Source organism: Vitis vinifera, chromosome 13 (genome assembly GCF_030704535.1).
Source record: "Vitis vinifera cultivar Pinot Noir 40024 chromosome 13, ASM3070453v1".
In the NCBI taxonomy this organism is placed as follows: domain Eukaryota; kingdom Viridiplantae; phylum Streptophyta; class Magnoliopsida; order Vitales; family Vitaceae; genus Vitis; species Vitis vinifera.
In genome coordinates, this window is record NC_081817.1 from 22,928,060 (window position 1) to 23,180,954 (window position 252,895).

At 35.6% G+C, this 252,895-nt stretch overlaps 7 protein-coding genes and 1 long non-coding RNA gene across 15 annotated transcripts; 3 read left to right on the plus strand and 5 right to left on the minus strand.

Moving 5' to 3' along the window:
• The first annotated feature begins 7,381 nt into the window (after positions 1 to 7,381).
• Positions 7,382 to 12,299, plus strand: LOC100251489 (phosphatidylinositol 4-phosphate 5-kinase 6). The gene is made up of 8 exons (XM_010647296.3): positions 7,382 to 9,169; positions 9,544 to 9,711; positions 9,948 to 10,113; positions 10,463 to 10,579; positions 10,674 to 10,867; positions 10,965 to 11,125; positions 11,220 to 11,295; positions 11,666 to 12,299. Exons 1-8 carry the CDS (start codon positions 7,974 to 7,976, stop codon positions 11,949 to 11,951), a joined length of 2,364 nt encoding a protein of 787 aa, XP_010645598.1. The 5' UTR covers positions 7,382 to 7,973; the 3' UTR covers positions 11,952 to 12,299.
• Positions 12,300 to 14,020: 1,721 nt separating this feature from the next.
• LOC100246345 (protein LATERAL ROOT PRIMORDIUM 1) lies at positions 14,021 to 19,142 on the minus strand. Of its 3 annotated transcripts, none has more exons than XM_003634853.4 (3): positions 18,263 to 19,120; positions 17,767 to 18,069; positions 14,021 to 14,675 (listed from the first exon to the last, which is right to left on the minus strand). In XM_003634853.4, the coding sequence occupies exons 1-3, from the start codon at positions 18,732 to 18,734 to the stop codon at positions 14,656 to 14,658; spliced, it is 795 nt and encodes a 264-aa protein (XP_003634901.1). In that variant the 5' UTR covers positions 18,735 to 19,120; the 3' UTR covers positions 14,021 to 14,655. The 3 variants fall into 3 exon arrangements, with proteins under 3 accessions (XP_003634901.1, XP_010645599.1, XP_002265716.1); XM_010647297.3 differs by having other exon boundaries at positions 14,021 to 14,846; positions 18,263 to 19,105; XM_002265680.4 differs by lacking the exon at positions 14,021 to 14,675 and adding an exon at positions 15,943 to 16,169 and having other exon boundaries at positions 18,263 to 19,142.
• Positions 19,143 to 24,047: 4,905 nt separating this feature from the next.
• LOC100249731 (uncharacterized) lies at positions 24,048 to 38,165 on the minus strand. Its single transcript, XM_059741878.1, has 10 exons — positions 38,013 to 38,165; positions 34,975 to 35,048; positions 34,595 to 34,879; positions 32,529 to 32,585; positions 32,218 to 32,427; positions 27,459 to 27,577; positions 27,242 to 27,339; positions 24,904 to 25,028; positions 24,643 to 24,778; positions 24,048 to 24,383 (listed from the first exon to the last, which is right to left on the minus strand). The coding sequence occupies exons 2-10, from the start codon at positions 35,005 to 35,007 to the stop codon at positions 24,319 to 24,321; spliced, it is 1,128 nt and encodes a 375-aa protein (XP_059597861.1). The 5' UTR covers positions 35,008 to 35,048; positions 38,013 to 38,165; the 3' UTR covers positions 24,048 to 24,318.
• A 5,738-nt stretch (positions 38,166 to 43,903) lies between these two features.
• LOC100244583 (protein LONG AFTER FAR-RED 3) lies at positions 43,904 to 69,540 on the minus strand. Of its 4 annotated transcripts, none has more exons than XM_010647299.3 (15): positions 69,335 to 69,540; positions 68,969 to 69,138; positions 63,729 to 63,833; positions 58,184 to 58,256; positions 51,641 to 51,747; positions 51,441 to 51,564; positions 50,016 to 50,210; positions 49,563 to 49,648; positions 48,478 to 48,585; positions 47,315 to 47,410; positions 47,124 to 47,222; positions 46,918 to 46,992; positions 46,157 to 46,288; positions 45,900 to 46,015; positions 43,904 to 44,263 (listed from the first exon to the last, which is right to left on the minus strand). In XM_010647299.3, the coding sequence occupies exons 1-15, from the start codon at positions 69,411 to 69,413 to the stop codon at positions 44,089 to 44,091; spliced, it is 1,740 nt and encodes a 579-aa protein (XP_010645601.1). In that variant the 5' UTR covers positions 69,414 to 69,540; the 3' UTR covers positions 43,904 to 44,088. The 4 variants fall into 4 exon arrangements, with proteins under 4 accessions (XP_010645601.1, XP_010645602.1, XP_010645603.1 ...); XM_010647300.3 differs by having other exon boundaries at positions 63,729 to 63,830; positions 69,335 to 69,539; XM_010647301.3 differs by having other exon boundaries at positions 68,969 to 69,183; positions 69,335 to 69,539.
• Positions 69,541 to 71,224: 1,684 nt separating this feature from the next.
• LOC100241220 (uncharacterized) lies at positions 71,225 to 132,652 on the minus strand. 2 transcript variants are annotated; one of them, XM_002266364.4, is made up of 18 exons: positions 132,532 to 132,652; positions 130,171 to 130,335; positions 125,020 to 125,259; positions 116,042 to 116,188; positions 114,040 to 114,118; positions 109,630 to 109,813; positions 107,493 to 107,558; positions 87,002 to 87,244; positions 85,545 to 85,751; positions 85,134 to 85,437; positions 84,614 to 84,773; positions 84,388 to 84,496; positions 74,852 to 74,987; positions 74,672 to 74,727; positions 74,294 to 74,593; positions 74,074 to 74,196; positions 72,843 to 73,532; positions 71,225 to 71,568 (listed from the first exon to the last, which is right to left on the minus strand). In XM_002266364.4, the coding sequence occupies exons 2-18, from the start codon at positions 130,298 to 130,300 to the stop codon at positions 71,398 to 71,400; spliced, it is 3,345 nt and encodes a 1,114-aa protein (XP_002266400.1). In that variant the 5' UTR covers positions 130,301 to 130,335; positions 132,532 to 132,652; the 3' UTR covers positions 71,225 to 71,397. The 2 variants fall into 2 exon arrangements, with proteins under 2 accessions (XP_002266400.1, XP_010645604.1); XM_010647302.3 differs by having other exon boundaries at positions 132,442 to 132,600.
• Positions 132,653 to 135,004: 2,352 nt separating this feature from the next.
• On the minus strand, positions 135,005 to 192,766 carry LOC100266900 (DNA-directed RNA polymerase V subunit 1). The gene is made up of 20 exons (XM_059741457.1): positions 192,611 to 192,766; positions 192,451 to 192,503; positions 181,194 to 181,299; positions 180,744 to 180,870; positions 180,436 to 180,551; positions 172,060 to 172,107; positions 171,067 to 171,234; positions 169,039 to 169,197; positions 168,791 to 168,946; positions 166,559 to 168,295; positions 166,239 to 166,414; positions 164,994 to 165,069; positions 164,754 to 164,878; positions 160,582 to 160,739; positions 149,913 to 150,187; positions 148,249 to 148,422; positions 148,004 to 148,144; positions 146,449 to 147,852; positions 145,069 to 145,179; positions 135,005 to 135,938 (listed from the first exon to the last, which is right to left on the minus strand). The coding sequence occupies exons 3-20, from the start codon at positions 181,269 to 181,271 to the stop codon at positions 135,675 to 135,677; spliced, it is 5,493 nt and encodes a 1,830-aa protein (XP_059597440.1). The 5' UTR covers positions 181,272 to 181,299; positions 192,451 to 192,503; positions 192,611 to 192,766; the 3' UTR covers positions 135,005 to 135,674.
• Positions 192,767 to 200,329: 7,563 nt separating this feature from the next.
• Positions 200,330 to 216,294, plus strand: LOC104877897 (uncharacterized). Of its 2 annotated transcripts, none has more exons than XR_784863.3 (4): positions 200,330 to 200,793; positions 212,660 to 212,821; positions 215,723 to 215,869; positions 215,996 to 216,294. It is a non-coding gene; the product is annotated as an uncharacterized LOC104877897 (long non-coding RNA). The 2 variants fall into 2 exon arrangements; XR_784862.3 differs by having other exon boundaries at positions 200,330 to 200,434.
• A 7,455-nt stretch (positions 216,295 to 223,749) lies between these two features.
• Positions 223,750 to 226,646, plus strand: LOC100263493 (protein NRT1/ PTR FAMILY 5.4). Its single transcript, XM_002266640.4, has 4 exons — positions 223,750 to 223,989; positions 224,098 to 224,315; positions 224,467 to 224,993; positions 225,568 to 226,646. The coding sequence occupies exons 1-4, from the start codon at positions 223,875 to 223,877 to the stop codon at positions 226,433 to 226,435; spliced, it is 1,728 nt and encodes a 575-aa protein (XP_002266676.1). The 5' UTR covers positions 223,750 to 223,874; the 3' UTR covers positions 226,436 to 226,646.
• The last annotated feature ends 26,249 nt before the right edge of the window (positions 226,647 to 252,895 follow it).

The following is a 252,895-nucleotide window of genomic DNA, read 5'->3' on the forward strand; positions in this document are numbered from 1 at the left end:
CAACTCTTTCAAATGAAATATTGAGCAAAGTGCAACTTGATTGCACCTAATTTAGATAATATCTATTTTACACTAAGCAATCTAAGGTTTTGGTAAGTGATTATGGTTCTATGTGGGCTTTAGTTTTGGGCCACAACTTTATGGGCCAACGATGTGTTGTATCCTTTCCGCAAGTGGGGAAGTTCCAAGCATACCAACCTACTTGGGCCTGCTCAAAAAGGAGGCGGGCCAAAATAGAGGTCCGCTTGTGTCTAAAACACATTAGCATGGATGAAGTAAGGCCCAAAATTGGTGTCCATTAAGCTCTTCAAGGATGGAGTTAGGCCCAATCTTGAATACGGTATCAATTTGGGTTATATGGCTTTGGGTGGTCGTCTTTTTCATTATTTTGGAAATTTTGTAAACTTTGGAATTAGGACCAAACCTTTTGCATCGACCCCCATAAACCCAAAGGAGTAGTTTCCCAAAGAGTGAAACAAGAATAGAAAAAGGGGAGTAGGAGTGTAGGAGGAAGACAGTCCAGTTGTTGGATCCATTCATCCACATCCCAATGAGCAGAAGCAATAATAGTAAAAATTGAAACAACCAAAGTGGTAAGCAGTGAGCAGCAAGCACCAAGCACTAAGCAGCATATTGAAAACTGATAAGCCACAAGCCACTTTTGGGTACTAAAAAGCCCATCTCCCAAAAAGTTTGTCATTATTCAGCCGAATTTTGGGGCCTGAGACTCACTCCATGCATCCACACTCTCCGACACGGATATACAATAGTTTGCAGCCAAAAAGAGAGAAAGAGGAAGTGAAGAAGGTCAGAGCTTAGGCGGCGGAGTTGCAGGCATATTCAGTGTGGTGAGGGGTGGACCTGTCACCTGTGGTCTGGTATTACTCCATACTCCCTCCTAGGAGGCCTTGAGTTTGAATTTGTCAGCACCTTATTTGTCGATACTTAGCTTTCAAACCTTATTCTCCCCAAAATTCACCTACTGGCTACCCCCTCTCTTTTTCTTTTGTATTTTTCAGCTTTGGCCTGTGTTTTCCTACTCAAATTCGCTTACCCAAATGGAATAACATCACCTCTCCTCTCCAATCACCCTTCATTTCCATTCTCAATCATCTTCAACTTAAAACTCTCCTGGCTATTCCAAGCTTTACTAGCTAGCTCCATACCCCTCTCTGTTTTTTTTTTTTTTTCATTCATTTATTTTTGTCCATTCTCATTTGGACTAAATTTTACTAAGACATTGATAAAGGATTTGATACGATAAATTTTAGAGACTAAATGTGCTAATGTGGCATCGAAAAATCGACAATAATACCAAAATATCATCAAAATATCGAGATATCATGAATTTATCAATGATAAATGAGGAAAATTTCAGAAATATCAAGCAAATGATACCTCCACCCCATATCTTGTGTCAAGACCATCCGATACATGATTTTTCGACGATATTATATGAAAATATTTTGATGTTTTTATGGATGCTTCTAACTTCTAACAACGACCCATTAAAAAGAACTTTAAATAATCTTTCCCTTCCTCGTGATAAAAAAAAAATCCTTAAATAGTATTTTCCCAACTCATGATGTTTTGCGATCATCAATTTCCAAAATTTGAATTCTCAATAACATTCATAATAGTGTCCCCATCTAGAGCTTTGATTGATCGTCAAAGATGGAATGGGCCTAGGACTACAATGGGCCCAATTTGGGGGGCCACTTTGTGTCCTCACACAAGCTCAAAATTGGCCCACAATTACAAGGATTAGGGCTTGGAGCACATGATGGTGTTTGGTTTGGCCTTCTCAAGTCTTAGATGCCTTCCTCTAAAGTCTTACCCTAACATTTGGGTCAGTCTACACTTTCCTTGTATCATTTTTTAGTTTCAATGTTGGTGGGGGGCACATTGCCGGCAAATAACCAACCCAAATTAGGCATACCACACGTGGATTGCATTTTTTTCCAACATCACACATTAATTAACTGCTTCGTATATCATAAAAAGGGTAATTTAGTAATTATAAAAAATTTCATCGACCAATGTGGGATTGAAACATTAACTTTTATCGTCGAAATTGAAATAATGCATTAAATCCATCATTTTGTACTATCAACCCTTCCAAATTTGTAATCACATCTACAATTATTTTAGCAACATAAATTCATATTATAATAAGACATAGTCTTATCACTTAACAAATGTTAAGGAGATCGAATATTTTTATGTCAATTTTTATCCTAATTTTAGATAAATGAAAAAAATATTCATATTCCAAATAATTAAGAAAAAAGAAAAAGAAAGAAAGTCTCACCTTATTATAAAACCTCTGCATAAAATAATGAACTTTTGTTGAGCAATGATCAAAGTCAAATTAAAAATGGGGAAAATCACTCACAAACATAAATGCAAGAGAGGGGTGTGGGCAAAGGATGAGGAAATTATAAGCTAGAGCTAGATGGTGAGGGTGGGGTAGGAGACTTAAAAAGGCGACAAAAGAGCTATTTGTCTCTGACACCAACCACCTGAGGAGGAGACAAAGCCTCAACATTGCACACATGAATAAACTGAGCTGCACATAATGGATGGTGTGGTGGGTCATTTGTGTTTGTGTGATCCCCATCATCAGCAACTGCCCACATCTATGTGGACAACACAATCCAAAACTCTCCCCCCATACCCCTCTCCTTCAACCCTTTCAATGCCCACACCATTTATTGTTTCTTCATTAGGTTTCTTCAATACCTAACACATCACTAAATATATGCCCAAAATCCACTTCCACTTGCTCTTCATTGGCCAATCTATGTCACTCCATGCTTTGGTCTACCTTGTAGCTTTCACTAATCCCTCTTATTAAGTGACCACTATTTTTCCCATTTATGGGAGTTGTCGTTCATGTTACCATCATGACTTCAAGGCTTCCATTCTTGATTCGTGGGAAGTATTGCACCTTAGAAAAATAAAAACTTTAATTGAAAATAATTTTAAGAAAGTGTTGAAATAAAATTCTCACAATCCTATTTGTTAGTCCAAATCATGGACCATATCCTTTACGAGCGCAATCCTTTTTAAATATTGATTTAATCATAAATCGATCGATTTGACAATTTGACCAATAAATTTGATGAATTATCATTGTATAAAAAATATATTCCAATACATTTGAAGGGGTTCATGGATTATTCTAAGAGGGATTGAAAAATTTAGTCCCAATCCATGCCAACCTTCCAAATGGCACAATGTTCATATCAAATTGCCAAAATTAGGTGACTAGCCACACCATAAGATATTCAAATGCAAAGTAAAAGAATAGAAAAAAGGAAAAGCATACACATAGAGTGTCTACTTTTTTTTTTTCTCTCTCTCTCTTTTAAACTTTTGGGATTGTGGGAAGTGAATGAAGAGTGTGAGGAGGAGGAGAAGAAGAATAGACAAGAGAGATGCTTTTGGATTGACACATCATTCATTATGTTATAATCAGTGACATGTCCCCCATGAGGACAAGTGTCAACTTTTGAGCCAGCCATTGCAGACTTTGTGTGGGCCCTTACTTGGGTTTACTCTCCCCCTTTTGACCCTCTCTCCACCTTCCATCAATACCACCCCGCACGATCACACCCTGCTACGCGGTGTGCACTTATTTCTTTATTCCCAACCCCTCTTATTTCCCCTTTTTCTCCATTTCCTCCACATTCTTTTTTATATTTTTACTCTGTGGTCCCTTCTTAGTTGTTATTGTATTCATAAGTTGTAGTCAAAGTGGGTTTTTTTATATTGAATTTATGAGATAAGATAAACTATAAATTCTATTAAAAAAAATGAAAGTATAAGGTTGTGTGTGGGACTGTTTTTGAAAACGATTTTCTGTTATTTAAAATAAAAAATATAAAAAAATATGTTTGATAATAAAAAATTATTTTTTATAGAATGTTTTTAAATAATATTTTTTAATTGTTTTATGTTATTTTCATTTATTTTCTAAGTACTATTTTAAGAAATAATTATATAAACATATAAAATGATTAAGAATAAAACATTAGACACAAAAATTATTTTTAAAACATATTTAAAAATATTAAAAACAAATTAAAAATATTTTACTTTTGTAAACAAACTGGCGTTTTACAAAAATTAGAAAACAATTTTCAAAAATTGTTCTTAAAAACCATTTTTCATAATTATTTTCGAAAATAGTTACCAAATAGACCCTAATACTCTTTAATTTCAAAGAATCTCTTTCCCCATTGTTTTTTGTTGTTTTCATTTATTTTCTAAGGATTGTTTTAAGAAATAATTATACAAATATATAAAATGATTAAAAATAAAACAGTAGTTATAAAAATTATTTTTAAAACATATTTAAAAATGTTAAAAACATTTTACATTTTCAAACAAACTTTTGTTCTACAAAAATTAGAAAACAATTTTCAAAAACTATTCTCAAAACTATTTTTTAAAACAGTTACAAAATAGACCCTAATAATCTCTAAATACATACTTTGTAATATCTTTAAGAAAATTTGACCCCTAAATTGTATACTTTACATTACAACTATTGTTATTAATTAAATATTTTGTTCTATCTAATTCAGTATAAATACGGTGAAATTTGTAAATATTCAATCTATAAATTAACTTCTAAATATCATTATTTATAAGGTAGCACAACGTCTCTTAAAAATTATTAATGTCTTACCTAAATACCTACATGCAATCATTTTTATAATTTCATTAGTTTTGGGATCACCCACTCTAATCACACATTTTTATAACACATGTTTGTGATTTAATTAGAAAAGATTAAGTTGCATAAATATTATAATATTATTATAATCATATGATATCCATTGCATCAGTCCTGTATCTACCTAATAAATAATTGCAGATTTCAAAGAAAAAGTTGTTACTAATTTTATTTTGATAGAATACAATAACTAGGTTTGTAGTTCTTTTGCAATTAAAAATATTTATTCATTGGAATTTATTATAAAACCAACCCAATAATTGATATAAATGGATTGAGTAGTATCTTAAAAATATCAAAATTAAGATTTCTATTTCCACACTAATCATTAGTGCCCCACTATTTATAGTCATGGTGAATTTCAAAGGCCCTTTAAAGTTTTGTAGACACTAATAAGGTAAAATGTTGCCTTTTATCAACCCAATCCCATTGATCCCACTAGCGCAAACAAATCTTTATCACAAATCTATGTCCACATTACTACCCCAAAGTAGCCAAAGGAAATTAATTTTAAAAATTGGGCTATAATTTTTAGATTATGAATTAATTATTGAATTAATAAGTGGACCCTCATTTGTTTTTGAATTGTTTTATAAGTAACCTTTGCTTCTTTGGGTAAAAAATCCTCAATCATTTATTCTCAAGGGTGTAATGATAGAATGTAGAATAAGACATTACCTTCATTTGCAAAGATGGCAAGATAATAACTCTATACATTTGGAACATCCTTTGTTAACTTAACTTGGGACACCACATTACATATCGAGCTTACACAACGTTTTGCAAATTTTGTATATAAGTCTTACATTATAGAATCATATTTTGATTTTTGCATTAAGCATTCGATCCTTTGAGCTTTACTTAATCTCATTATTATAACACTCAATAGGTGAATCTCCTATTAGTTTGTGGAGTATAGTAATTACGAAGTTCTAATTTAACTAATGAGTTTGATGGTAGTTAAAAGTCACAAATTTTAATTGGAAAAATTCATTAGATGTACATTGAAGACATTGCAGTCTTCATTTTAATAATCAATTTGGCAAAATAATAACATAAACGTTTAAAAGACTTTAAACTTAAATCAATAAAGAAAAAAAAAACACAAACGAAGAAAAATCATATATTTCATGGATGACAACATACCGTCGATTTCCTTAATAGGAGTTGAGCTTTAGGCTTCCTTATGAAGAAGCGGGATTGAATTTGACTTGCCTACGTACAGTCAAAGTGTTAGAAGCCTTCTAGGAGGCCTTGTTACAATTTTTTTTTCTTTTTTTTCTTTGGAAGAATTATTATGGGTCATGAGTAATAAACTAGAAGAGATGAGAGTGAAATTACTTCAACTAAAGGAAAACTCATCAATTAACTTTTCCAACTTCAATAATATGGGGCATATGATTCTTGAAAAACCGTTTTTCTAATAGGGTAACACTAAAGGGGTAAATAGATATTTTTGAATATTACAATATAAGTGATGAATAAATTAACTCAAATTAAAACCTGGAGATTTAAAGATATTCAAAGTAATCGCAAATATTCAAAGGACACATATTTTTACATGAAAAACCTTCATACTAATTGTGAAGATAAAAAACCATGGGATATAAGACTTCTAACCTACAATTCACTATATGAGATCAAAGTATAATTTACTTGACCGTTTTATGCTAAAGACTTATTCTCCAGTATTTATACCTTAATTCATGTCCACAATGCAACATCTCCATACTTCAATAGATTTCTCTCAACCTCCAAGGGATGCAAGTCCTTCCAACAACCCAAAATTCAATCTTATGAATTCTTTCTTGAAATATCAGGAATGATAAAGCAAGTTGGTTGATTCTCTCAAAGTGTCCCTCTTTGAATAGGTTAAGAGAGGGTTTATATAAGTCTATAGGCCTAAGAAATTGGTATCTAAAATTTATTAAAAAGAATATTCATGAATTTTCAAAAACAAATTCTCTCATGTTCTGGCATATTCTAAACCACTTCTTGAATAACCACCACTTGAGCGCCTCAGGTGCTTGAACGTTGGATAAGCACTTGAGCAATTCCAATGCTTAAGTGTTGGCTCATTTGCTCAAATGTTCCTTGTTTTTCCAAAACATCAATTTAGGCATTTTAGTTCATATAAAAAATATCAATCCACTTCACCCTTCAATCACTTAACTTGCTATTAAACAAACATTTTTAAACTTACCTGTAACTTTTCGGTTAAGTCAATAATAACCTAAATTTTCAGTAAAGAGTAAATCACTATTTAAATTTTTTTTTTAAATCATAATAAAAATGAACAAAATTGTCAATAAACATAGGATAAAAACTCACTGTCATAACAATTCGATCTAGAATTAAAGGGTAATTAGTGAGAAAGAATAAAAATATCGGATGGCATAGGAAATAGCATCATTCCTTAGAAATCTAGTGGCTATATGAAAGTTTTGGATGACATGGTGATGGTGCCAAAATAACAGAACATGAATGCAAAATATGGAGAAAGAAAAGGAGTCAAAAGCAAATAGATGTAACGAAAATCTAGTACTAAATTTAGCAATAAAGGAAGCATTTAATCTGAAAGGGAGGGACACTAAAATTGGCAAAGACATAAGCACCACCACCTCCTCCTCCGTTCCTCCACCTGTTTGGTGTGTTAGCGGTTTTAGGAGCCAAACCCGGAAACCAGAGTGTTGAATCTCTTTCTTTGGTCCCAACCAAAGTAAGAAAAAGAAAAGAAAACTAAAGAAAAGAAAAGAAAAGAAAATTTAAAAATTTTACCAAAACACAACTCAGAAACGAGAGGCTAGTCATTGGTTCCAACCCACCTTTTGCTTTCCCATCAATCAAACAGCAGCAGTTTCAGTTTCATTTTTTATTTTTTGGGTTATCGAAAATGTGAGGCAATCCCAAATCAGAGAATGAGGAGAAGAAGCTGAAAACACGAAACCCATTGTGAAAAAAACAAAAACAAAAAAAAAAAAAAAAAAAAGAAGAGAAAAACTAGTTCTTTTTTTTTTTGTTTTTGTTTTGGTTTTTTGGGTTTTTGGTCGTCTCCATTGCTGTTGTTGTTGTTGTTGTTGCCGCTGCAGAGTCTTTCTCTGAGTTGGAAAAAAATGGTTGCTTTACTCATTAAAATGATGGATTGAGAGAGTTTTTGATCCGGGTTTTCATGGCTGAAGGTGATTGAAAAGAGAGGAATGTGAGAAGGAAAGTCAGAGGCAGAGGGAGAATGAGCAAAGAACAGAGCGGCATTGTGAAGGCTTGGGAAGCAACGGTACGCAAGTCACAAGCAGCTGCGAGGAGGAGGGCACATAGCATTTTCGCAACAATGTCAGTGGCTCATGCCGACGACGACGATTCTGTCTCCGGCCATGCCTCCGGCGAGGTCTACCATGCCGAGAAGGTCCTCTCCAATGGCGACTTCTACACTGGGCAGTGGTCCGACAACCTCCCACACGGTCACGGCAAGTATCTGTGGACAGACGGGTGTATGTATGTCGGCGAATGGGTCAGAGGTAAGACCAACGGCAAGGGTCGTTTCAGCTGGCCCTCTGGTGCCACCTATGAAGGTGAATTCAAGGCTGGCTACATGGACGGCAAAGGCACGTACACTGGCGCTTCCGGCGACACTTACAAGGGCTCTTGGGTCATGAATTTGAAGCACGGAGAAGGGACTAAAAGCTATGCAAATGGGGATTACTACGAAGGCGATTGGCGCCGAGGTTTCCAGGAAGGTCAGGGAAGGTATCAATGGAAGAATGGGAACCATTACATTGGGCAATGGAGGAATGGCATGATTAGTGGCAATGGCACTATGATTTGGGCTAATGGGAATCGATATGATGGGGTTTGGGAGGATGGATTGCCTAAAGGGAACGGCACTTTCCGGTGGGCCGATGGGAGCTTTTACGTCGGAATGTGGAGTAAAGACCCCAAAGAGCAGACTGGTACTTACTATCCCTCCGGTTCCCCCACCGGTCATATGGAATGGGATCCTCAGGAGTTGTTCTCCGTGGAGTTGAATGACTGTAAGATAAACCCTGGCGAGAATGTTTCCATTCTTCCCTTGCAGAAGATGCTTAACTGGCCTGGGCTCGACGGGGAGTTCCTGCAGAAGCAGCCAATTTGGAAGCCCAGTAAAGGGAATGACGGGAGCGTGCGGCCGAGGAGGATGTCAGTGGACGGCAGAGTGAATTACCACAGCTGGGAGGGCGATGGAGATGTTAGCTTTGATATTGTTGATGGGAATTCGCTCATGGGGAGAGATGTGGATGAGGGTTTGGGAAGCCTTCAGCTTGAAGATCCGGATTTGACAGAAACCAGACAACAGCAGATAAGATTACAGCCAATGAAGAGACAAGGCGAGACAATATCTAAAGGACATAAAAATTACGAGCTCATGCTCAATTTGCAGCTTGGAATAAGGTATTCATCATTCCTCTACACTGCTTCACCTATTTGTCTTGTCTTTCTTGTTTTTTGCCTGAGTCCCTGTTTTGTCTTATAACTAAGATTTTTGGAGAAATGAGAGATAGATAACCTCTACCCACCTGAAATGGCAAGTCCATTGTACTGTGTAATAAGAGTGTTCATGGCATATAGAATTTGGAGTTGGGATGGTAACAATGCAGTTCCATTACAACAGTAATGAAATTATCCACAATCTTCCCTTTAGATGTGTGTTTAGTTAAAATAGTATATAGATACTATGAATGCTTCCAAGTCCCAAAATGGCTTCTAATCCATATTTGTGTTTGTAATCTTCACTGATCACAATGATTTGTGTTGTCGTCTTGCAGACATTCCGTTGGAAGGCCTGCACCATCTACATCCCTTGATCTGAAATCCTCGGCTTTTGATCCTAAGGAAAAGGTGTGGACGAAATTTCCTCCTGAAGGATCCAAACACACCCCACCTCACCAGTCGAGTGATTTTAGATGGAAGGACTACTGTCCATTGGTTTTCAGGTTATTTCTTCAATCATCTTTCCCTGCAGCTGCCTTTTGGGCAATAGAAATTTAGCTAGGAAATGGTTGCAGATACCTACCACATTGTCATGGTTGGAACAAAGACAATCGAAAATGACTTCACAAAATGAATTTTACTAGAACATTCTGTATTCACATACGCTTCATTTGACATCATTGTCTTTATGTAATGAAACAAATAGAATGCTAATGGATCTTTATAAATATGTTTTCAGAACTCTCAGGAAATTGTTCAAGGTTGATCCAGCTGATTACATGATATCTATATGTGGGAATGATGCCCTTCGGGAGCTTTCTTCCCCTGGGAAAAGTGGAAGCTTCTTTTACTTGACCAATGATGATCGCTACATGATAAAGACAATGAAGAAGTCTGAAGTAAAGGTGAGTTTATTTCCAAACTTTACCACCTAATTCAGACTTTTATTGCATCTTATTTCAAGGATTCCCATAAGAGTGTTTATAGTTTTTCTAGTCTCCAATTATGCCAAACTTTCTGTTTTCTGACCTGAATTTGTCAATAAAGCACACTTTGTTATTGAATATCAGGAATTTTGATTCCTGAATTGTACCATTTAATTCCAAATGAGTTTGTTTTTCTGCCATATTTGAACTTTTCCCACATAATTCCCAAAATTTTTGGTGGAAGTTGATGGCTTCTTGATTGAGTCCAGAATTCTACATTGTTTGGGATGCTGATTAGTATCTAATAATTGATGAACACAAATTTCAGGTTCTTTTAAGGATGCTTCCAGCCTACTATAATCATGTTCGAGCCTTTGAGAACACTCTAGTCACCAAATTTTATGGTCTTCACTGTGTGAAATTAACTGGGGCTGCCCAGAAGAAGGTAGGTTTGTTACATGCATCATATGAAATCCTAAATGAATTCAAATATTCATCTGAATTATGAACTTTGTACTCATTTGATGGTGATGATCCAGGTGCGATTTGTCATAATGGGTAATTTGTTCTGTTCTGAGTACGCCATTCACAGGCGTTTTGACTTGAAAGGTTCTTCCCATGGCCGCACAACTGATAAACCCGAGGCAGAAATTGATGCCACAACAACTCTCAAGGACCTTGACCTTAATTTCATCTTTCGATTGCAGAAGGCTTGGTTCCAAGAGTTTTGCAGGTAAGTTTCTTTTTAATTCGCTTTTTCCTTGTTTGCGAGAAGTCATTTATGTTTATACTTGATTCTCCTTTTTAAGTTGAAGTGTTGCATCACACAGGCAAGTGGACAGGGATTGTGACCTTCTTGAACAGGAGAGAATTATGGATTATAGTCTTCTGGTTGGTCTTCACTTCCGGGAAGCTCCTGGAACTCGAACTCCTTCTGGAATCCGAACTCCTTCTGGAATCCGAACTCCTACTGGAATCCGAACTCCTACTGGTTATTTCTTGTCCCTTCATTCATCACTCTTTCCATATATACTGAAGTTGAATACTTGCTGAACAAATGTAGTATCTCTTGAACCTCAATATAGGAAATGGAGACCCTGATATTGATGGAGCAGCCCCTCGTCTTTCTGGAGTAGACATGGATAAGCTTCTTCTTGACCGGTAAAATGAACTTATGAGCATTCTCACAAATGTCTCTACAACTTCATGAAATTGTGCACTGCTTGTTCAATAGTAAACCCTTTTTTGGGTGGGTCATTTGTAAATCCATTTGTATGTGCATGTTTTCTCTGACTACCCGAAATTCTCACTGGATTTTGATTTTGTTGTTCTTGCTGACCTGCCAACTGTATTGTCGTATTTTCTTTTTGACTAGTTTCTGACTTCCAAATCAAATTTTGGACCAAAAATTTCCAAATCCCATATAAGTCACCATGCTTATGAAGGGGGGGATTAGTTAGTCATTCCTGATCTAGGTTACCAAAAATATGATTCTGCATTCCTTATACTTTTCTTGAATTGATTCCTGCAGGCGGTCATCCATTAGATTAGGTATTAACATGCCAGCAAGGGTTGAGAAGACAGTGAGAAGAGGTGATGAGACTCAGCTAATTGGAGAACCTACAGGAGAGTTCTATGAAGTTGTCCTTTTCTTTGGTATAATAGACATTCTACAAGACTACGATATTAGCAAGAAGCTCGAGCACGCCTACAAATCATTCCAATTTGACCCAACCTCAATCTCTGCAGTGGATCCAAAGCAATACTCAAAACGCTTCCGTGATTTCATTTTCAGAGCTTTCACAGAAGACACTTGAAGGTATAGATTTAGCCAAAATCTTTCACATGCAGCTGGTGAGTGTCCATGTACAGTTGAGCTTCAGCAGTGAAGAAAGCTCTTACCAGCAAAAGGAACACAATTTGGCCATTGACATGGCCTTTGCCGGGTAGTATGTGGGCCTGCTAGGGTTACAAATTTTGGTAATTCAGCATTGTACTCCCCCCCCTTCCCTTTTCATGATCTTTTTATTTATAGTCACAGATATATCATATGTTCTAGTGAAGGTATAGATTGACATCATTAAGCAGATCCCTACTCTAGTCTGTTCCAATTGTAAATGAATTTACCAAAGGATGAACCTATTTTGGAGTTGATTCATTTTGTACCCGAAATTTTTTCATTTCCCAGAAAGCGATGAGTTTCTGGGATCTCGGCATCTAATAAAAATGTACAGAAGTAAATTGGAATGGCAACAACTTCCAGTTATCTTAAAGGAGTGTTCCTTCATGATTAAAATGGAACTTCATTTTCAGGATTTGATGATTGTATCATCTCTAAAAGCCTTTCTACAGTCTGTTTTTGTCCTGAGAGGTTGTCATCAATTCTATTCTATGTATATATGATTGATCATGTTGAAGGGAAAGCCCTAAAGAACAATTCTGACTATAGGGTTCTGTGGAGAAAGGCAACCCAAATCATCTTGCAGTGGTGATATGGGGCAGCACCCTAAAAGGATCAAGCACAAAAGACAAAAATCGACAAGAAAATGACCCATGATTCAGCCCCTCCACTAAGGGCAGGTTTGCACTTCAACCTTCAATATGCTGTCTCCCACAAAAATAGGAGTGCATGATAATTGATTTTTACTTTGAACGTTCAGAGTTGTTCTCCTTCGAAGATGTGCTTAGTTCTTTCTGGAACCAGATGCACACAATGAAGCAGTTTGTGGCGGAGAGGGAGGCCTCATCATCAGCAGCATCAGTCAGCCAAGTCCACTGGATGCATGATGGCTGGCCTCCTAGAGGACCAGCACTCTCCTTGATGGTTTCAGTGTAACAACTTTTTGGTATGAAAATAATAATGATTCCCCTTTCTGGGAACTCCACTTCAACTCCATTCCATGAGGATGGTCTCTCCCAGCATGGAGGCAAAATGATTCAAGTGTGGTATGCCCACTTTATGGTCTAAAATCATTAAGCTGCAGTTGTATTTGGATTAAATGGGATTATCATGTTAGTCTCTGTTGTTTCAATCATGGCATTTAGGGAACATCCACAGAAGCAGTGGCAGCATTGCAGCAATTCAATCTTGAGTGCATGAAGCAAAATGCAGTTATCTTTCAAGCTAAAATCAAAAGGCTCTCATGCCCATGCCTGTTGAGCATATGATGTGGCCTCTTTTTCACCATATCTTTCACAGTTTTTTCACACAAGAAACTGAATGCTCCAAAGTCCAACCTAACAATTTCCATGTTCTAAGGCTGATGAAAATGTCAAATTGCCTCATGGTGGCAGCACAAAAGCTAGAAGCTAACAGATAATGTTAGTGATCTACACAACAAATGTGCCCCACCACCTTGAATTGAATACAAGATGAAGATATAAGTCTAGTTGTATGTGATTAGTACTTGGGGTTGCAACTGACTTGGAATCCTTTACCCTTGCTAGAAACTATTCCATTATTACATGTTCAATGGCAACAGCATGTTGGAAGCAGATCTCCAAACTAAATATAACTAGGTCCTATATGTTTGGTGTCTGACATAGCACATTGACGAAGCAGAGTCCTTTAAATCCATCAACCAATTCAGGTAAGCTCATGCACACTAGTTCTTGTTGTTGAGGGTTGAGAACTTGAGATGAAGAAACAGGCTCCTTTGGCTGTGAAATAACATTTTCATTTATATAAATATTTCTATTCTCATCTATGTCAATGCAATATGCTAAACATATCACAATTCCAAATTGATACAAAAAGGGCATAGATCAAGCTATTACTTGAATTTTCATCACTTGATGATCTATGAGATGGATGAGAGGTACAAGTTCCCAGTATCAAGTTGTAAATCAACAGGTTTCAGCAATGTACGGCTCCAAACATAGATGATTTCAAAATTTTAATACTTCATATAATTTAAACAATGAGGAATGACATCAGAAATATATCTTTCAAATGTACAAAAATGCTGCAATGCTCCTTCGATTGCCAATGAAGAAGGTTTTAAGCTAATGATTATCAAATACTGAAGTCCTTGGCCTTTCTAACTGATCTTACAGTTTTCATGACCAAAACATTGAGAAAGAAAATCTTGGACGAGTAATCTAACAGCATTCTGAAGCTTCACCTTCTAGGACACCCTATAGGCTATAAGTATATTATGCAACTTCAGACAACTTACAGGATTCTCTCTCATGTGCCACCACAGCATTATCTTGGGCCTACTTCAATACTCCTGTAGACACTTTCATCAGCTTAAGAAGAAACAAAATGGCCCTTTAAGCTGTCAATGTAGAAATGTATCAGCTGCACTTCAGCAAACAGGGACCTTCCAGCAAGTAGCAAAATGATATGGGCACAATCTAGACAGACATAATATGTCACCTAATAAGCATGCCTTGGCTTTTCGGTTTGGTAGGGTTTCTGCAATGGCTGAAGAGCTCCTCCACTGAACTTGGTACCATCATCCTTTTAAGGCTACAAAACTTAGACCTGACTATGTGGTAGCTTTCTTCCAAGATCTATCAAAAACAATCTTGATCACCTGGCAAGAATCCAAAGCTAGATTATCATTTTCCTCTTTAGATAAAGTTACGATAAAACATTTTAGCTTAAAAAGAATTAACCTAAGTAAGAGGCTCCCATCCAGCATAGAGGCTGAATCATCTTAGAAACAGCTAATAGAAATAAGGAACATTATCTCGTCTGATTAGCCCTGTGCAATTAAAAGGCTCATGATCAAAGATGGGGCTCTGTTTTCATTAATCAAATTTGAAAGCTGGAAATACGGTCATGACAATAAAGTTCTTATCTTGGTTGTGACATATCATGTGATTAAGCCACTCAAATGACCATTAAAAGGATGGAACATATTCTCCCATAGCATGCCAAATATCTATATCAGAACCAAACCATACCAAAAGCAAAAGGTCATATTCACGAAATAAAAGGTTTAAATTTCCATTCTGCTTTTGACAAAGAGAGCATAAAGGGGATACTTAAACTTCATCTTAAAAAGGTTGACCATGTCATGCGGATAAAGAAGATGAAATGATAGTTTAATGAAAGAAACCGATTATTCCTGATCATAGTAGTTAAAATACAATTTTGCATACCTTTGCAAGATTTCTGCCCTCTTTCACCATGAAAGAGGGCCTAATATATTGATACATCTGAAATATATTAGAAGAGTAGATATACATTTATGACACTTCACTCATCGTGTTTCTCTTTAAAAGAGGATGTTTGATAAAACTTAACACTTATTATTTAATGACTTAAATTAACTTTAAATTAAATTATTTTTAAATTGACTTAAAACTTATTATTTAATTTTTTCTTTAAGTGTCAAGGTTATTTGATAAAGTTAAATTTATTCTAAATCATTAAATTGACATTTTACCCTCATTAATTTTAATTAATATTTATATTTTCACTAATCTTGGGGCAATAAATTGATTTGTTAAACATCCATATTTAAAGTATTATAGAAGCATAAGATAACTACAAAATTATTAACTATAAAAGATAAGTTGTAAATATAAAGTTATGGTTGTAAAATACAATCTCACTGAACATGGACAAATGAGGCAAAAGAGATTTGAGATTAAGAATAAGTTAACTATTTTAGCTTAATACTTAAAGTTATTTTTGACTTTAAGTTGTGATATTAAATTATTTTACCAAATATGTTTAACCTACTTAATGACTTAAATCAAGTTATTAAATCAAATTGAATCATTAAGTTGATTTACCAAATATCCTCTAAGTAAGTAACTTGGATGCATCAGGGCTAAAACTTCAAAAAGTAGTGATCTGAAGAAAAACAGTCCTAAAAAGCAAACAAATTTGTGTAGTTTCATGAAAAATTATATTTGTAAAAAGCAAAAATGTATAAAATAATTAATAAAACAAAGTTCTGTAAATGAGCCAAGAAATAGAAACAACGGATAAATTCTAGACACATGCAGCTGCTTTATTGGATTCCAAAACCAATGCCATTATTATCCTTGCTACAAATATTCAAGAGCAGTTTTTCCTGTAGGCAAAATTGATTTGATAAGTGACATGAAATTAAGAAGATAAGTTCAATATACAGGCAGAAGAACGAGTTAATCAACATATTCAAAACTCATCCAAAAGAAATTAGAAGGAAAAAGCAAGTAAAAGAAGCATTGGAATCCTCCCAGTAGAAAGCACACAACTCATGCAACGGCTGGGTAATTGATGAATCATTGCACGCCAAAAAGTACTACATAAATTGAGACATTCTCATACAAATCCATCCTATCAATCACCTTGGACATTAAATTTGGTGAACAATATTGATGAATTTTAGAAACATCGCCAAAACACAGAATGTCTTGCCTGTACTTTTGGGTGATTCGTATACCAAAAGGGCAGGAAAAAGAAAGAAGATTGGAGATGTGTTGATATGTGGTTGGAAACTTAGCAATGAAAATTTTCTGTATTCACTTGATGGCTTGAGCAAGAAAATCATGTGATATATATGAATGTAATAATCTCTACCATTGCCATTGTGGAGATGTAACAGATATTAAAGTGGATTGAAAAAGACGTGCTCTTTAGCAAAGAAAGAAAGTGACATTCCAACAACAATGTCATTCTTGCTTATGAAGCTTCATACTCATGCAACATACCATCATTGAGAATATAAAGCCTACAGGAAAAGATGCCAAAACTAGGAAGTTTATAACAATTTGGGTTGAACCAGCTGTTCCAAGATTCCAAGTTTTTATTTTACAGCGACTTCATGTCGATGAAATGAAAAAATAACAGAAAATCTCATATCAAAGGGTGGCATACAAAATGGAACAAGCCAAAAGCTGTCCTATACACCATGAACATATGTTTAAAAAGTATTTGATTGATAGAAGAATAACCAAGGTTAAACTTTCAAAAGTTTGTTGAAACCTTACCACATTCCAAAGGCAAATTAATTCTGTGCAGATAACAAAATTTCAAACCAATGTGACATATCTTGTTGAACATGCCTCAAGAGACCAACAAAACAACGGAAGTGGTGATGGTTGCTATGGTAAATATGTGCAAGCACTATGACATAAAAATTTAAAAAGAAACCATTACATTAACAATAGAAAATTAAGAACTAGGGCTGATCTATAATCTGCCTTCCAAAACTGAAATTAATGACAACGATGCTATCGGGCAAGGAAAAATCAAATTCAAATTACCCCCAAAAGAAACCCTAATAGAAGGTTCATAAGTTCATACCCCTGTGTCTCTCTTGTGTCCAAAAGCAAACCTAAATGATAACATTTCAACCAGTAGTTTTCACCTCTAAAAAAGCACAATCAATGACATGTGACAAAAAGTGGTAACTAAAAGAAAAGAATCGACAAGAAAGCACCTAGTGAAGCCCAGCATCACATCATAGAAATATTATCAATTCTGAGAAATTTTCAATCAGACCTCATTCCTATAGTGGCTACAAAATAATCTTACTCAGAAAAATGATAAACTCAATATGAACAAGGTGAAAAATCCAAAAGAAAAAAAAATTAGAAGACGGAAAAAAGGATAAAGAGAGATCATTTGATAAAATTTGAGATCCCATAACAAGATTTAAACCATTGAGTTACAGTAGGGGATACCTCCCAGGAATCCTCTGCAACCAGAAGCATCATAAGCGTCAGCTTTGTGGAGAATTGGAGAAGAAGAATCAACATTCCTTCCACTAGCATTAGTTTCCAACTGTAGTTCTGAAATACATGGATAGCTACCCTTCTCATTAAGCCCTTGATCATATAGAAACCCCTTAAATACATGCCCATTAATCTTCACCATTGCCTGATAAACATACTCATTTTGGCCATCCTCAATGGCCGTGACCCGGATGCACCGAAACACCGCTGGTGCACGAACTTGCCGGGGCAAACTCTCCTTAAAGCTTGCATCTGCAATTAAAAAAACCCAATTCAATATTATCTCCCAATTCCATGATTGCACGCTACTTCGGCAGACTCATCATTTCCAAAAATTGACATCTAAAATTGAGAAACCCATGTCATTTTTAATATTCAATTCCATCGATTTACAGCCTTGAAAAAAGATGGTTGAATGGAACTTTCAGAAAGAGAGGTTGCAGACCTTGGTGAGTAGAAGTGGCATCAAAGCTCCTAGGAGTGTTAGGAAGAGAGGTAGAGGTATGAGATGCGGTTGCAGCCTGAGTTGAGCCGAGTCTCGGCCTTTTTGCAACAGCAGAGGAAGACCCAGAAGAGCCACCGCCGGCAACAAACGCTGCAACCGCCGCCTGACGCTCTCGGCGGCGAGCCGCGGGCACCCACGTGCTCTTGACGTGAGTAGCACAATCATAGCCACGACCCTTACAACAAGTTCTGCACATCCTATAACTGCAGTCCCGTTTAGCCTTGTTCCCGCAATCCACACAAGCCCTCATGCTACCCTCACCATCCTCCAAATTCACCGAATCCCCATCATTATCTTCATCGTTTAAAGTATGTTTGGGCGGCAGCAGCGGTGCAGCGCAAGTCGTGGAGGTGGGGGTGGTGGCGAAGAGAGGAAAAACGCCGAGGCCGACGCCTAGAGCGGTGGTAAGCATGTTGGGGTTGGTGGGGAAGGTGTAGTTGAGGAGGTGGGTGGTGGTGGTGGAGGAGGGTGGGGGCGGCGGCCATACGAGGGGGGCGCCGGAGGGGGGTGAGTGCGGAAGAAGACGAGTCCTGGTGGTAGCCACAACTGCAGAGAGAGAGAAAATCTAAAAAGAGAGGATTGAGAGAGCAAGAATGTTTGATGAATTTGAGAGAGAGAGAGGTGTTAAGTGTGAAGCGATGATGGGCCTGTGCAACTGGTGTTAAACAGTTCTGATGCTCAGAACACTGGATTTCTGGCCTCTACTCCCTCTCTCTCTCTCTCTCCCACTGCAATCATTTTCTCTGTACAGGAAATGCCCGTCTTTTCTCCCTCTTCTGTTTTCCATTTTTTAATATAAACCGAAGAGATCTATCACCTTTCCCTGTATAATTTTACTTCTCTCAACCCCTTCCAAATTTCCAATTGTGTGAAATTTGTTTTAGCATATTTTATTTAAAAATAAATAAAAAATCCCTTGTGATAGTTATGGATCAAATACAAAAAAATTAAATTAAAAATATATATAAATAAAATTATAAATCCATCCTTATAAAAACACACAGGAGGAACTAGTACAATTACACCCTTTAATTTATCATCATCCAAACACTACTCTAGTACAAATTTCACATTTTCCTTCTATTATAAGAGGGGGAAGTTCATTGATTGCTAACAAAAAGGCTTGGTGATAACCCAACTTCACAAATGGGAGAGAGATCAAATTGCACGGGAGATGGGTTCTAAGCAATCATCTACATTCATTCAAAGTCAAGTTATTCCACCCCTATTTAGATGATTGGTGGCATACTTTGATCTTCGGCTATAGCCATTTGTTGCCGGTGCTTGGTTGATTAAGACTTGACCTTTTGAATCCGGCACCTACGCTCGACTCCAGTCTGCTGCTAGGAGAGGTTTGGTTTTGAAAAAGAGTAGGAAAAGAAAAGAAAAAAGTTTAATTTTTTTTATATATTTTTTTAAATATGAAAAATGTCAAATGTGATTAATATAAGTAAAAAAATTATATATTTTAAATTATTTAATCTTTATATAAAATAGTTTAATAAGTGAAGTGAGTTTGAAATAAAATACAAAAATAATTTACTATTTTAAATTTATTTTTCATTTTATTTTACCTTTTATTTTTTTATATTTTTCCTCTTTATTTTATTTTCTTTGTATTTTCTCTTCAAATTTTTGGAAACCAAACATAGTCAAAATAATTCGATCAATTCATCATTTTTTTAAAAATTTATTTTATGTTTTTTAATTTTAAAATAAAAATAATAATTTTTATATAAACCTTCACTGAAAAGATAATAATTTGAAAAACTATTTTAAAAAAAATTAAGGTATTAAATTTTTTTTACTAGTTCAATTTTTTTTTTAAATTACTACTTCAAATTTAAAAAAAAAATGAAAGTGATTTTGAAAGGTATATAAGGCATATTTATATCTTTATTCAAAATGTTTCATATCTAGAAATTTTTTTGTTGGAAAAAAAAAAAAAAAAAAAGAGTAGGAGGCAGGTGGTGTTTGTTTTTTTGGCTTTTTGCTGAAAACCATTTAATTTTAGAATTTAGGTTATTTGTTTTTTTACTTTTTCATGACTTATTATAAACTTTTTACTAAATAGAAAAAGCCAAAATATGTGGTTTTTTTTAAATAGAAAAAATAACACAATGGTTTTTTTTACTTTTTAATACTTAATAGAAATAAAATACTACAAAAATAAACAATTTAATATTTAATATTATTAAGTATTAAGGTTTTATTTAGAATTAAGTAAAAAAACAAACACCACCTTACTTATCGATCTTTTTAACTTACAAAAGACAAAACGTCATATATCTAATTAGTAATTTAACAATACTTACACCATTAATCCTACCAAAAAAATATGGATATTATAAAAATTTAAAAGCATAAAATTGAGTTTGTATAAGAAGTATATTTTCTTGATTTCTATTTAATTTTTTAAAATTAATAAGCGCTTAGAACAAAATTAGCCAAGATGAAAACTCTTATTAAACTTAAAAAAATAAATTTTGACTTCTAAAATCTCATTACAAGTAGAACCAATAACATCTCCATAGAGTTTATAAACACCTTTATTAAAAATAATTATTATTATTAAAATTCACAAATTGTTTAAGCTTTTAAACTTTGTACCGATCTCAAAGCTAATTAATATTTAGGAATGACAATGAACGGGTTACTCCTATCCCAAATCTTTCCCATTTATTTAAGATAATTCACATCTACCCCTAGGAAAAAAAATTTAAGCATGATGGATATGTGAATTTCCCTTACCCAAACCCATCCCACCCCATTGAACCTTTTTTTTTTTTTTTTAATTAAGTTTAAAAAAAATTAATTATATTAAAAATAAATATATTTTTTATAAATAATTAAAATATTATAATTTTTTAATTATTTTATATGTATGAAAATTAAAAAATTAAAATTAAATTATTTTTAAAATTAATTTTATAATAATCTAGAGTGATATGTAATAAAACAATACATAAACTCACTTTAAGTTAAAAAAAAAAAAAACCCTAAATCCTTTTATAACTTATTTATTTTAATTCTAAACTCGTCTCATTGAGACGTGATAAAAGTGGACAAAGATGCAAAAAAAACTATCTCGTTGTCTCATGGATACCTTTGATGAAAAACATTAATAATAACTACACTCATAAATTGCTCCTCATTTTCAACTTTGTCCGAATCTCAACATAATAATAATAATTTCTTTTTAGATTGCTTCTTGAGCATGCAAGGCATTTTTTTTCCTCCTTTAAAGCAAGGGACAACTGTCCTTTGTCTTCTATATCACCTCCTACACCATTTTCATTTAATAAAGCAATTAATTTCTACTTAATGAATATTTTTCAATCTAAAATATTCTCAATCACTTACAATAACATAAATGAATTATTATAGATTTTTTCCTATCAATATTATAATGCAAGAAGGATTAATGAAAATCTACCAAACGAAGCACTACCCAATTAGCAGACCCACCTTGCAAATAAAAAAAAAATTAAAGAGAATAATATGGATCGCCAATTATCAATCATCATTGCATGGGGTTGGTAGGAGGCCAATAAGAAAAATACAAAAAATTTAAAAAATAAAAAAGTCTATAGGGTCTAAGGGACAGACTCCAACCTATCCTAAGTGCCTACGCCACTAACCTACGGTCCTAATATTCATTAATTCAAAATAAAAGTCTTCTCGAGCCAATAAAAATGGGTCCACGGCCACGGGTCACCTCGAAAGGAGCAATTTTTTGGAGGCGTTGAGCGGCCTATGGGCATCCTAGGGAGTCAGTAAAATTGGTTGACATCGATTGGGTGTGGGATGATCTTGTGAGGATATGATTGGGCCTTTTTTGGGAGGGTACGGGTCCACCGTCCACATTTGCCACACTATAGTGTAAGTGGGGCCGAAGAGGGTATGTGTGGGGTACTGGGCTGGAGAGCCTAATGGAAGAAAGGGTGGTAGGCAGGTGGGGACCAGGGGGATTGAGAAATTAAATTTCTAAATGTAAATTCTAATTTGCAATTTCATGAAAAGAATCCAAATTCATAGTAGACCTTAGCCACAACCTGGTCAAATAAGGCCTAATATTTCCTCACATTCATAATATTTTTTATTTTTCTTGTTTTTGGGTTTGCTTTGGCACTGGCCACTGGGTGTCTAATAATTGTGGTATAGAATAGAAATTGCAATGCTAAAGAATTTTATTTATTGATGAAGGCAATGCACCAAACGCACCAGAAGTGGAAGACAAGACAAAACCCTAGCTTTTGATTCTGACGAAAGATGCAATCAAAGTGGACAACCTTTCATCACCATTGCATTTATCAACTTTATAAATCGAGAACAGCTTCATAAGGACATTTGCAATCATGAAGCTTTATGGGGATACAGAGAGTAGCCAGTGAGCACACGATCCTGCCCTGCACTCTCTGTCATCTACTTCACCGCTACAATTTCGACTTTGCAATAAAAGTTCACCAAAGTATGTCATTTTCTCTCTCTCTCTCTCTCTTATTTATTTATTTAATTTTTATTTTTTTTATAAAGAAATAAAGTGAATTATAGCGTGACCAAAAGAGAAGTTTCGAGAATATTTTCAATATAATCTCAATTTATAATTTTATTTTATACATTTCGACACACATTCAATAACCGAGACGAAAAATTTGATAAACATCGATTTGATACCTTAGTGTTTTCCTTTTCCTTTGTATGATTACATGAATTAATACTATTCTTAGGATTCTAAGAACAAATTCAACTAGTGTTTTCCTTGATATGATTACAACCGTGAATTAGTACGATTCTTAAGATTCTACGAAGAATAAAAATTCAACTAGTTCCAAATTCAGAATAACTTTAGTGATGGCTCGGAGCTACCCATGTGATGCAAAAAAAATTTCTATTGTCTCTTTTCTAAATCATGGATTAATGGTTTGACTTTCAATGACATGCAAACACCTCCTAAGAAATTTCACCCAACGTATGCAAATAAAATATCTAGAAAAAAAAGTAAGGTATTAATTAATTAAATACTTATTGAACTTTTATCTTTGCTATTAAAAATATATATATAAAAGTCTAAATCATTAAATAAAGATATAAATAATTGAAAAAATAAGAATAATGTATAATAAATAAGATAAAGATTGATTGTTCCTTGTCTGTGATGCCCAAGCCGACCCATTGAATTGATTTGGTCAGAGTTCGACACAAGTGGGACAAGTTACAATCACTAGGGATTTGAGACCAGTAGGTTCATAGCCTAGGATGGCAGCAATCAATTATTTGAAAGGAAAATAAATACTTTCGTGATAAATATTTTCTGGGTTTTCCCCCATCAATCTCTGGAAAATATAACAAGGAAATCGGAGAACCTTGAAAGCTTGGTTATCAATACAATGGCTATAGACATTAGACGGGACAAACTGAAAGCTAGTGCAAGTTGCCTATTTTTCTTTGTGATCTGTCAGAACAAGATTTTTGTCTTGTGAATCAATCTCCAGTCCAACTTTCACAGAAGCATTTTAGCTTGTGAGTGACATTAACGTCAAAGCTTAGAGTTGAAGCAACAGAGACTGAAGTACCATCAACAGTCAATCAGAGATTATGATCATAGAATCAAAAAAGAGAACATAGGAAGTCATGGCCACAATTCAAACCTATCTTTTCCATCTGCGACTTGGTTATAAGTAGATTTCTCTTCTATTTTGTGTTAACAAGTTGAGAAAAGATGTATTAGAATCAGCATCCAAGTTAAATTTCTCTTGGACTTATTCCAATGTTACCATCCACTGCATTTTCTTTCATAATGAAACCTAGAAGGTTTTTTACATAGAGATATAGAGACACAACTCTTCTCTTACTGATCCATTTGGTCAGTTTGTCAGGCACAAGTAATATTTACATACATTGATTTACTTTGTTGCATGTGATATATCATGTTTACAGTCCAGCAATTGCACTTAAAAAACAGCACAGAGATGATAAAATGCATACCCTCTACATCATTCATCCTTTGATCGGGCAGTTTCAGCATCTGATCTGGTTGATGATCCTATGGACTCTGCTCCTGTCATGAATATCACATATCAAATATCTGGCAAGGTGTAAGTTGAAAGAATGGCATATGGCCCAACTCTCTAGCTCCATGTGTGCTGCTAGTTTAATAATTTTGTTGTCACATGTCTCGGACTCCTGTTCCTTGCAGCAGAACCAAGTTCAACAATCTATGACTCTATGTATTTTACATGAATCAAATTCAATGCCAGCTTCTTTGCACGAAGAAACGACAATGTCCTTGAGGCACTACCATGGTTCAGAATTATTACCAAGGAAGCTTCTGTGTGTGGGACAACTCCAACCTTCCTCCATCAAAATGAGATTGAGGCGCACCATCAGTTTTGCCACAGCATCTTCCTCCAGGTTGCTCGGTGAATTGGATAACTGCTTCTCTGTGGAAGAACTCTAAAATAATCGAATGGAAATCCTTCATCAGTCAATTAGAAGATGAAAATAAAATGTTGTTTTTATTTTAGTTTGGCGGCTGATGGTCATCTGTTTTGCTATGCCAAACATGGGTAAGATGTTACCTCCAGATCCTGATACAATTTGAGGTATTGCAGTGACTGCTCATAAAATCCACAGTGGTAAAGAAGAATGCTATAATCTCTCAATTCCGTCAAATCAGTTTCCAGGAGAATAAGACGTTCGCAAGCTGGCAAAGTTTCAACCATTTCAAGATGAGTGCATGGATAAAAGCAACAGATAAATGTTTTCTTTTTACATTTAAGGAGTGTTAAGACATTCCGCGAGGAAGCTTATTGGTGAGATTGCAAGTAAAACAGGAAAGGAAAAGCAAGGTAGGCTGATGAAAGTCTTACTTGGAGATATAATAATAAACAGAATAAGGTACATTATAACCCAGCAAATACTTAAGTTATATTGTAAATATATGAAGTGTCATGGGTAGACCACGTTTACACCTTAAAATATGGATGGTAAAATTACCCCATCCTATTTTACATACCATTTAGAAATAACATTTCTATTCTTTTGATCAATAGTATCATTTCTAACTTCATCAAAGAAAAAAGATTCATTTTGATCTTTGGATTTCACTTCTGTGGTCACCAGGCCTTCTAGAATGACACCTATTTTTCAGGGACACCCAAAAGATTATGCAGTCAAACACTATAAAAAAGAGAATGGAATGTTTGACTCTATGGTGTTCAAACACCATCTCAATTGCAATGATATGAGATATGCTTACAAAAATCTTCATTTCACTAACTATACTTAAAAGAATGAAACATGGGTAAAGGATGACAAATCCTTTACATCGATCAGTAATCACAAGTCATGCTCCCCTGACTCCTTAACCATACATATTCCTAGACCCACTGTTTCTCTAGTGTAATGGAAAAGAGCAAATGTAGAACTCCTTACTAGTTAAATTCGCAAAGGTGTCATAATTAAATTTTATGTATAAAGTATATGAACAAACAACAAACATAGAAATACTAGACCTCAAAACTGGAGCAAAGAGTGAATGATTTATTCCATAGTTCATTGTTGAATGATTCAATCTGGAAGGAGAGAAAACAAAAGATTTCTGAGGCTGTAGAGTTATGCAGAATTATGTCACGACCTGAATTAAGAGATTCCTTTGGTAGAGATCTATTGTAAGCTTAATACTGTGGTGGGATGGATAGCTAAAGACAGTAACAAGGTAGTGACTTGGCTAAAAGAAGTGGTTTGGAATTATTATTTTTTCTTATAAGGTGTATGGGAGGCCATTTGGGTGTGTTATTGCTTGCCTTTTGATCTATTGATTATTTATTTAGTTTTCATGTCCTTTTCCTCCTTAAAAATTTACATATATTTTGACTTTTTTTTTTCTTAATAAATTGGGCCCTTGTTTGTCATATAGAAAAGAACAGAAACTTCAAATTCTAGACATCATGATGCATAGTTCTCTAAACATTCTGTTACACACAATGTAAAAAAGTACCAAGATGATTTGCAAACAGAAAATTTAATTACAGCCCAGAGACGGCATTTAAAAGGATGATTATCTCATCCATTGAGCCAAAGGATGTCGTCATCAGTTGTAATTCATTTTAATATTGTGATATTAACAACTCCTTAGAAATTCCAATCTTGCAAAAATTATTAACAATGATAAAGCTTCCAGTTTGTCCTTTTTCTCTTCCTTGGAGCCTATTGCTGGTCATTTGACCAGTAGTTCAAAAACAGTATAGCTTTCCAGTGAGAGAATGTTAGTGAAATTAACCAGTGAGGAACACTAGCCTCTGTCTCCAATAAATCTCATTGGCCTTAAGCACCATCCTTTTTTCTACTTCCAAGACTGAACCATTTCCTAATTTTGCTAGTTCTGAATTTCAAATATATTAAAAGAAGAGATATGATTATTATTATATGACTTTGCTGAGATGCAAGCCTCCAAAGTTGAGAGCTTTAATCCTTGTATAGTGGAGGAGTCTAGTCTTACTTTGATTAGGTTTTGTATCTTGTGGGAAGGACCTTTCATCCTTCCCTTTAACTTTACTATTCTGATAAAAAATAAAATAAATAAAGAAAAAGTTGAGAGCATCCAGTATGCAGCGTGAGGGGTCTTCTTTGAACCTCACCTTGATGCAAAAGCCTCACACCTTTACAAACAACAGTTTTGCATGAAAGTAAACCAACAAGCACCATATACTAATGCGCACCAATTAGCCAAATACTGTTCCTAATATAAATATTAAATGTAGCTATTGGGAACTTTCAGTTTGCTCTTCCTTCTCAAGTTCCTCCATTATCAGCAGATATAAATAAATAAAAACAATAACCAAAGGAAAACAAATATCTAACTAAATTTAACATTGTTTTCTAGATTGTAAGAGAGACAATCCTTGCAATACACACCTGATAATGCACGTCTCATATCCCCAAACCGTACACTGGTCCAAACGCCACGTTCCAGTCTATGCTGAGCAGCCTTTGCAGATGCCAGCTCAAAGCCACTGCAATGGACAAATAGTACATTGAGCAGGATTATAGTTTAAAAAAGGTCTCAATCAAACTTAAACTTCTTATATGGAAGAAAATGCATAGATCACAATGCAATATAAGTCAAAAAGACCTTTCTGTAACAATATTTGATCTATCAATGCAATTCGCAGCATGGGCTGCCCTCAAGAATAAGCTCCTGGTATTATCATGTTGAAATGGCCAGAACGCATCCTTCAAGCTTCTCAACATCTGCACACGTAATGCTCCAACATTGGATGCTAAAATCAAATAGGAATTGCAATATGCTAACACATAAAGCAATAAAGAAAAATAATGCACTAAAGATATTCACCAATAATGAGAATGTATGCTGGAAACCTCCCATTATTAAAATGAACAAAGCCAAGCCAAGATGTGCATTCCTGAATCTGGTATTGCATTATGTAACTTTGTTACTCTAAAATAAAAGAAACGGATGAAGTAGTAATTATTTGTCATATGATATTGGGTCAGTTCTATACTTCCTATGACAGGGGGAAACTGGGGTTGCATTGTTCATGATGCAAAATAGGATCTCCATCTCTCTGATAGAACTCAATAAATGTTGTGTAACCTTCATAATGTAACTAAAATATTTCAAGGCAATAAACATCATTCCTTAGTTTCTGCTAGATGTAACATTCCATTCTAAATCTAAATCAAGCAGAAAGAATAAATGCAGAGCTTCATTGATGTCCTTGAACATCTTTAGCAGTGTTGCACAGAATGGAAGCAGGATACAACCCCGAAATGATACAGACGATGAACCTGGGAAGTCCCAAAGAGGTAGGACATGACAATAAAAAAGATGCAATATACTTCATTAAATACGACAAACACAAAGTTTCTTTTTAACTTGTTCAAAACACCGTGGTTGTCAATTGAACAATTAGCAATGTTCAGAATAATTCTTTTTCCCTATTTTGATAAGAAAAGACAATGCAATTGAAATTTAGAAGAAATAAAAGGCAGAGGAAGAATGATTTCTCCTTCCACCAAAACAGAAGAACAGAATAACAAAGACAGATTACAATTGCCACAATTGTGAGTCTAAATCACCCTTAATGCTAGCAAAACATCAAAGACCAGAGAAAAAAACAGAAGGATAGAAAGTATCCAACAAACATCTCTAGCAAGAAGTTTGCCTCTTAGCCAACCTATCCACCATCCCATGGTGAACCTCCACATCCAAAGAACACAACAATCTAAAATTTTTGAAAGGTTTATTTTCCAAATCCATGCTTCCATTTCCATGATCCCTTCTATCCTTGAGAAAGCCATGAGAAAACACTACCCCAATCCCCCTCCATTAAGAAGTGTTTCTAACCTCCATATTTTTCAGCTCACCCAAGCTTTCCATCTATACAAGGATCTTGGCCTCTATTGCCAAACCTGAATCATTTAGCTTAGAGAAAATGCTGATCAGACCACCACTACCATCTCAGTTCACCCCACACATCCCTAATCAGCCCAGATTCCCCAGCTTATTGATTTTTTTTTTTAAAAAAAAAAAGAAAAAAAAAAGCCCAGGTTCCCAATGAACAGCTCTCAAAATTTAATCTGGAACATCCCAAAAGTGGGGTTTTCTATACTCACTAACCCCAATGCGGCTTGTGCTCTTATGTTTACAATGAATGTTCCCCAATATTTGTGGGGGGATGTCATTTTAACCACTGTATTTCTCATTAACCGCCTACCCAACCGCACCTTGACCTTTAAATCCCCACTATCCATGCTTTCACACAAGTTCCCACATCTCAATATGCTTACAAATACCTTTCCACTCAAGACATTCGGTTGCACTACATTTGTCCACATTCACTCTCAACACCGAACCAAACTTGATCCTCGAGCCATCAAAACAATCTTTCTTGGTTATTCTCCAACCTAAAAAGGGTACCGGTGTTACTATCCCCAAACAAAGAAAATGTTTGTCACCCAAGATGTCACATTTTTTGAAGAAATCCCGTATTATTCACATACTTCGCTTCAGGGGGAGAATCGAGACAGAGAAGCTCCTATGTGGGACTGGGATACCATTGTTTTACCCATATCTGAGATCCCATTGCAACCTGCAGTACCATTACCTGAGACTGTGGCTACTCCATCCATCATACCGGAGCTCACCTCATCTGAAACCTCACCACTAACTGAAACCTTGTCACAGCATTCACCTGCAGTACCAGTCCCAGCTGAAACCTTGTCATAGCATTCACCTACAGTACTAGTCCTAGCAACAAGGGCAAATCCAACCATACCAAATCAGCAAAAGCTACAGGTTTACTTCCGGAAAAAGAGTTCTCAAGGGAATAAGCCACTCATGAGCACTGTGCACTGTCCGAAATCTGAACCTATGTTAGGAACTGGTCCTTCATCCTCAGGAAACTATTTCTAATAGACTAGATGAACCTATTGCAGTTAGGAAAGGTGTTAGGTCATGTACACAACATCCTATTTCTAAATTTGTGTCATATGATAATCTACCTCCTTCATTTCATGCCTTTACCACAAATCTTTCTAGAATTGATGTTCCCAGGACAATAGAAGATGCTTTATCTGTTCCCGAATGGAAAAATGTTGTTCTTGAGGAGATGTGAGCCCTTGAGAAGAATGATACATGGAGTTTGGTGGAATTACCACGAGGCAGGAGCGTGGTTAGATGCAAATGGGTGTTCACTATTAAGGTGAGACCAGATGGCTCAATCGAGAGATACAAAGCACGATTGATTACAAAAGGTTTCACACATTTGCTCCCGTTGCAAAGCTCAACACAATTTGTGTCCTATTATCACTAGCAACAAATTTGGATTGGCCATTGTATCAACTTGATGTGAAGAATGCATTCTTCAATGGAGAATTGGAGGAAGAAGTGTATACGAGACTACCACCCAACTTTGAAGAAGATAAAAAGGGCAAAATAGTGTGCAAACTGAAGAAGTCTCTATATGGTCTCAAGCAATCTCATCTGCATGGTTTGAAAGATTCTCAAAAGTGATCAAGAGTCACGGATATTCACAAGGGCAAACTAATCATACTTTGTTTGTCAAACACTCATCCAATAAAAGAGTTACGGTCCTGATAGTATATGTTGATGATATAATGCTCATAGGAGATGACTTCAATGAAATGGAGGAGATCAAAAGATTAATGGCAATGGAGTTCGAGATTAAAGATCTTGGAACTATGATGTGACATCCGACATCGGATAGGGGGGAAAGTTCCTAGCGCTATATAAATATGGACTTCTCTTAACCCTGTAAACGCGTTTTAAAGCCTTGAGGGCCCCTTTGGGTCCAAAGTGGACAATATCTACATGGTTGGGAGCGGGTCGTTACAAATGGTATCAAAACCGATCTTCAACCTCAGTGTGAGGGTTTGTTTGGCCCTGTAGGGGTGTTTGTCTGTTTGGCCCCGCAATCTCGTGAGACACAACGACGACGTTGTGTCTACATGGGGGAGGATTTGTGACATCCCACATCGGATAGGGGGGAAAGTTCCTGGTGTTATATAAGTATGGACTTCTCTTAACCCTGTAGATGCGTTTTAAAGGTGTGAGGGCCCCTTTGGGTCTAAAGCGGGCAATATCTACATGGTTTTGGAGCGAATCATTACATATGAAATACTTTCTGGGAATGGAAGTTGCAAGAAGTAAGAAGGGTGTCCCCTTATCACAGAGGAAGTACACAATGGACTTGTTAGATGAAACAGGTATGCTCAGTTGCAAACCAATTGAGACCCCAATTGAACAAGGAGGCAAAGGAAAATTGTTTGATGTAGATCCAATTTCTAAAGGAAGATATCAAAGGCTCGTGGGAAAATTAATTTATCTCTCACATACTCGACCTGACATAACCTTTGCAGTATGTGTAGTTAGTCAATATATGCACTCACCATGCCAAAGACACTTTGATGTGGTCTATCGAATATTAAGGTATCTTAAGAAAAACCCAGGGAAATGACTGTTTTTTGGTAAAAATGAAGACAAAAAGGTGGAAGTATTTACAAAAGCAGATTGGGCTGGATCCGTCATAGATGGGAAGTCAACATCTGGGTATAGCACACAACTTTGGGGAAATTTAGTGACTTGGCGCAGTAAAAAACAGTTTGTAGTTGCAAGAAGCAGTGCTGAAGCATAATATAGAGCTATGGCTCATGGTATTTTTGAAGCTATTTAGATAAAGTAATTACTAGAAGAATTGAAGATCAGCTGTGAATTCTCTATGCAGCTCTATTGCGACAACAAGGCCACAATTAGCATAGCACACAATCCGATTCATCATGATAGGACTAAACATGTGGAGGTTGATGGACATTTCATCACCGAAAAACTTGAGAATGAGGTAATCAACATAAAATACATTCCTACAGACCAACAGGTTGCGGACATATTTACAAAAGGGCTTCCTAGACTAGCATTCGACTTTATAACAAGCAAGATTGGACTCATTGACATCTACAGCCAAGCTTGAGGGGGAGTGTTAGTGGATTAGATTAGATTTTTTAGACAATTTGAATTAGTCAAGCTATTTGAATTCACTTCAGTTTTTTTGTTATTTCAGATTATGTAGGATTAGGATTTTTATGTTTTTTTAAAATAAAAAAAGGGCAGATTGTTATCTGTAACAATTCTGCCATAATCCTAGGAGAAATTTCAGGACTTGGTTGATAACCCTAACCTAAGTCTATTTAAATGTATTGCCCTCAAATAATAAGAGTATGATGCAGATTAGTTTTAGATCTGCTTTCAATTCTTTAAAGCATATAAATCTGTGAATCTAGTATGCACCACTTAACTGACATAGAATCAGCTTAAGGCAAAATACTTGGGAGCAAGACAACAGAAGAGTTACCTCCACGAATAAGGATTGTGATGTCATTATATGTGGTTGATCAGACTCCTTGCTTTTCTGTTTATGATAGCCTCTAGGAAGGCTATGGGAATCGTGAGGGAAAAAAATCTCAACATCAAAGTCCAAGAGACCCCATAGCCGAAGCATTTTCAGGATCTCTGAATAAATAAGAGAAAGCATAGCAGCAGAGCCTGAACGATGTGTTAAAACCTGTTGGAACATAGATACAGGATTAGTAGAAGACTACACAGAAAATAGATGTTTTTCTCAACTATGAACTTAAGAACAAGGTAAAGGGCAGAGTTCCATACCGAATGAAGATATAGAGCCCGTGATTCAGACAGATTTGCATTGGTTCTCCGGAAACCCTGACAAGATCAAATTATCAGGAAGAACAAGAAAATCCAATAGCAACAAGAAACAAAAATTAGACATCTTCTAAAGCACATATGCAGAAGAAAATGAGCTACTTGAGAGACTAAGAAAAAAAGTTGGATATCTTTCAAGTTATTTAGTCCTTTGCTCTGGTTCTGATACTTCTGCATACATTTCTTGCCAAGCCAAAAAGAAGAGACCTAAGCAAGAAAATCACAGTACAATGAGAGGTAAGAACTAGCCACCTTTTCAATTCCATATGCAGGAAACCTGATATTTAAGTTAGATTTCTTGAATATCAAACCCCAAATAGGATATTTAATAGGAACAGATGACCAAAGGAAGACCAGTTTGATGCTCCTTTGAGATTTATCTGTCTTTTGTGGCCTGCAGTGGAGCTGTTTGGCTGTTTGGGCTTATTGTTTTCACTTTAAGAACATCTCATCCTTATCCTACATTTCTGTCAAGAATCAATTTAGCATTTGTTGTTTCTGATTAAAGTATATATGTTCAACCAAACGAAATAGGATTTGTTAGCCCCAGTAAAATGCAAGCCTGTCAAAGGTACAAGAGGAAGCAATTCAAAGGAGCCTCAAGCAAAACAACTAAAATCATGAGAAGGGTATTGTTTCAAAGACCAGATTTATCAGCATAGTTTCAACATTTAAAGGCAGTAGAGAGTGGCCTAAATTAATTTTGTAACTGAGTGAACTAAATTAATCAATTGAAAAACACAGATTGCTGACTTTTAAACCTGAGCCATAACATTAATGATTCCTAAAATAGCATTAAGAGGAATTATAAATGATATAAACATATTACATAGACAAGCAGGATATTAGAAGCAACAAAGTTCTGTGGAAAAGGTTAAAGAAGATAAGAATCGATAAATTTTGATGGCTTCACAAATCAAACTAGTTGAAATGCAAAGACATGGGAAATCCAATAAAAAAATCCAGCCAAATAATTATTATGAAAATCCAACCTAGCATACTCCAGAATTGTAGGCTTAAGTATGCATGACGACACCCTACAGATCAGGTATTTGAGAGGATGGAGCTTGGTTAATAAGTGCTGTCTGTGCAAATATGATATGGAATAGCCCACATCCTCATTCACTGCAAACAGAGCTTTGCTCTGTGGTCTTTGGTCTTTGGTCTTCTCTTTTTTTTGGAGTGTCTTGGTGTTTCGCCCTTCTGTTAGAGAAGTCCTCAGCAGACGAGGCTGCTTTGTTGGAACCAAATGTAAGGCTGTTGATTCTAAAAGACTTTATTTTTGTGGTTAGATGCGAATTTGGGTTGTCACATGTGGCCTTTTTTGGATTTAGTGGACACATGAGAGTTGGTTAGCTTAGCTGTGGTGTTTAGTAGTGTAGTGCTGTCAGTATTCATTGTGTGTACTTAGATTGTGCCCCTTCTTTTGTTAGGTACCTCTTAATACATTTTTTCCGTATGCCTATTAGGGGAAAAAGGACAAATTAAACAAAGCAGTATAGTAAAACAACTTTTTTCCTGTAATATAGAAACAAATATACATTTAGAGTCTGTATCATCCCTATGCCTTTAGATGTAATGCACTCCTTTTTTACGCTTACTTATTTTGTCAAGTTATTCACAAATTTTACAGAAGCTTAGCCAGACTTTTCAGTCAATAGAATGATTACCAGAATAATCCAGTATAATTCCATGATTCATGAATATCATTACATGAATAACTATTGAATTATGGAATCAAAATAATTACAGAACAGCAACCTATGCATCTTCTCTTAGTATGTATCCATTTTTCAATCTCACTTTAGTTCTTGTACTCTTCTCTAAAAAAATTCCTGACTGTGTCCCAAAAAACTCCCAAATCTAGATGTTCTCATTATGATTGATTGAATGCATTTTTTAACTGCACAGGAGTATCTTTTGCATAAAAATCCCTTTCTATTAGAGCAAATCAGTAATTTGACTGGATTCTAGAAAACTCAACATACGCCTGGGAATATAAGATATACCTTGTTAATATACAAATATCTCTCCAGAGTCTCAAAAAAAATCTCAGGTGATGCTCTGAATGCAGAGCTATAGTGAGAGCAGTAATCCATGGAAAGGTCATCCAGTCTCTCGATGAAAGCGTCGACAGGGAGAGGAACAGAAGAGTGCGAAATAAGGGAATCATCTTCTGCTGCTATGTAAAGAGCTGTTTTTCCCAAATCAACCCCTCTGTTTATGCTAATGCTTGTTTCCCTCTCGATATCTGATAACCTTTTAATTTCGGAACAGAAGCCATCCCTTGCCACCTACAAATCACAGAAAATGAATCAACCCGCAAAAGATAACCACCTTTCTTCAAAGCAAGAGAAAAAACTGAAAGAAAAGTTTATCAAATTCACACCAGAATCTCCAAAATTGGAGAAATTTGCATCATCACCAGAAAATGCAACAAAGTCACATCAATTTTGTATAGAACTGATACAGAAGAAAACAGATCAAAATCACAAGTTCATAAAAAATCAATCAACGTTATATCATAAAATAAAAAGAATGCATGATATATAGAAGAAAAAAAACCAGCAAATTGAATTCTGTAGTGAGTCAAATGCACAAAATTCAAAAGCTTCACATCAGAACCACATAAATCCGCAAAAAAAATACATCAAATTCGCCGGAATTAAACAATTCCGCGCCAAATTCACGAAAAGATGGCAATCTCATAACAGACGAAAAAACAAAAAATGAGCAAAACCACACAAATCATCAAGAAAAAAAACATTTCGAAAACAATGAAGAAGAAATCATACTTTGGCATGGGCGATGTCGGTTCCCAAGGCGTCAAGCGCATGATGCAAAACGAATTTGAGGTCCTCGGACGCGTACTGAGCCCGACACACCACACGACCACAAGAGGAAAGAGAGAAATGGAATTTGGAGAAATTGGAGGAGGAAGAGGAAGCGGAAGAAGAAGAGAGGGTGAAGGCTCCAGAAACCCATGGAGAAACTAATAAACTCATCGCACACATCCCTTTCACTCCAGATGAACAGGGTAGGAAGAAACGGATATTTAAACGGTGTGTCAACAACACTCAACACTCAAGATTCAGCTGACACGTTGTCATCACATGCATGCACTTCCATCCTAATTACCATACGCCATCCAAATAATTGATCTTAAGTAGCAATAGTGGTGATGGGATTGAAACGTGTCCAGATTTTGTTTGGATGTGATTCGTCAAACAGACGAGGGATTTAGATAAATGGGAGCATTGACCAGGCCGATAAGAAAGGAAAAGAGATGATTGATGGTGATCAAAGATCTTGAGAAAGTACCATCTGATTAAAAGATAATATTTAAATAATAGATAATTTCTTCCGACAATTATGATATAGGTGGGCTCGATGTGATGATTTGGAGGATAATTTTACCCTGAATACGTTTTCTATATTATTTATAAATAAATTTAAGATTGTCAACGATATAAGGTTCACATGATGATAAATACCTATAATCAATAATACATTTGTGGATCTCGCATTTCGATTGCTCGATGCGTTTCCCACTCGAATGGCGAGCTCTCGATTTAAAATTGAAAAATGATTTTTCTTGTTGATTAAGAAAAATGACTTGGAGTCGCCACTTATTTTTGTTTTATTTTTAAAGGGTAAACAAAATAATAAAGAAAAAACCCTAAGTGTGACTCCTTATTTTGGAAAAGGTGATCTGCGAAAAATCGGATTGGGTTCGAGGGTCAGGTTACTTATCGGGAAGGTACGGTAAAGACCGTAACACCCCTCTAAGTCCCTAAAATGGGTCTCTATTAATAAAATGAAGCAATCATGGCAATTAATTAGGAGATCAATGAATACCCGAAAATATCATGCACAGATGAGAATCAAAGCATGCATAAGGAATGGACAGAGTAAGAGAGAATGAGTACCTTAGCAGCAAACGACAAAGCGCTATCATGGAATGGGGTTAGTGAACAAACATAGGTTGATTATATACATATCATGGAACATGGAAAAACAATCACGCATGGCAAATAAATCAATCAATCAATCAATTGGTCATGAATTCACATATGTAAGGCCCTCACCAGAGCCCATTTTATTTTGCCTGAATCAATTCAAATAACTCCATTGTTCGGAATTACGGAACTTGATTCCTTACTTATTTCAAAACATTTTAAAAACAGAGGAGGTATGAAAATTGCTTGCCAGAGATGAAAGTGGCAGCAAAGCTTTATTAGAAATGTGATTTTGGAACTTAAAGAAACTCTAAGGATGAAGTATGAGGTAATTAGGACTATTTGAACACCAGGATTTAAAAGAATTTACAAAATGGGATTCCGGATGTGAGATGTCCGGGGAAGGTGGAACGTCGGCGGAAAAGAATTCCGGATGCGGGGGACGTCCGGATGGAATGGTGGCGGGAGGAATTCTGGATGCGATATGTCCGGATGGAATGGCGGCGGAGGAATTCCGGATGCGATATGTCCGGATGGAATGGCGGCGGGAGAATTCCGGATGCGATATGCCGGATAGAATGTTGGCGGAGGAGAATTTCCAGATGCGAGATGCCCGGATAGAATGTTGGCGGAGAAGAATTTCCGGATGCGGGGGATGTCCGGGTGGAATGGGCGGCGGGAGGAATTCTGGATGCGATGTGTCTGAATGGAATGGCGGCGGAGGAATTCCGGATGCAATATGTCCGGGTGGAATGGCGGCGGGAGGAATTCCGGATGCGATATATCCGGATGGAATGAACGTGGTTATGAGTAGCATGAAGGATAGGTATGGGTTGTATGGATATGGGGGCTTGGGTGAGTGGTTTTAATAGGTATGTGAAGGAGTGAAGGATGACATGCATCCGTGAGACTCCATGTAAGCAAGGGAGTGAGATGGAGAATGAACGAGAAGAAGATGGGTGTGGTGGAGGAAGCTTGATTCCTGCAAGCTTGAGTGAGGAAATGGGTATGACGACCTAGAGAGAGAAGGGGATAGATGAACGATGGGTATGGGGATGCTGATGAGGCGAGCTTTGCTGTCATGGCAACTATTCCAGATTTTCTAGGATCTCTTTCGAGCAGGGATGAGAAAATGGATGTGTACCATGGATGGATATCAAGAAACGGGGGAAGTAAAAGGAACAGAGCGTGAAAGAAGATGAATAAATAAAAGAAAATCTCAGGAAATCCACTTCATGAATCATCCATGAATCTTCTGAGCAGGTGTGTAAACCATATCAGATGCAACCACCCTCATGATTCTCAAGCATTTCATAACCACAACAGGAGCATATCAAATTAAAAGATGGACACGTGCAAGCATGCATATCAACAAACAGATCAGTGGCCTTCAACATCCACCCAAAACAGCATTATGTTATGAAAAATCAATGAATAATGAGAGACGAGGAGAAAACTGCGTACATACCTGGTTCCTCAAGCAAAAAGAAATCAAGTCTCAGCTCTCTCAATGAGTTTTTCTCTCCCCTTCGCTCACCCTTGGCAATGGAAAAGCTCCTCTCCCGCAACCCAAAAAAAAGCCCCCCCTCTCTCTCCAGCAACCAGCCCAGAAATATCTCGCTTCTCCCGTCCTCCTAAGCTAAACTCCTTTTTCCGTCTCCTTTCCTCTTCAGAAAAATATCTCTTTTTTTCTTCGAAAAATATCTTTCTAAGGAAAATATATGTTCTCCATTTTCTTTGTCCTCCCCACGATCTCTGTTGCAGCCACCTTTTTCTGCCACACTCCTTCTGCAGCCCTCTTTTCTTCTCTCTCATCTGCGCCCCTTGGCGGCCTACGGGACCCCCCTCCAGAAAGTTACTCCACGTGTCAGAGTCCTACTGCAGCTTCAAAAAGCGAGGTTGATTCCTTATGACCACTAAGGATATGACACGTGGCCCGCTGGGATAGTGACGCCTGGCTAAAAATGTGATCTGTAAAAACAAATAGAGAAAAGGTGACCCATGCCTAAATGGGGGTCTACAACATTTCTCAGATCTTAAAAAATTATTAGTCACTTTTGAACAATCAAATGACTTTAAAAAAATTGTTATTTTTTCTATTCTTTTTTCAAAAAGAACAGAAATTTTTTAAACAACCTTGTAAAAAAATATTTTTTAACATCTTATGAATAAAAATCATATCGTTTTATATATGAAATATATAATTAAAAACTTTGTTACCATAGAAGAAGTAATTATTTTTCACAAGTAATCATCAATTCAATAATATATAAATATTTAATTCAATAACACACAATTATTAAATGGAACAACTCACAACTATTCATGGGTTAATATAGCATGTGAAAAAATTAAACAAAAATAAATTAAATTATGTTGTAATATATTATAACAATAATGTATTTGTATTGTAAGTATAATGCATTTGTGTCATACCTATATTTCATTATAAAAGTAATAATTCTAAAAATGATTATTCATACTCTATTGGTATTAACGCATCATATCAGTATATTAACAACATTCATTCAGTGCATTAAAATTATTTAATAATTTTTGTATAAAAAAACCTACGAGTCTCGTAAATTCAAATTAGTATTTTATTTGATTTCATAAATAATTTATAATATTAGTATGTTATGAAATATGGTATGATCACACAAAAATATCATTTTTATAAAAAAATTTAAAATTTTCCCAATTAAGTTTTATTGTAATGTAAGTGCACATTTTTGTTATACCCATATTTTATAATAAAAGTAATATTCTACATATCAAATGTATTAACATCATCCACTCGATGCACTAAGAAAAAAAATTATATATGAAAATTAAAGAAAAAAACATTATACAAAAGAAAAAAAAAAGAAAGAAAAATCATATAAATTTTTTAAAATTATTTTATTATAAAAAATAAAAAATGATTAAACAGTCTCTATCATTTTCTGATTCTTTTTATATAATCTAAATGAAAAATTAAACATTTTATCTTTCTCGAATTTAATACAAAAACATAATTTATCAATTTAAAAATTAAAAATATATACATAAAAAAATCATCATTTTTATTATATAATTATGAAACTTGTTTTTTTCTTAATAAAATTAAAAATTAGATTAAAAAATGTAAAACACACACACACACACAATAAATAATATTTTGATTTTTTTTAAAAGTATTTGTGTTTTAAATAGTAAATTTAAATAACAAGTTATAGACCCCTCTTGGACCAAGGGATTTTTCTGACGCTAAGAGGAGCTAGCAGCATGTTGTTGGAGTGGGAAACGACTTCTACAGAGGTAAGCAAGCTATTGAGACATGTGGCAAGGATGTGACCACCTTGCCATGGTGGTGGTTGAAGCAGTGGAAAGGGTAGAGACTTGGAAGAGAAGAAAAACATAGCAAAAGGAAGAGTGGGAGATGGCTGGAACGGGGGAGCTTCAGAGGATGATGATCTAAGCATTAGATAGAGAGGAAAGAGGAGTCCAAGGGGTGTCACAAAGAAAGGGATTCAAGAAGGAGAGAGTTGCAAAAAATGGGTTTTTGGAGGGAGTTGGAGACTGGAAAAAAAAAAAACAGAACAAAGGAAGGTGAAGCTAGAGGGTTATAGGGGAGTGATTTCGAGAGAGTGAGGTAATGGAAGAAAGATCGGATAAGAAACGTTAAGGGAAGAGATGATTCAGATTCTAGTTTGGGGAGAGCATTTTTCGGTGAGGAGCTGTTAGAGAGGATCCATTAGGGAGCTTGAGGGAAAAAGAGAGAGTTGTGAGTCTACTAATATTCTTGCAAGAAAAGCAAAAAAAATTGCAAGATACAGAGAGTTGGAATAGAGAAAAAAGAGTTGGGAAACTATATGAAAAAAGGTCTTGCTTGAGAGAAGGCATCCCAGGTAAGGTCTTTGTGAACCTCACATTTCCTAATTTTCATATTATTCTCCTACATTTTTCAATAAATTCTTGGGTGTTATTTTATTGTTTGGTTTGGACATTAAGGATTTTTAGTTTGTTTCGTTGAATTTGTTTGTTTGCATACATGCTCTGTTTGATTTTATCTAATAATTTTAATTGCACCTTGGTTTTCAAATAATTTTAAATCATTTTTTTTATTCTTCCTTCATTAGGGTTTAGAGTCACTAAAAATCCTGTTTTTAAATAAACTTGCTACATTTCCTTTCAAGTAAACATTTTCACAAATTTTCTTTGATCTTTAAATAATTTTCCGATTTTCTTAATTTCTAATAAGTATGAATGAAATTTTCATAATTCCAAAATAATGGAGTTTGTGGGATTAATTCATGCAAAATCAATTGGGCTTTGGTGGGCGCCCTACATATAAGTTTTCTCTTCTGATTATCAACTGCTATACTTAATGAATATTATCTGATCTTTGTCTTGCTTTTTGATATGCATATGATATATTTTGTATTTATTATTGTGAGCTAACCTTGTTTCCATGATACCGCACTATTACTTGCTACCAAGGTATGATCTCAGTCCCATATTGTTTATTCTTATGCATGATTCGTTTTATTATTTGATCATTTTGGTATACATTGATCTCCTAGTTAATTGTCATACTTGCTTTACCTTATTTAGTAGAGACTCATTTTTAAGGGCTTAGAGGGGTGCTACGGTCTTTATCGTACTTTCCCAATAAATAACCTGACTCTTGAACCCAGGTTTGGTTTTTCACAAACGTCTTTTCCAAATAAAGAGTCTCACTTAAGTTTTCTTTCTTATTTTGTTTTCTCTTTAAAAATAAAATAAAAATAAGTGGCGACTCCAAGTCTTTTCTAAAAATCATATTTTTCACCAAATAAATAAAAAGTGAGTCACGCCATCGAGTGAGAATGCATCGAGTGAAATATGGGGTCCACACAAATTATACTATCATTATATATATATTAATTGTAAGTGTTAAAACCAAAATTTTGATTTAAAATTTGAACGTCAATAATTACAATAAATGTGGGGCTCATGTACCATATCATGACAAACCAAGTGAAGTGCTCTACATGCTTTGAATTTTAAAAGTTTCGGTTGAAGGATAGTTTTGGTATTTAAGTCTATTATTATCCTTCCCAAAAATTATCAAAAGAGAACACCATTCCTAGTAATTATTAAATCTAACCCACCTTATTCAGTAATTCTCCCTAATTTCTTTTAGGGGGTGTTTGGTACGCGAGAATAAAAAATAAAAATGAATATTTTAAATGCATTCCTATTCAAGAGAATAGAAATGAATAGGTAATTCTAATTTTTATGTTTGGATGTATATAAAAATATAAATTTGGAATGATAATTTTTTTATATTTTAATGTTAAATAAAAATAAATAAATAAATAAATTGTCATTTATATAATAATTTTTTAAATTTTTAAAAAATTTCATATTGTACATAATTTGAAATAATTTTTTATTTTCATTTTAAAAAAAACCCTTGAGAGTTATTTTTTGCTAAAAAAAAATAAAAACTCAATTCGCATGTGATTTAAAAATAAAATTGTTCTTAAAAAATGTATACCACTATTTGGTTCTTATTAAATAATTTTTTGAAAACAAAGTAAAATGGAGGATTTTTTTTTTCATAAGAGAAAATAGATTTTGTATTGAATTTATCAATAAGGTTAAAATTTTAAAAATTTATTTAAAACTTATATATAATAGTAGACATAATTAACGTTTTAAATTCTTTAATAAATCTTGTAATTTTTAAGAATAATTTGAAATTAAAAAAAATTAATTATAGATTAAATAAAATAATTTAGAATGTCATCTTCGTAACTAAGTAATAAATGTAAGGATAAAATAAAATTTTTGACTCATTTATGCTTTTAAAAATTAAATTTTATTTATTTCTATATTCATTTTAAAATAGAATAGTATTAATAATTATTAATTTTGAATCATTATTATTTATTTTTAATAAAAAAATTAATTATGCTTTTATAATATGTTAATATCCATATTTTTATAATATTTATAAAATCATATAAATAGTATTAAAAATGATTGATTTTGAATTATTATTATTATTTTAAACAAATAAATCAATTAATGTTAATATCTACATTTTTATAATATTTGTAAAAAAATATAATTTATGATTTTATTATTATTAATATTCATATTTTATTAAAAACTATTTATTTTAAATTTATTTGTAATTAAAAAATATTTTTATTTTTAATAAGATGTGAATTAAATTTAGTTTACATTGAATTTACAATTTATGTTTTTCACAAAATCAAAATAAAAAATTATTTTTAAAAACAACTATCTAAGCAAGTTTTTAGTTTTTAAAATTTTAAAAAGCATTTTTAAAAATAACTTGTTAGTCGAGATGAATTAAAATCCCAGTTATAAATAGGATTTCATTTTCGCTGAATCCAAACATGAGATTGAAAGAGAAAAAGAATATGATACTCATTCGCACTCCTTATTTTCATGTATCAAACACGCCTTAAAAGTTTTCTTAAAGTCATCATAACCAATATTGATTTTAGAGTAAATTTAAAATTTTCTTGAAACCTTGGTTTTATTTTTATTTTAAATTAACTTAAAACTAAGATTACTAATTTGGTTTTGTTACTAAAATTATAAATTACGTGGATTAGAAATTACTTGACTTTGAATTAAGATATAAGTAAATAAGATTAAAATGCAAACAAATAAAATTGATGCATAATGAAATAATACTGATATACAAAAAAGCTCATTTATTTACATTTCTTAAAGTTTGAATTAAATATACATAGCTACCATTAGTTTGAAATTTCATCAAACACCTTTCATCGATTATTTTCACTTATCAAAATCCTTTTGATGAAATTTCAAATTCATTATAACTAAATATATTTAAGGTATAGAAAAACTACACTTCCATAATGGATAGAAATGCGAGAGGACCCAAATGTTTACTATATACCATGACCATTTGGATGATAAAAAATAAAATTATTAATGAAAGTACAAGTTATGATATAATCACCTCTAAGTTGAATGATGAGTTCTAAGTCGGTACGACATCTTGACACTCTTTACCACGCTTCCTTCTCTGAAGTAGGTGTGGCCGCGATTTCATCTTCAGAGTTCTTGCATTTTACCTTTAATTAAAAAATCAATAACAATGATACTGCCAGCTTGATAAAAAAGAATCTTGAACAATATTTTAAAAACTCATCTCCCCAGAGAAAAATCCCAAAACTTGATATTTTTTCAAATTTGGTGGCTTGAAGTCTGAAGAAGGCATGCGGGACGAATAATACACAGAGCCAATGGCACCAGATCAGGCTCATCTATCCAGTTATGGTAGTTTTCATTTTTAAGTCTTAAGAAGAAGTCACGTGGGTTTCATCATATAGTAATTGAAGCCGATTAATGATTAATTAAATATGTACCTGAGAAATAAATAAACTTATCTTCGGGTAGTTCAACCAGCAGTGCCACCTACAGGAGAAGTATCATATACAAATACTTGGGGTTGTATTTGGTATGATTAGAAAATGGAGGATCTTTTTTCAATTCTCAGCAGTAATGGGCTTTCAGGGGTAGGCTTGTAGACCACCAACAAAGGTTGCCTCAACAGATGCGGATCCTTCTGCTGCGAAGTCATCCCATGAGTCAGTGGAGAGTACAACAAAATCAGCCATTTTTCCAGGAGATAGAGATCCCAGATCATTGTCCAAGAAGGATGCACGGGCCGCTGAGATTGTGTACCTGCCACAAGAAGGTCTAGATCAGTATGATGAGAGCAAACAAAGATGACACCAGAAAAAGATGGTGTGAGGAAACAAGCGTTGTGCAATGTATAATTGCAAAAACCGCTTTGAGTCCTGTGTTTAGTCAAACTCCCCTGTTGGGGGATTCCTGGTGTCTCGAATTCAAATCATGTGGCACATCATGTGCCTGTGCCTGTGCCATGCAACATAGATAAAAAAATTATTTTGGTTGCCCCAGTGTTTGATTCCAACAAAGTAGTAAAGGAAAATGATTTTCCCGTGTTTGATTCTATTGCAAAAAATATGAAAGAGAATTAAATATCATTAAAATTAATAAAAAAACTTATGCATTTTCAAATTATTTAATCTTTATTTAGAAAACTTAAAATAAATGAAATAAATTTGAAATAACATATAAAAATAATTTATCTAACTTTAAATTTATTTTTTATTTTCCTTTTTTCTATTTTTCTTTTCCTTACATTCTCTCCCAAAATTCTCAAGAACCAAACATTGCCCAAGGGTAGAAGAGAGAAAAGTTAGACAGCAATACATTTTGTGCACGTCTCAGAGTCCCAAACCTTTGCAGTTTAACAGGTTATGGATTCAACACCTAAAGATCACACGTATCCGAGCCATGAGCTTCAAGAAGGATGAACAAGAAAGAATACCAAAAAGATTGCACTCAACATAGCTGAGCCATCAAAATTATCGATTTAATAATGACTCATTCCTACTTTAGCTGGACAAAACATGTGTTTCATCAATAGGTTAGGTAGCACCACCCAGCCACTTTATTCTACCATGACAATTAGAATCATTGCCTTTCCATGCTCAAATTCATTGTCTCGTCTTCTATAAGTTAATACATGACATTTCTTCTATTACTTTTCTTATAGTTCGTACTTTTTTTTGTTGGTCTGTGGAACTGAACCAGTAATCTCCTATTCCCCATCCAAGTCCCTGCCACCTCAGTGGCCGAGCCAGACCCAATGAGCCAAGATATTTCTTTTGCTATACTCTTGCCTAACTCTTGATACTAATAATCAAGATGTTGAATAATTATTTAAGCTTGAATTTGTCACTGATGAGGACCTGACGTAAAATGGGTCTGACCTTGGTTACAGTGTAAGAAATTGGGATGGTCATCGAATAATTTTGGACCATCAAATTTTACTATGTTATTTTAGATGGCAAGCCCTTGAGGCCTGACTCAAGTGGTAATGGGGTAGGTGGCCCTAAAGCGGACAAAAAAAGGGTTTCCTAAAAGAAAAAGGAATAAGATGGCAAATTTGTTGAAGAAAAAAAAATTATATAAGGAGTCTCTAAGTCAAACAAATCTTGATGTTTTTTTAGCATTTACATTTTGTGAATAAGGCTCAGCATGCACTGGGATTTGTGCTAAGAAACATGTCATGAACCATGTGTAGGAGTTATTCTTGTTCCAGGAAACATGAAAAGATGCTAGGTGTTAGATATCTAGACGCAACAGGTTCCATTTTTAAATCATTGTATCCAAGCATGAGTATATGTGTCCGTATATATTTATATTTATATGACTGAAAAAACAAAATTATAAGGGATGAAGTAAAATCACATAATATGAAAAAGATGAACAATTTCGTGTTTCTTACGCATTTAGAGCATCATGCAGTGTAAGGCACTCTGATGAAATCCAAGCACTTTCCCAACCAGGAGGTATTCTTTTCATTGCTGCCTTGATGCTACCTAAAGGATTAATATCTGCAACCTGAAAAAGAAAAGGGAAAAAAAAAAAAAGCTCTGATCTAAAAATATGCAAATTAAAGGGCATGGTTATGATCACCATAGAACATATTTTATTTAAAATTGCCATACTATGTATGAATAAAAAATGTGTAAAAAATCATACAGGCCAATCAGAACCAAACGCTAATTGTGCATTGCTAGCCAAGAGCGACCGAAATAGATAAGATTCTTTTTGTGCCCTTTCCACCCCTAGTTTCTTTATCGCAGAATCAGCATCATCCAGTAGGTGGTCTGGCTGTTGAGAATCAGCATTCAATTATGTTGTGACTTGTGAGAACAAAAATATATTCATCCCAAGTGATAAACAAAAAGAAAGGCCCTCAAGGTATTAATAATGAAGATAGTAGTAGTCTAGTTCAACCATAATAATGAAACCAGCTTAAATTTTGGGAAATCACAAGACAAAAAGAAAGCAGAATCAGATGAAAGACAATCCACCCATCCTGGAAAATTTCATCCAGATTTAAAATTAAAAAAAAAATGAAAAGCAACAGTATAATAATAAAATATTGGATGTCAAAGGTGGAAAACAAGGTATGCTACACCAAAGCCCATAGGGGTTTTGAAACATTACTCTCTGAAATAGCAAAAAGATTCAAATTTGCATGGAGTTGTATTTCAAAACAACTTCGAACCATAACTGGACTTAATAGCAAGTAAAAGTAGGAAATTAGAGAAGAAAAAGAAACAAAAAGAAAAGGTGGGGCCTAACAAGAGTAGCCAGTAGCATTCACCGATTTATACTATACGGTTTGGAAGCAAGCCTGGCCCTGGCCTAATTTCCAACTGACCAAATCCCAAGCAGCCTCATAAATAGTCAAATGTTAATGGTAAAATGCATCAAAGATAATCATAATAGAGAACCTGCACTGAAGCAACAATCCCTTGTTCACCAAATCGAGCTGTGGACCCTGGTACCAAATGCTGGGCATGTTCAATCTGATAGTGTTTGTTGCAATCATGAAACAAGGTTTTTTTATTAGGATAAGAAAATGTTTATGTTTCCATAGACACTAATAAATATGATACTTAATTTTGAATCTTTTCCATGTTTTAAAAACTAAATTTACCCTGAATCGTCGATCCCTCATTCCATTCGTAGAACCTACTGATTCATACACATCCAGGATCAAGTCATTTGCTTTATCACCTATAGCATGAATAGCAACCTGAAATAAATCAGAAGCAAAGATGTCTACTTGATATAATACAATCATATTTTAATAGATATAAGGAGGGTTGTAATGTGACAAGGAAACACCTGAAGACCAGATTTATCCGATGCCATAGTCATGTTGAATAGACTCTCAAGTTCTGTCACTAGTAGGCCATAGTTGTGAGGATCATCAACATAAGGCTACAGAATCACAAATCTATGAAGTGTTAGATTATCTATGTTACTGTCTAGATAAGAATATCAACAAATTCCAGATCACAGACTGGTGCATAGCACAAATAGTAGGGGCTGTGATGTGCCGAGCTGGCTATACTTGCAACAACCCAAGCTTCAGAACAATCTTAAGCTCCTCAATACAAATTCATTAAGGTCACCAAGCTTAAGCTGAGCTAGGGAAAGCTCAGTTTGGATAACTTAGCCTATCATGTCATTTTCATGTGCATAAACTCATTGATTTGAATTGCTACATACTCTCTTCATTCATATATGAAGTAGTGTTACATTTAAGAATTGAATATTGTAATGCAGTTTAGGGCCCCATTTTATTCATAGGCCCCATGATGCCAGATACTTTATCTTACTTTTAAAGAGCTTCCTAGGATGTTTGGTCACAACTAAAGCAGGTTTAGGGCTTAAAAGCTCTCTCTGTTGACCCTGGAGGTGGGATGATTTTGCAGAAGACCTTTCAAGAAGAAGTTTTAAAATTAACCTTATTTATTTTTTTTAAAAAACTGTTTTTCAAACAGAACTTTTTGGAGAAGCATTTTAACTAAAAGGTACAGCTGCACCAAAAATGCCCTTAGCCAACTTTAACTGAGCCAAAGTGTATACAAACTAGAGCAAGCTTGAGCTGAATCAGCTTGATAAATAATGTCTCCCCAACTATGCCTGTAACTATCAAATACCAGGTCAAGATAACCTAAAAAATTTTACATTTTCACAGCACAAATCCCCAAGAAAATGTATTTTGTAACTCAACTTACAAGGACAAGAAAAAGAACACTAACAAAACTTCACATTTTCAAACCGCAAAATTTTGAACCTACACATCCAACATTCTGTATGAAGAGACATAACACTCATGTTTGCATTTCACATATTACAGCAGAAAACTTGGTCTATATCTGTAATATAAAATGGAAAGAAGGGATGAAAGGGCCAGGAGAAAACAAATGCAGACATGGTTATGATATGCTTTCAACTTATTAATGAGATTTGGGGGGGTACTCCCAAACCATGGTTCTCACCTCATAGAAGAGTGCACTATTAGATCCCAAAGACCCATCAGCAAAACCCTTAACACCGCCCAAATAAATCCATTGGCTTACGACACGACCTGTCTTGCTGATAAGGTCCTAGGCAAGAAAAAGGATCTCAGAGGCAGCACAGGAAAGAACTATAATATTACTTATGAAAGTTTAGGAAATGATATGAAGGCAAAATGAGAGAAATCCACACAAACATATCAATTGTGAAAAACAATTACAGCAAACACCTAGAAAAGAAGCTTGTCAAATTAAACAATAGAAATAACAATTAAAAAGCTCAGAGTGTTGTCCTTTGCCACTTTGTGCTGCTAACCACACTTGAGTTATTTGGTCAAGGATGGTCAAACACCTTTGTTTGAGTTGCCAGATAGGATCTTCTCTTCCCCTAGGCCTCAGTAACGAAAGAGATTGCAGGCATTCCTTTAACTGATTCCTTTGAATTGTTTTGCACCTTACTTGCTCCAATTAAGGGTTCCAGCTTCTCTAGCTGATTACATTTAGCTGGGGTTGTATTCAGGGCTGGATTCTAGTTTCCTTCCAAGAATGGTTGACTTCTGGTAACATGTGCGCATCATTAAAAGGTTATGTTAATAGCATATCTCATTGACAAATATGTATGTCAATAAGTGGTGATGCACTCAGATATAGGTATTCATTCTAAGATGGACTTCATCTGCCTATAATAGAAATCAACTGCTCCAAGGATAATCAGTACTGAGGTGTGGGGGATGTTTGAAGCTGACCAATAGATGTTCCCTATTGGCATGACATCTGGCTTAGTTTCTGAAACATTGGTAACTGAATTTGTTGTCCAGAGCAACAAAATGTAATAACTAGCTAATTAACACAAAGGGCAAGTACATACACAATAAGATGGTGCAATTAAATCCAAAATGTTAAAAATGGCAAAAGTTTTAAAGCAACTATCAAGCAAGAGAGCAACAAAATGTAATAACTAGCTAATTAACACAAAGGGCAAGTACATACACAATAAGATGGTGCAATTAAATCCAAAATGTTAAAAATGGCAAAAGTTTTAAAGCAACTATCAAGCAAGAGCATACAAGTAGGTGCGACCACGTTTCCATTGGAAAAAATAAGCAGACTCTGATCATCATTTTCCCTGAAGTATCAGTCCAATGGTACACATCTGCAAATATCAACAAAAGTAAGAATGAGTGAATGGCTATTCAAAAGGCAGAAATGTGCTGCCAGGTTGTGCTTGATGGAGATTGACTATTTTGTTTCATACACACTACCCTAAAATAAGAGCACTCAAGGATTTCACCTCATCTCAATCTGAAGATAAATCAATTTGGTGATTATGAATTTATGATGATGATGTCAATTTTACATGACCAAAATGCATGTTCAGATGCGATGTAAAACACACAGAGGAATGATTTCATTGCATGGGATCCAAATGCCAGCCACTCCATACCCCAACAAACACCGCCCCACTACCCACCCCAATCCCCTACCACCACCACAACCACAACCAAAAGTTTATAACAGACCTGAAAAATCATCCCAAGACAGCTGTACTGATGTACCAGGAACATATCTCCCAAAATCAACAACTGTTGTAACACCTCTCATCAGAGCAAGATTACTGGCTCTAACCAAAGCTTCCCTCCTTTCATCAACTGAGACCTCTGGAATCCAGGGAAGAAGAAGCTTCATTGCAGAATCAATAAGCAATCCGTTGGGTTCTGTAAATGGCAATGATGTCAATAATGGGATGAACAATATTTTAACTTATTTCAACACATAAAAACACTATGATCAGTTTCATAACTAAGAACTTACTATATTATCAAATCATTACGAGACATGTAAGATTAGCAATGGAATGGAAGAAGCACACTTAATTGATGGTAGGACAATCAAACAGCTAGAGAAAAATAAAAAAGGTGAAGAATCCTTTGGAAAGCTCTTTATACAGAAGCAGATTCTAATCCAGCTAGAAGCAGCTGAGTGGAGGCTCTGTTATCTTAGGCATCCTATAGTACAAGAGGGCTTGGAGGTACGACCAGCAGATGCATGGATTATTGATATATCAAGAAGATTAGGATGCTCTTATTTATGGAAGTGATTTCAACTAATCTGAGACTTAATAATTGCTTAGCTAAAAGGGTGCCTTGTAATACCCAGTAGTATTCAAAATATAAATTTGGCACTGAAGGTTAATCAGTTTGATTTAGTGGTTAATTTAACACTAGTCATGTTTAATTATAAGTTAAAGCTTGATCCAGGTTAAATGCACTTAATTAACGGTTTAAGCTCATATGTTAGTGAAGGTGAGAATTTGGGAAAGCTAAAAAGTCAAAAGGGACTTAAAGCTAAATAAAAAGAGTGTCAGTGGGTGATAGTTCTAGAGCACACAGGCAGAAAAAGAAATTTACTAAACATGCCATTTAAGGATTACAGTATTCTAATCACTACAGGCAGAAAATAAATAAAAGTCAGCCACAATAAATACTCTCTTCTTGTGTTTAATTCATCATCCCACTAAAAGGGGATATTACATCTGAGTCTGAAAATGAGGTTAATCCTGAAATCCAAACTCTGATTCATCAGATTCTATGAACAGAAAACCATAGATGCTGCTGCGTAATATGGTATAGTAACTAATGGAATGCATATTTTTCAGGCCTTATTGTTTGAAAGCTGTAGCCTAATTTTCTTTCCTTTTAAGATGAAGATTTGCATGTAAGCAAGCAAAGCCTCCATGCTTCCATGCTTCCATGCCTGAGACTAGACAGTGAACCTGACTCTTGAAAATGATAATCAGATGCATAACTACCCCACAAAAGCCATAACAAAATCTTGACCACATCATCTGGCCTTAGGAGATAGATCTCAAAAGTGTAGGACCCAAAAACTAGGAACCAAGGATGTTCATGAGCATCTTGAGACACAAATATAATATTAAAATTTACCTCCACTGGTGGTTTTCATGATGGTCCCACCAATTGGATCCTCTGTGTATTTTGTTATTCCAGCTAACTTTAGAGCCATTGAATTAGCCAAGCCCATATGACCATCCGTCCTTGACAACCAAACCTGTGTATCAGGACATAATGTGAAATGCCAATGTCAAGCAGCTAAAGTTAATGAAAGACAGGGCCAGGCTTCTTACAGGATTGTATGGTGTAATATCATCAATCCAAGAGGCTACCGGCAGTTCTCCTCCCCAAAGATCATTGTTCCATCCACCACCCAACACCCAGGAACCTTGTTTCTTATCTAGAAAATTGTTTGCATTGATAATTGCATCAAAAAATGAATATTAAATTCAATAAAACATATGAACATGGGATATTAATGCCAAACCACTCTGTTTGAGCCATATGACTTTTTGTCTTTGGTAGCAAACAGCATGAGTTACTAATGTACTATAAACTGAACATTCCCATACACAATTTGTTGAAAAAAATAATTCATGTCAAAATCTGTTCAAATAATTGAATACTGGTTTCAGAATATAAGTCATAACAATCCGATTCTTTCTTTGAATGATTGTGGTTATGTAGTTTGGCAGGAATTAAGAGTTTTCATGTCTCAAAAATGAGTAGCTCATTTTGGCAGCATACAGGTCTTATATTTAACATCCAATTGAGTTCCACTGGTTTTTCCCTAAGATTAACAACCTTTGCTTTATCCTTAATATTGGCAGTTTAGAATTCTCAACTTCATAATCTTTGTAAATATTTTAAAACCCTTGCAAACAAAAATCAGTATCATAGCGACAGACAAAGTTATTAAGGAATTGACAATATTATAAAGCTACATCTCAAACTTTACTTCAAAAATGCTACATTTGGGCCTTAAATATTCAGTCTTTATTTTGTTCAGCTTAAGAACTATCGAAGAATACAACGTCTTTATTATTTTGTTCAGCTTAAGAACCATTGAAGAGTACGAATCTATAATGGAGATAGGATCAACCTTTTTAGGAATTAGTTAGGAGTTTATTTTTGTAATTAAAACCACAATCAATTATTTGGATAGGATTTGGTAGGTAGTTTCCTAGTTCTTTCTACTTTACTTACTTTTGTAGGTGTCCCAGAGTTGTATATATAGAGGACTTTTTCTCTTCTTTTCCCTATGAATGAATATGCAGCTAGCTAAAATTAACCTGCTAGTTTCTTCATAGCATCAAAGCCGACCTCTGATCACCTGGAATAATGGTCAAAACAGCCATGACAAGTGCTTCTAACAGTGACAACAACTTCAATGAGGTGGAAGGAAAACCTACCTCTCATCAGAATTTCATGATTAGTGGTCATGGTCACTCTTCTCAGCCAATTACCTCTCACAAACTCAACACAGAAACTTATCTTCAATGGTCTCAATTTGTCAAACTCTTCATTCATGGGCATGGAAAAATTGGGTACTTGACTGGAGCAATACCAAGACCACAAGAAGGAGCGGTTCTCATTGAGACGTGGGAAGTAGAGAATGCCATGACTATGTCATGGTTGATCAACTCCATGGAACCCAAGATTAGTAAGACATACATGTTTGTGCCCACTGCTAGAGAGATCTAGGAGGCTACTAAGGAGACCTACTCCGACCTTGGTAACTTGGCTTAGGTCTATGAGATAGCCACACAGATCAGAAATACCAATCAAGGTAATATGAGTGTAATTCATTACTACATAACACTCAAAACTCTTTGGTAAGAACTTGATATGTTCTATGACTATGAATGGCATTGTGCACAAGACAGTGCAACATTCAAAAAGATGATTGAGTCTTTGCATTCCTGGTGGGGCTAAATAATAAATTAGATAAGGTTCGGAGCAAAATTCTTGGTTGTGAACTTCTACCATCAACCCATGAAGTTTTCTCAGAAGTTTGAAGAGAAGAAAACCACAGAAACATGATAAAAGGCAAGGAAATTTCATTGGCCCCAACAAAATCCGAGGCCTCTACAGTCAACACTGCCTTAGTTGCAAAAAATAGTAAGTCTTCCACTTCTGCCAATGATCCAAATATCAAAAGGATCAATGGAAGGCCCTGGTGTGACCATTGCAACCGAGCAGGTCATACTTGTGAGACCTGCTATTAGTCACATGGAAGACCACCCCACATGAAGAACAATTGTCCCAAGCAGGGGAGTTCTTTTCAGGCTTTTACTGCAATCTAGTTTCCCTCACTAAGGAACAATTGGAGAATTTGACGCAACTATTGAATTCTACTTATCTACCCTCTTATTCTATTACACAAAAAGGTTATTTTCCTAAGTCCCTAAGTGTGAGTCAGTTGGGATCTAGTCTGTAGGCCTACAGAGTTGGATGGTTTAGGGTTTGGGAAACTTACTTTGAGAAATCAAGTTTTACTAGGGGACACATCCTAATGGATGAGATGTCAATAATTTAATTAGATGGTCACATCATTGTTCTTGGAAAGCCACTATGCTTATTTTCTCCGTTTTTTCTACACACACTCGCTTTGTGGTGGGTGATGGGACAAAAATTTGTTTTTGGGAAGATCTAGGGTGGGAGGATCAACCTTTGTGTTCGTAACTCCCAAGACTTTTCATAGTGGTCACAACTAAAAACCTCTCTGTTTCAACTATTTTGGGTAGTGATAGCCCTCCTTGGAATCTTTTTTCCCATCGTAATTTAACTTATTTAGAGTTTGAGGATCTTGAAAGATTAATGACTTCTCTTTTCAATGTACATGTCTCCACTTGTTACAGATGCGAGAGCTTGGGTACCTTCTTCTTCAGGAGTATTCTCAGTAAAATCTTTCTTCTTAGCCTTAACCAATTTATCGGATTCAGTTCCTTTCTATCCAACTAAGTTTTTGTGGAAATCAAGAGTCCCCTCTAAAGTCATGGCCTTCACTTGGTTAGTAGCACTTATGAAGGTAAATACCAATGACATGCTACAATTGAGAAGGCCTTTCAAAACCCTTAGTCATGATTAGTGCATGCTATATAGCAGGAGTGGAGAAACAATTGATCATTTTTCCTACTCTAATTACTTTGGGTTATGGCACAAGCTATTCTCATAGCCAAGAGTATTTGTCATATGATGGTTGTTTCCTTTATGTGTTTTGGGAACTTTGCTTGAGACAACATTGTTTGGAAGATCACCTATCTCACTTTTGATGTAGATTGTGTGAAGAGAAATGCTAGAATTTTTTAGGATTCTTGTAAGACACTTGAGATGATGTGCGACTTGATTCATTTCTTTGCTTCTTTTTAGGCCTATTGTACTAATGTTTTCAAACCTTTTCCTTTGAGTGTCATTCGGTTTAGTTGGCTCTTGGTATATACTCCTTTGTTTCGAGTTGTATTTTTGTATAGTTTTTTTATTCTTTTTGTACAAATTTCCTTGTAAAGCGAAGGTTTTCTTAAGTTTTTTTATCAAGTTTGTATTGTATGGAGAGGATTTCTCGTCCTTCTTATGTTTTATTATCTTTAAATTAATACATCTTTGGTTTCTGATAAATAAATAAAAAAATGAAAAACATGGGATACCAACAAAGTTAGGGAGATCATTTGTTGTTCATCAATCATTTGGATTCAGGAGGAGTTACAGCTTTTTTGGTACATGTAGACAACATTATCATGACGGGAAATGATGAAAAAGAAAGACAGACTTTGAGGCAATGCTTGACCAAGGAATTTGATATTAAAGAGTTATGAATGTTGAAATACTTCCTAAGAATCGAGGTTACACATTCTAAATAGGGAATCTTGATTTCTTAGCAGAAATATGTAATAGGCTTTCTCAAGGAAATAGGGAAGTTGGCGTGTAAACCAACAAGCACACCAATAGATCCTAATCATAAGTTTGGAGAAGCTAAGGAAGATGTTGCGGTATATAGAAAGATGTATCAATGTTTGACAAGAAGACTTATTTATCTTTCTCACACAAGATTGCATATAGCATATATTGTGAGTGTGATAAATTAGTTCATGCAGAGTCCAAAAGAGGTTCATCTACAAGTTGCTAAATTGCTAACCAAGTGCTATAGTACCTTAAAGGGTCTTTAGGAAATGGTATTCTATTTAAACGAAGCTTGGGACTAGTACTTGAAGCATATACATGCAAATTATGCTAGATCTATGGTTGATAGGAGATCAACCACCAAGTATTGCACTTTTCTTGGTGGGAATCCGATGACATGGAGAAGTAAAAAAATAGAGTTTGGTGGAGAGGTCTAGTGTAAAAGCCTAATTTAGCACGATGGCTCAAGGAATGTGTAAACTACTATGATTGAAGATCGTTTTGTAGGATTTGAAGATTAAATGGGAAGGCCTAATGAGACTTCACTGCAACAACAAATCTGCAATCAGTATTGCACATAATCCAATGCAACATGATCGAATGAAACACATAGAGATAGATAGACATTTTATTAAGGAGAAACTAGATAATGGATTGATCTATATTCTTTATGTATCCACCAACAGCTAACTTGCAGATATACTCACCAAAGATTTAAGCAATACAACATTTTAAGCAAATGTTTTCAAGATAGGAATAGAAAACATCTATTCACCAACTTAAGGGGGAGTATAGATAGATGGAAGCAGGAAATCCATAGCCATATATTTTTGTAATTAAGGAAGAGAATTAGGGCAATCCCATAATCAAGGGGATCTAATGTAATTAGGGTAGGAAAGTTCTTATTTTTTATGCTAGGAATATTTGTATATAAATGTGGGTTTCTGTATAGATTAAAAATCAAGGAAGAAATTTATTCTTTAATCTTCCAATTCTTCAAATTCTACACTTTCCACCAAAAGAATTTGAAATCAAGGATCTCGGCCCCATGAAGAACTTCCTAGAAATGGAAGTTGCAAGATCAAAGAAGGGTATCAAGAAGGGTATCTTGATTAGTTAGCGGTGTGTAATCCCAATGGGTTGGTCTAACTAGAGTGTTCGCTTGTTTTTTATTTGTATTTTCTTATATTTGATTACTTGTAGTCTTGTTTTTCTCTGGTGGGAGGATTCCTCATCCTTCTCTTGTACTTCCTTTTTATCAATATATTCCTTTGTCATTTCCTATCAAAAAAAAAAAAAAAAGGAAGGATATCTTTGTATCCCAGAGGAAGTATACCCTTGACTTGCTCAAAGAAATTTATTTCCTTGGAAGTAAACTAATAGATACTCTAATTGAAGCAAATCATAAGATTGGGTATGTGAAAGGAGCAGTTCCTGTTTACAAGGGAATATACCAAAGTCTAATCAAATGTCTAATCTATCTGTTACACACTAGACCTAACATCGCTTATGCAATTAGTGTCATGAACCAATTCATGCATAAACCATATGAAGAACATCTAGAAGCCATCCATTAAATTCTCAAACATGTCAAGGGTATACCTGGGAAGGGATTATTCTTTGGAAGAAATGAGTCAAGGAAGATTGAAGCCTTCGCAAATGCAAATTCGGTAGGTTCTGTTAGTGATAGAAGATCAACACTGGGCTATTGCACATTTAGAATAAGCAATTTGTTGTCGCAAGAAGTAGAGTCGAGGCAGAGTTTAGATCTTTAGCACCAAGGATATGTTAGCTCATGTGGTTGCAAAGGTTGATGAATAAATTGAAACTACAAAGTGAGAATACCATGTTGTTATATTATGACAACAAATCAACAACTAACATTGCCCACAATCCAACTCATCATGGTCGAACAAAGCACATTGAAGTTGATCAACATTTTATCAAAGAGAAGTTGAAAGAAGGATTAACCTGAATGCCATACATAAAATCCAGCAGACAATTGGCAGATTTTCTCATAAAGGGACTTCCTCGAGTGAACTTTGAAGGCTTGATCAGCAAGTTGGGCATGATTGAGATCCATGCACCAACTTGAGGGGGAGTGTTGAAGAATCCGAATCTCTAATGGAGATAGGATCAACCTTTTTAGGAATTAGTTAGGAGTTTATTTTTGTAATTAAAACCACAATCAACTATTTGGATAGGACTTGTTCGGCAGTTTCCTATTTCTTTGTACTTTCCTTATTTTTGTAGGTTTTAGAGTTGTATATATAGAGGACTTTTTCTATTATTTTCCCTATGAATGATTATAAGGCTTGGTAAAATTAACCTACCAAGAATATTATTCCCTGGGTTTTCAATTAAAGTTTGAAATGAAATTAACCCGTTTTGATAACCCAAGGAAAAAAGGGGACTACCCTAAAATGTAAGAGGTTCACTTCTTAAGGTCCTATGTCCATAAACAGTAACAAGTTTCAATTTATTTTATTCCTTAGATAGAACTTGATGGTATTTATATGAGTTATTTTGACAGCAAATAATATGTTTCAAAAAGGGGTTGCAATTGCATGCACACATATTTGGGGGAGAAAGAACAGAGTTGATTACTCCAAATGGGGACTATTAAAAAGAAGGAAAATGAATTGTAGGGAAGATTGCTTTCTTTCTAATATTACAGTGGAGGGAGATCATAGACAGCTCTTTCTTGGGTGATACAGGTGTGAACAGGGTCATGGAGGTATGATCACTAGGTCATGGACTTCTGGTTTGTTGTTTGCTTTCTCAGAATCCTGGTTTGGCAAATCTGAAGCCAATAGGCTGGGAAAGAGAGGAGCTATCTCCCTTTGACTTCGTTGGAGATCTCATGCCCCCTTGAGTCTGTGGATGGTACAGAAAACTGTAAGATATACAAAAAAGGGCATGAACAGGAAACTTACTTTTTACTGCTTCTTGAACCCTTCTTACAAACTCATCTCTGTTATTTATACCTCGTAGTTCCACCTGTGCCATCTGTACAATTAAAGGAACAAAAGAGAATAAACAAACACCATTGATAGGAATTGTAGAAAGAAACAAAATTTTGGTAAAGATTAGCAGCATCGTTAAGCAGATGGTCCAAATGACTTAGAGTTACATGGAAAATACAGCCACTATTTGGAAACTTGGATTTTTAATCAGTGGGCCATCCCTATATGTTCAAAGACAATATTTATTCATTTATTTTTTTTTTCTTTGATAGGAAACAACAAAGAGATAAATTGAACGATAAAAGAAGTACAAGAGAAGGATGAGAAATCCTCCCACCAAAGAAAACTAAACTACAAGAAAACAAAAACAAGAAAGTACACAGAAAAACAAGCTAGCACTCTAGATTAGACTAATCCTTGGGAATTACACACCGCTAACCAGTCAAGTTGTACCACATTAAGGGGAGTCCCCTTAAAAACCTTGGAGCAGAAAGCCCAAAGAGAAGTAAGGAAAAAAATAGAATCCCAAAGATACTTTGAATTCCTTACTTTATCCTAAAAAATCCTTGCGTTTCTTTCCCGCCACACAACCCAAATTAAGGCGATGCTCGCAGCTTGCCACAAAACTATCCCTCACTTAGATGAACCAAAACCATTAAATTTGATGGACATCATGTCAAAGATGCTCCTCGGGGGAACCCAATCCATCTTGGCTAACTAAAATAATATGTGCCACAACCCCATCGTCAAAGAGCAATGTAGGAAAAGATGATCTACCGATTCCCCATGCATCATGCACAGAATACAAATATCAGGACTAAGAGCTTTGTAGGGTCTTCTCAATTGTAGCATGTCATTAGTATTTACCTTCTTGTGTGCCACTAACCAGACAAAGGACTTCACTTTGAAAAGGACTTGAGAATTCCACACGAACTTAGAAGGAAAAACCGGAGGAGAACCAGAAAATTGGGATAAGGCTAGAAAGAAAGATTTGACTGAAAAAAACCCTGAAGAAGATAAAGGTCAGGATCTGGCATCTGAAACCGAAGGTGATAGATGCAAACCATCAAGTGACCGCATGAGGCCTTCTAAATCTTTTTTTTTTTTTTTTTATCAGAAACAAAGAAAAATATATTAATAGAAGAAAAGATACAGGAGAAAGAAAAGATACAAAAGAAAGAGAAGAAACCAAGGGAAGGATGAGAGGTCCTTCCTACACAAACTGAACAAAAGAGAAACAATAGGATTTTTGAGGATAAGGGGAGAACAAAAGAGATGTTATGGGATTTGATTCGGTTCTATTCTTCTCTATGGACTTCTTGTACTGTAGCTTTTAGAGGAGTTCCTCTAAGTGTTTTACAACCCAACTAGATTGCGGTTTGTGCTTCAAAAGTTTGAAGAATGTTGGGGTTTCTCTTTGTTTTTAGAGGCCTTCTAAATCTTCTATCTCAGAATCTGAAAGGATATGGCAAAAATTAAAATTCCAAGATAAAGGACGAGTAGAACCGAGAAGTGAAGAAATAAGAATATTTTTATCCAAGACTACTCTAAATAGTCTTGGATATTGGGATCCCAAAGATTGGTCCCCCCACCACAAATTTTCCCAGAATCGAATTCTTTCCCCATTTCCTACCACAAACCTAGTAAACATGGAAAACTCCTCAAAGACTTGTGCAATAGCCTTCCAAGGACAACTATGTGACCATCTAACTAAAGTGTTAGCATCCCAACCATTAGAGTGAGAACCATAAATGCTTAAGATGACCTGATGCCATAGAGCTGAACCCTCTCTAGGGTACCTCCACAACCATTTCCCTAAGAGAGCGAGATTCCTTAGAGAAATCTTCCCAAATCCCAATCCCCCTTTTGTCTTCGGATTACACACTACATCCCAACTAACTAGATAATCTCTTTTACCTTCCCTAATCCCTGACCATAAAATATCCCTTTGCAACCTCTCAACTTTTGCAGCCACAGGAGCAGGTATCTTAAACAAAGAGAGGAAGTAACAGGGCATGAGGGTGAGGCAAGATTGGATAAGAGTTACCCTTCCTCCAAAAGATAAATAAGTCTTTTGTCACCCATCTAATCTTCTTGAGATTTTCTCAATCAATGGATCCCAAAAGACAATATAGTTCCTCTTAAATTGTGTTATGTATTCAGAAGGATGAATTTCACTCAGATATGTACTCAATCAAGAGTACATCCCTGCTCATCAAAAATAGGAACATTCCATATATATAGTCAGTGTGTGTAGCAGTGGTCAAAGACTGGAGGTGTTTTAACTTAGAATAGGTAGCAAAGAATTAACTACAAGCCAAAACAAAACATACATGGCTTAATTCAGGGATGCTTGAAAAAATAAAAATCAAGATGTTTGTGGACAAAAATGATAAATGTTATGTACAAAGCAATCAGCTCTAATAAATGGGTCTAGATGCGGGTGCGTGTGAAGGTGTTTGATACTTCACATGTCCAAATTTTAAAATATTGAGAGTCAGCTGAACAAGATCTCTAATGGTATACACTTAGACACAATATAATAAAAGAAAAAAAGAATCAAACAAAAGCAAAGATATTCTTGACAAAGATTCCCCCTCTTTTCTCCTTCATCCCTATTTTTTCCTTCTTATCTCCAAGACTCCATTTGGATCCCAAAAAGATTTGAGGAAAGGTACAAGAGAAAGAAAATAGAAGGTAAAATTAGAAGGAAAGAAAACGTCAAGGAAAATAAAAAAATAAATTTAAATTAATAAAAATTTTCACACTTCTCCAAATCTATTTCTCTTCTATACAAAGAATGAATGAATTTTTGAACAATTTTCATTATATTTGACTTTTCTCCTTATTTCCATAGTAAACCAAACTAGAGATTTTGTTTGTCTTCTTTTTCTTTCTCTAGTACTTTTGATGAAACAAATAGTCTAAATATTTTAATAATAGTCTAAAAACAAGGGTCTTATGGGATTTGCTTTTTAATTTGTTTGCGGTGTCATGGGTGTTGCCTTCTTCAGTTAGAGAGACTCTCCTTAGTTGGCATGGTTCATTTGTGGGCAAAAAGCGCAAGAAGGTGTGGAAAGTAGCTCCTCTTTACAAATTTTGAACGGTTTGGAAGGCGAGAAATAGATTGGCCTTCAATGATGATGTGTTGTCAATCTAGAGACTCAAATCCTTTTTTGTTTTTTCTCTTTGGTCAGAGGCCAAGTTGTTTATAGTTGATCACCCTCTAACTATAGTTAGTTTTATTGATTGGTTAGGCTCTATCTAAGGTCGTTTTTTGGGCTAGCTGGGTGCTTGTTTATTTGTTCTTTTTTGGCTGGTTTGGCAGTGGGTGTATAGGTATTGTATACCTTGAGTCGCTCTTTTGGCACTTCTTTTTAATAGATCTTTTCTTACCTATCAATATATATATATATATAAGAGTTCACTTTCCATCAACTCTCTCGTTCTTCATTATAACTATATGCTACTTTGCTAAGGAAGTTGAAAGTAAAAAAAGAAATCAATTAAAATCAAAAGACACAAGTACAGACAAGGATCTCATGCCCAAACACATGTCATGTCATGTTGATATAGGTAAACTAGTGAAGTCGGAGAGTCTAGGTATCATAGGTAGTCAACTTATGAATATGTGCACACATACATTTATATATACTATGCATCTAATGTTCTCGTCTGAATTTAGTATTGGCAGCATGAAATTGAGTATAAACCAAATATGTATATATATATGTATTGTACAAATTTCCTGGTGTTTTACCCGCAGGGAAGAGTGGAAGCAGCACCGTTTTCTCCTTCTATATCCTGCTTTTTTCCCTCAAGGACAAGGATAAGAACGCCTATCTCAGAAGGCAAGTCTATCTAGGAAAAGGGGATTTCAACCTTGCCTACGGCCTAGACCTAGCAGCAGATCCATCTATCGTTGATCATAGGAAAGCGTTTAGAAGCGAGATGGAAGAGACCTGACCAGCATTGCCATTGTCCAAGAATTTACAAGAACAGAGGAGTGAGACTATGAACACAGTTTTAAAGGCCTTCTCAACTGTCTTTTCTACATGTTGACCAGGCATTGGCATTGAACAAGGCCAATCCATCTGTTAATTCTAGGTCAAAAGCTAGTGTAAGAGGACACTTCTGCCCATTCCATGACTTAAGACTGGACTGGAATTCATCATCCAATGAATCTTTCCTTCTTAGCTTTCCTATAAGGCCTAACTAAACTTGCGGGATTCTCTTATATCATCATTTGCCTGAAAGGGCTGACTCAATGCCAAACTCTCTAACCTAAGAGCGGATCTCAGCTTACGAATGCCAAAGCAGTCAATCCCATTCTTTGTTGATAAAAGTACACTACCCCGCTTGCCTGTAACCTTCTGCTTGCTTGGCTACAGTCACTCCTATTAGGTCACGAACTTCCTTAACTTAAGAAAGCGGGTACCCCTTATTTGATTTGCTGACAGTTGCCCCTGATTCTCTTGTTAATTCCTTCATGCCTCCAGTTATGTGTTGGTAGAACCATGCATGATACCAATAGCAGAGAGAAAAAGGAACTGTGTATAAAGTGAGAACAGAATGGAATAGCCATAAGTAAATCTATAAAAAGGAATTTGATCCAAATATATTTCTTTAAAATGAAAAAAAATCCTTGAATGACATGCCCCTTCCTTAAAAATCCTGCCCATGTCATCCTACATAAGGATATTGTTGAATATAATGTATATATAGTGTACAGTCTTTCCTTTTTTAATATAGGTTACATGTATGGTAGTTAGTTCTCCTAGGCTTGTATATATATATATACTTCTCAATTGTAAGTAGTTAATCACGTGAATGAGAATTAAGGTTTTTCTTCTTTCTCTCTCTCTCAACAGATATGTTCAGAAGTGTTATTGTACTATAATATGCACAACCTGTGTACTTAATGCACTCTAAATAGTCGTCAGTTATGTACAATTTTTTTATCAGAGTAGAAATCTGCTGAAAATGGAGAGCAGTGCTGCTGATGTGCTAATTTTCTATTTAGATTCTTTCATCAAAGTATAAGAATGGCCATGAGCAGTATAAGATATTTCTTCTCATCTGGTCTTTTGTTCCATGTTCAAACTAGTCCAGTCTGACTCTCCACATGTTGCAAATGAATCATAGAAAGGAAGGGTGCATTCGAATTTGTATATCTATATTCAACGAATGAAGTCAGATATGCATTTAAATTTTTAACAGATAACATATAGACAGCAAACGAGTTTAATATGTGACATGAAACAAAAATGAGTTTGTACCACTCATTAGCTCTCTACATAAGAACATGGCTTAATGAAGATACTGGAATCATTTCGCTGAATAATGTATTTTTACAGCTAAGTCAGGAAATAATAGTTAGGGGAAAAAGAAAAATGCAGGCAAAATTGCATATATGGCAGGTGTTAAAGAGCATGATATATGTTGTAAACCCAAATCCTAAAAGCTTTCAACAGTAGGGAACACAATTGAATTAGATGCTGGGATTCTTGCACACCTGCAATCCACCATTAATGAAGTGCACATGGGAATCAATAAATCCAGGAACAACAATTTTCCCCTCAAGATTCAACTCTTTTGTCCCATATCCTGGCAAATCCTGCTGTCACATAAATAATGCATAAGAGAGGAACAATTTTGAACTCATGAATTTCAAAACTGGCTTTGACTTTGTGGCAGTATGATTATTTTTATTTGACAAGTAATAATGGAAATCAACGAGTAGAAAATGTACAAGCTACAGATGTAAATAAGAACAGTAATGTCAATACTTTATATGAGCCACCTATTGCCCAAGAACAGACAGACAATCATAAAAGGACTAGATGAGAGACAAAGAGATCCAGGGAATAGGTAAGGACTTTATGCAAGTTATAAGGGGACTAATTTCAGAAGTTAAAAAATTGTAATTCAATGGAATCCAGCTTGTTTTCCACTATAACACTATACATTCGACAAAGGAGGAAGAATATAAGAGCTTAGAACTCAAGTTGCCTGTCAAATCAGAGGAGAGATTCCATCAAAGCTTAATGAATTTCAGAATCTGCTGGATGTGTAAACTTTAATGGATGCTCCTTGGGGAACCCAAGGCATATAGATAATGGTGGTTTATGGAGATATGGGGAATTGTTAAGAATTTGACCAAGCACGGTGATTTGGATTTGACTACTGAGGTAATGATTCTAGCATTACTTAGGCCACCAAAAGACTGTCTTTGATGGGGATTAAGGACTTCATAGTAGAGAAAAGTCTACAATTGTCATTTAATAGGTTTCCCATGAGGAGTAAAGTGTCTTGGAGGTATGACCAGTGGACGTGCCAAATCACTGACTTTGAATTGGATCCAGCCTATTCCTTCATACTGAAGCCCAGTTCCTCTAACCAAGAAGCCAATAGCTTTACCAAGTGGGATGAACTCAAAAAACCCAAAATGAACCAAAAGGAATTAAGTTGGTTTTTTTTTTCAAGATTTAAAATTTTATTGGGCTAATTTGAGAGACACCAAAAATTCCAGTTCAGTTTATGGGTTATAAGCATTTTAAACCGATGAAAACCAAACCAAATATTTTTTGTTGATAGGCAAAGAGAAAATATATTAATTCTGCCTAAAAAGAGGGTGCATCATACACATGATGTATACAATATGCACCAAAAGGTGAAATAAGAGGGAAAGGAAATGAAAAAACTTTCACCCTCCACTTGGAGCTAAGTCAATCAACAAAGTCTAACATAGTTAAGGAATGGTTATCAATTTGCACTCTAACCCATTTCAAAAAAGTGCTCGTAAAACATATTTGAATGCTTAGTCTAATTGTTTCTTATCTTTGAAAGATCTCCCATTTCTTTCATTCCAAATAGTCCAAAAGGGCCTACCCTCCATTCCTTTTTCCACATTCTTCCCATGAAGGATTCATGCCAACTGAGAAGGGATCCTCCCACTAAAGCACACAACACCCAAGCCACTCAAAATAGTGAAAAAAATAATTGTCACAAAATGCTTTTGCCTTAGGATGATGAAGGGAGGTGTGATCAATCGATACTTCATCCTTTTGCCACATAGAACACCTATTCACTATAACTTATCCCCTCCTTTTGAGCTAATCAATTGTCAAAATCCTACCCAATAAACTTCCCAAGAAAAAAAAAAAACACACCTTTGTAGGAAGCCCAAGAATTTCATAGAATGCTTGCATGAAAAGACTCTCTACCAATCCAAACTAGGGAGGAACAAAACGAGTTAACAAAGAAAATGTCTCCTTTAGAGATCTTCCTACTCATTTTATCCTTTGTTTCCCTTTTGATACAAATTGGTTGTAATCTTTGAAGGAAGGCAACCATAACTTCAAGCTCCCAATCATTGAATTGCCTAGAGAAGTAAGAACTCCACTTACCTCTCTCTTGTACTTAGTTCCACATATTTGTTACTTAGGAGTCCTTAACAATGGCTAAAGATAACATATCCAAGAATGACTCCTTTAGTGAAAGGTCTCCGCACCACCTATCCTTCCAAAATTTAACCATGGTTCAAAGTTGTAGTATTGGTCACTGACTCGGAGGGTCCTAAGGCATATCGGTCTAGACATCTTGACTTGGTATTAGATAATATGCAAAATAAAATAGTTAAAAGGTTAAACAGATTATTAGAAAAATAAATAGAATTAAATAAGATTAAAAATTAATAAAATAAAAAATATATTAATATAATAATATTTAATTTATTATTAATAATAAATTAACTTACAAAATAATACTCCATATATTAACAATAAATTAACTTATAAAATAATACACTATATATGGTACTATTACCACATAAAATAATGTTTTAATAAAACTAATGCAATTGATAAATAATTGATAAATTATTTCATTGATAATTTTTCAATTAAATTATTGAATTTAATAATGTTATTATTGATAATAATAATAAATTATTGAATTTTTTCACTTTTTCTTTTACCAATTTTAAACCATTAGCATATATAAAGCAAATATGCCATTCATAAGGCAATGAGCATTTAAATAATTAATTATTTATTATATAAAATAATACATTAGCCCATTTTTTTCAAATTCCCAATCCTAAACACCAAGAACCACAACATGAAGAGAGAAAGACTGACCACTAACCGCAACATGAACAAAGAGAGACTAAGGGTAGTTGGTGACTTGTAGAGCACACCCACATCACACTAATAAGACCATGGATACAAAGTACAGAAAAGTGAAACCAACATGTAGAGATTGCCATTAATGGAAATTTTTGATGTTTTTTTCACCGGTTAGACAATCACCCCACCGAGATCTTAGACACAAAGGCGTTGCAATCCATCCTAGATGTCTTCTTTCTTCTTCTTCTTCTTCTTCTTCATTGTGGGTAGAGTCATAGGTCTTGAAAAACTTTTCTATCAAAGAGAATCTCCATTCTCTTAGAGATTTCTTAGATTTTGATTGATGTTTGATGTTCTTTTATTGTGATTTGAAAGGGGAAAATTGATTTTTAGGTTTAACAAAAAAAATTTATAACTCAGAGGATTCAATCGAGTCAACTTGGAATCTTAATTGAGTCAACTTGGAATCTTAATCGAGTCAACTAAGTTTGATCGATTTTTTTGCCTATTTTGGGTTAAAGATGGTATTAGGTATCAGACTCAGTGCAAAAAGGTTCGAGGTAGATATGACTTAGCCGATACTTGGAACTTTGAATTTAACCCCTCTCCTGTTGCCAACTATAATGCAAGATTTGCTTTTAAAATCCTTCCAACCACTTATAATAGCTTTCCAACCAAAACCATCCCTTACACCCCCTAGAGCACCATCCTCTCTCTCTTCTTCCCCAAACTTTCCTACTATCACCTGCTTCCAAAGGGACTCTCTCTTTGTTGTGGATCTTCAAATCCACTTACCCATGAGGTTATTGAGGAGGGTCAAATTTATGATGCCCAAGCCCCCGGTTTTTTTTTTTTTTTTTTTTTTTAATTTGAGTAAATGATAGCCCAATTAACCAAAAGAAGTTTTTTCTCCACTTAGACTCCTTATGCAAGAAATAAAAAGATCAAAACAAATGATGGAAATGTTTCTCCAATTGTTGGTTTAGGGTTAATACTTTTAAATCAATCCATGTCCTTAAAATGTATTATGCATGTTCAAAAGTTACCAAACTAATTGCTTTTAATTAACAAGATCACCAAAGATCTTAACTATTTCGTAACTCCTTTCCCTTCTTATTGTGTCTTTTAGGACCTTGTAACAAAGAAGATGATTGGCATGCTAAAGAACAAGGTGAGTCTATTATGCGGAAAGATGTGGTGACTTTAATTCTTTGTCTTGTTTTTCAAAATCTTGAAAGAAAAGAGACTTTTTGCTTTGGTATAGTTAAGGTTGCAACTTGAGTAGGTTGGTTAAGTTGATGATTAACTTGAGTCCAACCCAAATTAAGAAACAATCAACCCAACCCAACCCAACCTTTAACCCGAGGTACTCAACCCAAGCCCAACCCAACTTCATTTTTCTAAACTCGGGTTTGTAAGTTAAACTCAGGTTGATCAAATTAGACTTAAATTGATCGGGTTGATTGGGTTGCATGATTCAAAATCTATCCATAGTGGTTTTTTAAAAACTTTTTTTCTATATATTTATACCAAAATTTAAATAATAAATAACACAAAATTTCAAAATAACAATAAAAAAAGTAAAAATAAACTTACATATCTTTTTAAAAAAAATGAAAAAGTATATGATATAATTATAATTTGATATTTTTTATTTAAAATCTAAAAAAAAAATGAATAACATTATATAGGATAATAAAGATAATAAATATTATAAAAATATTAAATCGGGTTCGGGTTAGACTCAGGTTGTTTGAACCTTGGTCCAAGCCCAACCCAAATTGACATCCTATATTTTCCCTTGAAAGAATCAAAGAGAATTGACATCTTTTAGCTTGTTACATACAAATGCAAGGGATCCTTCTAGAATCACTAATATTTCAAGTGCTAAGTGGTTTGTAATGTTTGTTGATGATTGTCCTAGGTTACTTGGGTATACCTTCTCTTAAGAAACTCCAAGACCAACCAAAAGTATTTTCCACAAAAATGATTTGTAATCAGTTTGACAACAAAACACAGTTTTAGATCTAACAATGGGAAAGAATATTCAACAATGAATAGATGTCTAATCTCCAAAATGAGGGTATTATTCACCAATCTTCTTATGTAAATACACCCCAACACGAAGGACTGACAGAGAGGAAAACAGTATCTCTTTGAAGTTGCTAAAGCCTTACTTTTTCACATTAGAGTAACCAATAGCAATTGGGGAAGAAGTTTTGACAGCCACACACCTCATAAATCGGCTATCTTCCAAAATCCAAGGGTTCAAAACAACTGTACAGTGTCTCACCCCAAACGTCTACTATATTCGAAGGGTTTGGGAATCTTAATACTGCCTTCATTCACTTTCATGGCCATAACCGAACCAAATTGGACACGAGGGCTCTTAAATGTGTTTTTCTCAAATACTCCCCTACTCACAAAAGGTCATAAGTGCTATCAACCTATGTCGCTATGGCCGTTACTTTTCTGGAAATATTCACCATACAGCAATTACAATGCATGCCACCTGAACATGTTAGAGGTTTCAATAATTAATTAATTATACTTTTATGGCACAAAGAGAACGAACTATGAACACTAAACATGAAGAAGAAGAAAGACCAAAAAAAGGTCGAGCAACCTGAACAACAGAGGAGTAGTTGCCGACTCGTAGAATCCGCCCATTGCTAACCGCCATGGAATCAGCGAACGGGAGGGAAGCATCGCTCGTGTATATCAAGGCATTCCTCACCACCAAATCCGCAACCGGAGACGATTGCAACGACAGCGACCATCTCAGATTCGACCAATCTGCAAAACACCCAACTTCAGAACTGCACCACGCTTCGTCTAGCTCTAGGACAATAAAGCAGAAACAGAAAAACCCTTCAATTAAAAATAGAGAAGAAAGTGAGGCAATTGAAATCATTTGCCCTAGTGTTTCTTTCAATTTCCCGAAAACCAAACAGAGGCATTGTGGGTTGTAGAAAGAGGGAGAGTTGATTACAGTTTGAATGGAGAAAATGAAGAGAGACTACAGAGAGAAGAAGGACGAGAATAGCTGAGAGAAGCGAGAGTAGCTTCATGTGTGAGAATGGAGTTGAGTTGAGTCTGGTCTCTTTCCCCCTCTATCACCAGTCTGCAAGCAACCACTGGGTAGCCCTGGAGGTTGAAGCAGACAAAAAGGAATCTTGTTCGTGCTGTTGAGCATCCTTGGAAAGTGACAACAAACCATTAAAATTCAGAATAATAATAATTTTATTTTTTTAAACGAATGGAGACTAAGCAGAATAATTACAAATATAATTGAAAGATGAGTCGAAGTAATCTTTGATTCTAGACTGCAAATGTCTTTTTTAACTAAATAATCTTTTATTTTATTTGTTTTCTGATAAATATAATGACAATCATAAATGTTTTAAAAATGATATAACTTTTAAATATTCTCCCTTAATAACATAATAAAATTAAAAATATTTTTATTTTAAAACCATACATTCTATTAAAAATAATTATTGAAGCATTATTTATATTTATATATCTATTTGCAACCATTTTTATAGTATCATGGTTTCGATAACTTTTATTTTTAATATTATATATATTTTTTCTTTATTTTATACCTAAATAATCACACTAAATAAATGGGTAAAAATAAATAAAATTAAGTGAGCCCGAAATTGCAAAGAAATAAAAGAAATTGAAATGCATAATTCTATTATTTTGGGATTTTGACAAAATACAATATTGTTTAGAACATGATCTTTAAAATTTTCGGTTTAAATATTGAATCAAAGTTGTTTTGTTTCTAAATAATCATTTTAAATTTTAAAACTTAATTTGAAATTAATTATCAAAAAATAACTCCAACGTGATTTGGTGGACATGAGCACTAGCATCTTGCACTCATTATGGTAGACATGGTCATTAACAAAGACAACAATCTTTACATTCTTATTCTCGAGACTTTACGAAACACTAGGAGTGGCTTTTGGGGACTATTGTAAACTTTGGATCCAATTCTCCTAGAAGGAATTACAACTTTATAAGCATAAAATAAAAAAAAAAGAATTTTTTTTTAAAACAAATGTTCTTAAAAAAAAGATTATTAAAATATAATTATTTTAAAAATAAATATAAAAATACTGCTTTTATCATTTCTTTTATTCTTACACTAAACTTGTCTTTTAATAAAACAAATTCACTTTTTACATAAAAAGACTAATTTACTTTTTATATTAAATTCATCTTTTGAAAATATGAATTATTTTATTTTATTTTAAAACTTTTTATAGTGAGCTCGTCTTTTCAAAAGACGAGTTGGCCTTTTTTTTTTTTACATTAAACCGTCTTTTGAGAAGACAAGTTTATTTTTACATTTAACTCATTTTTTATTTTTTTTTTAAAAATGGCACAAGCATAAAAAATTCTGTTGACGATGTGGGCAGTGGGCCTTGGCTCAGCCAACAGTGAAGTCTGATCCCACAATTAACTAAAGTTATTCATACTATATTTAGAGATATTTGACAAAAAAAAAAAATCATACAAAAATATGAAGAAAACCCCTTTAAAAAAGCCATGTTCAAGGCATTTCACCGAGATGAACCCAGTAGCAATGCAGCAACCAACTAGCTCTCAGAAATGCTTCTCCAGCATCCGAATGAAATTCCAATTTTCGTAACATTCTGATTTGGGATGAGCATTTATGCAGAAAATTTTGCTAAACAGATTGAAAGTGTTTTTGACAGTGATTGTAAGAAGTGTTTTTAACCTTTTCAATAGTTGAAAGATAAAAAATTTCAGTGTTAGAAAGGTTAGAAGTGATTCGTAAAAGCACGACCAAATGGACTCTGAATTGATTAAGGAGCCGAGTTCTCTTGATCTGAAATCAAACCAGTTGAAAGGAAAAACTTAACATAAACAATGTCATAAAAATCTAGGTTGATAATTAAAATGCATGGTTCATAATAACATCAAATAATTAAATTCTTGTCATTCTTTTTTTACCATCATCAAAGAAAGTAACCCAGTAGAGAAGGAGAGAAAGAAAAGGAACCTAAGTGGATGGTATTAGTTCTGAAGCTGGGATTTGTAGATGTCATAGCCAGTTATGGCTGCAGTTATTGGAGACAGCCTGATAGAGAATGAGTATGGCACCGCTGGAATCAGGTATTTCTCATGGACACAGGGAGACCAGCTATCATCACCACCCAAACCCATGTGCTTGTGGTCCAGATGCACCTGGGAACACCGCCATAACAATATAACAAGGTGACTGGAAATAACAATGATATGCCAAGGAACAAATCAAGAACAGGGAAAGCTGCAGGCAGGTAGCATGCATGAATAGATAGACAACTATACCAATCTGAGCACCAAGTCTGGGAATTTATGGAAATGTAAGCATGTTTTGAAACAGGAAACCTGGAATATGAATGCTCTGACCTTCAAAAAACCTTAATAGAGTATAGTTCCGTGATATGCTACGGTAATCTCTCCATCTATTTTATGTTTGTGGAATAGGGAATTGATGCACATGTAGGTCCATCATGAAAATTTTACGTTTTAGATGAATTAGCATCTGGCTGTGTCAGTCCAAATCTGATAAGATGAAGTAGATGAATTTTTGTAGAGAAAATAAAATATTGAGGGCATTTTGTCATATCCTACAATGGTTAGAGGAAAAAGTTTTTGACATGATATATGTAGTAGGTTCCTTTTAACCGTGTAGATATATTTTAAAAGCATGAGGATCTATTGGATTCAGAGAAGACAATATCTGCATGGGAGGGAGTGGAACATTACAAATGGTATCAAAGCCAACTTTGACCTCAGTGTGGCACTCTAAGTGAGTGCTTTGAGTGGTCTGCAATCCAGTAGGACACAACAAGTATACTGTTGCTGCATAAGGATTGATTATGAATTCCACATCGATTAGGGGAAGAATGTCCTGACACCATATATATAGTGGGCTTCTAACTGTGAAGATGGCTTTTAAAGCCATGAGAGCCCATTAGGCTTGTTACACATTTGAAAATGAAAATTTAATTACAGAACTTACATGACAATGCCAACCCCCCAAAAATATAGAAAACCAGGCCCTAGCTTTGTGTACTTTATGAAAGCTCATAGTAAAAATGTTGCAGCACTCTCATTTATGAAAAAAGAGTAAAAACAAGCTACTAGGTTGGACTGGTTTTTACTGGATTATCTTGGCTTTGGTTTTCAAAGATTGATGTGCTTGTCTGAAATAGAAAGGTAGAAGATGGGCTGCACCACCTAGTCACTCCATGATGTGGAAGATGGGCTGCAACATTTAGTCACTCCACAGGGTGTTCCCATCTAATGGAGGGTCTTAAACAGCTACAAGTATTCTACTCACACAGTTACAACTTCATCCAGGCAACCAATATACCTAGTAATTTATTTTATTCTTCCCACTAAACTACATCTAAAGGTTTTTGCAAGTTTTGACTGCAATAAACTTATAAGAAAAGAGCAATAGAAAAAATTACCTCAATATCATCTCCTTTGATAAGCTTTTCCTTATGTGTTGCCCGTTCAAGCTCCGCTGTGCTATAGTAACTTGCATTCATTTGCATTGGTGGAGAGCTGCCATACATGGATGCATAAATTCCAAAACCATCTTTGTTTTGAAATGTTACCCACCTAACATCTGCTCTACCAGAACACTCTACAGGAACAATATAGGGAACATGCATATCACCCACATTCTGCTCATAGACCCCCACATGAGCAGCTGCTTTCCGATCTGGATAACATTCAAATGGTCCTTTGCCATACCATTTAATCTGATCAATTGTTTTTTCCAACTGAAATTCAACCCCCACACGTGGCAAGGGTGGGAGATCAGAGCATGGGTGGACATTACATTCCATAATGATGTCACCAGAACCATAGACTGTGTAAGTTATGTCAACCTTGAGTAAAACCTTTGGATTCTCAGATCTGGATAAAGAATTCTCCTCACCCTTTGGGATGCCAAGATAAACCACAGCCAGTTTTACAGGATGATCTGTTATATTCTGAACAGAACAGCTTTCAGTGATAAAGGATAGGTTATCAAGATGGGCTGCTTTCCACTTAGAGACATAACTTTTTGCACCTCCCCCATTGTCATTATCTGTAGGTGCCCGCCAGAAGCATGGGAATATGCCCTTATTCATCACAGTAACTCCACCAACCTATCATTCATTATTGGATATTTAGAAAGTTGAATCTTTTGGGAAAGTCAAAATTTTATAATGCAACAAAAGCTTAAATGCATGAGAAATAAAATTTAACTTAGGCTAGAACAAGAAATCCAATGGGGAAATAGAAAGAAAAGACCATCAGATTCCAACTATAAGGAACCTTTTTTGGTTAAGAAAAACAAGTTGAATGCTAACCAACAGTAAACCTGTACGATAAGAAAGATAATTAAAAAAGAATGCACTCGCATGGAGGCAAACTCAGGTCCCTCTCTAGTGTGCCAACACATAGATGATATAATCCTTGTCAAATGAGAGAATAAAAAGTGTTTCACTTGTAAAAGATGTCTAGATGAAGACATGAAACTAGAGGCAAGCATATACCATAGGTGTGTTGAATGCCTTAAGGATTTAGATATAAAGGAATCAATACTCAGAAAAATAATATTTTTACTTCTAAAATAAAGAAACACATTGTCCACCCATGAAACCAACTTCAAGCATAGCAATTACTAAACCTAAGAGTATAGACTACCTTCCAGCTTTCAATGGTTCCAGTTTGAGCGTTAAATTGTATCTCCCAAACATTCTGCTGGTAGAATCTAATCGTATTCCCAAGAATTTCACCAGGGACAGGAGCATCTTTATTTTTGATGACCTGGAAACCATGGACATTTGTAACACTATTACTAATATCAGAAAAGCATAAAACTTATTTCTATATAAAAATGTAGGAACACAGACAGAGCAATTACATGAGGAACAAATTCTCTTTTGGCAGGCAACAGGATTTGTGTTGATGAAATGACATGACCAGCTTCAACCCAGCGTGTGGGTTGCAAGAGCTTTGCAGTTATTGTTAAAAAATGTTCTTCTGCAGAAGACGAAGCCCATAGAGAATACCATGGTCCTGACTCAAATTCGATAGAGTAGCTGCTCTGGGGTTCTATTATGGGGAGAGATAGGGTTCCAGATCCAAGTTTGCATCCATCCCCACAGACAGTCCAGCTAAACTCCATTGCTTTTGTTGTTTCATAAAAATGAGTGTTTGTTATCTGCATAGTAATAATCCAACTCACTTAATAAAACAAAGATTCAATGAAAGATATGCCGAAGGTAAAACATGCAAGTACCTTAAGTGTGCTCTCACTTAAAGAAATCTTGATTGGTTGATAGACATACTTAACTTCTGAAAATAATAACCAACACAATGAATTTTGGCATATGAAATGATAATTGAAGCACAATCCAAGAAAAACTTAAAAGCATGTTAGTACTACGGGAGTACTTAACGGCATGAATATTAAAGTTACCATGTACTGCAGGATGAAGAGTTCGATCTGGCCATGTAATGCCATTCAGACAGAAGTTCAAATCATTAGGGATATCCCCAAAGTCACCTCCATATGCCCAATGCTTAGCACCATCTGCACCAACCTTCAGCAGCCCCTGTATGGAAAGTGCAAAATTCTTTAACCTTCTAGTGACATCATCTCCAAAACACACACACACACACACAAACACAAAGACACATACACTCACTCAAGAGTGGGTAGCAGATTTGGCTTCAAAAATGTTTTTAGTTTCAAGGAAACTAGTCAAATTCAAAACTACATCAGGAAAATGTCAAAATATGAAAACTATATGGCAAGAGTCACCAGTACTGATGAATTGAATCTACTTTAAGTTGACATATTAAATTCCACTTGCTAAGTGATGGAAATTATTAAAAGGGTAGAGGATTGAAAACAATATGCAGTTAAAGATGATTCGAAATCGGTCGGTTGTAGTGGATAGAAAAGTTTTCCAAGTGAAGTCTGAAGATTGCAATGGAGGAACGTGGATTTCAATAACAGAGAGAAGTCGAGGTTTTGTGGTTTCTTTAGGTTTTGGAGAGGAGGAGACGGGTTGGCTAGTGGAGCAGTTAGAGAAAGCTGTGGATTTGGAGGCTTCCAGGGGTTTCATTCGAAAAATGAGGGGCAAGACTAGGACTCATCTAATGGAGATATGTTTTAATAGCAGAGGGAGATATATGAAAATCACAGAATATGTTGCAAAGAGAAAACCTTTGGTCTTAGTTGTTCCAAGAGGTGTTAATGGCTGTGGGTGGGAAAATCTTAGGAAGGTGATTGTTGCAGTCCAAGAGTTCTCTGTTCAAGCTGAAAGAGATTTGAAGGAGAAGCAAAAAAAGCCTCAAGAGAGCAAAGGAATGTACAGAGGTGAGAGGTCCTAGGCTGATGTGGTTGCAGAGAAAGGAACTAGGAATGGTGCAGAGATGCCAGTTGGAAAATGGGCAAGAGCTGTGGTTTGTGAAGGCAAAGGAAAAATACGAGACTGGTGTGAGGTTGGAAAAGCTATAGCGAGAAGGGTGGGGATGAAAGGAATGGTGTTTGTAACACCCATTTCTGCTTACAAAGGGTGTTTTTTTGTGGAATCTGCAAGGAAAGCTCAGTGGATTCAAGATCAAGGGAGCTTCATAGTGAGAGGAGAGGTTATTGCTCTGAGGAGATGGTCGCCAAAAGAGAACTCAGTCGTTAATGGAAAATTTAGACGGGGGTGGCTGGAACTAAGAGGTCTCCCTTTCCACCTGTGGGATGAGGTGCAGTTGAGACACATTTTGCAGCAGTGGGGGAGGGTAACGAAGGTGGCGAGGAAATCTTTGAAGTTTGTTGATTTGACGAAGGTAACATTGTGGGTGGAGATGCTTCCAAATGTCGTGCTTCCAGCGCTATTAGAGGTAGAAGATGGAGATTGGACATACATGGTTGCAGTTACAGTCACCGGAGAAGATGCCGGAGAAGATGACGAAGAAAACTCTATCAGGCCTGAGTCGAATCGCAGCAAGGACGAGCTGAGGTCAGCCGGGGGTTGCGTCTTGCAGAAGCCACAGATCGTTGAGGGGCTACGAGCTATTGACAGGACCATTGAGTGCCATAGCTGGATGCCTCGTCATCGTTCCCATTTTAGTTCTTTAGATTCAAAATCGGCTAAGGGGGAGAAAGGAAAGGGAAGGTGGATGTTGGGCCCAACGGCGGGAAGCAACATCGGGCCAACACCAGACGCCTTTGAAGCCCGTTCTGATTGGGCCCAATTTGGGGCGAAAGATTTTGGGCCCCTAACGGGTCCAGCCCATAAAGGATCCTCTAATGGCGGCCCAGATGCATCTTCGTCTTCAAAGCTCCTAAGACCAGGGCTCACTGCAAAGAATAAAATGTCGGAAGGTCTTCTTCAAGTGTCGTCAAAGCTGAAAGGATCTTCAGTCTCCGTAAGGCGCAGAGCAAGAAGTGGGCCGCCGAGATTTGAGGAGGCGTCTTCTACCCCGAAGCGAAACTTTGAAGGAGGTGGCTCACTGGAGACAAATCGAGACACTTCTCGGGGCAAATCTCACTCTAGAAAGAGCGATCTCTCCACTGGTTTTGAAACATCCAAAGTTTCTACCGGCGAGACAGAGGGAGAAGAGGCGATTCTGCAATGCAAATTGATCAATGAGGTGCGTACTCCTTTCTCAGCTGTATCTGAGCGAGATCTTCCTCTGTCTGGGGCTTTTGAGCCAAATTTTATTCCCGAAACCTCTGTTTCTTTGGTTCACCCTTCTCGCTGTCACTCTTTTTCTTCGATTCCGTTGGAGTCAAGCTACGCCTTTCAGCGTGGGTCCGTTTTTATCTCTCCTGTGGTGAATAACAACCATCGTGGTGGTGCGTCCTGTTCGGAAGGTGTGGTGGTTCCCCTAGAAACCTCTAACCAAAAATGTAAAGATCGACCTCTCCTTAGGGAAACTCTCAGTAACCCTGAGGTGCGTGGTGTCTCAGGTGAGGCTTCGTTCCCAGTGCAAGAACCTTCCACCCTCTCGTTGGAAGGTTTTCAGGTTGAGGGGCTTACGCCTCGGAAGATGGTCAAGGTTCAGTCGGTTCTGGAGAGTTTGAGGGTTAGAATTGTCAGGGATAATGGAAAAGGTGTGAAAGGAGAGAACAGGAGTGCTCTCTCTGCGGACAAGGTTTATTCTAGAAGAAAGAAGAAAAATGACTCTGGAACTCGAGGAGAGGATTAGTTCTGGGTGTGGGTTGTGTCGGGTTGTGTTTGTTTTCATGAAGATCTTAAGTTGGAATACAAGAGGTTTAGGATCTAGGAAGAAAAGGAGGACTGTGAGAAGGTTTTTAAGTACTCAAAACCCAGATGTGGTGATGCTTCAGGAAACAAAGCGTGAAATTTGGGATAGGAGGTCTGTGAGTAGTGTTTGAAAAGGTAAAAGTCTGGATTGGGTTGCTCTTCCTGCTTGTGGGGCGTCGGGGGGGATTGTGATCTTGTGGGATTCAGTTAAGTTCAATTGTTCAGAGAAGGTGTTAGGATCTTTCTCTGTTACTGTAAAATTGAACTCTGTTGAGGAAGGGTTTTTTTGGTTAACCTCAGTGTATGGCCCGAATAAGGCAGTGTGGAGGAAGGACTTTTGGATGGAGCTTCAAGACCTGCATGGTCTGACTTTCCCAAGGTGGTGCGTAGGAGGGGATTTTAATGTGATCAGGATGATATCTGAGAAGATGGGTGACTCTAGGTTAACAGTCAACATGAGGTGTTTTGACGAGTTTATAAGGGAAAGTGGTCTGTTGGATCCCCCTCTTAGGAATGCGGCTTTTACATGGTCAAACATGCAAGTCGATCCTATTTGCAAGAGGTTAGATAGGTTTTTGTTCTCTTCTGAGTGGGATTCTTTTTTCTCTCAAAGTATTCAAGAGGCCCTTCCTAGATGGACCTCTGACCATAGCCCAATTTGTTTGGAAACTAATCCTTTTAAATGGGGGCCGACTCCTTTTAGGTTTGAGAATATGTGGTTGCTCCATCCTGAGTTTAAAGAGAAGTTTAGAGATTGGTGGCAAGAGTGTACGGTTGAAGGTTGGGAAGGTCACAAGTTTATGAGGAAACTAAAGTTTATTAAATCAAAGTTGAAAGAGTGGAATATAGTGGTCTTTGGAGATTTAAGAGAGAGGAAAAAACACATTCTTATGGACTTAGACAGAATTGATCGAATTGAACAAGAAGGGAATTTAAATCTTGATCTGGTTTCGGAAAGGACCTTAATAAGGAAGGAGTTAGAGGATTTGTTATTGAAGGAAGAGGTACAATGGAGACAAAAATCTAGGGTTAAGTGGATTAAAGAAGGGGATTGCAACTCTAAGTTTTTTCACAGAGTGGCCACTGGAAGAAGAAGCAGGAAGTTCATAAAGTCTCTGATTTCTGAGAGGGGGGAGACTTTAAATAACATTGAGATTATTTCTGAGGAGATTGTAAATTTCTTTGGGAATCTCTATTCCAAACCCGAAGGTGATTCTTGGAAGATTGAAGGGATTGATTGGGCCCCTATTTCTGAAGAGAGTGCAATTTGGTTGGATAGACCGTTTTCTGAAGAGGAGGTTCGAATGGCAGTTTTCCAATTGAATAAGGAAAAGGCCCCTGGCCCTAATGACTTTACTATAGCAGTTTATCAAGAGTGTTGGGATGTGATAAAAGAGGATCTTATGAGGGTGTTTTTTGAGTTCCACACTAAAGGGGTAATAAATCAAAGCACAAATGCGACATTCATTGCTATGGTGCCTAAGAAAAGCCAAACTTTTAAAATCTCAGATTATAGACCTATTAGTTTGGTTACAAGTTTATATAAGATAATTGCTAAGGTCTTATCAAGGCGTTTACGCAAAGTTCTACATGAAACAATCTTTGGCTCTCAAGGAGCTTTTGTGGAAGGGAGACAAATATTGGATGTTGTATTGATAGCCAATGAAGTGGTGGATGAGAAAAGAAGGTCAGGAGAGGAAGGGGTAGTCTTCAAAATTGATTTTGAGAAGGCCTATGATCATGTGGATTGGGGCTTTTTAGATCATGTGCTTCAAAGGAAGGGGTTCAGCCAGAAATGGAGATCTTGGATGAGGGGCTGTTTATCTTCTTCTAGTTTTGCTATCCTAGTTAATGGGAATGCAAAGGGTTAGGTTAAGGCCTCTAGAGGTTTGAGACAGGGAGATCCTCTTTCTCCTTTCCTTTTTACTCTAGTAGCAGATGTTCTAAGTAGGTTGATGATTAGAGCTGAGGAAACTGGGATAACTGAGGGTTTCCTTGTGGGGAGGGATAGGACTAGAGTGTCCTTGTTACAGTTTGCTGATGATACCATATTTTTCTCTAAAGCCTCTTTGGACCTTCTTCAAAACCTTAAGATTATCCTTTTGGTTTTTGGGCAAATATCTGGTTTAAAAATCAACTTAGAAAAAAGCACCATTTCAGGTATTAACACTAGGCAGGAGGTGTTGTCTAGTTTGGCTTTGGTTTTGGAGTGTAGAGTGTCAGAGTGGCCTTTGTCTTATTTAGGCCTTCCTTTGGGAGGGAACCCAAAGACAATAGGCTTTTGGGATCCAGTGGTTGAGAGAATTTCGAGGAGGCTGGATGGGTGGAAAAAGGCCTATTTGTCTTTGGGAAGGAGGATTACTTTAATTCAGTCTTGTCTGTCTCACATCCCTAGCTACTTCCTCTCCCTATTTAAAATCCCTGTATCTATAGCTTCAAAGATTGAGAAGATGCAAAGGGATTTTCTTTGGTCTGGGGCCGGGGAAGGGAAGAAAGATCACCTAATCAGATGGGAGGTTGTTAGTAGACCAAGGGAGATGGGAGGTTTGGGCTTTGGGAAGACTTCTATGAGAAATAGTGCCCTCTTAGGGAAATGGCTTTGGAGGTTCCCTAGAGAAAGGAGCGGTCTTTGGCATAAGGTTATTGCGAGTATATATGGGACACATCCTAATGGATGGGACGCCAACATGGTGGTTAGATGGTCTCACAGATGTCCTTGGAAGGCTATTGCTCAAGTTTTCCAGGAGTTCTCCCCTTTTGTCCACCTAGTGGTGGGCAATGGGGAGAGAATTCGGTTTTGGGAAGATCTTTGGTGGGGAAACCAAACTTTGTGTTCTCAATTTGCTGATCTCTACAGAGTTATTTCTGTGAAAAACCTCAATGTCTCAAATGTCCTTGGCAATTCCTTACCATTGTCTTAGAATTTTAACTTTCGCCGCAATCTAACGGATTCAGAAATTGATCTCCTTCAGAGATTAATGTCCTCCCTTAATTCTGTGCTTCTTTCCCCTTCTTCATCAGACTCAAGAGCGTGGTCTTTGTCTTCGTCAGGCTCGTTTTCAGTGAAATCTTTTTTCTATGCCTTGTCAAAAGTTTCAAATCCTTTAATGTTCCTTCCGGCCAAGTTTTTATGGAGCTCAAAAGTCCCTTCAAAGGTTAAGGCCCTCGCTTGGTTAGTAGCACATGGGAAGGTAAACACTAATGACAAGTTGCAATTGAGAAGACCCTACAAAGCCCTCTGTCCTCAATGGTGCATTCTTTGCAAAGGAAATGGAGAGTCGATTGACCACCTTTTTCTTCATTGTCCTGTTACCATTGGACTTTGGCACAGGTTGTTCAATCTAGTAGGTGTGATTTGGGTCCCTCCAAGGAGCCTTGAGGACATGTTGGTTATTTCTTTTAAAGGCTTGGGGAACTCATTAAGAGGCAAGACACTTTGGCAAATTGCTTGCCTTACTTTGATTTGGATGGTGTGGCAAGAAAGGAACAATAGGATCTTTGAGGATAAAGGGAGAACGGAAGAGATGGTTTGGGATTTGATCCGGTTTTATTCTTCTCTATGGGCTTCTTGTACTGAAGCTTTTAGAGGAGTTCCTCTAAGCATTCTACAACTCAATTGGATTGGGGTTTGCGTTTCAAGAGTTTGAAGATTGATGGGGTTTCTTTTGTTTTTAGAGTTCTATTGTTGGGTGTTTTTCCTTGGTATTTGTGTAGGAAGGACCTCTCATCCTTCCCTTGGTTTTTTTCTCTTTCTTTTGTCTCTTTTTTCTCTCCTATATTTGTTCTTTTATTAATATAATCTTCTTCGTTTCTGATCAAAAAAAAAAAAAGTGATGGAAATTATTCTTGATGGGAAAAGCAAAATTGTATTGAAAGTGTAACAAAAAGGACACAACCTAAGTGCACAGGTTTTGTTCAAAGAGCTGCAGAGGCAGCAAAAACCAAAACCAACACCTCTCACAGTTAATGAAACACAAAAAAGAAATAAAATTACAATCAGGAGCAAGACCAGACCATGGAGCTAAGTATTTACAAAGTGACTTTTTTCACATTCACCTTTGATCTATTGACTCCCGTAAAACATCTATTATTCCACTAAGTGATAGAATTATCTTATAAAAGTCAACAGTTAGAGGCACCTTGCTTACTAATTTGTTTTAAACATTTATAAACTTCCATAGAAAGATATGAAGCATTGGTTAACCCAACTATCCAAAACCAAATTTCTTGTTGAAAACTAACAATTATCATCATAGTTAAAATCATTAAAATATTTGACCATGTACAATTTGATTTATCTAGAATGGATTCCATTCTCTGGTGATAATTTTCTTCTGAGGGAACAGGGGTTCAGAAAGCCATTCTCCATATAATTCAATAATTGCGATGAAAAAGGCTAAACTCTTAAGTTTCTTCAAAAAGTGGGAATGAAAAGAAAAATAAAAGTTGTTCAGAAGAAGAAAAATGAACATTCAACTAACTGCATGAAAGTCTCAGATATTATAAGTTCATCTAATGCAAAGTAATAAAGTGAGCACAGATCCTTACTGTGTGAGAGTTTGAGGAAGATAACAAAAGTGGTAACATTTGCTCTCTCACGACTTGTCCAACCAGAGGAGTTGAAAAAACTCATCAGATAACAAGCATCCTAGTGAAACTTCTTTCAATTACCTAATGAGCTACTACTACCGGAGACACGTAACATTCAGACTAACCAGATCTCAAGTACTATCTGATCAAAGTAAACGGACAATTTCATGAACAGATTAAACCTAACTTTGATGAGCGAGAAAGCTGATGCCCTTATGAGATACAGACTTAATTTTAAAAAGGATGAGTTTCAGGGGCTGCACATGGACAGCAGCAGAACTAAAAAGATATGTCCAAAATACTGATTGTCCTTTCTTATGGATTGACAAACATTTTTTCAAGAGGCAAGGACTAATGAAATTTCAAAGGTGGCATACTCAAAATGTGACATGAAAATCAAAAGGCCAACAATCATGTTAATGAAGAAGACATTCACAATTGGCATGAGTTATCAGTCATGAGTAAGGGAGATGACAAATCAACTTATGCAGGTTATAGACCAGGTACAACCAACTTCTTTCTGAAAGTTTACAATTCAATACTTCTGTAATTTTTTTTCTCATAACTGATCTAACAATGACTATGCAAATTAAGGAAAGTGATTTGAGTTCTTCAGAAACAAAAAGTTCTTAGAAAATAAAGATTATATGAACCATATCTAGGGATGGCAACATGGCAGCTTTGAGATGGTTGTCACTTGCCCAACCTCATTCAGGGAAGACCACTTTCCAAAACTGAGCTGATGCCTGTTAGGCCTTATGAAGTCTCACAGAACTCAATTTATCCACAATATATAACCTGCTTTGTGTGTATCATCATGTGCCTTACAGTGTTAAATCATGCATGCGAACTACAGGAAGGAAAAGAATATAGACAAATGTAACCCCATTTTTCTTGTAAAGAATCAAATGGGACAACTTCCATCCCTCACTACTTGTTTGCCATTACATTGAGATCATGACAATACCATTTGGTATGTATCAATGAACTCATTCTTAACCAGCATTGGTGCATTAAAAAAAAGAAATACAATAAAAGAGAAAACATAAAAAACCTAATCCCACAGCACAAGAACACAGGAATTTGACTGATGAATATGACGAACATATATTAGCTTCATCAGGTGATGGTTTAATTAGTGTAAATGAGGTGAGTGATCAAGAGAGAGAAAAAAAAAACTAGTTTGGGAAATTTTCAGCCAGCAATTTCCAAAAAGAAAGTAAAGAAAAAGAAAAAAAAAAATTGCTGACAAACTAATCAATGCAAATTGGAATAAAGGAGGGAATTCCAGAAGCCAGTGCTTCAAAGACCAGTTTTAATGGAATTTTCAGTTATATATTATGAGCATCTTGGGCTAAGATTTTGGGGCTTGTACCTTTTCTTTGTGTTTTCATTAATTGTCTAATAAATGTCACTAATCCACCCTTGTGATGTGAAAACAATAGACACCTAAAACTCTAGCCCTCTGAACATGTGACAAGGAAAACATTATAGAAATTCCAATCATGGTAAAGTTTACAAAGGATTGCAACATGATTACTTCATTGATAATGCTCATTAAGAAATAGCATGGTTTAATTTCGACGCTAGAATTTCAGAATTGGCCAGTTCCACTGAAATGACAAAAAGGTCTATTAGATGACGAATTAGCATAAGCCACATCAAGTGCATAAACCACAATCACAAGACCTGGAAACAAACTATGGATCATTTACAACAAGACCATCAATTTCAGATGGTGGATTCAGGTTTTTAATTACATGTCTATTTTTCCACTAACTGCAACCTCAGAATTATTTCTCATGATTTTTTTAGTTTTGATACTATAGATGGAAAAAAATCTTGCTGACAACTGAGGTCCATAGGTCCAAAATGAGCCTGAGAATCCTAGCTAGGGTTCCTTGAGTTGCTGAAAACCAGTAAGGCAATGCATTCTACAATTAGCTCCAAAATTCCATGGCAAATATACAATGTTTTTGCAATAAATGAAGTTGGTGCAGCAATAGGATGGCATAGTTAAAACTAAATTTAAGCACCTTCATTCTTTCCTTTAGATCATGGACTATTTTAGAGAATATGATATTTATATAAGTTCTTATCAATACAATGTTAATCTTTCATCATATTGTCAAGGACATGAAAGATTTTAAACCTGATCAACCCAATCCCAGATAAAGCCTCCTTGTAATCCAAATGTGTTATCAATAGCTTCCCAATATTCTTGAATATTTCCGTTGCTGTTTCCCATGGAATGTGAGTACCTGACAGTTGAACATTTTTATAAGTATATTTATGCAAATCAATTGGCATTGTCAAAAGGATTGAATTTGGGTACATTACAACATTTTTGTAAATCAAAAACTGAAAAAGGAACATACTCGCATAGAATCAAAGGTCGCATTTCAGTTGGATCTTTTGCAATCTTTACAATGTCCCAAACACGCATATACATGGGGCAGACAATATCTGTTGATGGAGTCCTAGCTCCACCCCCTTCGTAATGTAATAGCCTAGAGGAGTCCCTTCCTCTAATCCAACCTGAAATTTTAGTCATTCAAACTAATAAGTAACTGGCAAATAATGGGGATGTATATGGAAGCAAATTCAAGCATTGGATGTTTACAGAGTAGTGATCATACAGTACTGTAGCTTCAAAAGATTACTACTCTAAAACATCCAAAGTAGTCTTTTTTTCAATTAATCCCAAGACGGTGGTGTTTCTTTTTCTTTTATTTTCTTTTTTTCCTAGGAACCACTTCATCAGCAGGGTAATGTCTAGAAAATAATATCAAAAAGTGGTGTTGGGCTTGATGTTAAAGATGAAGTAGCTGTTATTATTTGTAGAAGTTGCTTGCTGACAGATGTAAATAATTATATGAATAATGAAAAACCTCATACCAGCCAAAGCAGAATGATTAGGTCCATAACCAGACTCATTTCCCAAGGACCAAGAAATAATGCATGCATGATTTTTGTCCCTCTCCACCATGCTTATCACTCGATCCATCATAGAAGAAGCCCAACTTGATTCTAATGTGGGGTTCTTTAAATGTTGAGAATCATAAAAACCATGGGTCTCAATATTGGCTTCATCAATCATGTACATGCCAAACAAATCACACAACTCGTACCATCGAGGATGTTGGGGATAATGGCTGTTTCTCACAGCATTGATATTGTTTTGCTTCATTAGAACCAAATCCTGTATGCCAGAGAGTAATGAAGATCTCGACAATATGATCAATCAAACCAACATTAACTTAACACACAAAGATGATATCCAAAGAGAACAACAAGAGGAGGTTGCACCTTAACCATGCAGGATTCCATGTTTGTCTTCCCCAGACGTGGATGATGTTCGTGCCTATTTACTCCTCTTAAAATTACTGGATGCCCATTAACAAGTAGCTGTTTTGGGGCTTTTGATACTTGCCGTATACCTACTTGGCATGATTCACAGTCAACTACCTTCCCAAATTCATCTTTGAGGATGACGACAAGAGTGTAAAGATAAGGCTGTAGTTAAATGCAGAAAAGGAGATAAGAAATTAAAAAAGGCAACCTAGATAACTAAACATTTACAAAGGTAAACAGAGGTTATGAAGGCACTTAAGTAAAGAGATTCTATGAAACTTCAACAAAACAGAAAGAATCCTCAGAAAAATCACACAGAATTGGCGAAAAAAAAAGATCAGTTCTCATTTTCAAAAATACAGCTATGCACTTTTTAACTACATGAGATTTTCTCAGGCGTTGCTGACTGTTCATTTCAACTTCCCATCATGGATGATTAAAATCAAACTGATTTACTCCAGATAAAAATAAATAAATAAATAAAAGGCATGAAACAGAGACAATTACGAAACAACCCCAAGTCTGCCTTTTGGGAAAATAATAGATTAAAGAGTGCCTAAGAAAAAAGGGTGCAACTCAAGTCCACTATTAAATGATCTAAATTGATACAACTTCAGTGAACAGTTTAATACTAGGTTGCTTTAGGCCATAAGAGAGGTTTGAACTTTGTAATAGTTGGCAATCATGTGTCGTGCTGATGGTTAAAATTCACCTATCAATCTCACAAAAGTGCATAAATATGAGTATTCCTAGGAACTACATTTTTCACACAAAATTATGATGATCACATTAGTTCAGCCTTCAATTCACTGTGACATGGTTCCCAAATTGTTTATATGTTTATTGTTGTTAGTTAAAATAGTATGCATATATGCTTCATACGCAGCTAGTCCACTCAAGATCTATATGTCAAGATACTTTCAAAACCATTAAATAGAAGTATAGGCTGCAGAAAACTTAGATGCTTTCAGTTGACACTGGGTCACAAAAGTTCCATACTAGGGTTATCATTTTTCAAGGTTCTTGTCCCTATTTCCATGTGTTTTCAACTTGATGAGAATGAAATTATCATGCATGCAAGCACAGTTATTTTTTGGGGTCATTTTTGTAAACTTTTTCTTCGGCTAAGCAAAGAAACCATTTTTTTTAATTAATGATCTGAAAGAGCAAGTACATATGTGTGAAATGGTTGAACAATCAGACTTAAGCAAAAAATGATAATAAAGAAAAGGTTATCATAATGCCATTACAATTTATATACTCATTTGACATATATCCACAAATATGCAAAATATCAATAACCCAATCACATTCCAGAAATTTAATCTGCAAGACAGTTATCTATTAGTAACCATAATGCATCCTACTAAAGTATTTTTTGGGAGAGAATATAAACCAGCTAGATTCCTCACTTGCTCTGCAGACCAAAGCTTGGGGCTTTCCAGTTTTCCCACTAGAACATATCCAAGAAACCCGAATATTGCAGTAGAGGAGGATGGGTCAAGTTCCATATGAGCCACACTAGATGAATGCAGATCACAATATTCATCGGAGTCATGCCACTTCGCACTGTCAAACAGTTCAGCCTCTATAGAAAATTTGTTAAGAATGCTGTCTTTCGATGTTTCCAGCGAGTTATCAATTTTCACTTCAACCTGCAGATTTTTTTTAATAAGAATACATAAAGCAGAAATTGCAAAAATTCAGTTTTCAGAAAACCATAATCTAATGATCTTGCATACTTTTTTATTGTAATGCTATTATAAGTAACATACTAAGAATTAGAGAGAGTGGATAAAGATAGTTTATAGTGTACATCATTTCCAATAAGGTAAAATCACAAATGAAGGGTGACAAAGAGTCTTAAAGCTCCTTGTATCACATATATTTCAACACAGAATAGTCCAAAATTGAATAACTTACAATAGAATTAGCACCATTCCTCCAACCCCACACCAAGAAAAAGACAGAAATCTCAAACAAAAGAGAGAAAAAGGATGCAAGACTATTTCAACTTTCTAAGTAATTAAAGTGAGCCCATGTAAAAAAAAAGGCATGCCTAGAAGAGCTTTATATTGAATTTTTCAACAGTTAGTTTGTAGGTCCAAAAGACCTAAAGAGGGGAAATGCTACAGTTCTAGAATCTCTTTCTATGAACATAATGCAGCTCCAAACTTTTAACTTGTATTTATAAAGGTTTTTGTATGATAAGTAATTGGATGCATATTCAGGTTATGTTTAGTTGGCTGGATATAGCATGAAATAGGATAAGAAAGGGGATATTATATCCTATCCCATGTTTGGTTGATGATGGGATAAGATAAGTTGTCACATCACTTATCATATTATATGTTCAATCAAACATGAGATAGGATAAGTGGTGGGATATATTATCCACTTTTTTTTTTTCTTTTTTTTACATTGGATATGTTAATTTTATGTTAAGATATGAGATATACATATCCTATGTATCATAAATTTACTTTTTTATCAATTTTTTTTTTTACATACTCATTTTGCAAAATAAAAATTGTTTATTATAAATTAAATTTATGGTTAAAAAAGAAAAGCTAAAAGAAATTATTTATAAAATAATATTAATATATAATATTGTTAAATATAAGAGAAGTTTCATTTTTTTAAAATAGAAAATATTGAAATGTGATATAATTTTTATTTTAAACATTGAATATAATATATATCCCATATTATTTTTTTATTCATTTCACAAGTTAAATATAAACCTAATATAACATAACATATCTTATTGGATATGCTACCTTAAAATATCATGTCCATGGGATATGTATTTCTCATTCAACGGGATATGATATCCTAGGATATACAAATTTTATTTTATCCTATCCTATCAACCAAATGTAGCCTCATTGTAACAGTGTGGCTTCATTTTAGGTTTAGCAATGAGTCAGTTTGACAAGATGAAGACTCAAAATCACATGAACCCAGTGTTATCTTCTTAGGAAGATCGATTTGAATTTTGAGGTCAAAGGCATTGGTTGATGGAAAGGGGCATCTCTTTTGCTTTGAGGAGACAAATGAATTGAAGAATCTGGTGGATATGTCCTAGTGATTAAGAAATATTCTTTATGGGGAAAGTTGGCAAAATCTAACAAATATGTGAGATGTTCTGTGTATATTTTTAAAATATTTAATTTATTTCTTTTGTTGGTTAACCCTTGATTTTCAAGGGTTTCCTGATTATAGTTAGTGTTGAGAGAGAGAGAGAGAGAGAAAGGAGAAAAACCTTATTTTCATTCATCTAATCTCTACTTACAATTGAGAGATATATATATACAAGGCTAGGAGTCCTAACTACCATACATGTGACCTATATTAACAAGGAAAGATAGTATACTATACATACATTATATTCAACAGTTAGTTATCTAGGTTTTCCTAATTATACTTTTTTTTTTTTGGATTATTTCTTTCCTTTTTGTGGTTGTGTAAATCCGAATATATATTTCTGTAATTCCGCATTATGAATAAGAGAGATTATCAGTCTTCTTCAAGATGTTTTAAGTTTCCTCCAAAATTCCAAAGGGCTAGAATAGAAAGATCACTTCTATCCCTTCCCTTGTCACTATGGTAGGATATTGCACAAGCTGTTCTATAAGGATGTGAAGAAAGAGCTGTTGGAATCATTTCAAGGGTAAAGATCCATCTTCAGTTCCATCTCTAGTTTGCAGGTAATACAATACTCTTCTTGTCCATGAGACATCTTTCTGACACACATACACACCGCTTATTTTATTTTATTTCTTTTGATAAGCACAAGGAATATATATAAAATGAATAAGGGGTGATACAAAAAGGTATACAACAAGGCCACACCGAAGTATAAAGGGCAGGGGAAAGATGGTGTGAGGGGTGTAGTATACAAGGTTCCCATGCCTAATATGAACCTAACCAATTAACAAAATCCGCCATTGATATACATGTCTCTCCTATAAAGTGCCTAACAATATCCAAAAAACTGCACATAAAAAAGGATTTGAGCAATTGCTCCAAAAATTCCTCATTTTCAAGGGCCCTCCGATTTTTCTCCTGCATGATTATCCAAAATGGGCACAAAGGGGAAACAACCATGCTTTCTTCCACCACTTCCCAACAGAGTGCCCATTCCAGCTTAACAACATTGGTCATATAGAAGAGTGGATCACCTAGTTAATCCCAAATAAAGAAAAAATCAACTGCCTCAGGACTCGTGCTGATGCGCAATATAAAAGAATGTGGTTTAACAGATTCTTCTTCCCTTTTACATATAACATTTGTTCCCTAAAGGCACTCCTCTCCTCTTCAACAGGTCCAAAGTTAATATTCTTCCCCATGTGTCTTCCCACGCATAGACATGCTTATGACGGAAACTTTACTAATAAAGAAAGGAAAAAGTTGGAAGAGAGAACTCTTAGGTAGTGCAGCAATTAAAAAATGAAGTGAGTGAAAAGTGGAAAATTATGAAAGAACTCCTCACAGAACTCCTTAGAAAAACAAAGTGAATGGCAAAGCCATCTAAGCTAAGAAATTCTGCAACAAGTCCAATGGATGAGTAAGTTTCCTTTTGGTGAGTATTCCATGTGAAGGACTAACCAAAAGCCTCATAAAGATCCATAATACAGCACAACTACCGATCATATATCAAAGGTACTCTCCTTCTCTGATATATCCCAGAGAGAGAAGTTCCAAAATCATCAACCACCCATTCCCCTACCCCAACAGGTTTGGAAAGCTTATTGAGGTTGACTCTTTCAAGCTTCCTCTTGGTGAGTCTTCCAATAAAACATGTCCAAAATGTTTTATTTTGTTATTTATTTTAGGTTTATTATTATTTAGTGATAAAGTTTTATTAGAGTTAGAATCATTAAAATTAGTATCCTGCTAGGATTAGGATTGTCTTTTTATATATATAGACTCAATGATTTTAAACACTTTAGACTTTTGATCAATAATATTCGTAATTTTTTAGAATTTCTCTCTTCTACTTCTATATTTTTCCTCTATTTTTCTCTCTCTACATTAGTTGGTATCAGAGTAAGGTTAATTTTGGAGGTGTTTTGTGTCGGGTATTCTTACCACTATACTGCAACAATTTGGCATTCCCCATTAAACTACATGTACTAAATTATAGTTACGGTTGATTTGTACATGTTTTTGGAACACAAAGTTTTTGCCACCAAACTACTGGGGCTAAATTACAACTAAGGTCAACTTTTGGATATGCTGTGCATCATTAGAATCCTTGTGCTAATCTCAAGGGCTCAATTCCTCCACTAAGTTCATACCTATTTTGCATCTTGTGCCTTCCTTAGAGTCATTGCATAGGCCTTTATTTGAGTTTTTATTCCTATTGTATACATCCAATCTAGAAATAATTTGGTATTAGTTTAAGTACTTCACATTTTATCTTCACATTACCTTTGTTCTTATAATTTGTCATTGCTTCAATTTTTTCATGATTTCTGTTTTCATCAAATATGAAGGTCGTTCAATTAGAACAATCTCACTTGGTTGTTCAAGGGGATGCACAAAACCTCACAACAACTATGCCAACCCCACAAGTTGATTTGAAATAGGTGAAAGATATTATGACCAAACTTCTTGTGGAACTAAGTTATTTGTTGAAATATCTTGATGCTTGAGGGGGAAACAATAGATGAGTCTACAATGAGACAATGAGACAATGCTCCAATCAATCTCCAAATAGTAGAAAATTTTGGGATTCCTAAGTGGGTCTACTGCCTAGAGGTATCCCATGGGCTAGGCCACCCAGTTTGGCTCGTGGCTCAGCACACCAAAAGGCTGGGCTACGCTAGCACAACCCATTCCTTTGGGTCGTGATGAGCTTAAGGAGATGGCATGTCATGCCATCGTGTTGGCCTGTCATGCCGACCCACTTGGTCAGTTCAAATATTACTTTTTGCCTTTTTTCTTTTCTGCACATGAAATGTCTATAATATCTCTCTCAACAACGATATAACAACTAGTTTGAGGGGTAAAACAGTGAATCAATAGCTATTTTTTTTATTTATCCTATCAAATGTTTATATTACCCTTCCTAACAACCATACGATGATTAGTTTAAAGGATAAATAAGTAAATCACTCACTATTAGTATTTTTTTTATGTCAAATATCTAGAATATCCTTCTCAACAACCATATAACGACTAGTTTTAATGATAAATAAGTACATTACTCACCAATGATTTTCTATAAATACCCCCTCATTTTAATTATTTCTCACACAATTCTCTATTCTCTTTCTTTACATTGTTTACAATTCTCTCTTTCCAATCAAAAAAAAAAAAAAAAAAACAATTCTCTCTAATCTCTCTTTCTACATTCCTTTAAGTTTACATTCTCTACATGTTCTTCAATTAAAAGCTTCAAGTTATCTACTCTCCACAAGTATTCATTACTTACAAGTTCTTTTGTGTCAAAGGTATCTACTAACTCTACAAGTATTCATTATCACAAGGTCAAGGTAGTTATATTTAGTTATTTCATTTACTTTTTAATTTTATATTTTCATTTAATTGTTCTCTTCCTTCTACCTTTCTTTATTTTTTATTTTCTCTAAAATTAAAGATGGATTTCTGTTACCTAAATGTTGAAAACCTTGACTTTGGTATTAATGAGTGTAATGAATTTAACCCTATAGAAGATGAGGAGAACGCCCCCCCCCCCCCCCCCCCCCTTAGTGTCCCTCCCTCTAACCTTTCCCAATACGATCCAATAGGCAAAAGATATAGAGTTAGCAGATGCACATCTATAGTATAAAATCACGTCACTATAATAAATAGACAAAATACAAGAGGAGAGATAGAAAATCTAACAGAATGTTAATATTGTAAAAAAACGTATAGTTGCAAAGCTACTAGTAGCACAAGTTCCCTTAAAAAATATGCCAAATAATGTGTTGAATATAATGTATATATAGTGTACAGTCTTTCCTTTTTTAATATAGGTTACATGTATGGTAGTTAGTTCTCCTAGGCTTGTATATATATATATACTTCTCAATTGTAAGTAGTTAAAATATATGAATGAGAATTAAGGTTTTCTTCTCTCTCTCTCAACATGGTATCAGAGTCAAGGGAGAAAATCTAATTCTTTCCAGATTCCCCGTGTCATCAATTCCGGGAAACTTTCCGGTGGCCGTGTTTCATTCCGGTCACCTTCCCCATCTCCCAAAACTTTCCGGTTAGTCGAATAGTCGTCAGAAAACACTCACCGCCGGCAAATTTTCCGACAAACTTTTCCGGCGACATCTTTTTCCGACACAGACCACACCAAGAGGAGCGCCTGGAGGAGATCTCCAACTTTTCCCAAAGCACCGGAGCCAGAAAACAGTCCACGCGCCGGCCACGCGCACTTTTACGGCCGGCGACTGAATCTCACACGCCGGCGCGTGAGGACGCGTGAGGCCTTTTCCGGCGACGCGCCTCCTCCTCCAGCTTCGCCTGACGCCGACCAGCCTCCCTACATCCCTGGTTCTCCCATCCGAGCCCTGCATGTACCTCTTTTGGGGATTTTTGTCTCTGTCGGCCCTCCAAACAGTCTTTCCGGCGAAGCTCCGGCTACTTTTTCTCCACCCAATCCCTGCACGTGCCTTGGGAAGTGTTCTTCTACCTTTCTGGTGGTACCACGCCGCGATCTGAGGTCGTCTCCCTTTTTCGGTGGTGCCACACCGCAATCTGAAGCCGTATTAGGGCTCTCTTCGATCCAAACATACTTCATTCCCCAGATAAGTGGATATGGCTACTAAAACTTCCATTTTTTCCTCTGTCATATCTGGATCTCCTATGATTACTTCGGAGAAATTGGTTGGCAGTGAAAATTATCTTTCCTGGTCTGCCTCTGTTAAATTTTGGTTTATGGGTCAAGAATATGAGGATCACTTGGTTACCCAGGAGGCAGATATCCCTGAGGTTGACCGCGTACAGTGGAGGAAGATAGATGCACAGTTATGTAGTGTATTATGGCAATTGGTTGATCCCAGGATTCTTCTTCATCTTCGGGCCTACAAAACTTGTTTTAAATTTTGGACTCAGGCCAAAGGATTATACACGAATGATATCCAGCGTCTTTATAAGGTGGCTTCTGCTATTGTCCATATCAGCCAACAGAACTTGGATCTATCTACTTATATTGGTCAGATTGCCTCTCTTAAGGAGGAGTTCTTGACTGTGATGCCTCTTACTCCTGATGTTGGGGCTCAATAAACACAGCTTGACAAGTTCTTCATGGTCCTTACTCTTATTGGCCTCCGTCCGGATCTTGAGCCTATCCGTGATCAGATTCTTGGTAGTTCATCAGTTCCGTCCTTGGATGATGTGTTTGCTCGCCTCCTCCGTATCTCCTCCACTTAGACTTTGCCATCTGATAGCACTTCAGATTCTTCTGTGTTAATTTCTCAAACTACCTCTCGAGGAGGACGCAGTGGTACCCGAGATAGAGGCGAACGTCCTCATTGCACCTATTGCAATAAACTTGGCCACACTCGTGATCGTTGCTATCAATTACATGGACGGCCTCCTCGCACTGCCCATATGGCCCAGTCCTCTGATTCTCTACTGCCTTAGCCTTCGAGCTCCTCCGCATCTCAAACATCTCAGGCTTCTATTGCCTCTGTTGCCCAGCCTGGTAATGTCTCTGCCTGCCTTACCCACACATCTTCTCTTGGACCCTGGATTCTAGATTCTGGAGCTTCTGATCACCTATCTGGCTCTCCATGGCTGCTATGTGTTCTTGGCCTCTTTATCAGTTGGATATTAAAAATGCCTTCCTTCATGGTGATCTTGCCGAGGAAGTTTATATGGAGCAACCTCCTGGTTTTGTTGCTTAGGGGGAGTCTGGTTTAGTGTGCAGGTTACGTCGTTCTCTATATGGCTTGAAACAATCTCCTCGAGCATGGTTTGGCCGTTTTAGCTCTGTTGTTCAAGAGTTTGGCATGCTTCGCAGTACAACAGACCATTCAGTTTTCTATCATCATAACTCCTTGGGGCAGTGTATTTATCTGGTTGTTTATATGGACGACATCGTCATTACAGGCAGTGATCAGGATGGTATTCAGAAACTAAAACAACATCTTTTTACCCACTTTCAGACTAAAGACTTGGGGAAACTCAAATATTTCTTGGGAATTGAGATAGCTCAATCCAGTTCCGGTGTGGTCCTTTCCCAAAGGAAGTATGCTTTAGACATCCTGAAAGAAACCGGTATGTTAGACTGTAAACCGTTAGACACTCCTATGGATCCGAATGTCAAACTTGTACCAGGACAGGGGGAGCCTTTAGGAGACCCTGGGAGATATCGACGACTCGTAGGTAAATTGAACTACCTCACCATTACTCGTCCAGACATTTCTTTTCCTGTGAGTGTTGTTAGTCAATTCCTACAGTCACCATGTGATAGCCATTGGGATGTCGTAATCCGCATTCTTCGCTTAAGCATGGTTTGACCGTTTTAGCTCTGTTGTTCAAGAGTTTGGCATGCTTCGCAGTACAACAGACCATTCAGTTTTCTATCATCATAACTCCTTGGGGCAGTGTATTTATCTGGTTGTTTATATGGACGACATCGTCATTACAGGCAGTGATCAGGATGGTATTCAGAAACTAAAGCAACATCTTTTTACCCACTTTTAGACTAAAGACTTGGGGAAACTCAAGTATTTCTTGGGAATTGAGATAGCTCAATCCAGTTCTGGTGTGGTCCTTTCCCAAAGGAAGTATGCTTTAGACATCCTGAAAGAAACCGGTATGTTAGACTGTAAACCGTTAGACACTCCTATGGATCCGAATGTCAAACTTGTACCAGGACAGGGGGAGCCTTTAGGAGACCCTGGGAGATATCGACGACTCGTAGGTAAATTGAACTACCTCACCATTACTCGTCCAGACATTTCTTTTCCTGTGAGTGTTGTTAGTCAATTCCTACAGTCACCATGTGATAGCCATTGGGATGTCGTAATCCGCATTTTTCGATATATCAAAAGCACACCATGCCAAGGTGTGTTGTACGAGAACAGAGGTCATACTCAGGTTGTTGGTTACACAGATGCAGATTGGGCTGGCTCACCCACAGATAGACGTTCCACTTCAGGGTACTGTGTTTTTATTGGAGGTAATCTAATATCTTGGAAGAGTAAGAAACAAGATGTAGTGGCCAGATCTAGCGCTGAAGCCGAGTATCAAGCTATGGCTCTGGCAACATGTGAACTCATATGGTTGAGACATCTTCTTCAAGAGTTGAGATTTGGAAAGGATGAACAGATGAAACTCATCTGTGATAACCAGCCCGCATTACATATTGCATCCAATCCAGTCTTTCATGAAAGGACTAAGCATATTGAAGTTGACTGTCATTTCATTAGAGAGAAGATCGCATCAGGATGTGTTGCTACAAGTTTTGTTAATTCAAATGATCAACTAGCAGACATCTTTACTAAATCTCTCAGAGGTCCTAGGATTAAATACATTTGTAACAAGCTTGGTGCATATGACATATATGCTCCAGCTTGAGGGGGAGTGTTGAATATAATGTATATATAGTGTACAGTCTTTCCTTTTTTAATATAGGTTACATGTATGGTAGTTAGTTTTCCTAGGCTTGTATATATATATATACTTCTCAATTGTAAGTAGTTAAAATATATGAATGAGAATTAAGGTTTTCTTCTCTCTCTCTCAACATAATGTACCAAAAAAACATGGTGCATTAAACCTTAGGCAATCCCAAATAAGTCAAACTGAAATAGGATCTAGTACATCATCAATGTCCACCTTTAAATTCAATCAACAAAGAAATAAAGAAGGGTTTACTAAATTTGTGGCTAGTATGAGCCTACCATTCACATTTGGAGAAGATCCTAGATTTTTAAATTACATTCAAGACTGTGTCCAACCAACCCTTCAAAGAGTTCCTATGAATACTTGTCGGGGTAATATAATTAGAAACTATAAGGATTATAAACAATTAATAATCTAAGAATTTAATAATAATAGAGGTATTATATCTGTGACCTTAGATATATGGACTTATCAAAATAGGATCACATGTGTGACAACACATTATATAGGTTGAAATTGGAAATTAAATAAGAAAATATTAGGTTATCGTATAATATATCATCCTCAAGATGGACCTACCATATAAGATTCTATTACAAGTATTTTTAAAGAGTTTGACATACAAGGAAAATTTTTTAGTATTACCTATGATAATGCTTCAAACAATACTAGTGTCATAGATTTATTTGTAAGAACAATTAGAGGAGGTCCGCTTACTGAGATATTCCATGTGACATGTGTTAGTCATATAATTAATTTAATAGTACAAGATGGTTTAAAATTAATATCTCCCTCATTAGAGGTTATCTGGTTTGTTATACAATTTATTTATCCATCTACCAGATTACAAGAATTTAATGCTTTATGTAAAACGGTTGGTTTGAAGAAGAGAAAATTCCGTCGTGATGTCAGTCATCATTGGAACTCTACCTACCTAATGTTTTTTTTTTTATAAGCAAACACAGAATTCAATAAAAGAAGGCTAAAAAGCCCCAAAGTATACAGGACGTATACAAGGCAGCTAAAGCCTTACAAGCAAAAAGGCCAAAAACAAACCACCCCTTAACTGGAGGCAAGCCACTCCAAGAATCCTAAAAGGGAATGCAGCTCCTCTTCCATATACAATTTAGCCCAACCCCAAATATTACATACAAAAGAATATTTAAACCTCTGAATTGCTAACTCCCCCCCCCCCCCCCCCAACTATATAAAACCTCCTTTACAGTTTTAGGGAACACCCACTTGACCCCAACTAAACCCAACACTAAGTCTCATAGCACTCTAGCCACTGTACAATGAATAAGAATGTGATTCACACTTTCCGCTTCGCAAGCACACAAAAAACACCGATTAGGGAGCTGCCATCCTCTCTTTTGGAGCCTATCAAGAGTCAAAATCTTTCCCCAAGTAGCTTCCCAAGCAAAAAACATGATTTTAGTTGGAACTCTCTCCATCCAAATTTTGTTTTTCGGGAAGACGACATCCATAGGCCTATCCAATCGGCTGTACGCTTCCTTCACTCTAAACTACCCATTTCCCCCTCCCTTCCAAAAAACCGAATCTTCCTCCCAAGTAATCCTGAATCCCCTCAACACTTGGAGCAACTCACCTACCATCTCCACCTCCCAATCATTAAAATCCCTAATAAATCTCAAGTTCCAGCCTCCTTCTCCAACATTCTGGTCCCACATGTCTTCAACTGACGCGTTTCTATGGGCTGCCAAGATGTAGAGGTGCGAGAACCTTTGGGACAGCTCTATATCCCCACACCACATGTCAATCCAGAACCTGATTCTACCTACCTAATGTTAAAATCTTGTGTAGGGTATAATAACATATTATCAGATTATGTCAATTGTAAGATAGGTGAAATTAAAATAACTTTAGACTATTAGGAGAAATATTTTACTTTTTTAAACTTCTTGAAGGTTTTTTATAATACTACTACCATGTGCTCTGTTGTATATACCCCCACATCTTGTAAAGAACTTAGATGTATTTGCAACATCAGTGTTTTGTTTCAACAATATAGGGAATGTGTCCCCTTTAGTGAAATATGTCTACAAATGGAAAAAAAAAATTAAATATGGGAAGAATATTTCACTATTTTTTTGTTTAGCTATTTGTAGGGATTCGAGGAGGGTAAGGTATACGAACGATTAAATACCTTATTTAAATCTTATGAGACTAAATATGGTAGTGCCTCTTCAAGTGCTATAACTCCATGTGTATATGGAAATGATCCATTCTTTATGCAATTAGTTAAGGGAAAACAAGAAGTTAGTCCTTCAAATATGTGCGATCTTTCAAAATATTTAGATACTAATCACTCTTCATACCTATCGCCCAATGAAATTTAAAATTTTGATAATATGAAATGGTGGAAATTTCATGAATCCACCTTTCCAATACTATCTAAAATGACACGTGATCTACTGACTCCACCAGCATCTACTGTAGCATTGAAATTTGCTTTTTCTATAGTTGGAAATACAATTAAGATAAGGGGACAAGACTCGCACCAAAGATGCTTGAAACTTTGACATGTTTGAAGAATTGGGAAAATGAACGCATGGGGCTCCAAAATTTGGAAGATGAATGTAAAGTTGAACTCGAGAATTTGGATATCAATAAAGACAAAAATGTTTAAGAGATTGATGAAGATTGAATAAGAGACAAAAGTAAATATGAAGATTGAAGAAATATATGTTGTCCATTTCTTCTAAATCTATTAAATGAGACTCATCTTTAAAGGTTAAATAATTCATATGATTGATAGTTGGGTGGGTGCTAACCTAGTTGGGATATACTCAAACTATAGTGATGCAATTCTCACTTTTTTTTTTTTTTTCCATGTAATTTGTTGAAATATTGAATGAAAGAACTATATTTTTTTTTATATTTTATTTTCTTTTATATGCTAATATTTAAAATTTATTATTATTTTGATAAAAAAAACATATTCAAATATGATTTTTTCTATTTTTAATAACAAAAAATTAACATTTCTATAAATTTTACAATTACAAACTTGATAAATATAAAAAATAAAAAAGTATAATTATTAGAGATGTTTAAAGGAGCAAAAAGAAATTTCATTTAATAATGAAAAAAAATTAAGACAAAATGACTTGAAAAATTAAATTAAAATTTTAACAAAGTGAGTGGCCCATACCAGAACGACCCATCGACATGATTGGCCACACAAGCTCATGGGCCACATTGGGCCACCTATTTGGTTTGCATAGGCCAGCACAACACGACACTATTTTTAAGTGGGTTGTGTTGGCCTGACACATTGGCCTGTAAAGGCCCACTAAACATTGGTTTATGCTGGCCCAACCCAGCCCATTGGACACTTCTACTTCCTACACCTCTAGGAAATCCACCTATAAATAAATATCCTTTCCATGGTAGAGTCCTTGATAAGGATGATGATATTTATGATGATGAAGCTTTTAGTGCCCCAATCCCTTGTGTTGAAAAGGCTATTTACCCCTTTGTTTGAGAATGTTAATGTTAGTGTTTTCACTATGAGAGTTGTGCAATTGCTAAACACCATTATCTTCCATTTCCAATGAATGCTAGTAAAGATTTTCTACCATTAAGTTTAATACATTAAGACATTTGGGAACCATCCTTTGTTACAAACATCTTTGGTATACAATATGGTATGTTACATTTATGGATTATTGTACTTGTTCTACTTGGGTATATCTTATGAAAACTAAATCAAAAGTGTCATCTATCTTTCCCACATTCTACAACCTCGTTCGAAATTAATTTGGGGCCAAAATACACACTTTTAGATCTAATAATGGGAAGGAATACTTTAACCAAAATCTAATTGAGTACCTTCAAAATAAGGGAATAATCCATTACTCATCTTGCATTAACACCTTCCAACAAAATGAGGTTACTAAAGGCAAAAACACACTTATTAGAAATTGTCCATGCTATACTCTTCAAAATGAATGGTCTAAAAACTTACTAGGGATAAGTTATTTTGATAGCCACCCACATGATAAATAGGATGCCATCTAGAATCATTGATTTCAAATCTCCTGAGGAAAAACTCTATTCTGTTTCCAAATTTTTAGGGGATTGGGAAATTACCTCAAAAAATATTCAATTATGTATCCTATGTTCATTTTCACAGCCATTTGAGAGGAAAATCTAATCCTAGAGCTATCCAATGCATCTTCTTGGGGTATGCATCCATATAAAAGGGATATTAGTGTTATCATCCACCTACCCAGAAAAAAAATACATAATTAGAGATGTGGCCTTTGTGGAAAACCATTTTTTTTTTTTTGGAAACATCTATCCTTAGGGGAGGAGAAATGATATAGAAGTTAGGTGGTGGGATTCTTCTTAGTCTTCTAATTTTTTTGATCTGAGTGCCTCAAAAGACACTCTTCTAATCATTTTCCTGAATAATTAGCTCCCAATCCTTGTACCCTACTGGTTCAAAAATACCAGCCTCATTTAGCCCTATTGACATAGTTGTTAACTTGTAAATTATACCATGTATCGTATTTTTATTTTTCTGTTCCGTGAATCATATCATAGCATGTATCTTATGTCTTTTTTGTATAATTAAAAATAAATAGAAAAAATATGCATACATATGCATATATGCTAGAGACACGAAGAATGCATATGTTCTTATACATTCATCACAAAATCCAGAAAAATAAACTTTTTAAAATTTAAAATTTCATTTTTAGTTCCAAATTCTAAGAATGCATATGTTCTTATACATGTTGATTTTATATATATATATATATATGTGTGTGTGTGTGTGTGTGTGCGTGCGTGCGCGCATGTGTTTATGCATCATTTCCAAAGTCCAACTTTTTATGTTAGACATCATTCATACCTCACTGATATTCATTTTAAAGTTTTTATTAAATAAATTATTTTATTCACTAGTCACCATCATTTAATTTTAACATTCCAACCATTCAAATGAAAATTCTCTAATATCATTGTAAAAATAAATTTACTTAACTTCCAATATGGTCTTTGACAACAAGAATGTAGTTTTTTTCATAGGAGTGTTTTACCTTTTGCTCCTTTTTGCTGTGGAATGTCCTACTTCCGTCAAGCTCTGTAAGCCGATAAGGAGATCGAAGCCGAGAAGAGCCAGTTACGACTGAGAGATCGCCAACAGGAAGCGATTCTCTTTCAGTGGAAGAAGTCGCCGAAGTGGGATCTCTTTTGTTTCAAGGGGGTTCTGAGGAAGGAACGACGCCAACGGAGGAAATCGAGGAACTAAGGAATACTCCTAGGGTTCCTTTTATGTCAAAAGAGAAGGAGAAAATGCGCAATAATGCTATAGGAGAAGACGGAGAAGGTGTTAAGGGCTTTGTGGGTTATTCTCATAGTGGATCTTCAGTCTCGGATCATCCTTCTTATCACGCGAACGGAGAAAAAGGGCTTATCTTTGGGGGGGACTGTGGAATGACGAAAGTGGGAATTTTCCAAGTATCTGCTCATCATTCTTCTCAGCCTTCTCTGCCTTTACGGTATCCCTTCTCCGGTGTGGCTCCTCCATACAAGAGTCCTTTTGATCCCGATCTCTCCATTTCAGCCTTTCATTCCCAGTTTCCTATGAAAAACTGAGTGTTAACTGAAAATTGCTTAAAAAAAAGTGACGTTGGGGATCATCGTCTTGGGTTTGTTGGCAATCCTAATCATGTTGAAGTGGAGTCCCAGATGGCTGGAATGAATCTGATGTCTGAGAGCTTTATCTATGATAAGACCAATTCCAGCTCGCCTCATGGGGCCCCTATTCTGGGCGCAGTAAGCAAGGGAGACTCAGATTTCTCCCAGATGAGTGGATTCCAAATAGAAGGTCTTTCCCCTAGCAAGATGGCTAAAGTTTGTGAAGTCTTGAGTTCCTTGGATATTAAGGTGTACTCAAGACGAAAGAACAGAATTGCCATAGGCAATTGAGCTTTGGTGGTGATGGTCTGGAGTTTTAGGGGCAGTGAGGTGTTTTTATGAAAATCATAAGTTGGAATATAAGGGGGTTGGGATCTAGGACAAAGAGGAGGGTGGTTAAGGATTTTCTGCGGCTTCAGAATCCGGATGTAGTGATGTTTCAGGAAACAAAAAGAGAGGAGTGCGACAGAAGGTTTGTAGGTAGTGTTTGGTCGGTTAGGAATAAGGAGTGGGTTATTCTTCCGGCGTGCGGGGCTTCAGGAGGGATTTTGATCATTTGGGACTCAAAAAAAATGAGAGGTGAGGAGGTGGTAATAGGATCCTTTTCCGTCTCAGTCAAGTTCTTGTTGGAAGGAAGCGGACCATTGTGGTTGTCTGCAGTCTATGGTCCAAACAATCCCTCAATTAGGAAGGAGTTTTAGGTGGAGATGTTAGACCTTTTTGGCCTTACTTATCCCTCATGGTGTGTTGGAGGTGACTTCAATGTGATAAGGAGAAGATCAGAAAAACTGGGGGGATCTGGAGTCACTTCCAGTATGAGGGATTTTGATGGTTTTATAAGAGAAAGCGAATTACATGATCCCCCATTAAGGAATGCCTCTTTTACTTAGTCAAACATGCAGGAGTCACCGGTGTGTAAGAGATTGGATCGGTTTCTCTATTCAAATGAGTGGGAGCTTTCCTTCCCTCAAAGCCTTCAAGAAGTACTTCCTAGATGGACATCAGATCACTGGCCGATTGTCTTGGATACTAATCCGTTCAAGTGGGGACCAACACCTTTTAGGTTTGAGAATATGTGGTTGCAACATCATAATTTCAAAGAGAGCTTTAGCAGTTGGTGGAGAGAATTTGAAGGAAATGGTTGGGAAGGTCACAAGTTCATGAGGAAGTTACAATTCGTTAAGGCAAAATTGAAAGATTGGAATAAGAATACTTTTGGAATGCTTAAGGAAAGGAAAAAAACCATATTGGACGAAATAGCTAACATTGATGCCATTGAACAAGAAGGGGCTCTCTCTTCTGATCTTGCAGCTCAAAGAGTTATAAGAAAAGGGGAGTTAGAGGAGCTAATTTTAAGGGAAGAAATTCATTGGAAACAAAAAGCTAAGATAAAATGGGTTAAGGAGGGGGATTGTAACTCAAAGCTGTTTCATAAAGTGGCTAATAGGAGACGTAACAAGAACTTCATCAAACTCTTGGAGAATGAAAGAGGTTTGGTGTTGGACAGTTCCGAGAGCATCACAGAGGAGATATTACTATATTTCAAAAAGCTCTACTCGAATCCTCCTGGCGAGTCATGGAGAGTAGAAGGTATTGATTAGTCCCCTATTTCAGAAGAGAGTGCTTCTAGGTTGGATTCCCCTTTCGCCGAAGCAGAGATCTTTAATGCCATCTTTCAGTTAGATAGGGATAAGGCGCCGGGGCCTGATGGTTTCACCATAGCAGTATTTCAGGACTGTTGGGAGGTGATCAAGGAAGACTTAGTGAGGGTGTTTGCAGAGTTTCACAATAGTGGGATTATTAATCAAAACACTAATGCTTCCTTCATAGTCCTTTTGCCTAAAAAGAGTTAGTCAAAGAAGATTTCGGATTTTAGACCTATCAGTCTGATCACTTGTCTATATAAGATAATAGCAAAAGTATTGTCAGGGCGTCTAAGAGGAGTTCTACAAGAGACCATCCACTCCACTCAAGGTGCTTTTGTTCAAGGGAGACAAATTCTGGATGCAGTTCTTATAGCCAATGAGATTGTGGACGAGAAAAAACGATCAGGGGAGGAGGGAGTTGTGTTCAAGATAGACTTTGAAAAGGCTTATGACCATGTGAAATGGGATTTCTTAGATCACGTGTTGGAGAAGAAGGGTTTTAGTTCTAAATGGAGGAGTTGGATGAGAGGTTGTCTGTCGTCGGTATCTTATGCTATTCTAGTGAACGGTAATGCTAAAGGATGGCTCAAGGCAGCTAGAGGTTTAAGACAAGGTGACCCTTTATCCCCTTTCCTATTCACTATTGTTGCAGATGTGTTGAGTAGAATGCTGTTGAAAGCTGAGGAAAGAAATTTGCTAGAGGGCTTTAGGGTAGGTAGAAATAGATGTAGGGTGATCCATCTGCAATTCACAGATGATACTATCCTATTTGCTAACCCTAGAGAGGAAGATTTGCAAACTCTTAAGAGTTTATTGTTAGTGTTTGGTCAAATCTCTGGGCTTAAGGTCAATCTTGACAAGAGTAATCTTTATGGCATCAACCTTGATCAGAATCATCTTTCTAGGTTAGCGTTGTTGCTTGACTGCAAGGCTTCAGATTGGCCCATTCTTTATCTGGGTCTTCCTTTGGGAAGGAACCCAACTGCTTGTGGATTCTGGGATCCAGTGATTGAGAGAATCTCTAGGAGATTAGACGGATGGCAAAAGGCTTACTTATCTTTTGGTGGTAGGATAACTCTCCTACACTCTTGCCTTTCCCATATCCCTAGCTACTTCCTTTCTTTGTTTAAGATTCCAGCTTCAGTGGCTGCAAAAATCGAGAGGATGCAAAGGGACTTTCTATGGTCAAGGGTTGGGGAAGGTAAAAGAGATCATCTTGTTAGGTGGGAAGCAGTGTGCAAGCCGAGGGTTATAGGGGGTTTGGGGATCGGGAAGATTCCTTTAAGGAATCGTGCTCTTCTAGGGAAATGGTTGTGGAGGTTCCCTAGGGAGAGTACATCTCTTTGGCATCAGGTCATTCTTAGCATATACGGGACACACTCAAATGGTTGGGATGCCAATACTATAGTCAGATGGTCACATCGCTGTCCTTGGAAGGCCATAGCACAAGGCTTTCAGGATTTTTCCAAGTATACTCGGTTTATCGTAGGAGATGGGGAAAGAATTCACTTTTGGGAAGATTTGTGGTGGGGGGACCAAACTTTAAAAGACCAATATCCAAGACTATTTCGAGTAGTAATGGATAAAAATATTCCAATATCTTCAATCCTTGGTTCGTATCGCCCTTTCTCATGGAACTTTAATTTCCGTCGTAATCTAATCAATTCTGAGATAGAAGATCTAGAACGCCTCATGCACTCTCTAGATTGTATGAACTTATCCACTTCCGCTTCAGACGCGAGATCATGGTCCTTATGTTCTTCAGGCTTGTTCACAGTCAAATCTTTCTTTACAGCCCTGTCCCAAATGCCTGATTCATCTCCATTTTTCCCCACTAAGTTTGTTTGGAAATCTCAAGTCCCTTTCAAAGTTAAGGCCTTTATCTGGCTTGTGGCACATAAGAAGGTGAATACCAATGACTTACTACAATTGAGGAGACTCCACAAAGCTATTAGCCCTGACGTATGTAAGTTGTGTATGGAACAAGGAGAATCAGCAGATCATCTCTTTCTCCATTGTTCAGTGACGTTGGGGTTGTGGCACAAACTTTTTCAGCTAGCCAAGATGGATTGGGTTCCTCCGAAAAGCATTTCAGACATGATGTTCATCAATTACAAAGGATTTGGCAAGTCCAAGAGAGGGGTAATTCTATGGCAAAATGCGAGTATAGCGTTAATCTGGGTTGTGTGGCGGGAAAGAAATGCTAGGATATTTGAGGACAAGGCTAGGAATTCAGGGAATCTTTGGGATTCCATTCATTTCCTTGCGTCCTTTTGGGCGTTTTGTTCAGCGGGTTTTAAGGGCACCCCCTTTAACGTATTACAACTTGATTGGCTATCAGTTTATAGTTCAAATAGTTCCAATGGGACGGCCTAGTGTATTATTATTTTTTCATGTTGTTTAGTTTTTCTTTTGGAGGGAGGATTCCTCATCCTCCTTTTGTACTTTTTTTTCTATCAATATATTCTTGCGTGGTTTCCTATCAAAAAAAAAAAAACTTAGGCACATATCAAAGTTTGGTAGGAAAGTTGATTTATCTATCACATAAGACCCGATATTGCATATGTGATTAGTGTAGTGAGTCAATTTATGCATTCACCGTTGAAGTCTCATTTAGAAGCAATGTGCAAAGTATTCAAGCATATCTCAAGACAACCCCTGGTGAAGGAGTTACATTTCAAAAGACTAGAGACCTACAGTTAGAAGGCTACACTAATGCACATTGAGCAGGTTCTCTAGTTGATGAAGATCAACAAGGTATTGCATGCTATTGAGAGAAAATCTAATTACTTAGAGGAGCAAAAAGCAACTAGTACTGGCACAGTCAAGTGTTGAGACCAAATTCAAATCCATGACACAAGGGATTTGTGAGTTACTTTAAGTTAAAACAGTACTCACATATCTTAAGATTAAAATTCAAGAACCTATGATGTTATTTTGTGACAACAATGCAACCGTATACATAGCCCACAATCCAATCCACCATGATAGAACAAAACATGTGAAGATAGACTGACTTTATCAAGGACATATTGGACAGTGGACAAGTGTGTACACTTTATGTTTCAACCAAGCAGCTGGCTGATGGACTCACCAAGGGATTATCAAATTCCACATTCCATCAATCCTTAAACAAGCTGGGAATGCAAAATATATTTGTATCTACTTGAGGGAGAGTGTTGGAATATTTGACAGAATCACGGCTAAATTCATTTTACCTTAATTAGAATAGAGCTGTATTTCTCTTTTCTTCCTTTAGGATATGTATACTATTCCTCTGAATGATAGAATAGTTTCTGTTTTTCAGATTTTAATGTTGAAGGTGCAGGCAGTGCTGGATGCAATTGTTTGACTGGATACTACCTTCTTGAGCCCTAACTAGATTTCTTATACACCCTCCATCAGCTTCTATTGCTGTACTTTGCCTAAATTTTCATCCCCTACAGCCCTAAAGTTCTTATCTATTCAACTTTAATTTTTTAGTACTGGAAACTTCTCTGTAGTTCTACATCAATAAAACACCTGAGCTCATTGTATTCAATTGAAGAGTCCGTTGACCAGTAAATTCACCCATGTAGTTTAATTAATAGCAATTCAAAGAGCAAAGAACTCTTGTATGTACTCCACTGCTTGTCAAGTAAAGATAACAAACGTTATTTGTTTTCTCAAAAAAGTGCCTCTACAAAATTACAGAAATAAACATCGACCTTGGTCAGTACATTTGTTCTTTGATAGGTGTATGAATCAATCCCTGGTTGCTAAATGCTTGCAACTTTGTCCAAAAACTTTTCTGATGAAAAATTTGCAATAAAGGGACAGAAAAACTTTTAATTTAGGTAAATATGCTCATTGGAAATGATAGCTTTGTAGAATGACATGACAGATACTGGTTTAATTGGTGCAAATATGGCAGCTGGTAAAGCTTGCAAGGTCTTTATAACATGATATGACAGAAATGCGTTTAACAGCATAAATTCCAACTTAATTATCATACCTGTATATCTGCATATGAAAAATTTTCGCCCAAGTTTGATTTGAAAAAATAGTCTTCAATATAGACCTGCAAGTAAATGTGAAAATAGAAAAAAACTAGTTAAGATAGAAAAATGAAATTCAGTTTTGATATCTATTCGTACAATCAATACATATCAAGGGTAGAGACAGAAAGTATGTACTATTCTAACTACAAAAAGCAACACACAACTATTTTAATATGAAGACAACCAGTTTGCTGATGATCCATCTTTTCTTTTAAGTGAAGAAGTTATACTATCCAGCCTTAGGTTCTTATCAAGGCTTTGGGTAGGATTTCCTGCATCAAGATTAACATCCATAAGAGTATCTTCTCTGGGTTAACTTGTACTGGGACAGCCTTGAAAGGATAGCTTTTGGGATTGGTTGACGGATTAGGGAATGACCTTTGAGATACCTATAACATCCACTTGGAGGTCTTCCCACAGCCATGAGTTTTTATCATCCTGTTGTCGAGAAAATGACCAAGCACTTAGATGATTTAAAAGAAAGCATACTTTTCCAAGACAGTAGAATCACTTTGACAGATTCCTGATTGACTCATTTTCCAACCTACCCCCTGTCTCTCAGAGTGCCTATTAGTGTAGGTTAGAAAGAAAGCAAAGTTTCAGGATGATTTCATTTGGTCTAAGGTTGGGAGTTTACAGGTGTAAAGCTGTCTCCAGCGCTTAGTCATTAAGGATAACTAAGAGTTGCAGGTCAACAGGTGGGTTGGCAAATCCAGTTTTGAGATATGGACTGCTGTTCTAGGACAGTTTTTTCCAAGTTTATCCAAAAAATGGATTTAAAATCAGATTCTGGGAGGACACTGGTGGGGGAACAATCAGATATCCTAAGTTCTTTTCTTTTCATTTTTGAGAAAGAACTCTCATCCTACCCATTTACCATTTCTATATAACTCCATCCACCGACAATACTTCTAGTTTCAAATGAACAAAAAAATGTGAAATAATAGCCAAGGTGCTTTTAGGACAAATTATTTTGCCCATTCTTGTCTTTTTTTAAAAAAAATAAAAAACATAAGAAGTATTTATTAAGGTTAAAAAGAATAAAAGAAGGATAATGAATCCTCCCCACAATTACAAAAACCTAATCTATATAAGATTGAACTCCTCTACCATACAAGGAGTCGATACAAATAGACTACAAGACAATATACAAAGATATTACCTCTTAAAGTCCTGACTAAGCTCCTCTTAATGATGTCCAAACCCTTTTAATCTACATACCGGATGTCAATTGAGTTGAATAACAGTAAGAGGAATGTCTTTAAAAGCCTTGCATGAGGCCCAAAAAGAGGAATAGAAGTGAATAAAATCCCACTATGTCAATGTGAAAGCTATGTCCACTTTGTCATAGCAGATTTTCCACTACAATCAAAGAAAAAATTACAGGGTGATCTCCTGCCTCCCAATGATCACTTCCACTGTTTTTCACTTATAAAACAAAATATTAGGGCAGACTAATACGCCTAAAATACCCCTTTAAAGTTCATTGACCTTTTCACAAAGGTTGATCTGCGGTTATGGGGAAGAGTGTACAGTATAATTAAGCTCCACACAACTCAACATTCACCTCCTCTTCCACAAACCGAAAAGCCTGCTAAGAAGGCCCCTTCCTTAGCCCTTATTCAGGATACTAAAGAGCACCTCCATGGCCATGATGAATTGGTATGGGGGGACTATACACACAGCCCTATGTTCTTTTTTTCCCTTTAAGGATTAAAGTTTGGAGAAGATCATGGTTGTGTTGCTATGCACAGCCATTTTTTTTTAATCAATTTGTATGGAGAGAGACCCTCTTTTTTAAATAAAAAAACTGACTTTGGATTTTCTCTTAATGTGCTTATATAGAGTGAAGTGTAACATTGATTTTCCATGACATTGTAGTCATATTAAGATTAGCAGTTGGAATTCACCAATATGCAACATTTTATTGTCATGCATAATCACACAAAAAGTGCAATTGCATTAGCAATGCATTGCATATGTTTATCTTTACCTATCATAGGAGTCTCTACCTATGCTATTTACTGCACATTAATGTAGTTTAATTTTGAGAGGCCAGGGAATGAAGACAAAACTAAAGAGAATGCTAACCTGTGGCTTGGCTAAAAGAAGCACGTCTCGATGAATACCGGATAACCACCATTGATCTTGATCTTCAAGGTAAGAGCCATCACTCCATCTAAATACTTGAACAGCAAGAACATTCTTCTTGTTGGAACCACATGGATGACAGTAATCAGTGATTTCAAATTCAGCAGGAAGTCTACTATCCTGACTGTTCAGACACAATATTGCAAGTTTTGTTAATAAATCTCAGGATTTCTATCAAAATGTGGATATCTTATTATCCCCCCAGTCTCCACTCCTGCCCCAACAGGAGGCTTATGTTATTAGACATTGTCTTATGTAAAGATCACCTTCTCCCTTGATTTTTCATCATGGAAAAAAAAATTTGTTCACTTTTTTCTAGTTAAATAGAAATATAAAATACATCAATAACAGTAAAAATAAATGACAATAATACTAGTAAAAAATGATATTTTAAATAAACAGTGAAAATAAATGAAAATAATACTAATAAAAATAATATTTTAAATAATGTCACAAAGGCAGGATTATTTACCATTTTGACAGTCAGAATGACACTTAAAATGATAACTTTATGTGCAAAAAGCTTAATGGTGCAAAAGATATAAGATGTTGTTCATTTATTACCCTTAATTTCTATAATTATTTAAAGACAAATTTTTCTTATATGATTTTTTTAATGAAAAACAAATATTTCATTGTCATTAAATAATTAAATATAAAGAAGGACAAGAAATCCTTCCCCCATAACACAACCACTACATAACTCTAATCAAAAGTAAGGATAACCATCCACCCTAGAGAGTCAAGGTCATTGCACAACTAAAGGTGGTTACCACAACAAACTCAATACTTAGGGGCTAAGAGAACTCCCAAGAAAAGTGGTTTCATTTCTTTGTTTCTTTTTGGGCTTATTGTACAGACATTTTTAAATCTTATCCTTTGAGTGTAATTCAGCTTAGTTGGTTTTCGCTTTGCACACCTTTGGGTAAGGTCTACAAGGCCAGGAGTTGTTACACTTGTACAGACTTTTTGTACCTTTTGTATAGCTCCTTGTATTGAGGAGGTTTACTTAGTTCTTTTTTATCAGGTTTGTATTTCATGAGGATTTGTCATCCTTCTCATGTTTTGTTTATTCTTAATTAATACATATGTTTTTTCTGATATTAAAAAGAAAAAGAAAAAGAAAAAGAACTCCCAAGAAAAGAGATCAATTGTTTGGCTCCCCATTTTGCTGAAATTATTTTTTTATATGAATAAGCATTATTAATTCTATTTTAAGCTAAATGCTAATATTTTAAAATGATGCTAATGCTATTTCAGTAGTTTGAAGTAAGACCATAAAAGGATGTCCTATCACTTTAAAAAAAAAAAGGGTTCAGTAAGACGATGCGGCAATGAGACTATACAAAAGAAGAGAGGCCTATGTATTTGTGCTGGTGGCTGGATGGCCAGGAGAGTTGGATATTTGCCCAGCTGCTCTCAAGACATGAAGCTGTGCACTCATGCTTGGTTGCTTGACAGTTTACCATTGCACCAGACAATGGCTCCTACTTTGCTAAACAATGGAGGTCTCCATAATTTCCCAGTTAATTTTCTTATAACAATCAGACCACATTAAGCCCCCAAATGCAGAAATCAAGAACAACAACTACATTTCCCCTATGAAATATTTTAGTTCCTCTGGGACTCACAGGCTGAGTTTTTATTCTTGTATGAAGTATGTGGATGATCATGATCATGATCTGCATTGAAAATAAGAGAAAGAGCTCATCCTGAAAGGGCCTGCACTTTCCAAAGTGTAACATGAGAATATAACTCAGCCCTAACAGATCACCAAATGAACACATGATGTTTCTAGTGCATGTGCCAGTATAGTTTATTAATTCAACGTCTGCATAACAGGTGAAACAGGTGACTGGCTCAGTTAATATATTGAAACAGTATGTTACGAAAATTACAAGTTATTGAAATATGGTTACCACTGAACACTGATGTAATATTATATGCATCATCAAGTAATGATACGGTCATAATAGCTGACTGATTGACCATCAACTCATAATTAGGGCTTACTCTGCATTAACTCCCTATGTGAAGTTTTTATAAAGTTTTTATTGTAGCTTTTAAATCATAGTAGAAGTAGAACTATCCTCGCAGACTAGTTGGTTTTAAAGAGCCCTAAGGCATTTTCATAGTAGGTCATTCTACAAGTTTATGAGTTCAGTTTTTTTTTTTTCTTTTTTTTTATAAGCCCGCAGAAAATATTATAGAAAGAGAAAAAGGTGATACAAAAAGGAAATGCTAGAGCTTGCCAATGTACATGGGGAGTATACAAAGGGGCCAAGCAAGGAGGGCAATCAAAGGAAAACAACACCTGCACACAACTACTTTGCTCCTAACCAATCAACAAAATCGATCAAAGACATATTATTCCCCTATAAATGATGCCTAACATAATCCAAAAAGATATGCATACGGAAGATTTTAGCGATTGATCCGAGATTTCCACATCTTCAAAGCCACCAATTTTTTTCATGCCAAATGGTCCAAAAAAGACACAACGGGGGAACTAACTAAGCTTTCTTCCTCTTTCCTACTTGAACCCCATTCCAACTTAGCAACATCAATCTAATTGAAGACTCCATTACCCATTGCAACCCAAATGATAGTAAAATCAACTGCCACAAATATCAACGGTGACACAATAAAGAAGCATGTGGTCAATGGATTCCTCCTCCCTTTTTCACATAAAGCATCTATTTACTAAAACCACCCCTCTTTTTTTCAAATAGTCTAATGTCAGGATCCTCACCAAGTTGCTTCCCATGCAAAAAAACCAATTCTTATTGGGACCCATGGAATCCAAATAATTCTAGATGGGAAAGCCTCTGAACTCTATGTGGCCAGAAAAGAGTAGAAAGCTCTAAAATAGGACTTTCCATTCCTTGAAACTAACCAAGCCATTTTATCCTCTACATCACGCCTAATCGAATGCTTTTTAAATTTTCATAGGAAGGCCTCCACCATCTCTAACTCCCAATCAAGGAACTGTCTTGAAAACAACGACTTGAATGGCCCAATTCCCTATCTTGCTTCCGCATATTTGCTACCCACCACTCCTTTGAGTTGGCAATGGTAAATAGGGTGGGGAAAGAGTCTTTTAGCAAGGTATTGCCACATCATTTGTCCAACTAAAACTTGATTACAATTAAGTACTTTTAAAACCTCCCAATTTTTTTTTATTTCCGAAAACCAACACCATAACCCTCCCTAAGCACCGTCGAACTCCAACCTCCTCCTTCTTTGAAACCAAGACCAAGAAAGTAGCATTTAGAATCCTTACAAAGGAACTTCACTCAAAGAAGTCTTTCAAGAAATCCATCACCTCTGCCTTAACAAAATCCCAACACTACTACCAAAAGTCATAGTAAAACCATCTAGCCCAAGAGCTTTGTCCCCTCCTAAGTTAGATGAGGCATAGGAAACCTCCTCATCTAAGAAAGGAGCCTTCAAACCCCTTGCATCTACACTCTCCTAACCAAGCAAAGACCATTCTATTGATGCGGCCTCTAACCCCCACCCTTTGGAAAGAGACGATGGAAAGCATCCGCAACACCAACCTTAATTTCTACATCCTCAAAAGCCAAACCTTGTCCACTTTGATTCTAGCTAAGTAATTTCTTCTTCTATAAACATTGGCCATCTTGTGAAAAAAACTAGTATACCCAATTTCTTCTTACGAGTTCAATTATTGTCTCATTATTTCTAGTAAAAGAGATTTGAGAATCTAAGGTACCTTCTAAGGTAAGTTTCTTCATTTGGGAGACAATTTAGGAGAAAATTCTAAAGTCTGATTAACTTATCAGCCAAGGTTAAACCTAGTTAACTAGTGTTGCCTGTGCATACAAAAGGACTTGAAAGATCAAATTTTAATTTGCGTGTCCTAGGTTCCACCCCATGGGATCAAAGATATGCTACTTGGATGGAATCACAAATTTTTGGCTAAAATTCATAAGGTGGTTTCGGAAACAAACTCCTTTATGTTTCTTTTGGATTATTTGGAAGAGAGAAATAGATGGAGCTCATGTTTCTTTTGGATTATTTGGAAAAGAGAAATAGATGAACCTTTAAAAGGATTAGAGCGATTTATGTTGGTCATGAAAGATCTACTTCACAAATGTTTGTGTAGTCTAGGTGTTCAATGAGAGATGTTAATTTTTCCTATCTAGAATTTTAAATGGTTTGGGTTCAAGTTAGGCTGGCATGGAACTGGTCATCCATCTCTCTTTTTTTCTTTTTGGCTGTATTGATACCCACCCCTTCATTAAAGATCTTATAATTAACACATGTATATGACTTGTCTATAAAAACTTATATAGCAAAATCTATTCACAAGCATGTATTAGTTACCTATATCCAACAGGAACTCCATTTATCCATGCAAAAAAGGCAGAATCAACAGCTTCAAAGTGTAACAATATCCTACGACCTGTCAAGTGTAAATTTGCATAACTTAATTAAGGAAGAGAGCATTAGGACATTCAATATTTTACACATTTTAATTAGGGTGAAATACTAAAAACTTTAAAGAACTTTCACATTCTTAAACCAAAAAAAATATATTGGTAAAACCACAACACCCCAGAAAAGTAAACTTTCTGTCTTAAAAACCCAACCATTAAGCATCCATTTGTATCTATTGATAAATTCATTTTTGGTTAAGACCGCCCTCTACATGTTCCTTTATGACAACCGAGTAACACAACTAACATTTTTTTTTTTATAAGTGAGAGTAATATATTGCAAAAAAGGAGCTAAAATAGCGACTTAAGATGTACAAGAAAGAGAGACTCACCCCCTTACAACTGAAACAAAAACTGACCAGACATGTACAAAAAAAAAACAACCCCTCCCTTACCAGGAGCCCAATCAATGAAATCAATTAGCATCAAAGGACCATCTTTTATAAACAATTTAGACTCCGTCCAAAGCAAATATACAAAAAAAGATTTCAGCTTTTACACGGACAGCACACCATCATCAAAGGCAATCTTGTTCCTTGTCTTCCAAACTACTAACCAAAACAAGCATAAAGGGCCCACATTCCAAATAGCCCTACACTTCCTACCCACAAAAACCCCTTTCCACCCCAAGAGGGTTTCCCTAACCGAGGAAGGAAACATCCAATGCACTCCAAACAGACTAAAGAACAGCTTCCACACTTCCCTTGTTTTTTTGTAATGGAGAAGAAGATGGTCAATGGACTCCTCATGCACTTGACATAAATAACATTTGTTTGCTAAAGCCCACCCCCTCTTCTAAACTTGGTCCAAGGTTAGAAATTTTCCCCATGTTGCTTCCCAAGCAAAGAAACTTACTTTTGGTCACACATGAGTTCCATATTATCTTCATTGGGAAGCACCCTGTTGATTCCAGCTCTAAGGCTTTGTAAGGAGCCTTTACCGAAAACGTGTCATCCTTTGATTCCCCCCACCTCACCCTATCCCCCACATCCACAACCACACTCTTTCCACTCTTCCCACAATAACAGGTTTTCCACCTCATCCATCTCCATCTCCCAATCATTAAAAGGCTTAAAGAAGCAAGGGCTCCAATCCCAACACCCCCCCCCCTTTTTCCTCACATTGACATAACATATTTTTTAAGGGTAATAGAACATTTAACATTTTACACATTTCAATCAGGGAAAAATATCAAAAACCTTTGAAAAAATTAACACTTTATGAAATCCACAAAAATTATTGGAGAAACCAAAACACCCTAGAAAAAAAGAACTGTCTGAAAAACCCAACCATCAACCATCCATCTGTAAATATTCAAATTAATTTTTGGATAAAACTGCCCTTTACACATTTTCCTATGCCAAATGACTAAAATACAACATTAAGATTATCAGTATGTGCTGCCATCTTAGACCTAGCCCAGCCCAGATGGCATGATTCCCTCCCTCCTTGTATAGCTGTAAGTCATATCTCACAGTTGAATTGCTTATCCACTATTCCAGAATAGCCTTTCTCCCTTGCTTATGGATTATTTCTTCACTGAATTAACATGGAATATATCAAAACAGAAGAATATCTACTGTACCATTTGCCTGATCATCAATACAGAAGAAACATACTTCAAGAGCAAACAATCTTCCACAGAATTTAGGACAAAATTACTGACCTTAAAAAGACCTAATCGACATAGGAAAGCAAGAATTTTTGAGAATATACTGGATCAAAAAGGATAAATAGTGGCAGTTGATTAAATTAATGGGATCAACAAGCAAAATCTTGCAAAAATAAAAGAAGATCCAGATCAGATGCATTAGTGGACACTAATAAGAGTTATGTGGAAGCATGTCACTTGTCAACTACAACTACCAAAACATTGAAAGAGAGGATACCCTTCCATTCGTGAGGAATGTGGAAGACTGTCCTGTAACAGCCAGTAGGATTTTCTGTAGGAACATGAGGTGGATCAAGAGGAAACGGATATACGATATTTGTATAAATAGGCCGATCAAATCCATGCATCTGCCAATTCGAAGGCACTGTTCCATTAGAAAGAAAAAAATATATATTAGAAGTCATAGTGGGGGCACTTGTAAAGATCAAAGTACTATCATAGAACAGAAAAATCAATGAAGAACATACATATCTCAAAACACTCTTCAACTTGCCCATAAAACCAATTTTTGTTATATACCAAAAAAAAAAAAGATATTGGAGATTAAAAATGTTAAAGATGTCCTTAATTTCCAGATTTTTCAAAAATATAACTTCAGCATGCTTGGTTTGTATTTTCTATAATAATAGCACAGCATGAGAATTAAAGGGGTCACATCAACCCAAACTTGGCCAAAGAGAATTTACTCTGCAGTTCAACCTGAAATATAATTATAGTATATGGAAAAATCTGGCCTAATTTTTCAATAGCAACAACAAAGCATTATCATCAAGGTCAATGACACAAATTGAACCTTTCTCATGAGAGAAAAGGTTAATAAAATTCAAGGTGTTTCTTTGATGCATGATTCTGGATATGGAAAGGTAGTCCAAGCAACCAGAAGTCTAGGGACATAGAGAGAAAAAAGAGCTAAACTTGGTAGATACAGTGATGGAAAGGTTAACATAGCCTGTCAATAAAAACCTACGAAAATTGCAAATACAAGCTATAAGCTTTTCCTCACAAACTATCATAGACTGGAAAAAATAAATATGCGAAATGTGGCACAACTAGTTGTAGATGAGAATCTATAGGAGAAAGTTGTCACTGCTAAGAAAAGGAGATAGAATAACATTACAAAAGCTTGCTGTTGGAGAAAAGACAAGTAAAAATATTGAACAATGAAAAATAGAATGCATGAGGCTATTATGAAAATAGAATGAGGAGCGAGGAAAAATGTCATCTTAAAATTTGCAAGAGCATTTAATTACACTACTACCACATGTATATATCATGTCTTCATTTTAAGATTTCAGGAAGTTGTGGCATCCAACTCCTTATATCTATAGGAGGCTAAAATCCATGCCCATTTTCACAGATTATAGATATGATAAAGTGTGAAACTCTATAAAGTTGTCAAAAAACAAAAAGGGGGCAAAAAAAATGCAGTATTGAGATTATGGATGTTTTTTTTCCTATTTCATTAATAAGCAATCTGGTACAGAAAAAGGAAAGGGGAAAGCCCTAACAAAGTTGATATGATATATATATATATATATATGTGTGTGTGTGTGTGTGAATCCGGTATAATTTGAATGGTGATTTGTAGGATATTGAGGGAAAGATTGAGGCCCCAATTGTGGGTAATTTGTGTGATTTTAATTTTTTCCATATTTGTATTTTTTCCATTTTTTGCTCTCTGTGTATATGTTAAATAGGGACCCGATTATGTAAACAAATACAATTTTTGAATGAATATTAGAGTGATTCTCAGTTTCTACAATATATATATATGTATGTATGTATATATTTATGTATGTATGATACACAGAAAACTCTAAACACTGACTTGTTCAATTGAAACAAAAGATAATCATATAAACTTCCAAAGGAGACATAAATGGGGGGAAATTTCTCTTTGAACTCATCAAGGATAGAAAAAAAAATGAATAAAATCAGAACTCCAGGTCAAAAACCACTTCAATGAAGTTGTATGCCTTTAAAGGTATAAAATCTCCATGTTTTTGCAAATCTCCAGTTTCAAGCTCAGCAAATTGTGGATGTGAAGAAGTAAGATCACAATGAGAGGAAAGAGCTGCTGCCGGAAAATAACCTGAGAACAAGTTATTCTGCTTTGATCTGAGGCATGATGAAGTGCAAAGTTGAAAAGTTTGAAGTGGAAAAAAAGTCTTTTCAGGTGAAGTTTGAAGGATCGAATGGTGGAACTTGGGTATCAGTAACAGAAAGGAGCCGTGGTTTTGTTGTATCAGTAGGATTTGGAATGGAGGAGGTGGATTGGTTAACGGAGCACTTGAAGAAAGCTGTGGAGTTGGAGAATACCAGGGGATTTACACGAAAGTTCAGGGGCGAGAATAAGATTCATTTGATGGAGATTTGCTTCAACAATAGAGGGCGATTCATGAAAATCACCGAGATTGCTACAAGAAGGAAACCTCTACTTCTTGTCATCCCCGAGGGTGTTAAAGGTAGTGGATGGGAAGTCCTTAGGAGGGCGATTCTTTCAGTGCAAGATTATTCTGATCAAGTCGGAGAAGAGCTGAAGAAGATGTTTGGCAATAATCAGATGAGTACAAGCATATATAGAGGTGGTCGGTCATACGCAGAGGTGGTTGCAGAGGATGGAATTAGGAGTGGAGTTCCATTATCAGCTGGAAAATGGGCCAGAGCCGTAATATGTGAATGCAAAGAAAAAGTTCAAGACTAGACTCATGAAGGCAAGGCCATTGCGAGGATGTTGGGTGTGAAAGGTATGGTGTCTATAAACCCCATTTCCGCCTTTAAGGGGTGTTTCTTTGTGAGTACAGCAGGAAGAGCAAAATGGTTACAAGAGCAGGAGAGACTTTTAGTGAAAGGAAGGCTTGTTCTCCTAAGAAGATGGTCGCCAAGAGAAAATATGATTATTCCTGGAAAATTCAAAAGGGGTTGGTTAGTATTGAAAGGCCTTCCTTTTCACTTGTGGGAGGAAGACCAGCTGAAATTCATCTTGAAGAAGTGGGGGAGGGTGACGGAGGTAGCAAGGGAAGCCGTGAAGCTGTTGGACTTGACGAAGGTGAAGCTGTGGGTGGAGATGCATCCTAATGTCGTGCTTCCAGCGTTGCTTGAGGTGGAAGACGGGGCTTGGAAACATACAGTAGCAGTTTCAGTCATCGGAGAAGAAGGCGAAGACGGCAATGTCACGTCCGAGACATCCCACTGTAGGTACGAGTGGTTGAAAGAAGGGGGTTGCGTCTCTCAGACGCCAAAATTTGCAGAGGGGCTACGAGGTAGTATCAGGGGTAATGAGTGCTGCAGTAGGGAGCTTCTTCCCCGGGCACGTTATCGGTGTTCGAGTACAAGCATGGCGGCCAAAAGGGAGAAAGGATGGGAAGGGCGCAGATTGGGCTTAGTAGAAGAAGACATTCTTGGGCCCATAGTGCCTGAGTCTTCTACTAAAGCCCATCCAGTAAGGGCCCAAAAAGGGAGAAGGAGTCGTGGGCTTCACGCTGGCCCAGACGTCCCTCAAGCCCATGACGCAGCGGCATCCCTTTCTTCTCCACGAGGAGCGGGCTCCTCTGCAAAAGCGACCACGCAGCCTCGTTCAGGCGATGAGAGGGCCGGCGTCGAGGTAATACTTGGAGAGGATGGTCGGGCCAATGAGTTTCAAGCCCAGACTTCATCCAACCCTAGCCCACCTTCAAAGACAGAAGAGGTGAGTTACGGGCGTCGGGCTGTGGGCTGTAAGTCATTAGGCCCGTCGGGGTTGGGCCAAGTTCAAGGAGGATTGATGTCGTCTGGCATGAGATATAGGTCTCGAGAGGGAGAAGGCGCAGCGAGAAAGGGGAAAGCTCCAATGGATCAGATGGAAGACTTCACGCAAGGGGAAAAGACGATGGATTCAAGGGAGATGTGGTCCAAACTCTTCCTTCCAAGCGCGGCTCGCCGTCATGGACAACGGAGTAGCAGCGAGACTCTTCCCCTAAGGAGCGCAGCGTCACTTTGCGAAGTCCGCAATCTGGAAGTGGATGGCGGGATGGGATCTCAACAGATACGAGGTATCAGAGAGAGTCCCATCTTCCGTTGTCTTCTGCCAAGGAAATGCAACAGCTGGTCGAAGGAAGAAACCTCGACGTCAAGAGGAGAGATGGAATCACGAAAATCCCAACTCAAAGATGACAAAGGAGGATTTACGGGCCGAGCGGGGTACGATCCTTGTGGTTCTTCAGTCACGGTGTCACCTTCTATTCCAAGAACCAGAGGTAAAGAAATCATTTTGGGAGGAAATTGTGAAATTCCGGGAGTGGAAAACTTGGAGGTAAGTCAGTCTTTTTCTTCTCAGCCACCCGAGCCTTATCCCTATCCTTCCTGTAATCTGGAAAAGAATCTTCCGTGTCCCTCCGGTCCTCATCTCCCATATTCAGAAATTCTTTCCCAGTCTCCTTCGGTAAATCAAGGTAAATTTAAAATTTTTCCTGAAATAGGCGATGTTGGCCCCTTAAATTTTGTTGGCATCCCTGTCCAAGTTGAGGAGGAGAATCAGAGAGCTGTTTCTAACCAGATGTCCGAGAGATCTACCCCTGGGAAGTCTTCTAACCTGATGCCAGGCAGTCCGGGGGTTAATGAGGCATCCCCGCCGAAAGACTTTCTTATAGATGGCCTGTCCCCTAGGAAAATGGCTAAAGTGCGAGAGGTCCTATGCTCTCTGGACATTAAGGTGTACTCTAGGAGGAAGAATAGAGGTCCATAGGCGTTTGAATCCAGGTGGATTTGGTTTGGAGGGTTAGGGCCGGAGTGTTTTTCCATGAAAATTATCAGTTGGAATGTTAGGGGTTTGGGTTCAAGTAATAAGCGAAGGGTGATTAAAGATTTCCTTAGGTTAGAGAACCCGGATGTTGTGATGATTCAGGAAACAAAAAAGAAGAAGTGCGACAGAAGGCTAGTGGGCAGTGTTTGGACGGTCAGAAATAAGGATTGGGTTATTCTCCCGGCGTGTGGGGCTTCAGGAGGGATTTTGTTCATTTGGGACTCAAAAAAGTTGTGCAAGGAGGAGGTGGTATTAGGCTCTTTCTCGATATCGGTCAAGTTCGCCTTGGAGGGCTGTGGACCTCTTTGGATTTCTGCAGTTTATGGTCCAAATAGTCCCTCACTTAGGAAGGATTTTTGGGTGGAACTTTATGACATTTATGGTCTAACTTTCCCGTTGTGGTGTGTGGGCGGTGATTTTAATGTCATAAGGAGAAGTTCAGAAAAATTGGGGGGCTCTAGGCTAACTTCAAGCATGAGGGACTTTGATAGTTTTATTAGAGAAAGTGAATTGCTTGATCCACCTCTTCGGAACGCATCATTCACTTGGTCAAATATGCAAGAGTCTCCCGTGTGTAAGAGATTAGACCGTTTTCTTTACTCAAATGAGTGGGGGCAGCTCTTTCCCCAAGGCATTCAAGAAACCCTTATTAGAAGGACCTCGGATCATTGGCCAATTGCTTTGGATACCAACCCGTTCATGTGGGGCCCAACTCCTTTTAGATTTGAGAACATGTGGCTGCAACATCCTAGTTTCAAGGAGAACTTTAGAAATTGGTGGAGGGGTTTTCAAGGAAATGGATGGGAAGGCCACAAGTTCATGAGGAGATTACAATTTGTTAAAGTCAAAGTGAAGGAATGGAATAAGCTTTCTTTTGGAGAGCTTAATGAAAAGAAAAAAAGTATCCTCAAGGATTTAGCTAACTTTGACGCCATTGAGCAGGATGGGGGTCTCACCTCTGAATTGTTAGATCAAAGAGCCTTAAGAAAAGGGGAGCTAGAGGAATTAATTTTGAGGGAGGAAATCCATTGGAGACAAAAAGCTAGGGTGAAATGGGTTAAGGAAGGGGATTGCAACTCTAAGTTTTTTCATAAAGTGGCTAATGGCAGGAGAAATAGGAAGTATATCAAGACATTGGAAAATGAAAGGGGCTTAGTGTTGAATAATGCCGAGAGCATCACAAAGGAGATCTTACTTTACTTTGAAAAACTCTACGCGAATCCTATAGGAGAGTCTTGGAGTATTGAAGGATTAGATTGGTCCCCTATTTCGGAAGAAAGTGCAATAAGTTTGGATGCCCCTTTCACTGAAGAAGAGATTTCTAAGGCCATATTTCAGATGGATAGGGACAAGGCTCCGGGGCTTGATGGCTTTACTATTGCAGTATTCCAAGACTGCTGGGATGTGATTAAGGAGGATTTAGTGAGAGTGTTCGCAGAATTTCATAGGAGCGGAGTTATCAATCAAAGCACTAATGCCTCTTTCATTGTTCTTCTGCCCAAAAAGAGTACGACAAAGAAAATCTCAGATTTTAGACCCATTAGTTTGATCACTAGTCTCTATAAGATAATAGCCAAAGTGCTTTCAGGGCGTCTAAGAGGGGTCTTACATGAAACCATCCATTCTACTCAAGGCGCTTTTGTTCAAGGGAGACAAATAATGGATGCGGTCCTCATAGCAAATGAGATAGTAGATGAGAGAAGACGATCAGGGGAGGAAGGTGTCGTCTTTAAAATTGATTTTGAAAAGGCTTACGATCACGTAAGGTGGGATTTTTTAGATCAAGTGTTGGAGAAGAAGGGGTTCAGTCCTAAATGGAGGAAATGGATGAGTGGATGTTTGTCCTCGGTATCTTATGCAGTATTGGTGAATGGTAGCGCTAAAGGTTGGGTTAAGGCATCGAGAGGATTAAGACAAAGAGACCCTTTATCCCCTTTTTTGTTTACTTTAGTAGCAGATGTATTGAGTAGGATGCTTTTGAGAGCAGAGGAGAGAAATATGTTGGAGGGTTTCAGGGTGGGTAGAAACAGAACTAGGGTATCTCAATTGCAATTTGCCGATGACACCATCTTCTTTTCTAACACTAGGGAGGAAGACTTGCAGACTATCAAGAGTCTTTTGTTAGCATTTGGGCATATTTCTGGACTTAAGGTCAATTTAGACAAGAGTAATATTTATGGTATCAATTTGGATCAAGCTCATATTTCAAGATTGGCTAAGACACTTGAATGCAAGGCTTCTGGTTGGCCTATACTCTATCTGGGTCTTCCTTTGGGTGGGAACCCCAGGGCAGGTGGATTTTGGGATCCTGTGATTGAGAGAATTTCAAGAAGATTAGATGGTTGGCAAAAGGCATACCTATCCTTCGGAGGGAGGATAACTCTCATCCAATCTTGCCTTACCCATATACCCTGTTACTTTCTTTCTTTATTTAAGTTACCCGCTTCAGTAGCTGCAAAAATCGAGAGGTTGCAGAGGGATTTTTTATGGTCAGGGATTGGGGAAGGCAAAAAAGATCATTTAGTCAGGTGGGATGTCGTGTGTAAACCGAAGGAAATAGGGGGTTTGGGTTTTGGGAATATTTCTCTGAGGAATCTCGCTCTTTTAGGGAAATGGTTGTGGAGGTACCCTAGAGAGGGTTCAGCTCTATGGCATCAGGTCATACTAAGCATCTATGGTTCACACTCCAATGGTTGGGATGCCAACACAATAGTCAGATGGTCACATCGCTGTCCTTGGAAGGCTATTTCTCAAGTCTTTCAGGAGTTTTCCTCGTTTACTCGATTTGTGGTAGGAAATGGGGAAAGAATTCGGTTCTGGGAAGATTTGTGGTGGGGGGACCAACCTTTGGGATCCCAATATCCAAGTCTATTTAGAGTAGTCTTGGATAAAAACATACCTATTTCTTCAGTTCTCGGTCCTACTCGTCCTTTCTCTTGGAATTTAAATTTTCGTCGTAACTTGTCAGATTCTAAGATTGAGGACTTAGAAGGCCTCATGCGATCTCTTGATGGAGTGCATTTATCTCCTTCGGTTCCAGATGCCAGATTGTGGCCCTTATCTTCTTCAGGGCTTTTTTCAGTTAAATCTTTGGCCCTTATCTTCTTCAGGGCTTTTTTCAGTTAAATCTTTCTTTCTAGCTTTATCCCAATATTTTGGATCTCCTCAGGTTTTTCCTTCTAAATTCGTTTGGAATTCTCAAATTCCTTTCAAAGTGCAGTCTTTCATCTGGTTAGTGGCACACAAGAAGGTGAATACTAATGACATGCTACAAGTGAGAAGACCCTACAAAGCCCTTAGTCCGGATATTTGTATTCTGTGCATGAAGCATGGGGAATCAGCTGATCATATTTTTCTTCATTGCTCCTTGACGATTGGGTTATGGCACAGGTTATTTCAGTTAGCTAAGATGGATTGGGTCCCCCCGAGGAGCATCCTTGACATGATGTACATCAAATTCAATGGATTTGGTTCGTCTAAGAGGGGGATAGCCTTGTGGCAAGCTGCAAACATCGCTCTTATTCGGATTGTGTGGAGGGAAAGAAATGCGAGGATTTTTGAGGATAAAGCAAGGAATTCAGAGTTTCTATGGGACTCTATTGTTTTCCTTGCTTCTCTTTGGGCTTATTGCTCCAAGGTTTTTAAGGGGACTCCCCTTAATGCGTTACATCTTGATTGGATAGCAGCGTGTACTCCATAAGGAGTGGTCTTTTTAGAGTGTTTGCTTGTTTTTCAGTGTATTTTTCTATAGCTTAGCTTTCTTTGGCAGGAGGATTCCTCATCCTTCTTTTGTACTTATTTTTATCTATCAATAAATCTTTGTGTCGTTTCCAATCAAAAAAAAAAAATTGTGGATGTGAAAATAAAGTCATATGTTTTGATCTACTAGTCTTGGCTAGACAAATGAATCCTCTGGTAGTGATGAAACAAATATTTCTCGAAAAGGATATCCAATTTTATGATTCCACTAGTTTAAGCCAAGAGGCATGTGCTTAAAATTTCATTTTTTTCTTTACTAGTGGTAAAAGACATCAAAATAAAAACTAACCAAGTAGCCAGCACTTATGGTCTGACTGGTTAGATATAAACATGTTGTCCTTGAGGCCTAGCTCAAGTGGTAAAGGGATGGAGAAGGTTTGTGGGAGGTTACAGGTTCAAGTCCCAATGGGAACAAAAATTTACCTATAAAAAAAAAATAAAAAAAAATAAAAAAAATAAACATGTTATTTAATATTTTTCCATGCCTTTCTAAACTTAGAGAATGAATGCCTACAAGCACTTGTCCAGTTGCATCAATTGACTTGAAATGATATACTTAAACCAGGTTTATCAAAGTCAGCCAAGAAAATATAGCAATATATGCAAAATGTGTCAGTTTACACATTACAAGAAAAGATGAAAGAGAAAGCACTTACCTGGTAAAGTTTCCCATGTAGAATCCTCAAATGAACTATCATAAAAATTCATAGGAACACTGGTAGGTCCAGGAGCCAAGTAAAATTTCCAGTAGCCAGACAAAGACTTAACAAAAGGCAGGCCCTTGACCCAGAAAGCAGCACAATCAAGAGCTCCAACAACAGCGTCATCATTCCAAACTGCTGAACTAGATGCTATAAAATCCACTTTGTTGCGTTCATACCAGTATCTAAGAGATCCTAACCACATAGCAAAACATAAGATTTCACCAAATGAATAACAATGCTGCATGAGGCTAGTGCCTGGACATGCGGTAACTGAGCAGTAATGAGATATAGACACCTATAGAACAAACCCAATTACATCTGGTGTAGGGCTAAATTTGTTACACTACTTGAAAATCTTTCTGAGATGCATGTTGCATCAAGACCACCATTAAATCACATGCTCCTCCCATCATAGTCATAACAGCAAGAATTAGCATAATATGCAATACCAGTTTGATCTAAGTGCCCTCAATTTTCATAAACAAAATGGTATATAATGGAAAGTGATTGAAAATTTGAAGTAATAAGTTGGTGGGGCATGTAAACCCATGGTGGCTTCAACAAAGCCTCGCATAGAGTCTTTACTGCATGAGCAGACACTGTCTTTGGAGAACAACAAAAGCTTTCATGTAAGTTTAAATGACAACAAAAAGTTATTGCACACAACAGAACAATGAGGATCATAAAAGTACAAACAACAATAAAAACTACTCCATGCACAAATATTACAAAAATAAAAATTGCTCTTAACATTTTCTTTAATGAAAACCACATCAATATATTTCTGCTAAACTTTATAAAGATCAAGATACAAGATACATCCTTCTGCAGTATACAAAATATGATATAAAAAAAAGACGAAAAGCTCCAAAAGAGCAAGCAATACAAGCAGCACAGCAGAGGAAGATCACACACACACAAAAAAGCCCCACAAAATATGATATAAAAAAAAGACGAAAAGCTCCAAAAGAGCAAGCAATACAAGCAGCACAGCAGAGGAAGATCACACACACACACAAAAAAGCCCCAAAAACCAAATACTACTACTACTAATACTAATAATAATAATAATACTAATAATAATAATAATCTAACAAACTAACTATAACAATCACAGGCTTACAACTCAGGAAGGCAAAAATTCCACTATAAAAAACACCAAAAGGTTTGCTTTAACATTAATTCCAATGCTGTGACTTCTAAAACTGAACTGCAGCTAAAAGAAGGCAAAGCTACACCAATCCAAGGATTTCTTTACACTTGACCAAGCTCAAATAAAAAGAATGAGAATTTTTTTCCATTCCAAATCCTCAGTTATAACATTTCTGAGCCCCTTGCTTAAAGAGTATGCATGTGTTTGTATGTGTATGTGTAGTGTTTTATGCAAATGGGATTACACTTAGTAACCGGCATCTGCACTTTGAATCCATGTTTACATATAGTGTGCATGCAAATGGGATTTCTTCAATAACCTGCATGACAGCCGGTTTGACACAGCAATCTTTCATGCAGCCATGGAGCATGAATTGAAGAATAAAAGTACAACAGTTAGTGGACTGTCAAAAAATTGATGATAGTCCAATAATCAGGTAAACATTTACACCAAAAAAAATAAAGAAAGAAAGAAAGAAAGAAAAAGAAAAAGAAATGAAGTGGCCATTGACAAAACCATTTGAATATTGCCACTTCTTTCTAAACTATACAAGTGAAGATGGAGAAACCAGAAAAATATAAACAAATAAATAAATAATCATCATGAAAGAAGAGTGAGAAGTAAGGACAAAGCATTCTTCAAAAAGAAATAAATTACAGCATAAAATACATGCAACACAAAGGAACTGACTAGAGATAAAACTTAGATGCAACCATTGCCATGAAAAATGTCATCCTAGTGGTAGTAATAGTAGCCCCTGAAATCTGCCAAAATAGAGGCCACCCTGTCATCTAGGAAATCAATTTCATTGCTAACTAAACTATAAACCCAACTGTACCAAGAAAAAGGCAAGGTCCTAAATTTCCCACAATGAATGGGTGTATCCCCAAGAACAAGTAGTTGAATACTTGTCCAACCAATATGGATTTTGCAGCCTTTTTATCTGATTATGGTGATTGGAGACCAAGTATCAGTGGAATGTTGTTAGGGAATTTGAACAGAGGCAATGCCAAGTCTTGGGAGGTTCTGTTCGAGGAGGTTCTGGCTACTCTTCATGTGAAGAGCGGGGATAGAGAACCAAGGGATGGCTTCACTATAATGTTTTGGCAACAATGCTGGGATTTTTTGAAGCATGATGGGTGTTTTTTTAGGAATTCTATGACTAAGGATCTTTTGAAAGAAAGCTTAAATGCTACCATTTTTATGTTGATTCCTAAGAAGGGATGAGCGGAGGACTTAAAATATTTCAGGCCTATAAGTTTGGTGAGCGGCTTATACAAGTGCCTTGCTAAGGTTTTGGCAAATAGGTTGAAGAAAGTGGTAGGGTAATCCATTGTTTCTAATTCTGAAAATACTTTTGTTGAAGGAAGACAAATCTTGGATGAAGTGTTTATTGCTAATGAAGCAATTGACTCGAGGTTTACGAATGTTTTGAATCACGTGATATGCAAGCGGGATTTAGAAAAGGCCTATGATCATGCTAATTGAGCTTATTTGTTAGAAATCTTTAACAAAATGGGGTTCAAACATAAACGGATCAGTTGGATCATTTGGTGCATTTCTATAGCAAGATTTTTGATGTTGATCAATGGAACTCCCACCAGTTTCTTCCAGATTTTTAAGGATTTAAGGCAAGGGAATCCACTTTCCCCACACTTGTTGGTTTTAGCTATAGAGGAAGCGACAAAGGAGGAAGGTTTCATTTCAAGGTTTCAGGTTAGTGGAAGAGGAGAAGGGGAGAAGGTGTCTCAACTTTTATTCACAAATGACACTTTGTGAAGCCAACCTAGTTAAATTCTATATCTTGGTTGGATCTACATGTGGTTTGAAGCCATATCGTGGCTGAAGATCAATTTAGCAAAAAGCGAGTTAATTCTAGTGAACAATATTCCTTATGTGGAGGATTTGGTGGTTGAGTTAAGATGTAGGAAAGGAAGCTTCCTGTTGTATATTTGGGTGGGAGAAAGTCCATAAGAGACTAACTATGTGGAAAAGACAATATCTTTCTAAGGGTAGGAGGCTTACTCTAATAAAAACCACTTTGTCAAGCTTACCCATTTATCATGCCTTTTTTTGTCTTGCCCAAGAGAGTTAGCTTAAGGATTGAGAAGATTCAAAGAGATGTTTTGTGGTGCAGGGGTTCTTTGGAGAAAAAAACCGCATCTAGTGAGATAGGAGATAGCTTGCACAGAGAAAGTTTTCAACTCTCAACAAAGTGCTGCCAGGAAAGTGATTGAGGAGGTTTGCCTCAAAGAATGAGTCACTTTGGAAGCAAGTTATTGTTGGGAAGTATGGGGCAGAGGAGGTGGTGTTCTCGATAGAGTAGGGATGACTTTGGTGTTGGATTATGGAAGGCCATCAAGAGAGGTAGGGAGATAATGAACAAAAGAACCTCTTTCAATGTGAGCAATGGTAGAAGGGTGAAGTGTTGGACATATACGTGTGGTGAACCAACTCTATGAGAATATTTCCTCTAGCTATATTCCATATCTTTGACTATGGGTGCTTAGGTGGTATACATAAAGAATCAACAGGGAGACAAAAGGCTTTGGAACCCCACCTTTCAAGGCATATGGATGATTGGGAGAAGGAAAGGGTTGAGAACTTTCCCTTGAGGTTTCAAGGTCAGGTGGTAAGAAGGGATGAAAATGACAGGTTGGAATGGATGGATGCAAGGAAACGGAAATTTCTAGTCAAATTTTTTACTCTTTTCTAGGACAAGAAAGAGCGGTTGTTTTCCATATGAAGGCTATTTGGAACCCGATGGTTCCGACCAAAGTACGTTTCTTTGCATGGGAAGTTTTTTGAGGAAAGGTTTTGATATTGGATCAGTTGTAAAAAAGAGGACAAACTCTAGTGAATAGATATTTTTTTTGTACAAAAGAAGACGAGTTAGTAGACCACATTCTTCTACATTGTACTCAAGCTAGAGGATTATGGAATGTGGCTTTCTACTTGTTTGGGGTTGTGTGGGTGATGTCTTTTCCAGTTAAAGAGATTCTATTAGGGTGGCACAATTCCTATGTGGATAAAAAAAGGGACAAAGGTTGGAGGGTTTTTCCTTTGCGTGTGTTCTAGACATTATGGAATGAGAGGAACTGAAGATCTTTTGAAAGCAAAGAAATGTCAAATCATTTGCTAAAATTATCATTTCTTTGTAATCTTTTGTTGTGGTTAGGGTGTACATTGATGAGAGCTCCCTACCCATGTTAGATTTTATAAAATGGTTAAGATATTCTTAAAGGGGTGGTTATTTTTGTTGCCTTTTCCCTTTGTTTTGCTTTTTATGAGTAATTTAATACGGCTTATGCACTTTGGTGTATCTTCATATAGCGCTTTTACTAAGAAATGCTACCAAAATACACGTAATCAAAATGAAAGAAAATAAGATACATCAAAGTATAAGCAAAACAGGCTACACGAATGAAGTAACAGAAATGTAAAAGCCCAAAAAGACACAACCTAACATATGGGGTAGAAGTTCACATCCAAAAGATGCTTTGGCAGTAAGGGAGGGGACGTAGTGGTGGTTGGGGTTAATGTTAGTGCCTCGCTCCTCATTTTGCAAGACTATCTATCACATAATTTGCTTAGCACAAAGCCAAGGAGAAAAAGCAACCCAAGTCACTAGCAATACCAACATTTTGGAAAATCCAGATGTCATACTTCCAAGGACCTTTTTACTTCTTAAATGTACACCCCTCAAATCAAAAAAACATTACAGCTATCCAAGATTTAGAAGATAATTGCAACTCTCTGCTTTAGCATCTCAAATACCATCTAGTTTTTGCCCATTCGTTGATGTTGCATGATACAATTCTTACCAACATGGGAACCAAAATTTAAAATTAAAAAGATAAAATAAAAAGACGAAAAAGAAAGGGGAAAACAACACTTCTCAAATTGCTATTAATGGAAAGTCAACACAGATAGAGAAAATGGAGTGTCACCTTCAACAGTATCATGACAATGCAATGAAACATGTGCATCTTTTTTTCTCCACTTGATGAATGATGGATCCTCCCACACTCTACGATTATAATCTGAGGGAAAAGCAAGCTGTGCCACCAAAGAAGCCATGGCCAAATTGCAGGTTACAGTGCATACCACTGGGCCTAGAGTTTAAAAGAAAAATAAATAAAAATAAATCAATCAGGATAAATCTATAGTCAGACAGAAATGATATAAGCATAATTACAACATAAGCACAACAACAACAGCCAACAAACATGAATATTTTGGGAATCCAGAAGCATTGAGAAAATATATAACAAAATAGCAAATGCTAATCAAGACGCTTTAACAATGAGGAAACCAGCAAGAACTACTTTAGGTTGGGTCAAAGGAAGTAAACCCAGTACAGAGTATAAATTGTATAATATGATAATAGGACACATTGGGTTGGTATAACCAGTGCCCGATACCAAACCAAATGCTGATGATAAATGATTCTAAAGAATTGCTTGATTCTACAGGATAAACTGATCTGTTTCAGCTTCATCAGGACATTGCAATAGCAAATCACCACAGTATCTTTTAATATTGTAAGGATCAAATTTCTAGAACTATTTTCCACACCGTCAGGATCAAAATTCTCTCACTATGCCAAATAGAAAAGTTGGGATTCAGACACTTTTGGAGCAACTATTCCTCTTGTGGCCTCTAGCAATCACATTCCAGTAATGAGCAGTAAAATAAAATAAAAATGAAAAATAATAATAAAAAACACTGAAAACAACAAGAATAAGAAAAGGGAGTTCCACACAATCCCCTGAAGAATCTGTATAAATTATAAGTTATTCTTGTGATTTTTCACCTAGTTAATTGATTGATTAATTTTTAATCATTCATGCCTCCAACTTATAGCCCATTTGGGAGTGATTTTGAGAATGGCTAAAAGTGCTTCCAAGTACTTAGAATTCTCACAAAAGTTAGGTATTTAACAAATTTTTAAAAATCATTTTAAAAAATTGAAGAATCACTTGAAGTGATTTCAGACAATCACTTGATAGGTGATATTTTCAAGATGACTTTTGTATTATACAGTACATTAACAAAAAACATGATCAAAATACTTTTTAGTTTATATTCAAATACTAAACCATTCTTGTTAGTGCACTAGGCTATATGGTTTAAGTTGACAATTTTGTTCCATTGAAAATTCAATGTTATTGCATGATCAACCAGGATGACACAAATAAGTATAGAGAGGTCCGAGAAAGGTTAATTAGTTTCATTTATGGTATAACGTGGACTTTAGGTTTTAAATTGAGTGTAAAAGGTTTAAAAAAAAAATCCAAACTTGGTGAGCACTCAAGCATTGCTTGGAGCACTCAAGCGCTCCAGAATTCCAAATTCAAGAATATTTCTATTTTTCCCTATTTTAGATTGTTTTTATTTTCGAAAACTTTACATTTTGTCCAAATGGCAAAAGAATTTTCCTTTTTTTTTATGCAAGCCTTGAAAAAACCTAAGTGATAACCTTCCCACATCAAAAAATTCGGTTTTCCATTCTCTGGATTCAACAAGAGATCTACACCCCTCAGGCGTTGAGGTATAGTTCATTGGGTGCACATGTGGTGCTGGGTCACAGAGATGAACATCAATATAAGTGCTGAACTAAGATTTAAGAATAACATCTGTCAAGTGAAACTGTATACTTTTATTTCAATGGTATACATCCACATGGTCTCTGGAAGACTGTGTGGGTGGTTTTTCAGGTAAAAATTATTGTGTCTTATGCTCTCACGTTCTAATATTGAAAGATGAATTAAATTTGGGCTAAAATAAGTACACACACCTATTCACCCTCTCTATGTGTTTCACAATCTAAATCTTTAAACTTCCAATTCTCTTCTAATCTAAAGACTACAACCAAAAGCGCCATATATAAAAAGCCAGAATCACTCCAAATGGGCTCTTACTCTAGCTCTCATCTCAATATATGCTTGGTCAAAATCAATTCCCAAAAACCCAATTCACTGTAAATAAGATAAATTCAAATTACAAAATTGAACAACTATGTCACCACACAAAATGAATAAATAAATAAACAAACAAACAAACAATCATATGACTGGTGATTTGGATTCACACTATGACCAGTTCAATCATTCAGATTAGACAAACTCTTAACCGACAAAAACCAGAAATTCCAATAAAAGAAAAATCTCCAAATGAATTTAGGCATATTCATTTAGAATCAGACTTCCGATCTCCACCTTCTGGAACAAAATCGAAAGAATAAAACAGTAGCTTCAAAGTAGTAGAAACGAATCGGTTCCGTGTCGGGTTAAACGGTCGAAACTTACGGTTCCTTGAGGAAACTCCAGTAGAGAACGAAAGAAACTAGAGAGAGAAAGCTGACCAGCGAAGAGTGAAGAGTAGGTGTGGATCAGCCACAGTACATGATCAAATATTCATTTTAGGAGATACCATTTGAATGCCTCCACGTGTGTAATTAAATTTGTACGATTAAATAACATCATCAATTGGTATGTTTGACAACCTTTTTTCAAAAACTATTTTCTCTTAAAAAACCAAAAAATATATATATATTTAAAACTTTTTAACAAAAAAAAGTAAAACTATTCTCATCATGTTGTTAGAAACTTATTTTGTAAAATTGTTTTTTTATTCTTTAACTTCAAAACTGTTTTAAAAAAAAAAAAGTTTTCAAAAATATAACCAAACGTATCATATTTTTCTTTTATTTTTAAGAAACAATTCTTACTTATTATCTAAAAAATCATCCTCTAAATAATCGTTTCTCTATTTTACTTTGTTTATAAAAATTATTTTTAAAGAATAACTGTCAAATAATATTAAAACAATTTTTTTATTTTTAAAAGCAAAAAATTGTTTTTAAATTATACGAAAAACAAACTCTTAATGCCCTTTTAACAAAAAAAATGATTTTTTATTTTTAAAAACAAAAAATAACCCATCTTTTAAGAACATATTTTAATTGTTTTTATTTTTTAATGATTTTTTAATAATTAAAATATTTTACTACTAGTCATTTTTTATTAATCAAATCTTGTTGGCATTAAAAAAGAAAGTTTTTAATACCATAAAATGAAACCATTATCTCAAGATTGATTTGTTGGAGTAACTTATTCTACCTCCATTCAATCAAATATTTGATACAATAAATCTATCTTTTTCCTTTTTTTAATCTTATCTAAATGGGATAGAACTATAGAAGTAATCTAAATTAAAAATAGGAGACACATTTTATGGATAAAAAATTTATTCCTCTCATTCACTTTCTTAAATTACAAAACTTTCAATAGAGACGTGAATTAAGAAGTATTGATTAACAAAATATAAACCAAAGAGTGAATCTCGATATACCTCAAAACAAAATATTTTTATTACTACAAGATATATTGTAGCTCATTTGCTTGGAATGAAATTTGGAATTGGTATACTTGACGATATTAATCATTTAAAAAATCATCACATTCGATCTCTTATAAGCTCAATTTGAACAGGCTCTAATTCATTTAAAAAACGTGGTTCAAGGATATATATATATATATGCAATAATTAAGCATAAATTAATACCAACTCCTAACTTCAACTCCAACAACAATTATTTATAAATCTTTTTCAACTTACACCCATTATCTCAAGTTTTGGATTGAACTAATCCATTGACACAAATAGCTCATGGGAGAAAATCAAGTTATTTGGGCCCTGATGGATTGACAAGGCAAACCGTCATATACAAGATATCCAACTTAGTCTTAGCCCAATTGATATATCTAAAGAAATCGATATTAGACTTGTTAGATCCTTAACAATTCAAATTGGGGATTGGTCATTAGGGATGTCTAAAAAGCTAATTTCATGAGATTTATGAGAGATCATTTAATCAAACAGAATGTATTCAAGACCTATAGTAACAAAAATCTGAAGTGTCACATGGTGAACTCTCCTCAACGAGGTGGACATCTTCGTGAAGGCACATATATCATTTGTGAAGGTTTCTCTACCTCTTTATTAGAATCAGCCTAGAAATAAGGTCAACGTGTACATCAAAAGCAATTTGAACAGTAGAAGCAACATAGACATCAGCCCCAATCTAATCTAAAATGTAAGGAGTAACTTGAACATGCAAGGCAACAGTGTCATCCTCCGCATCATGACATCATGAAGACGAAACTCAATAGTATGAGAAGTGATTGCATCATGACCTGCCCAATGATATGGAAAATGATTGCATCAGGACCTCAACATGCACTCTTTCTTTACTCTTTAATACCTAAAATCACCTCTTCTTCAACCTCGCTCCCACCCACTTTTCCAAGCCCTAACCCTTTTCTTTTCCATCTTCTCTTTTCTTCCCTTTCCTTTCACTTCCTCCCCTTTCCCTTCATCCTCAAATCTCCCCCTTTTTTTTTTTGGACACCAAAATAAAAATAAGAAAATTAAGGATGAAGATGAAAGAAAAGAAAAGGAAAACATAAATAAATAAAGGAAGAGAGTGGAGGAAAAGAGGAGAATAATGAGATTAGGGTTTAGAATTGGTGAAGTTTGGAGGTTGAAGGTAATTTAATCCATTTAAATGTAAATTTTAATATATCTTACACAGTCAAGTTCAGACCTGTCAGTTAATTTTTATTTTTATTAGTCTCCCTCTTTCCATCCCCTCCTCCCCCACACCCACACCACCACACCCCGCCACCCCCTCCTCCTCCCTGGATTCCAATTCCCAGCTGTGATATCAGCTTTCTTAGGCACCAAACAGGGAAAGAAATGAGTATTTCAATGAGTGACAAAGCAAAACTCAAAAGAGTTAATAACAGAAGGGAAAGCCCACTAAACCAAGGCTTTTTCAGCAGTTGAAAGAGAATATACAGCTTTTCATGCTTCAAAGAAGTTTGACCACATTGACAAGCGTACCCAGAAAGAAACAGCTTTGAAATATTTACACTTAAGTACAATGACTGGCTTGTGCAATGCCCAATAAACCACCAATAGCCTCCCCCGGTCCAGGGAAGCTTGATAAAATTCCTCCTCCCCTGTATAAACATACAGCAGCTTCAGGGCAACAGCTTCAGACATCTACTTGACCGGGAAACCTATTTTGAATGAGCCCAGAGAAGCAAGGGATAAAACTAAGGAAAGAACAGAGGGAGTATCCCTTGATCAACTGTGAAAAACTATATCTATTTCACTCTGAATCTGCACCATGAAACAGATTGAGTCGCCCTTCTATCAAGCATGACATGTACAGGCAAAAACTACTGCTAACAAGAAAAAATAACTGTTCCAATGTGAAAAAGGCCGTTCATGCAGTGGCATATATAGGCCTGTTTTTCACAGGGGCCAGGACAATGAGGTTCACAAACATCTGCTTTGTATAGACAAACCAAAATGGCAGATGACCGAAATATTTGGTAAATCATGTGCTAAATAAATGGTAACCCCAAAATAGATATGGACCCTACTGCCTGTTCTCACTCCCAGTCTCCTCTGGAACAACACTTTGCTCCCTGTTTCCTCCATCCTCGGGAATGACACTTCGCTCCCGGTTCCCTCCAGCGCGAGGTCTTCTAAAATATTTTCCAATGAATGTTTCAGCATTGTCAGGATACTTTTCCTTGATGAAGTTCTCCAGACATTTGCGGTATGAAAAGTCTTCTTTGTGACCATCAGTTGAGACAACATAGAAGCACCTGCTCTCCAAGAAACTGCTATGTCTGCTAACCTGTCAAAACAATTGATAGTATGGACCATGTCAAGAAAGTGCAGAACATTATGAGATACCATGCAGCAAAATTTATGTGAAAATAGAATGCAATGAGTAGAAACCCTGCCAGCCTAAGAGAATAGAAGAAAACTAGCATCAGTCAAAACTTCCGTCTGCAATCCAGCAAATGGAAAAGTATCCACAAGACTCCAAAATAGACATATTTCCCCATGTCCCATCAGGCACTAGTTTTCATATTGTGCCTCGTACTGGTTTTAAATATTTATACATTGCGTTTCATAATACATGGCATTTAGTTCTAAAATGAATTCAAGACAGAAATATATAAAAGCTTGTCTGACATTTAAAAAATTAAGTACATAAATAATGTTAATTTGCATGACAAATTAAGTGTCAGATGTTCATCTCTTCATATCTCACACTGAAAATGGGGTTCAGACAAAACATTCCATTGAGTAATAAAGAACAGATAAATTGTATAATGCTCATAACATCATAGCATCCCAATATTGGACTTACTACAGTCAAAAAGTGTAGCTTCAAAATTTCAATTACATACCTATCTGCTATAATTATACATTATATTATGTGTCGGCGCCTAATCCATCAATAGATCTACTAAGTTCAAGCTCCAGTTCACAAAATACTAGTTTTTCAAATCCATCTTTAATGGTGAGCGATTCAGCTGGGAAGAAAATAACCAAAAAAATAAAATAGGAAATGTGATGAGAGAAAAAGAAAAAAACCCTCTTGTTTCACTAATTCCAATGAATGTGTGCCTGCACTTAACATAGTGTTCAAGATTGAGAGTTCATATTTAACATAGAAAAGATAGGATTTATAGAATCACAAATAAAAAATATTTTGAGTTCAAAAAGCTCACAAATTACAGTTATTCCTCAATAGAACAGTGACCCAGTTAATCCCATTTCATTCGATGTTTTTTTTTTTTGATAAGTAAAGAAAGATATATTAATGAAGAGGCGGAAAGTTACAAGTATACAGGGGGCATACAAAGCAACAACCCCCTCTCAAAGCAAAAAATAAGATCAACAAGGCTCACCACCCCTTAGTTGGACGCCAACCATTCCAAGAACCCTATAAGGGACACACGCTCCTCACCAATATACAATCTAGCCCAGCTCCACAAACTACAAACAAAAGAATTCTTAAACTTTTGGATATTTAACACTCCCCCCCTAAAAGCTAGCCTATTTCTTTCCTTCCAAACCGTCCAAAAAATACACAACGGTATGGATTTCCATATCTTTTTCCTTTTCTTTCCCACAAAAGGGCCCCTCCAGCTAGTTAAGACCTCCTTTACAGTTTCTGGAAAGACCCACTGCACACCTGATAACCCAAGAACAATATCCCATAGAACTCTGACCACTATACAATGAATAAGAATATGATTTACAGTTTCTTCTTCACAACCACATAGAAAACAACAATTAGGAAGCTGCCATCCTCTTTTCTGAAGTCTATCAAGAGTGAGCACCCTCCCCCATGTAACCTCCCAAGCATAGAATGCAACCTTGGTTGGAACTGAATTCACCCAAATGCATCTAGAAGGAAAAACAATATCATTGGGTCTGGCCACCAATCTATAAGCTTCTTTGACCCTAAATTTGCCATTCCTTCCTCCCTTCCAACAGACTGAATCTTCCTCCATAGAGGGCTTGTAATCCCTCAGAACATGTAGCAAGTTCCCTATCATATCCATCTCCCAATCATTAAAGTCCCTCAAAAATCTTATATTACACCCCCCTTGACCAAAATTCTGATCCCACATCTCCTCTACCGTCGCATTCCTATGAGAAGCCATAGCAAATAGGTGGGGGAAATTTTGGGACAGCCTTGTACCATTACACCAAACATCAGTCCAAAAATTGATTTTGCTTCCCTTCCCAACTATGAACCCCATGTTATCCCAGCACCAATCAGTTTCCTTCCAGATTTCCATCCACACCCCCACGCCGAACGCCCCATAAGCCCTCTTTGCTCTCCAACCATGACCTTCTTGCCCATATTTCGTTGTTATCACTTGCTTCCAAAGATTATCTTTATCATAAGCAAATCTCCAGATCCATTTACCAAGCAAAGCTTTGTTCAAGAGCACTAGCTTCCTTAAGCCTAGTCCTCCCTTGCTCTTATCCTCACAAATCGCCTCCCACTTGATTAGATGAGCTTTCCTTTCCACACTTCCCCCTCCTCAAAGGAAATCTCTTTGAACTTTATCTAATCTCCTAGCCATTGACTTAGGCATCCGGAACAAAGACATGTGATAGATTGGCATGCTAGCCAAACTGCTTCTTATGAGAGTGATTCTCCCCCCTTTTAAGATATATTGCCGTTTCCACCGCGCTAGTCTCCTCCTCATTTTCTCTTCCACCCCATCCCAAACTGAAGGGGTTTTGTTAGGAGCCCCTAATGGCAAGCCCAAGTATTGAGAAGGCAGTGAGCCCACCCTACATCCTAATTCCACTGTCATCTCCTCCACCACACCAACTGGGATAATTTCACTTTTGTCCAAGTTAATCCTTAGGCCTGAAGCTGCTTCAAACCACAAAAGAATCCAGCTCAAATGTGTTAGGTGCTCTTTGTTAGCCTCACAGAACACGATTGTATCATCAACAAAGAAGAGATGAGAGATTTTTAGATTGTGTCTCCTATCACCCTGAAAACTGCAACCTAAGAGGTAGCCCCCCGCAACCGCCCTCCTAATTAGGGCATCTAGCACTTCCATTCCCAAGACGAAGAGGTAAGGAGATAATGGATCCCCTTGACGAAGCCCTTTAGAACTCGGGAAGAATCCAACTGGAACCCCATTAACTAGAACTGAAAACTTGGCTGAAGATATACAACTTCACATCCACCCCAACCACTTTGAGCCAAATCCCATTTTGTGAAGTGTCTTCAACAAGAACTGCCAATTGATGCTATCATACGCTTTCTCAATATCCAACTTACAAATGAGCCCTTTCTCTTTTCTTTTTTATCACGAGTCTATCACCTCATTCGCAATTAAAGAAGCATCAAGGATTTGTCTTCCCATCACAAATGCATTCTGAGTTGGGGCTACCACTTTGTTTAACACTCTCTTGAGTCTATTAGCTAACACTTTAGCCATCAATTTGTATAGCCCCCCTAGGAGACTAATGGGTCTAAAATCTCCCAAATCAACCGCTCCCCCTTTCTTAGGAATCAGAACCAGAAAAGTGTTATTGAGACTTTTGAGAAAGGAGCTTTGCTCATGAAACTCCTTAAACATCTCCAAGATCTCCCCTTTCACAAAATCTCAACAACTTTGCCAAAACGCCATAGTAAAGCCATCCGGCCCAGGGGCTTTATCCCCACTCATCTCCATTAAAGCTGAATGAATCTCATTTTCAGAGAACGGAATCTCAAGATTCTCTGCTTCTTGCTGGCTAATTTGATCTAATTGGATCCTCTCAATATCCGCCTTCCACCCCAAGTCTTCTGAGAGCCTCTGTTGATAAGCATTTGCAATCCCTTCCCTTACCTCATATTCCTCTACCAGCCAAACCCCATCAATTTTAATTCCGTCCAAAGAGTTATTGTTACGGTGGGCATTCGCCATCCGATGAAAAAATCCCGTATTTTTATCCCCTTCCTTAAGCCATACCTCCCTTGAGAGTTGTCTCCAATGACTTTCTTCCAAAAGGACCCATTTTTTATAGCTCTCCTTTGCTTCCTTTTTTAAATCTATCTCTTCCAAAGACAATCTTCTTTCGCTTTCCACACGGTCCCAATAATCCACTTGCTGCAGGGCTGCACTTTTGTTACCTTCCAGATTTCCAAAGACCTCTCTATTCCAAGCTTTTAGTTTCTGTTTGAGCTCCTTCATCTTTGCTGCCAATCTATAACTAGCAGTGCCTCTGACCTCAATTTCCCTCCATCAATTCCGAATAAGGTCTAGAAAACCCTCAACTTTTAACCACATGTTTTCGAACCTGAAGGGAGATGGACCTCTCCTTAGCCCGCCTCCTTCTAGAAGAATGGGAAAGTGGTCAGAAATAGGACGAGGCAGCCTTCTTTGAATCACCCCACTAAACTGATCTAGCCAGCTAGGAGACACCAAGAACCTATCCAATCTTGCCCAGGTCTGGTTATTAAGGCCCCCTCTCCAAGTGAACACTCCCCCTTGCAACGGGAGATCTACCAGCCCTAAATCATCAATAATATGAGCAAACCTCCTCATGGTCGGGGTTATTCTCCCTTGGCGGCTTCTTTCTCTTTGAAAGAGGGTACTATTAAAGTCACCCCCTAGGCACCAAGGTTCGTCCCAGATTCCTCTTACAGCCCCAAGCTCTTCCCACAGGCATTCTCTTTCCTCTTTGGTGAATGGGCCATAGACTCCCGTAAACACCCAAACAACCCCATCTTCCACATTCTTGAATCTACACGAAAGGGAGTATTGTCCCTCCTCCCAATCCACAATTTCCAACGACCTTTTATCCCAGCAAATCAACAACCCTCTCGCTGCCCCATCCGCATCCAAAGCCCTCCAATCTAAGAATCTTCCCGAGCCTAAACTTCTCACCACCCCCTCCGACATTGGCTGAATTTTTGTCTCCTGAATACACAGTAAGTCAACCTTTTGATTCCTTATAAATGTCTCGATAATTTTCCTCTTGGACCTATCATTTGCCCCCCTCACATTCCAACTTAACAACTTTAGCTTCATTAATCTACTGCAAGCTGATCCCCTTTGCCCTGTAAAAGGCTTTTTTGCTTACACCCCTTCTCATAATTAACTGAGCACTCCAGTCTCTTCAATTCCCTTTCAAATTTTGACTTCTCCATCAAATCTTTGCTGTGAATTCTCTCCCGTCTCTTTCTTATTTTGATAAAGAAGTTCAAAATTTCCTTTTCCAACCCTTCTATCAAAAAGCCCAAAAAGTGACTAAACTTGGCCAAGCTGCTTTCTTCCCATCTATCCTCTTTCTCAGTTTTGACCTCTTGAAGTTTTGTCCTCTCTGAATTCCACTCCACCCCCCTAGCCAAATTAGGGTCCTTATTGAATTCTACCAAGTCCCAGCATCCATTGCCATCCATTCCGGGGCCAACTTCATTACTTTCCCCTAGCACCCCAGAGTGATCGAAAGGCTCCCCCTCCGGAGTCCGATCAAAAGAATACAAGATGAGATGAGAAGACCCATAGCCCCTTTCCCTCTCTATCCTTAGTCCAGAATCATACCTCATGGCTTCCTCTACCAGCGCCTTGTCTGTTGCTGAAAGTATGGCTTTCTCCCTTTTCTTCCTTGCTTCCTCTATCTCCCAGATGACTAGGTGCTCTCCCTCTAAAGAACTCCCGTTGCTAGCAATTCTGCAGTCTAGAAGACTTCCTTTCTCCAAGGGTCTTTTACCTTTGTTTTGGGCCATGGACTGACTTGGTCTGGCCTCTTCCATCTCAGCCATTGGGCCTCTCCCATCATGAGCCCATCTTTGGGGCTGGCTAGCCTCTGGTCCAATAGGGATGGTCACCCTTTCCTTTAATGTCAGGCCCCTCACTACACTCAGCCCACATGGGCTCTTCTCTACCCCCCTTATCATTGACGCCTGGGCCTGGTCTGCTTTTCCTTTCCAGCCCAAGTTACTCTCCTGCCCGCCCAGTCTCTTATCTGAATTTATCATCTCCTCGGGCCGTTCAAAGATTGACTCTTGGGCCATGGGCTTAATTGGTCTGGCCCCCATTCATCAAACAGCCATCCCCGTCAAAAGCCCAGCTTTTGGACGGCCCAGCCTCTGGCCCCGCCCCTTCTTCCACCACTCCCTTTAACTTTAGGCCCGAAGGTTTCGGCCCACCGACCCTTCTCTCATAACCCATGGGCACTGATTGTTGGGCCCAGTCAACTATCCCCTTCCAGCCCATAACCCTCTTTTGTCTCCCTGTCCCCTCATCTGACGATAGCAGCTCCTCAGGCTTTTCAATGGCCGATTCCACCTCCACGCACGAGCCGGAGCGTGAGATGTTGTCATCCCTAACCTCCCCCCATTTTCGGTTGTCAACCCTAACCTTCTTGACTGACAGCCTGAGCTCCCACCAGAGGGCGAGGGTGAAAGCTTCCTCCTCGATCCCAATCTCCAGCGTACTCGGTTTAGCTCCACCGTCCGTCTTAACCAGAATCCTAGCCCATTGGAGCTCTTCCAGCTTCTCCGTCTGCGAATCGATGTCAATGAAACCACCGCATTCATCCCCCACCCTTCTCAACACAGTCGGGTTCCACAACGACACTGGTAGTCCCAAGATTCTAACCCAAACTTCATTACTTTGTTCCTCCTCCTCCTCCCTGCATCCACTCCTTGGGCTCCATTTCTCAAAACTCAACCTTAGCTCTCCCACCATTCTTTCTCCTGATAGGGAAACCCGTTGAACTTCTTCCAAAGATTCAAATTCCAACAAGATTCTGCTTCTCTCCAATTTTGCCAGCCCTAAACTTCCTTTCAATCCCCAAGAGCTCGCCAGAAATCTCCCCAATTTCTCCAAATCTTCTTCATCGCCTGACCTAGGGTTCCAACTCCCGACAACACAATACTCCAATTTTTCCAGATTTCTTTGGATTTCCTCCCTCCATACCTTCACCTGAACTGAATTTATAACTCTACAGATCGGTCTCTTCACCACTTCCGCGAACGTTCTCTTCACATCCATGTTTCCACCTACCATTTCTTCTTGCATATTGTTCTTTCTATCGATTGACCTACGCAGAATTTGTAGATTTTCAGCCATTGCAGCCCATCCCTTTTTTACTCCTCTACCTTTTGGAATGTAGATACATTATTGTTTTCGTTCCAAATCAGTTACCCCTAGCCGGAGGAAGCATCCCGCTTTATTTACGCTTCGCAGCAAAGAGTAGGATCTCCCCTGTTCCTTCCATTCCTTCACCCATCTATCTTCCTTCTCGTCCCTTATACAGTGGTTTAGACCCTCCATTAGGAACCCTAAACTCTCCACTCCCACTCTGACCCAAGACAAGACTCCCCCTTTACTTTCCTCTATAAATATTTGGGGTTTTCCTCTTCTCTCTATAAGCTCCAGCTCAAACACCTTGGATTCTACTGCGAATCTGCTCCCCCTTCGCCTTCTTCGAGACCCCTCCTTATCTTCATCTCCCTCGCTGGCATAATCTCGCCTTTTTCCTTCCTCACGTGCTCGTTCGCTGCCGCGCTCACTCTCTCTCTCTCGCTCTCTCTCTCCCATCTCACTCCCCATTTCATTCGATGTTGATGGACCAATTAGCAGGTTCTAGGAGGGTTACACTGAAAGCACCAGGCCCATTTTCACTTAGCTCCAATTCTATCTCTGTTCCAAGGAGAAAAGATTTTTGCATCTCTTATTTATGCCCCTTTCATGAAATCTGAGCTTTTGGTGCAATTAGAAAGATAAAAAAATTGATGATCTTTCTTTCTAACATGTTTATTTAATTTCATCCCCCCTAGATATGTTGTGTTTGGCTTGGGAACTCGTGGACCTTTCTTCCTAAATCCTTCTCCATTGTACACTCCAAGAGTGGAAATCTGTCTTTCCCAGGCGGAAAGCTTGTCCAAGAGTCACAGCTTCCCCCCTGGCTAGTGGTTAATTAAGCCAGCACCAAACTGTTCCTCCACCATGCTGTTGCCTCATATTTGTGGTAAATGTTGCTCACATTGGTCAGTATTTCTCATGCACCAGCAAGAGACATTTCAAATAAGTTGTTAATGGCATTTCATGGTTTCAAGATGTTAACCTAACATATATTGGTCTTTTATCTAACAACTTAAGCTTTGGATCAAAATAGGTATCATAACATTGTATCATAAACCTAGTTTATTATAGGTTTCGAGTTCAAGTCTCTTCCATCCTTTTATTACCCCATGTATTTCTCTGTATCCTTGAATCATCATTTACCTATCCATGTGAAAGAGAGTGTTATCCAGATATACATTGTTGACTTGGAAAGAAAGCAAGAATCTTCAGGGACAGGTGAGCATCCCTTGATTATATGCAAAGCCAACGTAGGATATGTCACATCACTTTTGGTGTATGCAACCAAAGACCTATCTGCTATTCTCATCAGGTCAAACCCATTAGAGCGAAGGGGGGCTTGTTGAGGTAGTGTGTTGAGAACTGGGCAGGAGGGACTTCTTTTATCAGGAGCTATTTATCACAGGATGCTTCAAATGACCCTCCCCGTGGGCTTATATAGGAGGAGGGAAGCTTCTAGAGACCCTTGGAGACATCCACACTTAGCCACTAGTGGGAAGAGTGTGGAAGGTTCTAGAAATGCCTAGAGAATTCCACACAACTCTACACTATGGTAGAAGGCATGAGAAGGGTCCAAAGCTTTCTAGAGAAATCTAGAAGTCTCTTGTATATAGGCTTGTACATAGAATAGTGTAGGACATTCTAGAATATTCATGAATTGTAAGGAACCCTCCAAAGTTCTAGAGAGTTCCATTGGTGCCTATAAATAGGTGAGGGCCTCATTTGGCCAAGGCACCACCCAAATCACTTCCTAACCAAGCAAGTGAGCTTCCAAGCACTTGTAAAGGCTTCCTTGAGTAATAAGAGCTTCCATTCTTTAAAAGTTGCCTACTACAACTTCTCAAGCTTCCGAGTCGTGAGCATCTTAGCCTAGCAAGCTAAGTGTCGGGGGTAAGGCTGACTTAGCAAGATCAAGTGTCTTGATTTGCCTAAGTGCCGCACGAGCTTAGAAAACGACTAAGTCCGTGACATATTGCTCCCTTCTAGGTGTCTCAGTGTAGAAGGCTCTTCGAAATAGGATTCATGGATCCACTGAATGGTGGATGATAGCTGACATTTCTAGATGTCTCACTGCTCTTTGCAAAGGAACCTAAGATCAGCCAGTCAAGTAATGGATCACTTGGCTAAGAGAAGAGCCAATCAGTGATATTAGTTGAAAATTTACCTATACTATAGTCTTCTTTATTAATAAAACATTTTTGTTTAGTTTACATGTGGAAAGCATGTGAGAGAAAACAGTAAATTAGCACATCTATGAGTCACAAAAAAAAAAATGGGAAGTGTTACTCTTATCCAATGCCTCATGAGGTCAAAGAATCTAACAAAAACATAAGACCAAGAATAGTAAGTTCAGCATACCATGACATAATCAATTCCAGTGCCCATTTTTACAGCTTTATCAGGATGGTTATTAAAAACTTTATCGAGTATATACGATTGATCATCGGCTGATAGTGGATCCCCATCATTGTACCTTCACACAGAGTTCTCTATTTAGAAAAGCAGGAAAGGATGAAGCAGAAGAAGAATATGACAGACAGAAAAGATGTAGGCAACAAAATTTGAAACTAAAAGATGCAGGAAAATGAAACAATTGCAGAATATGTTGTCCTAAATGAAAAGAAAATGGATAAGTGGTAGATAAGGCCCTATATGTAAGCGTACAACCAACATGATTGCAAGAAATAGAGGTTGATTGTATCCTTTCTAAATCAGGTATACTTACTGCACTCCAATGTCAATTTTATATGTCCTTTCTGAATGAGGTAAGCTGACTGCACCTGAATGCCAATGTTTAGTATCACCTAGGGTGGGCACACCTTGGTCATAGACCAAATATTCAATTTTGACCATTCCTAAGGGGACCGAACCCAACCCAACCCACCCAGGAATAGGTGGTTATAAACCTCCAGCCTTCAAGTATGAGTGTATGCTTTCCTATTGCCCTAGATTAAAATAGTAGATAAACACACTAAGCATTAAAATATTATGCTAGAGAAGATATGTTACAAGTTTACAACAAAGATAAAACAACCATAGAGCATGACCTATTAGAATTATGGATCCTCTTCACAAATTTCAGAATGATTTCCATGTTTGAAACCGAATGGGAAAGATTAGTTGGTTTGACACTCTTCTAATCAACCCATCAAACCATTAGATACCCATTGAAGAGTAATGCCGAAGCGTGGACAACTCACAAGCATAAAAAGGAGGCTTATATGTTTGGTCCAAACAAATATTATTGATTAGAAAAGAGAAAAAGGAGGGGGCTGGGAAGCACAAACATAAGTGAGAATGTCAAATGTCCAACGTTTAATTTTCTAATGGAAAACATCAAAATTCTGCTAAAAACCTCATAATGCATTTCAGTAACATCAGTTTGGCTACAAGATTCCAATCTCACTGCTTAACAAGACAAACATGTGTTTTTCTTATGCAAAAGGTAACAATCAGTCAGAATGGTTGATGATTTTCTACCTACATCAAACTTCAATAACCGCCAAACTTCATACTAGTTATCAAAATGTTAAAGAACTGCCCAAGGTCTCTAAACTTGGATTGGGAAGAAATACGAGGGCATTCTCTGCCTCATTTCATATTCACTGAATGTACATTAACGTAATGGCAAAGAAATTTTCAGTTAGCCTCAAGTGAAATGATCGTTATGATATTTTGATATGTAAATTGTTTACCAGCCACTACTATGAAGATATTTGCATAGAGATTCATAGAAAGGTACCCTGCTTGGTGCATTATTCTTCTAATAGACTGCATGATTGGTTCGACATCCAAGAGAATGTCTTGCTCTTCAGAAGTGAAAATATCTACACGCTGTCTAGTAGCAGTAAATATTCCACCTGCACTGTAATCATCATTTAATGGTCCCTGGGGCTTATTGGGTCGATTCTTCTTGTTTTTCCATTCTGTGTTATTAGAGCCCCAACCACGTGAACCTTCAGGACGACTTTTCTTCCCACTTGGCTGTCCCCATTGAGATTGTGTCTCACTTTCATGCCCAGCTCCAGCATTGGGAGAACCCCAACCTTGCGAGCTTGGCAGTTGGTTTTGCTCATTTGAAGGGCCCCAACCATGTGAACTTTCACTTTGATCATTTTTAACAGCGGACCCTCTCTGGTTCCATTGAGATTGCTCTTCAACATCATTCCAACCTTTCGCTCCAGGAGAATCCCAACCATGTGTGCTTGCTGGTTGGTTTGATTGTTCTTTCATTACATTATGGCTAGAACTCCATGATTTTATTGCTGGATCTCTCTGTTGCTCTGAAGGAGATTGCAATTTACGTTTAGTCCAGTCCTTGCCAGTTGAAGAATCCCAACCAACTGAAGTTGTTGCCTGAGCTAATGGGTCTTCAGGTAAATTAGCATCCCAAGAATGCTCATTGACAGGAGATTCATCATGTTGCACCACCTCCATTTGCAGTTCATTCTTCTTCCAGTCTCCAGTGGTTGAAGAAATACCACCATAGGTTGATTGAGTTGTTTTTTCCTGGGCCACCTTACAATCCCAATCATAAGACTCCCTCAGTTTGTCCATCTGAGGCTTACCATCATTTTTATTCCATCCAGTTTTATCAGCTTCATCAATCTTTTTTCCCCATGCAGACGACGCAAACTGAGGACGTCCATCCCTAAATGTTTCATCCCTACCAGAAGATCTGGGAGAATCTTCGTGTGTCCTCCTAAAGGCTGTATTTTGTGCTTTATCAGTTCCCCAAGTCCCCTTATCATCCCAACCAGCAGATCTGGAAGATTCATCTGGCTCCCTTGTAGAGAAAGTATCCTTCATGGTTACTTTATCAGTGCCCCAACTAGACCATGCACTAGGCTTCAAAGTTGATGCAGTAGTCTCTTTATTTTGGTTGACAGCCCAGTCTCCACCACTACCAGGCACGTGATTCTCCCAAGTGTTCTGGAATTCAGCACTATCTTCAAAAACTGGCTTTTCAAAGTTAGAACTATGCTCTGGGGACATGCCCAACTCCAGATTTTCATCTTCCAATATTAAATCCTCAACTTCTGCACCGAGACAAGCAGTATCTGGTTCTTTTCCATATGAACCACTTCTCACTAAATGGAGGAAGCTATAAATATCAATTCCACCATCTTGAGCAGGCCCAATCTTCAAAAATCAAAATAAATAAATAGAGAAAGATGAAATTAGAATCTCAATCACAACTTGTGAGAACTTATGGAAGAATTTGATAGAATCATTAACAATCCAAGTTCAGTTACTTATTCTACACACAGAACATGGGAATGATTATAAATACCTCTTTTGTATCCCAAAGAACATCAAATCGAGATCCTGTACCAACTGTCACATGTTTACCCCAAGAGCATGATGCAACAATGCTTGATAAAGAGTCAGTATGACACTTTTCAGAAGCCTTCTCAAAACATTTTCTTGGTGTCTGTGCAAGCATATATGTGTTACATGAAAAAACGAACTAATGTTGTCAACAAAGAAACACAGTATCTTCCAATAGAATAATAAAGCAATGTGAAATTTCCTTACAAAAAGGGTGGCTTCAGTGAATGGTACTTGAAGATTCAATGCACGAGATAGTGCTTTATAACCACCTGAATTGAAACCGATTAAATTTCCCGCACATGTCATACTATTTGCCAAGAGAATAAGATGCTCTTTGAGCACCCCTTTTGCAACCATGGTCACTGATTTTGAAAGGCGCTGCAGAATCATCCACAAAGTTGAGTGCTCAAAAAAATTAACAGACATGGAACACTTGTATACAGACAAATTCTATTATTTCATGTCATTCTAGTTGTGACAAGAATATGATTCATTTTTTATGTGATAGGTAAGAGAATGTTGTCTTCAAGTATGAAAGTATATATGATAGTCCCAAGAGTAAAAAACAGATATCCATGCATTATAAAAATCTGCAATAAATCTAGAAAAACAAATGAAATGAAAAGATACCTAAACTGAATATCCATCCACATTGTTCACCACTAACTCCATCTCCCAAGGAAACAATGAAAACTACAGTTTTAGATTAATAAACATATAGCTAGCAACCTATTAAAGATAGAGATGATGGTGCAGGAGATGAGCCACGAATGGATAGAGTACGTTTTGGTGGGTATAGGATAGAACATTTGAATTAAACATCAGGTGATATATGACTAACAAAGCCATGGCTTAGGCAAAAAAACATAGCTCATTGCAAAGAAGTTTGTTGGCTGATTTATGTGTTAATTGGCTCGAGACAAGTTGGAGATACAGATCAGAAAACAAGGGAGAGACAATTTAGCAAAACAGGAACTTCTCTTTTGTACACTGTCATGAATTATTTTTCCCTTGAGCCTATGTGCCCTTGTACTGTATATAACCAAGATGATTTTTTTTACTTCGGTTTTAACTTTTCCCTTCTTCTCGGTAGTTTATTTTGCCCAAGGACCCCCAGTCTTTCCTTTTCTAACGTATTCTCATTTGTAATTAAATTTTGACAAATAGTAAATACAACCCGCTAACCTTTTTTTTTTTCTGATAAGTAAAAGAGAAGAAACTGTACTGAAAAGAGACGCTAAAATAGCGACTCAAAAAAATACAGAAGAGAAGCACCCTCCTCCCCGGCTGGGACAAAAAACAGCCGTCAAAAGCGGAGGAGCCAAAAAAACCACCCTCATCGAGATCCCACCCAATCAAGCCACTAACCTTTTTTGATAGGAAACAACAAAGAAATATATTGATAGAAATAAGAAGAGTACAAAAGAAGGATGAGGAATCCTCCCACAAAAGAAAACTAAACAACAAGAATACAAAAAGAAAGCCACTAACCTTTTTTTAAAGCTTCGAAACAAAGAATTTTTTATTCCTTCTGCTTTGGACAAGATAAGTGGGCAGATGAGTTGAATAATACAGTGACAGATAAGCTAGGCGAGGTTAGTAGCTGGTATTTACTAATTGTCAATTTTTAATAACAAATGAGAATATGTTAGAGAAGGAAAGACATCACATCTTAATTTATGAGGGAAGAGGGTGCAACGATCAATACCCTAAATGTAAAATGTGTGTATACATGTGCATGCACTTGTTTAACAGTTGAGTTGATAAAGTAACCTTCCAAAATAGCAATTCAAAGGCATCTTTAAACTCCAATAATTATCAGTTGCCACAACCAAGGTGAGAAAGAAAAGAGATAATTTCCAAGATACCTGAACAGCTTGGTCAAAAGCACAAGAAATCCCTAGCAGTTCCTGCACCTGTTTTATTGCATATGGTATGGAACGCCTAGTGTCAATCAAATGGAGTACAGGAAGACAGGCATCAAGGACAATCCTCCATGCATCACCTCTTTGCTTAACAGCTGCTTTCTCAAGAACTATGTCCAAGGCTAGTTCACCCTTCCGACTTTTGCAAGGGTTTCTTATCCAAGTCGTGGTATCTGGACTGATCCAGATTATGTTCACCGTACAAACACGAGAGTCACCTGTTCAGTTAGGAGACATCACGTATGTGAAAGTAAAGCATTATATTTTAAAATGCTTAGATATTACCTATATATGATCCATAATTAATAACAGCTAGATATATGAACTAGTATATCTTACACTCAACAGTACAGAGTTCTAAGTGGCATGTCACATATACAACCAAAGTAAATTTTATACACAAATATATTACTCTAGAATGTTTCTACTTTCCAGCCCTAGTTAGTCTGCTAATGCTTTTTCAAAAGAAAATAAACAAGATTCCCTTGAATGTTGTTTCCCGTTCTTTTCAAAATATTACTTTACAGAAAATCATTGCCCCTTTTTACCCTTAAGATAGAAAACAAAATTCAGCAAAAGAAAGGAAATTTTAGGATGCCCTTTCAAAAAGGTCAAAACAACAGAAGTGAGCTAGTGCAAAAAGTCCAAACATAATAATAATAATAATAATAATAATAATAATAATAATAATAATAATAAAAACAATAAAAAGAAAACCCTCTCAAGATTGTCATAACCTCAGACTGATAGAGTCACCCTCAAAGATTACCAAGATTCTAGTATGTCATTGGTATTCATCTTTCATATGCCACTAGCCAAGCAAAGGCTTGACCTTAGATGGAGCTTTAGACTTTTAGTAGAAAATTTTGATTAGTAGTTATAATTGATAATAATAAATATAGTGAGCAAGAAAGTAATTTCAGTCTCATATTGATTATTTCTTTTGTGTCGAATTGTATCTGCACAAATCCCTCTTATAAGATTACTTAGTTTGTTCCTTCTTGACATCCTAGTTTGTATCACTATCCCAAAATGTCAACAGGGATTCTTGTTTTCTTAAGTAAACTGTTTTTAAAAATGGCTTTTTGTTCTTTAGAACAAAAAACAGTTTTTCAACTTAAATAACATGTGACAAATTTTTTATTAAAAAACAATCATTAAAAAATCTGTTACGAAAACAAGGCGTCTTTCAAAACAAATTTAAGTGTTTTTTGTTAAGTGTTTTGAGAAACAGTTGAAAATACATAATTTTTTAAGGTAAAATAATAGAATATATTAAAATCGCTAGAAAAAGGCACATCAATGTACGCACAAAGGACACAATAAGTGCCCAAAGGCTTGCAAGAAAAGAAAGAGAAAAGCAAGGGAAAAACCCATCCAAACAACCAAGAAAACCATTCTACCCCCAGCCAACTCTCCTGCCCACATTGCTCACAACACCAGAAAACAACCGTTTTCGAGGCCTAAACACCAATAGGATCAACAACTAATCCACAATTAACACCTCACACAACAAGATTTGTATCCCCACTGCTCCCCCCATGCCTCTAACTACCAAAGGAAAGCTTTAATTAATCGAACGCTCCAATTTTTTTATTATCACCCTCTAGAAACGGAAAGAAGAATTTAGCTTCCTTTTCCCCCTTGAGACACTGACATCACATCTCCTCACAAATAATCTCCTTTTCACACCGTATAACCAGCATCCCCACATAGCTACTGAAATTAACCAGTTTACTAAAGAGACAATCAAAAAGAAGCTGCTCCCCCACCAACCAGTTGATGGACTTCAACTTAGAAAACCCCTGCTCCTCAGACTCGACAGTAATACCCTTGCAAAAAGGACCTTCCACAACATTCTCCAGAAACTTCAACAAAAACCCATCTTGAAGCATATCTTGTGTGGTCAATTTCCCTCTCCCACAGGCCCTTTACAAATCCCCACCTTTGGTTGAGATTTGTTCTCCCAACCCCGATTGTCTCCTAAGGACTGAATCAGAGGCCTATCACCATCACCTGACAACCCAGCCACAAAAACAGAAGGAGAAGAAAAAAAACGAGAGCCTTTCCCAAAGGCAAAAGTCTAGCCAACCTGCGAAAGCCACTGCTTCAACCAAGACAGCATTGTGAACCCGAAACCCTCCCCTCTGATCCTTGAGACCTCACATGAAGAATGGGATTGACAAAAACTCATCTTTGCTACCTTTCACACTATTGGATAGAGTGTACCGGAGACCCTTAATGGCATTCTTAACCTTGCCTGAAACCCCTTTATTGGATTTGAAAAGCAACCCTCTTAATCCACTAGAAAAAAGGTCATGGCCCATCCTTAGCAAACCCACCAGCACTTCCTTCTAAATTGGGCATCCTCTTAGTTGTTTTGGGTCAGCCTAAAACAAACCCTTTAGCAAAACCTGAAAAACAAGGTTAATAAGTCGAGCATAAACCCGCTTTAGAGGGGAGGGCCTAATTTACAGTAGAGGTGTAGGGCTTTTGAGAGTAACCACCGTCTGCCTTGTCCTTAGGAGACAAGTGGCCTAACAGCCCATCGAGAGACTCAATAAGACTCACTCAAGGCACAGATCCCACTTCCCCAACTTGCCCCATCAAAAAGTTGTTGTCACTGTGCCTTAAGACAACTTTCACCGTTGTTATGTGCACAGTAAGACTTGTTTCAGTACCTGACACCTGTAAAACCTCTTCTACACTCTTCACTTCATCCTTCCCCACTGGAGTCATACATGGCAGAATCTACCACCATAGTTCTACATTGAAAACATTAGCCCCAACCACTACATGCAACTTACTTGACACCTTCCCATTGGACTTTACATGGATCTTGGCCCACTGCAAATTATGTCTCTCCATTGTCTCCTCATCCATTGCCACAAAACCACTACAAGTATCCCTGAAACTCTTAAAAGAACTCTTTTTTTCCCACAAATGCCACAACAATCCTATCGTTCTCACCTAAGCATCATTGGCATTGACACCATCCGTAAAACAACCCATTTCTGGCCTCAACCAATCCATTTGCAATTTTTTCCCATCAAAAACGCTATTCCTTAAATGCCAAACCCTTTCTGGTTTCAAAATGATTTTCAAACTCAAATAAAATAAGTGAACCCCCCATCAAAGACAAGTGAAGATTACCTATTAATCTCTAACAATGCCTAGCCTAAGATCTCAAATCACTCAAAACTGGCATTTGGTCTGTAGAAACCCCCCATCTCCACACTAAGCACTTCTTGAGAAGCTCAGAATTTTTCAAAACCTGCTCTGACACAATTTGAAGCCAGACTACCTTGCTCACCTCCCTCATACCACTACTCACCACTTTTGCAAACGACACAACCTTCTGAGGGGTTCCCCCTCCACACTCCTCCAATCAGCAAACTGCCACCATAGAAACCTCTGATGGCCTGGGTGCAGGAATAACATTGATGCTTCTTAATTTGGAAGTCTGGGTCTTAAGGAGAACCTTTTCTCCCTTGAAGACAACACTCAACAAAGCATAAATCTACCTTTGTTGTTACTACGAAGCTCCAACTTGTAGCCCCTTCTATCTTCATTCCACACTATCTTTAAGGACTTTCCAGACTTCCCTTTGAAGCAAACTTCCCTCACCTCTAGCAATTGTGCTAGATCCCTCTCTCCAAATTTAATCCTTGTGGGAAACCCTCGACCCCTCTTCAATATCTTTCCCCTGGCATTGTATACGAGTGCATAGTACCTCACAGAGAATAAGTCAGATAATTTGTTTTCATATTTGAATACTCAAACATAATTTTGTTCTAAAAAATTGTTTTTGGAGAACTATCTTTGAAAACGTTGCCAAACAAGTCCTGTATCTTCCAAAAGGACTCTTGCTTTCCAAGGGGCTTTAAGTCAAAAAGACACTTTCAAGTCTTCCTATGTACATTACTACTCAGAATCTTGTTGCTGGATGTTGCCAGGTTGATGACCAGTTAAAGTTTCACCTCAAGGATTGGAAACCAATTTGTTAGTCTAAGGAGAGAGGCAATCTTGGCCTTTAGATTTCAAGGGTGATAAACAAATGGCATTAAGGATTTGGGGAGAGAGGGAGTGTGCTTGCCTTTCAAGGAGGTTGATTTTATTTGAAAGGCCTGCTAGTCGCAGGATGGTTATAAAAGTAGTGATTCTAACATTGTGGCCAGGTTTGCCATGGGCCATGTCTATGGGTATTGATACACTCTTCTACAAGGGGATGCAGCAGTTCTCATTATTTGCTGTTACTAGAGCAGAGGGGTGATGAACAAGTGGCTTTGGGTATTGATACACTTCTTGAGAGAGAAGGCACTTTTCCAAGTGGTTAATTTTACTTATGGGCTTTCCTCAAAGACTGCTGGTTCTAGGTTGGTTACAAAAATAGTTGTTGAGAGAGAGAGAAAGAAGAAAAACCTTAATTCTCATTCATCTGATATCTACTTACAATTGACAAATATATATATACAAGGCTAAGAGTCCTAACTACCATACATGTGACCTATATTAACAAGGAAAGATTATACACTATAAATACATTATATTCAACACTCCCCCTCAAGCTGGAGCATATACATCATATGCACCAAGCTTGTTACAAATATATTTAATCCTAGGACCTCTGAGAGATTTAGAGAAGATGTCTGCTAGTTGATCATTTGAATTAACAAAACTTGTAGCAACACATCCTGATGCGATCTTCTCTCTAATGAAATGACAGTCAACTTCAATATGCTTGGTCCTTTCATGAAAAACTGGATTGGATGCAATATGTAATGCGGTCTGGTTATCACAGATGAGTTTCATCTGTTCATCCTTTCCAAATCTCAACTCTCGAAGAAGATGTTTCAACCATATGAGTTCACATGTTTCCAAAGTCATAGCTCGATACTCGGCTTCAGCGCTAGATCTGGCCACTACATCTTGTTTCTTACTCTTCCAAGATATTAGATTACCTCCAATAAAAACACAGTACCCTGAAGTGGAACGTCTATCTGTGGGTGAGCCAGCCCAATCTGCATCTGTGTAACCAACAACCTGAGTATGACCTCTGTTCTCATACAACACACCTTGGCCTAGTGTACTTTTGATATATCGAAGAATGCGGATTACGGCATTCCAATGGCTATCACATGGTGACCGTAGGAATTGACTAACAACACTCACAGGAAAAGAAATGTCTGGACGAGTAATGGTGAGATAGTTCAATTTATCTACGAGTCGTCGATATCTCCCGGGGTCTCCTAAAGGCTCCCCCTGTCCAGGTACAAGTTTGACATTCGGATCCATAGGTGTGTCTACCGGTTTACAGTCTAACATACCAGTTTCTTCCAGGATGTCTAAAGCATACTTCCTTTGGAAAAGGACCACACCAGAACTGGATTGAGCTATCTCAATTCCCAAGAAATACTTGAGCTTCCCCAAGTCTTTGGTCTGAAAGTGGGTAAAAAGATGTTGCTTTAGTTTCTGAATACCATCCTGATCACTACCTGTAATGACGATGTCATCCACATAAACAACCAGATAAATACACTGCCCCAAAGAGTTATGATGATAGAAAACTGAATGGTCTGTTGTACTGCGAAGCATGCCAAACTCTTGAACAACAGGACTAAAACGGTCAAACCATGCTCGAGGAGATTGTTTCAAGCCATATAGAGAACGGCGTAACTTGCACACTAAACCAGACTCCCCCTGAGCAACAAAACCAAGAGGTTGCTCCATATAAACTTCCTCGGCAAGATCACCATGAAGGAAGGCATTTTTAATATCCAACTGATAAAGAGGCCAAGAACACATAGCAGCCATGGAGAGAAGCAGACGGGCAGAAGTAATCTTGGCAACAGGGGAGAATGTGTCACCATAATCAGAACCATAAACCTGAGTATAGCCTTTAGCAACTAAGCGGGCCTTAAGGCGATCAACTTGACCATCAGGACCAACCTTAACTGCGTAGACCCAACGATAGCCAACGGTAGATTTACCAGAGGGTAAAACAACAAGATCCCAAGTGCCATTAGAGTGCAGAGAGGTCATTTCATCCACCATTGCCTGTCGCCAACCTGGATGGGAAAGAGCTTCATGGGTGCTCTTTGGAAGAGAAACAGAGGATATAGCAGAAACAAAAGCAGAATAGGGTGAAGATAATCGATGATAACTCAAAAAATTGTAAATAGGATGAGGATTACGAGTACCTTTCCGAACAGCAATGGGTAAGTCATTAGGAGAAGGCAGAGCCGGGGCAGGTGAAGCCGAAGGGATAGGAGGTGAGTCAGCAGGTGCCTCAGCAAAAGGGAGAGGAGCAATGACACGAGGGCGACAATGATAAACCTGAAGTGGTCGAGGAGGCATTGCATCAGGTGGGGAGACAATGGGAATGGGCAAGACTTCAGAAACAGGAAGAGACTCAGAAGTGGTGGAAAAGAATGGTGAGTCCTCAAAGAAGGTGACATCAGCGGAGATAAAGTATCAATGAGTCTCAAGGGAATAACAACGATAACCCTTCTGAAGTTTGGAATATCCCAAGAAGAGGCACTTCATGGCTTTGGCGGAGAGCTTGTCCTGTCCAAGAGTGAGAATATGAACAAAGCAAGTACAACCAAAGACACGAGGAGGAAGGAAATAAAGTGGTTGGTCAGGGAAGAGAAGGGAGTGAGGAATTTGATCGTGTAAGACAGAGGAGGGCATACGATTAATCAAATAACAAGCGGTAAGAACAGCGTCCCCCCAAAAACGAAAAGGAACATTACTATGGAAGAGGATAGTACGAGCTGTCTCAACAAGATGTCGATTCTTGCGTTCAGCTACCCCATTTTGTTAAGGAGTATGAGCACAAGAAGACTGATGAAGAATCCCATGATGAGACATAAACGAATTAAATGGGGCTGAAAAATATTCCCTGGCATTGTCACTGCGTAACACACGAATAGAAATATTGAACTGGGTTTGGATTTCAGCATAAAATTTCTGGAAAATAGAGAATAACTCAGCTCGATTTTTCATTAAAAATAACCAAGTACATCGAGAATAGTCATCAATAAAAGTGACAAAATACTGAAATCCTAAAGTAGACGCAGTCCGATAAGGACCCTAAACATCAATGTGGACAAGCTCAAAAGGAGACTTTGTCCAATTATTCAAACGCTTTGGGAACGAGACACGAGTATATTTCCCAAGCTGACATGACTCACACGAAAGCGACGACAAAGTGGAAAAACGAGGGACCATGAAAAACTTATCAAGCTGTGTTTGTTGAGCCCAACATCAGGAGTAAGAGGCATCACAGTCAAGAACTCCTCCTTAAGAGAGGCAATCTGACCAATATAAGTAGATAGATCCAAGTCCTGTTGGCTGATATGGACAATAGTAGAAGCCACCTGATAAAGACACTGGATATCATTCGTGTATAATCCTTTGGCCTGAGTCCAAAATTTAAAGCAAGTTTTGTAGGCCCAAAGATGAAGAAGAATCTTAGGATCAACCGATTGCCATAATACACTACATAACTATGCATCTATCTTCCTCCACTGTACGCGGTCAACCTGAGGGATATCTGCCTCCTGTGTAATCAAGTGATCCTCATATCCTTGACCCATAAACCAAAGTTCAACAGAGGCAGACCAGGAAAGATAATTGTCACTGCCAACCAATTTCTCCGAAGTAATCATAGGAGATCCAGATATAACAGAGGAAAAAATGGAAGTTTTAGTAGTCATATCTACTTATCTGGAGAATGAAGTATATTTGGATCAAAGAGAGCCCTAATACAGCTGCAGATCACAGCGTGGCACCACTGGAAAGGGAGACGGCTTCAGATCGCGGCGTGGCACCACCGGAAAGGTAGAAGAACACTTCCTTAGGCACGTGCAGGGATTAGGATGGAGAAAAAGTAGCCGAAGCTCGCCGGAAAAACTGTTTGGAGGGTCGGCGGAGGCAAAAAACCCTAAAAGAGGTACGTGCAGGGCTCGGATGGCAAAACCAGGGATGAAGGAAGGCTAGTCGGCGTCAGGCGAGGCTGGAGGAGGAGGCGCATGGCCGGGAAAGTCCTCACGCGCCCTCACGCGCCAGCGCGTGAGATTCAGTCGTCGAACGGAAAATTGCGCGTGGTCGGCGCGTGGATGATCTTTTGGTTCCGGTGCCTTCACAAAAGTTGGAGATCTCCTCCAGGCGCTCCTTCTGGTATGGTCAGTGTCGGAAAAAGACGTCGCTGGAAAAGTTCGCCGGAAAAGTTTGCCGGCGATGAGTTTTTTCTGACGACGATCCGACTAACCAGAAAGTATTGGGAGATGGGGAAGGTGACCGGAATGAAACACAGTCACCGGAAGGTTTCCCGGAGTTGATGACACTGGAAATTGGAAAGAATTAGGTTTTCTCCCTTGGCTCCGATACCATGTTGAGAGAGAGAGAAAGAAAAAAAACTTTAATTCTCATTCATATGATAACTACTTACAATTGAGAAATATATATATACAAGGCTAGGAGTCCTAACTACCATACATGTGACCTATATTAACAAGGAAAGATTATACACTATAAATACATTATATTCAACAATAGTGATTCCAAATTCTCTGGTGGTGATGTACTTCTAGTGGAAGAGGATGCAGCAATACTCATTTCTTGGCTGTAACTAAAGAAGAGGAGTTCCTAGAGATGAAATACTTGGATCTGTAAGGAGATAAGGTTTGCAAAACTTTGGATCTCTCATTGAAGACAAACACCTGGTTATTAAACTACAGGCAGATAGTTGAGGCAGTGCCCGAGATTCAATAATACCCAACAAACGAAGTGTTACACAATTTAAGGATGCACATGTGAGTAGTTTGAGCATACCAACCTGCCTTTCTAAAGGCATTACAACACTCTTCAAATGAAAACCGAGTATAATGGCTAGAAAAAATCTAATTGTTTACTAAAATGACATTTATATAGATTAAAATATAAACAAAAAGCAGCAAAAATAAAATAGGACAAACTAATCAAGTATACCTCAGCATAAATAACAATGGTGTGCGCGTGGGATGGGGTGGAGGAGAAGGTGAGGAGGAGGCTTGCCCTTTGGAAACGCCAATATTTGTCCAAAGGAGGGAGAATCACTCTTATAAAGAATACGCTGGCCAGCATTCCCTTGTATCAAATGTCGTTGTTCCGTATGCCAAAATCAGTGGCAAGGAGACTTGAAAAGCTTCAAAGAGATTTTTTGTGGGGAGGAGTCAATGGGGGGAACAAAGCACACTTAGTCAAATGGGAGGTGTGCGCGGATAAAGAAAAGGGAGGGTTGGGTTTAAGGAAGCTTGTTTGTTTGAACAAAGTTCTTCTAGGCAAATGGATTTGGAGGCTTGCACGTGCTAAGGAGGAGCTTTGGAAAAAAGTGCTTGAGGCAAAGTATGGGCAAGAGGACTTTGGGTGGAGGACAAGGAAGGCAAATGGGGTGTTTGGAGTAGGACTTTGGAAGGAGATCTTGAAGGAGTCTGCTTGGTGTTAGGAAAATATGGTGTTCAAGGTGGGAAAAGGCAATAAAATCAGGTTTTGGACAGATCTGTGGTGCGGGAATAATGTGCTGTCCCAAAGCTTCCCGGACCTCTTTTCCATGGCTGTCCAAAGGAATGTCACAGTGGAGGAAACTTGGGATCAGAATTTGGGTCAAGGAGGGTGGAATTTAAGGCTGTTAAGGGCCTTTAATGATTGGGAGTTGGATATGGTGGGCAATTTGTTAGTTGAGTTGAGGGAGTATAAAGTAACTTTGGAGGAAGACTCGGTGATTTGGAAGGAAGGAGATGACGGGCTGTTTAAAGTCAAGAAAGCGTACAATATGTTGGCAAATCCTGAAGGCGTTGAGTTCCCTTATAGCAATGTTTGGGTGGACAGAGTTTCAACCAAAATTGCTTTTTTTGCTTGGGAAGCTGCTTGGGGAAGGTCCTCACTCTGGATAGGCTGCAGAGAAGAGGGTGGCAATTCCCTAACCGATGCTTCTTGTGTGGGTGTGAAGAGGAAACGATCAATCATATTTTAATTCATTGTACAGTGGTAAAAGGGTTGTGGGATATCATTCTTGTGTTGTGTGGTGTTCAGTGGGTCTTTCCAGAATCTGTAAAGGAGGTTCTATGTAGCTGGAAGGGCTCTTTTGTGGGGAAAAAAAGGAAAAATTTGTGGAAGTCCATTCCACTGTACATTTTTTGGACAATATGGAAGGAGAGGAATAGGCTAGCTTTTAAGGGGGGGGGGGGGGGGGGGGGGGGGGGTGTTAGCATTTCAGAAGTTAAAAACTTCATTTGTGTACAATATTTGGGGTTGGGCTAAAGTGTATATTGGTATGAAATTGAATTCCCTAATAGGATTCTTGAAGTGGTTAGCCTCCAATTAGGGGTTGGGTTGTTTTGTTTTTTGGTTGGGAGGCCTTAGTCGCCTCGTATACTCCCTGTGTGCTTTGCGGCTTTTTAGCCTTCTTTAATATATGTGCTTGCTTATCAAAATAAATAAATAAATAACAATGGTGTGCTTTAAAGTAAAAAGACCCATCTGGAAAAACTAATCCAGTCATCAAGTATGGTTTACATAGCACTAAACTCAGCACTAAGCTCAGCACCAAACAAAACCAAGAAAATACCTTTGATAATAGTCTGCAGCAGAACTGGGCAAATTTTGTGAGCGAGTATATGTAAAATTTGCTCTAAATTATCATCACGGTTGCCTTGCCAAAAGAACAACAAGCATGGCATGTCTGACCCTTTGCTTTGACAAGAATGCTGGAAAGTGCAACACTCCCTGACAAAATGGAACATCTCTCAAAATAAGCAAATAATTTTGCATCACCGGACACAAATATTGTGTACCAGATATACATAAAAATGTTATTAAGTAGATACATATGCTGTCATAGAAACAACTGGCACAAACATAAACAAATTAGCACTAAAACTAAGTGGCAGGAACATATTTACTCTTTTTAACTCACTCAATAGTTTTGTTAGTGTACCTATTATCAAGATCGGTTGGATCATTTCAATTTGTATTGTTTCATTGTCTAGTGACATACAGCATAGGGAAGTTAACAAGGCATGTATTGATGGGCCTTGTGTCTCCTACCCCTAAAGAAAATGCTCCATGCCATTCCCTGCCCAAACGAGGAGTGTGCCAAAGACTTCATAAATTCAGCAAATAAATAAATAAGGATCACAAACATAATCAATTTGGCAGCGTCAATGAAGTAGGAAATCAGTATCAAGAGTTTCCACCATCAAGCACCTCTTGTAGCTAATATACTCTGCCTTGTCAGTAGACCTAAGAACCAAAAGGCCACAGCATATTTCTTCACAAAGGTCTACAATCTACCTAATCCACATCTCATTTTCAGGCTCCCCTCTTTCCTTGAGCAATTCACAAGATGACAACAGTTGAACCCCTTCCATTCAGAAATTAGTAATTCCTCTAGATTTGCCTCCATCAAGGATAAGGTTACAGCCTCCATGTTCCAAAACTGAACTACCTGGCCTTCATCATGCTACCCTTGTGATCTTGGAAGATGCTTCCAATTCCCATTTAGCCTAAATTCCTCACTGCACATCCATCTAAATTTAATTTGAGATAACCTGAAGGTGAAGCATCCCAAACTGTAATAAACCCAACCTGCATCCTACTGTGAGCACTACTACAGCATGCCTCTCTCTAATCTAACACAAGCAGGTCAACAGTGATACTCCTAAACTCAATAGAAACCAACCCTTAAAAGAAAGAAAGGTACTCAATAGTGTCACATAAGACTCACTGGCCACCACTCATCCTTGAAAATCCTTGAATTACTCTCCAGCCAAACCAGAGAGAATAGCAAGCGAGCCTACATAAAGTGATTTGTCTCCTCCAACATTCTAAAAACACTGAGCATCCCAAAAGGCAAGTTACAGCACAGTGACGAAAAAGTGATCTGCTGTTTTGCAACTTACGGAAAATCCAAAATGATCAGAAATCAGGATTAAGAAATTTGAATGCTCCCATAAACCAACCTATATGAGGTTTACGGTACTAACTCTTTTATTAGCACTAACAATGTGAATGCCCAACTTAAGAAGGAACAATAAACTTCCCAATGCACTTTCCCTTTGGAAACAAAACTCAAAGATGCTTTTCAAAAAGAAAAGAGGAAGAGGAAAAGAAGCTGAGAAGCCAAAGCCAAAACCATATTATCAAGAAACAACAGAGCTAAAAAAAGGCTATGCTTAGCTAGTTGAATTCACACAATTAAATTAGAAGACAATACCCAGAATTACCTAACAAGAAAATTAAGCCAATCAACTAGTGATCATAAATCAGGAATCCAGTTATATTTTTTTTATTTTCTTATTCTTTACAATAATTCAATTAGGAGTCTTTTCTGGGTTACCCTACCAGCAAACTAGGTATATCAGGAAAGTATCTACTTTTGGGAAATTTAGGTTCTCTACAATCATGATATTGGTTAGTCTTCACTTTTCTTTTTTAAAGTTTCTTACTTATCTACAAAATTTTCTTAGTTTATAAATAAGGTCCATCGACCTACAATAACTTTAGACTGAGTTTGAATATTCATATAAACAAACTGATTTAGTTTTCTATAAGTTGATGATCATGAAAATCCTACCAAGGCAGAGGATCATTTTTATAATTCTGAGACACTTTTTTTTTTTTTTTTTCTCTAACATTTATTTGAAATCTTCCAGCATATATTTTTATAAATATTTAACTACCTTTCTGTGCAATACAACTCAACCTCAAGCAGACAAAGATAATCCAGCATCTATTTTGGTTTCAAGCAAATTCTTATCCTTTCCATAACATCAAAGTAGTTTATCAATTTCTACAACCAGGATCACAAATGTATAACTCTAGTTTAAGTTTAAACACCTGGCCAAGAATTATAAATTATCATAAAAATAGTTTTTTCAGTTAACCATTAATTACAAAAAATTTACGATTCCCATGACCAAGATTAATTTAACAATTAAAATCACAAATCTAGATTAAGCAAAAATATGGTTGGAGCAAATAGCAATCAATAGCTAGGACCTCCCACTTCTTGCTCAAAATTTTAACCAATTTCCCAATTACCACTTCTGCTCATTCCTCCTTTAATTTTGTTTCCTAATCAAACTCCCTCGAGATTTTCAACATGCCCCAGAAAAATTCTAGGAAAAAATATGATTCATCAGCTCCAAACCATCACATGAACAAAATGACATCAAGAAAGAATGGTTTAGATTGCAATACATAAGAAAACCAAACAAACAAGATCATAGTGATAAACACATTGAGAATGTATTCAATTTTCATGTTCCATAGGAAAAGGATGATGAATTAAATTTTAAAATCATGAATAGCATTGATTTAATTATTTCACAAAAATATATAATATGGTGCAAAAGGAATATTGTCCTTATTTTTCTTAATAAGCAAATATATATATATATATATATATATAATATGATATACATACACATGCAAATACATATATGCACATATATGTATAGATATAGCATAACTATTATAAAAGGGACAAAGCCCTGGCACACAAGAAGTAACAATCATAACACATTGAAAGAAAAGAAGTCAAAGGGGTAACATCAAGGCCCAAACCAACAGCCACTAACCAAGTCCCACCCAGTCAATGAAATAGAGAAAGGACAAGCAACCCTCCCTAAGAGACTACTCTTTTTTTTTTTCCTTTTTTTTAATCAGAAACGAACAATTGTATTAAAATAGAAAAACATGAGAAGGATGAGAAGTCCTCCCTAAAAGACTTTTTAGACCAAAATAACATAAACCTAGACAATGGTCTTCAAAGCTAATCAGAGGGTAACACCCCTTCAAAAAAATTTCAGTTCCTATCCCTCTGTGGTTCATTTTTTCAACCAAAGTGTATCAGAGCCAAATCCCACACTTCCCTTATCAATTTCCCAACAAAAGCACCTGCCAACATATCAGAAACTATTAAACTGAATACAGCAGCACCCAAAAAAATATCCAAGATGGAAGATAACAGTTTCCACAACCTCTATGCCATAAAGGACGATTGCTTGTCTCTTCACTCCATCCATGTAAGTAGCACCAATTAGCAAGGAGTTTTCTTTTCTTTTCTTTTCTTTATAAGCATTCGAGTCCTATTTCACTGTCAATCTTTCATTCTATCTTGGAGAAATTTGAGTCCTATTTCATTGTCAATCAGTCATTTTGTATTTCAAACGTTCCTCATTTACCTGTCAAATTTTCCAGAGTCCATAAATAAGGGCACCAACACATTGCTGAATAATATGACAGTGTTCCCAAATGAATAAAAGTTAAGTATTATTATGAGCTATTAATATTGGGGTTAACAGGTTTCCCAAAATCATACATCCTTCTTTTCCATTTGTTCTTTCTCTATTTATGAGTTTCCACTTTTTGAAGACCAGTTCTAGCATTTAAAAGTATCCATTATAATTTTTTTTTTCTTTGGATGAGAAACAACAATGTAATATATTAAATTAGGATTTAATACAATAGAAGGATGAGGAATCCTCCCACAAACAAAAGCTAAACAAATGGAACCTCCAAAGTATCCATTAGATATTTAAATGAAAATATTAACTTTTCTACTGATTAAAAGGAAACTGCTACCATAGGGTTATGTTCCATATCATAATCACCCCACAATATGCATTAACTTTTTAAAAAACCACTGATTGTGGGAATAGGCAGGTAATGATCAAGACAACATTGCAAGTCCAGTAATTATACAAACTATGAATAAGTATAATGCCCAAAACCAACCTGAAAGATAGAATTATCTTCTTAAAGAAAGGACCAACATTCTTCTTCTTCCGGAATGAATTAATGGTCTCTTCACACTTTTGGCAAACCTCTTGCATACTAACGTTCAAATCTTGCAACAACAACTGTTCAAAGACAGCAATGGTTACTGAAACAAAGGACCAACCTTAAAATGTACGCTAACTGCTTCAAATGCTGGACACAGGCCAAAAGTTACATTGGATATTAAAATTTACCAACCTTGTTTAGATGAATATGTCCAACAAGGCCTGTACCAGGTTCAGAACTTCCCGAGACAGCATGCTGCTTCACATATCTGTAAGAAGTAAGCCATCAGAACTTCCAAACCCATATTAAATAATCTTCCCTTAATTATGCCCCACTGATTGAATAAACTTAAATAGTAAAAAAGAGGGAAATATGGCCAGATATTGAAAACATGTGGACTCTCATATGAAATTTAAGGTATCATTAGAGACAAAAGAAAAAAGAGAAATTAAATTTCAATGCTTCACCTGTCACCAAATCAAAAGAGGAAGAAGTTAAAAGGAAAACTAAAAAGCCTTATCGAAACGATGCAAAGAAACAATATATGATTCGTAAACAGATAAACAAGGAGAATATAACTCGCCCATGTTAACAATAGCAGCAATCATGGGATTTCTTGAAATGGAAGAGCATAAGACAGCTCAAAATAGGAAAGGAATTACCAGATTCTCCATATAAACATAGTTGAAACAGTTTGTTTGAGCCTTTTTCAGCTCATTAAAACAATATAGAAATGCAATGCAACATAAAGATAACATAGGCATTTACTTATCAGAAAAAAAAAAAAGGATAACGTAAGCATAATTTCTTTTTTTCTGCACTTTATTTTCCGTCTGTTTAAATTTTTTTGATTTGTTACCTAAGAAAAAAAAAGAGAACTCCGAACCAATACCACCCATTAAAATGTCTTTAGTACCATGCTAGGACAGCCTTGGCATCCCCTTTACATGACAAAGTTTAAATGAAAATCCATGAATATCCTGTACGAAAAAATTATTATTCCCCTGAATTAAAAATATCAGAATATGAATTTCTCAAGAATAATAACCAGAAAACTTGAGTTTCTAGATATGTTGAAATTTCAAGTTTTCAACCTCATCATTTTCGCATTATAGTTTAAAATAGAGGAAATAAGGATATATGTTGTAAATAAAAATTAGTAGAAGTTTGGGGGTCTATTTTGCACTCTGTTAAGAGTTAATTTGTGAGAGAGAAAGCACTATATTTCAATTGATTACTAGTTGTTTGGAATCTTAGTTCTTTATTTCTTTGGACAAGTAACAAATTGAAGCAAAAACCAAACCTACAAAAGATACAGAAACTGAAAAGCATAGTTAGCGAGCATGAATGACTCCAACACAAAAACAAAACATAGATGGACATGATACACAGAGATAACTAGTTCATAAACAATTACAGTGATAAGGACAAACATACTCAATCATGAATTCCACAGCAGTATCTTTAAGACTGGCCTTTTTCAATTGATTCTTAACAAGGTATGCCGCATTTTCTCGGCAGTACTTTCTCCCACAATCACAGTCATTCAAGTATAAAATAACACGTCGATCAATAAGATCATTCTTAAAGTTGACTTGACAGAGCAAGATTTCCTGTAACAGAAGGGAAAAAAAAAATCTCAGAGACATCTTAATTGCACCGTCCGCACTATAAATGCACAAATTTTAGATTATTAAAAGAAGCGTGACAGCATCACTTTCATTATCAAAAAGAAGAAAAGAAGAAAAGAAAGCAACCTTCATCAGCTCCCATGAGGAATTACTGCTTGGAGAAGAATCAAGAACAGCTTTGTATGCAGGATTTGACATAGCTGTAGCAGCTAAAACACCAACAGGCTCACCAGCAGGGAAGAAATGCTGGGGTTTAGTTCTAGCCTTCACTCCATACTCAAATTGGATAATTGAATTGCTACAAACATTCCTCACTGTACCATCATAACAGATAACAACATCTCGAAGAATAGCCATTAAGTTTTTAAACAAAGTTCCTGGTTCAGACAAGCCCCTTGATGATCGTACAATTATTTCTCTTGTGGAAATTGAATGAACCATTTCCTCATAAGGATCTAAGCCATGGAAGAAACAGCTTCTAATTAATCCAAATTCCCCAGAAGGGTAGTCAGCCCCATGAAAAGGATACTTGCTTTTGAATAGATAAGCCATGCCCTCAACCAAGGTCCTGGAATAGAACTTACCCTTTTCTGAAAGTTGTTGTCCCAGGAACCCAATTTGTTGAACTACCTTGTTAATAGCCGAATCACTCTTGGAATCAATTAAATTACCCAGTGCAGATGAATTCAAAATGAAATTAGCAACAGGAACCTTGGTAAGTCTCAAGTGATTCTCTGCCTGCAACTGTAGCAGTTCATTGTACATCGACCTTAAGTTATACAACAATGATGAAATGTCCTCAACATTTTTCTGGATATTTTGTGTGACCTCACTGGGAATGGAAAAATCCTCCAAGCTGACACTGAAACCCTCTGAAAACAAATTTTCCATCAACAAAGGCTGTAAAGAATCAAAGAACTTCAAGACCTCATTGGGACCTTTCTCAGAGAAAATGGATGTGACAATTTCATTGACCAAAGATTGCAAAACATCCCTATTATAATCAACTTTCAATATAGCACTTTTGCTAATCCAGTGCCTCTCTCCAATACAATCAAAGTAAGACGGTAAGGCAGTCTGCAATATCTGCAAGGCAGTCCAACAAGGGCCAGAACAAGGAGACTTCAACAAAGCGGGCCTCGGTAAGGACATAGAAACAAACATCACTAACTGCTGAGCAGCTGCTTTGTTCAAGAAATATCTCTCAAAGAGAACTTTTAGAGACAACAATGAATCAGTGGCCAGCTGCAAGTTGAGGTTACCACTATGAGAGCTAAGCAACTGTTTCTCCACCGAGAATAGCTCTAAAACCTCAGCCTTTGCCCCAAGAGACTGAGGATAGAACAAGTGAACACAGTCACCATCAAAATCAGCGCTTAGAGGTCCACAAATAAGAGGGTTTATCTTGACTGTATGATCATCATGAACATATACTGACAATGCTTGCAGTGAATGTTTGTGAGTAGTAGGCGGCCTATTAATGAACACAATATCCCCATCCATGATCCGCCGATGTACAACTTGACCAGGTCTTAGAAATGTATGCCCTTTCGAACCCTCCCTCAGGGAGTATGTAGATAAACCATCCCTATAGGTGAGGCACAACTTCTCATCCACTAAATTTTGCAAATGTTTCATGTTATGCACATTAACTCTTTCCTCAAATGTAATTCTTTGAGCAATTTCAAATGGTAAACCAATTTCATTGACCCTTTTATATGCGTCACCAGTTATTACACTGCGCGAAGAAAAACCTGAACCTTTTCTGATAAACAAGGTCCTCATCTTTTCAAGCCATGCTTTTGTAGACGATTCATTTGGCTCTTTGCTACTCCCAAATCTTGTATCCAAAGAGCGAGATGTCTTGCGAAGGAAGTTTGCACAGAAAGACAATAAGAAAACATTGAATTATGAATTTCTACTAACAGCCAAAACGTTTTAGACAATTATACAATTTTAGGGTACAGTTGCACCACCGATGAAGCAGTATTCTTTTTCCCCTTTTTTTTTTTCTTCTTTTTGAAAATAAAAAGATCATATCAAGAGAGACTGGTATCCCTTAGTTGATGAAACCAGGGAAAACTGAATGAAGATTCTGGACTTTTGTACATGCTTCTGCAAGCATCCAAACACATCGGACTGGACTCAGGTCTATTTAGGTCCAAATATTTACTTGATGGGAAACATCACATGATGAATATCAAATTAACATGCATACTCAAAAGAGGAAAAAAGGGAGAGATGCAACAGGAGGGACTGAAGTTTCCTCAAGTTACACTATGACAACATGACTGTTTTGTTCTTATTTCAAATAAGAAAAATGCTCATCAAATCTAAATCATCCAAAAGAATGTGTACCTTTGCAGTTCCCCGCACTTCAAGATACTGCTCAATACTTGACTGCAAATTATTAGCCTCAATTTTGTGGGATTCAAAATTTGGTTCACCAGATCTCGAGCCCTTAATGACTTCAATTTGCTTGAGAACCTTCTTTAACATTGATACAGAAAGATCCTGGGAAGCAATAAGAACAGAAGTAGTCATTCACAGCTGATAATTCCATTAAGATTCCAGCCAGACAACAAACCATCCAACAAATTACATACCGAAGACATGATGCTCACTCCATCAGAAATGTCTGGGACAGACAAACAATTTGGAGGGACGGGCAAGTATTGCAGGATATACCCATCTTGAGGAAAGTACCCTTTCCTGACAAGCTTCTTTCGAGTATCCTCAGGAATTCTTCTTAGAATTTCCATTACCTGTTACACATTGGGGAAAAATCATGTTTCAAGAAGTAACTTCAGAAAGATAATAATAATTCTGTTCTTTCACATCAGACAAGAATTTCTAATTTAAATAACAATGTTAGACCAAGCAGAATATAAAAATGCTGTTGCAAAAAATCAAATGAGGGAGCCAATTTCATGCACCTAAAAAAACAAATAAAAGAATAAAAATTTGTTCAACTGTTCCAATAAGAGAAATACATCAAAGTATTATGTAAAATCTAAATAATTATAATGACATCATTCTGTTCATCAAGCTCAAACATTTTATGACTGGAATTTTCATTCATTAGGCAAAAAGTGTTACAAAAATATTGCAGATATAATCAGTCCAGCCAATTAACATATCATCAGGACTAATGATGGACCTAAGAAAAGAAAATATGGAACTCAAAGCCTAAGAGGCTGACAAACACAGCAAAGACTTACAAGCTGTGCGATAAAAACGCGATATAACTCATCTATACAAAATAGCGACATCACAAGAACATTATGCTTAGGATCTATTTGATGTAGTCAGCAAGCACAGAACATCAACACAAAGTGGAAAGAAGGATGAAAAACGTAAAGCTTAAAGTAAAATTACAGCATCTTTCCCATGTGTCAAACAAAAAAGAACAAAAAGTGTTGAATGCAACAACCACAAATAAACATTTCAAGCAACCAATATGGACTCTTTTTTTTTTTTTTTTTTTTTGATAGGAAACGACAAAGGAATATATTGATAAAAAGTACAAGAGAAGGATGAGGAATCCTCCCACAGAGAAAAACAAGACTACAAGAATCAAATATAAGAAAATACAAAGAAAAAACAAGCGAACACTCTAGTTAGACCAACCCATTAGGATTACACACCGCTAACCAATCAAAGTTGTAACACGTTAAAAGGTATCCCCTTAAAAACCTTAGAACAAAAAGTCCAAAGAAAAGCTAGGAAACGAATAGAATCCCAAAGATACTCTGAAATCCTTGTTTTATCCTCAAAAATCCTTGCATTTCTTTCCCGCCACACCACCCACATTAAAGCGATGCACGCATCTTGCCATAAAACTATCCCTCTCTTAGAAGATCCAAAACCATTAAAATTAGTAGATAACATGTCAGAGATGCTCCTTGGGGGAACTCAATCCATCTTTGCTAATTGAAATAATCTGTGCCACGACCCCATCGTCTAAGAGCAATGGAGAAAAAGGTGATCTACTGTTTCTCCATGTTTCATGCACAACTTACAAATGTAGGGACTAAGTGCTTTGTAGGGTCTTCTCAACTGTAGCAAGTCATTAGTATTAACCTTCTTGTGAGCCACCAATCAAACAAAGGACTTGACTTTGAAGGGGACTTGAGAATTCCAAACGAACTTAGTAGGGAAAACTGGAGGCGAATCAGAAAATTGAGATAAGGCAAGAAAGAAAGTTTTGACTATGAAAAGTCCTGAAGGAGATAAAGAACAAGATCTAATATTTGGAACCGAAGGTGATATGTGTAGACGATCAAGAGACTGCATAAGGCCTTCTAAATCTACTATCTCAGAATCTGAAAGATTTCGACGAAAGTTGAAGTTCCAAGAAAATGGGCGAGTAGATCCAAGAATTGAAGAAATAGGAGTATTTTTATCCGTGACTACTCTAAGTAGTCTTGGATATTGGACCCCCAAAGGTTGGTCCCCCCACCACAAGTCTTCTCAGAACCGAATTCTATCCCCGTCTCCTACCACGAACCGAGTAATAAGCACATAAAACCTCAAAAAAAATCAAAATCCCTAAAAATGTGTCTAAGTAGCTAAGATCAAATTTAAAATTAGAGTGATCTATCAAAAATTTAAAATTAGAGTGCAATCTGTACCTCAGAAGGAAGCAGAATTCTAGATAAGTTGTGACCATAGCGGTAACCATATCTGGCTAAAAAGTCCCAGAAACCATCCTTTGGTCTTGATCTGGATGGTATCTTCAATTCCAAGAAACAAGCTCCCTCAGTTGGTCTGAATTCCCTTACAGAAACTTGGGGAGAATCCTACAAAACAGTTCAAGAAAAATAATCCAGTGAATCAAAATTCAAAAAAATATAAAACACCAACTCTTCACAAAATTTAGGAGAAAACGGTTTAGGAAAATGAAGACAGAATTTGGTTAATGGAAAGTTTGACAGAAAGTTTCAGGGAAAGAAAAAAGAGAGAGAAAAAAAACAAGTGAAGGAATGTCAAAATTAGGTTTAAACCCACTAAATTTTTCTCCCATAATTTTCTAAATTTGTCTCTTCTTTGCTCTCATGCATAAAGAATGAAGAAATTAAAATCTATAAATTTTTTAATAATTTTCTCCATTAAGGGATTAGATGTTCTTACACTAGGATACCTTGATCAACTAACCAGAAAACGCTCAGTTGGCCAAGATAGGAGCCTCAATTCTAGAGGCCTTTGTACGGGGCTTTGTGACTCCAAATTGTACTATGGGTAAGACATTTCTTCTAGCCAACTTGGATTTTACCATCCTATGTTAATGCTTCTTTTGTGCTATTTTCATTTTAATTCTCTTTGCAATATAGCAGATTCTTCCTTTTGTTTTTAACTCATTTTAACAAATTATGGAAAGAGAGAGTGTATGTGTATGTGTGTGTGTGTGTGTGTGTGTGTGTGAGAGAGAGAGAGAGAGAGAGAACAAGGAAAACAAACAAAATTTGAAAATAACCAAAAAACAGAAATTAATTCAAATGAATAACCATAAAATACTACACATCAACAATACAAATACATGCTTGTATAGATGCATATGCCACATATAGCAAGACAAAGACAGACAGAGAGACACAAACAGAGAGAGAGAGAGTTTTAATGCTTACCTGACAACATGGAGCTAACAGTTGTTCAGTTATACCATTATTTGTCACCTGATTTGAAATTACCCAATCAGACAAATATTGAGGAATACAAGCAACGGAATGGTAGCAACTTAAATACAAGGTGAATGATAATTTGGTTTGAAAAATGAACAAGAATGAAAATGCATGAACCATAAAAAGTAAAACAAGAATGAAAATGCATGTACCATAAAAAGTAGAACAAGGTTCCTTTTGCATGGAAATAATTTAAAATGTAAGACATACAACTCAGAATAGGAGGTACTTCAATGTTAGATCAATAACTGCGTACAAATATGAGTTTTACTTTCAGATATAAGATAGGATTACTTTGAAATGCTTCACAAAATTTATGTATCAAAACTAAAAATAAATAAGGAAAAAATGAAAAATGAAATATCTACACAATGAAGTTGATACTTAAAGCCTGCCAGCTCTTCTTTTCCTTTTTTTCTTAATGTTTTTCTCCTTAATTTAATTCATATATTTTCTTTCATTGCTCCTAAAATTCATAGGGTACATGTAACCATCTATATGCCTGGTCCATAGATCTACATGCCCAGAAAAATGCTACATAACTTCATGTAGTAAACTAAACTGCCGATTTGATGTTTAGGGTGTACATGGATATTGGAGTCTTTGAAGATAGGGAAAGCTTAGATCAAACGATTAAAAGTTCGTTTTTGTAGTATCTTTTGGGATTGGGTAAGGGTGTACATGGGGGATAATGTTACTTCTTTGATAGATTTTGTGGTTTGGTTAGGCTCCCCATAGGGTGCGTCATTTTTTGTGCATTCTCTCCCATATTGGTTTCTGTATTTGTATACGTCATGTATACCTTTTTTAATACAACACTTCTTTTACCTATATAAAAAATAAATAAATAAATAATAAATAATAAAAAACATTAATGCAAATAAAATATTGCACTATGGTCTTCTACTAGGGATTAAGGAAATGGAATTTTTTATATTAACAACCCTAGACATATCATGTTTAACCCATAATTGCTGGTGCTTACTTGTAGAGAAGACACCCTACCCCTTTTGCTGAAGAACAAAATTCAATTAATCATCATATGATTTTTCCTATCCTTCACTTTGTCAGTTTGAATCCTAGAGAAAGGATGGGTGATGTAGATGGCAAAAGAAAACATATGGTAACACCTTATGTCTTGTGGAGAAAAAAGGATTAGTGCAGCCAAATCCAAGTTGCTGGTGGTTAAGGCTTTCTTTTTTTAGTCCAATAGAGTCAATATTTGTTGTTTGTGTACATGAAAAAGATCCATGTGTTATTATGTCATGCATCAGATGATAGCATGTAAAAAATTAAACTCACATGGTTGGAGCATCTTTAAAAATTATAGATAGAGGGGGAGACATTGGTCAACAGGGTTTTGTGGGAGAAAGGCAAATTTTATGCCTATTAAAAAATAGAGAGATGATGAATCCTGTGCAATAGGAGTGAATCTACACTGATAGACCAAGGATTTTGGAGAAGACAAGGTACTAGTGTAGTTAAGGTGAGATGTATATTATTTCTCTATTTATTTTGTCAAAAACAAATAATTCATCATCAAGAAATATGTAAATATAAAGAATAATGGAACTCCTTCCCTAAACACACCATTACATAACCTTGATTAAAAGCCAAAAACCCATCTACCCTACAGAATTGAACAATTAGTTAGATTTACAAAGTCAATACTCAATGGGGTTAAAAAGAAAAAAGAAAAAAAAAACCTGAAAAGCAATTACTTTTTTTGCTTCCCCTCTTACATAGTTGTCAAGTTATTAGCTATATGAGAAATCCGATAGAAGGATCACCCTAACTCTAGCGCAAAATAAAAAACTTGGTGAAGCCACATATTAAACCTCAACAAGACTTATTCCTTATGACTTACCCAAAATAGAACTAGTGTAGAATCTCCCTCTGCTAGAAGATTAGATAACTAGCTTTAGACCTCCAAAACCTTGATAACAAAGTGTCTACATCTCACCATACTCCTAGGAGAAACCCAAGCAATCTTAATAAGCCTAAACAACCTACATCATAAATAGATCCCAAAAAGAGACAACTCTAAGGTTCCCTGCCAAAGGGAGACATGGATAAAACAAAGACTAATCAGAAACCTTACATTCTTAAATGGTAGTCAAATCAAGAGAATTAGGTCTTGACTTACATTGATACCCTCTTTATATAAGGTCTCATCCGTAGTAATGACTAGGATTGAGAAAACACACAAAAAAAAAAAACCTTTTCTTTGGTCAAGGGTTAGGAAGGGAAAGAATGGCCACCTTATTTGTTGGGATCAAGTGTGTAAACCTAGGGGTTTGGGTTTCAGGTGGGATTCTTTGAGGAATAGATCCCTCTTAGTGGCCTGGGAGGTTTTCTAAGGAGAGTATTGCTCTTTGGCATAGCTGCATAAGGTCATATTAAGTATCTATAGGACACAACCTAATCATTGAGACACCAACATTTTAGTTAGATGGTCACATTGTTGTCTTTTGAAAGTCATTGCACAAGTTTTCCAAGATATCTCCTATCACGGTTAATGTGGGAGATGGAACAAATATTCATTTTTTTGGAGGACTAATGGTGAGGAGATCGGTCTCTTTGTTCTCAATTTCAAATCTTTTTAGAGTTGTCGCAATCAAAAAAAAATTATTTTATCCATTCTTGATGTCTCTTACCCTTTTTCTCGGAACTTTAATTTTCATAGAAACCTCGCTAATCTAGAGATAGAGGATCTTGAAAGACTCATGTCATCTCTTGCTTTCTGACCATTTAACCATTCTAGCTATGATAATTTGATCATTATCATCTTCAAGCTTATTCACAATAAACTCTTTTTTGATAGGAAACAACAAAGAAATATATTGATAGAAATAAGAAGTACAAAAGAACGATGAGGAATCCTCCCACCAAAGAAAAACTAAACAACAAGAAAACAAAAACAAGAAGCTAAAATGTAAAAACAACGAAACAATCTTTCTTGGCTAGACCATCCCATTGGAGCTACACACTACTAGTCAATCTAGTTTATTCACAATAAACTCTTAGCATTATCAAAGTCATTATTTCAATTCTTCTCTCCAACAAAATTCATATGGAAATCTAAAGTCCTATCAAAGGTCAAGGTATTGTTTGGTTAGTGACCAACATGAAGGTCAAAAGCAATGACTTGCTTTAGGTGAGAAGACCTTTTAAAGCTCTAGTTTTGATCGTTGCACCTTGTGCATGAAAGGTGGAGAATTGATTGATCATCTTTTTTTACATTGTCCAGTGACTTTGAGACTTTGGCACAAACTATTTAGATTAGTCAAGCTAGACTAGGTTCCTCCTAGAATTATAAGTGACATAATGACCACCCTTTGGAGGGTTGGGGAGTATTATAAGAGGCAAAATTTGATGGAAATTTTTTGCCTTATGCTGATTTAGATAGTGTAGCAAGAAAGAATTGTAAGAATTTTTTTTTAAGACAAGTGGGGAGTACCATAAGCGATAGAGAACCTTATTTTATTTCCGTTCCTCCTTCTAGGCCTTTACTACTACAGCTTTCAAGGACACTATTCTCAATGTGATTCAACTTGAAGGGAAAATGGTATGTAGATTAAAGGGTTAGGATAGCAAAGGGAGGAACATTTGGATCCATTTTGGTAGGGTTCACACCCCCCTAAGGGATATTGAGAAGTTTTTATTGTGTAATTTCTTATGGTATTCTAGTGATGCATGTCCCCTAGGATTTTAGAGAAGGTTTCTCCTCATCTTCTTTTCATAAGAGTTTGGAATTTTGGGAAGGATGCACGTTTCTTTATTGTGGCCAGTCTGGCTCTTTTCTAGGTTTTTTTCTCTCTTTTCCGGTGCTTGGGTTGGTTTTTTTGTGTATACTATCCGTATATGTTGGGTGTGCCCCCACAAGTTTTTGAGGTCATTTTTGTAACCTATATATAAATTTATACATATGTATATAAATTCAAACACTTCCAAAAAAAATATATGTATATCATTTCAAGCTCTTAAGAAACCAATATATGGTTGACAATTGTATTTGAAATAAATCTATACAATCACATATTTAAAAAAACAATTATCTAATAAATATTTAAGCACACCTAAATCCACTTAGGGGTGATAGAAAGAAGTTTTATGAAAAAATTAATATTTGATATTCACCCATTACAAAATTCCAGTTTTTTAATGGCAATTGTTGGCCTAAGTTCATAAAACATCAAAAGCTTTTACCACAAGATGCTTCAATTATTAATTTTGAGATTACATGTGGGGGGCACGATCCCTTTTTTATAGATGGCAAAATTAAAGGGAAAAAAAATACTTTTAACTTGTTGAGTTTGTGTTGACTACAATTTCTTTTACCAACTTTTCAATTAATTTGTTTATCCAACATCACCTAACACTCTTAATTTTATCAATAAGACATTAACAATACAAAGAGTTTGTGGAAGAACGGTAACTAAAAATGTTTTATGAGAACATTAAAGAATTTCACTTTTTTATAGGCAAACATACATAATGCATTACAAAGCACTAGCAAAAATAAGAAGCACAACCTAGATGCACACAATGTATACAAGCAACACATAAGAAAGCTAACAAACACAAAAGCTAGCTAACCAATCCCTATATTATCCATAAAATTCAAAAAATAAAGCAACTTACAAGAACCCAAATCCATGCCTGACCACAAAAACAAAAACTTTAGCCAAATCTTTCAACTCCATGCAAGACCACACCATTATTATGGTGTGATTAAGGAGGATCTACTAAGGGTATTTTCAGAGTTTCACAATAATGGGATTATCAACCAAAGCACCAATGCTACTTTCATTGCCCTTTTCCAAAAAGGAGACGAACAAACAAAATTTCAAATTTTAGACCTATTAACCTAGCCACGAGTCTATACAAGATCATATCTAAAGTCTTATCACGACGTATTCGAAGAGTCCTCCATGAAACCATATACATCTTCCAACGAGCTTTTGTTGAGGGCAGACAAATTTTGGATGTAGTTCTGATTGCCAATGAATTGGTGGATAAGAAGAGAGGATCAATAAAGGATGGGTAGCCCTCAAAATAGATTTTGAGAAGGCATATGACGTGGATTGGGGTTTTCTAGACCATGTCATAGAGAGAAAAGGGTTTAGTACAATATAGAGGTCTTGGATGAGGGGTTCCTTGTCCTCAAGAAGTCTTGCGGTCTTGGTGAACGAAAATGACAAAGGGAGGGTCAAGGCATCCAAAGGACTAAGACAAGGAGATCCTCTTTCCCTGTTCCTTTTTACTATAGCAGTTGATGTACTAAGTAGGATGATGGTGAGAGCAAAGGAGAGTGTTCTTTTAGAAGGGTTCCTAGTGGCCATAGATAGGACTCGAGTGTCTCATTTATAATTTGTTGATGACACCATCTTTTTCTCTATAGCTTTTATGGAAAATCTACAAAACCTTAAACTAATCCTATTGGTTTTTGGGAACATATCAAGGCTAAAGATTGATTTAGACAAGGGAACTCTATTTGGTATCAACACAAGTCAAGATTTGATCACCAGGTTGGCTTTGATGCTTGAATGCAAGGTCTAAGGTTAGCCTTTAACTAACTTGGGTCTTCCAGTAAGGGGAAATCCTAAGGCAAATGCATTTTAAGATCCAATGATTGACCGGCTTTTGAGGAGATTAGATGTATGGAAAAAGGCATTTTTGTCTCTAGGGGGTAGAATAACTCTAATTTAATCATACTTGTCACACATTCCCAACAATTTCTCATCTCTTTTCAAGATTCCAAAGTCAATAGCGTGTAAGCTTGAGAAATTACAAAGAGAAAAAATTATCATCTCACTAGTTGGGACCTAGTGTGTAAGACTAGGAAGTCTGGAGGTTTGGAATTCGAGATGATAACTCTCAAGAATCGTGTTCTCCTAAGCAAATGGCTTTAAAGGTTCCTTAAGGGAAATTTGCCCATAAACATCAAGTTATTATGAGCAATTATGGGACACATACTGATGGATGAAACAGCGACATTCTAGTCAGATGGTGTGCCCTTGGAAGGTTAATGCACAGGTGTTCCATGTTTTTTACCATCACATTTGCTTTATGGTGGGTAACAGATGAGAATTTGTGGTAAGGGGGACCAACTTTTGTGTTCAAATTTTCAAGTCTTTATAGAGTTTTAACAATTAAAAATCTTACCAATGCAGCTATTCTTAGCCATTCTTCTTTTTTTTCTTGGAATCTTGATTTCTGTCGCAACCTTACAAAATTGGAGATTGAGGACCTTGAGAGACTCATGTTATCTATCCCTCACTTGTGTGCACTTGTCTCCATCCATCCCAAATGCTAGAGCATGGTCATCAACCTCTTCAAGATTATTCTCAGTTAAATCATTCTTCATGGCTTTGTCCAATACATCATATATAGTTCCTTTCTCCCTAACAAAATTTATTTGGAATCTTAAGTCTCATCTAAGGTCAAGCCTTTTGCTTGGTTGGGGTCATGCAAGGACCAACAACATGCTACAGTTGAGAAAACCTTTCAAATCCCCAAGTCCTGATAGGTGCATTTTATGTGAAGGGAGTGGAAAATCAATTAACCATCTCTTCTTGCATTATCCGATAACTTTAGGACTTCAACACTATCTATTCAAACAAGTCAAGATTGATTGGGTTCTACCTAGGAGTGTATGCATGATCATTTCATATAGTGATTTGAGAAGCTCCTTTAGAGGTAAGACCCATTGGCAAATTGCTTGTCTCATATTGCTATGGATTGTGTGGTGAGAGAGATTTTAGAATTTTTTAAGATGAGTGGAGGACGTAAGAGAGGTGTGAGATTAACTTCACTTCTATTCCTCCAAGTGGGCCTCATGCATAGAGGCTTTTAAAGGCATTCCTTCAATGTTATTCAACTCAATTTGCATTTGATGTGTACATTAAAAGACTTTGGACATCAATGAGAAGAGCTTACCCAGGACTTGAGGAGATGACTTATGTGTATATTGTATTGTAGTCTAAAACCTTCTATATAGACTCCTTGTATAGTGGAGGAGTTCAATCATATTTTGATCAGGTTTTTGTAATTGAGTGGAGGACTCCTCATCTTTCTCCTATTCTTTTTAACCTTAATAAATACATTTAATAGGAAAAAAAAAAAAAAAAAAAAGGACAACTATTGACCAAGTTCCATCTTCTCTTCATAAGTTGGTCTAAAGTCAAGATTTTCTCCAAAACTGCTTCTCATGGAAAGAAAGAAAAAAAAGGAAAAGGAAGCAAAAAAAAAAAACACCAACAACAAGTTTAGAAGGCACCCTGACGTTCTGAATCAAACTTTGCAAGAATGGAGAGACTCTTAGAGGCCAAGGCACTCTAAAGTTCTAAATCAAACATTGCAGTAATGGAGAGAGACTCCTTAGAGATCAAGGCTGAGTAGTAAGATCTAATGAAAATAAAAAAAAATTTACCAATCTTCCAAATTAGTGTCCTCCACATCACTTCTAGCTTCTCCTTATATAAAAAGTTCCTTCTACAACTAGGATTCCAACAAGTCCCATCCCAAAAATCTGCCACCCAAGCATCTTGAGCAATCATAATGAAGGGCTCTAGAAGATGGTGCTTTAAGGGAACCTTATCTCACTGATGATCATGCCATAGCCTAACCCTAAGACCATTTCCAAAGGCTTGAGTCAAAAGCATTTCCCACTATCACCTTTCTCCAGAAGTTGTCACACTTTAAGGCCAGTCTCCACAACCATTTTCTCAATCACAACTTGGTGAGTATACCTGGTCCACTCACCCCAAAACCCACTTTCAAAATAAACAATCAGCCACCTTATTACATGATTTTTCTTTTCAAGTAGACCTCCACCTCAAAAAAATCTCTTTGAATTCTTTCAAGTGTGACCCTCACCTTACTAGGCATTACAAAAGCTGATAGCAAATAGATTGACAGACAACATAGAGTGCTTTTCAACAAAGTGAGCCACCCTCCCTTGGAGGGATAATGGCATTTCCCAGAGGTTAGCCTTTTCCTGAATCTTTCTTCAGCAAAATCCCACAGAGAAAGAGACTTGAAGAATGTCTTAACAATGGAAATAATTATAATTAGGCCAAACTTGTTTCTCTAAAATATATTTTCTTGATTTAGAAAGTAGATGGTTGCAACCCAACTATGAACATGGATTGTCTTTCAAATTTAATGCATTAGCACTATAATACAAAAGGCATGTAATTCATCTATTCTACTGTCAACCTGAAAGGGAGCTATGGGGTCCATGTAACTCACAAAGTATCAGAAACCACAACAATGCAGATCCATCCTATCAAGAAAATAATTAATCAGAAGTGATACCTTGCTTTTTCTGATTTTCAAGCACTTCAAACATAGCAAGCTTAACATCCTTTTCAGTTCACTAACATGTCCAGGATGATATATTGGTATAGGCAATTCGATATATCCAAAATGACCTGAAGGAGCACAGAGAACACAGCTTCAGTATTACTTCCCAAAAAGAAATGATTTCTTATCCAAAAAATGAACTTTCCAGACTAATGCCAGGAACATCCACCCCAGATACATTTTTTAATCCATTTAAACTTCAATTATTTTCTCATAAAAAGTAAAGAAAAACAATACAGCCAAAAATTAAAGTTACACACCTTCACATTGTCCAGGTTCTGCTGTACCACAAGATTCACATTTGCCAAATTCCAATGGCAAACCTAGAAATGGATTTGTGAGCTGGCTAGCATGACTAATGGGACAGTCACTAACCGATGCAATACACTACAAAGAAAAAAAGAAACAAAATAATTCAAGATTTGCTTTTGAAATAATCAAAAGATTGATAGACGCATTTTTCATTACAGGTAGTAACATAAGGATTATTTGTTTCGCTAGGCAATATGCCAAGAGCTGCTTCTCAATTTGAAGTGTTTATACCTAGTTTTATAGAGATTGCATGTTGAGATGGCATCATATATCATCATTTATATCATATAGATATATCAATTTTTGTTAATCAATGCAACCCCATGACCAATGATGAAAGAAGATTTCTCCAATAAAAGCAAATGATATGAATTTAAAAGCAACAGATTAGTACTTACAATTTCCTGTCTCGTAGCCAACCCAAATCTTATTCCACTTATTTCACCATCTAAAATAGTTGATGAGTCTTCCTCCATCTCATTAAGGGAAAACTTCAAAACAACACTGCAAGAAATAATCCATATCAAGTGGCAAACAAGAACAAGGAACAATAGAGATGCAAAATTCTTTTTAATTCTACAAAAACAGACCTCAAGCCTGTTAGCCCAATTGAATATTGTCATTCAATTGACAGAGAGATGACAATTCATTCTTAATAAAAACAATCAAGCAGGAAGAAATATTAAATTCTAACTAGATCAACAAACTTTTTATAAGCAAAACCAGTAAAAGGAGATTTTTACATTATAGCGACAGCTATTCACACAGCACAACGTGCAAGACAGTAACTAGAATCACATGTTGTTTCCTCTTTTTTTAATAAGCAAAACAAAGAGGCATATTAAAAATGTCCCAAAAAAGGAACACAAAAGCACATATCATAAATATAAGGTGAGCCAACAAACAAGCAAAAAGGAAGAGAACAAAAAAATAAATAAATAATTGACATCTCCTAAGTCGAAACTCAACCAATCTACAAAGACTATCACAGTCATAGAAGGATCATCTATGTATATTCCAGCCCAATTCAAAAAGATGCATGTAAATGATGATCTGATTGCTTGTTCCAACAAAAGGCTAAAGGGGATTCTGAGGCGTTTTGTCCAAATGAGGTGAGACATAAGCCTCAACTTAGACAAAATAAAAATAATAAATAATAAAACCTCAAAAAATATACAATACTAATAAAATCACATGAAAATTGAATAATAAGAAAACTATACAATCCATGATATATCAATCGTTTCCTATCAAAAAAAAAATGATATATCAATCGTTCGTCATTATCAATAGTTTCTATTTTAGTTTCTCTTTTTCTCTTTCAAAATCCAACTGATGCAAATCAGGGGGAAGGATATCCCATAATTCCGTAAACCATGGAACTATTATGTGATGTAGAGGACTTTTAGGAATCTTACGTATTTGTTGCAATTCTGTTTCTGTTATTCTTTCCAAGTTCATTGCTTTCCTAGTTTATTTCTTCCGAGTTTAATGCTTTCCTAGTTGGAGTTGGAGATTTGAATATTGGTTTGTTATTTAAGGAATGATAAATAAAAAAAAAAGGCAGAGAGTTTTTTTGGCCATTCGAAAATTCGAATCCTTTCTTTCTTTGGAGTGATTCCAATGTTGCAGAGAGATTCTGTGTTTGCTTAGCTCTTGGTCTTGATGTGAGATTGGTCCAGGACGCTTGACATCAATTTGGTATCAGAGCAGGTTCCATGCCTGTAACCCACAGTGGCAATTCATATGCCATGGCAAACACCCAAAATACAAACGACCAAAACCCAAATAACCAAAACACAAACCATCCCCAGTTGCAGCACCAAATAGATCAAATCGCCACAGTGTTGGAGCAAATCACTCATCGACTAGATGTCATGGATGAGCGACACGCTCGAGAGGAATATGGGCCCTTCAATCGGAGAGGGCGTAGAGCAGTTCGTGATGGGGAAAGGTTGGACGAAAGTGATGGAGATGCTGGTGAAAATGAAGAAGAAGAAGAAAATCAGGAGTTTGAGAATAATGAGCCGCGAACCCGACGTCATAGACAAAATTTTCACTGAGGTCATGCTAGTCATCGTGCAGCTTATCAACCTCTTGATGAACTGACCAAGAGAATGAGAGTTGATGTACCAGACTTTTTTGGAAAATTGGAACCCAATGCTTTTGAGGACTGGTTAACGGCTATCGAGGATTATTTCGATTGGTTTGATGTATCGGAGGATAGAAAGGTTCCTTATGTCCGGATGAAATTGAAGGGGCATGCACGAGCATGGTGGGGAAGTGTGGAAGAACAATTACGCCGTACACGACGACCAACAGTTTCTAACTGGGAAGAAATGAAAGAGCGATTAAAGGAAAAATATTTGCCTATTAATTATGAGCAGATGATGTTCAAGGAGATGTTGCAACTCAAGCAAGGGTCATTAAGTGTTGATCAATTTACGGATCGCTTCCACAAATTGACTGTCCGTAGCAAGATCGTGGAGATTGAACAACAAACTTTAGCTCGATACCGTACCGGATTACGCAGTGAACTACGCAAAGAAATGTGAACTGCACGTTTAATCAACGTGGAGGAGGCGTATCAAATGGCACTTCGTATTGAGAAACAAATGGGGCCTTCGTTTGGGAGGAAAATGTCGTCAATGGATTCAAGACAGGAACGAGTTACCACTCCTTCATTCCAAAAGCCTCCATTGCTAAAAGATCAATCTAAGGGCGCTGCAAGTGGAGACCAGAAGGGAAAAGCAAAAGTCACCAGTGAAGGGCCGCAATGTTATAAATGTAAAGGATTCGGACACTATGCTGTTGTGTGTCCTACAAGAGATAAAAAACTAGCCTTTATATGTGAAAAAGAATTATTAATGGTGGACGATGTTGAAGACACAGATGGAGAGGAAACTGAAGAGGATAATCACAGTGAGGAAGAACACTTGGGTGCGTCAAACCTACCTATCTGCGTGATCCAACGAGTTTTGACGAGAACTAAGAGAGAGTTCCAGGCGAATCCCGAGTGGCTGCGCACCAATATTTTCCACACTCGTATGGAGCATAATGGTCGGGCCTTGAATGTTATTATTGATAATGGCAGTGGCATGAATGTGGTCTCTGAAACAGCTGTCGAATGTTTGGGGCTAAAGACTGAGAACCATCCTACTCCTTATAGGATCAGCTAGGTTAATGAAGCCAATTCAGTCTTAGTGAAGCAACGGTGCTTGGTTAAATTTTCTTTGGGAAAAAAATATATGGACGAAGCTTGGTGCGATGTAATCCCTATGACAGTCTGTCACATGTTATTGGGACGCCCGTGGCTCTATGATCGGAGGGTCCTCTATGATGGGTATGCTAACACTTACTCTTTTACTTTCAAAGGTAAGAAATTTGTTTTGGATCCCTTACAGATTTCAGAATTTGAGGCAAGAAAAGAAGCAGTCCCAGTTTTGATGATGCGACAATTTTCTCAAGTCTTGCATGAGGGTGATATGTTGCTTATGGTCATAAAACGTGAAGTAAAGCAGGTGGACAGTAATATTCCAACAGAATTCACGGCGATGTTGGAAGAATTTCAGGATATCATGCCGGGTGAAATGCCGAATCAATTACCTCCAATGAGGAAGGTGCAGCATGCTATCGATCTAATCCCTGGCTCAACTTTGCCTAATTTACCACACTACCACATGAGCCCAGCGGAGAATGAAGAACTCAACCGACAAATTCAACAATTACTAGACAAAGGTTTTATTCAAGAAAGTCTCAGCCCATGTGCTGTTCCGGTTTTACTCACACCAAAGAAGGATGGTAGTTGGAGGATGTGCGTCGATAGCCGAGCAATTAATAAGATAACCGTGAAGTACCGATTTCCCATTCCTCGTCTTGATGATATGTTGGATTTGCTATGTGGCTCATCTATTTTCACTAAGATCGACCTTCGAAGTGGTTACCACCAAATCCGTATCCGGTCAGGGGACGAGAGGAAGACGGCCTTCAAAACGAAAGATGGTTTGTTCGAATGGCTAGTTATGCCCTTCGGATTAACTAACGCACCAAGCACTTTCATGCGTGTGATGACACAAGTTCTCAAACCATTTTTGGGAAAATTTGTCGTTGTTTATTTTGATGATATTTTGATTTTTAGCCAAAGTTTGCAAGATCATTTAAGCCATGTTGAGCAGGTATTGAAGGTTCTAAGAGCCGAACAACTTTATATTAATCGGGACAAATGCTCGTTCATGAAGAAAAGTGTCACGTTTTTAGGTTTTATAATTTTTGATGAAGGTGTTGAGGCTGATCCTGCAAAGGTGCAAGCCTATCCAGAACTGGCCAACACCTCAGAATTTTTCTGAGGTCAGAAGCTTCCATGGTTTGGCCACGTTTTATTGACGATTTATTCGCAGTTTCAACACTATAATGGCCCCAATCACTGAGTGCTTGAAAGAAAAAAAATTTCTATGGAGTACCGCAGCTGCGAAGGCATTCTCGAAATTAAAAAACGAATGGGACAAGCACCAGTACTTAAGTTACCAGACTTCTTTAAAATTTTTGAAGTAGCTTGTGATGCTTCACATGTGGGCATCGGAGGTGTGTTGAGTCAGGAAGGGCACCCTATTGCTTTTTTCAGTGAGAAACTTAACGATACTCGCCGACGATATTCAGTATATGATATGGAATTCTACGCTTTAATTCAAACTCTCAAGCATTGGCGACCATACTTGATCCACAGAGAGTTTATTCTTTATACAGACCATGACTCTTTGAAGCATTTACGTTCCCAAAATAAACTGAATGCACGGCATGCTCGTTGGATGGATTATCTGCAGCAATTTGAATTTGTTATCAGACATAAGTCAAGGGCTGAAAAATAAGGTGGCTAACGCCTTAAGCAGGAGACCACACTTGTTACATGTGTTTTCAACTAATGTCGCAGGATTTGATAATTTAAAAATAGAGTATGCCAACGATGAAGACTTCGGCAATATATGGAGTGATCTCTCCACTTATCAGCACACATCTAGTAATGGTTATATGTTGCGCAATGGTTTCTTATTCTACAAATCACGGCTATGCGTTCCGCGTGGCTCTTTTCGGGAGTTTTTAATTACGGAACTCCACGGCGGGGGTTTGGCTGGGCATTTCGGTCATGATAAAACCTTTGCTATTGTTGTTGATCGGTTTTATTGGCCTCGGATGCGGAGAGACGTGCATACAGTGGTTGATCGATGTCGAATTTGCCAATTAAACAAAGGAACCAAGCAGCAAGCGGGGCTCTATTCACCACTTCCTATTCCCGACAAACCATGGCAGCATATTAGTATAGACTTTGTTCTTGGGTTACCAAGAACTCTTCGACAACATGATTCAATTATGGTGGTGGTTGATCGTTTTTCCAAGATGTCCCATTTTATTCCATGTAACAAAACTTATGATGCATCAAAAGTTGCTGCAATATTTCTACAAGAAATTGTCCGTTTGCATGGTATTCCGACTTCAATTGTGTCTGACAGGGACGTCAAATTTGTGAGTTATTTTTGGAAAACATTGTGGACAAAGATGGGCACAAAGCTTATGTTTTCTAGTGCATTCCATCCCCAAACTGATGGCCAAACTGAGGTAACCAACAGGAGTTTGGGAAATCTATTACGCTGCCTTGTGGCAGATCATGTGACTAGCTGGGATATGGTGCTTCCGCATGCTGAATTTGCCTTTAATAATTCTGTTAACAGGACAACAGGTTGCACTCCATTCGAAGTGGTGTATGGGTTCCGACCTAGCACTCCACTTGATGTAAATTCATTGCCATTGCCCCCCCAGGCCAAGTGAGGTTGCATTAGATTTTTCTAGCTATATGCGAGATATCCATGAAGAATGCAAACGACGCCTTACCATCCATACAAATTCTTATGCAGCTTCAGCAAATGCAAAACGCAAGGATCGGCAATTTAATGAAGGCGATATGGTCCTTGTGCGTTTAAGGCCGGAGTGATTTCCTCGGGGAGTTTTACCAAGTTGCATGCACGCCGAGCAGGTCCTTTTAGAGTAACCAAGAAGTTGGGCACCAATGCATATGTTATTGAATTACCCTCTAGATTCGGTATTAGCCCCGTTTTTAACATAGAAGATCTTACGGAGTTCAAAGGTGATGTCGATGAAAATTCCGCAATACCGTTACCAGAGGCAACACCAGTTCTGCGAGTTCCAGAAAATACAGCACCACGAGATGAGATTGCTGCCATTCTTGACCATCAATTTGTTACAACTCGTAGAGGAGGGTATTACAAGTTCTTAGTGCAGTGGAAAAATCATCCAAATTCGGACTCTGTATGGTTGCAAGCTTCAGAAGTCAAGCGTTTGCACCCACATCTCTTTGATGCTTACATTCGTGAAAACTTGCCAGAGTCAAGTTCTTCAGGAGAGCCGGCAATTGATGCAAATCAGGGGGATGGATATCCCATAATTCCGTAAACCATGGAACTATTATGTGATGTAAAGGACTTTTAGGAATCTTACGTATTTGTTGCAATTCTGTTTCTGTTATTCTTTCCGAGTTCATTGCTTTCCTAGTTTATTTCTTCCGAGTTTAATGCTTTCCTAGTTGGAGTTGGAGATTTGAATATTGGTTTGTTATTTAAGGAATGATAAAAAAAAAAAGGCAGAGAGTTTTTTTGGCCATTTCTAAAATTCGAATCCTTTCTTTCTTTGGAGTGATTCCAATGTTGCAGAGAGATTCTGTGTTTGCTTAGCTCTTGGTCTTGATGTGAGATTGGTCCAGGACGCTTGACATCACCAACTCTCATGGCTTCATCAAATAATCTTCAACACTACCATTGCTATCACTAGTAGAATCATCCAAAGAATAATAATTATATCCAATTACCTTATAATTCCCCACATTAGTGTTAATGTCTACTCCTTTTTCTTCATCCATCAATCATAGTGGTCTTTCTCTTTTATTTATCAATAATACGAAATTAATTATTATATATGAGTCAATCATCACAATAACCAACAACTCATTTACATCTTCTCAATCTCTTTCTTCTCTCTCCCTTTAAAGGATCAATTGATAGCTAAGTTCATGATCAACTATGTGCACTCTAACCTTAGACTTGAACCCAAGACCAAAGCTTATAAATCTATACCAAAATCTCACAAAAGTACAATTCAGTAAAACTGTTGAATATTGAGACTTAAATATCTTATAAAATATGTATAGAAATCCTATAAGGACCCTACCCATTACAAACCTTTGAATATTTGAAGCTCAAGCCTCATGCCAAGACTTGTAACCTATCAAAAAAAAAATTAAATGACCAAGAGCCCAACCTCTTAAGGAGGAAGAAGCAGAAAAGAAAAAGAAAGCTCACCCCTATTAGAGAAACAAAAGTGAAGAAATACCTTTGTAGTAAGCCACTTCAGCCAAAAGAGCTTCATTGCTGTCAGACAACCACCCCTTTCCCTGAGGCACTTTCGGTCCAATGGCAAGGGTCACTGGCTATAACTTCTTGCTCTATCAAGACGAAGAATCTGGAAATCTCTTTAGGCTATCTCTTATTTGCCCTTTACACCAATAGAGAGCTTCATTGTAATGTTATTGGCCCGACCCACATTTATGGGATTAATGGAAAGATGGCAAGAAAAGCCAACAGACCCTAACCCACAAGAGAGACCTCCAAAAACATTGTTTCCAACATTGGCTACAGGTTTTCTCATCTTTGAAAGGATTGATTGGGCCAGAAAGAGTCAACAACTGGCCCTTTGATATCTAGCCCACAAGAAAGGACTCCCTCTCCTAAATCACCATGGTTTGAAGCACTTTTTTTTTTTGATAGGTAAACACAGAATAATTGTATTAAAAAGAGGGAAGCAAGAAGGCAACCCGAAGCATACAGGAAGTATACACGAGAAGCCCCAAAAACAAAAAGCACAAGGAAGCATACACTCACCAACCCTCAATTAGAGCCCAACCAATCTACAAAATTAATTAAGGAGTGGGGCTCTCCATCTAAACAAGACTTAGTCCAAGACAAAAGATTACAAACGAAGGAGGTTTTCAATCTTTGGATCGACAAAGCCTCATTATCAAAAGCTATCCTATTTCTTTCTTTCCACATCGTCCAAAATAAACAAAGGGGGGCTGCCCGCCAAATCTTCCCACGCTTCTTGTCTACAAAGGAATCGGACCAGCCAAGGAGAGTGTCTTTAACCGTGAGCTGAAGGACCCAAGTAACCCTAAACATCGTAAACATAAGATTCCACAACACCTTCGCCTTGGGGCAATGAATAAGGATGTGGTTAATTGTCTCCTCATCATCACAACATAAGAAGCATCTGTTTGCTAGAGACCAGCCCCTCCTTTTGAGATGATCTTGGGTTAGGACCTTCCCCCAAGAAGCTTCCCAAGCAAAAAAACCCACCTTAGTAGGCACGCAAGGGCTCCATATGATTCTCCACGGAAACGGGACTGCACCACCAGAATCCAGAGTATTGTAAAGGGATTTTACAGAGAAAATCCCATTCTTAGAAGCATTCCACACCACTCTATCCTCCATCCCAACATTGAGCCTCTTTCCTTGAAGGACCGAAAGGAGACTCGCCACCACCTCCAGCTCCCAGTCATTGAAAGACCTAGAAAAACAAGGATGCCATCCCCCCGCATCCCCCATATAATCCCAACAATCCTCTACCCACGCATCTTGGGATACCGCAAAGGCAAATAGAGAAGGAAAAGCCTCACATAGGGGAGTGTTTCCACACCAAATGTCCTTCCAAAATTTCACCCTTTTACCATCCCCTACAGTGAAGGAAGCGTTTTTAAACAACAGAACGCCTTCCTTTCTAATTTCCTTCCACAACCCCACCCCATAGCCTTCCCCAACCTCACAAGAGATCCACCCTCCTTCTTCTTCCGCATACTTCGAGCTGATAACAAGTTTCCAAAAAGACTCGCTTTCAGCCGCAAAGCGCCAGCTCCATTTACACAACAGAGCCCTATTGAGGATAGAAAAATTTCTGATCCCCAATCCACCCTTCATTTTATGAGAGCGAACCACATCCCATTTTACAAGGTGAGGCCTCTTCTCCAACGCACCCCCTCCCCAAAGGAAATCCCTTTGGATTTTCTCAAGCCTCAATCTTACAACTCTTGGAATACGCATCAAGGACATAAGATAAATCGGCATGCTAGCCAAAGTGCTCCGAATGAGAGTGATTCTCCCCCCCTTAGAAATAAACTGCCTCTTCCACAAAGCGAGTCTCTTCCTCATCCTTTCTTTCACACCATCCCACACAACCACCGATTTGTGAGGAGCACCTAGAGGCAGCCCCAAGTAAGTGGAAGGAAGAGAACCCACTTTGCAGCCCAATTCAGAAGCCAAGACCTCAGCATTCTCAACTCTTCCCACCGGCAGAATTTCGCTCTTTTCCAAGTTAATATTCAGACCAGAAATGGCTTCAAACCACATTAAAAGCCAGCTTAGAACAGCCATTTGGTCTTGGGAGTCCTTGCAAAAGACCAGCGTATCATCCGCAAATAATAGATGAGATACTTGAATCCCATTTCTTAAACCTAGTGTTTCAGAGAAACATAAAATAACACAAAAAGGGGGAACAAATATGTGTGGCTGTTTGTGCATTTGAGTGTGAGGAAGAGAAAGGGATAAAGAGAGTAAGAGTTTTGAGTCTACATTTCCAACAGTATAATAGTAAGGAAAAACCACTGTTTACATAATTTAAACTTAACGCACTTTTGTGAAAATCTTCTTTGCTATCACCCAAAAGGATTTCTATAAAACACAATCCAAATTCTGCATTTCATTCAAGAGAAACCAGTGGAAAAGGAAAGGAAAATAAAATTAAGCTTTAAAATATGATTTTTCTTTTTTTTACAAAGGAATTGAAACCATGAGCTCAGTTATGCCTTGTATCATGGTAAAGTTGAGCATTTTGTTTCCTTAAGAACTGAAGGACGGAAAATATTAAACTTCAGATTTCTATTCCTCAGTAGTGTCGACAACCAAGCATAGCATTTACAGGATCTGCAGAGCAGCCATATGTTCTATAATGACCAAAAGCAATTACCACTCGCAAAGAAGAATGACAACAATAGAAAGCTATAGTAACTCTTTTGTGACCTAAGAATGATCTACATCACACAACATTGAAACTCATAAGCACCAAAAGAATTCCTACTTGGACCATTCAATCAAGTGAAGCAACAAGGAAAAAACAAACTGGAGTGTTCTCTCAGTTTGCTGACCAAGAAAACTGAAGAGTAAAACAGAAATAAGATTTTAATTATGTTCACAGTTTTTCTATGTATGAAAACTTCACCTCAACTAAGCCAACTAGATATAGGTCCGTGGATTAACGTTTTCCGTTTCCGCAAGTCCAAAAAAACAAAAATCAATATTCAAAACTGAATTTCAGTTGCTTTCCTACATCACAAAAACAAATTGAACTTTCTCCAACTATGATAGATGGAAAGCATTATTACTTTCTGCTCAGGGATAAGCTCACTATAAGACTCAAAAATAGCAGTATAATTAGATTACGGTCAAAACAAAAACCAAAAAAAAAAAAAGACGAACCACAAAAACAAAAACAAAAACAAAACAAACAAAACTATGCATGAAATATGGTGTTGCAACCTTCTAGTCAAATAAACCCAAATGAGGGAAACATAATATTCATACCAACATAATTTGAACAAACCCTAAATTTGGTGGTAAGCACTCATCACAATAATAAAGATGCAGTTATATCAAAAACAACCTAACTGAAAATAAAATAAAATAAAATAAAATAAATCAGGGGCTACTTATTGTTAATAAAAAATAAAAAATAAACAAAAATAAATTAATATAAAATGTACAAATGTCAAACTTGACTGCTTGCAATGGGGACAAACATGTAAACTCAAATATCTGCATTTTTCCGGCAATAATTCTATGATTAGTTGCAGAAGGGATTGAGGCGATAAAAAGGTGAAATTTGACTTTATGTTTTCAGGCTCAGCTGAGTGGAGTTCTTTGAGCGCAAATGAAAAGGTGATGCTTCAAAACCCTTTTTTCTTTCATTCCCTGAATTCTCTCCTCCATAAAGAAGAGCATAACTTTATGCAAACAAAAAAAAAAAAAAAATTGCTCAAATTCAAACTCGCTAAGAAACCAATAATGGGGGTTTACTATGCAATGGGGAAAAATCCATAGATAAAAACCCCTGATTAATTCATGAACTAAGAAAGGAAGTTGGGGAGAAAAACCTTAGCCAGCACAGCACAAATTTTTTTTTTTTAAAAAAAAAAAAAATCAGGAACGAAATTCTATCGTATACGAAATAATTAAAAGATACAAGGGATGAGATGTCCTGCAAGCTAAGAAAAGCAAAAAAAAAGATAGGCAAATAGAGGAGAAAAATTAAAAGACAACAATTAAATAAAAAGGGGGCAAAACTCAAGTACACGAGATATCCAGGGACGCTAAAAGAAGTAAAACCCCAAATCATTCCTCCATTTCTAAGGAAACCGCAACAAGAGAAATAAAAACACATATATAACGTAGCAATTTTCTGTTCTTCGCTTTTCCTCCACTTTCTGGGCAGCCAAACATACCTCAATAAATGAAAAGCACAAAGTAAGACAAAAATGAGAAAATTTACCAAAAATTTCCTCCGTTTCCACTTCTAGCCGCTGAATGTGAGTGCAAAAAACCCTAAATTAAACCCACAAAAAAACAGATTGAAAACTAAAAACCCAAATGCAGTAACAGAGAGAAAGTAAACGAAACCACGATTTCAAGGAGAGAAATGCAGTACAAACCCGGAAATGAATTGCTCTCTTCCCCCTCTCTTCGGAGCTGTTTCTAGAGAGAGAAATTAGAGAGAAGGTAGAGAGAGAAAGCACAGAGAGTTACAAATGGGTTTTGCATGCACTGGGGTTTCACTTTCGCTGAACTGTACAGGTCTGGTGAGGTTAATGACGAAACTACCCACTTTGACCACGCTGTGTTTTTCCTCGATCTAACGTTGGCTGGCCTGAGAGGGAATGGTATAATGGGAATTTGATAAAGTTGTGGGAAAATAAATGGGAAATTTTTCAAACTGCATTGCGAAAACCCAACTGTCCCGCTTCTCGGGTTAAATACTTAACCATAGTTAACAAAATTTAATTCGCTTGTGTAAAGGATCATTAGACCTTGTTTGGCAACAGCTTTTCGTTATCCGGGAAAAAAAAAATCCAAAAACACATAATCAAAAAACTATTTTTAATTTTTGTTTTTAAAAATAGAAAGTACGGCATTCAAAAAATATCTTTTAATTATTTTTATTTATTCTTAAAAAATATTTGTATAAACATTAAAAATAATTTAAAATAAAACATTATATATAAAAAATATTTTTTTTAAATATTAAAAATATGAAAAATGAGTTAAAAATATTTTAAATACTAATAGTGGTTTAAAAATTTTAATTCGCTTTTGGAAGGGATCATTAGACCTTGTTTGGTAATAATTTCTCGTTATCCAAGAAAAAAATCCAAAAATATGTTTGATAATCAAAAATTATTTTTATTTTTATTATTAAAATAAAAAATATAAAATTTTTATAAAATATATTTTAATTTTTTTAATAATATATTTAAAAAATAATTATATAAACATAAAAATAATTAAAAATAAAGCATTATTTATAAAAATTACTTTTAAAATATATTAAAAACATAAAAAAATAGGTCTAAAATATTTAAAGTCTTAAACAGACTTTTATTCTACCGAACATTAACATTAGAGAGTAGTTTATAAAAAACTATTTTCAAAAATTATTTTTCAAAATAGTTATCAATGACCCACATCATTGTTTAAAAAATGGAATACGGGGAGTGGAAAATGAGTACCCAATTTCAATAATAAAAAAATATTATGCATGAACAATTAAGAAAACTTCCAAGAAAAATAAAAGGAAAAAAATAATTATAATATTGTTTTTATGAAAGGAAACTCAATTATTAGAATTTTAAATTTTAATTCCTATTAATTTCAGTTCATTTTCTAGAATTGAAAAATATAATTTTTGAAAAAATAAAAAGGAAAATTGTAATTTTAGCATAATGCAAAATTTCAACTATATTAAGAGTTTGTTAGATAATGTTTTTACTTAAAGTATTATTTTTCATATTAGTATTTTTTTCTTAAAGTATTTTTACAAGAATTACGTGTAAATACTTTTTCAGAAACATTATAAGTGATTTTTCAGATTTTTAAAAGTGTTTTGTAAATTTTGTAAAACATTTTTTTTTAGAATATTTTTTAAAATTAAAAATGTTTCATAAAATCAATATCAAATGTACTCTAAAATATTATCTTTTAATGTAAAACCAGTTATTGTATATTGAAAAACAATAAATATATTAAAATACCTAAAAGTTTTATTTATACAACAAATATATATATATATATATCAAGTTTTGTTTATAGAACATAGCAGTATGTAAAATATAATAAATGTGGTATATTTAAATAAATAACCATAAGCATATAGAATTATGTGAATATATATATATATATATATATATATATATATATATATATATATATATATATATATGTATATATGACAAATTGTATGTGAATTTGAATGTGTAAAAGTACCTATTTGATAACTATTTTTGAAAATAATTATAAAAAACAGTTTTTGAAAACTATTTTCTAATTTTTATAAAAAAAAATATATGTTTGAAAACTTAAAATATTTCAATATATTTTTAAAATAAAATTTATATCTAGTTTTTTATTTTTAATTATGCTACCTATTTATATAATTATTTATTAAAATAACTATAAAAAATGTGAAAATAACATAAAACAATTAAAATATGTTTTTTGAAAACACTTTGTTTTTTATTTTTAAAAGTATAAAACAAAAAACAAAAAGCAGATTTTGTTTATTAAACATGTTTTCTGTGTTTTTTTATTATAAAGAACAAACAAATTATTTTAAAAACAGTCTCAAGCATACCCTAAAACCCTCTTAAATTTCCTTCTTTTTTTTTAATTGGAAAGCTAAAAAATATACTATTAAATTATGCAAAATTATTTTTATTTACAAGTCTTATCAATTCCAACTACCATCATTTATCCATTCAATTATTTTCATTTTTTTTTCTTTTATTTTTTTTTTCTAATTCCCTAATTGCATGTTTACTAAATTTTTTATGAATAGAAAATAGAACATTTAGAGTTGACAATATTTTTATTAAGGTATTTTCCCACTTCCCCTATCAAGTGTTTCTCCATAAAAAATTATAATTAATTTTAAAAGTGTTTCATAAAAATTTGTTAAACACTTAATTTAAAAGAAAAACACTTTTTAATTTAAAAACGTTTATTACTATTACACATAATCTTAACTCAATCTTTATTGTTTAGTGTTTTTTAGGTATTGAAAAAATAATGAAAATAAATGAATAAATAAATAAAGAAAAATAACAAAATAGAGGAAGATCATTAGGATTTTGTTGTCTTGGTTGAAATATGGAAACTTTTGTATTTATTTATTTTTGTTATAATAAAGTGTTTAAAAATCAATAAATTATGTATAAACATTTTAAAACAAAAAATATTTGAATAAAAACAGGACATGTAGCATATCATGACCTATATTTTTTATTTGTTATATATCTTACTTGTGTAAATATGCCTATTGTAAATAAGTAAATTATTTATCTTGTACCTTAGTTAATGGATTGGAGAGTTAAAAAAAAAAAAAAAATTATGAATCATGTATCTCAAATTCCTTTAATTTTTTGAAAAAATTAAAAAATATTATAACTTATCTTTTTAAAACCAAAAATCAAATTGATATTTATTTTGAAACCATTCTACCTTTATTTCAAACCGATGTATCAATAATATCGATTTATGACCATGTTTATATAATATGAAGTATAATAAAGAACTCATTTATCCCTCGATAAGAACCAAAATGAGAAATGACATGTTCAAATGAATTTTTAGAATTTTTTATTCTATTAAGAGCTTTTCAAATTTATAACCACGGACTAACCTGAAATAAATTATCTAATCTTATTGCATAAACAAAAACCATGTTTATTTGGAGAAATAAACCATTAGAACATATTATAGTTTCAAAATCTTTTACAACCTTAAAGAATAAGATTTTGTAACCGAGTTTACTATTATCGTTACTATGACTATCTTCCTACCTCAATGATGACGCAACATTCTTGGATAATTTTGACAAAGAAGGTTATTAGAACCTTTAAAATACCATGTAACAATGACATCAGCAGTGACTATTGAAATACTAACTGCGTCCCTAACTATAAAAATTTAAAGAAGCAGTAGAAGATCTGTTACAATAAAGTAATATTGACTTAAGTAATGCATGAGAATAAAGGAAGAAAGAGGAAAGAGGTGAGAGAAAAATGAAGCAAGAAAAAAGAAAAGTGGTCAAAATTTTGTAATTTTTTATATTATCTCTTCATAAATTTTATATCATCTCTTACCAACCCTTTAAATACCTATAACTACACATTTAAGTCTTTGTCTCCTATGTATCTATCTTATGCTAACTACCTAATTAACTCGTTTTTGTCATTTTGTAATTTTTTTTTTCTCTACAAAACGTGCTGTAAAAATGAAAGAAAATTTCAGAGAAAAAAAAAAAAAAAAAAAACCAGCTTACTCCATTTGCCCAACCAGTTCTCCTAAATTTATGAATTCAACATCAATTGAAGTAAGGAATTGTTGTTGAAATTGTTGTCCTTGATTTTTCTATTATTTCTTTAATTTTATTTTTCTTTAACCCTTAAGGAAATGAAAATTATTTGAATTATAATTTTATTTTTTACTACTCAATATCTACAATATACATAGATTCTACATCAAAAAAATATAAAAATAAAAGTATAAATAAAATATTAAGTTACAGTAAAAAAATTTGTTTTTAAATCAGATTTCATAACTAAAGTCTTTAGTCTTAACTCTTGACCTATAACTCGTTTTTATCGAAAAATTGGTATGTTTTATGAAACTTAACCTAATAGTTTGTTATGAATTAATGTCTTTTATTCATTATCTTATTGGTATATATAATTTAGATTATAATAATGTAAAATAACTTAATAATAGGCTATGTGTTCAACATAAATAATTTAGTGAAACTTAAGATAAACCGCATACTTTAAGGAGTAATGTAAAAGATTTCACTATAAATATTAAAAATTTAACCTCTCTTAATTATTTGTGTGAATATGATGCAACTATAAAAGAATCATTGGATGACTTTTTGCTACAGAAACCTTAACTAAAAGATAAATTATAAATTGACAATTTATATACTAGTTCTTCTTATTAGACATATTGACAATTTACAAAATTTATTAACCCTCATTTAAAAAAACATGAGGTAAAACATTTAAAATGTTTGATAGAAAGTCAATTGAAAATAACAAATATAGTATTAAAATAACATAAAAAACAAATTAAGGACAAAAATAAAAATAATATAAACTATTTAGAAGAAACTTGGAAAAATAAACAAATGGCTTTAACCAATTTCAATACAACTCTAGGGCTTAGAAAAGAAGCCGAAAGACTTTAAAAACCATAATTTATTAAGAAATAACCTATATTATATTAAAGAACGACTAATTAAAGAATAAAAATTTGTTAGAAATTAAATAGAACAACAAAACCTCAAAGAAATATTATAAAAAATTAACCAAAAAGTAGATAAACTTTTGAAACAAATAGCTAAAAAGGTGAGATCATAAGAATAACTAAAATTGAAAAACTTTTTAAAACAATTTGAAAATTTTAGTTTATGAGAAAAACCAATAATTAGGACATAACAAAAAATAAATTCTCTCAAACCAAAAAGTTTAACAATAAAACGATGGAAACAGTAGAAGTTATAAACCCAAAAGAAAATGTAAAAGAATTTGTAGAATAAAAATTGGAAATGGCAGTAAAGAAAGTAACACCTTACAAAAAAGAGTTAGTTCAAAAATCCAAAATAACTAAAATTTTAAACTAATATACTTTTTTTTTTCAATAAGAAATATTGTATATTTAGATTTAGTCTCTCAAAAAACAAAACATAAATTATTCAAAAATAAAATCGATAAATATATGCATTTAGGAATAATAAGACTTCATCGTAAAGAAATTGGGCCACTTGTAGGTATTAACCTTTTAGATACTAAAAACAACATAATAGGAATATCTCTTTTATCTAGTGCATGAGTAAATGTGAACCAAAATTATGAAGTCATTGGCTACCTCAATTTTGTATAGATCTTAAAAAATTCATAGAAAAAATAAAAATAACTAAAAATATTAAAAGTTATGATATGAAATTAGAAAGTAAAAACCTTAGTATAACTATAGGATTTATAGGAAAAACCACTAATACTTTAAGTCTAAAATGCATTATGGAATTTGATGATGTAGTAAGAATCTTTGGAAGTAGAGCGGTAGATATGATAAAAGCAAAACCAATAAAAGTAGATTATTTATTAGGACGAGAGTGGGAGTTACCCAAAATAAATAAACTGATAACAAAATATCCAACCTTTAGTAGTCTAATATGTAAATAAAGATGGGAGTGCTAGTATAATTTTTGGAAACTATAAAAACATAAATGTAGAGATGGACTAAGATAGTGAGATATAATTTGTAACTGTTATTACAATACAGGAAGGTATTTTGCTAAACATAAAAACAGTAAAAAAATCTACACATGAATTCATAATTGATTAATATAATGTTAAATGAATTTAGCAACCCAAAATTATTAGTAGAATAGGTAGATTAAGAAATTTTTGCTAACATAACGTGTAAAAACTATATAGATGGACAAATAATTGAACAACTTTATAAAGTCCATTTGATTAAAAAACTTGTAGATAATAATAAATCAATTACTATTCAACTAAAAGTTGAAGAAAAACCACAAATAGTTCCAAACGAGTCAGTAAATATGATAAAAACAAAAATATAAAATAAAAATGAATTTGTAAATATAAAAACTGAAATAGTGAGGTATAGTAAAACAAAGGGACCTTAATGGAAAATAAAAATAGAACCTTCTAGTTCTTTGCAACCAATGCATGAATGCAAAACAATATTAGATATAAACAATACACAAAACTTTAAAAAAACCATAGAAATTTAAAAGCAATCTTTAAATTCAGTCAATGTAATAGTATATTTTGAAAATTAACAGGAAATTTATGAATTCTGTAAGAGTACCCTTAGAGGAACCGTGTTACAATTTTTTAAAAACATGGAACAAAAAAAAAACCTATAGATAAATAAACCTTTAGAACATATTATAATTCAAAAACCTTTTACAACCTCTGAAGAAAAAAGATTTTATAATTGAGCTTATTATAGAGTTACTAGAATTATCTTCCTACCTCAATGATGACACAACATTTTGGGATAGGTTTGACGAAGAAGGTTATCGAAACCTTCAAAATGTGATGGAACAATTACAATGAAAATGATGATATTGAAACAATAATTGCATCCCTAATTACAAAAATTTAAAGTAGCAGATAAAGAAGTAACATAAGATTCGTTACAATAAAGTAATATTGACTACGTGTAATGTATGAGAAAAAAGGATGCGGGAGATGAAGGAAGGGAGAAAGAAGGAAAAGTAGTCAAAATTTTATTAACTCCCACCAACTATTTGTAAATTCTATATTAACTCTTATCAACCCTTTGAATACTTGTAACTACACACTTAAGGTCTTTGTCTCATACGTATCTATCTTCTAGATACCCCCTCTCTAAAGTACAAACTAATGTATTTTAATGTAAAAGTTTCTTATAATAAGAACATAAAAAGGGAAAAAGGATAAAAAAAAATACAATGTATGATAATTAAGGTATTGTTTGGTAACTGTTTTTTTAAACAATTTTGAAAATAGTTTTTAAAAATAATTTTTAAAAAATGTTATTTGATTTTTGTAAAACAAAAATTTGTTTGAAAACTTGAAATATTTTTAAAAGTTTTTAATATTTTTAAATGTGTTTTAAAAATAATTTTATGTGTAGAGCTTTATTTTTAATTATTATATATGTTTGCATAATTATTTTCTAAAACAACTTTCAAAAAACAAATAAAAACAATTAAAAGATATTATTTGCAAGAATCCTGTTTTTTGTTATTGAAAACATAAAACATAAAATAGTTTTTTATTGCCAAATATATTTCCTAGTTTTTTTTTCTAAAAAAAAAAACTATTTTTAAAAACAGTTCTCAAACATATTCTAAAACTTTAAAATTTATTTCAAACTTAAAAATATGTTGGATATTATTTTTTTTTATAACTTATTTTTATTTTATTAACATATTTCAAAAAGTAATTGAAATTATTTTTAAAATAGTAGACTTTGGTTTCAGAAAATATTTTAAAAGTATTCTTGAAAATCAAATAATTTAAATTTCTGGAAAGAAAAAAATGAAGTGGTGTATTATAATTTCAAATTCCTAATTTCATATTTTCCCTCTTTTTCCCAAGCAGCTGTCTTCACATTTCCAAAGCATCTCACCCACTGTCCTCTCCTAAATCCTCACTGCCTGTGGAGCCTCTCTCTCCCTCAGCTCTCAGGTTTTTAAAATTGTTTATCTATTTTTATGAGTTCTGAATTTGGGAATTGGGCGTTGATTCAACTGTTTTTAATCTAGGGTTTTAATTTCTTTAGGCTTATTGTGTATTCAAACCTCATATGATTACTTTTTTTTGTTCCTGTATTGCACAAGTTCATAAATTATTCCTTGTTTTTTCTTTCCCGGAAAATACATTGCTGCTTGAGCCTGTTAATGAATTCCAGCCAGTTTTCTCTGAGCCGTCAGTCAATCTTTTGCCTTTTTTTTTTTTTTTTTTTTTACTTCTAATTTGAATGAAATGCACGAATTGAATGGGTGGCAAGCGATTCCAAGATGATTCTGAGCAATGCAGGCAACAAGGTTGGATGCTAGAGCTTTTATGCAATTTGGTATACTTATTGATTAGGCTCTCTGCATTGTTGTTTTCGTCAAAGCACTGGAATGGAGTGTCTTGGTGTGTAGTGTCATTACGAATTGCTTTATTTCTGGTGGAATTCTGGATTTCCTCAGTTGGGGTATATGACGCCTGGTAAAATTGTGTATATTGTGAATATGATGTATTTATTTTCCTTGGCTGTTTTATCACACATTTAATTATTGTCAATAATTTCAGTCCCTGCATCTCATTGCAACGTTTTATATGGGGCATGGTCTGAAAAGCCCCAATTCTTGTGGTTATTTGCTTTTTCAGAATCCAAGGATTTATCCTTTGTTCTTGTTTAGAAAGGCGTCCTTGGACAGGGATATAGTCTCATGGAGTATTGCATGAAGATGTTTCAACAAGGCCTTCACTATAATTAAACAAACGGCTTTGTCATTGGACTAATTGACCTACAGTCTTTAATCTCTGTAAGTGTATACTCAGGGACAAGGGCAATAGAGGTGATATTGGTACCCTAACTCACAATCGATATAGAGTAATTCCTTGAAACAGACAAAACATGATCCATCAAGGACAACAATCAATCATACTAATAAAATAATATTGGAAAGGCATGAGGGTGCAGGGAGCTTTATCCTTATCAAATAGAATGACATCCTGCCTAATCGCATCCTTTTGGAAAGAGTTGAAAGAATGTTCCTGCCATCTTGTGCTAGCCTTTGAGACGGGCAACTGGTTCAAGCCTCAACCCTCATTCTTTATAAATCATTACTTCTGCAAAAGCTGAAGAAAATTATATTTTTTTAACCCATGGGTGACAACTTTTAACGTGATTTGTAAAGGCAACTTGAAAAAGACACAAAATTAATGAGTTTGGGTTAATTTAATCATGTTCATGTCATAATTGTGTCAAGTATCCACACACTTAATCCGTTTTTTGATCAGGTTTCATTTGGGTTAGGGATTTCAACCCATTTGATCCTCTTTAACCTGTTTGTCATGTTGGCGCAATTATGACCTGATTTGTATATATTGACACGATCATGATCATTCATATAACTTATAAAGTCTTAAATGGGCTAAGGTTAATAATTATGCATGTTACTTCAAAGGCAGTTTGACTCAACCTGTTTACTAAATGGGCTATAGAGGTTATGTTATGTTACCTTTGTAATAATGGGTCATATTATGTATATCTACAATCCTTCATTTTGTGTTTCATTTTATTTGTTCTTTCCCTCAATTAATGATCCTAATGGAGTCTAATAGTTTTTTTTCCTCCTAATGTTCTTTAACTCGAAGAACATCTTAGAGTTGCTATCAACCCTCCTCACACAGCTTCAGTCTTGATTTTCCTAATTTACTTCTTCCGTTCTCGGAATCTCTTATTTCTATTATTCCCAGGCTTCAGGTAGCTCTAAGACTATCTGCTGAATGGCCCATCCCTCCTATAGCATCAATCATTTCTTCAAAAGGGGAGGGGGGACCCTGCTGCTAAAAGTGCCCTGTTTGTTTTAAATATGTCTGTTGCAGAGGACCAGAGCAACGTTTGCCAGGCATTTTTCCTGCTTCTAATTGATCTTTTGTGCATTGCTGAAGATTGTTCCCTTTTTTTCCTTGCTGTTTGTTGTTGTTAAACTAGTTTTAGCAGTGTTTCCTATTTGCTGCTCAGTGTAACTGATACCGAAAGTTATCATTCTGGCTAGAAGGGCACTTGTGATGGTGAAACCAAAAGTTATTTTGCTCTCTGACAACAATCATAGTGGCAATCTAGCTATAGACAAGCTCTCTGTGACTGCTAATCACTTTTTCTTTAGTAATAATTTGTTTGTTTTTATTTTTATTTTTTATTACATCATCTCTGACTACTAGCATATTTTTGCACTCCTAAGTAATAAGATGCGATTGAGTGTTTGTGCTCCCACCTAATTACAACTAGATTTACTTATACCAATGTATTTGTTGGAAGATTTTATGTTATATAATGAGAATTGCAAGTAAGAAATGGACACCACTCTCCCTCCAGATCATGGGTTTCACCATTGTGCATATTCACAAGATTGAGTGCTCCATTTGAAGGGGAAAAATTCTAGCTATGCAATTTTTCATCCAGTATGCTCTTCTCATAGTTTTAATAGGTGCGCTCTAGTTAGAGCGCCTTGTTTGCCAAGACATGTATCTTGTTGGAGAAGCACTCTCCATGTACTTTGCTTTTCCTTTTTAAACAATTTTATTTTTAAAACTTCTAACTGTATTTTGAAATTTATATAATTCCATTACTTTTTTGTTGATCGTTTCTTTTCAAGATTTATAATCTTAAATTTTTAATTGATTGGATTAGATTTTGGATCATATTTTATAAAATGAATATGCATCCTAGGTCATGTTTCACTTCGCTCATGCTCGTGCCTTGTGTTACGCTTTGTGCTTAAACTATAGGAGACTTTTACGCCTTAGGTGTGCCTTGTGCTTTTTAAAACTTGCACTTCTTCTAGATATCTAGTCATGCAAAGTCATCAATGTGTTACTATGCATTCATAGGACTAGGGGGAGAGTTGCTCGTAGACCAAGTTTTGAAGTTAAGTTTGAGATAGTAGCCTGTGGTGTTTTTGAGCTAATGTGATTGAGTGTTGTCTAAGAAGTTGGTTGTAGAGACTTAATTACCCATGATTTTGTATTGTGATACTAAAGTTGTAGTCAATATGACTTGTAACTTAGTGGATTATGATAAACTAAGGTATTCTAGAACTTTAACAAGGATAAGCTTTGTAAGCGTATTTGTGTGTTGGCAATTCTGGATCAAAATTCCCATTATATTTCTCTTATGTCAATCACTTCAAATCCTTCCTTGGACTCTTGTCTTTTCTAAAGTGTTTGTGATTGAAGACTGCTAGAGGAGATGGTGAGTGTTTTTGAGGTGATGGATGATATCAAACATTGGTGAACCAAGTTTTATCTTTCATCCCTTCATTGAAAAATGGAGTTGAAGCTTAAGAGTGTAAAAAATTGTGTTTAAAACATTTGGGCTGATTTTTGATTGATCAAACTAAAGGGTAACAATTTTTGTTTTACCTAGGATTTTTCAGTTTTGTTTAAATGATTAAACTTTGATCACATCTACAAATCTTCATTATTTTCCAAATGAATCTCAATTAAAATCCTAATATTCAAGCCATATTTCCAGAAGAGGTAGAGCAGGTTCTAAGAGCTTCGTGACCCTTCTTTGAGCTTCATGTTTCTTACCAAATTTGGAGTGTGTTTGTTTTGAGAGAAAATCTTAAGGGTTTGAGTTGAAAATCAATTTTTAAGTGAGAAGTTTTCTTTCAAAATGGGTTGATTGAGTATGGGATTCATCCTTACTCTCATATTCATCATATTTGGTGTAAAACCAAAAAATCTTCTTGTGTGGATTCTAATTATTCTCTGGAAAAAGAAAGTGGGTAGCTGAAGTTTGAAGGTTCTAGGCAAGTAGTTTGGGAGAGTATAAAAGGTTTGGGTTGTGTAAATCCTTGTACTCAGTTAATTTGATTGCTTGAGACCCTTGATTTTTTAATCTCTTTGGAGGTTTTCCACATTAAAATTTTAGTGTCATTGTCTCTTTATTTCTATCTCATTTTTGATTAGTTTTTTCATTAGCTTATGATATTTCCCTTGAGTTATTTTGTTGATTGATTGAGGTTATAAGCTGGAATTAGATCATTTAAGCTTTGAAAGAGTACGACATATTTTAGTGTTGATGTTAATGTCAAAGGATATGTGAAAATGTGAATTTGAGTTGATGAAATGTCTTATATATCTTTGTTGGGGAGTGTTGGCTCATTTGCAAGTGAATTGCATTGACTATCTTGTTGGGAGAGTGTTGGTGCATATATTATTGCTCGTGATTTGTTTGCTTGTTAGTACGATTGAAAAAGAAAATCAAAATATTTGAAAAATCGGGGAATTGTTTGCATTTGTGATATATTATCTCAAATTGTTTTAAAAACATCTATTCACCTCCTATTTAGGTGTTGTCCATAGGTGAGATTCATCTTCAAGTTGAACTTGGTGCATTATGATAGGACTAAGCATGAAGGTGTTTTAGAACTTTCACAAGGATAAGCTTAAACTTCGACAAATTTTAACACCTTTTGGAAGATCATGTATGAATTTGTGGATGTTATTACTAAAGAGGTGAGTTGAGCGAAAAGTTTAGCCTTTCATAGAGGGAGTGCTAGGAAAGTGTGTTCCATCCATGGTTTTGAAAACCGGATTGGACCAGTTGGTTCAACTGGTCCGACTGTCAACCGGTGGACTTCTTGGTCCGGTCCCCCCTCCTTTGGACTGTTTGGCCTTTCAACTGCAGACCGCCTGAACCGGTCGAACCGGTAAATCGGATGAGCTGTTCGATTCTTACAGAACCGAACGACTCAATGGCCTTTTCGTTTTTTCCCTCAAAGCTCAAAGCGTGAACCCAACCTACCCCTTTTGTCCCTCGTTTTTTCACTCCAAAGCCCAAAGCCCACTTATTCGCAGTCTTCCTGGGCCCAAAGCCCACTTATTCGCAGTCTTCCTGGGCCCAAAGCCCACCTTATACCCCAACCTGATTCTGATTCCGCCCCTTTTACCCTTCTTTAAAGGGCCCAATTCAAAAGCCCAACCTTTATGCCATTTGCATGGCTCGTTCTTTAGTCCATGTGCTATCATAAAGGAGTTTTGTATATAAGGGCCTCCTCATTCTTATTGAAATCCGATGTGGGATTGATTTAAGGAATCAATAAAAGGATATCCACCAACAGGACTCGAATTACAAACCTGAATCTCTAGAAAGGCATAAAGCACTACTAGGCTACATGCATTTTTATGCAAAGTATGGCAAACAAAAATACATATTCTTTTATGAAAAATTTATAATATTAATTAAAATAATATAATTTTTAAAAAAATTTATAAAATTAGTTAAAATTAAACAATTTAATTTTACTTTAATTTCAATATATTCAAATAAAGAAACATATTCTTTTGTAAAAAATTTGTAATATTAAATAAAATAAAATAATATTTTTAAAATTTATAAAATTAATTAAAATTAAACAATTTAATTTTACTTTAATTTCAATATATTTACATTTTAATACTTTACATATTGTATTTAATAATATTTAAAATATTAGTATATTCATACTTATATATATTATTTTTAATTTTAATAATATATAAATTATATATTTATGATGTCATCGGTTCGACCACCGGTCCGATTAGTAAACCGTGAACCGGTAACTTTTTTGGTTCATTGTTCGGTTCAGTTTTGAAAACATTGGTTCTATCAGATTAAAGGGTTAAAAGTGTTTATAACTATGTCATTTTTTCTTTAGGCCCTATATCCAAAATAACCTTTATGTGGATCCATTTTTTTCATGTGTATCCCCACTTGACGATAAGACCTGCTTTTTATTTTGAAAAACTGATTTTCGAAAAAGTTAAGAGTTACCACTTATATTTATTTATTTTTATAGGGAAGACAAATAAAAAATAAAGCCCTAAGTGACTCATTTTTAAAAGAAAAACAAAGTCTGAAAACCGAGTTTAGATCTAGGGGTTAGGTTACTTAACGGAAAAATACCATAAGTAGCATCCTTCTAAGCCCTAAAAGGGGTCTCTATTAAACAAATGAAGGGAACTAAGACAATTGATTAATAGACTATACATACCAATGCACAACAAGCATGGTGACAATAAACAAGAAGCTGATGATGAGTATAGTGAGACCTCTATAAAATAATACTCTTGGGACCAAGATTCATTATTATCTTAGCGGTGTTATTGATTTATTGATAAATGAATGATTTATTAACTTATCAATAAATGAATATTTATTAATTTATAAAGAGTATTACGTTTCTAATTTTCACATCTATGACTTGTAAAAAAAAAAACAATGGATGTGGTAGGAAGTTCATACGTAGAAGCCTAAGAGATTCTAAAAAAACAGAGATAATTATTCATTATAAATGATAAAAAGACTTCTAAAAGAATAGATGTGGTGTTAAAACTTAATATCCTAAAAGATAAAGAGGTTTCAAATGTGTGATGATTCCAAAGAGCGAATTGAGAAAATAAAGGTTATAAAAAGTTAATACTATATGTTCCAAAAATCAAGGAAATCTGAAAATCACAAGTTGAGAAAAATAAAATGAGCTATAGTTCAACTACAGAGTTTTCACTCCTTAACCCTCAAATGAACATGAATTTGAGCCCATAAGAGGAATGGAATGCCAAATTGACACTCACATTTGAAAAAGAGAGTTGAAAGATAAATGAAAGCATCTATGGAGAGGTAAGCTTCTATGTAAATCCAAGCCATGTTTGTGAAAGCGAAACGCAACTATTAATGACCATAATCTCAAGCCCCTAATGACCATGAAAAGGTATTCACAAGGGTTGAAATTAGTCCTCCAAAAATCAATTTAAAAAAACCTTTCAAAAAATCACAAAAGAATGGGAGCAATTATCCATATTTTCAAGCATAATAGCAAGACCAAAGTCCATGGCAAGTGACGTGACCTTTAGCCACAAGACTGACCATAGAAAGGTGCTTGAAATTTAGTTAAAATGGAAATGAAATCAAGATTTTACAACCAATTTTGAAGAGAATGCCAAAGATGGCAAGAGGAGGCTCTAATGAACATTTTCTAAGAATATTATTTTGGCATAATATCAAACATGTGGCCCTCAATTTTCATTTTAAAATGAGTCACAAATGCTTCCAAAAATCCTTAAAACAAAGGGAAAAACAAAAACCTCAGAACAATAATCAAAAGAGGATCAAAATCTCAAATCAAAGTAAACCTAATATTAGGTTTAATTCAATGGGCTTAAAAAAGGGAAAAACTTAAGAAATGAGTGAAACCAAATCAAGTAGGCTTGAAAAACATCCGAACAACCAATTAAATAAAAGAACAAACTTCTTATCAAGCATCCAAAATGAGAAAAATGGAGAAAAGCAAATGAGAATCCAAATATGAAGAGAAATACCTAAAATCAAGCATGTGACCTTTCAATATCCACAACCAATATATTCATCATTTCAAGAATCAAAAGAATATGAAAAAAAACCCAGGAAAACGAAATTAACAAGAGCTTACCAAGAGATCTCCTCATTAGTGAAACACTTGGCTTTTAGCAAGCTTGCAATTCTCCTCCAAGCCAAGCCTTCTTCAAAGCTCTCTTCTTCCCTCTCTCTCTTTGAAATTCAACAGAGTTTCTCCTAAAAATGTTAGAGAGAAGTCTCCTGAAAATGAGCCCCAAAGCCCTTATTTATAGGCTAAGGGTGGAAATTTTGATACATGTCATCGTCTCTATCGAGACTCAAATTCTCTTTAAAAACTCTCTTAAACCAAACCCAAATTAAGAAGACCCAAAACCTAAGTTTAGGCCCTCAAAAACCTAAAAAACTAGCCTAGGATGCCCTAAAAAGGGCAAAAAAGATGGGAATTGAAAAGGGGTTGAAATGGGGTAGAAAAGGGTTAAACATAATGAACCGGTTAAGTTATCAGTTCAACCGGTTGCCTTGACCGATTGCAATCGATTGAACTGGTGCCTAGATCGGTTAAACCCGTTCCTTAGATTGGTTGATGTCAAAAAAGGGCCTGGGTGCGTTGATGAAGCCTGTGTGAGTTCCAAAAACGCCGAAACTTTGGGAACTCCTAGAGTACCACTAAAGACACATTGTGGATCCAAAACTCCATCCAAAAAGTATCCAAAAGTGGCTCAAAAGTTAGTGCCAAAGCCAATTAGTAAACATACCATAAAGGAGTTCGACAACAAGTAGAAGAAGGATTCTATGTGTGTACCACATGAAGGTGTAAAGCGATGGATACCAAGTATGATAAAAAATATGTGTTACAAGGTCAAAATGGAGGGTTTACAATCTCCTTATTATTATTTTTTTTCCTCATTTTCCTTGAAGATTTAATTAAACAATTATATGTTTACTATGTTCAATTCTTTAATATCTAGGGAAACAAAACTTCAACCTTGGGATCTCCTTTTCCTTTCTTGCGTAAGTCAAGTGATAAAGCCAAATTGATAATTGTTTGACAGTAATAGAAATAAATTAAAAGAAAAGAGTCAATGATAGTCATAGAATTTAAACTTTAATTAATAATACTTTATTTAGTAATTAAGAAAATTTCATCTTTTAAATCATTAGCACAAAAAATGATATAGTGTATTAAATAATTCAAATAAAATATTGTAAAAAAATTTAAAAGAAAATAAAAATTGTCAAATTATATTGATGATGGAGGGCAATTGACCCTTGAACCTTTTAAAAAAAAGCGAGCCTTGCATAAGTTACATCATGTTTGGAAATTTATTGAAGGAAAAGGAAAGGAAAGAATTTTCCATTTTATAATGGTAAGAACTAAGAATTTAAATGAAAGTTTGATTAAAATCTTTCCTCTTGATGTTGTTAAAAATTGAAAAAAAAGAAAGGAAAAAAGATAATGAGTATTCAATTGAGTTCCATCCAAATTCTATTCCTTTTGGGTGAATTTGAACATATATATATGTATATCCTTCTTTCTATTATCCATTTTGTGGATTCCAAATAACAAATTTTTAAGCAAAGCCCATCCTTTCCCCAAATCCCATTTCCACCTTACCCCTTACCCTCAAACCTACCCCACCAAATCCCAACTCCTCCCATTGATGAAAAGCTTATGTACCACCCCTATCACTCATCTCTCTTTTCTCATTTTTTTCATTTTCTTTCTTTTATATCTTTTTTAATAGTTTATTTTTAGTTCAAACAAGAATGCTAAGTAGGTGCTTCTTATGCCTGTTATGAACTTTTCTTGAGACCCATTTATTTAATGTGCAAGTATGGGCCTTGAGACCAAAATCTATCTTTACATACCCTCAAGTTTTAAGTCCTTTTTTTGGCATCATCGTGTTATTCCAAATTGCTTAAAACCACCGTGCATATATGTTTTGAATTTCAAGTGAAATCTACCTAATCATGCCTTATTGTGGCATTGATAATCTCTAGCAATGCTACTAGGGGTTGTGGCTGATAAACATTTTGGATATTTACTCCATTTAGATATTTGTTTGTAGTTCAACTTATCTGAAAATTTTATTTATCCCTTTAATAATGTTATGAAATATTCACATGATCCTAACAAAGAGGGTAGTATTTTCACTTTAAGCTTTAAGGGGAAAAAAAAAAAAACTTTGCCCCTTCAAAAGTGATTTCCCAGTCCCCAATTTTAGGTAAGTCCAAATAAAATAGTTGTTCACTTCATCCCCAAAGAAAGCATTCCCAGGTCTACTATTCTAGGTGTAAAAAAGGTTAGACCGATGCCTTCTTAAATTAAGCTCCTAACCCATTTGAGCTCCGGTGAATGGTCAGGCTTAGGTAGGCTAGGTTGGAATCTTTTGCCTAGGTTTGGTTCTAAGCCCAATCGTAGTTCAAGATTAGGGCTAGGTTTGGTCAATCTTAAATAGAGCTAGATATATAATTTTAATCTTCATAAATCTAAGGGTTTATTAAATTTTGTAAGTTCAATGAACTTACAACCTTGAAATGTGTTACACTGGATACTTATAAGTGTATAGGTTTATGATTTGCTATATATTTGATTTTCAAAAGTTCATTATTTTGTAATTTTATAAGTAACGTTTTCCTTTTATCCAAAACTATAATCGTCATTGTATTAAGGAAAAGAAAGATGTGCAAAGAAGATGGGAGGTCATGCAGAAGGAGAATGTGCATGGACAAGGAGGGTAAAATAAAAATAGATTCTGCTACAAGACAACAAGATCCCTAGTGTTCTAGCTGTAAGATAAATCAATCAAAATTTGAGAGGGCATAAGATCCCCGACAAATTCAACTAGACAGGTGGCTTCTCTGTTAGCTAATGCATTGGCCTCTTGAATTACCGATCAAGAGAAGGAACAGACCAAAGCTCTAGCAAGATCTATGATCTTTCACTCTAATGACTAAATTGCCATGAACTTCTAAGTCCATTACCCACCTAAGAAAGAATTGTGACTGAGTGTCCCTCTGCCATAAGAATCAACACTGCTAACACTTGTAAATTTTAGGGCCTCTAGTAATGCTAGGATCTTTGCTTTAGTATATGGGCCCAAATTAACTGCCTTCAAGAAAGTTGAACAATATCATCATTTTGATCCTAAATGAGATTGTTGATCCCTGTTTGATCTGGATTTCCATAGGAGCAATATTCGAATTTGAGCTTTGAGGTAGAGGAATAAGTAATATCATATATTTATTTTATGGGTGTGTAAAAGTTTGTAAGCTTGAATTTTCTTTATAAAACTTTTAAACTTTGTAAAAGATGCTGGACTTGCCAACCTTTTTATCACTTTTTTTTTTTCTTACTGCTTTTTGTAGTGGATGATTGAAGTGGGATTGGCACACCAACATATGGTTTCGCCACGTCTGCCTATGGGACCTTCCTTATGATGCTAAGGTAGCTATATTTGGTGGTGAGAAAAACAAAGGAGCTGTGCTAACCACACATTTTCCTATTTTGATTTAACTTGAAACTTCAACCTAGCTCAAAGTGTATTGATTTAACTTAAAAACTTCAACCTAGCTCAGCCTTGGCCTGAAACATTTGGCCTTGTGAGCTTCAGGTCCTTTCCTTAACATACCTTTCGGCTATTGAACCATGATTACTTTAAGTCACATGTGTGGTTCCAATGAGTCTATTTGAGCTTGTACTGGTTTCTAGTGGTTTGAAGGATTGTATAGAAGCTCATCCAATGGCACTCATCAGTCTATTGGCTGTGTTGCAAACTTTCAATTATGCATTTCATGTAGTCATTTTGTTATGATTTTTGTTTGACATATACTGATGACTTCCCTGTTCCTCTTTTCTTCTTTTGAGCATATCAATTGTGTAGCCTTATGATTTGATGTGTCAAGGGGGGGAAGATTCAATATTTTTAGAAGTGCTCTCTTTTTCCCCTCATAAGAATTGGCTTGGCCCATGCATGTTCCCTTGTCCAAAGCACATGGGCCGGTCCAATTCTGAGTGTTCCCCTTTCTGGCTGAGTTCCTACATATTCATTGTAATATTTGCATCATATTTTCAATTTTATTCTGTACTTTTATGTGTTGCACCCGCTGTTTTTGATATTTGGTCATTCGTTTTATATGGAATAGAAGTATCATATCATGCTATTAATTCACTCTTGAAAGATATTTCTAATGCCTAATTGCCTTATTCTCTAGATCCATTTTTAGTAGATTTTGTGTTGCATTATGTGTTCTTGTTCCATTCATTGGAGAATGTGGATGGCTTTTATGTGTAGTTAATAACCAATGTATAGAGTTGATTTTTTGAATGTCTCATCAATGAACTGCCTATGAGATAAGGCACAGAATTGTTAACCATTTTTTTTGACAGGTATTTTTTTTTTTCTTTTTTTGGTCCCCATTGGGACTTGAACTTGGAACCTCTCACTAACCTACCCCAACCTTTACCACTTGAGCCAGGCCTCAAGGGCTGTTGACCATTTGCTCTTTTTCTGGTTAGATTATATGATCTAATAATGGAATAATAATTCAACAATTCAGGAGTTAGAGGAACTTATTGAAAGTTAATCATGTCACAACTTTGTCAACTGTTGAAAGGTTGGTTGTAGTAGCCTAGAAGGTAGACTCCCAAAGCACAACCTTAAAACCTTTATAAACATTGGTCCTCAGAATGAGTCAGACAGCAAAGCATTTCCAATAGTTGACCTAAAGTTTTATGGGATAAAGTTATCATGATTTGAGTTCCTATTATTGTTTTCTTTTTTATTACTTACTATCTTTGCTGCTTGTAGCTATCAGGCATGATGAATCAAAACCTGGTGGTGCTACCAATACTAGCATGATCGATAGGGGCGAGGAACATAGCATCTGAAATGACAGCTGGTCAGAAATTCAGGTTATTTGTTTATGGGAAAATGCTATTCAAGTAAAATTTTTTACCCAAAAGGAAACAGGTAAAGATACATTTGAAATTAGTGAATAATTGCATTTACTTTCCTTGAAATGAATAGTAGGTATTGATATTGAGATAATTAACTTAATTCTTGGAGATCCATCAAATACCCAAATGGTGCAATTTGTCAATGCTACTATAGCAAATTTTTAGCACTATGAGATGAATGACGGTAGTTGTTTATCGAGTATTATCCAACCATTACGCCCAAACGAATGAATGAATAGTAGCCTCCTGTACACTTAACTAAAATTATTGGGATGAAAGAAAAAAGGTTCCTGGAATGCACTATGAAAAGCAACATGTTGCTGGTTGGGGATGGCCCATGACAGTGTATGAGAAATCATCTCTTCCCCTCCATATGCATAATGGTGTCAGTTCAAAGTTCAAATAAGGCAAGAAACAGACCTCCAAATATTTGAAAGTTCATTTTGACTACTGTGCTACAAGTGGCCTGTTCTGGGAAGATGGAGGCTACCCCCATAATGCAGTCAGTTCAAATAGGGCATATGGAACGCCATTTTCACTACTCTGCTACAAGGGGGGCTGTTCTGAGTATTCCCATAATGCATTCGGTTCAATTAGGGGTATCGCACGGGCCCTCCAAGCATTTCAGGTCATGTGCTAGAAGTGTCCTATTCTACCTCCACATACCCTAAAATCTCTCTATTCATAATGTTGTCAGTTCAAAATAGTGCAAAAAAGGACCCCCAAACATCTCTCTCCCTCTCCCCCTTCATAATGGTGTCAGTTCAAAAGAGGGCAAAATATGGCCCCCCTAACATTTGGAACTCCATTTTCACCATGCTACATGTGGCTTGTTCTGAATACATTGTAGCTACTACCATAGGTCCATATTGAACTCAATAGTACTAATATCTGGCCCTCTAAACATTCGGGTCTCTCTAGCTTGTGCTTGTAGAAGTCACCTTTTCTGACACTGAATCAAACACCCCAATAGAATAATGGTCTTCTTAAATTTTTTTTATTTTTAAAAAGTGTATTTAATTATTTGTCCTTGCCTCCTAGCTTCCCAACTTTTGTTTTGAAAAGGTTGTGCATATCCCAATCTTAACAACTCTTTTTTCTTTTTTACTACTTGGAATAACTGTTGATGTGTAATCATATCAGCATATACAATAAAAAAATATATAGGTGTTTGGAAAGTCTTTTACTGTTGCTGTCTTAAAAAACAGGAAACACAAACTAGAAACCTTAAATTAGTCAATAGATTGTTTAAAAGAAAAAAAGAAAGAAAAAAAAAACTCTAAATGACACCTTAGAAATGTATTTGTGATTTTTGATTTAAAAATATTTACCATATTTTTATTTTATTTTAGATGGTTTATTTTGATGGGTTTTTCTCAACATTTTCTAGCAGTATTGCTAATTTATTATAAATGAAACAGTTTTTGTTCTTTTAAAAAGTAAAAAGGAGAAAAGTTTAAAGTATGTTTTTTGATAGACAAATGAGGCTACTTCACACTAGATATCCACTATCTTCATTGCTGCATCCACTATCACCTTTTGCTGTTTCTTTCACCACCACTTGCTGCTGCAGTAGTTGGGTCAAAATGCATAATTACACCTTAGTAGCTTAGTCCTTGGATTCTCTATATTGCTTTTTCTTCTTTTATTTTCATCTGTGTTCTTTAAATTGCAAGTTTCATTGTTAGGGTTTAATACAAGAATTAAATGTTATTGAGATCAGAGCTATTATCTTATGGAATTTCAAGATAGAGATCTTATCTATGTTAGGATTTTTAGTAAATTTTAGTTTAGAGTTCTCTGTTTTCTTTCATTGTACATATAATAGCATGAGGAGATGTGAATCGTCCATTTATACCAATCCTGCTCCACTCTTTTACCCTGTCAAAAGGCCCAAGAAAATTTTAGTTTAGGCTCTGTTTGGGGCTTAGAGGAAAATATTGTCTTCTTTTTGCCTATCATTTTTCATTGCACAGAGAACCTAGCAGAAGTCTTACATAAGAGAAATGAGAAAGACTTGGAAAGATTTTACTGGTACTGTTGTTTGGTTGTGATGTTTTAAAAACATTAAGGAAAATAAAGTGTGATGAAAATTAGAAGAGGGGACATATTCTACTATAGCAAACCATTTGCGTCTAGAAAAGTAACAAAAAAAGAAAGTTGGAAAACACTTTAAGGAAAGACTAATTTGTCCTAGACTAATATTTTATTTTTGTGCTTTTCCCTTTTTCTTTTTTCCTCCTCCTTGTTTCACAGTTTGTAAGAACTAAATAGATTCTTGAAGAATTGCCTTTGATGATTTGATGGGTCTTGAAAACACAAGTTTGGGTTCTGTTAGTTACAGGCTTACAGCCATAAGTTTAAGAAATATTTGTAAGAGAAATCACAAACTTTTGTGCCCTTAATCTGAATGAATATCAATCTTCCGGGCTGTTGCTTGTTTTGGTTGTTAGATGAGAGGAAGATCTATGACCAACCTTCCCTTACAAATATTTCACCTTATAATTTGCACAGTTCCCTATTTGTTATGTTCCTTGGAACCGAAGTCTACACCAAAAATTTCATGATGATGGGGTGGAACTGAATTAGTGAAATGAACTGATGTGCACACTAGGATTCATGATGGTGGGTTGGAACCAAGTTGTTGAAATAAACACAACAACATTGAACGGTTTTGCAATTGTCCAATCAACCCAACATCTTTGGGTTGTAACATATGGGATGAGAGTCTTGAGACTCATCGAATGTTTTTTTTAACTTTTTATATAATATGCATAAAAGTTAAAAACTTATGGAAAGACCAACATCTCAGCCTAAGAAAATTCATTATAGGCCTAGAGTTGCTTCACTATTTTCAAACTTTGCTTTAGTCGGCAAACCCCTTCTCCTAATCTCTTTATAAAAATGCTTTCAGGTCTTCTTAGTTCAAAACACATCAATATCAGGACAGGCCACCCGATGACTTTTCATTCTATGCATTTTGACACACATCCAAATACTGTGCCAAGTTTATGTGCCTAATCCCACTTAGGGGAGCTTGTGCTTATCAGAACCCAATTGGGTAAATCTTCTTCTTTTCAAAATCAAAGCACATCTTCTGTGTACTTGGACTTGTTATGCATTAGGACAATGCATACTGACAAAGCATTTTTTCGCATTGGTTTTATTTTTATCTGTTTTCTTACAGGAGAGGAGAGTAGGTTTGAGGTTTGTACACAAGCTATGCCCTCCGGATTTGGATTGGGATGCCAGTTTTGTCACGTTAAAGTGAATAACTTACTGCCTAGAGCCTGGCAGACAGAATAGAAAAAGCAGAGATCATCGGGGGGGGCAGAGATCAACAGGGGGCAAACTTTCCTTAGGAACCTTATAATGTGGGGAATGGACCCTTTCCTATGTTGGTTCACTTGATTTTTTGTTTTTCATAATGTGATATGGAAATAAATGTATGTCATAGAATGGACCTTTTTCCTTGTTGATTCTTCATCTTATTTTTCCCTGTGTATGATTTGTCCACCAAATTCATGTCATCGTGCTTGGATTTGGGTAGTGTGTACCTACGTGTATTTGGCTTATAAACTTACACCCATTTCCATCCATTAGCCATTGGAGGAGGTTCATCTTGATGTAAACCATTGGGAAAGAAACAAGACCGTCCTAAATTCTTTCAGGTCATGCTGGATTCGCTGAATATCTTACCAGACAAGATAAGATAATCATGGCTAGGAATAGAAAAAGTGAAGGAATAATTTATCTATTTTTTATTTTTATTTTTATTATTTTATCATAAATTTATTTCTTTTATCAATTTCCACGTTTTTATTTTATATATTACCCATTTTGAAGCACTCACAAAATAATAATATTATAGCATTTTAATAAAGAAATAAAAATTTATTTATTAAATGATATTAAAAAAGTGGTCTCATTTTTTTTAATAATATTTTTATTTTATATATTGTCATTAAAATATAAAATTATTAATGTATAGGAGTTTTTGAACCAGAAATTGTAAAAAAGGCAAAATATCAAATAAAATTTCTTTGAAAAAGGAAATCAAGTGTCCCTGTCACAAAAGCTGAAAAAGAAGATTCTGTGAAGCTTCCCATTTTATTTATTTATTTATTTTTAATTTTTAATTTTTTGTAATATTTTTTCTCTCTCGCACTGAAAAGCCAAAAGATCCGCCATTCACCTTGGGTTGACTTGTACGGACACACTGGGTGTTGGTAAGTTTAACCAGAAAAATTTATGATATTTATTCAACCTTTTACCTAAGACTATTAAATAAAAATAAATAAAATTAAAATAGAAAATATTTAAGATGCCTTTGAAAGTATTTCTTGAAGGTTATGTTTGCCCTTCTCATTTTAAAAAATATAAAAAAAAAATCAATTATAATTATAATTAATTTAAAATTAATATATTTTCTAATTATTTAATTTTTATACCATGAAACTAAATAATTGAAATGAGCTTGAAATAGTAAATAAAAATAATTTATTAATTTTAAATTTATTTTTATTAGTTTATTTTTCTTATGTTTTTCCTTTCAATTTTTTTCTCACAAATTTTTTAGAACCATAACATAATTAAAATGTTTTCTTTAGAGGTGTTTTTAGAAAAATTATATTTCAAGTTTTTTTTTTCTTTTTTTTTTTCCTAGAAAATACTATAAGTGATTTTTAAAACTGTTTCCTAAGTTTTATTAAATACTTAAAGTGCATTTGACAAAGTTTTTGTTTGAAGTGTTTTTAATAGGAGTGTTTTTTCTAAAAGTATTTTTAGGAGAATTATCGTAAGTATTTTTTTATAAAACATTATAATTGATTTTCAAACATTATAAGTAATTTTTTAAGTTTTTAAAATATTTTAAAAAATTTGTTGAACATTTTTTAATTTAAAATTATTTTCTAAAACCACTATTAAATAAAACTTTTAATTTAAAAAAAAAAAAATTTTAGATGAAAAACGTTTTCTAAAATCATATGATAATGTTGATATCATTTGGATAAATACCCAACCAATACATTAAAATCCTTGTCACCCAAGCCTTGAGAAAAAAGTCGGAAAGTGGTGATATTGAAGGGTAATTACATAAGATGGTCGGGTGGTTTCAAAAGTTGGAAAGCGTTGATATTGAAGGTTAATTACAAAACATGGTCGGATGCAACGCACGAGGAAAAAGCGAAAACAAACCGTGAAGTGAAAAGAAGGAAATAGACGGATGATGGATAATAAAAAGCTCCACTTAATCACATCTAGCAAGTGCATAAAGAGATTAGCGAGAAACTACCTTGTTGTCTTATTTTCATTTGTTACAAAAATGGATTTTCTTGTACTCATCTAAAACCAAACTTAAGACTTTAAGTCCCCATCATGTGTGTTCGCGTGAAAGTCTTTATGCTGATTTCTCCCTTCTCTAGACATGTGAAATGTAGTGATTAAGACCATCTAAAAACCTAAAAAAAGACATGTACAAAGTTTATTTCTCTAAAGCCACTTTATTTCCCTTTTTTTTTTTTTTTTTTTTTTGTGGGTTTGGAAAAACATAAAGGAAAACAACATCAATCTTTTAGTGGGGCATAAATGCATACCTATGATATACTTAGATAGATGATATGTCAATTGTCAAGTCATGAAAAGAAAAGTCATTTTCTTTTCTCTTTCTAGGTTTCATGACACATTCTCCATTTTCCTTTTACCTTTCAATTTTTTTTTTTTTTTTTTTTTTGGGAAAAAAAATCTTGAATTTGGATTTTCTTTTTGATGCATTTTCTTTTCACAAAGTCAACAAAAGGGTTACCTACATAATCTAGGTGATAGGAAAAACCAACACCAAAAACCCTAATACTTTTTTCAATAAGACCCTCATACTTTTTTCAATAAGTTAATTATTGCATTTAAGAGGTTAGAATTCTTGCAATCTTGTAGTTATTTTTTGTCAAAATATAAGGTCAATAATTAACCAAAAAAATCAATTAGAAAGTTGAAAAATGATGGTTGTTATTTGACTTATCATGTGTCCATTCCATAGTGAAATGAATAAACCAACTTTTTGGACAATCATTTTGTAGCCACACAAAATTTGGAGGTAGCATTCCCTTTGTATAAGACTTCTACATGCATTGTACTAAAAATGAAAAACCCTTTTCCATACATGAATGTTTTTCATGTCAAAAAACTTTTTTTCTTTTCTTGTTTTCATATGGTGAAGTGGGAATTCTTTTTTCTTTTTTCTTTTTGATTTATTTATTAATAAAATATTTTTGACCATAGAAGTAGGTAATGGTTTGACATTGGCACACCCTAATTGACATGGACAAGCACTCTTTTTTGGTTGCTTCTAGTAAAAGAAAGAATTTTGCTCCAAACTATAATGCTTTCTTATGTCATGGCTTCAATTCTTTCTCCACACTCCACACCCTAGTAGTGCCTCCTCCCTTTTTTTTATGTATCATTACTCCTATTTTTCATATCTTTCTTCTCCACATTGGGGCTCCATTTCTTTCTTCTCCACATTGGGGCTCCAATTCTATTGGATTGAATATTGCCTAATTTGATCTAAATTGACCTTGGAATAGGTTTGTTAGATGCTTTCATAGATTTTATCAAAAATGAAACATATAATTTCACTTTAAAAGGAAAGATTATTGGTCCAACTTAGAGTCCATTTGTGAAGGATTTAAGTGCTTTCTAATATTTGAAAGCATGTCTTTCGTAAAAATTAGAGGTTTACACATTTTATAATAAATGTGGTGCAGAAAAAAAAAGACGATGATAAACATTGACTATAATCACTACCAAACCCACCTTTGGAATGTGTTTTCATTTTAGTTTTATTTTTCAACTATTATTCCTATTTTTAAATTTTACTCATTTACATCTTATTCTTATTTATGAAACTTATGCAATTAAAATCTCATTTATGAGCACTAAAAAATTGTTGAAATTCATAAAAAAGGATCATTATGAAATTATAAAAAAAAAGTTGCTTTCTACTTATTTTATAATTATCAAACAATTTTTTGTTTTTTATTTTATTTTAAAATTATGGAATATATTTAGTATTTACAAAATATTAAAAGCATGATTGAAAACTCATTTTTAAAAAAATTATGGAATATATTTGATATTTATAAAATATTAAAAATATGATTGAAAATTTATTCATATTTTTAATTTTAAAAAAAAATAGTAAAATCATAATTTTACTCATTTACATCTTATTCTTATTTATGAAACTTATACAATTAAAATCTCATTTATGAATGCAAAAAAAATGGTTGAAATTCATAAAAAGGATCATTATGAAATAATAATAAAAAAGTTGCTTTCTACTTGTTATTATATAATTATCAAACAATATTTTGTTTTTTATTTGTTTTTTATTTTAAAATTATGGAATATATTTAATATTTACAAAATATTAAAAGCATGATTGAAAATTCATTTTAAAAAAATTATGGGATATATTTGATATTTATGTAAATATTAAAAACATGATTGAAAATTTATTCATATTTTAATTTTTTTAAAAAAATAGTAAAATCATAAGTACATCTACACCTTAATTAATAGTATTTTATTTTATATCATTTTTTTTTAATTTAATAAGTTTGATGGGAAAAATAAGATGTTAGAACAATTTTTATATGGCGGACAACAAGATAAAATCATTATTATTCTAAAATTGAAGTCAAATAATAAATCATTCTTTTTTCTTTTTTTATGCTTGCATTTCTTTCTCAAGTCAACTATAAAATTCCCATCCTTTTGGTTTAAATTTGGGAACTCACCCTTTAATCATATATTCCCATCAAAATTATTGAAATCTTAGGTATATAATTTTTGTCTAATCATTAATTAGGCCAACTCATACATTATAATTTTTCCATGCATCTATCCATTTGAAATTAATTAGACTAATTCCACCATTTTCCACTTCCAATTACAAAAAATAAAAAATTAAAAAAAAATTACATATGAAAATTTTGAACACCCTTCATCCAAAAATGAGAATAATAAAAAAAAAACTTACATTTTCACTTATATTATCATTATTATAGATAGATCTAACTCGTTGAATGATGATACAAATAAATGAGATAGATGATGATATAAATAAGTGAAACAAAATTTTATATTTTTATTTAAATTATTCTTGTTATAGATCTCGGCCGTTGAATAATGATATAAATAAATGAGATAGACGATGATTAAAATAAATGACACAAAATCTAAACCCATAAATAATAATACAAATAAATGAGATATTAAAATGCCCCATTAATACATTTGATTGATTGATTGATTTTTTGTTTTTAAGCATAGCTCCCATAACTTAAAAGTGGTTTTGTAAGCAATAGTTTTGTCAACTTGTCACGTGCTATTTCCTTATGATATATTTTAGAATAAACTATTAAAAAATAAAAGGTTTATTTATTTATTTATTTTTAATTTCATTAAAAAAATATAAAAAGGAGGAAGGGGGGCCTGGCCCAAGTGAAAGTGGTGTGACAAGTTGCACAATAGTTGTCGGCAGGGTACAGTGACAAAATGAAATGGAGTGTGACCCAAAACTTGAAGTTTCCATACAAATTAGGATGTCACTGTCAACATGATCCTCTCCTAAGTCCTACTCCTATCCATCCCCCTAGGCGTGTTCACTGGGTTTACCATTTTTTGACTAAATTCCAATCTTTACCCTCTTAATTGTTCCACTCCATTTATACCCATTCCAATTCCTAGCCTTTGCTTCATATCTATCCCCAAATCTTTTGTGGTCACTCTCATGCATCCTCACCTACCCTTTTCCTCCTTTTAAGAATCTCTCCTACTCTTACCCACCCTTTTATTCCAAATATATCCACTTCAATGCATGTGCCACCTCTTTTATTCTCCAAAATGTACTCTAAATTCACAATTTTATACTTTGTATCTTTTTGGATAAGCATTGAAAAAGATACCTTTATGTTAGGTTTTATTGTATGATGGAGTGTATTTTTTTTTTTCGTATTTATCAAAAAAACATTATCAATCATATATGTATTTTTAGATTCCATTTTTATACTTTAATCTCATTTATTTGTATAATTATATTATGAAGTCATTCGTTTATTCTTTTTTTCAATAAGTTAAATCTCATTATATATATATTCAATGATTCAGATAATTTGTTAGGTAGATATCACTGCGATACTTTAACATTTTTCCGTTACTCTATAACTTGATCTCATTTTTTTGGTATTTTGATCCGATCTTATTATATTTTGGTTCAATTTCTTTATATGTAGTTTCGGTTTTTTACACTGTTATTCAACAATCCAAATTCTAGGTGCGAGAAATAATGATTCAATAATCTAATTTTTTTTTTCTAACATCTTTTTTATAAAATTATCAAATTTATGGCCATCATGTTGAATGATTAATCGATATGTAAGTTTGAGGAGGTAAGTGTTGAAGTCTAGTTTTATACATCAAATATGATAGAAAATTAGCTTAAAAAAGGTATTAATATATCAAGTATTTTAAAAAATGAGATTGAAATGAAGCCCTAATTTTGGGAAGTATTGAAGACGCGCCAATATGATGCAATTGGGTTAAGTTGATGAAAAAATGAAGAGGGTCACAAACCACCACCACAAAAAGGGTAAAGTCAATTGCTATTCTAATCCAATAATTCAAAGCATAGATCCCAAAGTTAGGTGGCCACATGCTTGCCAAGAGACCCCCATATATCATACAAACTTTTAATATATCTCAAGGGCTATACATTTCATATTTCCTTGATATAGTTATTAGAATCATGTCCACTTCTTTATTTTTAGAAATAATTTATCACAACTCCTAACCATTCTTTTTCTTTCCATTTTATTTATTTATTTCTAAATTAGTCCTTAAAAGTGTTTGAATTTTCAAAAATATCATGGGTGCATTTCCTAATTTCTATTTTTAGAAGGTAAAATAATTGTATAAAATACAAAAAATTTAAAATTATATAAAATTCTTTATAAGAAATTTTACTTTTTATAGAAAAATTATTACTATTTTCCTTTTTTGGAAACAAGGAAAAAAAAAGGAAATACATCCAAATAATAAAAAAATGTTTTATTTTTATATAGGAACATCCTTTTAAAGGGTTCATTTATTTTTTTATTTTATATGTAATTAATATGATGATGTGATTCTTTGAAAGCATAAACCCCTTGGGAAATATATGTGGAAAAGAATAACATAATTCCAAAATAATCCTTAATTTTTTTAAAATATAATTTTAATATAAATATTTTTGAGTTTTTTTAATATAATTTTTGTATTTTAATATAAAGGAAGGATGAAAATTTGTTCTCTAAAATAAAAGAAAAAAAAACTTGACAATCAAAAAATAAAAAAAGGAGTAAATGTGAAAAGGAATAACATAATTACAAAATAGTCCTTAATTTTTACAAGATATAATTTTAATTTTTTTTTTCAAAAAAAAGTTTGATTCTCTTAAGAGAGTTCGACCTATTTGAAAACTATTTTTAAATTTGTTCTTTAGAATAAAAGATCGAAAAAAGCACATTCGTCGACTAATCAAAAAATAAATTTGGTTCTTAAAAATAGAGAATAAAGTATTTTTAGAGATTTTTTTTAGTTGTTTTATTTTAAAAATATTTATATAAATATGAAAAATAATTAAAAAAAATCATTTTTAATATGTAAACAACATTTGAAATTCCCAAAAAACTCTTCTTCAAATATGTATTTAAAAATATTTTTCAAATAGAGGGTTATATTTTATATTTGAAAAATAAGGGCGTGGTTCTTATTTTGTTTGTGAGGAGAGATTAGTTTTGAAATAGGGCTTAAATTTGGAGTGGCAGCGGCGAGTATGACGCACGCGAAGTTGGTGAATGTGGGCAAAGGGGTTGCGATATTGAAGTCTATCGTCGGACAAGAACAGGAGCAGCGAGAAGGCTGTGAAGAGAGACACTTGTCTATATAAAGCTATAGCAACTCCCTTAATTCTGCCAAACAAATTTCATTCAAAACCTTCTTAGCATACCTCTCCTCTTCCTTCCATGGATAACTCTGTAGCTCCAATGGTGATTACTGATGATGGTCTTCAAGAGACCGCCATCTCCTCCAAGACAAATCCCTCCAAAGGTCGATGGAGAGCTGCCATTTTCATCATCTGTAAACCCCATTTACTTCCTCTTTCTTCTTCATTAATTCACTGTTTTTTTTTCTTTTTTTTTTCTGGGTTGTTTTAATGGTTTGTTTCATGATCTGGGTGTGCTGTAGTTGTTGAAATGGCAGAGAGGTTTGCTTACTACGGGGTGGCCGGAAACCTCTTCACCTACCTCACCAATGTCCTCGGTGAGCACACCGCCACCGCCGCCAAAAATGTAAACACCTGGGTCGGCGTCTCCGCCATCTTCCCGTTGCTCGGAGGCTTTATCGCTGATTCCTACCTTGGTCGCTTCAAGACCATTATAGCATCCTCTGTTATTTACCTCGCCGTGAGTTGATAATTTTTTTCCAACTTTTTTCTCAGCAAACAAACACAACAGCTGAACTTTTCCCTTCTTTATTAAAATCAGTATAATTGGGATTTGAAATGACAGGAAATACTACAAATGATTGAATTGTTTTGATTCTCCCCCATCTCAGGGACTACTCTTGATGACTTTGTCGGTATCAGTGCAATCACTCCGACATCACCGCGCAGTGTTTTTCACGGCGCTGTACATACTATCCATAGGAGAAGGAGGGCACAAACCATGCGTGCAGACCTTTGCAGCCGACCAATTCGATGAAGACACCGTGGAGGAGAAGAAGGACAAGAGCTCCTTCTTCAATTGGTGGTACGTGGGGATAGTGGTCGGCTCCACCACCGCCATCCTCGTGGTGATTTATGTGCAGGACAATGTGGGGTGGGGGCTCGGCTTTGGAATGCTGGCGGCGGCCGTAGCAGCAGCTCTGCTATTATTCCTAATTGGAATTAGAAGTTACCGGCGCCAGCGCCCAGTGGGCAGCCCTCTGACTAGGGTGATGCAAGTGTTGGTGGCCACCGCCAGGAAGCTGCGCGTGAACGAGACGCGCTATGGCCGAGGTGTTTGTTTGGAGGATGAGGGCGATGATGGGGTGGAGGAGGGTGGCAGGCGAGGCAGGAGTTTGGCTCCTACAAATCAATTCAGGTATGTGTCATTCCTACTAGGCAACCATTTAGGAAGGCATCTTGTCTGGTTTTCAATTCATGCATTTAAAAGGAGTACTACTGAGAAAGAACAAAATAAAATAACAGAAAGATCATAACCCATCACATCAAGGCCTACACATGAGTATGTGTATTTATATTCATACATATTCATAAGCAAGATTTGGTTCATTCTTTAAGCTTTTATGAGATATTCATTGATCAACATATAGAAAGAAGACCCATTTTACTATTACAAGACCAAATATGTCCCACTAGCTCCAGGTATATGCAGTGACAGAGCCAGAAAATCAGTTCAGGGGGTTGATAAGGAATAATTTTTTTTTTTTTTTAAATTTTTCGATAATTAATTCTAATTTATTAATTTTTTGATTTGGTTTTCCCGGAAAATTACCAACATACCCAATGAGTACGTCTGGGAAACAGAATCTGGAAGTATTCAACAAACATATCATTTTCCTAATGATGGTAATAGTATGTCCAATATTACTTTAGATCACTGACCGTCATACTCTTCTACTTTACTTTGCCTGTCCTACTCCCAAATTCTGCAGATTTTTGGATAAGGCAACCATCATTGACGATATTGATGCCTCAACCAAGGTGAGAAACCACTGGAGGCTATGCCCAGCGACCCAAGTGGAGGAAGTGAAACTTCTCTTCAGCCTGTTTCCTATTTGGTTGAGTTGCTTGACATTTGCCACTGTGATAGCACAAATGAGCACCTACTTCACCAAGCAAGGCAGCACTCTGGAGAGATCAATTGGCTCCCACTTCTCCATACCCCCAGCTTCACTTCAAGTCTGCACTGGCCTCACTATCCTTGTTTCCGTCGGACTATATGATCGGGTCCTTGTCCCGGTTGCTAGAAAATTCACTGGACTCCCCTCTGGTATAACAATGCTCCAGAGGATAGGCACTGGAATATTCTTTTCCATGCTTACCATGGTTGTAGCAGCTCTTGTAGAGACCAAAAGGATTAGCGTTGCCATAGACCATGGCCTCACGGATTCTCCCAGAACAACTCTCCCCATGAAAATATGGTGGTTGCTCCCACAATACATGCTGACGGGAATGTGTGATGTGTTCACCATTGTTGGGATGCAGGAGCTTTTCTACGACCAAATGCCTGAAGAGATGAGAAGCATTGGAGCTGCCTTGTACATCAGCACAGTGGGCGTGGGGAGCCTCATGAGCAGTGCAGCTATATCAATTGTGCAGGCTATAACATCAAGGGCTGGAGGCAAATGGCTGGGAGATAATCTGAATCGTGCCCACCTCAATTACTTCTACTCGGTGTTGGCAGGATGTAGTGCTTTGAATTTGATTGTTTACATCTGGGTTGCTAAGCGCTTTGTGTACAAAAAAACTGGATATGATGATCCGAAAGGAGAACAGAAAAAAGCAGCAGAGCTTGCATAGGTACTTTGATCATGAGAAGAGATTGACTAAAATGGAGGTTTATGCTTGAGAAGCCTTTGCAGATGTAGAAGTAATAATTTGAGTCTCACGTTCTCATTCTGTATGTGAATATATAATATCACTCAATTCATGGGGACTTGAGTCATACCCTTAATGCAATCATGTATTCCTGTTGGTGATCCAATCAAAATCTTGATCAGGTTTGAAAATATTATGTGGACTTGGATACATGGGCCAGGACTATCAAAGTGATCTCACTTTAGGCTTTTGTTGAGTAGGTGCATCTATGGAGCAAACCTATCCCACCATGACTGCCCATTTGTAGTATTTATTCATCTTGGTTTTTAGGGGAATTTAATTTTGAGTATGACTACCATTTTCACCACTCTTAAGGTGTACACTATGTGAGTTCATTTGACTTGGCCATCTCCCAATCAATCCAATCTACCTTTTTGATAGCCTTTCACAATCAATTTTATTAATCAAGCGTGACGTCCAACCCAAACCCAACTTTGAAATAAAAATATTTTTTGAGGTGATAGAAAGTGATATGAAAAGGGAAAAAAATGAAAATGGATTTTTTTTTTGGGTTGTTGAAGGTTTTTCTTTCCATCAATCAACAAGATGATAAAAAGGAAGAAAGAAAAAAAAAGAAATCAAGTAAAATAGATGAGAAATATTTTTGTTTTATCTTATCAAGGCATCGATGGTCTTCCAATCATGAGATGTTTTTAAATCAGTGGCGAAGCCACAAAGCCACAAAAGGCCTATGGGGGCAATGCCACCCCTCAAATTTGGGAATAAAAATTTTTATTTATAAAAGGTATGTACTTGATTTGTGTTATTTTCTTGAAATAAATTATTATTCTTGCCTCTCCTCAACTTATTTTCCTACTCAACCAATGTTTTAAATTATATGTAATATTTAATTATTAGGTATTTAAAGGTTAAAGAATCAAATTAAAACAATTTTTATATAAATAGAGTAGGTAATAATTAAATAGTTTTGGAGCTCGGGATGAGTTTGTTCTAAGAACGATAGAGGAATTTTCATGTGATAGACCATCTCCTATTAGATTGGTCACCTCAAAACATTGATGCAATCCTATAAGAAACAACTCTTAAGTGGGTTGGCTTGTAGTCCTTGGTGATCAAATTAGTCTTAGGAAGTTGAATAATGCTGAGAGAATACTAATTGATTCATATGCCTTATTTTGTTCCAATTGAACATATAATACCTCTCCAAATTACTTACGGTGTTTGCAAAAAGGGTAAGGGCTATCATACAAGCCAAGATTGTCAACTATTAGCGAATGTTTCTTGTTAGAGTTTATTTCTCTCTAGAATTTGTTTTTGTCATGAACTTTGTTGCCTTATTTTATGTGGTTAAGGTTTGAATCCCATTTGTACAAGGCCCTCCCATTATCCTCCCAAAGGAACATGAGGTTAGGCTTCGGTCAACGTATGTTAGGAATCATGACTTTTTTTAGGAAAGTTTATGTCACAAGGCGGCTTGACTTTCTCATTGGGCATCCTCTTACGAGGACACGTAGCTCCCCAAGGCCAAACGTCCCTTTGTTGCCCTTGTTTTTGCCATCCAAGCTAGCCTTTGATAGTCTTTGTAGGAAATACATTCTTTGATCGATCTCAATCTACATGTCATGTGGAGAAAATTGATCATCAAGCATGGCAATTATCATAGATATTGCCCATCATAGCATTGCTATAGCATTAAGTGCAACTCAGTGTAGATACATGTTCATGTTCTCGTATCCTACATCTTCAATGTTTTCTCTTAGAAGCATCCTCAAGCTCAAAGACAACGTTAGTTACCTTTTGTGTTGTTGCTTCAATATGTTTTTAGTTTGACCCTATTATTGGTCTCTTATTGCCCATTGAGAAGGGTTTTTTGGGTTTCTAGTTTAATCTCTAAGTCATTTCTCCTTCATTTGGGATTTCATAGTAGATTTAAAAATGTTCACCATTGTTTTTATGATTTTATAGGGTTAAAGTCTTGAAAATTACATTCTACAGCAAGTGGATATGTTTAGATAGAGAGGACATCAGCCAGCCAGAAGATGCCATGGATGACAAATGTTGAGGAATCTAGGTTTAACGCCATCATTCACTAGGGACAAATTGATGTAGTATTAAGATTGAGCAGATGAAAATCCTACCTTGCCATTTACTTATCAAAAGGAGGAAGATGTTAGAAGATGATGGTAAAAAATGCTCAAGTACATAGAACATTATTGTCGAACTTCCTTCATTCTAAATTATGTAGGCATTAGATTTATTTTTCCTTAGGACACGATCTCCTTTGATATTGATAAAATCTTATTTTCCTAGTGTTGCAATAACTAAATTTCCATAATTATGGTGGGATTCCCTAATTATCTTTTTCCTTAGATACGCTATTCTCGGAAAGGCAAATGGCCTTTATAGATTAGCAAGATTGTAATGGAGGAGAGAATCATCATAAAAATTTCACTAGGGAACTCCAAAACTCTTTTTTCTCAAGTTTGCATCTTTTCATTGGGTCATTTGAATTGATATTAGAGTATAATCTTAGCACCAATCATGGAAGAAGGGTTAGAACACGACTTGAAGAGACTATTAAATGGTTGAAGAACTCATCGAACAAACAAGCAACCACCTTGAGAAAAAATGGTTGCCACTATGAATTTGAATCTCGAACACGTAGCTTCAAGAATAGAGGATTCAAGTAATGGTGACTACACTTCGGTCAATCAAAGTGGAAGGAGCTATAGTCCACAAGGTATAAATCCTATTCAAATAAGGTTTTCCAAAATTAATTTTTCGAATTTGAAAGTTAAAATTCTAGTGGGTGGATTTATAAATGCAATAGATTTTTAAAATTAAAGGAATTAAAGATGAGGAGAAGATGAGATTGGCTTCTATCCATTTAAAGAGAAGGGCATTAGAATGGTTTTAAGGCTATAAGGCTAGTATCAAGGATATCAATTAGGGGTAGTTTCTACACATGTTATTTTTAGCTTTGGCTTAAAACTTACCAAGAATATTTTGAAGCATTGACAACTAGAACTTGTGGATTGCTGGAGGAGTTTTTTGTTTAATACTTCATTTGTGACTTGAAGGAGAAGATTAAGAATAAAGTCACATAAAAAGTATGTTTCCATACAATCATATAAAGATAATCATAAAATAGGAACCTTCTAAAAATAATTCAAGTTTCATGCATTCATCGATCAAAAGTAGTACTTAAGATGGTCAAAGTAGTACTTATATCATTAAAAAAACTACATAAAATAATAATAATTTTTAAATAATAGCTTGAAATTTGTATTTTATAAACTTGAATTCTTATTTTGTGGTTTTTTTTTTCATATGAGTGTATGAAATCATACTTTACCTTTGATAAAAAAATTCATAAAATGATACTTATTTTTAAATAGTAGCTTGAAATTTGTATTTTATAAACTTGGATTCTTATTTTGTGGTTTTTTTTTCATATGAGTGTATGAAATCTTACTTTTCCCTAAAGTCACCATGTTCTAAATAGACATGCTATCCTAAGCCATTGCCTTAGCCTTGCTACATGAAGGGACAATAGAGACAATACTGAAGGAGGTTAAAAGCTCTAATAGAAGTGAGGTGTGTATAATGAATTATATAAAAATTAGAAAAAACCATAATGGTTAATTACAATCTATTAAGAGAATTTCAGCTATGAAAATGTACGTATGAGAGGCATTAGAAAAAAAAAATTGTTATTATTGTGATGAGAAGTATGAGCTTGACCATAAAAATCTAAGGAAACAAAATTTTCCATTGGAAAGTGATGACAATGAAAGAGAGTCAAAGAACAAAGTTGAAAAAAAATGCCAATATGGTATTTAGTTCAACCTCTTATTAAACCATGAAGATCTATCATAATATCAAGAAAAAACCCATCATCGTATAGGTATTACCCATAACTTCCTTGATCCAATACTAGCAAAAATGAAAGAATGCTCTATTAGGATGCCTTTAAATCATAGGTGTGAATGCTTCTACTATCTAGGGACTATATTTAATTGTAGTGGAAGACAAAACAACATAAACTTTTGACTTAGGGCTTAGATGGTCCTAAATCAAATTATGCTCATAGAAAATTGTCCCAATCTCCTATAAATTTTCCTCCAATCACTTGTTTTCTAAGTGATTGATGTATGTTTTGTTTGTCATATCAAAACCTAATTTAGCTACACTAAAGTAACTTTTGCCCAATCAAGAATGACTTTTGATGAAAATTACAATAGTATAATGGTTTTAAACAATGTTTTGAAAATCGAACTGGACCAGTCCGTCCAACTGGATTGACCGTTGATTAGCGGTCTTTTCGGTTAAATCCAACGAATTAGACTGTTCAAGGGTTTGATTGCCCTTGAATCGCTTGAACCAACGATTGGACCGTTGAACTGGACGAACTGTCCGTTTCCATGCGAACCATCCAGTCCCATGTGAACTGGTTAACGATTGTCTGACCAAAAGCACATTGAGCCTCCCACACCTTTGGCCCAAGCTCCTTCCCTATAAGCCCACAATGCCTTTGCAACTTTTCAAGGACATGCTAGGTATTTATACAACTCATGAAGTCTGGTTACCAAAATAGGCAAATGACCACTTTGACTACACAACTACTTTAGTACATAACATTGTAAATATCTTTATATATAATTATTTTAAGTTTTTATAAAATATTTAAACAAATATAAATATTTATATCTACGTTTATTTTTATAATAATTATTGATTATAAATATAAAAATAATATAAATTAATTAATATAATTAATTTTTAAAAATTTAAAATACAAAATGTATAGATATGTAATTAAATTAAATATTATAATTTTCTTTTCATCTTCATATTTAAATATTATACCTATTTTATTTAATAAAATTTAATATATTAATACATTTATATTTATCTTTATCATTTAATTTGATATATCAAATATAAAAAGTAAAACATTATTAAAATTTTTAATTATATATATATATATATATATATATATTAATTTCTTGTAATTAATTTTAATATCAATAAAATATAAATTATATATTTATGATGTCAATGACACGGTTCAACCATCAGTTCAACCAATGAATTGTGAATTAGTAACTTTTTCGGTTCAATACTCGATTTGATTCTAAAAACATTGGTTTTAAGTGTCATCCACTAGGATGACATATTTTCAATAATTAAGGCTTGAACAATATGAAAAAAAAAATGAATATGATTAAGTGAAAATGGATTCATACATCATTCATTATAAAATTAAATAGGTAATGAGTTGAAATTGGAAAGAAAAAAAAGTCAATCTAAAACAATCAAATGATGAAAGAAAATAAATGTAAAAAAACTCTCAAAGTTAGGATTTTTAAAGAATAATCTTTACAATTAATAGTCTTGAGATATATTACTCATCAAGTTAGATTACAAACATAAATTCTCATCTAGATAGATATTATATGTTTGCAAGTCTAGATCTAATTTTTTCTCAAATTAGGTGACTTTATGCAAAGAATCAATTTAAATCACATAATTAATTCATCTAAATCATTTTCTAATAATTCATATAATGAAACTATTCAAATTCATTAAATCTAGCTTTAAAAATTTAATGAATCTACCTAGTTTGTATTGTAGTAATCATTTAGGATAATTTGAAGAGAAAAATTCTCCAAAATTCAATCAATCAATCAATTGAATCAAAATACCTTGCCAAATCAAGCCTCATTTGCCTCTTGGAAGGTGATTGGGAAGCGGGCCAAAGGTAAGGTACACTTGGGAGTGGTGCACAACTTAAGTGCACTAGACTTAGGTATTTGATGCACAATTTAAGTGTGCTAGAAAGGCACACAATTTTGGGTGCCCAATTTGGGGGTAGTAGCAACTTTATTTACTTTACAACACTGTATTTATATTTACACTGAAAACATTTAAGTAAATGTTTGGACATTTGCTTTAAGTTTATAATGTAGATAACAAAATACTCTCCCTCCCCCATTTGAATCCAAGGTAAATTAAAATTTGGTTTTCTAATTTTAGTATAAATTGACAATTTTTATTGATTTTTTTTTAAAAGTTTGTCCAAGTAAAATTACCAAATATAAAAATCTAGAAAAATTATTTTGAGTATTACCAACGTGAAATAACAAAATCTATCACTTTTTATCATAGGTTCTGAAACTTTTTAAAAATGTCATATTTTCTATGGTAAAATTTTTGCAGTATTAAGGCAACATACAAGGCATATATGCTAACTCTCTATTGGAACATGTTATCTTAACTTTAAAAAAAAAAATTTAAACTTAGAAATCGTAAAATATTTATTATATATATTATAAAAAATTTGTTTAATAAAAAAATTCTAGTTGTTATTTGTACATCAAAATTAAAATTTTTTAAAATAAAAAAATAAATTATTAGCATACTATATAACAAATATTACATTATTATCCTTTAGTTCATATTTCAAATTCTAGAATTATTGATTAACTTTTTGTATTATAATTAAACCATAGTTTTAGAATTTAGGATGTGGTAGTTTCTATTGAATTTTTGCTATCTAAGACACAAATAAACTTAAAAAAAATGAGCTATAAATGTTTGAATCCAATTTCAAACCTTGAACAAGAAGTTCAAGCTCCCGATATTGGCTAGCTGAAGTTTCCTTGTCGTTTGCATTTTGAAGGGCTCTCTTACTTCACTTTGAATGGCACTTTCCAGTGAATTTTGGATGAAAGTTATAAGAAAAGTGCCAAACAACTTTTATAAGAGAAAACTATCTCCACATGCCTTTTGGATGTTTTGCATAGGGCTATGAATTGTAATAGAGGTGGCGCCATTGAAGATGTCACATAGCCTATGTGCATACATGCAATAAAAGCCTTTGGAAATGGCTTTGAAAGGTATTGAGAATTATTCTTTATAAAAGCTATTTGCACCGTTGAACATGTCTCCATGTATGATTGCAATATGTGGATCACAAGATGACAAAACTTGCCTCTTGAAAATGTGAGAACTCAAACGTCATGTAGTTGCTGAAGTTTGCAATTTTTCACATGACAAATGACTTCAATATAGGTTGCCATATTTCCATGAATTGTATATGGCACTACATGACAAACTCTACCTCTTGAGAAGGTCTCCATGGTTCATGGCACAGCGATGTTGACATATGTAATAAGATTTCCATATCACCACAAATGTATAATTAATGATGAAAAATATTGGTAATTATGGATATATCAATCATTAGATTAGATTTTATGGATACATTGGGAAATAACGACGGATATTTTGACAAAAAATTTGATGAGACGAAAATTGATCAAAACTCGTGGAAGTGTTTGTAAAAATTTCAAAAAATGATAAAGTAATGTCAAAAAAATTGATATATATATATATATATATATATATATATATACACACATATAATATACTAATTTAAAAACATATTAATATTGAAATGATAATATGTTTAGTTTGAATATATTGAGGGATAAAAAAATATTTAGATAAGTATTTTTTTTGTTAAAAATATTAGTATTTTATTTATAAATTTATACTTGCCTTGTATTTAATTAGTATACAAAATTAATAATAAGATAATTAAAATTAATTAATTTATAATAATTTTAATTTAATTAATTAATTATATATATAGACACACACACAAATATTCAAAACCATAATCTATATATGGTTCAATGACACTACCTCGTCATGACAAGCTTATGCACCTGGGTTTGAGCCTTACTATTGTGAGTTTGTGACCTATTTGATTGGCCATAGTTGTCAACGTGGGCTTGGGCGTATTTGGGCTTACGGGGCATATTTGGGCCTATAGGGCCAAAGGCCAAAAATTAGAAAGCAAAAAGTTTTGGCCCAAAGTAAATTGGAAAAAGTGCTTACATGGCATCGAAAAATCTCTAATATTATTGGTATGTAGGTGTATTATTGTGTCAAGCTCGATCGATACCAGAAATATTGTTGATATTTCATGGCATTTCAAACCTTGTGCACAACACCTTTGTAAGCTTTAGCGTTTCATCTTTTTGCATAGGCATGTGAAACAAACTCGAGCCTTGATATTTATTTTTCCAAGAGAACTTTAAAACACCTTTTCACATAGATTTTGTCAATTTCGCATAAGGATGCAAAGTGGACATAAGAATATTTCTCTATAACTTTATTTTCGCATAACCTCTTCTAGTTTTGCATGGGTGTGCAAAACAAACTAGAGACATGAGATTTTGGCATTCAAAGTTTTCAAAAAAAATTCCTTTAACTTTGCATGAAGTGTGTAATTTCGCATAGCTATGCGAATTCTTCCATAGGCTACTCTTTTTGCATCATTTCTTCTCCAAAATGCCATTTTTAAGCTTTTAGACCCTAAAAAATTCCTTCTTATTTTGTTTCTAGAGTGCTACAAGATCACAAAAACAAAGGATATATGTACTTAGAAAACGAGAAAAAAAATTGAAACAAATGAAACAAAGTGTAAAAAAAATTAGAAACAATTAGAATAATTAGGCTAGTTAGTCCTTTTAAAATGACTAACCCCCTCTAAATTTTTTTTCTCAAGCCATGAAAGGATCAATGAGGAAGAGTTCTTCCTTCTCTTGCACCATAGGCTTGAAACAAGACTTAAGTTGGTGTCCATTGATCTTAAAGACATTTTCACTTTTTGGATTGATAATTTCAATAACCCCATTTGAATGCACCTTATGAACAAAATATGGGCCATTCCATAGGGATTTGTGCTTCCTCGGAAAGATGTGTAGTTTGAAATCACATAGGAGCCACTTTTGTCCTTCTTGAAACTTCTTTCTTAGGGTAATTTGATCATGCCATCTCTTAAGTTTGTCTTTACAAAATTTTGAATTCGTGTAAGCTTCATTTATCAATTATTCTCTATCATTCAAGTGTATAAATCTCCTCAACCCTACTCTTTGAAGGTCAAAATTCAATTTCTTGGTAACCCACTATGTTTTGTATTCCACTTCGATGGACAAATGATATACTTTACCAAAAATTAGCCTACATGGTGACATCCCAAGAATTGTCTTAAAGACATTTTAGTAAGCTCAAAATGCATAAAAAAAAGTCTCATAACCTAATCTTTGTTGCAATTTGTATTCACCACTTTTATCAAGATGTTCTTGATCATAGTTCATGAACTCCACTTGCTCGTTTGTTGTGGATGATAAGGTGTGGATACTTTGTGCTTTAGTACTCCATATTTAACAAAAAGCTTAATGAATGGCTTGTTGTAACAATGACTACCTCCATCACTAATAATGACTTTTGGCATTCCAAACCTTGTGAAAATATTCTCCTTGAGAAATTTGACCACCATTTTGTGATCATTATGCTTACAAGTTATTTCTTCCACCTATTTTGGCACATCAAACTATTCTTACCAAGATATAAGAATATCTAAAAGAGGATGGAAATGACCCCACAAAATCAATTCTCACACATTAAACAATTCAACTACCAGTATGGGGTTGAGTGGCGTCATGTGTTTCTTTGTCAACTTCTTAAGCCTTTGGTATTTATCACAAGATTTGAAAATGCCATGAGCATATTTGAATAGAGTTGGCCAATAAAACCCTCATTGACGAACCTTTAAACTTGTCATTTGAATGGAGAAGTGGCCTTCACATGTATGAGCATGGCATTGCATAAAAATCCCTTGTTCTTCTCTTCCGCTACACAGTTTTGAATGATTTGATGAGCATAATACTAATATAAAAATGGCTCATCCCATAGTATACATTCACCTTGGACAATAAAAATATATTTTCTTGAATTGTCTACTTCTTAGGTAATTCTTCGGTGACCAAGTAATTTGTAATGTGGGCATGTTATGAATTGACATCCATTTTCAAGAGAGTATCATTAGGGAATTCCTTATTAATGAGAGATATTTTCGGAATGTGTTCCCTAGAAATTTGGGAGTGTTGGCAAACTACCAAATCCTTTACACCATTTTTATCTCTTATTTCATGATTAAACTCTTGAAGAAGCGAGATCTACTGAATTAACCTTGCCTTAAAGTTTGTCTAGTTGACTAGATATTTCAAAGTTGAATGATTAGTGAAGATCATTTTGATAGCTCCAACAAGTTATGCTTGAAACTTGTTCAATTGAAAGACGACTACAAGTAAATCATTTTTTAGTGGTAGCGTAGTTATTTTGTGCAGGATTGTGAGTTCTGCTTGCATAGTAGATGACATAAAATTACCCTTCATCTTTTTGCTTAAGAATTACCTCTATAGCTTGGTCACTTATATCACACTTGACTTCAAAAGGATGTTCCCAATTTGGTCCCTTCATAATAGGTACACACTAGTTAATAGTTTCTTTAAATCTTCAAAGCATTTTTGGCAATCGTCACTCCATTTGAATTTAGCATTTTTAGCAAGTAAGACATACATTGAGCTTGCTAGTTTGGAAAAATCTTTGATGAACCGTCTACAAATGCCCACATGACTAAGAAATTATCTAAGTTCTTTGACATTTCTTAGTGTTAGTAGATTCATAATTAGTTGAATATTTGCTTTATCTCTTTCTATGCCTTTCTTAGAGATAACAAGGCTCAGGACAATTGCCCTTTCCACCATATGGTGACATTTCTCCCAATACAGCACAAGATTCTTCTTTGTGCACCTTTGAAGTATCCTTTCCAAATTTGAGACACAATCATTAAAATCCATACCGTAGATGGTAAGATCATCCATAAAAACTTCTATGATCTATGATCTAGATCATTGAAGATACTTAGCTTGCATTTTTGAAAATTGGCGGTAACATTGCATAAATTGAATGACATCATTCTATATGCATGAGGCAAGTAAATATTGTCTTTTCTTGATCCTTTAAGGTAATCTCAATTTGGAACTAACCGAAGTAGCCATTAAGAAAGTAATAATGAGGGTGTCTTGATATCCTTGATCCATGAATGAAAGGAGAAAATGATCATTCCATTAATGAAATTTACCTTTTGATAGTTGATTCACATGTACCTTCTAACCTGTAGTCAACCTTGTGGGAATAACTTTTCCATTTTCATTTTATATCATGATCATAAGTGTTATATGAAATTGATTAGATAATCTTAGCTTGTAATAACTTAAGTACCTTATTTTGATTAACTTCTTGCATGTGAAGTTTCAATTGCCTTTGAGGTTGAAAAATTGGTCTGACATCTTCCTCTAAATAAATGTGGTAAGTGCATACCAAAGGACTTAATTATCCCTTTGAGGTAAGAAATTGTGCATTCAATAACTTCTTTGCATCTTCTTAGAACAAATACACACAACCGAATAGATGATTGGTAAATTGAAATTCTTTTATGTAATTCTTTTCCTCTCATTTCAATACCAAAAACCTAAACTAACCCAAACCCTTTATTTCAAATAATTATCAATAATTTTAAATTAAATATCATATTCAAATAAGTGAAAAACTATTTCCAATTTCAAAACCTCTAGAAAATGAAAAAAAAATAGAATGAACAAACTTCTAAAACAAAAGAAGTTTAGAGAATAGATGAACCTTTCCTCCAACAAAAGAGGAAACTAGGCTAGTTCTATGCTTTTATCTCTAAAAAAGTTCAAAAGAGAAACCTGTAGAAAGGACATGAAGAAATGGTACCTTGACTATTGTTTCAAAGCTAGATTCAATGGTATTTTATTTTAGTGAAGAGGATCATTGAAGTAGAAGTAGTAGATCGTGAAAAGAGGGTTTCAAAAAGTGAAACAAAAGAGAATGTAAGTATGGAGGCAAAGATTTTATATCATGAATTAGAGAGATGATATTTATAGGTCCATTATTTTTCTAAGCCAATTATTTCTATGGTAAAAAAATCCTCATCCAAAACAAGATAATAGTAGTAGAAAAAAAATCCCCACGATCAAGGATGAAAATATCAATTAACATAGATATATCGGTACTTATATTTTACGGATATATTAAGAAATATTGGTGGATATTTTGACAAAAAAAATAAAAATCAATGAAATGGAAATTGATCAAAACTCATGGAAATATTAGAAAAACTTCAAAAAATAATACAAAAACAATAAAACAATAATACTTATTAAAGTTGTTTTTTTTTGAAGAAATTGATATATATGCAGTAATAAACGAATTTGAAAACACATTAATAAATTTGCAATGTTTTTAGAATCAGACCAATTATTAAATCAGAAAAGTCATCGGTTAACGGTTCATTGGTCAGACAAGTGTTTGAACTGCGGTTGAACTGGTGATGTCATAAATATATAATTTATATAATATTAAAATTAAAAATAATTATAAAAAATAAAAATAATAATTTATATATTATTTAAAAATAAAAATTTTATTTAAAATTTATAAAATTATTTGAAAATAAAAAAATAGTTTCAAATAAGAAATTTAGATATTTGAAAATCATAATTTTAATTTAAAGTTAACAAATTTTAATTTTTTAAAATCATATCTAAATTTATTTTAAAATTAGAATTTTATTTAAAATATGAGTAACACAATATTTTCAAAAATTTATTTAAAATTATAATATTTTATTAATTTAAATTAAAATCATAATAATGGAAATAAACTAATAAAGTAAATAAAAATAAAAAATGTAAAAAAAATCGTAAAATGGGAGGGAAAGATTGATTTAGCCATCGACATGGCGCCCCCAGCGTTGGCTGGATGTTGGAAGCGAGGGGTTGGGGGTAGCGATAAGAGCTGGAAAAAGGGTATGATAATGGTAGTGGAAAGACAACAACCATGAGGAAAGAGGGAAAGAAGATGAAAGAAAAGTGAGGGTTGGGGGCAAAGGTAGGATCTGGAAGGGGGAGAGATTTCAACATGTCATCTTCGGTATTGGGTTTGCAAAAGAGCTTGGATGGGTGGCCGATAGCAACAACTGCGAAGGAGAATGGTGCAGGAGTAGATTTGGGAGGAAAAAGAAAGAAGAAAGGTGTGTGTGGGAAATTGGGTGGGAGGAGGGGGAGGGAGGGAAGAGTTTGAACTGCTTGGTTCATAAAAAATTGGTCGGGTCAGTTGGTTCACCGATTCGACCATTAGTTGCGATGATTTGAGGTTGGTTTAAAAGCTGGCCTACTCAAAGCGTTAAACCAGACTAGAATGATGATCGAGCAACGATGACACCTGTCGAACCGGTCCAGTTTTTAAAACACTATGAATTTGTAATATTATGCAATAATAAATGAATTTGAAAGTACATTAATATTAAAATGATAATATATTTAGTTTGAATATATTGAAGGATAAAAATAAAAGATGATATTTAATTAATTATTTTTTATTTAAAAAAGTTGATACTTTTATTTGTTTTATATTTAATTAGTACATAAAATACATAATAAGATAATTAAAACTAGCTTATTTATACTTTTGTTTTAATTAATTTATAATATAATATGTATTAATAATTTATTAAGTTTCATTTTAAAATTAACTTAAAAAACATATATAGACATAGATGACTTAATATACATATATATATAGACATACATGAATTAATACACACATGCTCACGCGCGCACACACACTCACACACATTCAAGGACCTAGGTTTGAGTTCTATATTTGTGGTCTTGTTGAAGTAATTTTTTTTAAATGTAAGTGTTACAACAATCCCACATCGAAACTAGGAGAGAAAAATAATGTCTTTTTAATAGAGGTTGCCTCTTCTATTGACATGTGGGAATAACTATTTTTGACATTAAATCCAAAATTGAAAAGAACACAAGGGTGTGATGTGGCATAAAAAATATTATTGATAAAACCAAAAAATAGGTGTGATATCGCCAATACATTGGCAAAAAACATAGAAAAACTTGAAATTTTGGACGAATGAGATATTTGTGCCCCTTTTACTAGCATGTGAAGGCGGGCCAGATGGGTTAGTTAGGCTAATTGTCAACAATGGGCCTTGCATATGGGAATAACTATTTTTGACATTAAATCTAAAATTGAAAAATGTGTGACGTGGCACTGAAAATATCGTTGATAAAACCAAAAAATCGGTGTGATATTGGTATATCGCTGATATATTAGTGATTTTGGATGAACAAGATATTTGTGGTGATTATAGTGTTGGTGTTGTCTAATACCCAAAATATCGATGATATTTATTAATGTGCAACCTATATTACAACCTATAAATGCTCTCAAATTCATCCCATATGTAGCCTGTAAATGAGTTGAATTCAACCACAAAATAAAGCCTTAAAAAATTTCATGTTGGTAATGGCAACCCAAGGTGGCTCATGTGACTTCCAAGAACACCTCAAAAACCCATGATACTTTCAATTTCCAACCCAAAACACCTAAGTTCAACCTTAAGCATGACCCAAAAACACAATAGATCGTGGTTTATAAGAACACCTTAAACATCAACAAATTTTTTGGAAAAGAAAAAAAAATGCAATAGCTACCAATTTTTTTTTTATCCATTTTTAAAAAGGAATAATCCATCATTTTTTTTCCGCATTCATAGTCTCCTTAATGCTTCATAGATGATGCTCCGATAAAATATTAAATCTTTATTAGGATTAATGAGGAATTATTTGTTAAGATAAAACCCTTAAAAACATGACATGATGTAACAAAATTTGGAATTTATGATTTAATGATATTTCAATTTAACTTTTATCTATCCTTATTCCATACATTATACTTTATGAACATTCTTGCTTGCATCTTTTGCATTATACGTGACTTGGATGCATTAAGAGTTGAATGGAAGATCCATATCATGGGTTCTTTGCAAATAGATGACTTGTTCACAGTTGGTTTATGGGTTTAGGCAACCCATTAGAGGTTGTAGTGCACCACCTTCTAATTTGAAGGATAATTGGTCTTGGCTATCGAGTGAGTTTCCCATTGTGAGTGCAATAGTGTGTATATTTACATATTAGACTGGACCTATGGTGAATCATGACTTAAGGCTATCAAGTAGTCATAACCTCACAAAGTTGCTTCATTATGTTGTTTTTCAACCTTGAGAGAATATTGAACTTGTGTTAAAGTTACTAGTGGCTTTGGCCTATAGGTGAGATCGTAAGCTAATCATATATTCCATATGGATTGAGTCACTATTGATAAAAGTTGGTAGAAATAAGCATTCTCAATAGAGACACCATGATATCTTATAAGATTAAAATAGAGTGTCCCTTTAGGTAATCCTAAGGAAGTATGTTCATGTAAATTATGACTATAATAGTTTCTTAAGTGGAACTTGACATAGACTTTTTGAGAGCTAAGACATGTTAGTTGAACACATAATATGAGGATTTGTAACTTAAGAATAGTAAATGTGGTTTTGAAAGAGTGATAACTTTTACCTTGTTAGACTACAGATACCAATTCTGAATTGGGAGACTGAATGCAATGAATAGCAAGTTACGAACCCGAAAACATAGTATCTAATTGTTATTTATATAGGATACTGAAGTTCAATTGAATCTTTATAATGAGATATTGAATCAACTTTAGAATTGGATTTTAAAGGAGTCAATATTCCTATGGGTCTTAGTGGTCACCGCTTTGAGCTTATATACGTTGTTGGCATGGGTTATGAGGGTCGGAAAAACTCTAGGTTCATTTTTGTGTATAAGGGCATTTTAGTAATTATACAAGGTTGCACAAGGGTAAGTGAACAAGGTCTTTCGATTGATCTAATTGATTAATTAGTTGGCTTTGTTGGGTTAATTAATCAATTAAGACCCAATTTGGGTTAGATTAAGTGACCTAAGCCTATGTAGGCTCAAGTCACTTAAGCTTAGTTAGGAACCTTATAAATATCCTAGAGGACTTAGGGTTTCCGTCGCTTTTTGTCTTCCACCATCTAGAGAGAAAAAGAACCAAAGTTTGCACTATTCTTTCATTCCCATTGGAAGTGTGTTAAGAACAAGGTTGAGTCATCAGACGAAAGATCGTAGGTTTACGAGACTTTTAATAATTTTAAAGTCATTTTCAGCACTTGGAATTTAAGGTTTGAAAATATCTAAACCTAAAGGTTAGTGCTTTAACCCTAAAGATCAATTTTTTTAAAAAATAGGTATTATTTCGTTGCATCAATCTAAGATGCCAACATTTATAGTTCTGCAACTTCCCTCACGAAACGTAACAAAATTATATACTAGCTATCCACCCTAAGAATAAGAGCTATATTAGAATGAAGCTTACTTCCCAAAATATTTAAGGAAAAATGCAAAGAAAAGAAAATGAAGAGAGGAAAGTAGAATGAAAAAAAAAAGTGAAAGAAAAATAAAAATAAATTTAAAGTTAATAAATTATTTTTATATACTACTTTCAACTCATTTAACTTTTAAATTTTTTTAATATAAAAATCAAATAATTTAAAAGTATATAAGTTTCTAACTAAGTTTAATTATGTTTAAATTTTTTTTTTTTTTGCATTTGTTATCATAAACCAAATATGAGAAAATATTTGTTTTAATTAATACTTTCCCAAAAATCTTAATTTTCATAGAAAAAAAATCATTTCTTTGATTAGGAAGCCTTTCTAAAATTCTTTAATTTTTTAAAATTTCTAAAAATATGTCACCTCTCCATATTTCCACGACAAGCCAAAACGAAGGAAGACATAAAAAGATCACATTCTCTACTCCTAGTTTAGGAATATAGCTAAAAGGAACTCGAAAAAGACATAAAATTACCATTTGCTCAGGAGTTCAATTCTTAAAATGGAAATATGATTCTTTTATTTCCTGTCAATTACCTAACCCTCTTTTGTGAATAGGCCTTTCCTAGATAGGAACAATGCCTTTTGACATAATTATTTGGTCCTCATGGATTTTAGCAAGTTTTGAAGAATATTATAGGGAAAGGAAATAAAGTGAAAAAATATGAATAAAACATTAAAAAAAACCAATTTAAATTAATAAGCTTTTTCCTATGTAACAAAGTTTGTTTCTCTTTCTTTTTTCCTCCTAAATCTGTAAAATTGAAGATAGTTTAAATAATTTTCATTCAATTTTTATTATTATTTTTTCATAAATTAAATAAGAGATTTTTTTTTCCGTAATTTTTTTCCTATTACTTAATATATAATAAGTATTTCTAATGAAAATTATAAATATAGAATTTATAATGAGTACCATAGATGAATTTTCATCATTCATTTTTATTTAGACTATGTTTGTCTCCTAGAAAGTATTAAGGAAAAAAAATGGTAAGAAAAATGCTTTTCCCAAATTTGGTTTTACCATAATTTTTTTTAAGGAAAATTAAATAGAATTAGAATTAGTTAGAAATTTATACATTTTAAAATTATTTAATCTTTATGTAATGAAGAAAAATAAGTGAAATGAATTTAAAGAAAGATATAAAATAATTTATTGATTTTGAATCTATTTTTTATTTTCCTTTGTTTTTTCTTTCTTCCATTTTTCTTCTATATTTTCTTTCCCTTACATTTTTTTCCTCAAAATTTTCAAGAATCAAATATAGCCTTAATATTTCTTGATGATCAAAATTAATATGATTTAACTTAGGGTTTTTTATAAACCTGAGCATGGAACTGACTTAATTTAATTGGTTTTAACTAAGTTGAAATCCACTAGAACCTAACGTTAGTTCAATGTTGTTTGGTTTGATTCATTCAAGTTGGCCAAAATTAGGCTTTTATATATTTTTTCCACATTAACATCATTATAACAATACTTAAAATTAAAAAAAAAAACTTTGGAGCACTGCCTTTGGAATCTGCTGCTCCAATGCTACTCTCAATGAACCCATCTCAATCTCAACTGGTAGCATTGCCTCCATACCATACACCAAGGAGTAGGGTGTGGCACCCATAAAGGTGCGAAAAGAAGCCCGATAAGCCCACAATGCGAAATGGAGCTTCTCTGATCAATCCCAATAAGTCTCAACCATCCTCCGCACGATCCTCTTAATATTCTTGTTCCCAGCCTTTACTGCTCCATTAGTTTGTGGCCTGTACGCAGACGATCTATGATGCTAAATACCGTATCTCTGTAACAAAGCGTCAACATCTGCTCTAAAATGTACTTCTTTGTCGAAAATCAACTCATGAGGGACTCTATAACGACAAATAATGTGTGATATGATGAAACTAGCGATCCAAGATGATGTCAATCTCGCATACGAAGCAGCCTTCACCCACTTGGTGAAGTAATCAATGGCGACTCCACTGGGGATGCTAGAGGGTCAAGCTTGAACTTAAGATGAGGCAAATGTGGCGTTTGATGGGTCGATTAGTGGGTACTTATCTCTTGATTACACATTGAGAGCTCTTGATATCATTGGATGCATGCTTGGTTATTATACTTATTCGGGACATTGACATGCTGATCATGTTGATTTTTTATCTTGTTTGTCTTAGCATAAAGGCTTTGATATTGCCATGATTGTTCTGTTCACTTCACATGTATAGACTCATTGTTGTATATCTTTCGACTTGATGTGTTGATTCTTTTGCTTGTATATTATCTTGATCATTTTTGAGTATGTTGTCTTTATCACTATTTGCCTTGATTGTCATATTCTTGCTTAGCTTGCGTGTGGACATGTGTGATATATCTGCGCTCCGCTTGATTGCCTGTTGCATGATTGCCCTTCTCTTGCATGATTGCATGTTGGTTGTCTGTTTGGGCCGCAGATCTATTCCCTTACCTCCAATCCTCCGGTTTTCGGTCATTTCTTTCATCTCGGCTCTCACTTTTGCAAGTGTGAGGCTTTGTGTGTGCTTGTTTCTCTGACTGAGCTAGAGTTTAGGAGTAGGGTCTGGTGACAGGCTATATAAATGTTTGAGAGCATTCTGGAGGAGATCGACACATTGATGTTGATTGAGTCTAATCGTTGAAGACCTGTATAGCCCAAAGCTAGGTTTCATGAATATTTGTGCGACCAATGTGGTTCATCTTCTGTTTTAGCTCCATAGGGTTTTCGGATGTACCCACACCGCTCACTGTGCACTCTAGTTGACCATTAAGTGTTGAGAGTTTTGAGAGATTTCACCATAGGAAACCCCTTGGGATGTCGAGGTAGTCTTGTGTATCTGCTCGGGATTGGGTATCAGTTTGATTACTTCTAGGTTACCTTTCGGTATATTTGATAGACATTCGTTGTGGAGTTTCCCTTACCCCGTATCTTATCTAGTATTTCCATTGTTGTAGGGGTATTGATATGTTCGGTCTAGGTTTGACTTCTTGGATCAGAGTTGGGGGCAGATTGATCAGAACATCAAATTAGTCAGACCAGAGATCAGATCAGAGAGAGATGGATTACCAGTTTGCTGCGGCCATGGCTTCGATTCAGGAAACTATAGTTAGCCTCGGCCAGAGGATAGATAGGCAGTAGACCCAGCATGCCTCGCTTCAAGATGATGCCCAGTATGATCCTACAGTGCCACAACCTCCTCTACCTAGTCAGTTAGCACCACAGGCTATACCTTTCACTCTAGATAGTCAGACCGAGGTTGCCACGCTTCTTGTAATCGAGCTTACCCCAACCTCGGAGGATCCACATGCTCGCATGGATAGGCTTGAGCAGAGGTTGAGGCAGTTGAGGACTTCAGATAGAGCTGTCACTTGGGAGGATTTTTATGAAGCACCAGTGGCTAGTTTACCAGCAAAGTTTAGGATGCCCGAGATTGAGAGATACACGGGTATCGGTTGTTCTCGCATCCATTTGAGGCTTTATAGTACAATCATGAGGGCCCATGGACTGGATGAGGCCCAGATGATTATGCTTTTCCCTATGTCCCTGAGTGGTGCGACACAACAATGGTTTGCTTCATTGGATGTATCACGCCGCTGGACTTGGGATGATTTGGCCCAGGAGTTTTTGAGACAATTCGCATTTAATACTGTCATTGACGCCTAGAGGAGAGAGTTAGAGGCATTGAGACAGAGGCCAGAGGAGTCAATCACCTCATTTATCTCTCGCTGGAGGGAGAAGATTTCGCAGGTTATTGATAGACCATCTGAGAGGGATCAGATCAACATGATTATGAGGAGCTTGTAGCCTCGATTTGCTAGGCACTTGATGGGATTTCCTCATATGGATTTTGGATTTTTGGTATAGGCCTTGTTGATATCTCCTCATGGTGACCACATTCCTACATCTGTTCGTTTGGCATTCTCGGATCGACATCCTGCCACGAACAATATTGTTGAGTATGAGGCTTGCATCTTGGGATTAGAGACAACTCTTGAGCTCGGGATTAGATAGATGGAGGTGTTTGGTGACTCCAATCTGGTATTGAGACAGATTCAGGACGAGTTGAAGACTAGAGATGTTAAGCTTAGGCCTTATCATGCATACTTGGAGCTACTAGTTGGGAGATGTGATGATTTGAGATACACACATCTGCCCAGAGTGCAGAACCAATTTGCTGATGCTTTATCTACTCTAGCTTCCATGATTGATATTCCCACTGATACCGTTGTTCACCCTTTACTGATTGAGTCGATATCAGTTTTCGCTTATTGTTGCTTGATTGATGAAGTCGAGTTTGATGATGGCTTACCTTGGTACCATGACATATACTAGTTTCTGAGACTTGGCGCATATCCTGAGGCTGCCACGACCAAGGATAAGAGAGCATTAAGACAGTTGGCTGCCCGATTTGTGATTCGTGGCGAGACATTATACAAACGATCAGCCGATGGGATGTTACTATTGTGTTTGGACCGCGCCCCCGCCGATCAAATGATGAGAGAGGTTCATGTGGAAGTTTGTGGACCACATATGGGAGGGCATATGTTAGCCCATAAGATCATGAGGACTAGCTATTTTTGGTTGACCATGGAGACATACTGTTGCCAGTTCGTTCAGAGATGTTCTGAGTGTCAGATACATGGAGACTTCATTCACGTGCCGCCTTCAAAGCTACATGCATTGACTTCTCCATGTCCATTTTCAGTATGGGGTATAGACATTATTGGGAAGATTTCACCGAAGTCTTCCAGTGGTCATGAGTTCATCTTGGTCGCCATTGATTACTTCACTAAGTGGGTGGAGGCTGCTTCGTATGTGAGATTGACATCATCTAGGGTCGCTAGTTTCATTAGATCACACATTATTTATCGCTATGGAGTCCCTCATGAGTTGATTTTTGACAAAGGAGTACATTGCAAAGCAGATTTTGACGCTTTGTTACAGAGATACGGTATTCAACATCATAGATCGTCTGCATACAGGTCGTAGACTAACGGAGCAGTAGAGGCTACAAACAAGAATATTAAGAGGATCGTGCGAAGGATGGTTGAGACTTATCGGGATTGATCAGAGAAGCTCCCTTTCGCATTGTGGGCTTATCGGACTTCTTTTCACTTCTCTTCAAGTGCCACACTCTACTTCTTGGTGTATGGTATGGAGGCAGTGCTACCAGTTGAGATTGAGATGGGTTCATTGAGAGTAGCATTGGAGCCGCAGATTCTAGAGGCAGATTGGGCTTAGGCTCGATTAGACCAACTCAATCTCCTAGACGAGAGGAGATTGAGGGCAACAGACTATATTCGTGCCTACTAGAGGAAGATGGCCCGTGCTTTTAAGAAGCGGGTTAAGCCTCGACCACTACGGATAGGTGACTTGGTTCTGAAGGTCATCAGGGGATTGATCAGAGATCCTAGAGGGAAGTTCAGGCCCAATTGGAGCGGACCTTACTTCATCAAGGAGTTGACCTCAAAGGGCATTGCATGGTTGATGGATCTAGATGGAAACCAATTCTTAGAGCCGACCAACGTGGATTAGTTAAAAATGTACTATGTTTGAGACCATGGTTGTAGGATGGGTGGCCATCATTTTGGTTAGTCATCTACCTTTTCACTTTTTTGATATATAGACTGTTGCTAGCCCATTGAGCCTCACATGTGCGTTATAACCTTTCTTTCTTATCGCCTTGCTCATATTTTCGCACCGGGATAGGGGCCCTTTTGGTGTATGCATGCATTGTTTGGGAGTCTCATGAGTCTTGGACCTATAAGTGCATATTTTTCTCATTTTTTCTTTCCTACCATCACTTTATTGCATTCCATCGTATCTCATTGCTTATGTTCTTCATTTCTTCTTCTTTATTCTATTTACTGCTTGTGTTGCTTTATATTCTCTCCATCCTGAGTGGTGATACTCCTCAATTCATTACATGGAGGATAGCCATATCATTTTCACTATCTATCACACGGACATTGATTCAGATATCCTTAGTTTGAGAAGGTCATCTCGTCAGAGAGAGTTTTTGTTACCTTAGCACTTGAGAGTGTGTCTATCCATTATTGATATCATCTTGGGGTTTATTTGTTTATGTTTAGGGTATGTGTATTTGTATATAAAAAAAAAAAAGGAAAAAAAGAATGAAAGGAAAAGAAAAATAAGCACATGTGTGTATGTGCATAGCATTCTCCATCATTGAGTGTGTATATTGATATCTAAGGGTTATTTTATTGAGTATGTTTGTTGGTGAGAGTTCGTATGTGAGCTTTCTGAGATCCTCTTTTTCTTTGTATTCACTTTGTCGTGTATTTTGAAAGTGAGATGAGTGACCTCTTAGGTACTTTAGGTCATTGTCTCTTCCATCATTACATTCATTGCTGATGTGACTTCACTTCATGTTGGATTTGAGCGGATCATCACTCCTCTTTGTGTTCTTCGCTTCACCATCATTCTCGTTTTTGCTTTTGATTCATCATCCTCATCTCACCCCTTGTCATTTTCTTACAGTGACCCTTATTCCCAATTTGACACTTCCTGTGCATCATCCTTACACATCTCGTTATCAGATCATTTTTCTTCATTGCCTCGTTATTGATATTATATTCACATTGGGCACATTCAGGTCCATGGATCATGAGCTTTTCTATACATGCTGCATTTTATACATGAGGGCATAGGTTTTTGATCATTGGGTATTTGGGCCTAGTTTCCCTTCATTTCTATTACCTTATCACCCTGGCTTACGTTACATCCCGTGTCTTAAGACCATCCTGAGGCCATGGGATCAGATGTCATCCTCGACAACCCCTACTTGGACAGGTGTTTGAGATTTGGTTGATATTTGGATGTCATCATGCTTTTTCTTCTAGGGGACGCTTCATTGATATTTAGGTTTGTTTCAGTAGTGGGTTTGGATGACCAAGATTGCATATTTGATTTATTGATTGCTATACATGATTGACTTATTCCACTCTATGACATGCATGCGATTATTTTGTGTTTGTTTACTAGCCTTTGTTTTCCATGAAGTAAACCGGCTCATCACTCAGGTACACTCCTTGCCTCTCTTGTTCATTCGGTTATTTTGTTTTGATTGATATTCACTTGGTATCCATGTTTGATTAATCAATTGCCATACTTGCTTCATTTTATTAGTAGAGACCCATTTTTAACGGCTTAGAGGGGTGCTATGACTCACCACCGTACCTTCTCAATGAGTAACCTGACCTTCAAACCCAGACTCGGTTTTTCACAGGCTTGTTTTTCCTTTAGGAGTCACACTTAGGGTTTTTCTTTCTTATTTTGTTTTTCCCTTAAAAAATAAAACGAAAATAAGTGGCGACCAAGTCTTTTTCTAAAAATCAAAATTTTCACTAAACAAATAAAAAAACGAGTTTCGCCATCGAGTGGGAACGCATTGTGCAAAATGCGGGGTCCACAAGGGGACTAATAAGTTATAAATTATTAGGCTAGGGCCCTGGTTAGTGATATTGATATTATTAGTTAGCTCAAGAATTTGTATAATCCACTCAATTTTTATCAATTTTAGTTTTTTTTCTCACATTAATATAGTAAAATAAAAAAATGAAAACCTATAATTTTTGTTTGAGACTCATAATCTTAAATTGAGAACAAAATGAACAAAATCCTCTCTTTTTTGTTTTTCATTCAATGTGATCTAATCCATTATCAATGATCAATCTTAAACTTGATTGGTTATTCCTTTTTTTTGGTATATGAAATATAGGATTTCACTAAGTTAACTGTAAAAAAAAAAAAAAAAGCATGGTTGCAAAATAATGAAAAGAGAAAAGAGAGAGTAATAAAAATAAAATGAAGTAAAAAAAAAAGGAATACAATTAATAGGAAACTTAAGAAATAAAGGGTGTGCTGTAGATTATGAGAGGACAACTAAATAAAGTTATAAGTAAATAGAAAAATTAATGATGAGTTTCATGTACTTTTTTTTTTTTAAAAAATAAAATAAAAAATTTAAATTTAAATTTAAAATTCTTATATAAAAATTATTGACTTATATTATGTTGTTAAGAATTATTTTTAAAAATTATATTTTAATTCGTTTTTAAAAACCAATATATATTTTGTAAAACTTATTATTATTATTTTTTGTTTTTAAAGATAGAAAATAGCATCAATATTAAATTAAATAATTTCATATCAAATAAAAATATATAATTGTGGATCCCGCATTTCGGCTCAATGGGTTTCCCACTCGATGGCAAGCTCGATTTTTATTTGAAAAATGATTTTTATTTATTTATTAGAAAATGATTTGGAGTCGCCACTTATTTTTGTTTTATTTTTAAAAGGGTAAACAAAATAAGAAAGAAAAACCCTAAGTGTGACTCCTTATTTGGAAAAGGTGATCTACGAAAAACCGGATCGGGTTCGGGGGTCAGGTTACTTATCGGGAAGGTACGGTAAAGACCGTAGCACCCCTCTAAGTCCCTAAAGTCGGGTCTCTACTAATAAAATGAAGTTGACACGGCAACCGATGAGAAAGTCAATGAATACACAAATCGATCATGCACATATGAGAATTAAAACATGTATAAAGAAAGAGCAAAATATGAATAGATGCATACCTGTGCGGCAATCACGAATGCGCTATCATGAAACATGGTTAGTGAACAACGAACAGATATAATTAAGCGCATATCAAGGAATAGAGTAAATAAATCATGCACGGCAAATAAATCAACCAAACAGTCAATCAATCATTCAATCAATCATAAAGTCTCATATGTAGAGCTCCCACCAAAGCCTATTTTATTCTTGTATGAATCAATTCCATAAATTCCATCACTTGGAATTACGGAATTTAATTCTTACTTATTTTAAAAACATTTTTAAAAACAAAGAAATGCAAAAGTGGCTTGCCCGAAAGAAAGGGGCAACCAAATTTTATTGAAGATGGGATTTCGGCAACTAAAAGAACTCTAAGGATGGAAAATTTGATGATTCAAAATCGTTTAAAAAAAGAAAAAACAAAGTTTGGAAAGCTACTTGAAAATTGGAGTTTGGAGAAATCATTTTTAAGATCCAAGAGAGAAGGAACGGAGCAATGACACATGATCATATATTGCATGCCAAAGGTGGCCATGCAAATTGGAATTACATAGAGGCGGACCCCGGGAAAAGGGATATGCTGGTAGGAATGAGGATGACTCACATCTGGGTAGTATGCTGAAACTGCTTCATAGAATCGCCCTTGGCAAGAAATCTTCATTGTTTAACCAAGATTTTGTTGCAAGCAGTTCCAAAGTTTTCCCTTCGTGAACACTGAACTGATCATCTTTATGGCAAATCCCCAAGCAACAACATCAGTGGCAACCAAGATTGGGCCCTTTTCACTGTGGAACTGATTCAGAGCCCTGTCTAGATCCGATTAAGACTCGCCTCTATGAATTACAAAAGCCCCAAAGTTACGTCCAATGCTACGCGTAAGCTGGTGGCACAACCTCTTTGTGGAACAGAGGATGATGACCTTAAAATCCCCTTTTTGGGATCTGTGCATCTATTCCAAGCGACTGCTGATGGATTGACACTCAACCATAGCACTAGAGGGACCCCACATGATGTAAAGCATTCCACTTCCAATCTGTCGCACTTCTGAATTATGGAGTTCCGCAAATTCAGCTTGTAAATTCAGCTAGCTTAGTCTCCTCAAATTCTGGGTTGACTTGTGAAGCCTCTTCAACTTCTTCATGTGTTTCAGTGACTAGATTACCTTGCTCTTTCATTCGAACAGTTCCAACCTCTAGCTCCTTCATAAGCCACTGCAAATTTTGTTGACTTTCCTTCACCAGTTATGCACCGCCCACAATATCCACTTGTGAATCTGTGAAGTTACCAAATGCGAAAGTCCCCATTCATTTGATTCTCAAAACCCATAAGACATACCGGGTTGCAATTTCACCTTGCTCATGCTTCTTTCCCATCTCTTGGCAACCTCGGCTTTCTTGAAAATCTAGCATGTGTCTCTCAGCAGCTACATGAGCGTCGATGCACTGAATGAACTTCCAAGCTGCCCTGCTGGTTCAAGCACAGTAAAAGGAGCATCCCAGGGATGATGGATTCACTCAGTGGGCACTCTTGCCAGCTCGGGCAGCCAATGTCTCACGTATTCACCTTCTGGATCATAATTGGAGCTTCGAATCTCTGCCATCT

What these genes read in the sequence shown, in the direction of transcription:
- LOC100251489 (XM_010647296.3), top strand. Translation starts at nt 7,974, where the DNA reads ATGAGCAAAGAACAGAGCGGCATTGTGAAGGCTTGGGAAGCAACGGTA. An exon ending in TACTGTCCATTGGTTTTCAG is followed by an intron (nt 9,712 to 9,947) that starts GTTATTTCTTCA and finishes ATATGTTTTCAG; the next exon opens with AACTCTCAGGAAATTGTTCA. An exon ending in TGGAATCCGAACTCCTACTG is followed by an intron (nt 11,126 to 11,219) that starts GTTATTTCTTGT and finishes ACCTCAATATAG; the next exon opens with GAAATGGAGACCCTGATATT.
- LOC100246345 (XM_010647297.3), bottom strand. Translation starts at nt 18,734, where the DNA reads ATGCTTACCACCGCTCTAGGCGTCGGCCTCGGCGTTTTTCCTCTCTTC. An exon ending in TGCCACTTCTACTCACCAAG is followed by an intron (nt 18,070 to 18,262) that starts GTCTGCAACCTC and finishes TTTTAATTGCAG; the next exon opens with ATGCAAGCTTTAAGGAGAGT. An exon ending in TTGCAGAGGATTCCTGGGAG is followed by an intron (nt 14,847 to 17,766) that starts GTATCCCCTACT and finishes TTAATTGCACAG; the next exon opens with GGCTAATCAGACGAGATAAT.
- LOC100249731 (XM_059741878.1), bottom strand. Translation starts at nt 35,007, where the DNA reads ATGATGCAAATTTCTCCAATTTTGGAGATTCTG. An exon ending in CTCCAATTTTGGAGATTCTG is followed by an intron (nt 34,880 to 34,974) that starts GTGTGAATTTGA and finishes TGTGATTTGTAG; the next exon opens with GTGGCAAGGGATGGCTTCTG. An exon ending in GATATTTGTATATTAACAAG is followed by an intron (nt 32,586 to 34,594) that starts GTATATCTTATA and finishes TGATCTTGTCAG; the next exon opens with GGTTTCCGGAGAACCAATGC.
- LOC100244583 (XM_010647299.3), bottom strand. Translation starts at nt 69,413, where the DNA reads ATGAAGCTACTCTCGCTTCTCTCAGCTATTCTCGTCCTTCTTCTCTCT. An exon ending in CATGAAAACCACCAGTGGAG is followed by an intron (nt 50,211 to 51,440) that starts GTAAATTTTAAT and finishes TGCCATTTACAG; the next exon opens with AACCCAACGGATTGCTTATT. An exon ending in GGATTGTTGCTTCAGTGCAG is followed by an intron (nt 46,289 to 46,917) that starts GTTCTCTATTAT and finishes GATTCTCAACAG; the next exon opens with CCAGACCACCTACTGGATGA.
- LOC100241220 (XM_002266364.4), bottom strand. Translation starts at nt 130,300, where the DNA reads ATGGCTTCTTTGGTGGCACAGCTTGCTTTTCCCTCAGATTATAATCGT. An exon ending in TTGTCATGATACTGTTGAAG is followed by an intron (nt 125,260 to 130,170) that starts GTGACACTCCAT and finishes CTATGTGGTTAG; the next exon opens with GATCTCTTAGATACTGGTAT. An exon ending in TAATCATTCTGCTTTGGCTG is followed by an intron (nt 84,774 to 85,133) that starts GTATGAGGTTTT and finishes CTAAAATTTCAG; the next exon opens with GTTGGATTAGAGGAAGGGAC.
- LOC100266900 (XM_059741457.1), bottom strand. Translation starts at nt 181,271, where the DNA reads ATGGAGGAAGACTCATCAACTATTTTAGATGGTGAAATAAGTGGAATA. An exon ending in CTTTTGACCAAGCTGTTCAG is followed by an intron (nt 148,423 to 149,912) that starts GTATCTTGGAAA and finishes ATGATTCTGCAG; the next exon opens with CGCCTTTCAAAATCAGTGAC. An exon ending in TTCTTTGGGATACAAAAGAG is followed by an intron (nt 147,853 to 148,003) that starts GTATTTATAATC and finishes TGATTTTTGAAG; the next exon opens with ATTGGGCCTGCTCAAGATGG.
- LOC100263493 (XM_002266640.4), top strand. Translation starts at nt 223,875, where the DNA reads ATGGATAACTCTGTAGCTCCAATGGTGATTACTGATGATGGTCTTCAA. An exon ending in AGCTGCCATTTTCATCATCT is followed by an intron (nt 223,990 to 224,097) that starts GTAAACCCCATT and finishes GGTGTGCTGTAG; the next exon opens with TTGTTGAAATGGCAGAGAGG. An exon ending in CCTCTGTTATTTACCTCGCC is followed by an intron (nt 224,316 to 224,466) that starts GTGAGTTGATAA and finishes CCCCCATCTCAG; the next exon opens with GGACTACTCTTGATGACTTT.